This window comes from Furipterus horrens, unplaced genomic scaffold (assembly GCF_987537825.1).
Source record: "Furipterus horrens unplaced genomic scaffold, mFurHor1.1.pri manual_scaffold_6, whole genome shotgun sequence".
Lineage (NCBI taxonomy): Eukaryota > Metazoa > Chordata > Mammalia > Chiroptera > Furipteridae > Furipterus > Furipterus horrens.
Window position 1 is genome coordinate 93,860,846 of NW_028327176.1, and position 267,657 is coordinate 94,128,502.

At 47.6% G+C, this 267,657-nt stretch overlaps 1 protein-coding gene and 3 long non-coding RNA genes across 5 annotated transcripts; 2 read left to right on the forward strand and 2 right to left on the reverse strand.

Moving 5' to 3' along the window:
- Nucleotides 1–4,886: 4,886 nt before the first annotated feature.
- On the reverse strand, nt 4,887–28,493 carry LOC150006973 (uncharacterized). Of its 2 annotated transcripts, none has more exons than XR_016511773.1 (7): nt 28,290–28,493; nt 14,635–14,726; nt 12,010–12,075; nt 10,737–10,883; nt 10,288–10,504; nt 9,575–9,665; nt 4,887–5,031 (listed from the first exon to the last, which is right to left on the reverse strand). It is a non-coding gene; the product is annotated as an uncharacterized LOC150006973 (long non-coding RNA). The 2 variants fall into 2 exon arrangements; XR_016511772.1 differs by having other exon boundaries at nt 10,160–10,504.
- A 1,927-nt stretch (nt 28,494–30,420) lies between these two features.
- On the forward strand, nt 30,421–32,097 carry LOC150006974 (uncharacterized). The gene is made up of 3 exons (XR_016511774.1): nt 30,421–30,623; nt 31,004–31,097; nt 31,438–32,097. It is a non-coding gene; the product is annotated as an uncharacterized LOC150006974 (long non-coding RNA).
- Nucleotides 32,098–42,572: 10,475 nt separating this feature from the next.
- Nucleotides 42,573–220,446, reverse strand: LRFN2 (leucine rich repeat and fibronectin type III domain containing 2). Its single transcript, XM_090282353.1, has 3 exons — nt 220,203–220,446; nt 81,255–82,679; nt 42,573–43,870 (listed from the first exon to the last, which is right to left on the reverse strand). Exons 2-3 carry the CDS (start codon nt 82,652–82,654, stop codon nt 42,892–42,894), a joined length of 2,379 nt encoding a protein of 792 aa, XP_090138479.1. The 5' UTR covers nt 82,655–82,679; nt 220,203–220,446; the 3' UTR covers nt 42,573–42,891.
- Nucleotides 220,447–222,363: 1,917 nt separating this feature from the next.
- Nucleotides 222,364–228,250, forward strand: LOC150006976 (uncharacterized). Its single transcript, XR_016511775.1, has 3 exons — nt 222,364–223,077; nt 227,640–227,817; nt 228,071–228,250. It is a non-coding gene; the product is annotated as an uncharacterized LOC150006976 (long non-coding RNA).
- Nucleotides 228,251–267,657: the final 39,407 nt, after the last annotated feature.

Sequence of the window (267,657 nt, forward strand, 5' to 3'; positions counted from 1 at the left end):
ACAAGCTTCCTGCACTCAGGAAAGTACCGCCCAGGGGGATGGATGTGGAGGTGCCCCATCATTGGTGGCTGCCATGGAAGGCATCTGAAGGCATAGGGGGAGCAGGGCACCTGTGATCAGGAAGGACAGGGGGAGCCAATAAAAATGAGATGGGCTGAATCCACTATGGCTACCACAGAGCCTCGCTGGGAAGCTCGTAAGATACACCTTAAGTGTCTTCCACCTGAAGCTTACCTTCTGCCTTGCCCAGTCCAGTCTTGCTGGAAAGGGGCTAATGGATGGAAGTGGCAGAGGTGCCCCTTTCCCCAGTATGTTTGCTGGCTAACAAGGAACCTAAAGAGAGGACATGGAATCCAAACCAGACGACATGAAGCAGGGCAGGATGATTGTGCCAGCCTGTTCTCTGGGGATACTTCTGCTCTTTGGCTGCCTGTGTCCTGCCCCACAAGACAACAATACCCCCCTCCCCCAACCGTACCCTCCAGAGATGGAGGACATTTGTGCTGGGACTTTAAGCACCTCATAGAGACTGAAGGTTTGGAGGACTGGGACCCCCTGGCCTTGCACCAGGTAGTCGGTCATTCATCCTCCCTCAGTGTCACAGGGGTGGTGGGTGGTGGGTGATGTCCTTTCCCCCATGTCTCTACTCTAGACCCATCACAATACATCACCAGGCAACTTCCCAGCATGAATTGCTCCCAATTTTCATTATCTTTGCAGCTTTCAGCTAAAGGGATCCACAAGTAGGAGGCAGGTTCACGGGCCTAATCTGGCCTGATGGATCTCTACCAGACAGGGGAGAGCAGGTGGATTTGTCTACTGACAGGTACAGATGTCAGAGGCTTTCATCCATGAGACAAAGCACTCCTGGGGACTGAGAGGTGCAGACGGCATCGGTCAGAGGCAGGCTGAACATCTCAAATGGAGTATGGAGGCCGCCGGTGAAGGAAACCCCCTCCAACAGACCCGTGACTTCATAAACTGAATCGTGGAAGCTTTCCACCTCAAAGCTGAGAATGTCTAAGCTGCCTCCTTTTTGTAGTAGAATTTCTCATCACTCCCTCCCTGTCACTAACAGGTCCTCCCTGGCTCGTGCAAGTAAAAGGGTGAACAGAGTCTCAGAGACACAACACCTGAGTTGAAAACCCGGCTCCACTATCTACTAGCTGAGTGACCTAGGCAGGCCACTTACCTGCTCCAGGTCTCAGTTAACTTGCCTGGCACACGGATCTGTTGGAAGCAGCAAATGGGGCTCTCATGTGGTTGTTTAATCTTCTGTGCTTCTATCATTTTGTTCCTACCTCTGTTAGATAATGTGGTAAGAACCCCTGACCCTGCTCTTGTTAGCTGTGTGGCATCGGGCAAATTAATTAACCTCTCTGAGACCCAGTTAACTTCTGTCTAAAATGGAGATGGTGATGGTACCTCCTTGGTCAGGTTTTTGAGAGGCTTAATATCTGCAGAGCCTTAGGACGGCCCAGTGCATGGTGAGTCCCCAGGAACTGTTGCTGGCGGTAGGGATCATTCCAGTGCCTGCCTCTGTGAGTTACAAGGTTCCTTCTTGCTTATCTTGCCTCTCCCATTAGCCTGGGAGTTGTCAGCGGCCCAGACTGCAACCAGCCTGGATCCTTACAGGGAGGGGACATTCCATGAACCCACCTTTGATGACTGTGAGGCACTGCCATGCAAAGATAACATGTCACTGTGATGACGTCAAGATGTGCAGACTGTGGAAATCAGCAAGACTCCCGTTGTCTCTCATCCACTGTGAGGACTTGGGCAAATGACTCTTTCTCTTTGAGCCTCACTCTTCACATCTGTAATGTGGGGATAACACCCCTACCTTGGAGAGCAGATTCATATGAAGTCTCTGAAGCACCTAGCACCATCCTAGGTGTTTAAAAGACAGTGGTTTGGAAAGTTCCTGGAAAAAGTGATGGAGATGGTGAATAGCCTCCCACCTTCCCCAGGCCCTGCTTCTACTTCCTGAGGCCCCGTTCTAGTCCAAGGCAGTGATCCAGGCTCTAAAAGGCCCCAGCCTGCTCCCAAGCCCTCAGAGGCCTGGTCAAACAGAGTCATTGGAGTTTGGCTGTGAAAAAAATCATTTCCCACAAGGTGTGATTCATGGGACTTCAAAGCCCTACCTTTCCCAGGGTCACTAACATTGATAAGACACAAGTTGGGAGATGGCACAATTCAGAGGTGAAATGAATGTTCACGACAGGAAGGAAGACAATACAGATTGATCAGGCCAGAAGAATTAGAGAACACAGCATTCAGATTCAAAATTGTGGCACTATGTTGGCTGTGTGTCCCCAGTCTGCCATCCTCGAAACAAAGGTTGGCTGGAATGCTGGAATTACAGGCTGAGGACAGAGCAAGAATGGGGTGGTGGCATGTCACTCCTCTGACTTCAAGGTGGCTTTAAGTTTCCTAAACCTGTGAAAACAGCTGGTTCCTCCCTGATCCTCTAGAAGGGAGCTCAACAGCTGGCCTCATGGGTATGGTGTCTCCTCAAACTGCTGCTGTGGGAAGGCCTGCTACCCCTATGGCCACCTCCCTCAGCACAAGCTGAGGCCAATTCTGGCCTTTCCTTATTTAGAAAGAGTTGGGACTTAAATGTCAGTGGATGATGTTGGAGCCAGCTTAAACTGAAAAAAAGAGAGGAATGGGGAAAAAAACAAACAAAAAAAACCCCACCCAGTACTCAAGCCAAGCCAGGAGTGGGAGCAAAGCCCTTAGCATCCCATGACTCCTCCCCTGCCTTGCCCTGGGAAGGGAGCTGCATGTGTGTGTGCACAGGGGTGGGGGGTAGGGGGTGGGGGCAGGAAAAAGCCAGAGGTGGCGCTGACATCAGCTCACAGACTCTCAAAGAGGGACCCACGAGGCACCTGCTCCATTTTGCAGTATACCCAGTGGTCACACCAATGGCTCTGTCCTAGACAGACTAGGTTCAAACCCCAGCTCTTCCACTAACTAGCTCTGTGGCCATTGGCTTCTTCTTCAACCTCTCTGAGCCTCAGTTTCTTATCTGTAACATTGGAGTAATGATAAGTCCTCTAAGGGCTGAATTGGGCCATGCCTGTAGGACACTCAATAGGCAGCACTATTCAGCAAATGGAATCTCTGATTTCCACCCACTGCAAGGCTGCCCACCACCAACTTCCAGCAGGGTCATCTGTGCCCAAGGATGGTGAGAACACTGAGCCTTTATCTTTGATCTCAGATGTGAGCTTTGGTCTCTTGGGAACAAAAATCAAAAAGTTTAAATACTATAATTTTATTAGCCATGGACACTGGAGAGTTAGGGCAATCATCTGATGAGTGGGTTTAATTAATAATAGTAGTACTAATAGCAGCTTGTGTGTGTGCTGGTGTTGCTTAAGCACTTAACCTTTAACCCTGAGGTTTAATCCTCATGACACCCAGTGCATGGGTTTTACTGTTACCCCACTTTCCAGATGGGAAACGTACGCAGAGGCGGGTAGACAAATCAGAGCTGGGGGGTGGAATTGGGGCCAGGTGGGCTGTGTGGGGACTTCATGTGACCCACCTGGAGGGAGGACCACATGACGAGGGCACCCAAGCCATTCAGATGTGTCAGGAGCCCAGAGCTGGAACAGCAGGCCTTAGGCCCCGCAGCACTACTCTCAGCCCCACGGCCTCTGACAGTCTTTTGCATCTGTGTTTTGCTGTAGGAGGAATGTGTGCTCAGATGTGGGTCTGGCAGGAACTGGGCTCCTCCGGGGGGCACCTCAGCCTTCCCTTCCCTGTGGGTGCAGGCCTCAGGCAGGCAGCCATGCCTGGACCAGGGCCCAGGCCCTCCCCGCTGAGCCTGAGCCACCCTCTGCAGCACCTCCTCCTTTCAGGGTGACTTGCATGTGGGCTTCCCAGAGGCAGAGAGATGGTGAAGATGAATCCCATGAGGCCAACACAACCTGGGCAAGTTACCCAGGGAATGTTCTTAATAGTTGGTGCATTTTTTTCCAGCTGCCTCTTGAAAGGGGCTGCTCATTGGTCCTTACATCCTCTCCTGAACGTACAAGAATTGTCTCTAGAGCCTGACCCAGCTCGGCCCCCGGGCTCCGGGTAAACCCTGCCTGAATTTGCTTTCCCATTCCCTTCAAATTTTTGCAGGAGAGACAAGGCCTTGGTCTCTGAACCAGGGCAGTGCTAGGTTGTCTTTGAAAGGGTATGCTGGGATTTCCACTCTGGGGGAAGAAACATAATTTTCCTCTTCTTTCCTGCTAAATTCCTCTTGCTTGTCTAATAATCAAATTGACATGAGACAGATTAATATGAGGAAATGACCAAATTTATTACATACACACGTACAGGGGTTCCATAAGAATAGGGGACCCAAGATACATTGTATAGTTGACACTTGTATGCCATTCTGGACTCAGGAGAGGGAGGCAGGAGTCTGGGACTTCAAAGGGAAAGCAGGCAATTCACAAGTAGGTGAGAAGGAGCAACATGTAGTAAACATATTCTTTCTGGGCCACCCAGAAACAAGGAGACACAGAGGGGAGTCTAACACATAGATTTTGCAGGTTCCTCTCAGTTTGCCACACTTAGATTACATTATGCTAAGGTGATAGCTCCCTTGATTTAAGCAGGTACTTCTATCTGAATCCCTTAGGCAGAAGAGAGGGTCAACATTTCCTTTTGAGCCTTTCTTTTGTTTCTTAAAAATAACCAGTTTAAAATAATCCATATCCCCCAAAAGTCCCATTTCAGGGTGGCAAATGCTGGTGCCCCTCACCACCATGTCTCCTCCAGCATCCACAGCACTGGCTCACTGAGGACCCGTTGGCAGTCCTTCCCTGGCTACCCAGGCAGCCTCTGCCCTGGGCTCTCCAAACACCTGCAGTTCGTCATTCCTCACATTACATCCTCATCACAGACACCAGGCTCGAAGTTCACCGTGGCCTCTGAGTCAGACCCAAGTCCAGCTCTCCTCCACTCAGCCCACAGCCACCTGTCCCGGCTGCGAACCATGTATCAGTCAGCATTCCTTGTAGAAAATGCCTTAGGAGGGCAGAGAGAGAGGGAAGAGAGAGAGAGAGAAAGAGGAAGATTGATTTAGTAAGGGAAATGGGGACTTACAAAATCACCAGCAGGCTAGACAAATGGAAGTCAGGGACTGCTGCTAGGCTTGTGACCTAAGGTCATGCCTGCACAGCTGTGAGCCTGACACCAAGAAACAGTTGCTGCCCAGGGAGCTGGGACAAGACCAGAATATGCCAGTTGCTGCAACTCCTCGTGTTAAATGGAGCCCACTCACCTGCCAATGCCACTGCAGAGGAAATGGCCCCTGGCTCCCTGCCACCTTCTAGAGCTCATGGTAATGCCTCTTGTGTTGGCAAAACTTAAACTACAGCCAGTATCCCGGCAGCATGGTACTCTAAGAAATGCCACTTTTATCCTTTCTAGCTCCTGTGATACAGAAGGAACACAGAAGGGGGTGGACATTGTTGCCAAGTGCCTACAGAAAAAGTCCAGCAATCCCCTCCACCTTCTTGAATCCATTCAAACTTCAGCTGGGCCTGCAGTCCTGGCCTGGTTTTAGTCCCATCTGAGCCTGTGGTCACTGCCCAGACTCCTGCCCCAAACTCAGCCTGTGCTGGATTGTCCTCACAGTCCTCAGTCAGGGTGGAGGACCACTCCCAGCCCCCTCCATTCCCCACCTCTCAACCAGCTCCTTAAACTGAGGTCTTCCTAACCCTAACCTAGTCCGTGGGCCTTCCTGGGGCTCCTTTGTCATGGAACCAAATCCAAAGGCAGGCTGTTACTGGAGAGCACAGCCCAGGCATCGGAAAGCTCAGAAAACCTAGGTTTCAGCCTTGTACACATCGTGTGCCTTCTCTGAGCCTAGTTCTCAAGAGGAAATTTATCTCATTGTGAGATTCTGAAATTTCCAAATATCCTTGCATATATATGAATGACATGGTTTCACATAAACACATACACATGCAAGGTCCCCAGAGAGCTTCCCACACCTTTGCTGGGTCAATCCAGAGTCACTGGCCAACTCACTTAAAAAGAGCATGGGAAGTACGAATAGTGCGGGGGAGGTTCAGCAGAAGCAGGAGGCGGACAGGCCGAGAATTGCCCTATTGTCAACCCGCCTTCCGCCTGACAATACATCCCCCCACCTGACAACCCATCTTCCCACCTAACAACCCCTCCCCTCACCTGAAAACCCACCCCCACCTGACAACACCTCCCCCACCTAACAACCCCTCCCCCCACCTGAAAACCCGCCCCTCACCTGACAACCCATCTTCCCACCTAACAATTCACCCCCCACCAAGGCCCTGTGGCTTCAGGGCCTTTGGGCTGAGGACACCTGTTGAGGACAGGCTTGGGGGAGGACAGATGAAGCTGAGGGTAGAGGAGGTTTAGAGAGAAACTGAGCAGGTAATAGCAGGAGTGAAAAACTTGGACCACATGGGAGGAAAAGTCTGAGCTGGGCTGGACCTGGGGCCTCGGGCCCCTGTGCCCCTGCTATGGCTTCCTTAGCAGCTCCTTTAGCTAATCCCTCCTAGAGCAGTTGAAGCTACAGCCATGCCAATGACCTTGAGGCGGCACATCCAGCTTAATCCGCATCAGTGTCACAGTGAAGGCCTTGCTGTTCCTGGGGGATATTTATAACCTGCCCGCCTGGCCCCAGTACCTGGAGGCCGCCTGGAAACTAGGCCACAGGAGCCACAGGAGGAAGACAGCCCTGCCCCCTACCCCCTGGCCCCTGGCCTCCCAGCCTGGGAAGGTCCCAGGGAGTGAGGCCCAAGTTATAGGGACCAAGGAGAGAGAGCCACTCCGCCCCAGCTAGAAAACTTGTCCTAACCCCTGGGTGAGTGGGGTTTCCAGAAAGGGCTTCATGTGCCCATAAGGAGGTTGTCTCTGAGCTGTGTCTCCTGCCAACACAGAATGAGTGGCCCCTGGCGCACGCCCCAGCTGTGTGCACCTTCCCCAAGACTCTCCTCCTCCTCAGCGGTCACACTGCGCAAGAGCTCCCAGTGCCTGGGGGCAAGTCCACACATTGAGTACAGGGGCCAAGGCCTTCACCCATACCACCTTCCACCCGTTTCACACGGATGTGTGGTCGGTCACTAAGGACCCACACCACTTGGGGTCCAGTGTGGGCTCCACTACTCTCTGCATGACCTTGAGTAATTCTATGGGAGACTTTCTGTCCCGGTGTTCTCACCTATACAATGGAGTTAAGAATATGGACTCCATGAATAAAAGGCTCAGCATGGTGCTTGGCAAGGTTTCCTTCTGGCCCGGCCTCCCTCTCTCCTTCCTGCCCCCACACTGAGTTGGCCCCGTTGCTCTCCCTATGCGCTCTCTCTTTCCTCTTCCCCCCATTCAAATGCCAGAACTTCTTTCAAGTTTTACCTCCTTCTCTGGCCATTTTGGGGGGCTCTACACTGCCTCCCTTCTCTAATCCCCTAGGCCTGACCCCCAACATGATTCCTTTGAGTAAATCTAGTGTCCGGACCCTGAAGCATGGCTCTGCCCGGCTCACCTCTCCTATTACCTCAGGTGCATGGAGTCCAGCTTCATGCTGGTGGCCAGCAGAGAAGCCAATCAGACCTGCCCTTGCTAGGTCTTGTCCTCTGCTCCAGGCAGGCATCTGTGTTCCTGAGATGAGGGGCAGTGTGACCTGGCCCCCAACAGACAGGCGTGCGCATATGCGCATACACAAACATACATGCACATGCACACATATGCACACACACACACACACACACTGTGCTTATGCCCTGTAAGGTACAACCTAGTTGTTTCCCCAGAAATACCTACGTTCCCATTAATGACAATCAAAATGCATTTTCCCCAAGCCCAGCCATTTTCTCGGCTTTTCAGTCCAACAGAGGAACAGGCCAGCATGTCTCCCCTCCCGCTGGGAAGTGGGGCACGACCAGGAGGCCAGATGGGGCTTGGGCAGGCTGTGTAAGGGTACAACCCCTCGTCCCCCAGAAAAGGGCAAGCTGGATGACATCCAAGGGGGCACCAGGTCACATGCCCCCAGGGACAAGGGCCCACCAAGGGGGTGGGGAAGAGTGATCTTGCTGATGCACTGCAGCCTTGTCTGGAGGTAGAAAGAAGTACCTGAGTGTCATTATTTTTCTTCCTTTGAAGGCTGTCAGACAGCAGGTGAGTCTTTCTGACCCCAGCACTGTTAACACCCCTCGTTCCCAGGCCACGCTCAGCCCTGTGCATCACATAGCTCTGCTGACACTCCCCCACCTCCCACTGCACTCACCAGGCTGGGCTCCCAGGAGTGCCCTGGTTCTCAGGATCTGCCATAATGCAGGGCTCTTCTCCCATCTCCTCTCCTGCCTCCCCTGGTGATCACCTCACTTTCTGGGATGCTCCCTAGGCAGAGGCAACATCGCTTATCCCACAGAAGCCACCTTTGGTAGGGGAGCCTCTTTCTCCTATGAGTTGGGGCCCCTAGGGGTAGGGGAGGAAGGGGTCCAGCAGGGGCAGGGAGGGAGCATTTCCTTTGCATTCATTGTCCTCCGTGGGTGACAGAGGGCCACTGACACCAGCCTGAGTGCTCAGTCCTTTCTAGCCTCCAAGTTGGTCAGCCCCAGAATGGATGAGGAGGGAAGGCCCCCCCTGCAGCCCCCTCACTGGAACCTGAGCCCTTTCCCTCAGCCCTCATTTCTCTCCTGGCTCTGGTCTAAGATGGCTTGGGAAGGACCCTCACACTAGCATTTGTGACTGAGAACCAAGCATTAACCCCTCTCTACCTTTCTGTGTTCATCATTCCCAAGGAAAATATCTTCTCAAAGGAACATTTGTTTCATGGAGGGAGCCCAGGCCAGAGGAGAGGGGGGACGAGAGAAGCCTTATAAATCCAGCCAGGCACCAGTCTGCGCACTCCAGCCACACACACGGTTAAATCCGGGCAGTCCTTCACTGAACAGCACAGGTTATGCAGATACCAGTGGGTACTTACACAGCCCAGCCCAGCTAACACAGCCTTCCACACCTGCATTTGCTTTGTTGCCCTTCTTAGCAAGGGAGCCATATAAGGCGGTTTAACCCTCTTTCATGTGGGTGGGAACTGAGCCCCCAAGTGACTAGATGTTCAGGGTCTCGCAGTCTGGAAAGATGTATCAGATACCACTGGTGCCTCACCCAGATTTCCTTCACCAGCTGGCACCCACCCCAAGATACTCATGGCTCATAACTGCACCTTCTCCAATGGGTTGTCCTTAGTTGCCAGGACAAAGGCCACTTGCTTGGGAGATGTCCAGGAGTCCATCATATCCCTCCCCTGGAATGGCCCTTAGCTAATGAGGCTGGTGTCAAGACATAAAAGCCAGTCCTTTTGTCTTAAGACAGAACAAATTCTGCTGGGCTATTCATGCTCCAAAAGTCCCCATGGGAGCAGGCTGAAGTTAGACCTCACCTGAAGTGGCATCTTGGCCTAGATTCCTCTTATCCTGCCTTCTCTTGTTCCCTCTCACTCCCTCAGTTTCTCCTGAGTGACCTCTCAACAAATCACACACACCCACTCCCCCCACGCACACATGCACACATGAGTCCCCACCTCAGACTTTGCTTCTAGGAAACCAGAAGGACTAGAGTACAGGACTTCTGATCCCAAATCTGCTTCCTCTTGATGCTTTCCCTGGGGCAACCTGTGGGTATGTGTTGTGATGAGAACCTGGCTTTCCTAACACCTTCCCCATAAACTTGAACCCCTGTGCCTCCCACCTCCCACTGCTACTCCCTCTCTCCCCTCCCCCACCCCAGGCTTTGGCAGCCAACACCAAGACACTCCTGTCCGCCATCTTCAGTGGGCCTCCAGATCGCTACCCAGTGCCCTGCCTTGTTAAGCAGAGCAGATGGCAGTTAACTGCATGATATGGAAATATCTGACCCTAATTATTTCAGGGACGAGGCCAGGGAGCATTAATAAATGATGAGGGAGTTTTTCTGGAGGCTCCTCAGCTGGCCCGCACCAGCCTTCAGAAGGCTGGGGAGTGAAGGGGACCTTTCCCCACGCAGAGTTCAGAAGCTGGGGCAGTCATACAAGAGGAGGTACCCAGGGAGGTGCTACGGATTGACCAGGGGAAGTCAAGACACTCTTCCAGTCACAGGAATACATGAGTGTTAAGGCCACTGCCCTTACCTTGCAGACAAGCAGAAAGCAGACAGCGGTGGTCCCTGGGATGTTCCCTCATGAATAATTGATTGGGGAAAGCAATACATGAATTAATTCCAGGAGAAACCCCATCACTCCCATTTTCACTCCCATACCTGCCTCCCCGTCCTCATCTCATTCCAAACAGCAGGTAGATTTTCCGTTTTCCCCAGATTACTAAATCTCCTCCCTGCCTCACCCTGAGGTGGCCACCATGGGGTTATGCCCATGGGGAGCAGAGTCAGATGCCAAGAAGATAGAGATCTGAGCTGCTCAGGGTCTGCTCTTTGCTTGCACAGTGTGTCTTTTTCTAGCAACATAACACAACAAAGCCTGGAAGAAAAACAAAAAAATTTTACTCACACGCACAAACACACACACACACACACACACACACACTTAAACAAACAGGGACTCCCATACTTTGAAAACTTAAATGTGAGCATTGATATTTACTGGGGGAGAGGTGTTTGCTTCCAAAAAGGATTTGCAACAAGGCTTTTTTAAACAGTGAGCAACCAAAGTGCATTGAACATGGGGTTTGATTTATGAAAATAGGATTTACCTGAAATTTTTCAGAAGCTCGTGCACTGTAGGGATGTTGATGTGTGTTTATAAATATGCTGAACTTGTCAGTGCCTCTCTTCATCTAGTTGGGGACAGGAGCAGGCATTTCCGATGGCAGTCTTCCCCAGACTCGAGTGACTACAAGCTTAAGAAATATGGTCACAGGGTGGGTTCCTTGCCAGGACTACAAATACCAGTTCCTTCTTCACCTCCAGCTAGCAAAGCGGAGACTAAACACTTCATCCAAGACTGCCGCAGACCCGGGGCTATTACCCTCCGAGAGTCCCCCCCCATCTCTGAATGCTCTCCCAGCCCTGCAATGGTTCAGCCTCCCATGGATGTTTCGAAGGGAGTAGCTGGAAAAGAGCTTATTAATCATTTCAACCAACTCCCTCTCTTGATAGAAGAAAAAATAAGGCAGTGGCCTGTGCCAAGCCCAACGCCCACCTGGCTTACACCTTTAATGCCACTACCCCGCCATCCCCATAGCGCATGGTGGGGCCAAAACCAGTGAAGAAGGCTTCTGGGGAGCCCACCTTGCTGCCCAGGCTCCTCCAGCCCCATGCCTGCCCCTCTCATTTCTCTGCCTTGCCTCCTTTTCTTTCTCTAGGTGACAGGTGTGTCCTTTGAGCTTTAGCTTGCCTATGACACTCTCTTGGATGAGATTTGAACTCACTCCCTGGAAAATAACCTTATCTTCTTATTAATACCTCACCCTTCATAGCCAACTGTCATCTTAGCTATTATCTGGGGCCCACAAGACTGTCCTGCTACACCCTTCGAGGGACTGAACACCCAGTGACCTGAAGACAGAACAAGAAGTTAAGATTCAGGTCTCTTCTCATTTTCATTCTAGACTTTGTTCCAGTAGACAAACACACTTCTTGAAATCTAAGTTCCCCTTTTAAAAAATACAGCGATAAAGCTGATCATAATAGCAAATACTTATTAAAAATAACAGCTGACACATATGGCACCTACCATGTGACAGGCAGTGTTATAAGCCCCTTACATATATGTTAAAGGAGGTACTGTCATAACCATCCCCACACCCAAGAGACTTAGAGAAACTAAGTAACCTCTAGAGTGATATCAGGGCTCTTCAGGGCCTTCTAGCTGATGATGGGATGGTGGGGCTCATTTCCTCTTGGGCCTGGGAAGTTGGTGGGCCACATTTACCTCCTATGCTCCCCTACCCTTCTTTCCTCCCCACAGTGCTGGGGTGAGAGGACAGCAGACACCACAGAAAGTTTCCCAACCCAAGTCCTCACCCAGAGCTGGTTTTCCTAGTCAGATGGTGATCTCCCTGGATGCAGAATCTGCCCATGCTCATGGATCTAAGAAGGCAGAATAGATCTGGTTAACCAGGGCTGCCTGGAGGGGTGGGTCCAAGAACCCCTCTTCCAGTCTGTGTATGAATTCCTGGCCACTATTACTCAGGATAATGCCAGTGTTCCTTGGTACACATACTGATCAGAGAATTCTAGTATCAGATAAGAGAGACTAGGCTGGATGGCCTCTAAGGTACTTCCTGCGCTAGTCCTGTGATTCTAGGACACAATACAGTGGACCTTTGAACAACAGAGGTCAGAAATGCACAGGCCCACTTATATGGGGAAGTTTTTCAATAAATATATACTAGGCCCTCTGTATCTCTGGATTCTGTTTTTGATCTGTGGTTGGAAGTCCATGGATATGGAAGGAAGACTGTATGCATTGCTCTATGTTGTTTTATGTATTGAGAATCTACAGATTTGGATATTCAAGGGGGGTCCTGGAACCAATCCCCCACAGATATTGAGGGACAACTGTAGTTAAGTTTTCTGGGAGTCAAATGTCCTATGTGGATTTTTATGTGGGGAGTGTTTGGGTGGCACCCTTAACTCCCATGTTGTTCAAGGGTTAATGCTATAGGATGATGATGATGTTGATGATGATGATGATGATATAATTGATTACAATGTGCTCAGTGGTGCATATAATTAATATAATGAAGAATGTTAGCACTTCCATTTATTTAGTTATATGTGTTATACATTTAATTACTTAGTGCTTCTCAGTTTATAAATACACAGCCCCCCTGAGCTAAATCTTTCTCACTGCTGTTTTACAAATGAAGGGACTGAGGCTACAAACTAAAGTACACCTACTCTCACTATGATGAGTTGGGCAGCCCCCTCAATGTGGGTTGCTGAAGTAGCCTCCTGTATGCACCCACCCACCCTTTTTGCTCACTCTTTTGGCTGTTCCTCACAAGCCCTCAGAACCACATTCACTCAAACTCCAAAGCTGGAGTTTGCTCTTCAGGCTTTCTCTTCCTCAGAAAAAACAGCCAGTCTTAACTGATCCTGGTTGGACTCAAAGAAAATCTCTTCCCCTTTGAAGACCTTAGTTGCTTTCTCTGACAAGTGAAGCATGGAGGCTCAGGAACCTTGAAGAGCACCATGAATTCTCCTGGCTATGACAGCCACCTTGGACTGGTTGGTTTTCTGACCAACCCATCGTTATTCAGGCAGTGTGTTCCTCAGACAGAGGGACCAGGAGAGATGCGTGAAAAACACACTTGTCTTCCTCAGTCAAAGACGAGTTCCTCAGGGAGACTTGTGAAGACCTCAAGGCCACGGGCCAAGTTCTTTCATTTCTCATGACATGGGGCAGAGTGTCTTCTCTTCAGCAAGTCACTAAATGTGAATTGTTTTGGTTTCTGCCTCTCTCACACTGCTACTGTCCTCTGCCTTCTAAGTTCATGGCCCATATATTGGGATTCAGGACTTTAGGAATGAAAGGAATTTTCTGGGTTTCATGTCAATTCCCATACAGGCAATTGGGCTTATAGAAGGCTTACTTAGCCTTGTCATTTACCAGGACTGTGACCTTTGACACACAGGTTTGTTTATCCTCTTTTTGCTTCAGTTTACTCATCTGAAAAGTGGGTGTCCTACCACATGCCACGGGCTTAGTGAGGACTAATTGGCATAGCACTTATGAGGTGCTGAGTAGGAACTGTGTGGAGAAACCCAAGTTCCCCTTTCCCTAACACAAAGGCCCATCTAAAGTGCTAAGAACCTTCCTCTTCAAGGAATAATCAAGAAAGGTTGGCAGGGCCCCATCTCCTGGGCTCCAATCTTTCATCACAGGTGCCATGGGTCCATCTGCTCACCCAGTACCCTTGGAATATTTCATAAGGCCAGGTCTCAGCGCCCCTCCTCTATTCCCCTCCCCCTGGGCTCCAGCTTCACCCCACCCTCGATATCCAGGGGGTTGTCATGGCTGACCGAGGAGCCATGATCATTTTTAGAAGGCCAGTGGCTCATCATCTCCTCCTGCACCTTGATCCAGTGGGCCAGGCTCAGCTCCTCAGTTGAGGAGGCCAGGACCTGGGAGGGGTGATAGGCAGGACCTGGCTGTAGGATATTTATAGGGGGTCTGAAGCCAGGCTCCTTGACTTGCATTGACCCTGAGTTAAAAAGTCAGAGTGACAAGGAGCAAAAGCCCCAAACAGGAAGGAAGAGTGCCCAGAGGCCAAAATACAGGCTTTCCTCCCTAGAGTCCCAGCCCTGCCTTCTTATGTTGACAGCCACGTTTGCTACTGCTGCCTCTCCTGCCATGACTCCCTCATGGGACACAAGAGTGGAGAAGAAAGGAAAGAAAAAAACAGGGGACTGCTCCCTCATGCTCTGTTTTTCAGGGGTTCCTTATTCCTTTGCTCTAACCAGCACTGGAGAGTTTCTTCTGCATCTCTCCATCTGTCCCCAGTGCACACTTCTGGGTTTCAGGCTGTGCTGAGTTCTGCTCAGGGGAGATCTATGGAAAAAATATGCTCAACTCACCACCAGTTTGGTGGCACTTGGAATCCTGGCTCTCCCCCATCCCCCAATTTACTTGCTGGTACTTACTCTTCAGAGACAGCAAATAGCTGCATCGTGCACTATGTTCAGGTTTATAGTCAGTGGGAGAGAGAAGCGGCCATGTGTTCACCTCATCTTATCTGGAATAGAACACAATAAGATTTTAAAACCCTATCAAGTTATACACTCGTTGTCCTTCTCCTCCCTCCAAGAGAAAGGACACAAGCTCCAGCTGAATGTCTCATTGTCCTGCATCCCCATGAAAACACAATCACACCTATTCACTTATCCGCTCATTTAACAAATGTTTCCTGAGCACCAGCTCTGGGCTAGGTCTCTCCTAGACACTGAGAGAACAGCAATGGAGAGCAGACAAAGCCACTATCAGACAAGGCATTCAGAATACACACAAATAAGTAAACATACAATACGTAGGTGATAAGTACTATTATGAAAAATGAAGCAAGATGAAAGGATGGGAGTGCTTTTTTATATATTAAAAAGTACACAGGCAGAGCCTCTCTGAATAGGTAATAAAATCTGAGGAAAAAGTAGAAAAATAGTGGAGCTCTCTAAATATCTAAGGCAGAAGTGTTCCAGGAAGAAGGAATTGCCAAGACCCCTTGAGGGCTGAGAGAGCATGTCTGGCACACCTGAGGAAGAGCCAGGAGGCCCCTGTGAGCCCGGAGCACTGGGCAAAGAGGATCACAGTTGAGGTTGGGGTTGGGGGGGAGGCAGGTGCCCTGGGATCATGTATACCATTCTCAGGACTTTGGGGAATGTGAAGTTTGACACAGAGGAGTGACATTATATGACATAATTTAACAGGATCAGTCTCACCGCTGTTTGAAGAATAGATTGGGGTAGAGGAGTAGGGTCCAAGAAGGAAGCAGAGAAGACATCTAGAAGGCTAATTCAGAAAAGAGAAACTCATGTATTGGTTCAGAGCAATTTCAATGAAGGAAGTTAGAAATGGTTGGGTTCTGAATGCATGTTGAAGGTAGAGTGGACACGAGTTGTTGACAGAAAGAGTTTGGGTAGAAAGAGGTGAAAGGTCAATTTGGAGTTTCTGTGGACACCATCCAGCAATCATCCAGCTGACCAAGGAATCTCCAGCCCAACATCCTGACATCATGATATTCAGCCACTTAATGAATACTCAGAGTGAGATGGTTCACTGCAGCACACAATAGCTTTATCAGTCAACCTTTAAAGTTTTTTTCTTACACACACTAAAATCCCATGCCCCTTTCTCTTTCTCTCACTGCTCCTAAAGCAATGCAAGGCCGGTCTCCACAAGCTCTCACAGTCCTCCAGATGCCTGGCAGAGAGGGGCCTGGCCTCTCCCTTGGCTCACATCCCCCATCAGTGCAGTTTTCAGACTCTCCGGACAGGAACACATCCAAAGGGGAAACAGCTTCAGGTCTTCTACTAAGTAAAAGGGCCAGAGACTGATTGCCTTAGCACAGATTTTAATAAATGATTCATATTCAGACCACAGATCTAAATTTGGCTCTAAACTCCATTCTTTTTTCCAGGTGAAGGGTGCGTGGGGCGGGTAGAGATTAAAGAGCTGGCTTAGATTCTGCTTCTTTACCACTGAGGAAATCAAATCAATTAGAAAAGCATTTCCTTAGACACTTCCTCCAAATCTCCCCACCTATCAGCATCCACGTCCACACTCTCTGCTTTCCTACCCGTTATAGTAAATAAACCACCTGCGCTCCTATCTGAGCCAATCCCTCCACTTTCCTACTGTATCCCACCCCTTCTCACATATTCAAGAACATTGAAAATTTGAGAAAACAATGGAGCAGAACTAATGTTGTTAAAAAGGAATTCAAGAACCCTTTATAGAAATAAGAGAAAACCTAAATTTATGTAAAGGCCAACCATGAGCCTGAGGAAATTGACTGAGAATGATCAACTCAGAGACATAGCCAATAAAACTGATAGACTTTAGAAACAAAGAAGCAATACTCAAGGCCTTTAGTTACAATACTCATAATATGTACAAGAGTATAAAAAATATATTGGCATCAGGATAGTCAAGAGCAACCTGAAACTAAGAAAAGAGTAGAGCATTATTTTCAAGGAACTTAAAAAGGAAATAAATTGTGAGCCAAGGACTTTATATGCAACAAAGCTATCATTCAATTATCAAGACTATGGAAAAGCAAATTATATATGCAAAGAATGAGAGAATTCTGTACACATGAGCCCTTCTTGGATAATCTGCTGGAGCATACAATCTATCCAATCAAAAGATGACTTGGGGGAAATTCTGGCAAAAAAACGATGGTGAGCATTCAGTGCATTTAAATGGAGATCTAAATTTTAAACAAGGAGCATGGACAAAGGTAAAAAATAATTTGTAAATGTCATATATTCTGACAAAGTAGAAAGAATGTAATTTAAAAAATTTAAATTTGAGCCAAGAAAGAAGACAGAAAAAGGAAAGTAGAATTAGATCATTGTTGCACAGGGAACAGGCAGGAAATAAATGACACCATTTAGAATCAACAATCCATGTAGTGAAAAGTTAAATAAGAAAGGAAATAGGGATATTTTAAAAGACATCAAAGAAAATATAACTAAATATGAGAATAAGAATGTACACTTTTTTAAATATCAAAGAAAAATTTTAAAGAGCAAAAAAGACTATATAGAGAAAAAATAATAATATAGATTAATTTATAATATAAAATAATACAAGGAGTAGACATGCAATATATCAGTCATATCAATAAATCTGAGTGAGATTAACTTTCCTAGTAAGAGAAACAGCTTTTCAAAACTTCAATCTCTTCTTCATACAGGAGAAACATTTAAAACAAAGTAATTCAAAAGCAGATGGAAAACTAAAAGCAGATGGAGGAAGTTATGACAGCTAAATAGAACAACTCTAAAGCAAGGCTGACAACCCTAATATTAGATAATAGGTTTTAGGCCAACAAAAAACAAACAAAAAAACAAAACATCAAACAAGACAAAAATATATTATAATGCAAAACCATAATCTACAATAAAACATATTAGTTATTAATATCTATGTGCCAGATTGCATAGAAACCACCTACCTATAAAATAGAAATTACAGCAATGCAAGAACAAGCAGATAGACACACTAGTAGGAACAGTTACATACCACTCTCAGGTCAAGAAGGGAACATGAATGAACAATAAGTATGGAAAGAGAAGACTTAACCATCACCAATGATATATTATATTTCATAAATATGTATTAAATACTACACCCTTTAATAAAGAATATACTTTCTTCTTGAGAAGACAAGAAACATCCATTGAAATTGATCACATATAATATCATTAAAAAATCAGTAGTTTCAATAGTAAGAATATGGGATTGTCTGATCACAATGCAGTAAAAGTATAAATTAAAAGCAAAATTTAAAAATGCCTTTCCAAAAATGGAGAAAAGAGGCCTGGCTTCAGTTTCCCACCTAAATTAACAACAACAAAATATTTTAATAAAATGTATGAGGCAAGGGTTTTCAAGAAACCAGACATCAAGTCATGAAGGACAGTGATCCTAAAGAAATAGCAATAAAAACAATCTAAAATAAAACTCACAGAAAAAATAATAAAAAATAAAAAGAACATCAGTGAGCTGCAGGACAACTTCATGCTGCCTGTTGCACATATAATTAGAGTCCCCAAAAGAGAGAACAGAAAGGGACAGAAAAAAAAATTTGACTTAAAAAAAAGAAACTCTTACTTTTTGATACAACATCGATGAACCTGGAGAATATAGTGCTAAGTGTGATAAACCAGTCAGTGAAAGACAAATACCATATGATCTCACTTATATCTGGAATCTAATGAACAAAGTAAACTAACAAACAAAATAGAAACAGAAGCACAGATACATGGAACAGACTAACAGTTGTTGGAGGGAAGTGGGGAGGGGGTACTGCAACCCAAAGGGTAAAGGGAAGAGCCAAAGAACATATATTCAAGACCCATGGACATGAACAACTGTGTGGTGATGGCCTGAGGGGTGGGGAGTAGGGGCTGGGGTGGAGGGGAGAAAATGGGTAAAAGGTGAGGACAACTGTAATAGTATAAAAAATAAAAAATTAAGTAAAATAAGGGACAGTAAAAATACTCAAAATATAATAAACATTATTAACTCACAGACCCAAGAACCTCACCATGCACAAGAAATACAAAGAAAACCATGCTAAACCAAATCATAATAAATTTACTGAAAACCAGTGATAAAGACAAAACCTTAAAAGCAACCAAAGAAAATGACACCTTACCTAATGAGGAACAAAGACAAGGATACTAGCAGATTTCTAGTCAGAAACAATGTAAGCAAGAAGACTGTGAAGCAACATCTTTAAAGTACTAAAAGAAGTAAACTGCCAACCTAGAATTCAATACCTAGTAAAAGTATATTTCAAAACTAATGCAGATAAAGACTTTTTTAGACATGCAAAGCTGAAAGAATTTGTGTCCTGCAAAACTACACTACAAGATGTGTTAAAAGAAATCCATCAAGCAGAGAAAAATAATACCAGATGGAAATACAAAACTATACAGTGTAATTTTTTTAAAAACACTGAAATTATAGCTATATAAATTTTCTAATCCATATAGTTACACACACATAAATGTAAAAGTGAAATGTATGACATAAAGCTGTGAGATGATTCATGGAAAAATACTATTGTAAGATTCTTATACTATGTATAAAATAGTATAAATCACTTGAAGGTAGATTGTAATAATTTAATGGTGTATACTATAAATCCTAATGCAACCACTAAAATAGCAAAACAAAGAGCAATAGATTATAATCCAATAAAGAAAAGAAAATGGAGTAAAAACATTTCAACTAATTAAAAAGAAGGCAAAAAGAGAAAAATAAAAATCAAGGGCATATGGTCAAATAGAAAACAGCCTGAAAGATGGTATACTTAAACCTAACCATATCAGTAATCACATTACAAGTAAAGAGTCTAAATATCTCAATAAAAAGGCAGAGACTGTTAACATGGATAAAAAAGCAAACCCCGCCATTGCTGCCTGCACAGACTCACTTTAAATGTAAAGACACATATAAGTTAAGGTAAAGGAATAGGAAAGATATACTCTGCAAAGACTAATTTTTAAAAAGCTGGAGTGGCTATAGTAATATGAAACAAAGCCAGTTTCAGAAATTAATAATGTAAGTTCATAATGATAAATCTCATAATAATCAGTTGAGAGAATATAACAATCCCAAGTGTCTACATACCTAATAAGAGTTTCAAAATATATGAAGTTAAAACTGATAGACAAATCTACAGTTGTGGTTGAAAATTTTAATGTCCCATTCTCAATAACTGATACAACAAACAGACAGAAAATCAGTAAGAATATAAAAGATTTGAACACAATCAACCAATTTGAATTAATGGATATTTATAGAACACTCAATTCAGCAACAGCAGAATATGTATTATCATCAAGTGCACACAAAACATTTGCCAGATATTCTGGGCCACAAGTAAAGTCACAATACATTTAAAATACTTCATGTCATATAAAAATATGTTTTCTGAACACAAGAGAATTAAAGTAGAAATCAGAAACAAAAAAATTATTGAACATCTTCGTGTATCTGGAAACTAAGTAACATACTTCTAAATAAGCTACAAATCAAAGACAAAACCAAAAAGGGAAATTAAAAATATTTTTAACTGAATGAGAATTAGAGTAAAAAATTATCAGAACTTGTGAGATGCTGCTCAAGTATTATCCGAAGGGAAATTTATAGCAGTAGACATCTAAAATAGAAAAGAATCATAAAAAAACTCCTATGTAAACTAATGAAGAAAAAATAGAAAAACTCCCACAAATTATCATCATTAATATAAAAAATAACAGAGAAGATATCGTTACATATTCCATGAATATTTAGAAATATAATAGGGAACTATTTTGAAAAATTTTTCTAAATAACTGTGACAACTTTGATAAAATGGGTAAACACATTGAAAGACACAAACTCCCAAAACTTATGTCATGACCAGGTGGGATTTATTCCAAAAAAACATGGTTGGTTTAACAATTAAAATAATTAATCAATATAATTTACCACAAAAAGAAACCAAAAATAAAAGCTATGCGATCATCTCTATGGATTCAGAAATAATTTGGAAAAATAAAACAATATCCATTCTTAAATAAAACTATCAGCAAAGTAGGAATGAAAAGGAACTTCCTCAACCCAATAACAAGCATTTTTGGAAAACCTACAAATATCATTATACCTAATAGTGAAAGACTAAATACTTTCCCCAGAAGAGAAGAAAAAAGATAAGGAAGTTTGCACTGACTATTTCTATTCAATATTTATTGAAGATTCTAGTTAGAGCAACAAGGCAAGAGGAAAAAATAAAAAGCATCAATATTGTAAAGAAAAGAGTAAAACTGTCTTCATTTTCAGAAGACTTAATTGTCTATGCAGAAATTTCTATGGAATTCACAAAAATGTTACTAGAACTAATAAGTGAATTTAACAAGTTTGCATGATATGAGAGAGTAGACAAAAATCAATTTTATTTCTATATATTAGCAATGAACAAGAAATTAAAATTAAATAAATACCATTTACAATAGCATCAGAAATGTAAAATATATAGGAATAAACCAGACAAAGGATATGCAACACCTATACACTGAAGCCTATAAGTCATTGGTGAGAAGAAATTAAAATAGATATAAGTAGATAAAGAGATATGTCATGTTCACAATCTAGAAAACTCAATATTGTCAAGATGCAAATTCTCAAATTTATCATTAGATTCAATACACTCTGAACCAAAATGTCAGCAGGATTTTGTAAAATTAACAAGCTGACCTTAAAATCCACATGGGAATCAAAGGGCCCAGAATAGTCAAAACAACTTTGAAAAAGAAGAATAAAGTGTGAAGATTCATGCTACCTGATTTGAAGACTTATTAAAGTTACAGTAATCAGGACAGTACTGACACAAACACAGGCAACTAAATAAATCAATGGAACAGAATAGAAAATCTAGAAGTCAGCCTATGTATATATGGACAATTTACAGAGGTGCAATGACAATTCAGTGGGAGAAAGAATAGCCTTTCAACAAATAGTCCTGAAGCAACTGGATATCCATGTGCAAAGCAATGATAATTTTCCACCCATACTTTGCACCATATTCAAAAATTAACTTAAAATAAATTGCACAACTAAATATAAAATCTTAAAGCATAAAATTTCTAAAGACAAAATAAAAATCATTTGCAGTCTTGAGTTAGGCAAAGATTTTTCAAATATGATACCAAAATCATGACCCATGAAACAAAAAATTGATAAATTAGACTTCATGAAAATTTTTAAAATCCTGTTCTTCATATTATTCAAGAAAAAAAAAAGCTATAAAAATCAATAAGTGTGATATGCCAAATAAAATGAAGGATAAAAACCACATGGTTATATTGATAGATACAGAAAAAACACTTGATAAAATCCAGCACCCATTTATGATAAAATCTTTCAGCAAAGTGGGATTAGAGGAAACATACTTAAACATAATAAAGGCCATATATGACAAGCCCTTTTCCAGTATCATACTCAATAAGCAAAAACTACCAGAATTCCTCTTAGGATCGGGAACAAAACAGGGATGTCCATTTTCACCTCTCTTATTCAAAATAGCACTGGAAGTCCTAGCCATAGCTGTTAGACAAGAAGAAGAAATAAAGGGCATCCATATTGGAAAGGAAGAAGTCGGCAGCCGTCCGTCTCGAGAGACGATGGTGTAGCTTCTTAAGAGTCTATCTGCACCGCCGAGAATGGCTGTGCAGTCCGACTCGGGAGTGACACGGTATCTGTCTCCTCCCGTGTTGAATCGACATCTTGCGATGACGCTGGAGTGTCCTCTCCAGTGAAGCTGAAGCTACAGAGCCTGGGCAGGGTGATATGGAGGGTCTGCTGTTGCCCATGCAGCAGACCCCCCCTCTCTTCACAGCTGAAGGGTCCAAGGGAAAGACGGAGTCAATACAGCTTGGCTTCAGGTGCGCCGCAGGAGTTGCCGGTGTTGACTACAACGTCGAACCGCCGTAGGGACTCCGGCTCCGGATTTTCTGTCGGGGTTTACTCCCTTAGCCTTTCCCCTGAAGAGGTATGCCGCAAGGCAGCGGAGGTTTTTTGGAGTCAGAGTTTTCCTTCTCTGATGTGCCCTGACTGGAAGATCGAACCAGCGACACTTAGCTCGCAGGCCGACGCTCAATCCACTGAGCCAAACCAGCCAGGGAAAGGAAGAAGTAAAACTGTCGTTATTTGTAGATGACATGATACTGCACATGGAGAATCCCAAAGATTCCACCAAGAAACTACTAGGACTGATAAGTGAATTCAGCAAAGTAGCAGAGTTCAAAATTAATATCCAGAAGTCAGTTGCACTTTTATATGCCAATAATAAACTAATAGAAAGGGAAATTAAGAAAACAATCCCATTCACATCGCTACAAACAGAATAAAATACCTAGGAATAAACCTAACCAAGGATGTAAAAGACCTGTACTGGGGAAGTTATAAGACACCGAAGAAAGAAATTGAAGAAGATACAAATAAGCAGAAGCACATACCGTGTTCATGGATAGGAAAAAGATCATTAAAATTTCCATACCACTCAAAGCTATTTATAGATCCAATGCAATTTCTATCAAGATTTCAGTGACATATTTCACAGAATTAGAACAAATATTTCTAAGATTTATATGGAACCAAAAAAGGCACTCATAGCAACAGCAATCCTGAGAAAGAAGAACAAAGTTGGAGGAATCACACTACCTAATATCAAACTATACCACAAGGCCATAGTAATCAAAACAGCCTAGTACTGGCATAAAAACAGACACGTAGATCAATGGAATAGAACAGAGAGCCCAGAAATAAGCCCACATTTTTATAGTCAATTAATATTTGACAGAGGAAGCAAGCACATACAGTAGGATAAAGATAGTCTATTCTATAAATGGTGATGGGAAAATTGGACAGATACTTGCAGAAAAATGAAACTAGACCACCTTCTTACACCACACACAAGAATAAATTCAAAATGGATCAAAGACTTAAATATTAGACCTGAAAACATAAAAATGTAGAAGAAAACATAGGCAGCAAAACCTCGGACACTTGCTCATAGCAATTTTTTATCAGATATATCTTTCCAGGCAAGGGAAACAAAAGAAAAATAAACAAATGGGACTACATCAAACTAAAAAGTTTTTGCACAGCAAAGGAAATCATCAACAAAATAAAAAGACAACCTATAGAAAGGAAGAATATATTCACCAATACATCTGATAAGGGGTTAATATCCAAAATTTGTGAAGAACTTACAAAATTCAACACCAAGAAAACAAACAACCCAATTTTTAAAATGGGCAAAGAACCTGAATAGACACTTCTCCAGAGAGGACATACAGACAGCCAATAAACATATGAAAAGATGCTCAACATCACTAATCATCAGTGAAATGCAAATGAAAACCACATTTAGATATCATTTCACACCTGTCGGAATGGCTATCATCAATAAACCAACAAACAACAAGTGCTGGTGAGGATGTGGAGAAAGGGGAATTCTTTTGCACTGTTGTTGGTAATGCAGACTGGTGCAGCCACTGTGGAAAGCAGTATGGAGATACCTCAAAAAATTAAAAATGGATCTACCTTTTGACCCAGTGATCCCTCTTCTGGGAATATTCGTAGGAACCCCAAACCCTAATTCAAAAGAACATAAGCACTCCTATGTTCATTGTAGCATTATTTACAACTGCCAATATATGGAAGCAGCCCAAGGGTCCATCAGTAGATAAGTGGATAAAACAATTATGGGACATTTACACACTAAAATACTACTCAGGCATAAAAAAAGAAGAAAGTTTTACTCTTTGCAACAGTATGGATTGAAGTGGGAAACATTATGCTAAGTGAAATAAGGCAACCAAAGAAAGACAAAAAGCATATAATTTCACTCATATGTGGAATATAATGAACAAACAGAATTAACAAGGAAAATGGGGACAGACTCATAGATGGAGAACAGGATGACAGCTAGTAGTCAGGGAGAGAGAAGGGGGTGGATGGATTAAGTAAAAAGGAAAACTGACTCATAGACATGGACAATATTGTGGTGATTGCTGGGGGGAGGGGTATAAAGGGACTGGATGGTAATGGAAACAATACAATAAAGATTAAACTTAAAAAATCAAAATAATAAAATGATAAGCTATAGGTTGGGAAAAAATATTTGTGAATTACATTTGTGACAAAGGATTTATATTTGGAATACAGAACTAGATAAAATAAACCATACAAACTTATAGAAAATGGGCAAAAGATTTGAACAGACACTTCATCAAAGAAGACATGGATGGCAAGTACACACGTAAAAAGACATTAAACATAAGTAGTCATTAGGGAAAACAAGTTAAAACCACAATGAAATTTTAATTGCATTTTCCTACTATACACCTTTAAAAATGGCTAAAAGTTAAAATACTATTATGGTAAATGTTAGTAAGCATGTGGAGAAACTCAAACTTATATTCTGCTTTTGGAAATTTAAAAGCCCAATCACTTTGGAAAATAGTTTGGCAGTTTCTTAAAACATCCACATACCACATGATCAAGTCACTCTACTCCTAGATATTTATCCAAGAGAATGAAAGCATGTGTCCATGTAATACATGAATGTTCCTAGCCCCTTTACTTATATTAGCCCCAAAACTGGAAACAACACAAATGCTCATCATCAGCTGATAAATAATCATAGATAAACAAATTGTTGTACATATATATAATAAAATTATATTCCACAATACAAAGGAATTAACACTAAAATATTGATGAATGCCAAAATAATTATGCTGAGTGAAGGAAGAAAGACAGTAAGAGTACATATTATATAAAATCCTGTGAAATGCAAATTAACCTACATTGACAGCAGGTCAATGGTTGCTTGAAGGAGTACAGAATGAGAGAGAAAAATTACAAAGGAACACAAACTTGGGTCTAATTGATATTCACTAACTTGATTGTAGTGATGGTGACGATTTCACTAGTATTTATAAATGTCATAAATTATCATACAGGACACTTTAAATATGTGCAGTTGCTGTGTATCAATTATATCTCATTAAAACTAATAAGAAAAGATTTTAACATGAAAAAATATTTTTAAAGATGCTCTTCCAACTAAAATTTAAAAACAATATTTATTAAATAATACTTGGGTAATAATAAAATATAAACAAAAATTAAAGGATACTGAAGAAAAGGATAATCACAGCACTCTGCATCCCACCTATAAGATATATTTAAAGGAGTGATCAGAGGAAATTCATGGTCATAAACACCTATATCTTTAAAAACAGAAGGATGAAAATAATTTAATTAAAATTTTACCTCTAAAACCAAAACAGGACATTTCCTCTAGAAACAAACAAACAAACAAAAAACCAACAGGAGACTTCTGGCAAACATGGAGGCCTAGACTGACATATTCTGTCTCCCTCCACAACTAAGAAGGAATACAATTACCACAAAACCAGAAATTACCAGAAGTTCCAGAAAATAAGTGGAAGTCCAACATATGAAGCTATAAAGAAGTGGTGTTGTCTAGACAGGTAGGAGGGGCGAAGCCCAGGTGGAGAGGTCAAACCACGCTGGTGGCGGCAGCAGCAGCGACAGCGGCGGGATAGTGGTAAGCACAGACACCCGTATTTAAGGGGAGGCAAGAAGCGCCTGGGGAGAACCCCCAGCTGCAGACCAGACCCGTCAGCTCACAATTCCAATGCTAGGGAAGGCAGGCCCCCATTGCCTTCGACTGTGAGGGTCAGAGGGCATGGGGACAGAGGAGGAGGCTTCTGGTCTCTCAACGGAGAGTGCATGGCAGGAATCCATCTTGGACCCCCACCCCCATACAAAGCACCACAGTGTGGTGAGAAGTGTCACCCAGTTATGACAAGTGCATGGGGCTCCACCCTCTATCGCATAGGAGGTGTGACAGCCCCACTCAGGAAGCAAAGGTAAACACAGAACTGTCAGGATGGCACAGATCATGATAGAGATCCTGGTGACACAGCTGACCAGACAGCAAATATCTAATCTAACTAAGCAGCAGATAGCAAATCTTTCTGAGGCACAGTTCAGAGGTTTGGTTATAAGAATGCTTACAGACCTAACAGAAGATCTTAAACAAGATGGGGAAGGAATGAAGGCTAGTCCTGTTGAAATGAACAAAAACACATATGAAACTCGTGGTGAGGGCAAGAAAACCAGGGATCAATTCAACAAATCGAAACATAGGGAAGGAACAAACAGTCAACCAGTGCAGAAAGAGGAAATGAAAAGTGAGGAAAATGAAGAGAGGCTCAGAAACCTACGGGACGGCTATAAGCAGGCCAACATCTGAATCACAGGGTTGCCAGAAGGTGAAGAAGCACTAGAAACTGAAAAATTATGTGAAAAAATAATGAAGCAGAACATCCCTAACTTGGGGAAGGAAACAGACTTACAGGTTCAAGAAGCACAAAGAGTTCCAAAAAGAAAAGACTGGACCCAAGGAGAACCACACCAAGACACATTATAATCAAAATGTCAAAAATTAAGGATAAAGAAAGAATCTTAAAAGCAGCAAGAGAGAAGAAGAGAATTACATACAAAGGGGTCCCAATAAGGCTCTCAGCTGATTTCTCAAAAGAAACTCTGCAGGCAAGAAGGGACTGGCAAGAAATATTCTAAGTAATGAAAAGCAAAAACCTACAACCACAATTACTCTATCTAGCAAAGCTGTCATTCAGGATAGAAGGGCAGAGAAAGTGCTTCCAGGACAAAGTAAAACTCAAGGAGTTCATCAGATCCAAACCACTGTTATATGAAATGTTAAAGGGGCTTGTTTAGGAGAAAGAGGATCAAAACTATGAACATTAAAATGAAAACTGTATCACAATAACCAACAACAGAAGCCAGGGAACTGAAACAAAGGCAAACTAAGTAGGCAACGAGAGTGGGAAAAGAATTATAAGTATGGGGAACATTATGGGGGGAGGTCAGCAGGGAGGAGGAAGCGGGGGAAGAGAGGGAGCTGGTACAGGAATTAAGAAGCATAGTAGGAGGGAGTGGAGTAGATAGGAAGATGTTGAGAAGAACTATATGCACAACCAATGGGCATGGACTAAGGGTGGGGGACACATGGAGGGAGGGGGGGTCACTGGGTGGAGGGGAACAAAGGGAAAAGAAATTGGGACAACTGTAACAGCATAATCAGTAAAGCATATTTTTTTAAAATGCAAGCTAAAAAAGAAAATAAAAGAGAGAGACAGAGAGAGACAGAGAGAGAGAGAGACAGAATGATAAGGCCAATGTGGTGAAATGTTAACCATGGCTAGGTCTCAATAAACATATATGGAAATTTATATACTATTCTCAAAACTATCCTATACATTGGCAACTAAGATAAAATAAAAACTTGTATTTGAACCACTGTCATAATAGTCCTTATACCAAACAAGAATCTCAATTTCTTTATTCCTTAGCACTTTAAGTTCTAATATCAATATAAAAATTTTATAGAAAGCAGGGAAATGATTAATCAAGAGAAAGCAGATTAACGTCAGTAAGTAAGCTGTGTGTCATTTTAACTTACCCTGGCACCATCTCCCACTCCCCAGCTTGGCATGGTCAAGACAAGATTAGGTGGGATTCCCAGTATATTCCTGGTACCAGTAGAAGCAAAACAGAATTTGTTCTCAAACAACTGTGGTTTTTGTTTGGATCTGTCTGGTGGCTCCTTGAAGAACTGTCTCAAAGGGCTTGCATTATTTCATCTACAAAATTCCCAGGGTTGAGGCAGATACCTAGGGAGAAGTTGTCAAAAACATTAAAAGAAAAACGTATTAGATGCTGCTTCCAGAGGCAAAGAAGAATAGTTGGGGAAAACAACAGGCCAACCTAAAAGCCTGGGAGGAAAGGCAGGACTATGAAATGCTTTGGAAGAATAGGGTTTTGAAAAGCTGCCAAATATTTCTGGGAATTTAGAAGGCCATATACATAGCCAGGGCTGGGCACATGCTCAGAAAAAGACCAGAGAGTGCCCTCGACTCTTACCTCCCTTCACTCTTACCTCTGGCTGATCATCAGGCTCTGCACAAGCAGGAAGTGAAGGCTAAGGCAGAGTTTTAAACTGTCTGGCTGAGTGTTGAATGCATGTCCCAACACACACACACACACACACACACACACACACACACACACCACAGTCCAACTGCAAAAGACTGGGAGACCTTTTTTCCCTTTAGTTTCAAGTGTTTAAAGAAATTTTTGTTGAATCACTAGCTGACCATTAATCTAACAGGCAGACTTTAATGACCACCCATGACAAAGGATACAAACTTTACAAAACTACTTCAGAAAAATCACAAAACAAACAAATGACAAAAGATATAGAAATAAAAACCACAATGAGATACCACTCCATACCCACTAAAGTGGCTGTAACTTTTTTCTGAATGAAATTAACAAGTGTTGATGATAATGAGGAGAAACTGGGACTCATATTGCTGCTAGGAGTGTAAAATGGTGTCAGTTGTTGGGAAAGTAATTTGGCAGTTTCTCACAAAGTTAAACACAGAATTACCATATGACCCAGAAATTCCACTCTGAAATATTGAGCATTAAAAACCTATGTTCAAACAAACAAAAATGTGTATACACATTTTTAGAATCATTCATAATAACCAAAAAAGTAGAAACAACTTAAATGTTCATCAAAATGAATGAATAAACAAATATGGTATAACTATGAAGTGGACTATTATTTAGCCTTAAAAAGAATGAAGTACCAATACATGTTACAACATGGACAAATCTTGAAAATACTATGCTAAGTGAAAGAAGCCAGACATGAAAGGTCATATACCATGTGATTTCATTTACATGAGATGTTCAAAATAGGCAAATCCATGAAAACAGAAAGCTGATTAGTAGTTGCCAGAGGCTGAGGGGAGAAAAAAATTCAGAATAACTGTTTAATGCGTTTGGGACTTCTTTTGGGGAGATAAAACGTTCTTGAATTAGTGATAATGTAAAGTAGCCTCTAAGACATTCTCCCCTTCTCATTGGTCAGGGCCATTCCCATGAGCTCAGCAATTCACTCCCATTGGCTGGATCCTGATGCGCAGGCTCTGAGCGAAAAGCCGGTCCCCCAGGCCCTACAGCAGGTCCAAGAGGAAGCAGGGGATAATAGCAAACCCTTCTTAAGGGTTCTGGCTCCCCAAGAGCTGGCCAAGCCTGCTGAAATATTTCTCTCTAGAGAGAGGTCTTTGGTCAGTGGGAAAATGTCAGAAGGCATGAGGAGAGCCTGAATTGCACCTCTGCCCCTGATTCTTACAAGGCCTCAGGCAGCGTGCCTTCTGCATGGTACTTCCCTTTGGGGTAAAATGGAAGCGAGGGCTCCAGGATCACAGGTGTCCTATGATTCAGCGGCCTGGTATTAAACAACGGGTACTGCACCAGGCCGGGGGTCACATACCCTCCCACACCCCCACAACCTTCCGCAACAGGTGATACTCCGCCCTTCGAAGATTCAGCGCTTTCCCAGAAGCCCTCACCCTCCCGGACTCATGATGGCTCCTCCCCCCACGCGCAGGCCGGTCTAGGACCATTCCGAGGTTGTGGAACTTTCTGGAAGGTCCAGGGTCCCTCCCCTCCCCACAAAGGCCATGGGGGGGGCAGAGGGAGGAGCTGGGCTTATGATTGGAGGAGGCCTTAAGGGGGCGTGGCCAACGGCCGGAGAAGGAGCCGTTGGCAGTTGATTTCTGGCAGCAGCTTGGTCGCTACCTCCAGAATGGGTCTAAGCTGGTTCTTGTGATAAACCGGCTTGTGGGGACTCTCCCGCGGAAGGAAAGAATTGTGATAAGGCTTCCGGAAACCCCCAAAGGCCTAGGATGTGGAAACTGGGGCGCCCTCTCCCTCCCCCCAGGTTGGTGGGCCCCTAGGACCACTGTCCTCCCTCCGCGCGACGTGGTGCCCTGTCCGGCCAGGGGTGGGCGGTTGGAGGGGCTGCTCGGGCCTCCCCTCTCCCGCTGCCTTCCTCACTCTGCCTGTGTGAAGCCCCACCGCCCCGGGGCAGCCCCGCACACTGCCACCCGCCGCCCTCACGGTCCAGGGCTGAGATGATCAGTGGCCACTGGAGCTGCGGTGCCCCCCGCCTGGATCCCGGGGCCCCGTATGTCGCCTTCCGGCCCTGGGGCCCCAACGCCGCGCCCCCACCCAGGCAGGAGACGCGCGTGGGCAGACGCGGCCCACGGCCCTTGCGCCCCCTCCTCACTGCCGCTGTGCTTTCTCTCCCGGGGACGGCAGGCGCCCAGGAGAGCCACCTGCGTGAAATGGAGGAGACCGCAGAACAAGGACAGCGGGTGCCTGGCTCCCTACCGTCGCTCCCTCGGGTCTGAAGGTATTTTCCTCCGGGCTCCTTTCTCCCCTGCTCCTCACCCCCGTCCCGCGGTGGAGGGGGGCGGGCAGTGGACCGCTAGGCCTGCGGTCAGGAGGTGCCATTCTTAAGTCCCAGGCGAAATGGGTCACTCGAGGAACGCATCACGCCTTTGCGAGCGCCCTTCCCCTGAAAGGGACACAGTGATCTGATCTGCCTGACTCAGTCTGGGTGAGGACAGGAGGGGTTACGTGAGCGCCTTTTGAAAATAGCTGTGCTGCACATTCCTTATTGTGGTTTTAACTTTGTTGGCTGCTGCTGTCCTATGTATTCATTTTCTTCTGATTTTCTCTTACTTTCACAGGGTTGGTCACGGCCTGCGGTCATCAGTGCCGCCCGCACAGAGTACATGGAAGCAGTGTGTTTGTCCCCACGCTGTCGTCTGGGCCCTCGGAGGCCATCCTTTCCCAGCAGTACCCAGCCCAGAGGGACCATGCCCTGTCTTTCTCCTTCCTGGGCTGCGGCTGTTTCGAAAAGGATATGCTGGTGGGATCTGGGACTGTCTTCTCTACATTTTGGTCATTCCTTTTACTTCTCAAGGCATCCAGTACTCTGCCCTCAGGAAGAAGGTTGAAGTAAAAGCTGAGCCCTCCCAAGGTCATGGTTTTCTCAAAGGTCAAGGTTCACACAGCTCAGTAGAAAGGAAGAGGCTGTGAGCTGTAGGCTTTCAGATTATTCAAGATGTGTCCCTTCCCTCCATCACTCTTAGTTTCCCTGTTTGTCCTGGAGCTCAGCTCTGACCCAAAGGCCTTTCCAATTACCATCAACATCGAAACTTGGCTTTTCACATGTGTATATGCTCCCCTTTTATGCACTATCTTGTTTCTCAAAGCTGGCCTCTCATGAAGGAGGCCTGGAGGGCTCAAGAGGCCTGGTCAGTCACCCAGGCCCTGTGAAAGCCCCTCAGCCCTAGGTTGAGTGGAGACGTTTAATAAAGGCCCCATGTGCTCCTTGACTACTGAAACTTGTGACTGGTGTGCTGATGCAGAAGCAAAGATTTGGGCCCTCTTATTTTCTTTCCACCCAAACCAGGTGGTGTTTGTGCTGCGTGGAAATGAGAACGAAGGGAAGGGAGTGGTGGTGGTGGGAGGGGCTGTATAGAGGTGCCCCTGGTCCTCCCACACCCCCTTCTGAATAATAGCACTGTCTCAGAGATCTGAAACCAGTTGGTTTATGAGATACCTAGCAAGAACTAAAGGAACAAATTTATCCACCAGAATGGCAGATCATTAGGAAGTATGTGGGAGGGAGTAAATAGTGGTTCATACTGAGGTCCTAGAACTTTGAGTTACTATTTCTATAACCTTGAGTTTCTAGTCCTTAATGCAGGTAAAGGGAGAATTATTCAGGAACAAATTGCTGGTGGGTGAGGGTGGTTGTCCTTATTAAACTGAATCAGGGTAGTGGTGTCCCATCGTTGACCTGTGCCGTGCACCTGGGAAGTGGTCGGTGACTCTTCTGGATCTCACAATGAGTCGTAAAAGTCCCAGAACACATCACTTACTGGGACCTCAGAGGTGGCCTGTGCCCCTGCCCCTTATTTCCTCAGTGTACCATGCAGACCAGAGCTGATTTGTTGGGAGAACAAACATTCTTAAGGCTCCCCAGCTGGGGCCCCGAATCTATGTTTTTCTACCCCAATGGTGACCACAGAATATTCTGGGAGTTGTCTTCTGTAATGGCTCCTGGGTCACTTAGGAACAGGATGGTGGAGTCTACAATCCTAGAACCAAAATCATCAAATCCTGAGCTCAGTGGAGTGCAGGGCATGGGTTCTTGTGTTCTTTTCCTTGGAAGATGTAACAAAAGTATGAAATTATTAGTAATAGCACTACCTGGCAGGGATATTTATAAGCTGAGGACGGCTTATTTGGAGACCTTTGATCCTTGTAGTCCTGGAACTCTGGACCTAATACATAATTATTGTTAATGTCCTGTAATTTTATTACTGTTGTTATTGATCCACTTCATTAATCATGAATTGGTGACTTCTCAAGTCCTATGGGCTGCTGTATAGCTATGTAGAGCTCTAAAATTTGCAAATAACAGTCTTTGGAAGTAAATACCTTGGTCATTTCACAGCTGATACTGAAACCAAGATAAGGACTCAAGTCCCTTTAATGAGAGGAGATGCAGTTCACTTGCCTCCCTAGACCTGCTGTCTTACTCCTCTACTCTCTCCAACCCCCACACTTTAGGAGACAAAAACACAAAACAAACAGGAACCTGGGAATTATTTAATGCTCAATTTGTTGGGACAAAGTTTAAGGACCTTAGGAGCAGCCTTTGCTTACACCGAGGCACGGGGACAGGCACAGAGAAGTCACTCCATCAATACATTTCCCCATGTATTTCATTTTTTGTTAATTCACTCTTTTCAACCCTCCTTGCTCATTGTTCTGATTTCTTCCAGAAAAATTAGCTGATATTCTAATGTCCTTTGCTGTTCCTTAAGTAATTTTAGAGCAACTATAGTTACTGAGTGATTACCCAGCCCTTCCCCTAATGAGTTACATGGACTTCTGCACATTATTTAACTTCTTTGTGTCTCAGTTTTGTTGGTGGATACTCTATAACTCCTAAATCACAGGGATGGGTAAGGATTATTAGTAATAACATGAATTATATGAGATGCTTACCACACTCTTCATTAAATAACACGAGTTCCCTCTTCCCTGTGCGGATGGTCCTTCGGGTTCTGTGAAGAACTCTCCTATTCATGGTGCTTCACAACCAAAAGGGGAGGATCCTGATTCCTCCTTCCCCTAGCTGGTTCAAGGTCAATCCAGATTCCATAAAACTTTCTGGAAGACTTCCACCATTCTATGCAATAGCCCTCTTCCCAAAGAGACTGCATGTAGCAGATTAGTCTACTCTTAATCATTCTCCACCCATTCAGTGTCCTGCCATTCCTGGAAGAGACAAATGGAGTTAATGGGTGAACTATTCTCTGAGCCTCTAGTATACATGGAGGACCCCCCACCCCCAGCTTTCTCCTTCCACTAGACTGTGAAATGCAGGCATAGACCCAGCCAGGATTTCCCACTGCACAAATCTTCCTACCTGGGGTCAAGAGTCTTTGCCTTCCCACATGGAGAAACAAGAGCCTGAAGGCATACCTGAAAAATACAATCCTGAACAGGATCTCAACTCCTAGGTAGTCCCTGCTTGCCTCAGAAGGTAAAATCTCATCAAAACTCTTAAAAGTGTAAAGGTCAGAGAAGAATTGGGCCCCTTTACTTGATTGCTGCTGTGATCCTCCCCACTTCCTCCAGACTCTGGAGTGATCCATAGTCATCTCCATTTACCTTCAACATGGAAGCCAAGCTCTTCATGTGTGTGGGTCCCCTACCCCTGGCAACATGGCTTGCCATACCCCAACTCCCCTGAAGCAAATGGGAAGTGTTAGCTTTACCCAAGGGGCATGCCCAGCCACGCACCCTCCAGCTACCCTACCCTCTGACCTCCAGCTGGCTGAAATACTTCTCTGACATTTCTTCATTCAGATTGGGATTAATGTGATGATTCAGAAGTAAAGACCAAACTGGGAGCTAATTTTAATCTTCCCACCTCAAGCAGGTGGATGGTATTTGTGCTAGAGGAAAGATAGGGCTGGTCAGTGGGCTGCCCTGGGTGGTCCTACCATGCTGTGGAAAATGCTCACCTCCTAACTCAAGCGGGGGCCCTCTGGCCCACTCTCAGCCTCTAACTGGGTGATTTACCCAGCACCTGAGCACTTATATCCTAGGAGGGAAAAGGTCTGTTAACCCAATGAATAAAGAAGAACCAGTGGGAGGTTTCTCGTGGCAGCATTTGTGTCATTCCAGAGCCCTGGTTGTTAGTCTTGGCTGATAGGCCAGAACCTGGAACAAGGGGGAAAGGTGAGTAGGGATTGGGGAACAAGTGGGTAAGAGAGCCCAAGAGTAAGGTCTGGAATAGTTCAGGTCCTTTTATCTGTAACTGGGACTGGGGATCTCAGGACATAAAGAGCATTAGGGACTATCATGTACTTTTTTCTCCTTTCCTGCCTCTTCCACTCCCAGTGTCATGGACACCAGGGTAGATTTGGCAAGGGGATAGCAACTTCCCCCACCCCTGCCAACTTCGTGCCCTGAGACTTGCCCAGCCAGGGCCCTGGCTCTGTACCTAGTGTCCTACCACTATTGTGGCCACAGCAATCTCTGGGAGCTGCTTTCTGTCTGGGCTCTGGATTACTCACGAAGATGGGAATGATGGCTCCGCAAGAGCCAACCAGGATTATGGAGCCGTAACGATCAAGCTTTTGTCTGATTGGAGTAAAGGGAGCCACTCCCTGCCTGGGGTGAATTCTGAAATCCATCATGCACGATCTTGCTTGTAATAAGATTAATAACAGTTTTCATAGATATTGAACAGGGGGTTCTAATACCTGCTGAGGGAGGCTAGATTGGATGACCTCTGATAGCTTTGCCAGTTTTGCTCAGATTCTCTGAGACTGAACTACCTAATATCATCACTAGTACACTATAATTTATAATAATGTTTTCAATGATGCATATTATTAATAATAATGACTGATATGACACTGCCTTTTTCAATTCGATGTATGATATATGGAACTACATGGTACTCCTCAGGCATACTTACCAAAGTTGATACTTACCATTGATGCTTTACTGAAAAAGAAACTGAGGCCAAGAAGCAGGCTCTGAATCTAGCTCCTCCCACTGAACAGCCCCTCACCCCCAGGAATGACTGTACCTGCCTTGGGTGATTCAGGACTCCCAGTTTTCTGGAACTGACCCTCTTCCAGGCTTGCTTCGTTCTCTCCATCTCACCAGCCACCCCTCCTCAAGCTTCCCAGGACAGCTAGAGTTGCCTCTTCCCACCTCTTCTTGTCCAAGTACAGTTCCCAGCTGGGGATTTCAGTCCCTGACTGGGCCCCAGTTTGACCCATAGCCAGTCACTTTCTAATACCAGGTCCCTTTGAAACTGAAAATCTAGTGAGTTCTTCTAGCCAGAGGTGCCACCTTGGGCTTGAGGCCCGGGCCAACTCATCATCTACCTCCTCCTGGATAGCAGGCTCCCCAAAGATATTCATTATCTTGAAATGAGTGAAAACAGACCCATCTTTGTAAAACCAGAGAGCTAGACACCAGTTTGTGTTCCTGCCCCTTGGGGGTGCATCTGAAGCCGTCAAGGGTGTGCACAGAGTCCTTCATTTTTATTTTGATTTCTCTCGAAATTGGCACAGTGTGAAGATGTAGCTGGTCAGCAAATGCATGTTGAACACATACAGCACTGATTTCCTCATGTCTTTCACTTTCTCTGCTGGGCTCAGTCTTCTCAGATTCAAGGTTCACATGCCAAGATTTAGGTGTTTTACTGAAACCTAGAAAACTGCCCCTGCAGCTCTGGAGGCACCTTCAGTTTATCAAATCTGCCATTCACTAGCTGTGTGACATGGGGCAACTTAGATAAGCCCCCTCTGTCTTAGCTTTGCCAGTGGCCATGGAAACAATAATACCTGCTTCATTGTGTTGTTTTGATGACAAATTGAAATAATCTATATTAAGCTCTTAGAAGAGTGCATGGAACATAGGAAACTCTCAATGAAAGTCAGCTATTATTACCAATTTAATTTTGTAGTTCAATATCTACTTGGAAAAATGCCAATCCTGAGTCAACATGATGAAGGGTTAAGAATTTTCCTGTATTAGTTTGGGTAGGGAACTCAACCAGCCCATCCTTTGTAGGCAGAAAGAATCGTATCCTTCAGAGATCCCCAAAGGAATGAGTGGAGAGAGCATGACAGGGAACCCAGGAGGGTAACATTCTGGATTAGTTGGTATAAAGGAGAATGTAAATCTCTTCTTTTTTTGTCACATCTCTTCTCAAATGGTGAGCAAGATTCCTTCAGGTACCAGGACATGCCGAGTCAGTGATAAAGGGGAGAGATGTGGGGCTCTGAGATTTTTCTTCATGAGAAAGTGGGAATAGTATCAGGAAATTCAGCTAACAGAGGTAACCACAGCTTGGAGAACAGGGGACATCTTAGAAACAACATAAGGAAGTCAAGGGAAAGAAAACTTACCCTTGCAAAGTATATAGGTGGTAGAGTCGCTGCTGGGTGTGCCAGGAGCACCAATGAACACATGTTATGGAGGAGGTGGCAAAAGAGGAGAGGGTGTGTCATCATCACCCAACCAACTGGGCAGCTGGAAGGGGGGGCCCAGGCCATGGGAGGCTGGTCAGTGGGCTGACTGGCTATGGACCCCATGGAAATGAGTGGTTTGGGGACCCCATGGAATGAGTAAAATTTCAGCCTCACTCCCTCATCAGTAGGGAACCAAGCGGGTAAGTGCAGGATGCATTGACATCTCAGAAATGGACTAGGTAATGAGGCCTTTCTTCCTCCAGCCTCAGAGACACTCTAGCACAAGACAGTGGAGGAGAGTACTGGTTCTCGTTCACCAGGGGCCATTCAACTGTTGGCTAAAGGGACCAGACAATGATCTCAATGAGGAAAATCACCAACCCACAGCCTCTAATATGGGCCCATTTCCCTAGAGTTGGTGAGCAGGAGCAAGGGCCCAATATTGTCCAAAATGAAGACATGGGGCAAGATCACTATTCCTGTCAGAAGGCGCTAAATGGCTCTGATGTGGATCACAGGACAGCTTGGGAGGTCAACAACAGCTTCCTTCTTTGGTGTGGGGAAACATCAGTTTTCCTCTTCTAGAGGCTGCAGTAAAGGGATACCAGTTAGCCTTGTTGTAAACATGGACTGGCTGTGAGCTGGGGAATCTTAAATGAGATCATGGAAACTGAGAAATTAAGATCTTTGGTTTAAAGACTGAGAGCAGAAACAGATATTTTTAAACTGTGAAGGGGGCAGTGTTCCTTTTAGATATTTGGGAGAGCAATCTGAATGGGTCAGATTCTATTATAATGCAAAGGTAGGAACCATAAGTATTTAACCGGGAGAAGACTTGTCACAACAAATTTTCCCTACTGCCAACAGTATCCCATAGAATGGCTGAGTTTGGGAATGTAGGTGTGAAATTTGAAACTGTGTTCAGGTGCTGACTACTGCCTGCTGGTAGCCTGTTCTTTTGAATAAGTGTGTCTGTTTTACCAGCAGCAGTTTGCAGAGACCCCAGTGGCTGCAAGAACAGAGGAAGCCCCACCAGCTTGTTGAAGCCCTGAGATCTTCACTGTAGACACACTGAGAACAGAGAATGGAAGATGCAGAAATACCCTGGCTGTACTTACCAAACATCAATACCCAGATTTTGGGAGGAAAGTTACTACTTATTTTGAAAGGAGAAAATCTGAGACAATCACCTTCTTCTTATCTGGCTGGAAATTATATCTCTCAAAAGAAAAAAGAAGTGTGTGTTTAAGTTCTTTTGGAATATCAACACTATTATAATGGCAAAATGAAAAACATCTCCTTTAAAGAAAACCTGGAGAATGTGTCATTATTAAGATGTTGGAAACAGAGGGTTGAATTATTTTTCAGGAAACTTAATAATTCGAGCAGGCTCAGGGTGTATCAGCTACTTCTCTTCTGCAAAAGACCAGAGAGCTGAAGGCTTCTGAAAGCAGGTCTGGGTGGGCAAACACCTCTCCTGATAGAGACAAGGGTTTTGGAGTAGGAAGAGGTGGGAAGATGGGCCTGGTCATTGCAGCAAGCTGGCGTGAGGCTTTCTGCCTTAAGGGGATGAAGTTACAGGCTCTCAGGACAGAGGGGAACAGATGAGGCTGGAAGTGCAAAGCCATTAAACAAGTCACCAGGTTAGGAGAAGGAAGATCACATGGGTGGTCTAGGCAGGACTGTCTGAAGCCTGGGGGAATCTTCTTGGCCAAGGGAGGGAATGTGTTACAAGGCAAGAAGGGCCAGAAAGGTCAATGTGAAGTGAGAAGGACCCACTGAAGCTTTTGCCTGGAGTCAACACTCTGAGAGTTGTACCGGACCTTGAGGCCAAACCAAGGGCTTCTAGATCAGGCTATAAATTTGAGTACTTCTGTCAGTGTAAATTGTGATTTATAATGGGTTGAAGGGAGGAAGAAAGGATAGAGGAGGCTGCACTGATATTATGGGAAGATCTAAGGCTTTGCAGCCAGAGCTGAGCAAGTTACTTAACCCTTCTGAGCCTAGGTCCTTTCATTTGTAAAATTGGCATAATATCTACCTTGAGAGGCTGCAGGGAGGATTCACTGAGAAATGCGTGTGAAATATCAATCTAATACCTGAAAACTCTAAGTGCTCAATAACTGTTAGTTTCCTTCCCCTTCCAAAAGCTGGGCTTCCAAGTCAATCATAGTATGTCTGGAGCTGTGCCATCCAACATGGTAGGCAGTACTATAGCCACGTGTGCCTCTAAAGCACTTAAAATGTTGCTGGTCTGCATTGAGATGTGGCATGAATGTAAAAAACACACCAGATCTCCAAAACTTTGTGCCAAAAAACATTAAATGTCTTATTAATAATTTTATAGTGATTATGTATTGAAAAGATAATATTTTTGGATATATTTAGTTAGATAAAGATAATTTCACCTGTTTCTTTAAATTTGATTTAATGTGGCTACTGGAAAATTTTAAATGACACTGTGGCTCATACTTTACTCTTATTGGTCAGTGCTGATCTAGGCATTAGGTAAAATAGGGTTGGGAAGCTGTGTTCCAAAAGCTCACTTGTTTCTATACTTTGGATTTGTGCTTTGGTTTGTTGTACTGCTTCTCCAGTAAAAGACCCTTTTTGAAAAAGTGCCATACAAGGCTCAGCCAAATGAATGGAAGGTGCCCGTGCGCCCCTAGTGGCTAAGTGTGGTGGTGGACACTGTCCAGGAAAGAAGAGGCAGGTTAGGTATCATATATGAGAGAATCCGTTTAACAGGTGGGATAGTCGGGGTAGCTGAGGATGGACTAGGCTGTTTTAGCCTGGAGCTTCATTCTAGATCCCTCTACTGCTCTTTAGTCCAGAGGATGATCTCATTCTCTCATTTCAGAAGGCTTCCGTCTTATACATGAACTTGGCAGGAAGCAGGCTCCTACCAGGCAGTAACATACACAGGTGTAAGGAAAATGCCACTTCAAAGCCAGCTTTAGAAGGCCGAAGAGTTTCCAGAGAAATGAACAGCAGACATTCACAGACACAAGAATGTTCTTTTTTTCTCTCTCCCAAGAAGTGTGGTTGGTTGTTGTTTTTAAAACTGTACATTTTACTGTACATATTTTTTTTTTTTAGCAAAGGAGAAGATTGGCATTTATATTCTGACCACAGGGATGATGCTTTCAAAAACTTCAAGTCAGAAACATGACAAACACAGTGCAAGTACATATGTCACGACAGAGCTCGGAGTTGCTGACAAGAACAGATGTTTGGTTCCTCCCCTTCCGGTGTCCACCACTTTCCCTCTGGGCATTTGAACCCAAAGGCAAAAAGAAAGGTGGTATTTGGGGTAACGTCCTCAATGGCTATATCTTGAAAGGCTGAGTGAGAAAAGTGCAGAGAAAAAGAAGAGGAGGCAAATGGGGGCAGGGCAGAGAAGGAAGGTGGGAGAGATTTCCTTTCAAATCACCCAGCTCTGTGGGTGCCACCATGACTGGGGAAGGCCTGTGTTCCTGCACTGATACTGGCCAGGGGAAATTAACTTGTGGTCTTAGGAAGGGACTGAGCTGGTCTGTTAATGGCCTTGCCAGGACCAGACAGGGACTGGGGAAGGCAGAGAGTCACAATAATTAAAAGAATGAAAACAGGAGGAGGAGGGAAGGTGAGGAGAGGGGAAAGTGAGGAAGGAGGGCAAGGAAAGATGAAGACATGGAATTTTAGGCTCCTGGGTGGAGCCAGAAGGCAATCCTGCATAGACAGTTCTCTACCCTCTCCTGTGTTTTCTGGGTTGGGGTGGGGGCTACCAGCTCAGCTCTAGGTCTAAGCACATCAGAACTTTTGAGCCCAAGGTAGACCCACTTGTGTGCTTTGTATGTTGTGTGGTTGGCAAGTGGAAGAAGGAGGGAAAAGGACAAGAGAAAGGCCATAGACCCGTGGCAGAGGCTCGGGAAGGGAAAGAATGAGTTGGGGAAACCAAGTGAGAGGTAGTGTGTTGGCAATGAGGAGCAACCTGGAATAGAGACCAGGACAGACAGAGATGCAGGGGAGAGTCCTTCAGATGCTTCTGTGGCAGTTTCTCCCTGGCCACATCTCCCCTGCCCTCTCGGCACTCTGGGAGGGTGGAGGTAGCCCCTTACGTGGACGTGAGCCCATGTGCCCTCCTGTCGCCATCATGTCATTTCCATGGGTGGATCCCCCTCGTTGACAGCATCCACGGAAGGCATTCCCATGTCCCACCCTGAGCCAGCTTCTTTAGGAATAAACAAAGGACAGACTTTGGGCACAGATATACCCCAGCCAGGGTGAAGACAGGGTGTGACAAGTCCCACCACCACCCAGGAAGTAAGTGGACTTGACCTCTGCCCTGACTTTGTCACTAACTCCCTGTGTGACCTTGGGAAAGTCCCTTATACTCTTGGGGGAAAGGGAAGGAGGGTTAAGGATGAAATAATTGCAAATACTTCTTCAAGCTTCAAAACTCTATGATACTAAAAAGATTCAGCATCTCCGTCCAAATCCTCTGGGATTCTCCTGTGTGTCCAGCAGGAAGGAGAGGAACTGCTCAACCAGCATGTGTTCCTGGTACTGCTGAGCTGGAGACTCCAACGTTGACAGTCATGAGCATTCATTGGTCCTTAGAACTGGAATGGAATTGGAGACCTGGTATGATCCCAGCATTTTGTGAATTAGGAGACTGAAATCCAAAATGAGAAAAGCTCCCTCCCCACTATCTTCAGCTGGTTTATTCAGTGGTGCTTCTGGAACCCAAACTCAGAGCTTTGCACTCTAAGTCCAGTGCTCCTATGCCAACCCACTCTGCTTTCCTTTTGAGAAGTCCTCTAGGCCCACCACATGCTTATGGGGACTTTCTGTCCCATCTTCCCCCAAAAGAGGCAAAAATCCCAAAGGAACTCCAAGAGCTAACATCCCTTATGCCCTTATAACTCAGAAAGCCCTTCTCCGTCTCTTCCCCCCACGCACGAGGAGCCCTGAAATTTACCCTTCTGGTTTAAGCCGATGTGATGGACATGGAGAGTCATGTCTGAGAAGAAAAGGAAGCTGGGTCAGGTATAGGGGTATCACTCTACCCTCCCAAGTGTGGGGATGGTTTTGAATAATGAGGGGTCTGGACAGAGGACTTCATAGTCTTCCCCCAAACAAGTGTGAGACCAGACTTAGTCCCTTCTCTCATTAATTGGCAACGATCACCCACCACCAGGGCCACTTGGAACCCACTTTCATGTGTTGAAACTCTCCATGATCTGTGTGAATGAAGAGGAGGTATTTGGGAAATGGAAGAAATAAATTAAGAAATAAAAACAACACTGGAACCATAAGCAATCCAAAGCCACTTGCTTATACGCTGCATTTGTGATTAGAAAGGTGAGAGTCCCGCCTTTCCAAACACTCAGGGTTCAGTCCAACACTTAGCAATCAAGTCCGATTTCCCTGAGCACACCCTGGCTGGGTGGTGGGGAACAGGCCTGGGAAGGTGGTGTGGGTGGTGGTGGTGGGGAGGCTGTTGACAGGGAGACTAAACCATCCCTGGATGTAAACATCACCATGGAAACCCCACGAAGACTTGCCAGTAAAGATTCTTTCCCCTTCCTCTGCCCTGCAAGGGCAGGAGGGTGAGCACCCACCGCCCCTGTCCCAGGCCTACACTGTGCTCTCCATCACCCACTCAGAGCTGCCGTAAGTCCCCCGGGCCCCCACCAGGTCACTCTCCTCAAAGGGCAAGAGCATGCCATTGACAGAGAGGCTGCGCTTTGTCCAGATGTTGGATACCCGCTGAGGGGGGCTGTAGCCACCTGGGGTGACCCCTCCAGTTGCCGCAGCTGCAGCTGCAAAGTCCCCCATGTCGAAGGAATGGCTGCGCTTGGCCTTGCCCTCCAGGGGCAAAGGGAGCAGGCTCCTGGTCCGGGCTGCAGGTCGTCCCAGCAGTGGCTCTCGGTCTGAGTGGTGGCCTCTGGCCGATGTCCCAGACCCTCTCCCGCCTGGAGTCCTGGAGTCCAGCAGCTCCTCCTTTCTCTGACTTTTGAGGTCCAGGGAGGCAAAGGCCCCCATCAGGCGGTCAAGGTTGGGCTTAGGGCGTGGGGCAGGGTGAGGGAGTCTCCAGGGACCCCGTCCCAGTCCTGCAGCCTCCCCACTACCCAAAGAGCTGGAGGAAGAGGAGTCACTATGTCGGGCCAGGCTGGGACTGAACTCCATCAGCTCATTTCTCATGACCACCTTGGGTGGCCCCGGTGCAGGGGCTCCGCTGGGCATATTGCCCAAAACAGGTGGCTGAGCCCCATTGGTCTGCGAGTGCACGTTGCTGACTGTGGCAGCCACCATCTTGCCGGGGGTGTCATGGTTGCAGACCTTGTAGCGCACCATGAGGATGATGATGAAGACCAGCAGTGTAGCCACAATGATGCCACCAATGACCAGGATCATGGTGCCGCCTAGGATCTGGCTGTGCATTGACTGGCACTGCGGGTAGTCAGCCTTGGTGAAGAACTGGGCACAGCCCACAATGTTGGTGGCCGTGAGTGTTGTGGCTGTGTCGTCCCACATGGCCAGCACGCACAGGTCATAGCCGGTCCCTGACACCAAATTGTTGACCACAAAGGCCTTGTTGGAAGCTGGGATCATCCTAGAGTGGGTGGGGGTTGACACAGAGGGACAGGGATGGTGAAGGGCAGCAGAGTGGTGGGGGACAGGCAGAAATAGAAAGAGGGAATGACAGACACAGGACAGATGAAGAAGTGGTGAGGGTGAGAGAGAGAGACAGGGCACAGAATGAGGCAGAGCAGGACAGAGAGAGGCAGGTGAACAGGCAGGGAAGAGGAGACGTGGAGAATGGAGAGGAGGAAGGGGCATGAGCAGAGGAGCGGCGGGGACAGGCAGGTGACAGGAACAGGAAACAGTAAAGGCACCAGAGAGATGTGAGGAGAGGGACCCAGGTAAGAAAACAGAGAGACAGGTCAGGGTGAAAAGGAAAAAGAGAGGGAATGATTCCAGGGTAGAAGTATCAGAGAGAGATATACACAGAGAGACATTAGCAACCACGTGTGGGAAACCACGCAGGAGATGTGGAAATAAACACAATGAATTGAAAGTAGAGACAGGAGGTACAGGGAGGAAAGGAGAGAGGCCCAGCAGGAATGAGAGAGGAAGTACAGGGGTTGGGGTGGGGGGGGAGAGACAGAGAGGTTAAAGTCCTAATGAAAAAGCAGAAATTAAACAAAAGGACATGCCCCCCACCCCGCCAGCCCACCAGCGCCCTGCTTCTTGCCTTGTCTGCTGCAACTATTCTAGAGTCTCTGGGAAGTGCTGGGGTGAGAGTCAGGGTGTCCCTGGCCCCTTCTAGCCCACCTGAGGGCTGGGTCTCCGCCTGGTCCTCTCCTTGGAAATTCATCAATGTTGACAGAGCCTCCTCTCCGGGTCCCATGCTACACTGACCCACAGACAAGGTCCTGACCTCAGGAGCCAAGGTCATCCTCATCTCCAGATGGCTTTCTCATGCCTAGGGAGAGAGGAGGTATCGTGGGGCAAACTGAGGGGGCAATGTTGAAGACTAGAGGGCGATTCTGCTTCCCGGAGGGAAGGACGATTCCTCTGTCACAGCCATAGCAGGCCAGGCACATCCAAAGAGACCTGCAGAAAGAGTTTCTCTGGTTGGGGAGGCCTACATGGGTCCCCCCACCTTAGGGTAGGGTCTAAGGAGGTGGCAGCATCCCCACGCTGGGCCTGTCCACTGTAGCCTGGACATCCAGGAAGCCCGGATACCAGCCCTGATCTCTGATGCCCTTGTTCACATATCACGCCTTGTGCTGCTTCCAGAGATGCTGCTTCCTGTGTTACCCCATAAGCACTCCTGCCATGACCCTCTCTGCAGACTTCCTTACAGCCCCCCACTTCCAAAGAGCCCTCCACTCTCTTGCCCCCTGCTACTCAAGGACTCCATCAACAGCCATCAACCCTTCCAGCCCAGAACCAGGCAGCTTAATTGAGATCTCAGATATGAAATTTCAGAGGCTGAGGACTTCCACCTGGGAAGTTGGCGTAGAGGAGTGGCGCTGACAGGCAGGTACTGACATCCCATCCGCCGGCAGCCTGTGAACTCTGCTTCCCCCTCCCCCTCCCACCTGCTTGGCTGCTGGGTTAGCCACCAAGGAAGGAACTTGGTCCCCAGTGCTTGGGGCAGAAGCGGCAGGTAGAGGGATGGGGATGTCTGGCCCCAGCCAGTGCCTATAGGCCAGCCCCCAGATCTATCTGTTTCACTGGCCTTATGGCAATCCTGTGAGAGAAGGCATTGGTACTCTCATGTCAGGGGAGTGTAATGGCCAGGACTCAGAGAGGCTAAGTGATTTGCCCAAGGTCACACAGCTGGACGGCTAGGATGGGGCAACTGGGACTTTAACACTAGCTTCTAGATCCTGGGTTTGTTCATTACCATGTGATGAACACGGGGGCATTTTTCCTCATCTCAGTGAAAAGCCTACCCTGGCCTGGGGCCTGTCAGCTAACTCCTTCCCTGGAACAATTCCCAGAGTCCCCTGTGCCTCACACATCACTGGGCAGAGCCCCGAGAGCCCTCTGTAGCCAGTGCTACGGGAAACAGGAGAGGCAGAAGTTACCACCCGCAGAACAGTGACAACAGTAAGAGCAAACACTTACCAAGTGGCAGCTGTGTGCCAGGCCCTTTGTAGCCACTAGTATGCTCCTCCTCCTGCACAGGGGGAAACAGACTCCAGAGGTAGGAAGCAAACATAAGTGGCAGAATTGGGATTCAAATCCAGGCAGCCACTGCACACTGCCACCTTGCCAAGGCATGAGCAATGTAAGAGCTGATCCATTTGAGGATGAGGGATGGGCCAACTTGTTTATTGAACACCTGTCCTATGGCAAGGGTTTCCATATTCCATATTACATTTAATACATTAATCATCTCAATGTTTAAACCATCTTCTCCTAGGAAGCCCAGCCTACTACTACTACTACTACTACTACTACTACTACTAATAATAATAATAATAATAATAATAATAGTAAAGAGTAGTTACCATTGAGGGCTTTTTCTGTGCCAGTCACTGTTCTAAGATCTTTAAGAGGATTAATACTTATTTAACCCTTCCAACAATTGTTGGGGAAGTCGTTACTGTTATTGTTACTTCATTTTACAGATAAAGAACCTGAGACATAGGAGACTAAGCCATCTCCTTGGTGGTGCTCTAGTCAGTGGCAGAGTTGGGATCTGAACCAGGTAGTCGGGCCCCAGAGCCTCCACTCCTCACCACTGTGTCATGCGGCCACCGCCCTTTTTTTCTGCCCTCCACAGGTGACTTTGTGTGGGACCCTGCTTGACCTCTCCCTTTCCCCTTTGTTCCCCAGTCAGGGAAAATCATGATGTGATAAGCCATGGTTGATCTGTGCTGTAAATGATGGTATAATAGGGTGAGGCCAATCCTTGGCACCAGGGGTGAAGGGTCAGCTTGGTAAAGTCTTGCACAAGAATTGGCCCATCAGCAAAACCAATGGTGAAGGGAAGGAAACCGGGGTTCAAATCAATGATTTGGAACATAAGGAGGAAAACAACAGTCAACCAGTACAGAATGAGGAAACAAGCATTGAAAAAAATGAGGAGAGGCTTAGGAACCCCTGAGACAACTTTAAATGTGCCAACATCCAAACCAAAGGGGTGCCAGAAGGAGAAAAGGAAGAGCAAGAAATTGAAAGCTTATGTGAAAACATAATGAAGGAAAACTCCCCATATTTGGCGAAGGAAATAGACATACAAGTCCAGGAAGCACAGAGAGTCCCAAATAAGCTAGATCCAAAAAGGACCACACCAACATACATCATCATTAAAATGCCAAAGGTTAAAGATAAAGAGAGAATCTTAAAAGCAGCAAGAGAAAAGCAGAGAGTTACCTACAAAGGGGTGCCTATAAGACTCTCAGCTGATATCTCAAAAGACATTTTGCGGGCAAGAAGGGACTGGCAAGAAGTATTCAAGGTGATGAAAAGCAAGGACTTACAATCAAGATTACTCTATCCATCAAAGCTATCATTTAGAATGGAAGGGCAGATGAAGTGCTTCCCAAACAAGGTAAAGCTAAAGGAGCTCATCATCCCCAAGCTATTATTATATGAAATGTCAAAGGGACTTACTTAAGAAAAAGAAGATCAAAATTGTGAACATTAAAATGACAAAAAACTTACAACTATCAACAACTGAATCTAAAAAATAAGAACAAAATCCAACTAAGCAAACTAGATTAGAAACAGAATCCTAGGTATAGGGATCATTTGGAGGGTTATCAGTTGGGATGGGAAAGGGGGTGAAATGGGGAAATGGTGCAGGGATTAAGAAGCATAATTGTTTGGTACAAAATAGATGGGAAAGTTAAGAATAATATAGAAAATGGTGAAGCCAAAGAACTTATATGCATGACCCATGGACATGAACTAAGAGGGGTGGAATTGCCGGAGGGAAGGGGGTTACTGGGCAGAGGAGAGCAAAGGGGAAAAAATTGGGACTAATGTAACAACATAATCAATAAAATATACTTAAAAAAAACATTGGCCCATCAGAAGAAAATAGCTCCTTGTTCCTCTGCAATGTGTGCATATGTGTGCTCATATGTGTATGCACGTGTGTAGACTTACATGCATGGGTACTTACATAACAGTGGGAGCCAGGTGACTCAAAATAGCCTCTGGCAGTCAAGTTTGCATTTACCAATAATAGCACTAACCAGTGTTCACCATGTGCTAACCTTGTGCTTGGAAGTTTCCACTCATTAATCTGACAGCCCCCCATGAGGAGATTAGCATCATTTCCATTTAGGGAAGGAGGAAGCCAAGCAGTTTTCAATTGGTGGAGCTAAGACCAGATCTGGATCCACTGGGATTCAGAGCTTACACTCTTAGAAGCAACACCACTCCCCACTCCAGGCAGCAGAAAAGACAAACTGCATTAATGTGAAATGGGCACTATTCAAACTCTAGGGACAGAACCAAACTCATCTCGTGCCCATGTAGCCTTGTCTACCCCCTCATGATTCCCAATGCCACCAGCCACTGAGTCTCCTGGCCGGGTCAGACAGCCTGGATCCCACCTTCACTCTTACCCACATCATACCGCTTTCACTTAGGCCTGGCCATCTGTGGCCTGGGTGAATGCAGCAGCCTCCAGATGAGCTTCCCTGCTTCTGGTGTGCTCATCATAGCACAACTCTGGCTGTGCCCCTCACCCACTGAAACACTCTCCAAGGGCTGCCGTGATCTATAGGCACAGTCCGAGCTCCTGAGCTGGGCTCCCAAAACTGACTGCCCATCACATTCTTGTCCTTCCGCCCACACGCCTTCTAACTTCGTGCACATTCTTTAGAGAAATGTTCCAGAATCAGCCAGGCTTTTCAGGGGCAGAAAGCAGTCTCATGGAGGGATAATAAGACTTTACTTACAAAGGGACTCACTATGAAGGGGAAGGTAAGGGATGGGGGGACAACAAGGGAATGTGCAATAATTCAGGGTTGGTAGCTGCCAAGCTGTTACCCTCTCCAGGCATGAACATACCAGGGGAGGTCACCAAACCCAGGGAGGAGTGAGACTTATGCTGGTCCATGTTACACAGAGTGTAGCCCACAGCTTGATGCTGGTTAATGAGCTGTTTAGTCCAAGCTCATGATCAGACAGTACAAAAATTGAGAGTAAGCATTAAGAAAATTTTATAGCAATTTGGCATTGGTTGTGACATTCAAGTGCATGATGATTTTCCCTGATAATTTATTTCTATTATATTCTTACAAAAGCATTGGTCTGCACCAGATGGGATGAAAACAGGCCCAGTCCTTCACTATGAATAGCTTGAGAAGCACTAGAGTAGGGTTTCTCAGCCTTGGCACTATTGATACGTTGGGCTGAATTATTCTTCATTTTGACGGGTTGTCCTGAACACTGTAGAATGTCTAAAAGCATCCCTGACCCCTACCCACTAGGTGCCAGTAGCATCTCCAGTTGTGACAACCAAAGATGTCTCCAGACATTGCCAGATGTTTTCTTGGGGCAAAGTCATCCCCTACTGAGACACACTGGTCTAGAAATTTTAGATGAGGGACAGAGGCAGCAGGGGCAATATTACAGCATGTGAACCAGACAAATAAGAAGCCTGACCCCCCTGTCTGCTCTCCTCCCGCTCTTCTGCTACTGTTCCCCATGGCTTAACCCAACCAAAAGCCAGAGTTCACAGGTGCTTACTGGTCAGCCTTTCAGGGCACACAGCAGGTGGAGGAGGGGAGGGTGGATGGAGAGGCAAATGGCGATATCTGGCACAACCATCAGGTCACAGCCTCTTTGTGAAAGACACATCCTGAAATTATGATAGGTTTCTTTCCATTACATAAACTAGCAACATTTCTGTTAGCAGAAAAATGAATTGCTATTTTAAGTTAAGATGCTCCAATGTGTTAAATTTAATTAAGCTCACATGCTCTAAAGCACAATTTGAAATTACAACCCCAAGCACTTACCCAGGAAAAACAACAAAAGCATAAAAGCCTGCTTCGGAGTGTTTTTTCTTCCTTTCTTTTTTTCTTTTAATGTTCATTTGGCATTTGTTTATTCAATTTAACACTAGCAAACACATCTACAGTTGATATCTACAGCTGATACCAGAAATCACAGCTTACTGGTTCCTCTACTATTTGCTGTCAGATATGTGTTCCCTTCCACCTGCCCCCTCGGCCTCATAAGGAACTACATTTCCCAGGCTCCCTTGCTTGTTTCCAGGCTCCTTGCCCTCAGGCTTCCAGATAGAGTTGGCCAATGGAAGCACTGGAGGAAAGGCTGGAGGGTAGGAGGGGAGAAGCCAGGATTTCTTCCTCTTCTTCTGCTTCTCCCTGTTGGCTCCTGAGCCTCCTCTATGATCCCAGTTTCCAGGGTTCCAGCTCCTGCCAGATGGATCTGGATCCGAGGCTCTGGTCCCACCGTCTCCTTCGTGTTCCTCTGTCCTTGGATGGGAGTGGGTGGTGGTAGTGGCTTCAGGCTGTAGCTAATGTCTGCAATGCGTCACTGTTCCCCTGGTTGACCCGCAGCAATTCCATCACCCATATCATCCAACCCCTCCCTGTACTAAATTCCCTCTTAGCTAGAGAGTGTCTTTTTCTTCCTGGAAGCATCCTGAGTGACACAAAGACACAACGTTTACATGACAAGAATATTCTACCTATTAATTTATCATTCTCTCCTCATGCTTTGGGAAAGACCATCATTACTTCACATCAGCAGCAGCACACCTTGGCCTTACCTAGTGGACCTCCAGCTGTAGGAAGCACTTAGACAACCTCTCTGAATCACTCCTGACTCCCCGAACAAAGCCTTTGCACATAGCAGCCCCTCTTCCTGGAAACCTCTTATCTATTTCTCCACCCGGTGACCTCATTCATCCTTGAAAGCCTGACTCAGATGTCATCTCCGACCCCACGCAGACCTGCTCCTGCTCTCTTGTCCCACAGCCCTTCGTACCTTCCTCCGTTGGAGGCCTTCTCTGTCTGTGCCTGTGACTCCCATGAGGCCATGGCCTGTGTCTTATTCATCTTTGTATCTCCGCCGCCAATCATGGTATCTGACTTCGAGTCACTGCTGAGTAAACATTTACTCTGCGGTTGAGCAGCGCATGAAAGAGTGCTTTGTTAAATGTGAAGGCCTATACAAATGTAAGAGATTGTTATTTCAACTTGATGGCTGGCTAGCGGTGATTCTCAGACACTGGCTGGTGTGAGGAGTTTCCAGAGAGGCGTTTTTCTGTCTCAAGGCTCACCACATGACCTCCTGACGTTTATGGATGTGATGTAGATAAGTGTTTGGGGTGTGTGAGTGTGGGTGTACAGGCGCATGTGTGTGATACAGTGTATGGGGAGCATGTCTGTGTGTGTCTAAGTATCATTTGAGAACTGAATGTGTGGTTATTTGTTAAGTGTGTGTGTGTGTGTGTGTGTGTGTGTGTGTGTGTGTGTGTGAGACAGACAGACAGACAGACAGACAGACAGAGAGAATAGGTGTTCAAATGTGTAAGGTCCGTAAAGGTTCTGATCCCAGGCAACATTAGTCATTGCTCTGCCCCTCTCCCACCTAGTCCCCTAACCTCCCCCCCCTCAGAGGCTTCCATATGTCCCCTGACACTTCTGAGATGACTCTTCACGTGGTCTCTCCCAGAAACACCTGCAGGTCCAGCTGGCTCCTTCCTAACTGCTACCACTAAAGGCATTTGGGGCATCCGGGAATGGGAACAGGAGAGATCCTCAGACTCTCAACCAGAGGCCTGTGAGCTGACTACCAAAGTCCAGTGTCCGCCTTTCCTGGGCTCACTCCAGACTACATTCCCCAGGCTCCCTGGCAGTTAGGGCTGTCCAAGCGGTAACTTCTGGCAAATGAAATGTGGTGGCAGCGGTGTATGCGCCAGGCCTTAAAGAGAGGGAGCGCCTGCCCCTCTCTTCCCTTCCACTGAATGGGCCTTGGTGACAAGGCCCAAGGGGTGGTGGGGACCTGGTGCCTGAGTCTCCAAGTGAAGAAGGCATCCTTACTAACCCAGTATACTGCCCTGGACTCTAGAGCCAGAAGTCAAATTGTATTGTGTCTGAACCTTTAATGCATTTGAAACCATTTGCAACAGTAATTAGGCTCTTCTGACTAACACAGCCACCTTCAGATGAGATGAGGTGGACCTGAGGAGTTTGTTACCGTTACATGTAGGTGTGTGACAGGTGAGAGCGGGTGAGTGTATATTTGTCTTAGAGAAAGAAATTGGGACTACACAAGCACCGCAATTCTCACTTCCCTGGAGTTGTCAGCAAACACCACCCCTTCAATCTCCAGCCTCCATCCTCTTTTCAGCCACCACTTTTTAGGTGCTCTTCCCTCCCCTTCCCCCATCCATGATGCACGCAGCTGCCTGCTGGGCCCCAGCACTGATTTGGAGAAGCCACGTCAAGCCTCCCCACTGAACTTCCCTGGCTCTGCACCCTCATTACTGACTCTTCACAGAACCACTGGCCTGTGCCAACCTCACCAGCCAGATGCGAGATTGCAGGGCACATGAAAAGGCCTCATTAAACTGAGGCAAGCTGTCCTGGCTCCCTAGCCTCTCCCTTTTCCTGCGAGCCCCAGAGGGGCCCTGTTTGCTTCCCTGCACAAACTGCAAGGAGGAGTGGAGATGTGGCTGTATCTATCTTGCACACAATTTACTGACTTACTATGTGCTGACCACTTGACAGGCAGTCTCTTTGCTTCTGCACAATAAGAGGTAGGAATAATTATCCCCACATTACAGATGAAGAAACTGAGGCTCAGAAAGATGGGTCACCTGCTCAAGTTCACACAGCTGGAAAGCAGCTGAGTCAGTGTTGTAAGCCAGGTCTGCCGAGTCATTGAGCTTGGTCTTCCCTATACTGCAGTGCCTTGAATTGAATTGAAATGAATTGAGTAGAATCAGATTTTATCAGGAAGCAAGTCTTAGAGTTAGACTAAGTGTTTGACAGCAATTAAAAATACTTACCTCACTACAATGACAGTTAACCTTTACTGAACCCTTACTATATGTCAAAGAGTTTTGAGTAAGCTGCATGTATCAACTAACTAACTTAATCCTCATATTAGTAACTCTATGAGGGAGGTACTACTATTTTCCCCATTTTACAGAAAGGAAATTCAGTCTCACAGAAGTTGAGTGACTTGCCCAAGGTCTCACAGAGAGATGTTTGTGTTTAGGCAAAATTTGAACCCAGAACTCTCACATTACCTCAACCAATCCTCATAATAACCATGGGAAGTCCCTTTCACAATTATGCTCCCCATTTTAGAGATGGCGGTTAACCTGATTGCTCTGAAGTCACATGGCTAAATTAGAGGTGCAGATGGGACTCCAGCAAGTGATAAGGATTGTCTTGCTACTTCTGAATGCTCACGGGAGCTCTAAAGGAAGAAAGGAAGTCACATGGGTATCCGTGGGCAGGTTCACTGCAGAGTAAGCTGCCAGTGCAAAGGCACTGAGGCAGGAACAGTGAGGAGGCTGGTGTGGCCAGAACAGAGTGATGGAAAAGGGAGAGCGATGGGAAATGAGGTCACCAATGCAGTAGTTAGGAGACAGGTTCTGGAGGGCTTACGAATACGTTCAGCTTTATGTCCAGCTCTGAGAATTTGCTGGGTGCCCCTGTTGAGAGGGATTTTGAGGCTGTGTTCAAATTCAATGGGACACAGTGCTATGTGTCTGGAAGAGTGTGGGTCTCATATTTGTTGTTTCTGGTCCAGGGATCAGAGAGAGCAGTTAGAATGACCAGAATTATTAGTACAGGTGGTAGAATCCCCTCTTCCAGTGTTTGGTGTGGGATGCTGGCCTTGCTTAAACCCATGGCCCTGAGTGATGATGGGGAAGGCACGTGGCTGTTGCTTACATGGGGACTGTCATGGAGCTGGAGTGATTCTGGGAGGGCTCCAAGGGTCAGAAGCCTCTTATCAACTTCTGAGAAGGCCCAGGGCCTAGGGCTCAGGCTCTGGCACTACCCCACTGCCTTTAACCCTCCTGAGAACACAGGGAGACTCGGGCGTCCTGAGGCACTCTGTCTGATTGGCAATGGCTTCGCACTGTCTGCAGGCAGAGAAGCCACACTCAACACGATTGAGATTCCGAAGCAGAGCGCCCAACATCCATCCCCCAGACCTAGGTCAGTGTCTGGCAGCTCGGCTCCACTTGAGGTTTTGTTGTATAGAGGAGTGGGTGATGCTGAACCAAAGGAAACAAATCTCTGATCGTGGGATCTGGGCCTCAGGGATTTGCAGCTGGAAAACCTGTGCAAGCTAGAACTGGGAGATGGGCCATGCCAGGATCCTGGCAGGACCAGCAGGAAGACATCATGGCTTCCACACCCACAGCAGGGTATGTTTTCTGTCCCACATGACTCCAGAAGTCTCTCTCTGAAGACCCATAGTGACAGTGTTAGTTAAGCTCTGGCTCAGTGATTGCAGAGGTGGCTGGAAATTAGGCCACAGTGAGCCAAACCCCAGCAGGCTGCTTTTGTTCTCATCTCCCACCTGGTGACAGGTGAGGATGTGACCTCACGAGGCACTGCCTTTGCTCCCTGACTCAGCATGCATGGCAGATCCAGCTGCCTGGCCAGGGTTTGGGGAATCACCAGCCCCTGTGTCTGGCAGAGACAACAGTGTCAGGGAGGGTGCTTCACCCTGATCCATGGAGTTCCTTCATGGAGAGGCTGAAACCAGGGGTCAGACATGAGCGCCAGTACTGGACCAACAAGGTCAAAGCCCAGAGCTGTCACGTACTGGCTGTGTGACCTTGGGCCAGCCCCTGCAAAGGGAAGAGATGATAGGCCTCCCTCATAGGATTGCTGTGAGAATGGCGTGAGTCAGTGCCTGTGATTAGAACCATGAGTAGCCCACAGTGAGTGCTCAGTGTGTGCTCTGGCTGTCAGCACGCCACTGGCTCCCAGGGACATGCCACGCCCAGCTTCACACAACCCCTCATGGCCCAGAATCCTGCTCCCGTCGGGCTGCGGTGACAGCTGCTGCTTCCTCCAGCCAGTCCCCACTCTGCCTCATGGGGACACCCAGAACAAGGTGTTTCTTTCTTTAACACATGTCGGTGCTTCCCAAACTGTGCAGCAGCTCTCTCAGCCCGCTGTGAGTCTTCGATTCTCTAGAATTCACATTTGCATTCCTCCTGATGATTTCCCTGGGACACAGTTTCCAGCTTGCATCCCAGCTGCTCCCCGCTGACCACACAACAGCTTGCCTTTGACCCTCCTTTCTGGGGAGGTCTGAGCCCAGAGCACTGAGTCAGACCCCACATTCCCCAAACAGACATCACATTCTGGCGAGGCCCCATGGGGAGCTGTAGCCCATAGGTGGCTTTCCCTGGGCAGGCTGTTAACAGGAATGCCTGTGATGTCCCTAGGATTGCTATTAAGCCATTTTGCACCCACTCTGTTCCCCTCAAGTGGCATTTCTACCACTACAGCCTCAGAGACTCAGACAAGCTGCTCAGGCCATGGCAGCAGCCCCCCGCCCTTCTCTCTCTCTCATTCTCTCTGTCTCTCCTCATCCAAGTCTCTATGAATGTGGAACTTACCTCGGTATTTAACTGTCTTTAGCTCCCAGGCCCCGAGAACTGGGTCAGCATGTCTCAGAGGAGAAGGTGTGGGTTTTGCAATCAAACAGAAAATTCTCTTGGAAGGCTGGTTCTGCCCCCAACCAACTCTGTGGCTCTGGATCGTTTCTCCTCTCTCTGAACCTCACTTCGCTCCCATGTGGAGTGAGGAGAGCAGTATCAACTTCCCATGCTGAATGTGAGAAATTAAGTACAACGGGGATGCGGCAGCCAGTTCTGCTCCATTCCCGGGGCCATTTGGCGCCACGACGGCCATGGCGATGACAAAGGTTGTTGCCGTTTCTCTCCTGGAGGAGCTGAGAAAGGCTTGCTCACAAACAATTCATCATTTACAGAAAAAACGCAGAAGGTGTCGTTGCAAACACGGGAGTATGAAGAATGAAGATCCCCCACGAGCCGAGTCCAGAACACACAGACCCCAAGTCAATGCCGCCCAATGATGAGCCTGAGCACAGCTCTCTCCAGCTGGCACCACCCAAGGGCAAAGTCACCTACCGCACCGACCTTAACATTGCTATCACAGAGCTCCCCCAGCTATACGTGTACTAAAACTGAATGACACGGAAAAGCTTTGCGTGGCCTTGCACATGGATGACACACAAATTCAAGCAGCATTCCATATTTTGCAGTGACATATTCTGACGCATGCTGTGACATGGAGGAAACTTGAGGATGTTATGCTATGTGAAATAAGCCAGACACAGAAGAACAGACACTGTGTTTTCACTTCTATGAGGCACCTAGAGTGGTCATATTCATAGACAGAAAGCAGAAAGGGGCTGGGGGAGAGCGGGTGGCCTTGGTGGTTAATGGGGGCAGAGTTTTGGTTTGGGATGATGGAAAAGCTGTGGAGATGGATGGCAGCGATGGTGCACAACAATATGAATGCGCTTAATGCCACTGAGCTACCCCCTTAAAAGTGGTTAAAATAGCATTTTGTATGTTGTGTATATTTTAGCACCATTTTAACAATGGCAAAAAAGTATCGCAAACCAAATCCTGCCAGGTGGGCAGGAAGGGCAGAGGTTGTTAAAAATAAATTTGTGACTTCAGTGTGGCTGACGCACATGTGGGTGGAAGTCAACATCAGTGAGAGTTTCTTGGGTCTGTTGCCCATGGGCTTGGTTGGCCCTGTCAGATTTGGGATGGTAGGCAGCATTTGGGGAAGGACCTGGGTGAGGTAGGGTGGCCCCTGGCCATATCTTTGTCCTGATGGGTGAAGAACAGGGCAGCTCCAGAGCAGGACTTGACATGAGTCAAATACAAGAGCAAAGAAGTTGCAGAAGATAAGGCGTCCACTGTGGTGTCAGCTGGACCTGGGTTCAAATTCCGCTCTCTGCTAATGACTGGCTATGTGACCCAAGACAGATTATTCAACTCTCTCTGCCTTAGTTAAATAGGAATTCTAATACTACTTTGTAGGACTATTGTCAGGATTATGAGGTAATGGGTGTTAAAGATTTGGCACAATGCTTGGCAACAAATGAGTGAATCGTAAACACTAGGTTTTGTTCTGATGACAATGTTAGAGTCAACGAGGACCCTTTATAGAAGAAACCAAGATGAAATGAAGTCTTCAGTCATTTCATGGATGACCTTTGGGGACCTGCTTTTTCCCTCAGTTATAATCCCTTCTCTCTGTCAAGTCAGAAGTTCCTTGAAGAAATGAATGATATCAAGCTCGGGATTTAATTTGGGCTATGGTGAAAAAAGCTGACTAACTGTGCAATGTGGGTAAGTCACTTCACATTTCTGAGCCTCACTCAGCTTTTTGCCTGTGCAATGGGTTAATAAATTTGATGATATGTTGTTGTTGTTGTGGAAATTAAATATAATATTTGTTCAGTACTGAGTACAGTACTTGGAATATGTTTATACAATAAAAAGCAGCCGTGATGCTATTTGATTTGGTGTCTGAAAACCAGGTTCATACCTGGATTCACCATCTGTTAGCTGAGCAATTTTGAACAAGGAGATATCACTCCTCTGAATTTCAGCTTTCTCATCTGTCAAATGGGGATAATAATACTGCTACTCAGTCCATAGAATTGTTGAGAAAACCTGCAGAGATGTGCCCTCTTGGACATGGTATGTAAGGATACAGCATTTATGAATGGGAACTGTCATTTTTTAAATAATGGGGACACTCAGCACCTGTGCATGTATGAGTGACCGAGACACTGACGGGCACTTTCTCGAGGGCTGCTCCACGCTGCATGTCTGGAGGCTGGTCCCTGCGATGAAGTGGCCTTCAGGATGTCACGCTGTGCTGGCTGCAGCATCATTTTGCCCGCTGCTTCACCCGCAGAGAGAGGCCTTTCCAGCCCGTGGTCAGGAAGCGCCCACTCAGCACTTCTCTGGGCAGTGTTTCTGCTGATCCTCCCTGGACACCAGTGCTTCTCCAAGCAGGCTGACCAGGGAAGGATTTATCAGGGGTGGGGAGAGAGATGACCTCTGGTGTGGGCAGTGGGGAGGCTGCTCTGTCCAGCCAAGTGAGAGGGCCTGACGCAATCCCTGGAGCCAGAGGGAAGGAGGGTGGGGAAGCAGAGCTGTCCCCAACCACCAAATATCCTCAGGTCCAACCTGAACGCACAAAGCTCTAAGGCCAGCTCTGTGTGGACTTGCCTTGTGGCCTTGGGCAAATCATTTTCTTTCTCTGTGCTTCTGTGTCTCATTCTGACATTCTAGAATTCCACAGAAACATCACCAGAAGAGGGGTGACAGGAAGAAGAGGGATTCAGGGGCAGGGCAGGCAGGGCACAGCCATCAGGATCCCCCGACTCTGAAAACACATAGAATTTGTCACCAGAGTCACCTGGGCTCTGGGTTCATATCCTGACTCATAACCTATTGGGTGCATGATCTTACCCCCATTACTTAACTTCCCAGAGCCTCAGCCTTATTTCGAAAAGCAGTTTGCAAACCTAAGTTTTAGAATCATATGAGGATTAGAAATAATGTGTGCAAAGCACTGGCATACTCAATAAATCATGTACGTACAGCAGGTCATTAAATAACGTCGTTTCATTTAAGGTTGTTTTATTCTAACATTCATGAGATGCCGTAGGAATTCAACCCTTCCGTCAATGGCAAAATCGGTTTTGTTATACATCATTTCACTTAAGTTGCAGAACCTATTGACGACGTTAAGTGAGGGCTTAATGTATATGGTGAACGTTTGCCTACTTTATCATCTATCATTTACCTATCATCTGTCTGCTATCTGTCTACCTATTTATCATCTATCTATCATCTATCCATCATTATTGTCATCTTATTTGTAGAGAACACTAACACCACCCAGCCCCTCCCCCACCCCTGGCATTATCTCTTCCAGTGGCAGGTGAGTTAGCTTCCTGAGGGCACTGACGGGTCGCCTTGGGGTCAGGGTCTCTGAGCTGAAAAGGAAGATGAGCCTCACTGTGGGACTTACTCATTAGCCAGGAGCTTGCAGGTGGTCCTGGTTTTTACTGGGAATAACTAAAACCAGCCATTTTACTCTCGTTCCCTTTCCCAGCCCTTCTCCAAGCCTGGGGGACATTCAACTCCTGTGGGGACAATCAGCACAGAATGGACCTTCTACATGTACTTCAGTATCCCTAGAAGATGGCCACATGGGCTTGTGATCTTAGTGTGGAAGTAATCATGTGAGTAAATCACAGACTCCCAGATTTTTCTGAGAGTCTCTACAGCCCTGTTTGTTTGGGGGCATGGAGCTGAGGCCTCAGGAACTGCCTGCTTTCCTCCTGCTCCTGGTCTGGCTGGGAAGAGGCCATGCCGGGCTTCACAGGCAGCAAGGCTGATGAGGACAGCTCCTGTCCCTCTCCCACACACAGGCGGGTGGAGGGTGAAGCCCAGTGGGAGAGCTGTGTGAGTGCCCACTGCCCAGTTTCTGTAAGTGTGAGCACAGTATGTGTGAGCATATATGTGTACATATTGGCCAGTGTGAGTAGAAGTACGTGCATTGGCTGATGTGCATGTGTCCATTGACTACTGTATGTGTGTGTGAGTGTGAGTGTGAGTGTGAGTGTGCTATTGGCCAGTGTGAAAGCAACCCTGGTGTGAGAGTAGAGCTGAGAGAAGGGTGTTGGCTGGAGGCTGTGAGAGGATGCGAGCACTGAGGTGAGGAGAGCATTTGATGAGTGGATGCATTGGAGAAGATGTCCTTGCAGAGGCCTGCGAGGCTCCTGTGATCTGGCCCCACCATCTCCCTGCCCCGTCTCCCAGACTCTGGCCCTCATGCTCCCTGTTGCAGCCACCCTGGCACCTTGTTGCTTCTTAGATGCGCTCCAGCCCTGGGGCCTTGTCTCGGCTGTTCCCTCTGCCTGGAATGCCCTTCCCCAAGAGCTCTGCTTGGCTCACCTCCTTCAAGTTTTTGTCAAGTTTCCCCTTCTCAGCGAGGCCCTCCCAGCCTCTCTAGGTAATATTGCCATTTGCCCACCACCCAAAATTCCCTGACTCTACTCTGTTTCTTTTTGTGTAGCATGTATTGGCCCCTCCCATACCTATATAATTTACTCATTTATTGTGACTATTGCCTGTTTCCCCATGAGGATGAGGATCTCCAAGTTGTTTTGTTCACTGATGCATCCCAAGCACCCAGAATGGTAGCATTTACTTTATGGCGTATTTGCCTCTGGCTTCTCCTTTGTAACATGGACATGCTAATAGAAGCTCTCTGCTTCAGAGTTGTTGGGCAGATTAAATGAATGACTATACCTGAGAGCACCAAGAACAATGCTTGGCACATAGTTCAATGAATGTTAGATGTTATTGCTACCCCCCATCACAGCTTGGGAGTGAGGATTGAATGAGTGATCATGTGGAGGCGCCAGCATGCTGGTGGTCAGACGCTTCTTCCCTCTCTCCCACCCCAGCCTCTAAAAACCCCAGGAAGGAAAATTCCCTGACCTTGCCCAGTCACGGAACCCATCTTTTTGGATGCCCTTCAGGATACAAAGTTGGTCATCAGGATATTTATGACCTTTTTTTTATTTTTAAATCAAGGAAAGAGGCAAGCAAGCCCCCAGTCTGCCCCACCTAGGGCCACACACCTTCCTGGTCCTATAGGTAGTTAATGGAACGTGACCTAGACTGACAAGCACTTTCTCTGATGGGTGTGGTTGCGGCGTGGACTGCACAGGACCCGAGCTCTGGCCTAGAATTCTGGAGGCTGATTCTTCTCCAGCTCTGCAGCTCCCAACAGGCTCTATGACCTAGCCCGAGTCCTGTCCCCTGTCTGGGTCTCTGCTCTTCACTGGTGAGGGGTTGGAATTAGTCCATTACTCCATTCATCCAAGAACTTTTCAGGGAGGCTTTATTATGTGCCAGTGCTGCCCTAGGCACTGGGTTACACAGCAGCGACCGTGAGACACAAGTCCTTGCTCCATGAGTTGACCTTGGTGGGGACAAGGTAGACAGTAAATAATAACCACAACGAGAAAATTACTTGGTATGTTAGAAAGTGGAGCATGCTATGGGAAAAAGGAAAGAGAAGGCAAAAGTGTTAGGGGGTAGGGAGGACAGGTTCAGCTAAGTGGGGTGGTCAGGGGTAACCTATTTAAAAGGGTGACATTTGAGGTGAGGGACATCCCACATTCTAGGAACCTATGAATCTCAGTGACTCTTGCTACATTCAGAGAGAGTACTGTTTGGGTCCCCTGGACTGCCCCACCTCTTCTTTTTCTCCATCTCTGAGCACACTGATTCCCCGGCTTGCCAGTGGGTGATGGGGCCAGAAGACAGATCAGCCAAGATCCCAAGAGTGGTGAGTGATTTTCTGCCGTCTTTATTCACACTCCAGTATTTCACAGCTCCTGTGGCTCTGATGGCATAAATATGACCTTTTATTTTTCACTTTGCTTAAGACTCAAGGTCAACAGCCCAGCTGTGATCTATCAGCTGCTCCCTCCGCCGGGCATCCGTAAGCCAGGGAGCCCTATGACTGTCAGAGATTCATGGCATCATCTTCCAGTCCTGCATGCCCGCCTTCCCAGAAGCCCTGGGCCTGGGATTTGCTGGGCCAGGGAGGCAGCAGTCACAGTGGCTCTGGGGGATGTCAGCTCACTGAGGGCAGAGACCAAGACATAAATCTCTACTCTCTCCCCTGAACACATCCTATCACTAGGGTTGAACCTGTGACCTGGGTTTCATTTCAGTCCTGGGAGGAGGCAGTCATGGGGAGGCTGAGCAGCAATGCTTCAAGTGGCAATTTATAAATGAGAATGCCTAGGGCATGGTCATGAGCTTTCTCCTCGTGGAGAAGGGATAAAAGACATGCATCAGCCTGCCAGCCTCAGATGGAATCCTCCAGGAACCTGAGGCAGCCAAGGCCTCCTCTGAGAAGCTGTGGCTTTGCCTGTCAGACATTACCTACCAGCATGGCCTGGAGTCCTTCCACTCACCTACCTGAGACCCCTCCCTCCTGTTTCCCCCTTCTGTGTGGGTGTGGGTGGGATTCGGTTGGTCTGGTTCACACTTCCCCTGTTTCCTCATGGTGATTCTGAGTGACAGCAGGCTGATAGTGTAGGTTTGATAATGGATTAGGTGGCTGGGAAGGGGCCAGTCTAGAAGGAAAAGGGGGTCACTGGCTTCTATTTCATTTTATTTTTAAAAAGATTTTATTTATTTATTTATATTTATTAGAGAGGGGGAAGGGGGGGAGATAGGGAGAGAAACATCAATTGGTTGCTCCTCGAACACACTCCAACCAGGGACCGAACCCACAACCCAGTCATGAGCCCTGACCAGTAATTGAACTGGTGACCTTTCACTTTGTGGAACAATGCCCCACTAACTGAACCACATCGGTCAGAGCACTGCCTTCTATTTGAAACACACAACCTGTGACTCCAAGACAGCCATTTCTTTGCTCTCCATCCTGACTCATGTCCCAGGAGGAAGAGGAGTGGTCAGGAGCTCTCTCTGGAGCACAGAGAGCCTGAGTTCAAATTCAGATTCTGGCACTTCCAAGCCGAAAGGCCTTGTGGAGCTTACCTACTTCCTCTGATCCCAGAGATTCCTTCCTTAGGTGGGGATTGTGTGTGGTCAGTGCATTGGGAAAACACACAGCATGCACCATAGTGCTAGTTGTGTATTATGCAGGCGTCAAGCTGCAGACCCTGGAGCCAGTCCCCCTGGGTTCAAACCTCAGGCAGGAAACCTCAGGCTGGCTTCTTACCCAGTTTGTGCCTCAGTTTTCTCATCCATTAAATCAAGATAATAACTGCACCTTCTTCATCAGGATGTGGAAAGAATTAAATGAACTAATGAATGGAAACCACTTAGCATAATACCTGGCATGTAATAACTTCTCAGAAAGGTTGGCTCTTATTACCATCATCATTACTGGAGAAGAAACCACCTGCATTCACTTGGCACTTTTGACCTAATTTCCATCAATTGGTTTTGTGATTTATAACCCACTTACTTCCCACCAAAGATAGGAAGTGACTTGCAACATAAAAGCATGTATAAAATGAGACAAGTTTTTAAAAATGTTGTATAGCAGATCAATAAATAAATAAATAAATAAATAAATAAATAAATAAGAAGGCTTGAATCAGAGGCCCTGGACACCAGGCTGGTTTGTTGTGACATCCAAGTGCTAACTTCAGTTAAAACCCCCACATGCCCACAAAACTACTATAAAACCCTTGGCCACTTCATCTAGGAAATAGCCTAGGTAGGAGGGGGCATGATGGCCTCAGAACAATGTGAAGGGAGCAGCCTTGTTAGGGGCACCCTGTCTGTGTAAGACTTGAACCTAGGATGGCAGAGTGGGCTAAGCCTGCCTTCAGATAAAGGGCTTCCTCAGCTCAGGATGCTGTGCCTCAGCCTGCTTTGCTCTGGCCAGGCCACATCCAGCACATTGTCCATTGATGGACCCTACACATGCATAGGGATAGCACAACCTGGCACATTTCTGAGGCAAGGAACTAGGAGATACACTCTAGGAAACACCGTCCAGAGACAAACACGGCAGCCCTGTACATGCAGTGCCTCTCATGTCTCTTCACTGACTGGGCTTCTATTTGACCTTGTGAGTCACCTCCTCCAGGAAGGTTTCCCTGATCTCTCTGGTCTAGATCAGTTCTCTAGGACCTGATTTCACATATGCATGCACACAACACTGATCAAACTGTAGGTACTGAATCAGTTACTACCCAAGTACATGGTCCTTTAATGTCTGCTTTCCTGGAAAATACAATGTGCAGGAGGCCAGGAGTGTCCTGTTCATGGCCATCTTCCCTGAGTGGCCCAGATATGACATTATAAGCATAAAATAAACACCTCCTGAAGAACTGAGGGCGACAGGCAAGAATGGAGGAAGGCAGGAAGGGAGGATGTTGAATCTAAAAAAAAAAAAAGTTTTAAGTGAGCCATGAGAATTATCTGCAAAAATTACATAGCAAGGATAATTTGTTTTCTCCCTGAAGAAAATGAAGGCAAAATCTGAGGGAAAGAGGTGGAGGGAAATGGATTTGGGGCCTGTGATAAGGGAACATTTTTAGCTAGAGCACCCAACATGATGTAGGTTCTTGAAAAAAAGGAGGGGAGGTTTCTTCTGTCTGGAAGTTATCTCCATATGGGGCCAGTCAGCACTGCAAGGAAGGTAAAAGTTGGGGTGATGGGTAAGAGGTGCATGGGCACCATAAAGATTCACAAAGAAAGGAGAAGCCTGGCCTGGGTGACCTTAAACTGTCCCTTTCTCACTCTTAACATTTTTTCAACCTCGAAGAGTGGCAAGAACTAGGCCCATTTTAAAGACAGATGAAGAGAGTCCAAGAGAGTTGTGGTGAGTCAAATAGCTGGACTGGTGCCAAGATCTTGGCTTTCCCTTTCTCTTTCCAAGCTGTCTGAAGCCGTCGACAATATGTCACACAGGGGAATTGGGCTTTGTGGTTGACTTACGACCCTTTCCTGATGCCTCCCTCCTGCTCTCGGGACCTCCACTGTGTTCTCCATCATGTCTGTATCCTCTGTTGGACAGTCCCAGAGGAAACCACTTCAGCATCTCCTTAGTTTCCAGCCATGACAGACGCAAAGAAATGCATCTCTAATGGTGGGATTTCAGGCCCTCAGATCTTCTATGAAGGAAGTACTTTTGGATGGCGTCCTGTTTCTGGGCCCATTCTAGGCAGGATGTGGGTGAGTGGCGTTTGGGTCTAACCTGGGCACGTGTGCTTTCCCAGCATCGGGGAGGCAGCTGCCACCCACTCACTTTTGCTGCATAACAGAAACATTCTTCCAGGCCCCTGTCCAAGGGGAAAAGTGCTGAGCACGTGCCTAGCCAGCCTAGAAATTTTCAAAGCCTCCCTGCACCACTCAGAACTTCTTTTGAATGACAATCAAAGCCACCTTGAGAAGAAGCCCTTGGCATTGGCTCACACACAGTGGCATTTTGATGGGCGGTAAAAATCTCTGGTGTTCAATGCCGGCTGCTGCCACCATCTCAGCTTCCAAGACCCTGCCTCCATGCCAGGGCCTCAGCAGCTTCCCCACCTGTCCACACACACCTGAGAGAGAGAGACTACAGGGCACCAAGCTCCCGACCACCAGCCACCCTCACCTTCATCACAACTGCCACCTTCATCGTCATGGCCAAGCACCAGCAAAGACACTTAAGAGCCACCAGAGAAGGAGATTTATCCTCAGAAATACTGCAGCACATGTCTAATGAGCTCATTAAACAAGAACAGAAATAATTACTCCCTATCAGAGTTAGAGGACTTGGGGCAGAGAGGGTGGGGGATGCTGACTGAGGAGCTAGGGCAGTGATGGACGACACAGGCTGCTCTAGAAAGGGAGATCAGAGCTCCTCACCACTCAAGGCTGTGGGCTGTGAGTTTCTCAGGCCAGGCAGATGCAGGCCCAAGAATTCTGCCAGAAAAACCATCAAAACATGCTGCTTTGATATTGCTTGCCCCCATCCTTATCTCCTTCTGCCTCAATAACAAGCCTGAGGGGAAAAGATAGAGGTCCTCTCATTTTATGGATGTGGAGAATAAGAAGCAGGAGGGTCTCAAGACATGGCTAAGACCCATGCGACCATCCTGTAACCCTTCTTTCTGCTTCCAACCATGCACCCTAAGTCTGTTCATCTAGCAGTCAGAATCTTCCTTTTTAATCACATCATGCCACTCTCTTGCATTCAGCCCCTCCAATGGCTCCATATCATCCAAGATAATATGCAAGGTGTCATTATAGCCTACAGGGCCCTACATGACCCAGCCATTCCCAGTCCTCTGCTCTCACTTACTGTTATTTTTCCTCCAGATACAGTGGATTCCTTGTTGCTTCTCCCACAAGACCAGCTTATCTCTACCCCAGGGCCTTTGCATATGCTATTTCCCCTGCCTGGCTCTTTTTTTCACTCCATCCAATGTCACTCCTTAGAGAGACCATCCCTGACCACCCATATAAAACAGTAGTCCCCCAGTTTCTGTCTCTTTACATTAATTATTTTTATACCTAGTGCAATTTAAAAATTATTAACCTTCTCCCCAATAAGAATGTAAGCTCCTTGAAGGCAAGGACTTTGTCTATCTTGTTCCAAACCTAGGGTCTTGACCAGAGTCTACCTTAAAGCAAATACTAAATACATACTTGTTAATTAAATAAATAAAAATCTAGCTACCAGAAGTCAAAGTGTTGTTTGTACCTAAGAGCATCCAGTTCCACAGCCAGAGTCCCCTCCTCCACAAATCATTCCTGCCCTCAGAACTTGACCCTGGCTTCCCACTGCCAATAGAAGAAAGCCTGAAGTCAGGACAGAGCACTGGCTACAAGCTCTAGTTCTACCACCTCCAAGCTGTGGGACCTCGTAAGACATTGCCCTCCTACCCTTGGCTCTGAGACCTCATCTGTCAAGTGGAATACCATACCTCACAGCATTGACTTACCAACTAAAGGAACACACAGAACATTTCTAAAACAATACCTGAAATGTAGTAAGGCTCAGTAAGTATAGCTGTTTCACTAGACATTCAAGGCCCTCCCCCATCCTCTCTGAACAAAACGACTATTATTTCCCTAGACCAGAGGTCCTCAAAGTCTGGTCCCCAGACATAGAGCATCTGCTCAATGATTAGAACTGCAGATTCTCAGACCCCACTCCATACAGACTGAGTCAGAAACTCAGGGGGTAGGGTCCTGCATCTGTGTGTTAACAAGTCCACCAGGTGACTGATTATACCCAGATCTGAGAACCACTGCCCTAGACATAGCCTTTCCACCAGGTAAACCAGGTGTGGGAGACTGAGTTGTTGGCCCTGCTTCTTCGCTCCCCTATAATACAATGGTACCTGATGTAATAAAATGGCCTGATGGTACATGAAGTTCATTCCCTGCCCCTTAACTTCGGACTTGGCCATGTCACTTACTTAGGTTAATGTGATTTACCAGGTGTGATGCCAGCAAACACCTGTCATTGGCTTTTCCATTTGGGTTCACTCCCTTACATTTCTGCTAATACCATAAGAAGAACATACTCAGCATAGCCATGGTCTCCCTTCTTAGGCTCCAGAATGAGACACATAAAGGTCTAAACCAACCTGTATCCTGCAGCCCAGCCCAGCCCAGCCCAGCCCAACTGAGACTGGTTGAACGCCAACCAATCTGTAGACCTACAAATAAGAAAATTAAATATTAGTGGTTGTAAGTCACCTCAATGTTTCTAATCCTTACCTGAGGGTGTCTTTTTATTGATTTGAGAGAGAGAGAGAGAGAGAGAGAGAGAGAGAGAGAGAGAGAGAGCGTGAAAGAGAGAGCAAGAAACATCAATTGGTTGCCTCCAGTGCATTCTCCAACCCAGGATAAAATCCGCAGCCTATGTACGTGTTCTGACCAGGGATAGAACCTGAAACCTTTTGGTGCACAGGACAATGCTCCAACCAACTGAGCCACCTGGCCAAGGTCCACCTAGATTTTGAGGTTGCTTGTCATGAAGCATTACTGTGGCAATAGCTCACTAATACTCCAGGAGCCCACACAGGTACCTGACCAGGCCTGATTCTTTCTGCCTCTGTCTCTTTCTTCACTGGTTCCACCTAAAGCAGTTACCCCCTCCCCTCTTTCTTCCAAATGCCACCTACATGCAAGATACAGTTTATACTCCAATCCACCTGAGCCAGAGAGCACCCACAGAATATACCCCTCCCAAGTCAAGCATGTGAATTCACTTCAGTTAACTCATAAAAAGTCTCAAGGGGATAAAGTTCACCACACAATTCATTTACATTTTAACCTTCTAGGTGACTAATTACTAAACTGAGAAGCCCTTTAACTTAGTACCATCACTAGCTAATTACCTAGTTAGAAGGTTAAGTGTTTAATAGTTCCCCGTGATTTTTAATTTCCAACCACTTATCTTCTTTACAAAGCAGTGGCAGTTAGCTCCCACATCTGGATGCATACTCCCACCCACAGCACCAGCCCCACAGCCACAGAACAAGTTAGAGTCCGTCTCTGCAGCCCACCCCAGCTGGAAATAGCTCTCCTTTGTAAATAACTAACGAGCTCGTTCATCCATATTATACATCTCTGTGGCCTGGCTTTCACCCTATTTTCACACATCAGTTGGTAGTTTTATGTGATTCTACCTGCTTACCCCACTCCCCCACCTCTGAGACTCTGAAGATGATGGGCACTGATTTGACTTCACGTCCTGAACCGTTCTGTCACCCCTGGGTGGCCAGTCCCACCGCACACACACATGCCAGACCATAGGCTTAATTGGCAAGAACTAACGCATCCCTCTTGGCTGCTCTGACTCAGTGTCTTCAGAGATGACAACAGAGCACTGACAGAAAGGCAGAAAGGCACCCGGATCAGCTTCCTTCCCAGGCTGGCCTCAGCTGCAGGCTGGCTACTGGATTCCAGGATTGTGTGGGCAGGTGCCATGAAACATTAATGACACCGATGCTTTCACCACAGCCTGGTGGCAGTTGTACATCTCCCTGACACCCATTCTCCTCTCTTAACTTCCCAGCAGAGCCCAGATTTTATTTGGGGAGGCAACGTACCTGAACAAACAGCTACCTTTCTTGGCCTCCAATGCAGGTTGGAGGTAACACAATGAGAGAGAAGCAGAAGACACTGGGTGAGACTTCTGGGAGGCTCTCTAAAGGGCCTGACTCATGGGAGAGGCTTGGGTTCCCCAGAAGCAGACCCTGAGCCAAGAATTCCGGTATCAGTACTTTATTGTGGGAGGTGAACTCAGAACCATCTGGTAAGGGAATGGGGAAGGAGATTCACACAGGGTGTTTTGCTAAGCAAGTTACCACTGTGGGCAGCTGGAGTTCAGTTCTCCTGGGGCCCTCTGGGTGGCAGTATAAAACATGACTCAGTTGTCCTCCTTTTTCTTCCCCCCAAGGGGAGGAAGCTGGGGTAGTAACCTTCCAACTCCCTCTGTCACAGGCTGGGGCTGCTCTTGGGAACACCAACTCCTCTGCACTTGGGCCTGCCCTGCCTGTGAGCCGAACAACCCAGAGAAGGTCCCTGGCTGGAAGTGTCAGCAGCACAGGAGCAGTGAGCCACATGTTAACGATAGTGCAGGTGATCTGCGGAAGGATCCTCAGTCCGTGAAGTCCACAGAAAAATCATACCAGCCCTGAATTACCTCCCTCTGGGATTGTGTCCCATGACAGAAACCAACTCCCACTTTTGGTTAAGGGGTTGTAGCCATATCTCTGTTACTAGAACACTTCACATTTTATAAAGATGCTCTTCTTTCATGCCTGACATCTTCTATTTCTCAACAAACTTGTAAAGTAGGCAGGGCAGTTATTATTCCCATTCTTCAGATGAAAGGCCTGAGGCTCAGAGATGTGATGGTTGGGGAGGTAACAGGAGCTCCTGTCTAGAGCCAATAATTCCAACTTCCTTGTATAGGCATACCTTGGAGATATTCTGGATTTGGTTCCAGACCACTGCAATAAAGTGAGTTTCATGAATGTTTGGGTTTCCTGGTGCATATAAAAGTTATGTTTACACTATGCTATAGTCTATTAAGTGTACAATTGCATTATACATAGAACATGTACATACCTTAGTTAAAAATATTTTATTATTAACCATCATCTGAGCCTTTAGTGAGTTGTAATCCTTTTGCTGGAGGGTCTTACATGGATATTGATGGCTGCTAACTGATCAGGGTGGTGATTGATGAAGGTTGGAGTGGCTATGGCAATTGCTTAAAATGAGACAGTAATGAAGTTTGCTATGATTGACTCTTCATTTCATGAACAATTTCTCTGTAGCATACAATTCTGTATGATAGTATTTTACCCACATTGAACCTACAGAATTGAAGTCAATTCTCTCAAACCCTCCTGTTGCTTTACCAACTAAGTTTATGTAATATTCTAAATCCTTTGTTGTCATTTCAACAATCTTCATAGCATCTTCACCAGGAGTAGTTTCCATCACAAGAATCTACTCTCTTTGCTCATTAATAAAAAGCAACTCCTCACTTACTAAAGTTTGATCATGAGATTGTAGCAACTCAGTCACACCTTCAGGCTCCACTTCTAATTCTAGTTCTCTTACTATTTCCACCACATCTGCAGTTGCTTCCTCCACTGAAGTCTTGAACCCCTCAAAGTCATCCATGAGGGTTGGAGTCAATGTCTTCCAAACTCCTATTAATATTACTATTTCAACCTCTTCCCATGAATCATGAATGTTCTTAATGACATCTAGAATAGTAATTTCTTTCCAGAGATTTTCAATTGCCTTTGCCCAGATCCATCAGAGGAATCACTATCTATGGCAGCTATAGCCTTATAAAACGTATTTCTTAAATAATAAGACTTGAAAGTCAAAATTACTCCTTGATCCATGGGCTGAAGAATGAAAGTTGTATTAACAAGCATGAAAAAACATTAATCTCATTGTACTTCTCCATCAGAGCTTGGGTGTATTGTCAATGAGTAGTAAAAGGAATCTTTTTTTCTGAGCAGTAGGTTTCAACAGTGAGCTTAAAATATTCAGTAAATCATGTTGTAAACAGATGTGCTGTCATCCAGGCTTTGTTGTTCCATATACAAAGCACAGGCAGAGTAGATTTAGCATAATTGGTAAGGGTCCTAGGATTTTCAGAATAGCGAATGAGTGTTGGCTTTAACTTAAAGACAGCAGCTGCATTAGTTCCTAACAAGAGAGTCAGCCTGTCCTTTGAAGCTTCGAAGCCAGGCATTGACTTCTCCTCTCTAGTTTTGAAAGTCCTAGATGGAAGTCTAATAGAAGGCTGTTCTGTCTAAATTGAAAATCTGTTGTTTAGTGTAGCCACCTTCCTTAATTATCTTAGCTAGATCTTCTGGATAACTTGCTGCAGCTTCTTCATCATCATGTGATGCTTCACCTTGTACTTCTATGTTGTGGAGACAGCCTCTTCCTTAAACCTCATGTACCAACCTCTGCTAGCTTTTCTTTCATAGCTTCCTCATCTCTCAGCCTTTATAGAATTGAAGAGGGTTAGGGTCTCCTCTCTGCTTCAGGCTTTGGCTTAAGGGGATGTTGTGGCTAGTTTGATCTTCTATCTACACCACTAAAACTTTCTCCATATCTGCAGTAAAGCTCTTTCACTTTCTTGTTGTTCATGGGATAGCACCTCTCGTTTCCTTCAAGAACATTTTCTTTGTATTCACAGCTTGACTTACTGATGCAAGAGGCTTAGATTTCAGCCTGTCTCAGCTTTCAACATGTCTTCCTCACTAAGCTTAATCATTGGTAGTTCATGATACCCAGTGAAAGATGTGCAACTCTTCCTTTCACTTAAACACTAGGAGGCCACTGCAATATTAACTGGCCTAATTTCAATATTGTTGTGTCTTAGGAAATAGGAAGGCCTGAGGAGAGGGAACGAGATGGTTGGTGGAACAGTCAGAACGCCTACAACATTTATTGATTAAACTCTCCATATTTTATGGGTATGGTTTGTGGTGCCCCCAAACAATTACAATAGTGATAACAAAGATCACTGATTACAGATCATCATGACAAATATAATAATAGTAAAAATTTTGAAATTCTGTGAGAATTACCAAAGTGTCACACAGAGACATGAAGTGAGCACAAGTTATTGGGATACTGGCACTTATAGACTTGCTTGAGACAGGGTGGCCATAAACCTTCAATTGTGAAAAATACAGTATCTGTGAAGCGCCATAAAACTACGCCCATCTCAGTCACTCACGCCCAGCTGAGGGATAAGAAAAATGACTTCAGCAACTAAAATGCACAAGATGTTTGTGTTTCCTAAGTGTTTCCCATACTTTATCTCTTTGGTGGTACCCCCATCTGAAGGGGTTTTATTTTGATGTTATAGATGAAGCAAAGTCTAGAGAGACATGTTAGAGCTGGGACTAGAATCCAGATCTTCTGGCTTCTACCCTCACCAGAAGTTCGGAGACCAACCCCCTAGCTGTGATTTCACTGGGTACAGTGGCATGATGCTGAATGCACATCAGCATGACTGGGGGAACTTTAACATCACTGATGGTCTGGTGGGTGCCACATCAAGCTGACTCAGGATCTCCTGGAGAGAGGTCATACAACTCCCCAGGGGACTGAAGTGCAGAGCCAGGGCTGGAGAATGCTGGGGGGTGGGAAACCTTGGGCTTTCTCTCAGAACACCCAGTTTTACTGCTGCCCACCCAAGGTCTGCTCAGAGCTGTACCGAGGCTGACGGGGAGCTGGCTGCTGTGCATGCGCTTGGGAAAATCTAGCAGTCAGAGGAGTGTTTGCTGTTATTCTCCTGTCTGCCACCACCAGCCTTGAAAGCCCCAGACATTCCTCCTCCCAACCCCTCCCTCTGTGAACCTTCTTTGGTGTTTTTCTAGTGGGAAATAAACAATATCCTCACCTCACTGCCAAACTAACCAAACATATATAAAATTAACAAGGGGCTGGTACTCTGGTTCTCCCTTTCTAGTGAGGAAAAAAAACACATTTCAGAAAAGAGGCAGACTTGATGCACACTAAGCCCTTTACTCTGCTAATTATTTCTGTCTTCAGAGATGTCTCCAGCCAGAGCTTTTTGAGAGTGATGAAGAATGACAAGTAGAGAAGTTAGTCACCTCTGAACAGATACCCTGGAGGTTTTTTTAATCTAAGTGGTGTCATCTTCTTGTGCAGAGCAAGAGGGCACAAAGAGAAGGTGGTGATAAGATTTGAGATGACTCCTGGAAGGCACCCCTAAAAAACATCTCTTCAATACATAAACCTACTGTGGGTTTTGAAATTCCACCATTAGAGATTCACTTGTTTGGGTTTCCCAGAGTTCCCAGTTGAACAACAAAAATTTCTGAAATGCTGTCTTAAATATCTTAAAATGCTATCAGATCATTTTCCTGGTTTACAGCTCTCTTGGAGTAAGGCTTTGAAGAGGCAGCCTGGAGAACAAGGACAAGACAGTGGGCTAAGAAGGGAATGTGGACAGGCTCCTAATCACAATAAGTACTTACATGCTCCAGCACTTCAGAGCTGACTAGCAAAGATGCACTTTCAAATATGTGATCTCATTCAGTCCCCACCACAATATATGAAATATGCAGAAAGAAATCTCCGTTTCTGCTTCGCAAATGAGAAAAATGGAGACTGAGAATAGTAAAATGATTTTCCCACGGGACAAGGACTAGTAAATTGCGGAGCTGGGGTGCAAACTCGGGTTCTAGGGGTGCTAGCTGCCTTCCTGTTTTCTCTATATTACTGGAAGTATATTATGCCTATGTTTAAAAAACTACATTTCTCAGCTTCCCTTGCAGGCAGTTGTGACCTATTAGATATAAGATGAAATTACTGGCTAGAGCTTCTGAGAATCCCCTCCCCTTTGCTCTCTTGCCCTTCAGCTTTACAGAGTTCCTGATATGTAGAAAGGAGATGTGATAGCTAGAGCTCCAGCAGCTATTTTGCACTATGAGGTGACTTTAAGGACAGAAACTGTGTTGACGATGGCAGAACAGAAAGATAAGTGGGTCCCCTGATGGTTGTGCTGCACAGAAAACTAGACCCAAACTCTCTTCCACTGTATTTCTTTTACATGAGAGACATACACCCTATGAGTTTAAGTCACATTAGGCTTTCCTCCTAATTGCCGCTCTCAACTTCTGATCCCAGACTCGTTTTCCTCTGCGATGCCTTACAACATGGTCAGTTCACAACGGCTCACCAGATGAGACCTAGAACCCAGAAATCCTCATCTTCACTATAGTTTCTGCCAGCTTGTCCCAGGGAGCTATTTCTGAGTGGGATCCAAGGTTCTCACTGGCACCCTTGTTCCCCTTTGCTCCAACATTACTGGACCTTAAAAATGTGAGGGAAGATGGTAAAGTTGAAAGAAATCCCATCAGACTCCCAGTGGCTTACCCCATTCTTCCCAGAAAGAGAAATAACAGTTATTGCCCTCAGCCCAAGTCTTTAGTCTTAACAAAAACTCTGTGGGGTGTTACTGAGGTGTGCCCCGGAGCATGGTGCCTGGACTTGGGAAACTACATGTCTAGTCTGTTTTGTAGGACCTTGGGAAGTTGCCTCAGTTCATCTGAGACTAGTTTTACCATCTATAAAACAGGTATAATATTTGTCCTGGCCATCCCCACTTGTGGATGTCAGATTCCAACCTTCAAATAATATGAAAGAAATTTAGAAATATTTAGAAAAATAAAATCCAAGGCAGGTTGATTTTGATTTGGGCTCCAACCAGGGAATTGCTGGGGAGTTTCCCTCCCCCTTCCCAATCCACCCCAGTTTCCTCCTTTATATCCTTTTCTTCCTCTGCTTGTGGGTGCTCAATCCACCCCATTCAGTGGAAGCTGGGATGTCTTGGGAAGCAGCTGAGTCAAAGAACCTTCTCGAATGAGTGGCGGTCCTGGACCTGCCATGCCTCCTCCCTTTAAGGAACACCTATCCCTATCAGTTTCTCCGCATATCCACAAGATCCCAGGTTCATCAGTACATTTCCCTCCAGCCCATGGTAGAGACAGCTATATTTTCATGAGGTAGTGGGTGGATCTTCACTGAAGTATTGATTGATGGGGTGGGAACTGTCTGAATCTGCTTCCTTATCCTTTCCCCAGACAAGAGACAGAGCAACAGTAAAAGATGCTTCCCCACTAGCCCCCTAAAACTCAGTGTGGTAGTTCAGTCTTCCCAGGGTAGGGGGCATGGCTGAGAATCATGGAAGAATATGGTATGGGAAGAGGGGCTTGCAGATGGAGTGCAGGGGGCATGGAATGGATGCTACCTGCCCCCACCTGCAAGGTTTCTCTTTTCATAATCCCTTACTTCCCTTACATGGAGGTAATGACAGCCTCATAAGCAGCACGAAGGCGAGGCCACATCCTGGCTAATTCCACACCGTGCTTTAGAAGCATGCTTGCTGTTCCCCTGGCCCTCCTGGGGACTGTTCCAACATCACGCCTGGTGACAGATGTTCTCGATGACTCTTGGAGACAAGTATTTGTGAATGTCACTTGGACTGATAATGACACGCAGAGCACTTAATTTTCCATGTCACACTAGGGAGGAGGCTGAGTTGGGATGGGCTGCTTCTTTTTCTGGGTGGGAAGGGCTAACCCCCTTCTTTCTGACTCCATTCTGGCCACCCTTTCTCTTCCCGTTACTGGTCTCTCCTCCCACTGACACTGTCCCCATTAATGCTGGCCAGTTCCTGCAAGGGCAGGCTCTGGGGCTGACAGATGGGAGAGTGCACCTTCCCCAGTCATATAGGAAACGGGCCACACTTGTAGACTGTGTGTCCGGCGTGTCCCAGGACCTGCCTGCACGGTTCAGCAGTGTGAACTCAGGGAAGGCAAATGCCTTGGGAAGTCAGCAAGAACCATTAGATAATTAGAGAGCCTGAGTTATCCATGATTCAAGATTACACAGACTGCTGCTCCCCCTTCCTGGAATGTAGAATAGAACCTGAGGCTTTCAGACACTGCTCACATCTCCCCAGGCTTCTGGGGGCCCTTGGCATGGGTCAATGGTGACCTGTCAACGATTTGTGTCCAGGTCTGGTTAGACCACCTTAACCATTGCCAAAGTCCCTGTCTCTGTCCTCAGGCCCTGAGACTCAAAACCTTAGGAGCCAGGGCCCCCCTTAACCGTGAGAGGCAAGATGCGTTAGTGGCCCCAGCTTGTAAAAGCAGGTGGATTTAGCGACCGTGGTAACCATATTGTCTTGATCCTGGGATTATAAAAGTCTTAAACAGAGTCATAAACTAACAGGGCCAGACTCATTTAAGTCACACGTTAAATTCAGACTCTCCACTTGGTAGCCCTGGCATGGAGTCAGCCGGATTCTGCCTGAACCCTTCTGGCCCAGGCAGCTCATGACTTAGTGGTAGCTCTTGCTTGTTCTGCTGTTGGGAAGCTCTGATGTTCATTTCCATTCTGTTCAGTTCACCAAATGTTGACTTGATAGCTGTTGTGAGCCAGGACTTACTAGGAGCTGCGGAGTCCGGAGTTGAGTACACAAGAATAGCACATGTTAGAGACGGAGAAAGATACGAAGCCAAATCACTCCACAGCCAGATAGAGAGCTATGAGAGGGGCATGGAAAGCTGTTACTGTTGGAATTTTTTCTTGTATTGGGCCGATGCCTGCTCTTTCTCTCTCTCTCTGGTGTGTGTGTTCTCTTTTCTTCTACTCATGGAAATTCTTTTAATAAGTTAAGGGAGCTAATGAATTTCTTTTCTAAGTCCTGGCATCTCCCAAGTAACCTTTGCCCATCACACATAAACTTCCAGAATCACTGGATCACTGGATACAGTGCAGTTTGTAGAAGATGAATCTTGAGACTGTGTTATCTGTATTAGATGTACTACAGCGTTGCTCTGACCAGCATGAATGATTCAGTGATTAGAATGGTAACCTCCCATGCATGATCTGAGCACTTTACTTCTGTTAACACAACTGAAAAGTAGAGGAGGCTTTTAGCAGCTCCATCACTTTGTAGCCATGATGTCTTTTAGATCAACTAAAACTCTGAGCCTATGCCACATAAAATTCCAGTGGAGCCAGATTTTCATCACCTTGAACTCAGGCAATCGAGTCCTTGAGCCAAAAGAAATTCCCATTTTTCTGTGTTGCCATCCATGTCAATAAGAGAATACACTGAGCAGTACAGCGATGGAAGCAGTTGTGAAGGCACAAGGCAGAAGCCTTCCTGCATGTTCACATCAACTTATTAATCAATCTGGTTATTGGTCAATTGTAAGTTGACTCCACCAGTTTCCATTTCTCCATTTTGCTCCAAATACAGTGTGAGATTTTGTCAAATGCCCCCTACAATTGTGATGTGCTCTGTTTATGGCAGTGAGTCACAGCCATTGGAAACTCCTAGGACATTTTCCAAGTGTACTTATTATCCCAGAGATTCAGGTCCACCTCCCTGTGGGGAGACATTGGGACGGGGCCTGGTGGAGAATCACGGTGCAAGGAGGGATGCCACTGAGGAGTGTTGCCCTCCTGAATGACGAGGAGGCAGATTGAAAGCTTGAGAACTACTGCCAACAGTGTCTCCTGAAGACAGCTTAATAATTGGGCAGGATTTGCTTCCTGTGAACCCTCGTCAGATCCCAGCAATCAGCGTTCTTTTCCAGGGGCTTACAGCCATCTGTTGAAAAATTCTTCCTAGAATTTGGAATGTCCACGTCCAGCCTAGTATCCTATGGTTTTCTGGGTCTGTTCTTTGAAAAGTAGACTATCTGCCCATTTCCCATCTTAGGCATTTCTGTCCATGCTGTCTCAGGACTACTCCTGGGCTTGGGAGCCTCATCTAGTGTTCCTTTAGACCTGGACGTGACCCCTGGGGGCTGGGGACTAGTCTAGCAGTGTGATACATCTCTGCTGAGCTTCAGTTCCCGCTCCATAGTATTGGTCTTGTCCTTCCCAGGTTGCCTGGATTTGAATTCTGTCTCTGCTACTTACCCACCCACCCCCACCCCCACACCCCCACCCCGCTCCCCGTGTAACACCTCAGGCAAGTTCCTTACATAATATGTGGCATAAGCGCAGCCTGGCCTCCTGGGGTTTTAAGAAAACTAAATGAGTTAGTATGCATAAAGCTTTTAGAAGAGAGCCTGGTGCAAGTAAGCTCTCAATGCAGATTTGTACCTTTACAGCGGGTCCTCCAATAACAATGTCGTTTTGTTATAATATTGATAGAGGCTGAAGGAACTTAACTCTTGTGTATATGTATCTATTAGCCTAAGGTGAAATTGGTTTGGTCATACGTCCTATTGCTCAAATCACAGAACCTATGGATGATGCTAATTGAGGACTGATTATATTGCTGCTATTGTTCTTGCTGGGAAGGGTGGAGGCTTATTGGAAATTGCTTGGCTTTGCCTGCCAGCTTTGTCTAGTCTCCTGCAACCTCCTTCTCAAACAGCAGACCTTTGTCATTTTTCTCCTCTTGCTGTGAACATGGATTAAAAGCCCTTGTTGGCTGCCTTTAGCTCTCTCTGTATGGTGTGTGCTCCTCTTTAATATTCATCTTTGGATACAAGCATCTCTTTTCCTTCCTTCCTTCCTTCCTTCCTTCCTTCCTTCCTTCCTTCCTTCCTTCCTTCTTTCTTTCTTTCTTTCTTTCTTTCTTTCTTTCTTTCTTTCTTTCTTTCTTTCTTCCCCCCCCCCTTTCTCTGTTTCTTTCTTTCTTTCCCTATCAAAGTCTGAGCAAATCAGAGAGTCATTTTGCAGCTGCTAGTGACTTTTCTTCTTTATGGGGACAATTTTTTTCTAAAAATGCACAGTTTCTTTCTTTGAGTGTCCTATTTCCCTGGAGCCAGAGTCGGAGTTAGGGCAGCAGGCCATGGTGGCTGAGTCTGAAGGCAGGAGGCCGGCGCTCTTTCAGTCCTGCCTCTTTTTGGCTGTTTCATTCTCTCAGCCTCTGTACTTCTTGGTAAGTCCAGGAGAATTAAATGAGATATTGCCTCTAGAGCTACATGTCACACATACATAAGCGGGCAGTAATGTTGGCTAGTGATTGCTACATATGCACCTTGACCTTTTGCTCTAAAATTTTGGAAGTCTGTTTTCTTAAAGACTGAATTCTGTATCTAACCTTCCTCTTTTATTTCCTTCCCCAGGTTGGGCAGACAAGGTAATGGTCTTACTCTCACCATTTCCATTACTTCCGTCTCTACCAACAGTAATGACAGTTTGTGTTCCTTGAACATGTCCTATGTGCCCATGTTCTCTGAAGAGCTTTCTGTGCCATATCTCTATTCATCCCCATGATGCTCTAGGAGGAACTCAGTACCATTTTTTATGTAAATCCAAGAACTCTGATACTTCCATTTTATTGATATTTATAAACCTAGTGTCCCCAGGATGTCAATCACCAAATAAAAGCATCTTCATTGACTTCAGGACCATAGCCCCCACCCCTCCAGTGAGCCTCCCAGAGTTTCTAAGACCCCTGAGAGGCCACCATTTTGGCAACCTCAGCATGCTGCCACTTGATACCAATGTCACCCTCTACCCCCAACACACAAACTTCAGGTCCTTTCCTCTTGGGACTGCGCAAGCCTCAGAGGTGGTGGCTTTTCACCTTCACACTTTTTTTTATCAAAGTTAAGACCATATTATAAATTCACAAATGAAGAAATATACATATTTTTAAAAGGTCAGTCTCATAAGTTATCAAGGAAATGCAAATGAAAATAAGTTCCAGTTTTTACCTATAAAACTGTCAAAGATGCAAGTAATTATATATTCAATAATTGGCAAAGGTGTGGTCAAAGTGGGCACTGTCACCTTCCACTGGTGAGAGGGTAAATAAATATTCATATGCAATATATAAAGGTTATGCTTTGCTCATTAAACCAGTAATTCAGTTCCTAGGAAAATGTGCTAAGAAAATCATTGAAGCTGCACAAATAAATTTATGTATAAAGATAGTCATTGCAGCATTATTTTTAATATTAAAAAATGGTAAACAACCTAAATGTCCAACAATAGAAGACAGGTAAAATAAATTATGGTACAGCCAAATGAAATACATGTTAACACCATAAGAACTAAGCCAGCTATAATGTTGAGTGGAGAAATTAAGAAACAAAAGTACACACTAGAATGATCATAAATATTGTTTTGAATTGAAATAAAATGGAGAGGCCAAAAGCCTCTGGTTAGTTTTGAGCAGTGGGATTACAGATACTTTTTATTTTTCTCTTTATCATTTCTCTCTCTTTTCCAAATTTGCCACAAAGACTATTACTTTTATAATTAGAAAAATATACATATGTATATTTAAGTTTAATTATATCTCTATATCTAAATATCGTTCTACAAATGTATATATGCATATTTTTAAGTTCTAATGCTGCTTTCACTCCATCTGAGAAATGAAGCTGCTCTCCAGTTAAAACAGGTAAAAGAAATTCCATGTAAGCATATGTCAGGTAAGGGAACTTCCCCTGCTTCTCTCCCACACCTTCCCATCCAGAGACTCACCAACTTAGGAGGTCAAACCTGGAAGAAACCTCAACAACAGATCAAGGGTTCTTGACCTCTCTTGATCCATGGACACTTTGGCTGTAGGTGAAGCCTACAGGATCCCTTCCCAAGAATAATTGTTTTACATGCATAAAAGGAAACACAGGATTTCAAAAGAAACTGCATTCCTTGCATCCTTGCACAGTAAGATTCTAGGCCATGTCCCTCATGTTTAACACAAACTGAGGCTACCTGAGAAGGAAACGCATGTGGGGTCAGACCTCTGGCCTCTGGCCTGTATCCATCACTCCACGAGCTCCTGCCTCTCTCTGAATGACTTAAACAATTCTGCTGCAGCTTTTCTGTCTTAAACCTCCCTTCCTACCATGCCTAGAAAATGGCCTCTAGATTCTCACAGCAAATTTACAAGGTCAACATCAATGTCTCCATTTCCGACTGACACCCAGAGAGGTCAGTACAGGTGACAGGTTGACCCCCCCTCTAATATCCCTGGAACTCACGTAATCTGCTCTAGCTAATTGAAGCTCATCCAGGACTTCAGAAGGACAAACTTGGAAAGAGACAAGTTTCTTCCCCTAGGGCTGCATAGGGGAAAGAGGCTACCAGCAGGTGAAGCCAACCCAGAAGAAAGTGTAATGTAGAGAACGTAAGAAACTCTAAGAATGCAGGATGTTTGTGGGGCTTTTGATCTAGCTCAGCCTGGAGCAGGTCTTGGAGTTTCCAATTACACAAGCAAACATGTTACCTCTTTCTTTCTTTCTTTCTTTCTTTCCTTTCTTTTCTTTTTTAAGCCATTATGACTTGGGTTCAATTACCTGCAACCAAGTGTCCAGGCTAAGTTATGGGTTACTGCCATTTTCCATGTATGGATTACTGTCATTTTCCAGATGAGGAAAACTGAAGCAGCGCAGAATTACATAACTAGCAAGTGGCCAAGCCATGATCTGAATTCTACTCTCCCTGACCTCAAAGCCTTAATCACGACTGCATCTGAGTCCATGCGAAGGCCAGATTCACTCCTCTTAGGGGGGGGGTCATACCCTTTGGCCAAGAGGTCCACTGTTGTTCTTGCATATCCTCTAGCTCTGGCTCAAAATAGGAAGTTCTGCGGCTTGTAGCCATAGGACCACATACCACAGCCACAGCCCTGGATGCCTGGTCCTCCTTCATACACATCTCCTCGGGCTGCCCATGTGGGTTCCTCTCTTCTTAAACCTGTAGCTGTCCTTGCTATCTCTCTTACCTGCACAAATGGCGTGGTTTGCCCCAGGATCCCTATAGGAAGCTTTGGGGAGCAGGGCCTTAAGTGACAACTGCTCAAAGCCCTCCCATCACCTCCTGCTTCCCCAGCCAGAGCACTCCCTGCTTTTGCGCAGCCCCAGCTCACCTGTAAATCAGTACCTCATCGTCGGAGCAGTTGTACTGCAGCTGATACATCTTCACCCGGGGCGCTGACTTGCTGACCGACCACTTGACCAGGGCCGAGGTGGTGGTCACATCAGACACAAGGACAGCCCGTTCTGGGGGGCTTTTGGGAGGCTCCCCACCCTCACTGCCTCCCCCGCCCCGGCTGGTCTTGCTGGAGCCGGTGATGTCCGAGAGGCGGGACTTGGGGGGAGCTGTGCGGCTGGTGCTGTTGCTGAGGTGTGGCAACTGGACGATGGAGACCTCCACAGTGGCCGTGGCCTCCCCAGCGGCATTGGCCGCAATGCAGGTGAAGGCACCACTGTCCTGAGACGTGGTGATGAGGATGTCCAGGGTGCCATTGCTATACACGGCAGTCCTCGAAGAGTTCCCCACCAGGCGGTCATCCGGGGCTACCCAGTGGATGAGGGGGCTGGGGTCCCCAATGGCCTTGCACTTGAGCGCGGCCGCCTGGCCTTCCAGAACCAGCAGCTTGTGCGTGTGCTGGGTGATGAGAGGTGGCTCACACACAAACTCCTCCTCACGCACATGCCAGAAGTAGCGGCCCTTGAGGCCCCCCGGGGAGCCACAGGTCTCCAGGTCATCGTCCCTCTCAAGCCTCCGCAGCCAGAGAAGCTCACAGTTGCAGTGCAGTGGATTCCCCCCAAAACTAAAGGACAAGGGTGGAGCAAAGGGCGTGGCTGTTAGAGCAGAGGCCTGCGAGCGGGCAAAGATAGGGTCTGGGGGCAGCTTCTGCAGCCGGTTGGAGGTGAGGTCCAGGCGGGCCAGTTTCTGAAGGTCAGCAAAGGTGCCCTCAGCAATGTGGTCCAACAGATTGTGGTCCAGGCTCAACTGATGCAGGTTGACCATGCGCCGCACAGAGTCCCACGGCAGGCCATGTAGGTTGTTGTAGGAGAGGTCCAAGTCCTCCAGCGTCAGCAGGAAGTCCTCAAAGGCATCGTTGGCGATGCCACCCAGCTGGTTGTTGTTCACGATGAGGTGCTGCAGGTTGATCAGGCCACGCAGGGTGTCCTCCCCGAGGCTGGGGAGCCGGTTGCTGTCGAGGTGCAGGGAGCGGAGGCTCTCGAGGTCCAGGAAAGAAAAGGGCTGGATGTGGCTGATGGTGTTCCTGGATAGGGTCAGGTCCACCAGCCCCGTCATGTTGGCAAAGTCCTGACGGCCAATGTGAATGATGAAGTTGCCGCCCAGGCGCAGCTCCACTGTCCTCCGGTCTATGTCAGGGGGTACAAAGAGCAACCCCTTGGATGGGCACAAGGTCCCCAGAGACTCAGACAGATTCTGGCAGACACAGTACTTGGGGCAGGCGTCAACCACGGCAAATGCCATGCCAAATGCCAGCAGGCCACCAAGCAGGGTCTCCATGGTCTGGTCACTCAGGCTGCGGCACCTGGAAGAGAGGGATACAAGGTCAGGTCAGGAGGGGACTTCTTAACATCCCCGTCCAGAGCTTCCTCCTTCACACTAACCTATGCCTTGGGGAGCAGCCGAGAATGGCATTGGCTCGTTGCCAGGTGTAATCTCTTCTACCAATCCCTCTAATACAGGTCTATGTTTTCTTTTTTCCTTAGCTCTTATCACCTTCTAACGAACTATTCAATTTACTTATTAATTTTGGATATGGAATGTTTTCTCTCTCCCCACTAGAATGTCAGCTCCAGGAGAGCAGGTCCCTTTGCCTGTTTTGATAATTGCTATATCCTATGCATCTAGCACAGTGCCTGGAACAGAGTAGGTGCTCAGTACCTGTATGTTGGATAGATGGATGGATGGATGGATGGATGGATAAATTCCATACCAGTGGTTCATTTATAATCGTTGGATTTGAAAAGTGTGTTATGGCTGTACTTTGAAGCAGTTTTACCTTCTTAATTGGTTTAGACTCGGCATCAAATTAAATTGGACCAGCGTTCCTTAAGAATAGGACATGGACAAGGTGAGAATTGGCCCTGAGAAACACCCAGGTTATTGGGGAACTGGCTTTGGATAAATTCGTCACCATGGAGAATCCAAATAGTAGATACATCTTTGGGAGTTCAGGGAAGTAAAGAAGGTGCTGGGACATGAACTTCCTCTGAACACTTAGCACATGCTGAGTCCTCTGCCTGGAATTTCAAATACATCATCTCATCTGGGCTTCAGGAACACCCTTCACAAAGAAGGGCTTGTCCATGGCCTGTCAGCCTCCTTCAGGTCTTTACTCAAAGTCACCTTCTCACCCAGACACCACCTGGACTGTGCATACCCCTCTTTTCTGCTTTGTGTTTTCTCTTTAAAATGTATCGCTATCTAAATTACTGTATATATTTTACCTACTTGTCTTATCTGATTGTCTTTTTTAATTTTAAAAATTTTACCTTTCAAGCTTTATCTTTAGAGTTGACATACAGTATTATATTAGTTTCAGGTGTACAACATAGTGATTTGTCATTTATATCCCTTATGAAGTGATCCCCCTGGTAAGTCTACAGCCCACCTGACACAATACATAGTTATAACAATATTATTGACTATATTCTCTATGCTGTACTTTATATCCTATTGTTTGTCTTCTGTACCAGCAACAAAGCCCCAAGAGGTTTGGACATGTTTTCACTCACCATTATATTCTCAATTTCTAAAACACCCCCTGACACACAGTGTTTTTGCGTGAATGGATATCTAGAAAAGGAAAAAACAGGACTTTGGCTCAGGTCCTTGTGCCTCCAAATCTGACAGTTTTCTCAGTATCCATGTTGTACTGACCATCGTTCTATTTATGTAATGCTAAGAATTACATCAATTGAATTGAACTTTGGGAAAATCATGCACTCTGGTTGTGTAGCATCGCGCAGACCAGCAGCTCTCAAATTGCCTTCTAGGACTGCTATTGAGAGTTCTGCAAGAAAGGCTTCTCAGGCCAGTGTGTTGGGGGAGCGCTGCCTGTTCTCACGCGCATTAACAAGTTCAGAAGCGTTGAGAAATTCTACTGCAGTAGAGAAACTTGGTTAATGTTTAATTCTGCATTGCTCCCTTTTTCTGTTTTGACTAAAGAGACTCATTTTCTGAGCCACGGCTATTAATATCTTGAGGAAGTAGAGCTCCATAGCTCTCACTTTGAGGAGCATAGATGCACAAAAAACAACTAGCTAATAAAACAAAGATATATTGTAAATTTAAAAACCTATTCCAATCAGATACCACTTTATTGTAAAGGTTTAAATTCCATTACTGTGTCTTTTTAAGGCTAAATCTCTCACCCAAGAGCCTTCATGGCCAGAGACTTACCCTGTATTTTATCTACTACAGAGTGTTGCTTCTGAGCAACACTGTCCGATAGAAATATAATACTAGCCATAGTGTAATTTAAAATTTTCTACTGGTCATATTTTTTTAAAGTAAAAAGAAACAAATGAATCAATTTAGATAATATATTTTATGTAAACCATCATATCCAAAATATGATTTCAACATATCATCATCACAATTATTAATGAGATGATTAACATTCTTTTATTTGTACTAAGTTTTCAAAATCGGGCGTGTATTTAACACTTTGAGCACATTTCAGGTGCTCACTAGTCATATGTGGCTCTTGGCTACACCACTGGACAGCACTGTTAAGAGCAGGTGTTGGCCAACTATAGCTTGAGAGCCAAATCCAGCATGCCACCTGTTTTTATAAGTTTTCTTAGAACATGACCATGCTCATTCATTTACATGTTGCCTATGGCTTTTTTTCACTCGGAGTTGAGGAGTTTCAGCAAATGCAATGTGATTAACAAAGCCTAACATATTAGCTATTTTGCCCTTTACAGAAAAAGATTGCTGACTGCTGTTCTATGAGATTTTTTTTTTCTTTTCATCTCCTTCATTATGGTCATTTTCATTAAAAGCCTTTGCCAACATGCCTGGCGTCAGCCTTTCTCTCAGAAATCACCCGGGGACCCCTGTAGGATTAGACAACAGGTTTATTGAGGGAAAAGGGGGGAGGAGGTGGAGGAAAGAGTAAACTCCCAGACCAACTCAAGGGCCCATAAAAGCAAGGGGAAAGCGGAAAGAGGAAGGGGGGAGGGGAAAAGTGGGGAATGGGGAAGGGGTGAAGGGGAAAGAGAAAGGGGGAAGGAAGGGGGAGTGGAGACTCCTAGTCACCCATGCAGGCCCGTAGGAATCACCTGCCTGAGCTACTGCAGGTGCTGTCTCCACACTTTGCCAAACAGACATTCCTCTGAGGGTGAACCTGCCCATCAACACAGCCAGCAGGTCATCTACATCTCCCTGCATTTCCCCCACCAGGCCAGTCAACATATTGGGCTAGGTTCCTCAACATTTCCTCTGGAAATGAGCGAAGTCCATTATCATTGCCTGTGGGAGGGGCTAGGACCATGTTTATTTGCATATGGTTCATTTGCATACATCAGAAGTCCAGGTGGGCATTCTAGCTGTCTCCATGTTCTGACACATAATTCCACACAGTTACGCTCTGGGCTGCCAGGAGTGGCCATCCACCTTGCCAGTCCTTGTTCCCACCAACCTTCTACCTGAGGGGTACCAGCCCACCAGACCTGGGTCTCACCAGGCACCTCCATCCCAGCGGCACCTCCATGTGGATGTGTCTCCATGCCCAGGTGTATTCTGGGTCCACATTTAGCTGGGCCCTGATAAAACAAACAGGAATCTTCTCCATCTGCATTGACCCTTTTCCTATTTTTGTAGCACAAGCTTATCTCTTTCTGCTCTGTGACCCTTTGCTCTTCTTGTCCCAGCTACACTCAGCCTCCCCCTTATCAATCCATGCTTGGTCATTCTCCAGCACTTCGACATGCTTTGCTTCCATCCTGGCTTCTCCCCTACTTCCATGTTTGCCCAGCCAAGATCCTTTTCTATCTCTGGGTCTCAGTTTAAATATCACCTACTCCAGAAAGCCTCTCTAAAACCTAAACCAAATCAGGCCCTCCTGCCTGATTTACTCCTTAGCCCCCTGTATTTGCCCTGCATATTGATCATCACAGTTTTAGTTATAATTTCTTAATTACTTACCTCTCTGCAAATTTCAAAAGTCAGGGAACTTAGTTATCTTGTCCCATCATTGTATCCCCTGTACCTAGCAACATATCTGACTCATGAACAGTTCTGAGCAAAGTGAGTTTCTGGCATTGGCACTGAGGTTCTGAGTTCTGTCTCAGCACTGTTCAGAGTTCATTAGGCTCATCAGCTGAGAAAACCATCTTTACAGAGTGGCCTGGTCACAGCAGAAGCTTCAGAAGCATTGTCCACCACCCATCAGCTGCCCTTTCTAGCATGACTCACCACGGCAGTAGAGTCAGGGAGGCCATATTTCTCTGGCCCCTTATCTGCTCAAGTATAGGTGAGTGGTGTCCCGATGCCCACCGAGAACACAGGGACAGGCACAGCCAAGGGTGCCCCTGGCTAGTTAAGCTAGAGGTGGCTGTGCATGCATGTGTGTATGTGTATGTGTATAGAGGAAGTGCCCTGAAAGATGCCCTCCTATGCACTCTTGTCAGCCTGCCTCGGGCAGTCAACCTCGGTGGTGGTAGCAAGCGGGGAAGAGCCAGACTTGTTGGGAAGTACACCCTGCACAAGACCCATTGTTTTAAACAGTTTCATCCTTGTAAATCATGCTAAACAAATCACAGTTAAAAAAAGTTTGTGGAGGATTAGCAAACGTCTAATGAATTCAAATCTGTGACATAATAGAGCTGGATAAATATGTTTTAAGTAATCAGCATGGAAGATTACTGACGGAGAAGTGACTATTGAATCTTAATTAAAATTGTATTCTGAGAACTCTCACTTAAAATATTGCTCTCACAGCCAAACAGAAAGCAGCTTAAACCCTGAGTTGGGAGAGCAATGAGGGGACTGGGTTGATACTCATAATTGGTACAAATAGTCAGGGGGGTTTCTGTTTTGAACAGGAACTTAAATGCTGGTAGGAACAACCTAGGTCACTGTAAGCCTCTGTGATAGTTGTAGGTACTGGAGGGGAGCAAGGAGAGGTGGAGACTGGGAACAAAAAACCAGACCAAAGTGGGCAGGAGGGGCCATGGGATTATTGGTGGGCAAAGCTGAGAGCGGTGCATGAGCATCAGAAGCCAGGCTGAGAGTGGCTGCTAGTATCCAGCATCAGAATTGGCCTTCAGGGAAGGAATACATCTGCAGAGGAGCCAGAGCTTGGCTACTCAGAATGTCCATGAGCCCGGACTGGGAGAGGGGATGGGAGAGAAGCGGGGATTTGCCAGGAGAGACAGAGACAGAAGAGCTGAGAGAGGAAGAGAAACACTCTCCTTAGACTGGGAGTGCCAGAAAAAAATCAGTGCCCTCTGGGAGTTGAACCAGGCCCTCCTGGTGTCTCTTCCCTCCCTGGGTTTCTTCACAGTCTTCCCAACATCTCTGCAAGGTGAGTGCTGCCACTAGCCCCCAAGGTGCTCTTCTGCAAGGAGAAAGGGGCTGACTCCTGGGTGTTCGTAGGGTCCCTTCTGAACAGCCTTCTGCAGTGAACAACCTGCCCTACTGTACCCTGGGGGCCTGAGTATTTGATCCCTATTTTAACCACTGGGAAGTGAGGTACAAAGAGATCTGGGACCTGTTCAAACTTTCCCAGCTCCCTCAAAAAGAGCCACAGTTTGAACTGAGGATTGTCTGGCTTCTGGCCATCCTTGTCCTCGGAGTAGAGGACCCCCCACACACACAAACACACACAGACACACAGACACAAGCTTCCATGTATCTTGTGTACTCACAGATATGCCTCTACTACAGGATTGCTTAGTAACCAGTGACAGCCTAGCTATTCAACTAAATTTGGGTACTTGTGTTTCCTTCTTGAGAATGGTTTTCTCTGAAGCAGAGGCCTAATTGGTTCAGAAATATTCACTTGCCAGGCCCTGATGGTGGTGAGACACACACACACACACACACACACACACACACACACACACACACACATGCACATACACACTCAAATATACTGGCAATATATGGAATTGTGGAAACAGGCTGATGGTTTGTAACAGAGTCAACAGATGGAATTTTATATTTAACAAAAGAAAGGAAAGAGGAGGACAGAAAGTGGAAAATGAAGGAACATTGTGGCAGAAAAAGAAAATTCCTATCTCTTCACTTAAGGACCAGACCAAAAACCTCACCCCCACCCCTAGGCCCCAGGCCCCGCTTCCCTGGCAGAACCTCCTCGAGCTCTTCCAGACAGAAGAAGCAACATTTAGCAGATGGCTGGCAAGATATATGTGATATCTCTCCACCCTGATTTCCATTTAAAAGATACCTTAGCAACCAGCAGAGGAGTCACCCGCCCCTGGAGCCTGTAAATCAAGTAAGATGCCTGTCTCTGCTTCAGGTAAAAAGAAATGTCCCCTCCACGGTGCTCCAGGTTGGGAAAGGGTGAATTAATAAGAGAGGGAGGGGGTTGGATCTGCCAGGAGAGGCAGCGCCTGCACCTTCTGGGCAGGCTTGCCCTCCCGGAGCACTTGCTGCTCCCCATACATCTCACCACTCAGGAGGGACGGGCTCTGGAGAAGGCTGATGGAGAAAGAAACCTGGTCTTCCAGACTCCGGCTGTGGGGCTGCCTTTATCTCTAGGAGCTGCAGACCTGCCCTGCCCCATCTGCAGCACCTCTGCCTCCCAGACGCTCAGGAAGAAACAGCCTGAGTCTTCTTCTATGGGTAAGAAAAAAGAAAAGGTGGAATCGGGCAGCTGATTTACCAAACACCCTCCCAGGTGCTGCCCTTGAGAGGCGGGAGAAAGAGGGCAGGGGTCTAGCTCAGTGGGTGTGCGCTGGAGAGGCAGAAAGTCCCTGATCTCAAAGAGCTCCCAGTCAGACAGGGGAGGTGTAGCTTTTGACCTCAGGCAGCTACATTTTTTTAGGGAGGGGGGTTTAATCAACAGAAATTTATTTTCTCACAACGCTAGAGGTTAGAAGTATCGATCAAGGTGTCAGCAGGTTTGGTTTCTTCTTAGGCCTCTCTCCTTGGCCACCCTCTCACTGTGTCTTCACCTGGCTGTTCTTCCATGCCTGTGGTCCTACCTGTGTGCCAACATCTCCTCTTATAGGGACACCATTCAATTTGCGTTAGGGCTCACCCTAATGGACAATTTTAATTAAATCACCTCTTTAAAGGCCCTGTTTCCAAATATAGCCATATTCGGAGGTACTGGGGGTTAGGGCATCAACCTATGATTTTGGAGGGGACAAAATTCAGTATAACATTCTCCTGTCTGCACCATCCCCAAACTTCATGTTTTTCCTATAAGCAAAATCCATTTAGCCCCATCCCCAAAGTCTTAATCCATTCTAGCATCAAGTCTAAGGTCCAAAATCTCATCAAAATTTCATCTAAATCCATGTGAGTGAGAATTAAAGAACTGAGGCAAAATTCCTCTCCAGCTGTGAGTCTGTAAAATCAGACAAGTTATCTGCTTCCAAATACAGTAAAGAGACAGGCATAGGGTAGACATTCCCGTTCCAAAAGGGAGAAATCAGAAATGGGAAAGCAGGAAGGGGTGACTGGTCCCAACCACGTCTAAGATGACAGCAGGGCAAATGCACTTGCTTTTAAGGCTCGAGAATCACCCTCTTTAGCTTGATGCTCTGTCCTCCAGACCCACTGGGGTGGCAGCTCTGCCTTCTAAGCCCACTAGGGTGGCTGCTCCCCCTCTTTGGACCTGGGAGCCGTCCTGCAGGCAGCTCCTATTTTAATGCTGGGGTCAGTTTCTAGTTTAAAGGGAGAGAGAAACAGGGGATGAGGGGAGAGGCAGGGGGAGGGGGGACAGAGAGAGAGAGAGACACACACACAGAAGCCAAATTCCCAAGGGAGCCACTGCCCTCAGAAGGCCCTAGCTTTGTGGTTACGGAATGACACGCACATGGGATGGGCAAAACATTCCCTGTGTGGTCCCCAAGCAAAGCCATGGAGACAAGGGCCACATCCTGAATCACCAAGCTTCTTCATCAATTAGCTGAAAAGAGTTGTTTGTCTCAGCATAGATAACAGGAAAGAAAAGGGGAAATAATGTCTAAAACATCAAAAGGGTAGCACGAAGCCACTTAGGCTGTTTAAGCATCCATGGTGCGAGATAAGCAGTTGTTATCGTAAGTTATTAAGCTTAAGCTCAGAACAGCTTCCTCTCTGTTCTCAACGACAGCATTATGCCTCTGTGTTAATACAACCATGATAGCTTTATTGTGTTGCAATGTATTGTAATTACATGTTTCCCTGTCTTCTACCCAATTCACTTGGGAGCCCCATCTTGGCAGGAACTGTGTTTTATTCATCTCTGGATCCCCAGGAGAAGGCCAGTACCTGGCACAGAGCAGGCACCTGGGATGTGTTTGATAACAAAATGAGGGAAAGAATGAAAGAATAAGTGCTCTAGCTTGAAGAGTCACACCCTACGGCACCTTGGTCACCCGCACACGCGGCCTTGCTGCAGGAGAGTGTGCGCCTTGTCTGGGGTACGCAGGAGAGTAATGCCCAGAGAGCATTACTCATGATAGGGATAGAGGATAAGTGCCTAACCTCTTCAGCCCTGCGGTGGGATGACTCTGAGGCATGCTCTGAACAGTTCCCTAGAGGTCCTAAGTGGAGTGGCACTGAGCCCGGCTGCTCCTATCACACTGCGCACTGTGCGCTGGCTGCCTTCCCTTCCCCACCGCCCCTCCCATTCCTCTTCCTGAGTGTCCCGCCATCCCCGGCCAAGTAAGCCACTTACACTCAAATTCTTGTTTTAGGTCCACCTCTGGGAAACCCAGCCTCAGGCACACTTCTTAATTATAGCTCTCATTAGATCCAGTACCAATGGAGCCTGGGCCACTGTGGAAATGTCAGACGCATAAAAGTAAAAAAGGATATGAAAACCATGCACATTGTCATCAATGACGAACAAAAACTAGCAACTTGGTGAAGGAGGGAGACCTCGTTTCCCCCACTAATGACGGGCAGCAACAGCTGAACGAAAAGTGTCTTCTACCCATGCACTCACAACCAGGCTGCAGAGCACCCAGCAGCCCTTTCCTGTGTCGAGACACCCGAGAGCCAGGGTGTGAGTGAGTGTTCGTGCATCGATGAGGGAGAGCCGTGCGCAGGCAGGTGTGGCGTGCGGGTATGGCGCTGGGACAGGAACAAAGAGGTGTGTGTGAGGAAGCGGCTGTCTGCAGGAGCCCGTGTGGATGGGGGAGTGTCACCCGAATGGAGGTGAGTGAGTGAGTAAGTGAGTGAAGGGTGTGTTGGTGTAAACGGAAGGCCGTGTGGGAGGGGGAGGGCCCAGATTCATCAGCGGGGGCTGGATGCGAAGAAGGCTGCCTGTGAGTCCAGGCTGTGTCAGGAAGGGAGTGGGATGAAAATTCCGTTCTGCAGCTGTGTTGTCAACCTCAAATGCATTAATCTCCATGGTTGCCTGTGATCTGTCCCTGCTCAGGGGACACAGACAGCCCGCCGTCGGGCTGGCAGCTCTTAGCACCTCTTTAGGGCCTGGCCTCCTCCTCGTTCCATTCCTGCCTGTCAGCCGCCACTCCAGCCCTCCGGTGTGAGTGTCAGGGGGCTCTGGATTCACACAGAGATAGTTATGACTTTCAAAATTCTTTCTCTAAAATGCCCCCGCCCCCATTTCAAGCATCTTTGAGATTCTACCAGCTGATGCCTCAGGCAAAGATCCAGCTCTGGGAACCCGGTGGACCATTCCCTCCTCATCTCAGAGGGAGGACATAGGGGATGTGGACACACAGGGACGACTGTGCATCTCCAGTCCCCGAGGCCTTTCGGGGCTTTTCTCCTTTTCCCAAGGTCTTCCCCAACAGATTCATGTGCAAGGACCAGCTCTCACCATCTTAACCCTTTCATCCTCCCCAGCTCTGAATCACAGCGCACCCTAGCTTCACTGACTCAGCAGCACCACCCACCGCCCTCTGAGCACTCCTGGCCTTTCCCTGTCCCCACACTCAAGGGAGCAGCCCCTGAGCTGGTCCTCTCCAGGACTGCGCTAATGAAGGGAGCACTGGGGTGGATAATTCAAAGCGGCAGATAATCCAAAACTCATTTCCATTTGGCTGGGGAATGTTCGCTCTATGATTTACTCTCCTCATTATGTTTGGCTCAAGTTAAAATTAAAATTGGCTTTTCTTTATCAAGTCACCGAGCTACAGGATAGGCAGTGGCTGGATTGCATTCAAGTTCAATCCGGCTGCAGGACACAATTATGGGTCAACATCTGAACAGGATATCAGACTTAAAGGCTGCTCAACCTAGGGCTTAGATCTCCCTTAGCCAACTGGGGCTTCCTTAGGGCAAGAATGTGTCTCCCTTCAGACTGGGGCTCCCTGAGAGCAGGGCCATGTCTCCCCCTCAGACTGGGGCTCCCTGAGGGCAGGGCCGTATCTCCCCTCAGACTGGGGCTCCCTGAGGACGGGGCTGTGTCTTCCCTCAGACTGGGCTCCCTGAGAGCAGGGCCATGTCTCCCCCTCAGACTGGGGCTCCCTGAGGTTTTGGCCGTGTTCTAATCTCCATGTTCCAGCATCTGCCCATAGTTCTGCCTCTGGGATCTGAGGCTGATAATAGCAGTATCCCCCTGCTCTCCTTACTGTGCACCTCTGGGGGCCCAGGTGAGAGCCAGGCCTCCCTGCCACCCATACCCCATGTCTACCAAGGGGCCTCAGCAGGGGCAGCCCCAGTGGAGTATCATTAAGGTTCTCAGGCCACGCTGGGAACCACGTCTCCTTGCACAGGCCTGGGGTTACTACCCTGCTCTGTTACGTGTTCAGTATGACATCAAGCTTGGAATAGTTAATATTGGCTCCTAATAACACTTCTGACTATTAAAACAAAATAAATTTGGAGAATCAAATTGGCTTCATGTGCTCATTTCAGCTTTCATGTTTGTGGATGGTGGGGAGGAGCTGCTGCGATGGGGGACGCAGTTCCAGGCAAGGAGTCCCAGGTCACCCCTGCAAGGTCTGGTAGGTCATGGCCTGGGAGCAGAATCCTTCCCTGTTAGCCAACTTAGACTTGCAAGGTGACACAAAAATCCAAAGGACTTTCAGTTGGGGCTACTTTCATGTTGTATAGCCCCCGCAAACTGACTCAGTGGACAAGTCATGGGGAAAAGCCACAAAAGGAAAGGGCCTATTTGTGGGGTCCCAGCCAGGCTGTCCCATCTCATGTGCCCCAGCAATGAGGCCACTAATGGGTGAGAAGGAAGGTGGGCAGGACTGTCAGGCCCTTCGGGTGTAGAGGTGTGAGGCCAGCGCGCCAGCCCTGTCCCCATGCACAAACTGCAAGTGCTACCCAGAAGCCAGGTCTAGCTCCAGCCTCTGCAGCTTCCTCCCGTTGTGTACAAAGCAAAAGGGGCTCCTCCTCTGTGTTGCTCTCCTGAGTTCTCCCCGTTCTGGGGAGAAGTAACAGAGACATTATCAGTCAGAGTCCTGGGGGAAAAGAGATGACACAATGGAAGAGGGTCCCTGAAGGAAGTTCAGTGAGGGGACCGGGACCACTACAGAGCTGTGGGCAGGGTTGGGAAACCGAGGTGGGGTGGGGCGGCACCTGGGGGCTGGCAAGGGCGGCGGGGCCTATTTCGCCTTCATCCTTAGCCTAAAGGGGCAACAGCAGAGGGCAGTTTCAGAGCCCTGAGAGGAGCACTGTCTGCCTGACAGGGGTTAGGGTCCTCAGCGGCTAGATGCATGTAATCCACTGACCAACTACAGTCTGGAGTGACAGGCCACAGGAATAGGCACCTTTCTGTCACCCTGCTGGAGCCTCTCAAAGCCCAAACCCCAGAAGCTAGAGGGCAAGGAAGCCAGCAGGAAGCGTTCCGTACAGGCCAGCCTCTGGGGCACAGGGCAGGGCGGACACAGCGATGAGCTTACCTGGAGGAACAAATGGAAAATAACCTGCACACAGAGAGAGCACCCTTCTCTCTCATCAACTTTCCCAACGAGTTGTTGGGTAACAAAACCAGTTGGAAGTGTAAAAACACGAGATAGAGAGAGGAAGGAGGAAAAGGAAGGGGAGAAGGAAAAAGGAGGAAGAGCAGAAAGAGAGATTAACTCACGGGAAACAATAGACCCCACAGACTCAAGGGCAGTAAATATGAATTCAATTTGGTTTTGCCATTTATACAACCCAGCCTTCTTAAGCACTGGCAGGCTGATCAGATAAAAGTCGCTGTTGCCACCAGGACAGCACATTTAAATTTTTATTGCAAACACCAGGGTCCATTACCCTGAGATTTGCTCTCTGCATTCCTAATATTGTCTTTCTTCACGTCTGAATGTGGGTGTCCTCACTCCCAGCAACTGCCACATACAGCAGGCGAGCACAATCAGGAGTTCTGTGACCTCGATCTCCACCCACCCTGGCCCACTCTGGACCTCAGCAAGCCACGGCTCCTTTGTGTCTCAGTTTCCTCATTTGGGCATTGTGTGTGTGTGTGTGTGTGTGTGTGTGTGTGTGTGTGTGTGTGTGTGTGTGTGTGTGTGAGATGGGGGGGATTCATCTATTCAAGTCCCCTTCCAGCCCCAGTTTGATGGGATTAGGGTGGGGAGCAATGAAGACCCAGAACACCTGAGCACTCTACTCTTGCCCCCACCACCCCCGCTCCTCAAGTGTGGGAAGTAGAAGACCTGGTTACTGTCTCCCTCTCTGTCCTCAAGTCTGCAGACCTCATTGGGCTTCTATTTTTTCTTTTCTTTCTCAGTTTGCAGACTCATCTCTCCATTTTTCCCCTCCTTTTTCCTCCTGTTCCCTTTTCTCCGCATAATCTTCCCTCTTTCCCTGCTTTCCTCTACTTCTGACTGTCTTTGTCCTCTCCTTCTTTTCCCCTTTGGCCTCCTCCCTGAAGACTTTGTCCGGAGTTGACTTGGAACATTGTAGTCAATCCCTCTCTCCTATGACCCTTCACCCCCACCCCCACAGGCAGGGGACATGCTTGACTCAGCAGCAAGGATGCAACCATTCAGTCAGGCTCTTGCTGAGCACTGGCTGCACGCGGGCCTGCAGGACAAACGGAGCAGATGGGCCATCGCTGCTGTCCTTGGGAGGAGCTTACAACCACAGACGCGGATAACTACAATCCGGGAGAGGAGAGATGTGCCTACAGCATGTCTGGCACTTTATATGTCACCTCACTGAAATCATTTAATAATGCAATACTATTTGCCCATTTTATAGGTGGGGAAACTGAGGCTAAGGAAGTTTATGTAATTTGATTCAATGATTCAAAACAAAAAGTGAAGCTGAAATTTCAGTTCAGGTAGGGCCTACCCCATCATAGAAATACCCTTCTCAAGGGAGAGAGAAAAGAAAGTGTAAAAATGCTATGACAATCCTTCAGAAGACATCTTTCCTAACAAGGCCAATGGAACACTTCTTGGAGGAGGTTCCACTGATTGTGACCTCCAATGATAGATGATAGATTTCATCTGCTAGGGCTGGTTGTCTTGCCGAGGACATTTCAGAAGACCAAGGACTCAAGGTGTTGTGGTAAACAGAGGTGGATTAACAGAGTTCGTTAATTACAAACACATACTGGAATTAGAAACTTTGAAAGGAAGGCCATTCTGAGGGTCCCACTTCCAGAAGCACCCTTTTGAGAAGCTTGATTGCAGGCAAGGTGTCTAGCATTAAGTACAAGGACTCGAGTCCAGCTCCTTCGTGGGCAACAGGACTCCCTGTCAACACCACCATAGTACAGAAACCACTGCCTGGTGTGTTCTCATCCACCTGTACTAACAGGGGACCTGAAATTAATCTTAAAAAGTTTGCCTCCAAACCTACATTTTTCTATGAACTTCTCAGAAGGCAAAGGACTTGAGTTTGACTTTAATAATTTCTGCTCTTCCTTACTTGAAAATGTAGATGACGTGTCTTCTTCACCATCACCATCATCTAACCTTTTTATCTCACCCCATGTGGTGTGTGACGCTTATTCCCATTTTACAGAGGAGGCAAGTGAGGCTTGGCCAGGTGGTTAGGTGACCCAACCAGAGTCCCCCTCCTCCTAAGTGACTACTTGCATCTCTGGGCTCTCAGAGAGGTATGCACTATAGTTACATCAGAACCCCAGAATACTAAGGCTCACCTATGTTCTTCTCCAGGAGAGTCAATCAAACAGTAATTATACTCACTTTATAATCAAGCACCTAACTGAGAGAGAATGGGGAGCTCACCCCTGAGTTTGGGTTTCGTGGTGGGGATGTCTGATGTGTCAAAGGTCAGAGTGCTCCCAGTGCTAGAACACAGCAGGTGAGAGATCAGGGGCTGAGTGGTTTTCTTCACACCACCCAGGTGGGGAAGTGAGTGTGAGCCCCTCCTCCACTCACATCATCCTGCAGCCTCAGGACTCAGGAGCCTGGCTGATTTGGGGAAGGCGCTCACTCTTTCCTGCTGGGAATGGGAAAAGCAGGAGCAGTGCTCAGCTGAGGCAGTGAATTTTTTTTCTCTTGCACCCCTCACGTCTGCCCCGAGGTTTAGTGCTCAGCCAGCAAGCATTACCCTCCAATCCCCACCTCAACCAACCTCGTGTAGGGTGAAAAAAATCATTCTGATAATCAAGAAGATCAGAGTGAGCGCAAAGCAAAAGGAGAGCCACCCCTAAGATGGTGTGACCATGGTGGTCCACGTCACTCTTAATATCCCCACTTGCCGCAACTGTACGAAGGGGGTGTGAGGGCAGTGAGGTCTCTGAATCCTCTTCCAGCCCTAACTTTTCAGGATCCTTAACTTGCTGCAACAGTTGAAAAGATCAAGTAAATCAATAATTAAGATATTGATGGCTGATTAGATTAAATGGGTTTTGTTGTTGTTTTGTTTTGCTTTGCACCACCTTAATTAACCAAGGAACTGAATCCCTAATGAAATTTAGGCATTATACACCAACTTGTGGGGGCGGTATCTGGAGAGACTGTAAGGCTGGGAGAACCTAATCACTTCTAATTCACATCACATAAGTGCCTCCTGCAGTTTGACACAAAGCAGAGCCAGGGAAGATGTGTGCCTCTGGCTTAAGTTCCCACACAGAGGAAGGAGGCCAGGAAATTGAATGGAGGATCTCTAGATCAGTGAAGGAGGACTCAGTCTATTTTGCTAAAGGAAGAAAACAAGGGTAACTTCCTGCTGCAGTTGGGAGGGGTAATGAAGAAGTCAAGATGGAGAGTTGGGAGGGCAATCAAATCAACCAGCTCTACCTTAACACCCAGCATTATGCTCTTCTTTCAACAGGTGACAGGACAGAGCCTCTTGGTTGTCCTATAAGGTCCGTTCTCCCCTTCTTCCCTAGTAGGAATCCCCAAGGCCATGAAGAAAAAGACTACATTTCCTAGTCTCCCTTAAACTTAGTGGGGTCATATGACTAAGTTCTAGCCAAGGGACTATAAGTAAATCCCTAGTAGGTAATATCCTAGAGATGTCCTTAAAGAAGGAGCACACCCTTCTTTGGGGAGGGGCCCATCTTTCTTAATGACTGAATGCAGATGCATGAGTAGAGCTTGAGCAGCTAGCTATCTTGGTCCATACGTTCGTAGCCATGTGTTGAGGCTACAAAATAACAAAATAGAAAGAGGCTGTATACCTGGTGATCATAGCACCACGACAAAGCCCTAGATTCCCTGCAATTTTTTTTATTATATCATAAAAAAATAGTTTGACTCATAAGAAGTTTCAAAAAGAGTGAGAGTCCCCATAGTTCACCCCATTTTCCCCATGATACAATTTACATACCCATAATTCATTGTCAGAACAGGAAATTGACATTGTTACAATGTTATTCAATCTAACATAGACCTTACTTTCTGTACTTTTTACTTGAGAAATAGAAGTCTTTCTAATGTAGCCCACTTTGTTTTGTTTTGTTTTGTCATTCACAGTAAAATGTATTTCTAACTGGTATAATTTCCCAAAAGTATAAGGTGGCATCCTGGCTCCATGACTGACGAAGGTACATGGTAGGCAGAAGGAGCTGGCGAGAGGCAGGGAACAACCAGACAACCCTCAGGGCAATGCGGAGCCGTTCTTTAGATCAGCATGAGGCATTGCACTGTCAAGTCATTTTTTCCTTTGATGCCACCTGTAGGACTGTCCTCTCTTACCTTTTGCTCCACCACCCATCTAGGCAGGTATCTTGCCCCGAATCCCTAACCCTGTGCTCTCCTTTCTCCTGTGGAACCACCTCCACACTCATCGCCTACCTACCCAGAGCTCTGCTGCACCCCCTGCAAATTCAGGGATGTCTGAGATGCTCATTAGTGTGGCTGGCGCTTGGCCCATCAAAGTCACATGTCAGGAGAGAGGAGAGAAGGCGGGTGACATTTGTTGGTATTTTCAACTCGGGTAAAAACAAACAAATTGCACTGGAGTTAAATGTCAAAGGCCCTTGAGCGTGTTGTATTGCAAGGGAGGGAGGGAGGAGCAAATCTCTTGGGGACAGCCTTCTCCAAGTCCCTGAGTGGGCGTGTGGGGGAGATGCAGCTGTGCTGGAAGCCTACAAGAAAGGCTACACAGACAGTGTTGGTCAATGTCCAGCTTCATCCCACTATAGGTAGACTGGTTATACATGGGCAGTCCCCAAGTGAGGACACTCATTCATCACTCATTTATTCAACCAGGGAACATCTACCGAGCACTCCCAATGCATAAAAGACTCTGCAATCGGTGCTGAGGGGCAACCAGCAATGAAACAAGTATGGCCGCTCCTCACCTCCTGGGAATGGCTCCCCTTTTGAGAGGACAGGAGGTGTATGAACATACAATGTAAGAATGAAAAATGATCATCATCATTTGGGGGAAAAGTTCTTTGGGTTCTCAGATAAAGGAGGGGAAAAGGGTAAGGGGCAAATTTCGGAGGCTTTACCATGAAGCCTGAAGGATGGACTACGTTTAGACATGTACAGATTTGGATTAAAGGTGCCATTCATCTCAACGACAGCATCAAGGCATCTTTACCCACACTGCTATGAGCTTTACGATCATTGCTCCCCAAAATGGGAGGGAAGTGCACCTAAGGGAGCTAGATATACGTGACATAATCTAGCACAGGAAGGGTTTCTGGGGTACATGAACTTACTGACATTTTGTGTCATCAAACATTTTCTTAGTAAAGAACATCACAGCCTTCATCAGATTCTCCAAGGTGGAGAGGACTTCTCCCAAAGTTGAACCCCTACTCTAGAAGCTGGCAAGACATAAGGCCTTACTGGATCTGGGACTATTACTTGTCTGATTGAATTCACTCCATGAAGAAAGGTTGGAGATTTCTAGATGTGGCTCTTGCTATACAAACTAATTCCTGAGACCTGTGTTACAGCCTGCTATGGGGAGCTCAAGGAGGTAGGGCAAAAGGTAGAGAACTGGGAGGAAAGGAGAGACAAGCTCTTCCCTAGAGAGGCAGCATCCTGTGTTTATGTCTGGCTCTCTGGTGACTGAATCATCAGTGCTTTCACTTAATAAGCATCTCTCTGGACTGGCCACAAGGCCTGTGTTGGGGAGAACAGACATTTCATTACCAGAATTCAGTGGCACTGTGTTGATCTTGGTTTTCTGACAATTACGAGAAGGAGCCACAGTGCCAATTAGCATCCTTGTGTGAGCCTCCCTGTGTTCAAAACATACACTGTCTCCCATTCCCTAGTCACACATGTAGTCCCATGTGACCAGGGAAAGCCAGAGGCCCCTTGTAGGAGTGTATAAGAGGAGGGCCTTTTTGAGACTTCCTTTGGGCCTGGACCACTCTGGCTGCAGAGAGATGATGAGGAGACACATCACTGCTCCCTTCAGATTTGAAATGAGAAAGAACCCCATAGGCTGCTGGTGGACAATCTTCCAGGAATCATCATTCCTCCATCTTATCACTTCCAAGGATACCTCTTCCAATTAAAATGATACTGTGAACACCCTAGGCCACTATTGGGATTACTATTACCTTCCATCCTAAACAAGGGGAAACAAAGGCAAAGGAGAAAGGCCAGGGGCACTAGTAGACTCTGGGATGACTTCCAAAGTGTTCTGGAAACAAAGGGCAAGGCACAGGCCAGATTTGCTGTGTAATGTGGCAATTTCATGTCAGAGTTTCTCTAGGTTGGGTTTATTAATGTCCATATTATCAGTGGGCCTCAAAGTCAGAGTCATGGCTTGGCTCCAAGTCCATATCACGCATCCAAGGCCAGCCACATCCTGGGTTGATCATGCTATTGGTTTGCATCCATGATACTATTGACAACTCAAGCTAACAATGATCCAGAATTAACCACAGCTGTCAAAACCACAATAGCCAATGGTGTCACCAGCCAGGATTATGTCACTGTCTGCATTGGTGAGTCCTGAGCTCTCGGATTCTTATGCCCAGGGCATGCTGATGTGGAGAGGGAGAAGTGCATTTCTGTCTGTAGTGTGTGAGTGCAGCCCTCACTAAGTTCTCCAGGTCAGAATCTAGAAGAACTGATGGACTAGACCCACCTGACTATTCCATCAGGTTTAGAAAATCTTACAGATGAGTGACAGGGTTCTGAGAGGAGCCACACAGAGCAAAAACAGAAGAGAAATGACTGACTGACAACATTAGGGGGATTCCCTGAAGCCACCTGTGTGAACAATATGGAATTATTCTTTCCTCCCAATACTTCCTTATCACATGGAAAGAAAAACACTCACAGAGAGAGGGGTGGGGACAGGGAGGAAGACAAAGAGAGAGAAAGGGAAGGTAGGAGAGAGCCAGGCAGATAGCTTCGTCTGTTCTTCCCTTTAAGACATGAATTCGCCATACAACCTGTCCAGAGAAGTTTGCTTGGCAGAACAGGTGCACTGATAAGTGACTGGCTCTACCTTCTCATGGCTTTGGGGGAGCAGTGGCCATCACAATAACCAGTGACACATCACCACACAGGGCTTCCCATCCTTCCCTGACTTTCTCCCCTTGGCCCTCACTCTCATTGCCCTGGGACTGTGCCTCCTAATTAAGCATGGACACTGAATCCTTGCCCCAGGCTCCCATTTCTAGGAACTCCAGGCTAAGACAGCCACTCAGACACTTTACTTGTTTCTAAGCCTTTTTGTGTCTCCCAAATTTAGGATACCAGAAGACACCCAGCCTATGTTGGACTGGACCTCAGCTTGGTCTGAGAGAAGAATTGAGGACCAGAAACAGAAGCCTGTTGGAACTTGGATAAGGAAACTTCTTGGTAGGAAGAATTCTAAGATGGTCTCCAAGAGTCCCATCTCTTGTAGAATCCCCTCCCATTGAGTGTGAGGAAGTAGGATACAAGGACTTGTGAAAATGATGGGATATCACTCCTGTGATTGTTACTTTATATGGCAGAAGGGTTTTGCAGATGTTATTAAGGAAGGTTTTTAATCAATAGACTGAGTTAATCAAATGAGAGATTATCCTTCATGGAATTGTCTTAATCAGGCCTTTAAAAGAGACTCAGTCTTTTCTAAAATCAGAGAATGGGTTCTCCTCCTAGCCTTGAAGAAGCAAACTACGGTACAGTGGAGAGAACCACGTGGCAGGGAATGGGTGGCAGCCCCTGGAGCTAAGGGAGACCCCCAGGTGACAACTGACAAGAGAACAGGGCCTCGGTCCTACAACCTCAAAGAAATGAAACCTGCCAACATTCTGAGAGAGCGTGGGTGAAGATATTTCCCTAGCTGAGCCTCCAGATACAGATGCCTTGATTTCAGCTGTGTGAAACACTGAATAGAAGATCAAGAGAAACAGTGAGACAATACATCTGTGTTGCTTTAAGCCACAATATCTGTGGTAGTTTATTATGCAGTAATATAAAATGGATATAGATATCCCCAAAGTGTGAATTCACTTCAGACTGAAAGAGAAAAGCAGCTAACTGCACAGAAAGCCAGAGGAGAAAGACCCTGCATTACGGAGACGTGGATCTAGGAAAGAGAGACCGAGAGAAACTAGACCCAGGTGTGCCAACAAGCTTTGTTTCCTAAGTTGGAAATAGCCAGACTCTGTAGCCACTCTAGTTGCTTGTAATTGCTGCTACCCTTGTATCTTGTGTTCTCGTGTGTGGAATAAAACAACAGTGATGATAACGATGGAGATGATAATGATGATGAAGATGGCGAAGATGACGGTGATGGCGATGATGATGGCGATGATGAAACAAGAGTAACCTCTTGGTCCTTTGTAGTTAACAAAACTGGTATATTTGCTGACATGTTTGATTCTCCAAGAACTCTGGAGAGAATATTTTTAGTTCCACTTTACCAATGAAGAAAATCAAAACAGATCATCGAAGCCTCTCCACAGTTACATAGTTATTCTGGATCTGTCCAGGACCCAGACCAAAGGCTCAAGAAAAGAGAAGGATGAAAAAAAGAGGAGCTGCTCCTTGGGTCAAGGCCACAAAACCAAGCCTCAAAGGCAGCTTCACTCACAGTAGGTTGGCACCTGGGGAAGATACATTCCAGAATTTCCCTCACTCCATAACTGTGAATTCTCTCTAACTGGTGACAGCTGTTCAGCTTTTTACTCAGTGAAAAATTAGTCTGGTCACCATCCTGCCTCTCCAGCCATCCCATGCTCTCCCCTCTGCACCTCCTCCCACCAGCCTTTTCTTTTTTTCCTCCTCCTCTTCCCCTGCTGAAACGTACATGTTCTAATTCCCAGTTTCTGCCCACTAAGAATACCATCGCCATATGGAGGTATGAATGAATAATGATGGCTGTATATTCCTGTCTCCAAGCCAAGAGAAAGTGTGCATTTTAAGAGGGTTTTCCCACAGCCGGAATCCAAAGGAGGGATACTAATTATGTGGATTTGAGACCTTGAAATATATGAAGCTGCCTACTCTGGAAGAAAGCCCAGCATCTCACAAGGAGGTTCTGGGTATGAGATGAGCCTTTGTCTCCCCAAAATGTCTACCATATCAGTCACATAAGCAAATATTTGTTGTTATCCCTGGGAAAAAGGGAGTGGAGCTTGCCTTATTGTCAGCCTGGGACTACATCAGAAGTGAGAAAACACTTTAAAAAGCTTAAGGTGCCGTGATTTGCCAAGGGATCTTGAGCATAACATTTGTGGTAAATATGTCCAGTGTTCAGATACCCAGCTCTCCCGCTGCCTCTTCCAGACAACACTTGTCAGCTCCCCTGTCAGTCTGTGAGCTCTGTGACTACATCTGGCCAATGGAGTTTGAGCAGGCAATGTGTCATACTCAGACATGATTATCCAAGTCTCTCTTTCGTCCTGCCGTGAGGGCCAGGGAGCCTGCGTGTTCCAGATGGCGAAGGGACCGGAAGACAGAGTATCATTAGCCTGGATCTTTGAGGATGACATGGAGGACAGTTACCCGAAGAGTCACTCAGGCCCTCAGTGGATTTTGTGTGGGTGACAAGTAAACCTTTTCATGTTGAGGTACTGAGATTGGAGGCTACTTGTTACTAAATTATAACTATCTTTTTCTAAGACATTTATCTTCACTGAGCCTGTCTTCTCTTCTATAACACGTGCAGGAAAACCTCATCCTGGGGTGGGCCTTTATACTCAGCGTCTCTTACCAGTTCCCATCTGTGGAAAGCAGATGTGCCAGCCACACACCTCCAACCATGCAGATAAGCACAACACCCAAGGGGAGTGTGGAACCATGAGACAGAAAGAACCTGTGTCTGAACAACTGTCAATCACAGCCGCCCCACGAGCCTGAACCAGCTAGCCTGCTATGTAAAAATAAAATACAATTCCATTTTATTTAAGCCACTCTCTTTTGGGACTCTTTGTTGCAGACCTTTTACCTTTATCCTAACTGATACACTGGATAAAAAGATGCTGCAGTAAATGTTTTAGTTTATTTCACACACGCTTCCTAAGAACCCAAAGGAGCCACAGCACTGAAAGCAATCTTTCTTGATTGTGAGCCTGGCTAAAGATCTCCGCTGTCCCTAAAGAGGAAAGCCAGGTCCCTCTCCTGGGCAATCAGGCTGCTTTGGGGTCCTACAGGGCCTAGTGATATGTTGCTCCCACCACCTAATACTTCTCACATTCCTCAGTGATCCAAGAAACCTGTCTTCCTACCTTCACCACCACATTCGCAGCAGAGCGGACAAAACCTATGATAGGGCTGTACAGGAGTAAAGTCTTGTAGCAGAGGAGCCGCCACTGAAGGGGCAACAGTTTCCCTGGGTCTCCCTGCACAGGGGGTAATGGAACAGAATAAGGGGAGGCTGTGTATAATGTGTAACTCCCCTGTAAATTGCACTTAAACTGCAAACTGCCTTTTTATGTAAATAGGGAGATTCCAGGTACCGATACAAACATTGCCCTTTGCTGTGAACTTCTCTTCACGTACACCCGTCCTTTCCTGCTTCCAGACAGCCTCCAGTTCATTTCTGCAGGTGCTATCTTACCAGTTTTTCAGAGCCCAGAACAAATGTCCCCTCTTCCCCTCAAAAAACCTGCATGTCCCTCACAATCAGATGAATGGCTCCCTTCTCCAGACTGCTAAAACATTTTATCTGTGCGTATTTGGAGCTGTGTAGACGGGATGGTAAAGATGAACTGTGAAGGCTGTGGAGTGGCTGCGGAGAGGACATTTAATGAGCACATCAAATGTTTGTCTCTGGCATTCTGCTAGGGGACCCAGATACATGCTGTCACTTGACTATTATGTCAATCCTATGAGTCAGGTGCTATTATAACATGTTTTAATGCTGAAGAAACTGCAGCACAATGAGGGTATGTATCTCTATGGTCACCCAGTTAGCGACTGATGGAGAAACAATTCCAACCTAGGAAGCTGCAGTGGAGAAGTGACAGCTATTATCAGTGCACAACACTCATATGGACAAGCGGGTCCCAGAGAAGCTGGGCACAAGGGAGGTGTCCACACCAGAGAAGGTGGCTGCAGACAGGAGCAGGTGCCACTTCTAAAGCCCCTGTTTGGGCTCCTATGTGAAGTTTCATCATGGGGGCTCCCTTGCTTAGGTTTCTACCAACAGCAGACTTGAGCTTTGAGTTACTCAGCTGAGGTGGTGAAGCAATTCTGTCAATAAGTCAAATATCTGGTCAATGTAGCAAAAAATCAGTCACCAGGGGTCTGGCCACAGACCCAGGGCTTTTCACAGGCAGTAGATTCTTCCATAGGCCCCAGATGATGCAAAAGATGCTGCCCTAATTCCAAGACCCCATTTTGCATGCTCCCCTCTGATTGGCTGGTGAGATGCACACCTAAGGCAGCCCTAAGGACCTCCTGTAAGCAAAGGAGGGGCAAACCCTGCAGGTGCACTAGTGTGTATTACCTTGGAGAACCAATTCAGCCCAGATCCCAATAGCACATTCCCTATCCAGGTGGTGAGTTCTGTGCTGCCTGCTGTAGAAATGCAAATTGCCATAATAAATGCCGATTATCCCAATTACCTCTAATTGTCTGGCTTATGTAGGAAGAGTATTACCATAGGAGAGGCCTATAAGGGAGAGGGCATATTTAGCAGAATACCCTATCCAGAGAGTTCAGTGACACATAAAATAGGTAAACCAACTCTAGAAGTCCCCTTTTTGGTTCCTGGGGCTGCTCACCACAGAAAGACAAGGGGACTTCATAGTCTCCCAGCTGCTTGGGGACAGCGCTGACGCAGCGACATCTTTATGCAATGGTCATTAAATGCTATTTTAAAAATTGGCCGTGTGCTAGAGAGATAAGAGCAGAGAATATATGCTTGTTCTCCATGCCTTCTTCCTTCTGGCCAGCTGGATTTTTGGAATAGCTAGGGAAGAGGGGATGAGGCTATTGGATGGAGTGACATGACTTTCTATCATTGTAATGTAATATTTGATTGGTCCATTTATTTAATCAGCAAGCATATACCAGCATCTGGAAACACAGAATTTTAGAGCCAAAAAAAAAAAAAAAAAAAAAGATGTTAGAAATTACACACACTGTATGTAGTACAATAATTGTACCAGGTGATTTTATTTCTTCCAGTAGCAAATAATTTGCTGAGCTTCAACCACATGCCAGGCACTGTCTGGGCCCTGAGAATACAACAGTAAATAAACCAGACACTGCCCCCCCCCAAAAAAAACACCCCTTGCCTTCACAGAGTCTACATTCTAGTTTGGGGAGACAGAATTAATGGGATAAACAAATGAACGACATAATAGAAGGTGGTAAGTGCTGAGGAGAGAAATAAAGCAGGAGAGGGGATGAAGATTATTGATTGATCACTGGGCTTGGGTTGACATTTAATGTAATTCTTCAATGGAAGGATATAACAAAAAACCTACAATTGTAGTAGCAATGATAGACTGTCCCAGCCTATATATATTAAAAAAACACACAAAACATATTTTTAGTCAACACCTGAATAAACTAGAGAAAATTTGTTATAAGGCAGAAAAAAAATGTGGTCACCAGCTATCTATAAGTGTATTAGCTAAGGTCTTGTTGTGGTTATGTAGGCTTATTTTCTTATTAGCTAAGGTAAGATCACAAGACTTACTGGGACCTCTTAATTCTGTTACAGTATTGATTAAGGCTGAGCAAATGCAAAACATGCAATTTGCACATACCCTTGTGAAATTAAAACATTTCCATTTACTGATAGAGCAATAATTACTGTAAAGAACTAAAGGCATCTCAGCTAAAACAAGCAATAATCTCATTTGCCAAAGAAGAGAAGAACAGGGCCTAAGCAATGAATCTGGGATGGTTGCCCCGTGTCGGGTTAACCCTGTCATAGCGCAAGGAGAGAAGCGTAGGAGGGCTCAGAGACAGAAGGAAGCCCAGGAGGGCTGCTGGGAGGAGTGCCTACATTACCGAGGAAGCTGTGGAAACTCCTCCTTGCTCTTGCAGGATTCCAGGTGCAACCTCTGGGCTCTGGCTGACACTGTCTCTTCCCCACAATTTTCCCTGAGTACTTGGGTCACAGCCCCCTCTTCTAAGCCCTCTCTGTCTGGTAAAGCCCTGTCACTACCTGACTCTTTCCACTCTTCTATCTCATGTCTTTTTATTGCTCATCTCCTTAGCCCTACCTTGTAAAGCAATTCTGACTCATAAATGGGAGCACAATGACCACCACCACAGTGATACCTCACAAGTGACAGCACTTTACAACTTACAGATGTTTTATGTCCATTATTTCATTGAATCCTCACAAGAATCTTATGTCTCTATTTATGGATAAAGGTACCAACACTCAGAGGAGGTGCCCAAAGTGACAAAGAGTGGAAGAAGCCAGGTCGGTCTGGCCACCATGTACACGTTCACCATTCCTCATCAAAACCAGTTGCTTACAGGGTCCATTGTGCTTTTCTCTTGCGGCAACAGAATTGTAGCTGGGTTTATGGCTTTCAGAAGACAAAATTTTTCAGCCTCTCTTGCAGCTAGGTTTGGCCATGTGATTACATCTGGCCAGTGAGGTGAAAGTGGCAAAGGTATGGGCAACTTCTGGAAAGTGTCCTTACAGGAAGGGTTGGACCCTTCCTTCTTTTCCTGCCTGCTGGCTTGGATGTGGATTGATAGCTGGAGCTGCACTGGCCATCTTAGACCATGAGGTGAATCTGGGAATGGAGGCCATACCCAGCAGGGCAACAGGTGGAAGGAGCCCAGACTGCTTAGCCTGACTTTTACATAAGATGAAAATAAATTTCTGTTGTCCAATTTGGACTTTTTTTTGTCACTCAAAGTCATACCTTGTCTTAGTAATATAATAGAATTTTATCTACAAACAGAAAACAGGTAATGCCTTTCTATTTCTGCAGCCAGAATCCTAATTCAGAGGCTCTTCTTCTCTCCCCTGACTGCAGCAATAGTTGCTCCCTAATTCCCCCTGCTTCTTCTATCTCACTAGCTCATACTGGTTTTCTACACTGGGAACAGAGAGCTTTATCAAGTTAATCTGGCTACATCAATTCTCAGTTCAAAACCTTCAATGGCTTCCCATTTGCTTCAGGGTGGTGTTTGAATCTCCTCATGGGTCCTAGTGCCCCTGCCTGGTTCTCCAGAGGAATCCCCACCCTCCCTTGCCCAGAGTTTTAAGCCAGGTTACTTATGCCTCTCCATGCTCCCTGAACACATCACACCATTTCCTGCCCAGATGTGTTTGCTGGTGCCATCTCTTCCACCTGGAACAATGACCTGCCTTTGTGGTCTGGTCACCTCCCGAGTGTTCTGCAGTGTTAAATTGAGGCTTCAGCCCTGTAAGATGCCTTCTCAGATTACCCCTTATCCCCACTCCAGACCGTGGTCTCTATGGCTACACCTACCACACTGCATTAAAACTATCTCCTATATGTCTGTCCCCTCCACCAGACAGTAGAATCTCCAGAGCAAGGACTGACATCTACTTCACCATTCTCCCACCAGAACCAGGTAAAGACCTGACCAAACCAGACATTCATATTTTTGATGAATAAATAGATTAATTGTAGTGGGCTCCATTGGTGAGCCACCCATACCCCCTCAGTGCTCACCATTCTCATTGTGAAAATTAATAAACAGAAATCTCATTTAAAATGGAGTCACTCGGGAGGCGACAAGGAAGAATATCATACACACCTCACTCAACAGACACTAGTGATCCCAACAGGAGTCTGTGACTCTGCCTAAAGGTTTTCTCTGGCTATAGAAGCTCACTGGGCTAGAGTGTACAGGCCAGAAATGTTAAGACATTAGCTCCCCCTATCACTGATCTTGAATGGGAGCCGTAATAAATGGGATGACCTTTGAAGATCCATTCACATCTCAAGTTTGGAGATTTTTTGACCTTAAGACAAGATGACTAGACCACCCCCCAAGGAACAGGCAGCAAAGCCAAATGGTGGGAAAATTAGAACCTATAAATACAATAAGTGAAAGTCTTCCCAATATAGTCAGTGTCCTTCTGTAATTTACCCCTCTTCTGGGGAAGGACCCCAGAAGGAGACACAGCTCTGCACTGGGGAGTTCCCAATCTGAAGGAAGAGCTAGTCTCAGGCTTGTCTTTAAGGAGCCCCTGATGTAACAGGGGTGTGGGACAACACCTGAAAGATGCCAGTAGGCCACACATCCAACCAAACCTTATATGAGTGGGGGGCCTCCACCATGAGGTAATGAGGGCACAGAGGAGAATCCTCTGTGAGAGGAGAGTCCTCAAGAATCTATGAGGACTGTTCCCTCTAGAGGGCAAAGCCACATGTCTTGGACTAGACACAGTGTGGGATTTACAGGGAGATGGTACTCTGACACCTTCTGCCTCACCACCCCACTCACATCACCCCAGGGGAACCACTTCTCTCTCCCCCTTCACGTTCTCATTTGTAAAATCAAGACAACATGTGTTGTACTTGTCTCAGCATTTGGAAATTTGAGTGAGATGATGATGATGATCGTGGAGTACATATGTGTGCTATCCACAAATAAGGAGGTCTTCCCTTCTCATCTGACACCTTTCTAAGCCCCCAATGCTCTTTTTGTGATATCACCGGTGAACTTAGGGGAAGAGCCTCCTCTGACTCCACCTGGGGGCAGACCCAGCTGTCTATGTCTCCAGAGGCCAGGGTCAGCCTTCAGACACAGTGGCAGGTTCTGAACTAGGATCAAGATCTGGATTAGAGGATATGACATCCCTTCCTGCGACTGTTTACCCCTGAAGTTAGACCACACTCATGTCTCAGCTGCTCAGACCTGGAGACACAGTGTCTGGGGCACATGGTAAGTGACTTCTGGCAAAGTCCAGAGCGATGCAACAGGAATTTTGTAGGCGAGCTATCTCTAGGTTGGGTGGTAGCAAGAGAAAACAAAGCCATCTCAAAGAGGTTGCACATCGATCAAGGACATCTCAGGGGCAAGTGGCAGGTTGCGGCTGACGCCTCTCCCAAGAAGTACACAGGGAAAAGTGTGCTCTCTCTGTGCTCTGACCTCAGGAGGTTCCAATGGGAGAAAAAGCACCCCACCCTCGAGAAATTTCCAGTCTGATGGGGGAGATACAGCCACTGTCTTTAGAGGACTCCTAGTCACAGGAGGAAAACAGCCTCTGATTTCAGGAAGATCTATCATGTGAAAGACACCTGAACCTCAGGATGCTCCAGTCTAAAAGAGGTGTCAGACCTGATTCGTGGTCTCTCCTACTATGCTGGAAAGGACCTAGTCTAACAAGGGTACTCAGCCTCTGCCTCAGAAATTTCCAACTCTGATGTGGGACACTCAGTCCCTGACCTTGGAACACCAAACCTGTCCCAAGGAACTCCCAGTGAGAAGAGATAGAGAGCACTCAGAGTATCTGTCTGAAAACAGAGCACTGTGTCACAGCGTGGAGAGGCATATGCTGGGCTCATTAGGGAATGAGTCCCCTGAGTCGGACCAGGGTGAAGGCTGCTTTATAAACCTCCCACCCATCCAACCCCACACCCTGCTCATGACTTCCTTAGTGGGCCATGGACCCTACTGAACTAGAATGGCTCTTTCCTATCTATTCCAAAAACTCTTATGTCATTAATTCAAACTCCTCTTCCCTTCCCCCTTCCCCCTCTTTATATGTCCCAGCTTCTCTGGCTAAGAGGCTTACCTTGGCCATCTCTGCAATCTATGCCCGGCACAGAGTCCGGCTCCAAAGTAGGTGCTCAAAAATTACTTCTTATTTAAAACACAGAGAGGCAGGTATCAGTACACTATTTTTTATGCCTTTCTGTATGCCTGAAATATTCATAATTTAAGAAGGAAAACATAATGAGAAAAGCATGCAATAAAACGCACAGAAAGAAAAGCAAAAGAATACAGCCAGGATTCAGTGATAGGGGTGCAGATTGGGGGGTAGGGGTATGGATGAGGTGGGACTGAGCTCAGGTGTAGGTCATGGTCAAGCTGTTTTTGGGGTGGTGAATTTGTACATATTGATTCCATTACTAAAGAAAACTAACTAAATATCCAAATTTTAAAAATGGGCCACACGAGACCAATGAGGTGTGATATTAAACCAGGTCTGGGTACCTTAATTTAAAGAGGAAAAATATACATAGAGAAACTAATACTAATGGAGAAGTGGACAAAGTGCCTGTGGTACAGGGGGGTGGGGACATGACATAGGAAAGCCACACTCCCCTGCTCCCAGTCCACCTCTACTGCTACCCGTCCTCTCCGGTACATTCCCCTCCTCTCTGTTTTTACCTGTAAGTGGAGATAATGTCAGCCCTCCTTCCTTCCTTCCTGGCCAATTCTGAAGTGCACTGAGGTGCCATGTATAGGGTACACAGAAGAAGAATAGACTCTCACCTGATATAACCATTGTAGTGAGTAGAATGGTGCCCCCCCCCCCAAATAACTCCACCTCCCTAACCCCTCAGAACCTGTAAATGGGGCCTTATTTGAATAAAGTCTCTTTGAAGACTTAATTCAGTCAAGGTATTAAAATCAGCCTGAACCTGGCTGCTGTGCCTCAGTGGATTGAGTGTTGGCCTGCGAGCCAAGTGTCACTGGTTCCATTCCCAGTCAGGGTACATGCTAGGTTGCATGTGAGGTCCCCAGTTGGGGGCGCAAGTGAGAGGCAACCACACAGTGATGTTTCTCTCCTTCTCTTTCTCCTTTCCCCTCTCTCTAAAAATAAATAAACAAACAAACAAACAAACATAAGTAAGTAAATTATTTTTTTTAAAAAAAGAATGTTTAAAAAAAAATTCAGCCTGGATTTCCTCAATGGGCCCAAAATACAGGGACAAGTGTCCTTATAAAAGACAGAAGAGGAGAGGATACAGACACAGGGGATGTGGCCAAGGGAAGACAGAGGCAGAGATTGGAGTTATGCAGCCACAAACCAAGGAATGCCTGGAGCCCTCAGAAGCTGGATGAGGCGGGAAGGGGCCTCCCCTAGAGGGCTGGAGGGAGTGCCGCCCAGTGCCTTGATTTCAGACCCCTGGCCTCCAGAATTGTGAGAGAACAAACGTCTGCTGTGCCAAGCCAGCAAGTTTGGGGTCATTTGTTACAGCAGCCCCAGGAAGCAGATACAAGATACAACCATCCTCTTTGATGTTCCTGCTGTTGACTCCCCCTGAGTCAACCTCACCTCCAATCCATCCGCTGCTCTGCTCTGGACCCGGGGGGGCTGGTCCTTAGTGATTGCATTTCCCAGGTTCCCCTTCCCTTCCTGCTGGCTTTCACAGGCTTGGTCACTGCCCCCCCCCGCCCCCCCCAGGGAACTGGAGGAGCAGCTGGAGGAGAGCGAGGTCAGGGTATTTCTTCCACCGCCCTGGCGTGGCACCTGCTTCATGGCAGTTTTGGCAGTGTTTGCTTTCTATGGTTGTGGCCCCTCTTGTTGGCTGCAGTTCCCATTGGTACCTCTCCCCCTTGCTCTGCTGGCCCCAGAGATGGTAACTGCCTTCTGCCTCGTAGTGCCCCCAGGAGCCTCCACCTCCCGTTCTCTTTCTGCAAACAGTCCCTTCACTCATCTCTTTAGTAAACTTTAGGGATTAGTCATCCACTTGCAGCTGGGTCCCCACCTACCACAGGGTCCACCTGCCTTACAGACTTGTCACCCCAGAGCCAGCCCCATCCTTTTGGATTCTTATCAGGTAGAATCCCATAACTGGCAGTTTTCTTTCTATACAATCAAATTGGGTGATCCTGTGCCCCTTGGCATCTGAAGTGTGTGTCTGGGCCTCAGTTTCCCCGCCTGTCACACCTCCACCCATCTTCCCTGCAGAACCCCACTCAGGACTTCCCTGCCCCAACCAGCTTGGCCCCTGAAGCATGTAGGCCTGAGAAAGTGGAAATCATGGGGTGGGCGAGCATCTGAGAAGACACAATAACCCTCTTCTCCCACTGCCCCGTGAAATGGAAACCAACAGTGAAATGGTGCCAGGAGTTTTCGATTGAATGAACAATTTAAGAAGCTGTTTCCTGCCTGTTTCCAGGGGAATTCCCCGAGGGAGAGAGAGAGAGAGAGAGAGAGAAAATTAGAAGGCTGAGCATCTAGGAGCTCCCAGCCTGTGGGATGACCCACGTACCCCCACCCCATCCCAGGTCCCCAGCTTGGGCCCCATGGTCTGCTCTTGCCTTGGCCCCTCACCATCTGCTGTTGCTTTCACTGCCCAGCTCTGACATGTGCACCTGCCAGGCCTGGAGTCCACCTCTGGCAAGCACTGAGGGTGGGGGTGGATAGAGTGTGAGAGACAGGGACAGGGCGGGGGAGGGGGCTGCATCCCAGATCCCACCTGGAGCACCAGAGCTGGGGGTCATGTAGGAGTGACCAAGCCATCCACTCACCCTACTGATGAGGCTGAGCACCAGAAGTGGTAGGGTAACAGCAGAGTAGCCTGCACAAGCCTTGTGACAGCAGGCTGAGAAGAATATTGGCAAACCAGAGCATGTCCAGCAGGTCTGGGCCTGACAGGTGAGGGGCACAGGAGCTGATGGCTAAGAAAGAGAAAGGACAGAGGGGCCAGCCCCTGCCGCCACCCCCCCCCCCCCCGCCTCCTTGTGCAACCCAAGTCTTCAGGAGCAGGTATGGGGCTGTTCAGCAAATATCTGAGGGTATCAAGAAGAGGGCTAGACTTCTTCTCAGTGGCTCTAGAACTAAGCCAAGGCAGGGGAGTACCAGGAGACAAGTTTGGGGCTCCATCTCCCAATGACTTTTCAAAAAATCCAAACTGTTGGAAGACGGGTCTGGTCTCCTGGCAAAGTAATGAGCAGCCTGTCATGAATGTATTCAAACAAATACAGTGACTGTCATCACTCAGGGATACTGTCGTGGGGAGCTCTGTTAAGGCATCTAAAATCTCTCTCTAACACACCCAGGCTGCCCTCTGACAGGTGGTGTGGTGCGGAGTCAAGAGCCCAGACTCTGGAGGCAGTTGGCCTGGGTTCAAGTCCTTGTTCTGTTATTGAGGCAGCCAGCGGCAGCTCACTGAAACCCCCCTGCTATAAAATGGGGATGAAAATAACAGCATCCCATCAAAGGGCTGCTGTTTTATTTTGTGTTACATTAAGAGAGATGCTCAGGACGAGATGGCTTATTGCACAGCCACAGCCAGAATAGACTTGCTTGTAGGATGGAGGGGAACAGGAACCCCATCCCTGTATGACAAGGCATGCAAGAGGGTGTCCAAGTAACCAGAAGCAGTGGCCCACTTATTCACATTTATTTAGTGAATCTTATGTTCCCAAGTATCCCACGCACTGGTGGGCAAGGTCACAGGGACCTAACAACTGGCATGAAAGGATCCCCACCCTACATGTGGGGTTTGAAGATGAGCTCCCCTGTACATATGTGCACACACACAGGATAAAGAACATCAAGTAGTGGTTATAAAAAAAAATCTTCCCTGCTCTCCCCTGCCCCTCTCTGCTTGCTCCCCATCTTCCCTCTGCCCTCCCTCTGGGAGCCCCTTCAATTTCTCCAGTTTCTCTTTCTCCCCAGGGGTGGATGGGTATCTCTGGGTCAAAACAACTGATCGATTGTACTAATTCAGGGACCAAGCAGGCAGGTCTTTGTGAAAACCAGAAATCTGAGGATTTATTCTGGCAGCTCGAGAACAACCTCTTGCCTGCCTGAACCTTCCACTCCGCCTGCTGAGTTGGCATCTGAAGACCCCAAGCTGCTGGCCTCAGCAATGACTCAGCAGAAGTGGGAGAGCCTCAGAGCGCGGGCAGCAGGGGGTCCACTGTGATCATTTTTAGTCTAATGAGGATTCCCCGGGGTCCTGTCAATTGACCTTTGGGAAAGGTCTGCAGACTGCCCCCTCATTCCCCACACAGCTTCCAATGTACCTGCTCTGAACCTACAACCTGCTCCTCTAAAAGCCTGGTAATCCGCATGCATTTGACTTCCCTCCTCCCGACACTGGTGTTGTCACAAATCACTTGAAATTCTGCCTCCCATGCATCCAGGGAGAGCCTATAGGAGGCCTGGATATGTCATCACTCTGGGCATCATTTGACACAATGGTAGCATTTTCTCCTCTGGGCCTCAGCACTGCCAGTGGCTGCTCCCCCTACCCCACCCTCCAGGTGCCCTGGCAGGCCGACAGGCCAGAACCATGTCATTCTCCAAACCTCACTTTCATTGGCTCTCAACTTCCATGACTGTGATTCTCCTTGGCCCGGAATCCCCTGTCTCTTCCAACCTGACGTTCACACCCTTTATTCACTCTGGGCTGTATCCCCCAGCAGATTCTTAAGCACCCGTTTCTCAGGCTGTTATAGAAAGGGGTCTCACTGGGTGAGATGCCGGGACAGAGGCTCTGTCCGTGCCACCAGAGGACACATACCACATATCTGGCCCATCCCTGCCCCTCTGAGTCTATCTCCCTCCTTCCCTCCCCAGGCAGCTCACATCTCATCTGCCCAGTTCCATGCCTTCAGTTCCCTCCTCTCTTTTCTCTCTCTTCAATGAAGCGGGTCTCCTGGGCCCCAGCCCAGCTCCAGGGCTCCGCTCTCTACCAGGTGGTGGCCAGGACTGATGGTTATAAAGTGACAATCAGCCCCTGGCTGCCACCCCTTGGCAAGAAGACCTGTTAAGCATCTCAGGTAACATCATGCTTCCTCTCAGCTTAAATGTCAAGTCTCTGGAAAGCTCCTGAAAAGGAGACAGTGTGTGTCAGACTACAAAGTGACTGCTTCAAAGTCAGAAAAACCTGGATGCAAACTGCAGCCCAGCCATCTGCTAGCTGTGTGGGAAAAGTGACATATCCCACTTTGGCCTCTGTTTCCTCACCTGAGCCACGGGGAAATGATAATGGTCAACACCTGCAGAGTACCAGGCAGGGGGCCAAGGGTGTCATACATGCTAATTCATTTAATCCTCATGACAAACCAGAAGGTAATGAGGAAACTGAGGCACTGCAGGGTGAAATCACCTGCCCAGGGACATAGAACTAGAAAGTGGCTCTCTGGATCTGCTGTGCCCTTCATCACTGTCACACACTGCCTCTCACACATGAGCTTCCAGCTCCCTGAAATGCAAACACCAGTTAGTGCCTGGCACACAGCAGGCACTCAATAAATGCAAGATGGTCTCGTCATTGATCGTTCTTTAGACCCGGGGTCTTCAAAACAGGACAAGAGGTGGAGGGAGGGAAGCTATTAAATTGGAAAAGGGAGAGCCAGGCACTTCAGGTGGGTCATAACTCTTCTGTATTAGTTTCCTGGGGCTGCTATTCCAAATTGCCATAGACTGGGTGGCTTAATACAACAAAAATTTATTCTTTCACAGTTCTGGAGGCCAGGAGTCTGAATTCAAGGTGTATGTAGGCCATGTCATGTTCTCTCCGAAGACTAGGGAAGAATCCTTCTTTGCCTCTTCTAGCTTCCAGTGGTTCCTCTAGATCAGCAGTTCTTAACCTGTGGGTCACGACCCCTTTGGGGGCCAAACGACCCTTTCACAGAGGTCGCCTAAGACCATCAGAAAGCACATATATAATTACATATTGTTTTTTGTGATTAATCAGTATGCTTTAGTTATGGTTGGGGATCACCACAACATGAGTAACTGTATTAAAGGGTCATGGCATTAGGAAGGTTGAGAACCACTGCTCTAGATCCTTAGCTTGTGGCTGTACCACCCCAATCTCTGTCTCCGTCTTCACAGGGCTGTCTTCTCTTTGTGTTGCATGAGGCATGAAGAAATGATGCTTTTTTTTGTCTCTTATGAGAACACTCATCTTGGGATTAGGGCCAAGCCTAACCCAGGATAATTTCATCTTGAAATCCTTATTCCAAATAAGGTCACATTCTGAGGTTCTGGGTGGACTTAGCTTTTGAGGGACACTGTTGAACCTACTATGTTCTCTTTTGGCGCAGCTTCTTAAAAAGAGAAGAAGCTGCTAAGAGACCCTGTGTTCTTCTAGGTCTTTGAGGAAGATGAGTATCACACCCTATCAATCATCCGGAGACAAGCCTGGCTGGTAATGGAGACAGCCTCAGCTACCCTTCCACTCTTGTGGTTGCTGGAGTCTGGAGCTTCGTGAATGAATGGCCACGTGCACCCCACCCGTGGAGGAGGAGCGGCCAGAGGTCGGCATGACCCCCAGGGCCACAGGCTGGGCTGGAGACACAGGCACCAGCACTGAGACTGGGAGACAGCCTTCGACTGACTGCTGTCTCTCCACTGCTCAGAGATGACAGCAGGACCAGAAGAACACGGAAGGGAACAGAGATCAAGCTGTGAACCCAGCAGGAGCCCCAGAGCGAAAGAGGAGCAGAAAGGAACTGGAGACTCTGCTCAGTACCACAGACAAGCACGGGCTGGCCTCCCACCCGTAGCAGGCCTCCGCATGCAGCTGAGCCCTGCGCACAGGACGAGGGGTGGGGACAGACAGAGCGGGGCTCCAGTGCTTGGCGGTTGGTGGGATGCCGAGAAGGGGTGACGAGTGCGTGCACAGGTCAGGTGGAATGCACAAAATGCTCCAGGTGTTATCAGCACTGGCAACCAAGAGATTCTCTTTGTTTCACTGGGAAGATTTGATGGAGGTCTGGGGGGTGGGGGTGGCAAGGCTGAGCAAGGGGTCCCTGATCCCTTCCCAAGTGCAAAGACTAAGGCTCTCTTCATAGCTGCTTTTTATTAATGAACATATAGTTGATATACAATATTGTGGTATTTTCATGTGTACAACATCATGATTTGACATTTATATACTGTGCTATGTGATCACTACAATAAGTCTAGTAACCATCTGTCACTGTACAAGGTTATTATGATACTATTGACTGTATCCCCTGTGCTACACATTACATCTCCATGGCTTACTTGTTTTATAACTGGCAGCCTATACTTCTCACCCTCTTCCCCTCTGCTGCCCATCCCCCCACTTCCCCTCGGACAACCATCAGTTTGTTCTCAGTACCTATGAGTCTGTTTCTGCTTTGTTTTATATGTTCGATTTTTCTCCCTTTGGATTGCACATATAAGTGAAATCAAATGGTATTTGTCTTTCTCTGTCTGAATTATTTCACTTAGCTGCTTTTTAGAAAAGCAGTTTCATGCCTCTTATTCTGCGGCCTCCTCACACTGGTGAGCTGTTCTGCCATGTTGCACATTCCAGGGGGACCACTCTCCACGTCTCCCAGGCCAACGGTGCCCCCTGGAGCGTGCCGCCTATGAGATGGGTCTATTGCTCCCAGGTTACAGAAGGGGAAACTGAGATTCAAAAAGGATTGGTGATTTTCCCCAAAACACACAGTTAATCAAAGGTCGGGCTCAGAGGACCATCCAAGGATTTAGAATCCCAGCCAAGTGGGCTGTCCCAGTGCCACATCGTGACTCTCCTGGGTCCTCGGCATATTTGCCTTGGTGGGCTCCTTCCTCCATAAAAAGATATTAAAAAGTATATTTTATGATTGCATTGGTATAAACATGAATATATAATCCAGTCTAGATTAAAAATTAAAATGTTTTCTTTAATGCTAAAAATTCAGCATCAGTCCAACTGGCCCAATGTGGCTTCTGGTGCCCCTTTGTGCCTGGCCCCAGCCTGGCCTGGTGCTGCTCTGCCCAGGTCATTGCCCTGTCCCTCAGTCCCATGGGGCCGCCCTGCCCTGCCCACACCCTGGCCATGCCAGCTGCTGGATCATCACATATGCAGACCTTTTCCCTACCCAGATTTATTTCAGTCCTTGAGACAGCACCTGCCTCCTATCTGCCTGTACATTTCTACAGACTCACCTCTTCCAATCAGACTCCCTTGATAACAGGCCTATGAGGAACCCCCACAAGGGTTTGTTGTTGTTGTTGTTTGTATGGGACCATCTTGAAATTCCCTTTTAACCAGCTGCACTGTAGGACTTAAGAGCGGGGTCCTGCCCTCATGTGGGCACCACCTCTCACACACACCAGCAAAGCCTGATCATAGCTGGGCACACAGGGAGTCCCATGAGTGCTGGGTTAGCAAGGACAGCCCCTAGGCCAGGTGCTCTGAAGTACATGTTTTGAAATCTTGCTACTTCCCCTGCTTCCTACTCAATAAACTTGTACACATCCTTTGAAGCCTCAGCTCAAGTCTCCTGCCTCCAGAAGCCTTCCTTTACCTTTCCAGAGAATCCATCTCTCCCCTTCTCTGCTCCCCCCACCCTCCCAGTTCCTGGTGCACAACCACCCAAAGGACAGATGACACCAACCCCCTGTCATGCTTCATTTAGCTGCTGTGCCACTACACTGGGCTCTCCTGACAGCGGGGCCCAGCTCAGGCCTCAGGAGTCTTTGGTGGCCTGGTGCAGGCTTTCCACCCTGGCCCAGTCCACGCTCAGTGGGAAGTGGAGTCAGGATCATCATCCTGTTTCTAGCCTGCTGGGCTGGACCCCAAGGGACATCTCGGGTCTGGTTTCTCAGAATCCCTTTCCTCTTCTTCATTAATTAAAATCACCTCCAGTTCTTGATGATCAGGGAATGGCTTCTTTAGGTCAGTGGTTCTCAACCCTGGCTGCGCATTAGACTTACAGGATGCTTTTACAACATTCCCATGCCTGGGCTTCCAGTAGATCATTTACATCAGAAATTCTAGGAATGAGAACCGGCATCAGTATTTTGTATACTTTTTTAAAGGCTCTTCAGGTGATTCTCATTATCAGTGGGGTGGAAAAGCACTCCTCCAACTGGTGGGTTTTCTCATTCAAAGTACCTCCCTTTTGTTCTCATGATACCTTGGTTTTGGCTCATTGTCTGAGTCAGGGGATCTCTGAGAAGCCATGCTGGGAAGAGGCACACAGCCTGTAGAATGGATGGGAATGATGGGATTCGGCTGCCTGCCTTGCACCAATTTATCGCCATTGTCTGTGGTCCCATGAGGAAAACAAAACCCAGAGAGATTAGGTGTCTCTCCCAAAGTCACACAGCGAGCAGAGGGCATGGCTGAGCTGATATGTCAGTTTCCTTCAACAGATGATTGTTGGTGGGCTGGGGCAGAGGGGCTCCCACTAGGGGACAAGAGAGCCTTGGGGTGGTGTGGAGTGTGCTTTCCCTAGTGACCCACCAGCCTACCCCACCCCCAACCCCACCGTGGGGCTGCACAGGTGCTCACACTCCATCTGCCTCCATGGAGACTCTCTGGCCCCATCTAAGGGACCCGCTTTGGCACGTCCTGTCATCTCCTTCCAGTAAAACACACCCTGAACTGGAGCCGCACATCCTCTACTCTTTGTCCCTTCCAGAGCGTTTTGCTCTAAGAGCTCCAGTCAAAGCTCTTTAGCGGCCTAGGTGGTGAATCACCGCTCCCCTCTTTGGGGACCCGACGCTCCTCTCCAATCCCGGGAAGGAGAGATGTTTAATTTATCAGACAATGCCACAAGATGTTGTTTACATGCACGTGGGATGTAACACAGATGCAGCAAACCATGAATATCGTCATCCCGGTTGCGGCTTCTCCTCTGTGTGATAATTAAAGAGACAGCTTGGGTCACACATGCAAAGTGGCAGCATCAGGACAGGAAGCCGCAGTGATAAGCTGGTGCAAGGGGATAAAAGGTCCTGTCCACTGCTGTGCTAGGCTCCAGGCCCACCCTGCTGCCCTCCGCTTCCTCCTGAGTGGGGTGGCAGGGTGTCTCCACACCCTATACACCCTTCCTTCTTTGGTCCCTAACCCCTGAGTTGGGGGTTGAGCCAATATCTGTACAACCATTTTATTTGGTCCACAGAAGAACTATAGGAGGTAAATGCTATACTTGGCCCATTTTACAGGCCAAAAACAAACAAACAAACCGATAATATTGTCACTATTATCACTAGTGTTGTGGTTAATATTTGTGTGTATTTACTTTGAGCCAAGATCTATATCTCCTAGACATATTAATTCATTTAATCCATGCAACAGCTCTATGAATAGGTAATTCTTTTTTTTTTTTTAATAAACAGGAAAACTAAGGAACAGAGAGGTTGTAACTGGCCCATGGTCACACAGCTAGTAAGCAGAAGTAAGGAAATAGTCCATTCATTTCCTGAGTGAGAACAACTGGAAATTCAGGAACAAACAGTGTGAACACAGGCCCATCCTCACAGCCTCCATCCCTCACAGAGAGGGCAAATTAGCCTGTGGGCCAAGGCTTGAGCTAGGTGCTCTGTCCAGTATACTTTCTGCCCGACCATGCCCGTGGCCCATTCTAATGCATGCGTGTGTATGTGTATGTGAGTGTGTGTAGGTGTTTGTGTGCACATGCACATATGTACATGTTAACAGAGCAGCCCTGAAATTTATTGTATACCGATACTTTTAATTGGGAACCAGACACTGTTTGGCTATCCAACTAATCACAGAATAGGTCTCAAATATACTAACCGAGTTCAACTGAATCGAATACGGCATGGTTTTCTTCCTTGGACTTTTACAGACTAGAGACGCGGAAATATTACACTCTAAGGAGCCAATGAAGACTAATAGTTGAAGGGCAGACTCTTAAATTTTATTTGGCTCAAGACCACATTCCTACACATATCAGCTGGTCCACCTTGGGCAAATTGCTTAACTTCTCTGTGTCACAGTTTTCTCATTGTAAAGGGAGATGAGAATGGCTCCCCGCCTCCTGGATTAAATGGCTAGAAAGCGCTTGGAGCAATGCCTGGCACGCAGCACTCGATAAATTATAGCTATCATCATCATCATCATTACAATTAATAGGACATGTGTCTCAGTCTTTGTGCTGAAGCACACTTAGGAAGATCTGCTGTCCTCAAGCTGACAAGAGGAGCTGGTCAGACTTCATATTGCTGAGCTGCTAGCAGCTACAATGCCAAGGGCACCAGGCCTACAAGACAGGACACGTGGATTCTAGTCCCAGCTCTGACATTGGTCAAATCACTTCCCTCCCCTGGGGCCTCGGTTTTCCAATTTGTAAAATGGGGAGTGCACTACATAACTTTCTAAGGTCTTCTCTAGCTCTCACTTGTTAGAATTTCCAGGAGTCGAGCTTCTGTGTCCTCCTGCTGAGAGCATCCGCTGCTGCCACCCAGGATCTTGAGGGGTGCTATGGGTGGAGGGGGGGCATAAACCTGAGTCTGTGTTGCTAAAACCGTGTGGTGCACAACCCTCGATTTACAGGTAAGGAAGCTGAGACTCAGAGCAGGAACCCAATCAAGTTGGTGACAGGACTGGCCTAGGGGAGGGGCTGCGGGCTCTGTCCTCTCCTGGAGCCCACCTGGGCCCCAGCAGTTGAAGACTGCGCCAGGTCACACTACTGTCAAGGGTGGACCCTGAAGTCTAACTCTAGTCCAGCTGGCTCCATACTCTTCTCTCCTCCATGTGAGGCCCTGCCAGCCCTAAGAATCTGTGCTGTTGCGAAGTAAGTTTAGGAAAATCATTTCGCCTTAAAACCTGTGATTTTTTTTAAAGGCCTGCTTCTAGGAAAGTTTCAAAGACTCTTGAGGATTAATGTTTGAGACATGTTTTTATTCCCCTTCCCATATATGGAAGCCTCATGGCTCAGGAGACAGGATAAAAGTAAAGACTGATTTAGTGCTTGCTGTGTACCAGGCTCTGTCCTAAGAGCACTGTATTTATTAACTCATTTAATTTTAACAGCACAAGGTTAGTATTATTGTTGCTGTTTCTCAGATGAGGAAACAAAGGTTTGAGAGGCAACTTCACATACTGAGAAAGCAGATTTGGTCCCACTTGTCTGGCCAGGGGCGCAGGCGCCTACTGTGTAGACTGCCGCCTATGTTAGGAATAGCATCTCAGAGCTGGGTGGTCTTAGCTTTGAAGCCTGACTCCTGACCAGCTCACTGTGTGACTTTGAATCAGCCCTTTCCCCTCGCTGGGCCTCACATTCCTCCCCTGGAAATAAGGATAAGACAGTTGCCCTGCAGAGCTGTGATTGGGAACTATCAACCCTGCATATAACCAAGTCTCAGAAGGGGCCTGGTGGGACATGGGGCTCACTAAGTGGTAGGTATTATTTGTGATTTAAAGGAATACCAGACTGCTAACTGGGCACTTCCTGCAACCCTAATTACTCTGAAATTCATAGTAACTAAGATGGAGCCTAAAATAATAGCATCTATATATCTGGAGGAAAGGTCAAAAAATAAATTCTGGGGAAAAATCCACAGAGAAACTTTCTAGAGACGTCCATGGTTTTTGCAGCCGCCATGTTCATTTGATGAGTCACCAGTTGCTGATGGGCCCCTGACAAGTGTCTGGGTCCGCTCAGGAAGACAGGGCGGTCTGAGAGGTTGGCTTTGAAAGGAAGGAAACTACTCATTGAAAAGCGGTCTCTGCTTCAGACTCTCATCAAGGTGGACAGGTCCTCCCCTGAGAAACAAAATCTGTTTTCTTCCATTTTTCTCACTTGTTTTGCTCAGAATCCTGGACATGCCACAGATGGAAAGCACCTTGGAGTAACTGAGGCCCAGAGAATCTGGGTGTCTTCCAGGCCCAGGGTGGCCTGGAAAGGCAGACTTAAGGAGAGAGGACTGTCTTCCCCTCCCTTCCAGTACCTGGGAAGTGTGCCAGAGGCCCTTTGGGAGAGGTGAGGGTGGCAGTGCCCAGGTCTGAGGGGTCCCTATGAGCGAAGGCAGGAGGTGGGGTGGCTGGGAACTCGGTCCCACAATGTGCTATCCAAAGCCTCAGTCCCACAGCCAAAGGTTAAAGATACAGAAACCAGGCCATACCAAGCAATGACTGTTCTAAGCATTTTACTTACACTAACTCATTTACTTATGCCAACAACCCTGAGAGGTCGATATTATTATTGTCCCCATTTCACAGTAGGGAAACTGAGGCACAGAATTGTTACTCAGCTTGTCCAAGCAGTTAGAAGAAACGTTGGGTTTGTGAAGGCAGGTAATGTGCCTCTGGGGTCTGAACTCCTATTCCATGTGCCCCTTGAATGCTTGTCAAGTGCCATGTAGATGAAGGAGTGCTTTTCAGGCATGGGTGGGGAGGGCGGGATATTGAAAATCTTCTCAGCCTCAGAAATTGCCTCCTCCTTGCAGGTCCAAGTCTGAAAGGGTTTCTCTGCCGGTCACTTTGCAGGACCTGCATGAAACCAGACCAGGCTGATAAGCCCCTTGGAGGGTCCCAGTTCTCAAAACAGGTTCTGGAAGGCAGAGAATAGATGCACTGGCATCAGGAAAGGATGCCAAGGCCTGGAGCCTCTACTGCCTTCCTAGGGGGTTGAACCACACCCTCTCCTCTGGGGCTCCTGCCTCTGACATCCACCCACCTGCCTGCCCAGCCTTCTATGGCCCTCCCCAAATCTCCACTTCATCTCCTGGCAAAGGGTGCAAAGACAGCAAATAAAATCTCCAAGCTTGTCCTTTTTCTTTTTCAAACATGTCACAGGTCCGTGGTTGCCATGGAGACACCTGCCAGCCTCTCTGAAGTCGGCACTGAGCTCCCTCCAGCGGCCTTGACAGCCTCCCCAGCTTTGCCCTCCTCCTGCCCACCCCTTCACCCCTGTCCCATCCATCTCAGAGCTGTCCCTCCATGCCTCCCAGGTCTCCAGGACCAGCCTCCAGTTCCTCCTGGCCAGGTGGGCTCAGGCACCACAGGCAGAGTGGGAGAGGTCTGAGGCTAGGGTGGACATCTTCAGAGGAACAGTAATGACAGTAATGAGCTCCCAGGTGGCACAAGCCTGCTAGGGATGCCCAGACATGACTGAACTGGAACTGCCCAAAGGGGCCATACCCACTCCACAACCAGCTACCTGTCCCCGCTGCAGCTTCTGTCCCACCTGTTCCTCTGGCTTTTCATCTGGCCTTTGGGGATCTCCCTTCTTCCACCAAAGCCCGGAAGGCTGCGGGTGATTGAGAAGGAGGAATCTGTGAAAACTGGCTAGCCTGGCCCTGAGCGAGTTACTTCATGGCTCAGGGCCTCTCTTTCCTTATTCGCAAAGGGGTGATTAAGGCTTCCCTTAAGGGTTACTGTGGGGTACAAACGAGAAATGTGCGTGAACACCAGACACACAGTAGATGTTAGAGCCACGATCTTTCCCTTCTCTCTGCTCCCGTTGCTTCCACCCTCTTCTCTTGCATCTTCTCCACTCCCCCACCCCTCCCCTTCTGCTCTGTCTCTCCTCCACCCCTCCCTCCCCAGCTTTCCTGCTGATGCAGCAGCAGAGCCAGCAGCACCCTCACAGCCTCTGCCTGGAGTTCGCCCATTCTTCCTGGGGTCACAGGGCTTCTTGGAAAGGGTGGGATGGGAGATGCTAAGTCCCCAGAAAGGACAGCCTTGACCTCTGGTGGAAAGCCAACGAGAGCACAAGGACAATAATGACAATGGACACTGTTTATTAGCACTTACAATGTGCCAGACTCTATTTGAGACGTTCTCCACAAATCAGCACCCTGAATCATCACATCACTGTATGTGTTGCTTACTATCGCCATACCCACCTCATACCCAGAGAACCCAAGGCCAGAGGTGGTAGGAAGTGAGGACCAGCACTTCCATGACATGAGACACAAGGGGGAGAATGAAGAGGACACCTGGCAGCTCAGAGACACAACAGGGTCTTCCTTCCCTTCCCGTCTCAGGTCTCAGCCTTGAGACGGTGCCGTGGTGTCCCAAATACCCCTGAGGAGATCTGAACCCTGAAAGCATCATTGGTCCAAGTTCAAGGTCGCCCACAGAGCCTTTCCCACCACCCTCCTCCCAGGTTGCTGGCTCAAAGAGGATGGCAGTCATCTCTGTCCACTCCCCATGCCAGGAGTGAGGCCATCTCAGCGGGCACAGTGGACAGAATTCTCAATCTCCTTTGGGAAAACTTTTACCAACAGGTTAGGTGAGCAGCTTCCTGCACCCCCATGCCAGCTCCGGAGGCCTGGGGGCTGACTGACCCCTCTCACCACCTCTTCTCAGCACTGAGGCTGCACCAGCTGCCACTGTCAAGGAAGCGATCTCATTCCAGGAGCAAGGATTTGCTAGCAGGCAGGCAGCGGGCCCTGACAGGGACAGAGTGTGGTGACAGGTCAAGGGACAGGCGAGCTCTCATTTCCAGAGGCCTCTGCCAAGTTACTACTCATCAGTTTTTTCTCCACTTCCTGGCTATTGGCTGCTCTCTAATTCTCATCTGCTCAACTGCAGGCCCAAAGTGAGGACAGAGGGCGCCACTCCCCTCACTGGATTCTGTGCCACGTCTGAGTCCCAGCAGCCTCCCTGGATGGTTATCAGTGCCACATACACCAACCACATGGGCACTCAAGGAAAGAGCAGAGCCTGATTCAGGAGATCTGGTGGGGCCTAAGACTGCATTTCTAGCTGTCTGGACATTACTTAATAGTAATAAGGCTTAGGTGACCCAGGACTGCCTCCTAAGAGCAGACTTCGAGAGTCAAAGGTTAAGAGGTCTCTGGGGCCACACAGGGCCCTCCCTGGGCCTTCTTCTGGGGTCTCTCCTTCAGGTATTGAACACAGATGCTGCTTACCTGTCATCCAAGGGGGCATCCCCCCCAAAATGGAATTATTATCTGGAGGTCAGGCCCCGTACAGTACAGGTTTCTCCCACTAGGTGAGTGTTTTAGGAACCCATCTGTATCGGCGCACCAGCTGGCATTATTGTGAGAGGCTGCAGTCGGCTTCAGTGAATTTTTTTGAAGGCTCTTTCGATGCGTCTGCCCATTTCATGATGGGTGATTTATGAGCACAACTGTCCACACCACACTGAGTGCTCAGTTGTTTTGGACCAAAAACAGCATGACCCCTGTGCCCCACCCTCCCTATTCACCTGATCTTGCCCAAAGTGACTTTTTGTTTGTTTTCCTGGATGAAAAAGTCTCAAAGGGAAACATTTTGCCGATGTGGAAGAGGTGAAACAAAAAATAGCAGAAGCACTAAAAGGCATCCAAATCGACAAGTTCAAAAACTGTTTTGAGCAGTGGAAGAACTGCCTCAATAGGTGTATTACATCGCATGGAGAATATTTTTAAGGTGGTTGAAGTTTACATGTAAGAATAAATACACAATTTTTAATAAATAAATTCCATTTTTGGGTGGAGGGAGTCCAATGAGCACATTCAAACTAAGACCATGGGCTTCAAGCCATGACATACAACATCTAGTCCCTCCCCTGGAGGAGTGAATTTTTGCAGACCCCTCTAACCCTCACACATTGGCCAGCATTGCCCAAGTGAGAGTTGCCCGGATGTGCTCTGCCATCCCCACTCACCCCTTGGCCTGATCACACAGAAGCTGACGAGAGTTCAGAAGAGGTGAGACAGCTCAGGGCAGACCCAATGAGAGTCCAAACGTAGCCTTGGCTACTCCAAAAGCCACCAGACGAGGATCTGAGGGTCACAGTGAATCACTAACAGAAGAAGCAAAGCATAGATAAGACCCTGCATTTGCTCTCTGCATTGCACTCCAACCTTGTATGGGAAAGGTCATCAACCTACTTCATCTTGAGTTTTCTCTTCTCTTCACAAGAGGGGTATTTCTCAGCCAGGTCATGTCTAGAAAAGCTTTCAACCATCAGGCCGAGAAGGCCTGTGTGCACCCAGGCATAGGAGGATGAATCAGATGACATCTCAAGGTCACTCCCAAGCTGGAGGACTATGACTTCCCTACTATCTAGTGGGCATAGTGGAAGAAAAAGCCCCCTCCCAACTGCAGTTTGTAGTTTGGGCTTTGATTAGATCTCGAGATTAATTTTTCCCAGTTACATAGTGGTCGGTCTAAAAGCCATAATCCCTTCAGCAGTTTCACGTGTTTATGAGGGTGAGAGGGTGCTTAATGCTGCAGTTAAAATGCTAAGCTGAATAATCAGTTCATTAGGAATTTACTCAATATGTTTGCTCTCTGCAGCTGCCCCCCCCCCATCCCTGGACAGAGATAAACCAGCAGCAATGCACTAGTGACAAGATGAAGTCCTCCACATGGACAGCAATGCTCGGAAATGACCTGACCCAGAGAAGCCTCTGGCCCAGCACCCCATAAGTTCTTGAACCTGGCTGGCTGTTAACCAGAGCTGGGAGAGGACACCTGATTATCATGGGCTGACCAGGTGGAATGTCTTGGTTTAAGTTCCCCCAGGAGGAGACAATGATTCCAGAGCACATAGTTTATTTGGGAGGTGGTCCCTGAAAACACTGGGAAGGGTGCAGGAGGTCAGATGGGGAGGGGAAGGTAATCGATAAAAGGTGTGTTATCAAGGATGTTGCAATGGTGGGCAACTGGAGCTCAGTCCCACTGGGACCTCTGGGAGACTGTGCAGGCCCTGCATTAGAGTTCTCCCTGCTGAGGGGTGAGGGTGCTGGAATGGGAGTGCCCATCTGCGCCCAAAGGGAGATGGAGAAAAAGAAAGTGGAGAAGATGCAGGAGAAAGGGAATTGAAGCAATGGGTGGGCAGCAGTCTGAAGGCTGCTCCAGCAGCAAAGTTCCCCAGCGCTTCTGGCCCATGCCTTTCCCATGGCAGAGTGAACTCCAGTGGCCAGAGGAAGTTCTCAGCTCAAAGATGCAGGTGGAGGGGGTGGGAGCTGGTGTAGACTAAAATGAGGGGCCGGGAAGTGGGGATAGTGTCTGCTCCACAGAGGGTGAGCAAAACACAGTAGGACTACAGCCCCACGAGAGTAATCTTAGAAGAGACTTGGCTTTCTAACCCTGCAGGAAATGCTGACTGCATCTCTAAAAAGGGTGGAAGCCTTGAACCCCAGAACACAGGACTCCTTAAGTAATTTAGCAGATAGCAAGGCCTGTGGCAGACTCATTCGGGCTTACAGGGGCCTCTGGGGCAGCAGGAGGGCAACTCCGAGGGCACTGTTCCTGAGTTAGAAACGCGCAGGAGGTTGGGACTTGCCAGGCACTTCTCGGGGTGATGAATGGCCAACAGAAGCACCCCTGTAGTTAGGATGGGTTCCCTCATTTGAAATTTTAATCAATCCTCTGGAAGAAGGAGAACACAGTAAGAGCTGGTAGTCTGCAAATGGCAATACATTTTTGGAGGAAGTGAAATGTCAAGTCAATGGGGATACACTACAGAATCCCACAAGGGTGTGTGTGAGTGGGCAGAAAAGTGACAGATGAGAGTCGGTGTGGGCAAGTGTAAGATAGTGTATTTAAAGACAAATATCTCAAACTCTACAGGACTTCCTTCTGAGATGATGCATGCCGTGATGGTTTTATTTCAGGAAGAGTAAGGAGTGGGGAGGGGAACTGACATGTAATACGTGGCTACTAGGTGCCAGGTGTTTCATTGGTCCTATGAACTTTCTGCATGCAGAATGAGGAAATGTGCTTCAGAGAAACAAAGTACAATAAGTTGTCCAAGGCCACATAGCCAGGAGGAACTGGGGATGAACTTCTTTTCTTTTTATCAATGTTAAGTTTTTAGAGAGTAAGCAAGGGAGTAAAGAGGGAGACAAACCGACTGGTTGCCTCTCATATGCTCCCTGACCGAGGATTGAACCCACAACCCAGGCATGTGCCCTGATGGGAACTGAACCCATGACCTTTTGGTTTATAGGACAATGCTTCAACCAACCAAGCTACACTAGCCAGGGCTGGGGCTGGACTTCTGATTCAATCTGTATTCTTCCTGGCTTTTTCCCTGAGGACATGAACCCTATATGGGAAGTGGCCCAAAGACCACCAGAGGCCAGTCGCATTAGGAAGACACCGGGAAAGATTAGGTGCCACAGGCTCCTGGTTTCCTCTTCCTCTCTGGCCCGTCCTACTCAGTCTCTTTTGCTGGTTCTTTCAACAAAATATTGAAGTGCTCAAGGCCATTTTTGGTCCTTTCATTTTCTTTTTATCTATGCCCTTTCCTTTGGGGGAGTACCATCCTATGTGCCACGCGTCCTGAGTCTGTGTGCCCAGGCCTGGCTTCACCCTGGGCTCCAGACTCACAATTTAACTCTCTGGACAGCTCCACTGGGATGTCTAACAGGCATCCCAGACGTAACAGGGCCATCAACAAGCTCTTGCTCCCACTGGAGCCTGCTGCTTCGGCATGCTTCCTTGACTCAGAAAATAGCAACCCCACGGAGCCCGCCCTTCTGTCTGCGTAGTGAACATGTCTCTAGAAAGTCAACAGAAGGCGAGGGAGGTAGGCAGGTAGCTGTGAAAGGTACATGACCTCTTACTTTTGTTTAGATGAAGGTGAGAAGGGATGGTGGGAAGCCTGAGGAACCATGAAATAATGGCAAGAGGCCAGTGGGTTTCGTCAGCAAACCCAAGGGTGGAGGAATTAGGCAATGGCTGGGATGAGGGACCATGATCCAACTGTGGGAAGATATATGATAGGAACAAACCAAAGGAGGCCTGTAGGCCCACCATCAGTGCCATATTGGGAGCCTCACCCCACCCTGCCCAACTGCCTATGTCTCTCTGCCTCTGGTCCTCTCCCCTAAACTCTACTTCCTGTTGGTCCCTGGGCTGTGAGAGCGTGAAAGGGTGAGCAGTCAGAGCCACCCCACCCTGCACCCTCTTGTCCCACAGCTGCAGCTCTGGAGTGGGCTCCAATCCCAGCTTTGAGTGGCCTAGAGAGGACAGTGGGGCCCCAGACTCATCTGGCTGGTGCCCAGGCAAGGGCTAGGCAAGGCAGGCCTCAGAATGGGGTTGAGAAGAAGAGGGAACGGTTCCTCTTATTGTTGGGGAGGTGAAGCAAAAAAAAAAAAAAAGAGAGAGAGAGAGAAAAAGAAAAAAAGCCAGCTGTAAAGTCACTGGATTGGAAAATGAGAAAGCAGAATAAATAGGCTCTTGGGAGGGAGATGGGTCTTCCCTGCACTCTGAACAGGAATAAACAGAAAGCTCCTGTCAGGAGGGCACTGATGCCAGGATATCAGTCCTGGTCTTCACCCCACCTGGAGCCCGATCTTCTCTTCAGCCCAGACCTTCCTTCTTCCCGACCGCCTGGCAGCAAGGGCCCGCTCTGCTGGCGCCTGCCTGTCCCCTCATAATCCACACCCAGCCTCCTCCTCCCCTCTGTCCCCCTCCTTCCTGGCACCAGCACCCTCTTTGCCAAGCTGTCCTCTCCTGCACTGAAACAAACCCGTGTCTTTTCCAGATTTTACCTCCTGTGAGAAGCCTTTCTGCACCTTTCTCATCTCAGACCCAACTGAGTCACAGTCATATAACAGACCAACTCTCCACCTGTCCCCACACACCTTGGGCACTGGCCAGACACTGTCCTTTGGCTGAACCATTTGCCTGGCCTCCTCTGGCCCCTAGAGTGTAATCTATCTTTCAATGTCTCCTCTTCCAGGAAGCTCTCCCTGATCTTAACAAACTTCAGGTAGAATTAATGCCTCCTCCCTATACATATTGAGAATTAGCAGTAATTCCAGTTAATACACAAGCCCCACTGGTCTGCTTTGCAGGTGAATCACTCCTGATATGAGGGTGCCTAACCTCCTCTGCCTCCTGAAAACAGGTCCATATCTGTATCCCCCAAGGCTTCAGGGTGGTAGGTTAAGGGAAAACTAGGATTATGAATCACCCTAGGAAATATAAAATGTTAGGAGCAAACCCAAGGAAAGGAACTGACTCAAGCCACACTAAAAGCACCTGCTGCTGGACAGTTGAATTGATTATGTTCAATTTTGTTTTGTTCTTAAGGCATTGGAGTAAATGTTCTGCAGAACACAAAGCACACAGCCTCATGTAAACATTCTTTCTACAGATATTTACCAAGCATATACCCCTCCCCCGCACACATACCTATACCATAGGCACATTCGTCTCTCAGCACACCCCAAGGCAGACAGACAGACACCGTCACGCAGCCTGCCTCCATCTCACCATCCTCTCTATGTCCCCTGCACTTTATTGTACTTGAAAACCACTGATGATCTCCAACCCCAACAAAACCATCGCACAACAAATCAACAGAACTCACCTGTCCCCTAGGCTCCACTCAAACACTCGCATGCTTCAGAGCTAGAAGGGGGCTCTGAAGCAGCTTGCCCACCCTCTCAACTTCAGGAAACTCAGGCTCAGCATGCACCAGTGCCTATCTGAGGTGGCACAGCCGAGAGCGGCAGAGCCAAGGACACATGACAGACCTGCTGATGCCACCCCAGCTTCACCTGGTGGAGGCAGGCTGTACCCCAGAGGAGGAGGCCAGGCATCCAAGACAGGGGAGGAGGGCCCTGGGGCCCGTGGGGGCAGGGGAGACAGGTGAGGGCTGCCTTGGCATTGAGATGAGGAGCTGTCTGTGGGGAGGGAGGCGGTCACATTCAGAGCTCCCAGGAAACATTCCCTCCCCATCCTCCTTGCCTCCTATTGAGGTAAATGCCTTCCCTCAGGGTCTGTCTCCCCCTCACACAACCTCTGCCTCATTCAGGAGAAAATAACAGTAAAAAGATGGAAAGTCGGGACCAGAAAAAGAGCCTACTCACCGGCTCTGGCTCCTCCCCCAGGCCTGCCAGTCCATTCACTTCCATTATCTGACTCATCCACCTTGCCCACTCTGTACGTACCTGGAAACCCCCAACTCCAGTCACCCCGCTTATACCACCTCACCCCTGTCTGCTTCTCTGCATGTTGCCCTCCAAGTCCATGTTCCACAATCTCTTGGTCCCCCTCACCTGTCCTGTCTGCCCCTCTGTCTGCCAGGATTTCCCCAGGCAGGCTGCGAATGTGCCCACTGGGCTCAGAGACATGCTCTTGTTAGAACGGTGGGGGGGGGGGGTACAGGGAAGACCCCAGCTTGCCCAGGCCAGCTGGGAGGTCAGTCTGCTCCAGGAGGAGGGGGGCCCTCTGCTGCGGCCAGCCAGCCCACAGCAGAAGTCAGCCCCTCGGGAAGCAAACATCTTGCCAGGCTTCTGTGGAGGCCAGGGAGGAAATGGGACCAATTAATTCACATTTGTCTCTCCAGATTGGAGTACAAGTGGGGAGATGGAAGAATTAACCTTTTCAAAAATGTAATTTCACAAAATCATTGCGCTTGGAACAGACTCTCGTTATTACTATTATTTATGACTGTGTCCAGGCCTCTGGCCACCAATGGTGTGGAAAGGAGAGGGGGGAAGGGGGCAGGGGGCCAGGCAGGGAGTTGCAGCTGCCCCAATGGAGAGAGTGAGAACTGACAGGTCCACAGCCCTTGTCTCAGGGTTCAATCACAGACACCCCCGGAGTTACCACGGCCCCCTCAGGTCACCTGCAGCTCTTCTGTAGAAGTGCCCCTCACTGGGACTGACTCTCGTTACCCACAAACCAACACATGAGAAATCATTGCTACTGTGGCCCCCCAGACCTGTGGACCCCTCTCCATGCTGCCTATTCTCTGCTTTCCCTCCAGAGCTCACCCTGATTGGTGCTGCGGGTCCCTCAGCAGCCACCCTCAGGACTAGGCCTGCCAGGACAGGGACATCAGATGACCCCACTGCTGGAGACGTGCTCCCAGGCTCCAGAATGGGCATTAGGTTCCCTCTGCTGCCCACCTGCCTGGGGTAGGATGCTCCTTGCCTTCCAGGCCCTGTACTTCCTGCCTGTCTTCACACGCTGCCTGATCTCTGCCCCACTCTGTCTCGAGTGATGCCCCACATGCTTGACTCCTTCAGAGTCTACAGTCCTCACTTGTAAAATGGCGGCACATACGTGGCATGAAGGAGGGGCAGCAAGGAGACCGAGGAGGTTTTAGGGTGGTAGGTGGGAAGAGGAATAGCAATCAGGGTAGAATCATGTGGGCCTTGCGCCCACGGGGAGGACTTTGGCTTTTACTCCGTGAACTGGGCAGCCACTGCAGGATCCGGAGCAGAGGAGAGGCATGTCTGCCTTAGTTTTTCAAAGACTGCTGCTTATCTGTTCTCTGGGGCCTCATCTGCTCGAGTGGCTCCATTCTCTCCAAAATCTCCTCTCCCTGGGACCTACCCCATGAACCCCTCTCCTCACTCACTGAATAATGTTCATGGGATGCCCACCTCAGGGTGTGCCTAGAGGGCAGGGAGGGGGAACAACGTGCCCTGCCATTGCGGAAGACACAGTTCCCTCCCCAGCAGCATTTACAAAGAATACCAGGTGGGCCTCTGATGTCCTAGGCCTTGGCTGCACTCTGCCAGTATTTTGCTGTGTGGTTTTGGGTACACAGATTACCCTTTCTGAGCCTGTTTTCCTCTCTGGAAAAATCAAGGGTTTGGACTCTATTGCGTAAGGTCCCTTCTAGCCAGGCCACTAATGCAGATCAGCATAGGAGAAGAAAGGGGCCTAGGGCAGAAATTCCCACACAGGAGGAGAGCCCTTACCTGAGTTTCAAAGGTAGGTAAAGTCAGGAAGTGTGGTTCCCTCCCCCTTGTCTGCCCCAGACCCTCCTCTCCTTCCTGTTCAGCTGCCCCTCTAACCCTGAAGCTCCCCCTGCTCCACTGTCCCCGCCAGATCTCCTCCCAGCCCTCCTCCCAGCCCTCCTCCCAGCCCCCGCTCTGGCCCTGCGCAGGAAGCACATTGAAACTGCCAGGTCAAATCATATCAGAGTGTGCAACAATTTAACAAAAGATGGATCTGGCCTATGTGTGTGGTTTTTAAATAGAGGTTCCTTGGAGCCGGTTGTTTCACTTAGATTGAAAACAATTGATTATCTTTAGAGCCACTTACTGAGGCTTATCGGCCTGGATACAACAAGCCTGGAGTTTCCAGGGGTCTAGCTGCTCACCTGCCCTCGGGTCTGCAGTGGCCCAGTTCCCAGGGAGGGTTGAACATCCCGGCAGTACAGTGCAGCACCGTGGCAGCCAGGGTCCCCCACAGCTGCTGGGGGCCCAGGGCAGTGGGGAATAGGACCCCTGGGCAGGAGAGGCTGGATGGGGCTGAGGGATGGCCTCTTTCCAGACCCAGAAGCGGATATAGCTCCAGAGCCTGAAACACTCAGAAGAGTGCCTGCAACTCAATCTAGTGACGGAGAAGCAGGAGAAGGCAGGGGCCACAGACACCCTTGCAATTCACTGTCAAGCTGGCCCCTTGTCCCAGGATCCAGACAGATGGGAAAACCAAATTCCCTGTCTTGGGGGCTCTTCTAGTCTAGTGCTAGTGTAGAAGATGGACAATAACAAGTAAACACGTATATTCTCTGATGCCAGGTAGTAATAAGTGCTTCAAGGGAAACATAAAGCAGGTTAAAGGATAGGAATGAAGAAATAAGGCAAGGCAATCAGGGAAGGCTTCTCCTAGGAGGGAACAAGTGAGCGAGCTGAGCCATGCTCATATGGGAGCAGGGAAAGGGCTTCAGGACCGAGGGGAATCCTGGAGTCCTCTGTGCAATGGGTCACAGCTGGGAAGTATATCCCTGTATAGATGCCCCCTGCCCCTGTCAGTGCATCCTGGTCCTCTGCCTCAGTTTCCCTTCCTGCTTCTCCAGTTCCCTGCATTCCGCTATACATGGAGTCCAGAGTTAAAGTCTACCTTGTTTGGCTGAAACCTGTTAAACCATTAACAACCTCTTCCCAGGGGCACAGACACTATTTTCGATATCCTAGGCCAGGTGGGGTTCCCCTACGCATGAGCGGATGATTCAAAACCATGAAGGGGTGATCAGTTGGCTTTGAGCACTGCCCTTTGCCTCCACATCCCTCATTGTTGGGCTTAACCTGCCTTACTGGACATGCTCCCCCATACACAGTCCTGCCCTGCACCTGCCTTACCACTTCCTGGAGTCTGGTTTCTGTCCCACTTCCTTGCAGCTAACTTCTGCCCCTCAGCCATGCTGATGTCTTACTTGGACAGTCCACTTAGCTGAATGCGGACCACCTCCCCACCTGCGCACTGAATTCCAGCCTATGGGTTGATCCTGACTCCCCCATATCCAGCCGAGGCTCTAGGATCCCAGTCATGGCCAAGTCCCAGGCTGCAGTAACACTTAAACCTGGATCTGGCCCCTCAAGGGCAGACCCTACAGCTGGGTCAGTCCCTCAGCCATCTGGCACAGCTTTCACCTGAGCCTAGCTTTCTGTAAGGAAAGGACAGTGTCGTCCTGCAGTTCTAAGAAAGGCCAGACAGAATGAAACGGACCTCCCTCTGGATGGGCTGGAGAGGAGCTCCCTGCTAATGCTGTGGTCAGTCCTGCACTTACAACCAGAGTGATCAGAAGCTCAGGGGAAAGAACACGGAATGGGAAAGCAAGTTTGGAGTTGTGATGAAGCCTGGGATCCATTGTCGTCTCTGTCCTAACAACCAGGATGACCTTGAAGAAGGAGCATTCTTGTTCCTCTTCTGTAAAATAAGGGGCATTGGATTCAATCAGTGGTTTCCTAGCTGTGAGCCATGGGAAGCACTGTGGAGCCCTCTCAGGGCCCTCAGAGTAGAGAGGAAAGGCCTCAATTTCCCCAGCATCATTTCCAACAGTATATACGCTTTCACTACTGCTGTTTGTCGAAGCTGCTTCAAAATGCCTCCTGTAAACAGGAGTTGAGGCTATTCTAAATTGTTTTAAAACTACTTCACTAGATAATGTTGAAATTTCAAGAACTAAAGATTAGTCACCAATTGACGGCTTCAGAACTTGGCTCACTGTCTCTCTGTCTCTCTCCACCACTCTTCCTGCCGCCATTCTCAACATTGTTAGTATCCCTGCAGGTTATCCAGTCAACACCTGGCCTCTCCACTCACTGGCCCCCACCTTAGCACCAAAGATGTTTCCTGCTCTTTTTCTTAATCTTCTATGCACAGTCATACCCTAGGCCTCTTCCTCACCACTAACTTCTGCACCTCTGAATTCTTTTACATCTTCACCTGAGAATATGTTTATTGATTTTAAGATGTGAGGAAGGGAGAGAGACAGACAGACAGAAACATCAATGTGAGAGAGAAACATCAATCAGCTGCCTCCCCTACATGTCTGGTCTGGTGTCCCAACCAGAGATTGAACCTGCATCCTTGGTATGTGCCCTGAACATATTGTTGTACTGGATGATGCTCCAGCCAACTGAGCCAGCCGGCCAGAGCTTTATTCTTGACTTTAAGGGTTCCCCTCATCTTACTTCCATGCCCTATAGAACTCTAGTCCTCTGTGCTAACAATCCTCATTACTCAGCCCAGATTTCATGGACCAGCTACAAAACCATCCTTTTCCTAGAAGTCTTGATGTCCTTGCCCCCATCTCCCTCCTCATTCTCATCTAGAAGAAACCCACCCATCCACTTGGCACCTGCATTCCATCAGCTGACTGCTATCTAAGACCCACTAGACTATCACACCGCCACATTGACTGGTTCCGATTTATGACAGGCATTCCTTTGAACTCTGCCAGCTAATGTTTCTGCACTTTCCTAGTAAATCCACTTCCCAACTCTCTGAGAAAATTATTTCAAAAATTTCCCTCACTTCTCAAGTTATTCTTTTTTCTGCTTGCGCCCCTCACCAGATGACAGCTTTGATACATATTAATACTTCATAGGGAAACGAATGAAATCAGAAACCTGTCTCTTCTTCCCACCCCTAGTTCACCCACCTGCCTGCATCCTCATTTTTTTGCCTTCTTTTCTGTTCAAATGGAAAAAGAAAATCCTTTCCATTTTTAGGACCAAGTCTTCCACTTGTGAACAGGACCCCATCTGGTCTCTTCTTCTAAAAGACCTTCTGCAATGATTCCCTCTGTGCCTTGGATCTTCCCCGTCTCTTTGAATCATTCCCATTGACAAGTATGTCTCACTAGTTCACATCTTCAAAGAAAAAAAGTTTCCCTTGACCTCACATTGCTTTTCAGCCCCTCTGTTTCCTTGTCCTGTACCGCAGCAAAAGATCTACTAGTTAGTACTCTCGCTACTGCTTTGCTCTCCCTCCACTGCTCCTCAACTTGGGCTTTCAGTCCCCATGTCTCCGTGGAAAAGACTCTGGTCAATGTCACCAACGACTTCCCAATGTCTCAAAGCCCAGAGCCGACTTTCTGTTTTCTCCTAACCTGATCTCTCCACGGCATTTGACACCCTTGACCCTGTCTCCTTCCCACAATGCTCTTTTGCTCTCACCTCCTTGGAGTACCCCCAACCTCACACGCTGCTGCTTCCCAGCTCCTTTGCCAGCTCTTGGCCCTCTGTCACTATACTGTCCCTGGCTCTGTCCTCAGCCTTCTTCTCTCCTGTGTCTGTAGTCTCTTTCCAGGTGATCATATCCAGTCGTATCCTTCTGTTTGATGATAACTCTTGAACTTTTACCTCCAGCCAAACCTTTCCATCGAACTCTGCCAGAATTGCGCACCCCACTACCAACTTGCCATCCTCACTTGGGATCCACTGAAACATCTTGAACCAAACAGGACAGTAAATTCCCTCCTCCCAGTCCAAATCTGCCCCCCTTGGAACCTCTCCCATCTCCAAAATGCCTCACCATCTACTCATCCAGCTGCTCTTGATTCCTCTCATTTCCTCACTCCAAGTGTCCCATCCATCGCTAAAGCATGTGGGCTCTACCTCCAGGACCCCAAATTCTGTCCCTTCTCGGCCTGACCCAAATTGCCATCCTCTCTCACCTGGACCACATACTCATCTCCTAATTTATCTCCTTTCCCTACCTCTGGCCTCCTCCAATCTGTCCTCCACAGAGCAGCTGGAGGGATATGTCTGAACCAGAGTCAGGTCAGGTCAGGTCAGTCAACTGTTTTAAAGCCTTTCAGAGGCTCCTGCTGTACCATGGTCCTCATTGCAACTTGCAGGGCCTGCAAGGTTCAGCTCTGCTCACCCTCCAGCCTAGTCTTTCCTCGGCCCAGCCATGGTCAGCAAGCTCTAGACTCCCTTGCTACAACCCATTCCAGTCTTGGGATCTCTGCACTTATCATTCCTTCTGCTCGGACCCTGCCTTCGTCTTCACAAACTCACCCGTCATCACTCGGATCTCACTTCATGTGTCACCTTCTCAGACCCTGACCACTCTGGTCAAAGGGCCCCATCCCCAAGCCCATGTCCTGCCACCACCTTATACTAACCTATTTTATCTTCTCATAGGTACTGAGAAGCATCTTACTGATGGTTTGTGTGTGATCAGGGATTCCATCTGTATGGTTCCTGACTCTAATTCTAGCACTTGGCACATAGTAGGTGCTTATTTGGTAGACCTAATTGTCCTAGATTGTCAGTTCCTTGCTGACTGGCCTTGAGAAGCCAATACCGCACTCCGCACCTTCCCCATCTCTAATTGTAAGAGTTCTAATACCTCCAAGGGCTGCTGTAAAGTTATTGGATGTGAGAGAGCTTTGCAAACTATTAAGTACCAAGCAGATACATCGGCACTTACCTGGCTCTGCAGAAAGGGGTTTGCAACCAAGAGGAGGGGAGTGTACAATACCCCAAAGTGAGAATCTTCTGGTACCATTTCCACCAGTCCATCTCACTCAGAAGTCTGTTTGCCTTTTATTTTCACCATTGCCTCTGCCCCTTGTGCCAGCCTTAGAGTCCCACCAGCAGTCCCTCTGGATGTCCCTAACTCTGACCCTCACCAGCAGATCAGTCCCCAGTCCTCACCCGCTGAGGACCTCTGCACCCCTCTCTTCCAGCATCTCCTCCAGGCCAGCTGGGCCCATGCTGCCAGCCTGCTCAACATCTCTCCTGGTCTCTTCTACCAGTCCTCAGTCTATGTTCCCTGAGCGTCCCCTCCATCCTGCCCAGACACCTGTCCCCAACCAGCCTCTTGGCTTTGCTTACCAGCAAGAATGTCTAAGCATCCTATTTTCTCCTTTTCTGGGAGTCACCCTTTACCACATTAGCATCTAACAAATCCCTTGTGCTGCAGAGAATGAACAGTGACATAGTGTCTATGGAAAACAGAAAAAAATGACTTGCAATAGGACAAGGAGAGAAAAGGAAGCTGAGTGTCTGACAATGCCTCAGTTTCCTGGTCTGCTTGGAGGTGGGCTGCAGCACAAATGACCCAGAATTTCCATATCATATACCCCACCTTCCTGTCTCCCCAGGATTGATGCATGGCCTTTGCAGAGAGGGCCTTGGGCTCCCCAGGTAGCAAGGATGATAAAAAAAAAAAAAGAAACACCAAGATTGGGACAACAATAGCAGGCACACAGGGGATTCTTAGAAGGCTAGAGAAATGTCACCTCCCTAGTCTCTGGCTACATCAGCCATTTATCATCCTTACTGTTGGGGAGCAGTCCTGAGATGGAGCTGACCTTGAGCAAGGACAGAATCATTTACCAGGTGCCAGCTGGGGTGCCAAGAAGCCAGGGACATGGGAGAGCAGGGTGAAGACTTAGGGGAGCAAGGTGAGGGGGTAAGGTCCAGACTGTCTGGAAGGAACATTGATCGATGACAGTGTGTCTATAGACCTGAGTCTGCACTAAAGGCTCCGTCACTGGCAGGGAAGTCTGGAGAGACTGAGCTGGGGGAAATGGCATTGGAAGTATAAAGGGGAGATGCAAGACAGCTGGAAGGGTCTGTCACAGCTACAGAAGTAACTAATGAATGTCTTCAACAAAGTCTTCTGCCCATAGGTCCTTCCTAATAATTGAATCTAAACTGCATTTGTGGCTGAAGGGTCTACAATTAAAACTACAATCCAGACATGCCAGGGCCATGAGCAGAGAGGCCAGAGCCTCTTGGAGAGGATCCTGACATATTTATGAAGATAGTTCTAGATATTTCTTTAATGTTTCTGTTTCCGATTGCCAACCATGTCTCTGATTGCACATACATCTTTTCCCACGCTCCAGGAGGCACTTCTGGGGGAGATACACAGGTGAGTGGGACCAAGGTGGCTCCACCCTCACAGTAGACCCATTAAAGCGCATTTACAAGCAGGCATAATAACTTCACATGCACCATGCACACACGTGCACACACACATGGCTCTTGGTGATTTTAGATACAAATACAAAGCCACAGCATTTTCACAATACCCCAGGAAGTATCTCACTTAGAATGAAGGGCGAGGCCCTTCCAAGTTGAAAGTCAGATCTGTGAATTGCCATTCCTCTCCCTGGCTATGTGTTCCTCTCCTTTCAACATCATATCATCTTCACTCCCCTCTATCATGTTCCTGGAATAATTAAAGTGCCAGGGGCTGCCTATAGCCCTGAGCTCCCCACATGCTACTGAAGACATCTCCCAGGCTCCTGCGGTCAGGACAGGAGCCAAACATGGGCCCAGCGGCAGGGGATTTTTGCTGAGACATTACATTACAACAGAGCCCACTCCTTCCAGACTTTTTTTCTTCTTCTTCTGCTTTTGCTTTTAAAGAATCAGAAATAACTTGGCTGTAAAAATGTGCTTTGGGCAGAAAGCTGACTTCCAGGGTCAGAGCCCAGGAGAAGATTTCTGCTATAAAGACTCAGGGAAAAGAGCAGGTGCTCAGCAATTTATTTATTTTTTTTCTTTTTCTGAGGGATAGAGAGAAAACATAATTGGAGCAGATTTAGGGCTTTGCGGGGCTCCCTTTCAGGTTGTGGGGGATGTATGGTTTCTCTTTTGTCCTCAATGAATGGAGTGGTGGCAGAAAGAGTGGGCAGAGAGAAAGTCGATACTCTGGGTCCTCTACTAATTCTATGAATGAGGCGAGGGAACTGCTGACTCCAAAGTGGTCCCAGGGGGTGGAGTTGGAGCCACCGACCCAGGTTTAGATCCCAGACCTGCCTCTACTAGCTGTGGGAACAAGATTTTTTTAACCTCCTTGTACCTCAGTTTCCTCATCTGTGAAATGGGATACACAATAGCACTTATTATATATTAGACTCCTGCATATATTTCACTCAGAGGAGGTCCTGGTGGGCCCTCATATGTTGGCTCTTGTCAGCCTCCTGTTCTTAACCCTGAAGCTTCTCCAGACAGATGAGTGTCATCAGGCTCCCTGCCTGTGGGAGGAACAGAAGGGAAAGACCTCCAAGCTCTACAGGTGCCCCCACAGGGGACAGGGGTCACCACTGTATTGACTATGCTGCTGGCCCCTCCAGATCCCCTCTTCAGCCTTCCTCACCCAGCTCTGCACTCCAGGAGGCTGCCAGCCTCTGTGGACCACTTCCATCAGGCCTCTTTGTCCTCTTGCTTCCAACTGGGTTTAGCCAATGGGAGGCACCAGCAGGCCAGAGGGAGGAGCAGAGTGAGGTTGGGTATTTCTGTCCACACTCCCCCTGGCCTCAGCATATCACTTGTGTTTTCTGTCCTTACCACTTCAGGCCCAAGGGAGGTAGCTGATGGCTTCTCAGCATGGCTCGTCTTTGGGGTCCTCACATCCTGTTGATTCAGTCAACTCTGCCCACACCTTTACGACAAGGCCCTTCCTTTAATATTCTGCAAAGGAATGAAGGCAGCAATGTACCAGGAAATAATCATGGCCATACACGAGTTCACATACAAGGCTGTTAATCACTGTAGTGTTTATAATAACAAAAAAATGGAAGGACCCTTGAGGTCTGCCCATCAGTCATTGGGTGAGTAATCCAGACAGTGCCCTGGGCTGCAGTTATTGTGAACATAACAAGTGCAAAAATATTCACCAATACCCCTAAGAAAAACGGCAGGCCCCAAAACTATGGATGCCCAACATTATCAAACCCAACACTGCAGCTTTGGAAAGAGAAGGTTTGGAAGGACATGCACCAAAACGTCAGCTGCCTCATCCTTGATGATGTGAATCATGGGGCTGTGGTTGTTTCTCCCTTTCTTCCTTTCTGTTTTTCTTCACATTTTCCACTATTTTGCTCTATTGATTAGAAAAGAAATTACTGATAATACAGGAACGATGTTTTCAAAGAGATTAATGATATTGGAAAATAAATACCATAAAATGTTAAGAGAAAAAACCAAAATTAGTCTCTCTCTCTCTCTCTATATATATATATATAAAACATATCTGAAAATAATTTTAATTAAATTATTGTATATATTTTATATAATATAATTTATATAATATACTATATGATATATAACTTTATTATATTATGTATAATATTTTCATTAAAAAAATTGGAAGGAAGCACAAAGTGTTAACAAAAATATTATCTAAGATAATGAGATTATGGATTTTTTTTTATATAAGCCTGAATTTTCTAAATTTTCTACAATGAGCATTGTTCTTCATTTTTATTTTTTTAAAAGATTTTCTAAATTTATTTTTACAGAGAGGGGAAGGGAAGGAGAAAGAGAGGAAGATAAATATCAATGTGTGGCTGCCTCTCACACATCCCCAACTGGGGACCTGGCCCACAACTCAGGCATGTGCCCTGACTGGGAATCAAACCAGCAACTCTTTGGTTCACAGGCCAGCACTCAACCTACTGAGCCACACCAGCTAGGGCAGTATTGTTTTTTAAATAACTGAATTAAAACTTTAACTTCGGAGACTGTAGGCCAAAGTATTTCAGGGTATGGCCTCAGCCCTGTACCAGTGCTTCTCTGCCCCCCATACTCTGGCTTGGGGTTCCCTTGGCTGTAACCATGGAGAAATGAGGCTAGTCAGCCTTGTGAGTATGGCCAGGTAAGGGCAGAAGCCTTGCTGGAATCAGGGAGCTGGGCTCAGGGGAGTGGAGTCAGATAAACTGAGGGCCAAAGTGGTGCTCGCTGGGTAGTTTTATCATCAGTTCCCTCACTGGGCTTTGCCTGATTCTATATCTGGGCCCCGCGCTGAGCTAGGGGACGTCCAGAGAGGGTGTGACCTCCTTGGGAGACAGGACCTACTGCCTGCAGCCTTACAGTGTTAAGTGACAATACAGCACCATAAAATCATAACCCTTCCATTTGTATAGGGTGGTAAGGCCTCCAAGCACCCTCATGTACATAACTTCATTTAGTTTACACAGCAACCTATAGGTGAGTATCATCATCCTCATTTTTCTGACAAGGAAGCCGAGTGCAGAGAACTTCAGAGTCCCAAGGGACCAGCCTACACTATGAGACACCACGGAGCCTTGAGTCAGCAAGGGCCCAGCTCTCACTGGAACCCTGGGGTGTAATTTATCCCTGAAGGCTTCAGAGGGTGCTGAAGGGGGTGGTATTCAGAGGCAGAATAGAAGCCCTCTGGGCAAGAATGGTTGTTAGGACAAATCAGAAAATAAAGTTGCAGTTACAAGCCCTTGGAAAATACCTGACCATGTGAGAAGGCCATCACTCACCCCGTCCCCTCCCTCCCGCTGTAGGCTTACAGCCAGGTCCTGGATCCCGACTCCTGTTCTTCCTGAAGGAACTGGGAAGAGGGAACCAGAATAAGGCATAAAAGGCACTATTTACTCATGCCTGGTGAGCATTCTTTGAATACGACTGCAAGTCTATTCTGTTTCCTCTCATTTCCCCAGAGCACAGAACAGTCACTAGAACATGCTAGACTCTTGGTAAATACCTGTGGAGTGAGTGGAGGACCATGTGCAATGTGCCAGGTACAGGGACAGACGGGCTGCCCACCCCCTGGAGCAGAGTACAGTGAGGAGGACAGAAACAGTCCACAGGTGCACCCACAGGCAGGGCTCACAGACCAAGGAAGGGCTCTAAAGCCAGGGGCCAGGTTCTGTCAGAGAAAATAACCAAGAAGCCAAGACTGGGTGGGCGTACAAACTGCGAGACAACCTTCTGGACAGAGAACAGCATGTTCCAAGACTATGGGACTGAGAGGCCAAGACACCATGGGCCATGTGGCTGGAGCTCAGAGAGGGAGGAGGAAAAGGGTGTGTGATGAGGCTGGAGGGTAGATGGGGCCTCCAGGGCCATATCACAGATTTGGGAAGTGATCTCAAAAGCAACATAAAAAAAAAACCAAAAAAGATGCTTCTAAGAGGGTGAGGGTGGAGGTGTATGTGAAGTGATTAGAGTTGTGGCAAGGGAAATGGACTGAACAGGACAAGATGGGGCCACTAGACCCATGGGGAGGCTCAGGTGGAGGAGCAGGAGGGAAGCGCGTGAATGCAGCAGCTAACTGGGAGATGAAATTGACCTGTGGCCATGATGGATTGACTGTGGAGCAGGAGTGGAGGGAACTGCCAACACACACCCTTCACTTCTCATTGTGCAGCTGGATGGTGATGGTACCATCGGCTAGGAGAGAACACTGGAAGGAGACCACTGTTGTTGGAGAGGGCCATGAGTTCTGCTGTGGACAGGTGGGGTTTGGGATACTCTTGTTATAGATATATATTAATCCTCACCTTAGGATATGTTTTTATTGATGAGAGAGAGACAGAGAGAGAGAGAGAGAGAGAGAGAGAGCAAAATGCGAAAGAGGAACAGTGATTGGTTGCCTCTCTATGTGCCCTGACCAGGGATCAAACCCAAAACCCTTAGGTACAGTGATAATGCTCCAATCACCTGAGTCACCTGACTGGCCAGAGCTGGGGTACTTCTAAAATGTCCAAGAGGAGAGGTTGAGCTGACAGTTGAACATACAGATGTGGAGCTCATTAGAGAGATCCTGAGCTCGCCCTGACCCTACGTGCCTGACCCTGTGCTGAGCCCAGTGGACATCCAGAGAGGGTGTGACCTCTTCCAGCAAAAAAACACACTGCCTTCAGCCCTACAGTGTTAGTGATAACACTGTAAAATTAGCAGGATGACTTATGTGTGGATAGGAGACGAAGGACAGCAAGGATGAGATCACCTAGGGAGAGAGCAGAGGACCTGGCCCCAGCCCTGTGTAGCCCAACACCAATGAGTCTGCAAAGATTTAGCCAAAGGTTCAGGAGGAAAACCTAAAGAATGCATGTCACTGGAGGTGAAGAGAAAAGGTGTATCAGGCAGGACGGAAGGGGCAGTAGAGTCAAGGCTTCTGAGAAGTCATATAGGAAGAGGATTTTAAAACGCCCATAAGATTTGGAGACATGTAGGCCACTGGTGACCTAGAAAGAGCCATTATGTTAGAAGTAGACAGACAGGCGATTCAGAATGGTCAAGGAGTTCTGGGAGGAAGGCAGAAAAGAGAGCCAATTCTAAGTTGTTTGTCCAGGGTTGAAGAAAGAAAACAGCTGGAGGAACATGGGATTAAGGGAGAAAAGAAGTAGTTCAGGACCGAAAATGAATGGGCATGGGGCTGGAGTAAGGGCCTTCCCGAGAAAAGAGTGGATGTATGCAGCAGGACAGACTGCAAAGAACCACACTCCAGAGCTGGCTATTGCTCCTGACCCATGTGAGATGGCCTATCACTTTAAAGGTTAAAAGCTGGAACTTTTAGATAGGTCCTGGATTCAGTGACTTAATAGTTGTGTGACCTTGGGCAAGTTGCTTAACTTCTCTGGACTTTAGTTTCATCTGTAAATTAGAATAATCATAGGGCCATCATAAATACCAAATGAGACATAAAACATAGCAAGGTCTTATCACAATGACAGGACCTATTATTAAGTGCTCCATAAAGTGTGTCTCTAACCAATTCTCAGGTCACACTAAAGTACCACTGTCACACTAAAGAAGTGAGCTCGTGAGAAAATCAGGATGGTTACCACCCATTATGACAGTGGGAGTAGGAATTAGGTAAGAAGGACCTTCTGAGCCTCCTTCTCACAGAAATCGACTGGAGGTAAGGACAGTGGAAGTGAAAAGGAAACAGGCCAGAGAGGCTGATGGACAGCCACCTGCAGGGGATGAACCTGGAGCCCAGCCAGAAAACGCCTGCTTTCACCAAGACCAAGAAACAGGCACAGAGGAGTTATGACAAGCCTCGCTCTTCAGCCCTTTGCGATTTCCAAAGCTCTTTTACACCCAGGATTACATTTGATATTAGTATCCACACTTCATATGTGTGTGAGCTACAATGACCAAAGGCACAGTGTCTGAAATGGGGGCCTCAGGCCCTCCCGAAGACTGAAGACGCTGCTCTGCAAACTGCGCTCCCCACCTGGATGTGAGAGCCCCGAACTTACTGCCAAAGCCGTTTCACACTCTACTGCTTCCAGGGTATGTGATGTGACGGTGGTCCAGATTTGGGGGTGCAGAAATGCATGCGGTTCTTTGGAGAGGACAGTCCCCGGTCCCTTTGGTGGCTGCAGCAAAGCGGACATCAGACTCTCTCTGAGAGGAGGCAGCCCTGGTGGGTCTCCTCTCCTCCTCCTTCAGGCCTGAGTCTGTGATTGTTTATAACCTGTCAGAGAGGCCTCCAGGGGCTCTGCAGGGGCAGGGGCAGGGGGAGGGCTGTTTGGTGAGATCCCTAACATGAGAAAATGGTCTTGAAATGAGTCTAATCACCACATTCCACAAGGAATTTCACCGTGCATGCTCGTTTGCTTTTTAATCATCCTCTAAATATGCATTTTCACGTTATACCCTAATGGCACCCAGAGAATCATTAGGATCTGTTGGGACCATAATCCATGGTTTCGGAAGTCTCTAAGTATATAATTTCACTCCAAGAGGCAGGTTTCCGAAAGTCCACAAATAACCATTTGCATGACAAAGTCACAGCTCCAAAGTCAATTACAGCTAGGGCTGAGAGAATTTATTGCATTTTTGAAAATTAAAATGTGAAACCAGGAGGTTATCACACAAAAGCCTCCTCTTGCCTGGGTGAGAAGAGGGAAGAGAACCTAGGCCTCTGTACCAGGGCTCTGAGTGACAGGGCACTGTTTTGGAACCATGGGAGCAGCTGCGCTGGTGGCCTCTAGGGTGGTGCTCTGTGGGGCTGGCTGTGGGACATCATCTTGCATAGGGATGACCTACCTTCCTCACTTGGCCTTAATTTCATGTCTTCTAACAGGGATTGGGGGTCCCAGCTGTGACTCGCCAGGTCAGGCCTCCTCAGCATGGCCGTCGCTGCCAGCTGGTCAGCTCGAGTCCCAAGATGCATAGATATTTGTGAGGGACTTTGGGGCCCATGTGACCCAGACATTAAAGGGTCCCATTCAAATGACTACTGAAGCGAATGGCCCCAAGTCATTTCCCACAGCAATATCCAGGATCTTGCAAGCTGGGCCTGAGCTCTGAGGGGCCCCCAGTGAGGGGCCTGCTTGCAACTTTATCCATTTGTACAATACCAGGGCCAGAGGGAACCTTGGAGAGTATCTTATTCCAGCAGCTCAGCATGAAGACCGGAGAGTAGTCAGAGGCAGGCCTTGTGGCCACACAAGTCAATTCAACAGCAACAGAATGAGTGTAGACACCTAGCCTCCTCTCTCTGAGGATAAGCTACATTCCACCGAACCTGGCAGTCCACTGTGCTCTTATCCAGCCAATTGCCAACTAGAATTATCCAGGGGGTGCTGGATAAATTTTTATTCTCTTCTAATGCAGGGGTGTGCACAGAAACTGGAACTGAAGGCAGAGTTCTGATCAGAGTAACTACTAGCTCTCTGAAGCATGAATGGAACTATTTAAAAATAATAATAAAAGGTACTCCCAGAAACAGTGTGCACTGGAGGCAAACCCACATCCTGTGTATTGTAAATAAGATTATGAAGCTAGGATACCAGTAGAGCTTACCTGGTATTTCATTCAGTTGGTGTCTGGGGTTGTGAGTAAGGTAGGTCTAGTCTCTGGGAAGGTGCCAGCATGTGGGCAGGTGCCCAGGTGTGTTCCTATATCCCCTGCAGATCAGTTTGCCTCAAAATGTTGAGCTGTGCTGTCCCAGCCCTACTGGAAAAGATGCCTCTTCCAAGACACCTCTGTCCCCACAGCTGGGGTCAGCCATGCCTCCCTTTGAGAGGGGGCACTGGATGGGGCAGTGAGAATTCCTTTTTCAGGGGATCAGAGTTCCAGCCCCCACTCTTTCAGCAACCAGTCTGGAGAATTTGGGGGACTCACTTCCACTCTGTGATCCTTAGCTTTCTCACATGCCAGATGGACTAACTGTCCCTAATTTGCCTGGCGGGGATGTATAAAGCTCAAAGGAAAAGACCACAGCAGTTTCAAGTTTTATGCCTTAAAGGGGAACATTGTTTGAAATTACGAAGCACTAAGCAGATCAAGTACCACTATTAATTTACAAAGCATGACATTGAAAAGCCAGGAGATGGTGTCTAAAGGATAATGATTCTGTGTCAGCTTCCTGTCAGCAGGGAGGCTATATCCTGAACCCTGGATTTGGAGTCAGGAGCCAGAGTTCCATGCCTGGGAGGCTCTGCTTAGTGTCTCCGCTAGAAAGAGAGCCTGGACTCACCGCACACAGGGGAGGTTCTTAATGAATGCTCATCAATGCGCCCAACCATTCCCCCAGCCAGACTAATATTGTTTGGGTTTTGTTCAAGATCTAAAGAGAATTTCTCTTCCATCTTCTGAACCCTAACAAAACACAGACGAGCTTTTGATGACAACTGTCAATGTGTGCCCGCTCTGTGTCAGACACACACTAACCCCCCCACATGCAGCGTCTCATTTAATTTTTGCAACGACTTGCTGAGACAGGCTCCATGTTCAGGATCTGAGGCTCAGAGAAGGTAAGCAACACAGCCAGCTGGTGGTGAGGCTGGAAGCCCTGCTTTGACCTCAATGCTAAATGGCCTCTCTTCTATCTGGGCAGTGTCCTGAGACCATTTGAACCTTAGTTTTCGCTTCTGAAAATTGGGTTGAATGATGCTTCTCACTTATTTGTTTTGAAGAGGAAATGAGGACATAAGGAGAAAGTGTCCAGCCCAGTGCCTGGCACGTTGCAGGTATTAAGAAATGCTAGTGGTGTCTTGTTTTGTTTCGACTCCACTTTTTGGTCATGCTTCTAGTGGATTCATAGTGATCTACACACAAAGTGCTCAGGCCCCTAAAGGTTTCAGATTCTCTCTGATTCTGATGAAACCTCAAGCCACAACTCAGAACAAGGCATGCTGATTTCTGAGGCCGTGATGACAGTAAGATGAGTAATGGCTAACAAACATTGGGAGCCTTCAGGAGCCAGACTCCTGATGACTATCATAACAGCCCTCAAGTTGGGAGCCTCTTACCCCATGGGAAAGGTGAGGAAACTGAGGTATGGAGCAGGCCATTAACCTGTAGGTGGGTGCGAGTAGAGGCTTGGGAGTCTGGTCAAGTTGGCATTCAAACCTAGCTCTGGCCCTTCACGGACTGTGACCTTGGGCTAGTTACCTGGCTGCTGAGCCCCCACTTCCTTCCAGACTTGCATCTGACTGTCCATGCACCGTGCTGGAGCCTAGTACCACTCTATAAATTTTAATAGTCTTCGTTTTCCTGCCCAAGGCCACGCCACAGGAAAAAGGCAGAGCCAGGCTTTGGCCTCCTGCCCGGCCATCCTGCCCTGCGCCAACCAGAGCCCCCTTCTGCCTATCTCCCACCCCTCAGCCTCCCACTTCAGCAGCATCATTGTGCTCTCTCCCCCTCCTCTGCTAGGAAGCATGGAGTTTCTAGAGGGACCCGGTCTGCAATGGGGGAAGGAGATCCACCCAAGGGGGCCCAGATATTTTCCCTGTGCCCAGAGAGGCTCTGCTGCCCACCACCATGCCTCCAGCAGCATGGGCTTTGGAGGCCAGTTAGGTTCAAAATCCCTGCTCCATGAGCCAGCAGGTCACCTTTAGCAAGCTGCTTTACTCCCCTGTGCCTCAGTTTTCCTATCTTGAAGATGAGCTTGATAAGAGCATCTATCTTATAGGATTCACATGAGTAGTAAAGGACCTGGTACGTGTAAGGCACTTAAAGTTATGCTGCACATGAAATTGGTGCTTTGTATATGCTCTAAGATGCAGAAGCACCCCGAAGCCTCCACTCTCCCCATTCGTCGCATCATCTCAGCACTGGCCTGGGAGCCAGCACGCAGCAGCTCCCAGCTCCGGCTCTGCCAGTGACTGCAGTGTGAGCTCGGATATGCCATGTCCCCTCTGCAGACCTCATTTCCACATCTGTGCAAAAACGGAGCAGGGCAAGATGATCTCCAGGGCTCCTTTCCTTCCAGGACTGTGAAATCCCTTCCTCCTAAGGACCATGGCAACCAGTCAACCAATGTGGTATATTCTTCCTCCACCTATTGGGCCAGCATGTAGGTATGTGGGGAAGGGGGTTATTCACTCCTCACGTGCCCCCTAACTCACATTCAGTCAAGAAACCTTTTGGAGTGCCTACTACAGGCTGAGTGGGCTCTCTCTTCCTAAACAACCAGCTGGGGATCACCCGCCTCAGAACTTCCTTCCCAAGCTCTAACAGAACCTTCTAACTTGCTTCCTAAGAATAACCTTGTTCTCCTCATGCACGTGAGTTTCTGTCCCTGTTCTCCCAGGGGGTTGCTCATTGGATAGAGCACAGGCTTTGTGTCGAGCAAGCCTGAGGAGATGAACACCTTCCACACTCAGTAGCTCTGGGACATGGGGCCATGTTTCCAATTTGTGGTCATGAACTCAATGTAGTGGGTTATGACTGGCATGAAAACATAATGAAAGCACAGAGTGGAAAAAACGGCACTGAAAACAGTGTGCTACACAGCGTAAGAGGTGAGAGGACACATGTGTGCCTGCAGTGAACAGTGGGTTGTGATGTGACTTGCATACGTTACTGTGGGACATGGTCCAAGAAGTTTGAAAGCCACACTCCTAGAGCACATAATTTGATGCCTTAGGGCCTAGTTACCTCATCTACCATGAAGGAATTCTCATGAAGATGGAATGAGAATAGCATCAAGCCAGGCAAGTCTGGCAACCCCCTAGAGAAGCCTCCCCCTGTGGTCTGGAGCCCCTATGTCTTTTCTGATTGTGATCCTCACGCTGCAGGAAGCTGAGCGACCGCCCCCAACCCAAAACTTCTGCCCTCACTTGGATGGAAACCAGTCGGTGGTCAAGACCGTGCATATTAATCCCAGGAACACTTACTGAGAACTGACATCATGCCAGGTCTTGGGCTCGGAGCTGGGGCACAGTGATGAGTGAGGCAATCAGGCCACTGCCCCGGGGAGTTCACACTCCAGCCTGTGAAGCACACAGCCCAGAATACCAGGCTAGGCAATGTGCTGGAGGACTTGAAAGCAGGGCCAAGGGCACACGATGATGCTCTTTCCAATTGGGTGGCCACTGTGGTGGTCTACTTATATCCAGCTTCTGGCAGGTAGAGTTCAGGGAGTGTGTGACCATGACAGGGCATTCAGGTCAGCTTCAAGGAGCATCGGGAAGATGAGATTTACACAGCAGCTATAGAGGAAAGCTATATAAGCACCTAGGTCAACACTGGTGGGGCTCACTACAGATCAGAGAGGGCAACCAGAGAGTGGCCAGCATTCCGTTTTGCAGGAAGAAAGGGCGGAGCTAATCTAGGTAAACAGGAGGCCAGGCAGTGGGCCCACTATGGAGACAATGAGGTGATACTCGGAGGAAAACATTAAGGTCACATGGAATTCACTCTTGTGCAAATAATAACATTTATAGGGCACCTTCTACATGCCAGGGACTGTGCTAAGATAATTTCATGGGTTAGCCCATTTTAACCCTTATAGCCCTTGAAGTAGACACTGCATCATGTCATTCAATCTAAGACTCTTTAGAAGATGGACTGTTAGTTCAGATATCTCCAAGAAAGAACTATCTCAGCTAATTCAACTTGGCATGCCATGAATTGTAGGAGGTGTTCCGATTGCACAGATGTTAAAACAAACATCTTAGAATTGATGGAATGTGGCAACTATGATTCACAGGAAGGGAGGGCAGCAGGCGGGTTAGTAACTTGCCCTAAGACACACAACTAGGAATCGGCACAGGGATTTGAACCCAGGCCACATGATTCCAGAGCGGGTATTCCATCCTGGACAGTCTGTGAGATGCCAGGGCAGCGGGAGGCGCTGCAGGTTTCTAAGAGGAGGCGTGACAGGTACTTCAAGAAGCACAGGGGACAAAGTGGAGCAGCAGAAGCCACTGAGAGGATGACTGAGAAGCAGGTGTGGGGCGGTGATGACATGGCCAGCTCCCAGCAGAGGAGAAGGGGGATGAGGGAGAAGAAAGGATACACCAAGGTGTTAATATGATAATCCTTTCCAGCCAGAGGCAGAGTTTTCTATAAAGGAGAAATACAAGGGCTGTAGCTGTCAAACAATTATACTGTGACTGACAAGAAGGAAGGACAGGTAGAGACAGAGAAAGGGAGAGGAATGAGAGGGAAAGAAGCGCAAGGACAATGGCTACATACAGAGGTGGGCAAAATGGGTGGTGGGTGAGGGGCATTTAAGAGTCATTTGGGGAGGCACAGAATTCCTAAGGAAAGAGAATCCTGGCTAAAACCAGATTTTCGATCCAGACGATTAAAGCAGAGAACCCCGCCAGCCCACCCAGCTTCCTCGGCGGACTAACCATAGTTTCCATCCCCCATCAGGAAACCTGATCTCTCACGTGCACTCTAGTCAGGGGGAGAGGAGAATAAAGATCTGCGCTGTCCTTCCAAAACCCAAGACCTCCAGTCTCCCTCTCCATGTGCCCAGGTGGGTACCTCGCCTCGCACTGTCCCCACTTCCTGTGGGTAGCAATATCGTGTTCCATCAATCCTTAGATGCTTATTTTAACACCTCTGATATGGGAACGTGTCTTACAATCAATGTCATGTCACAGGGAACCAGCAGCCGCCTTTCTTTCTTAGGGATATAAAAATAACAGTCTGTCCTCTAATCAAAGAAGTCTTAGATTCTATGAAATATTGTAGTATATATCCTTCAGTGTATCTTTGACACACAGTGGTGGCAGAGATGGTCTGTCTATGTCCCCAGGCCAGGCCCCACCCTCCTGGCTCTGGCCTAGTGCAGCCCTGTTGGATTCTCTCTCCTGTGTGTATATTGGCTGAACACTCTAAAAGTGAACAGAGTGGACCCTGGGTCCCACAGCTTCCTGGACCCACCTTCTGAGACATATTGGGACAAGAAAGACCCAGAATGCCAGTGCCCCACATTTATACAGAGCCCTTGGAGACAGAAAATCAGTACTGCTTTCTGCATAGGAAGAAATCAACTGTAGCCAGCATCCCCACATGGTAGGACAGCAGTCAGCAGGGAGATGAGAGAAATAAAAAGAGAGGCCCCTGGGCTGGATGGAGTCAGGAGCCCCAAGACCCAAGTCTCACAGCTAAGCCAGGAGAAGAGCTGATTTTTCTATTTCTAAAAAGACTGATGCTTGTAGCAGGCATCTGTTTAGCATGTCCTTAGTGGCAGGGTCTTATTAACTGCTGGGATGCAGAGGGGGACCCAGAGCAGGTGCCCTGGAGAAGTCAATGTGCCAGAGAGGTAGGACGCTATAGCAAAGATTTGTTTGCAAGCCCAAGTAACCAATAATCATTGTGCATGTAAGGGACTCAGGCAGAACATCTGAGGAAGTACTTAACCATGTTCTCACACTTAACAAATATTTTTGAGCATCTGCTATGTGCTAGGCCCTGTGAGTGGAGAACAACAATGATCCCTGCCCTCATGGGATAAATATCCCGGAGGCTGGAGACAGACCACAAATGATAAACAAAACAAATAAGGTAAGAGAGGGGAATAGTGAGCTCTGGGGGCATGGGTTGCAATTCCAGAGTGGTTGGGAAGGCCTCGTTAAGATGATGTCAAGATCAGGAAAAACTCCTCAATGGTGATAGATGGGCTAAGTGTTAAAACATGAACAGGAGCTCATCAAGCAGAAGAGGGTTAGAGGGAAGTCTCTTCAACAAAGAGAACAATATGGGCAAAGGTCAGGGGGTCAGAAAGCTCAGGGCCACCCTGAGGAGCCAACAGGATCAGCGCCTGGCCAGAGGACGTGGGAAAGGTGGGCGGTGCCCAGGCTAATAAAGCCTGAGCATTGTCCAGTAGGCAGGGGGAACCTTGAAGAATCTGAAGCTGAGAAGTGACAAAGTCCTGTTTTCTGCTTTAAATAGGATTTGATGAGAATTGTGCATGAAAGTTCTGGAAAATGCCAAATAACATTCACACAAGTCCTAAGAATTTTCATGAAAGAAAGGGTTCCATGATCCAAATAGTTTGGGCAAACACACACAGACACACACACACATGCATTATGTACATACATGCTATATATAGGGAAGGACAAAAGTAGGTTTATAGTTGTTTGTATGAAAAATAATACAATAATAAATAATAATACAAAAATAAACTGTGTTTCGTGTGCTCACACCCGTAAACCTACTTTGCCCCACCCTGCATACATATGTGTGTGTGTGTGTGTGTGTGTGTATTGATAGATGTAAATATAGATCATATTCCTTTTTTGGAAGATCACAATGCTGATTTGCAAAGCAAAGGATCTGAGAAGGTCTACAGTACATAAATGTTCCATTTTGTCAATTTCAGCATTTTTAAACTAACTTAGCCACACAACTATCTTTCATTTCTCTCCCCACACCTTCATAATACCTATGAACTTCCGGAAAAGTAGCAGGTCAGGGGAAATACTGCCCAATATTTCCCATTTCCCAAAGTGCATCTCTTTTGCCTTGGACAGCCCTGTCTCCGTCCTGTACCTGGCTAGAGGTCCTGTTTCTGGAACTCCTCAGCCCCCAGACTGCTCGGTCTGCCCCAGGTGAACGCAGCAGTTAGGGGCTGTCTCCACAGGGACAGCATAACCCAAAGCAGCAGATAATCCAAAAGCCACTTATTTTTGGTATGCTTAAGTAGTTTATTTTTACTTCAGCCTTACCTTCCTGATTTGGCCTCACTCAGACACATGCTAAAACAATCCTGTTTCTTTGGAACACACTCTGAATGAAGATGGGGAAGGGGACCCAGGTAGACATACATTGTGGCTCGTGTCTCCTTACTCACGTGCATGGTAAAAAGACAACCAGATTGGAAATTGTGCTGATTTGATCCCTGCAAACAGCAGCCCCAGAAAAAAAAAAATGAATGGAATGTGTGGTTCAGTGGGATTTGGTGCAAAAAGTAAGAGTTACACTCACTGAAATTCAAAGCCCTGTGCAGCAGATGCTGACGACGCCCTGCCCATATGCCCTTGACCTTTTCATAACAGCTGCCAACTCCTAAAGCTTTTTACCTGAGTGTTTCTCTGCACCAAAACTACTTTGTCTGCCCACAGGGTAGGCCCAAGGTACCAGGAAATTGACATCCCCCATCCCCAAGGATAGTGGTCTTCACCGAATCCTGCTGCAGCAGGATATAAGGACTCCAGCTCTCTCACCCTCAGGCGGTGCAGTTCTGAGGTTTGTGTCCTTGTTCAGTACCAGGGTTCCCTGGTAGGATTAAGCTGTAGTTGGCACCAGGGGTAAGCGGCTAGAAAATCCAGCCTTTATTGGCTTCATTCATTCGCTGCCCTGTTTCACTGACCTCCCACACACCTTCCTGAGCCAGCCTCCCAGTTAAACTGCAGACACTCACATCCTTGTCTCAGGGTCTGCTTTTGGAAGCAACCAAACTAGGAAACCCAGTGTGGGTACTTCCTGACTGGAGGACCTGGGATCCATGACTTAGCATCATCTGAGTTCAGTTCTCCCAGGCATTAGAGAAGGCATATGATCCTTTCCATCCGGTTCTTCTAAGGGCTATGGAGATCCCCACAGATGCTGAATAAACCTTAGCCCTTGCTCATATCCACACCAAAACCATTTATACCAAGTCAGGTCTGGAAGGATCTCCCAGTAGACTTCACAAGGACAAAAATATCCACAAAGAAACAGGAAGGAAGATGCTGGGTAAGAAGAATGCAGACTTCAGCCATCTGGAGCTCAGCGCATGCCACTGTGGGAGGGCGAGAAGGGACCACCTGATTTAATTTGTAGAACTCACCCGCCCATGACACCTGCTTTTCTAATTAGGAAATTACCTGTCAAAGGGCTTCTCCCACTATCATCTGTCCTAGTCTTGAGGACACTTGCTGGTCCAGACCTCCCTGGACTCTCTCATCCACAGGTGTCTCCACATACCCTCCATGCTGGTTAGGGGCTGTTCCCACTCAAGCCTCTAGGTTCCTGGAAGATTACAGGGTGGCTGGGAGAGGAAGGGACACTCCTGAGCAGCTGAGGATGAGTTGGTCCCCTAACTGACCCTTGCTTGCTGTCCCCTTGGGAGCTTCACCCCTGGGGATCCTCATCTGAGAAAGGGCAGAGAAGGACCCTTGGACCAGCAGAAGTTCATTCTCACCTGTGATGAGTTCCTCATTCCTTCTGCAACGACTTGCTACTGTGTGGCTGCTGTGTACCAGGTGCTCTGCTGGGTGAGCACAAGCCAGGAAAAAGAGAAGTCTCTGCTGGCGTAGCGCTTCCGTTCTAGCCCTAGAATCGGCACCTTCTGAAAAGGACAGCCCTGCTGTGACCAAGGGGTTTTGGTCACTCGGGTGTGGGGCTGAGAGAACCGACCCCACTCTTCTCTTCCCAGCTGCAAGACTTCACACTCTTGGCCCACTCCCACCTCCAGCTTGCCAAGTGCCCCAAATCCCAGCCTAAATCCATTCAACTGAATTGACACATGGTGCCCACAAGACCTCAGTGGCAAGTAGAATGTAATCATCGTGGACTGAGAACCACGTTAGCCCAACCTTGTGATGAAGGCGGAATGCAGGCTTGCTTCTGAGGTGGAAGACCTAGGTGGAGGACCCAAGACACAGAAAGCTTAGGATGGGGAGGCAAATCCCTCCAAAAATGCACACATTCCCACTGACCCAATCTCAGATTAAGAAAAAAAGTCACGCCATGCCATTTGAGTTTCACTCAGGCAGGGCACTGAGCTCTGCTCTCTGACGTAGACAATGGCAGAGAAGATTCTTAAGCTTCCTTCCACCTGCACAACTGGTGCTCCATGTGGATTGTCCGTGTGGATTTTCAGTTCCCCTGCTCATCTCTGGCACCTTCCAGAATCCTGCACGTGGACACCTCCCCTCACCTGTGCCTGTACACTCACAGGAGGCAGCTTCATTTACCATCAGTCTGCACAAAGCCTAATTAGGGGTCAGTTAGCAGCCTCCCCTCACACACCCACCCACCAGCAGCACACACATGACAGCACCAAGTGTGTGTGGCAGAGAACGGTACCTGGGAGAACAGTTTATGGGATTAATGGCACTTTGGGATTATCTCTGCTCCATTAGTGCAGACAATTGGGTGGTGACAACGGAAACTAAATCACTCGGTGTTCGCAGCCACCGTTGCTCTCTAATGCCAGCGCCTCCTTCAGCTCATAGAGCTCCAGCCGAAGGAAAAGGGGGGTAACTAAAGCGGTCTTTCTACCATGGCTCATACAAAGCAGACTGCCTGCAAATCCACCGCTGGTAAAGCACCGAGGAAGCAACTGGCTACCAAAGCCGCTCGCAAGAGTGCGCCCTCTACTGGAGGGGTGAAGAAACCTCATCGTTACACACCTGGTACTGTGGCACTTCGTGAAATTAGACGTTATCAGAAGTCCACTGACATCCTGATTTGCAAACTTCCCTTCCAGCGTCTGGTGCGAGAAATTGCTCAGGACTTCAGAACAGATGTGCGCTTCCAGAGTGCAGCTGTTGGTGCTTTGCAGTAGGCAAGTGAAGCCTATCTGGTTGGCCTTTTTGAAGACACCAACCTGTGTGCTATCCATGCCAAACGTGTAACAATTATGCCAAAAGACATCCAGCTAGCATGCCGCATACATGGATAACGTGCTTAAGAGTCCATTATGATGAGAAATATGTCATTCTTTAAAAAAAAATTCTCTTCTTCCTGTTATTTGTAGTTCTGAACGTTAATTTCCCCCCCCCATGGGGTCAAAAGGTACCTAAGTATATGATTGCAAGTGGAAAATAGGGGACAGAAATCAGGCATTGGCAGTTTTTTTCATTTCCATTTGTGTGTGAATTTTTTAAATATAAATGTGGGGACATAAAGCATTAATGCAAGTCAAGATGTTTCAGTGAACAAGTTTCAGCAGTTCAACTTTATAACAATATAAATAAACCTGTTAAATTTTTCTGGACAATGCCAGCATTTGGATTTTTTTAAAACAAGTAAATTTCTTATTGATGGCAACTAAATGGTGTTTGTAGCATTTTTATCATACAGTAGAGTCCATCCATTTGCTATACTTTTCTAAGTGAGTTGTCCTACATGCAAATACATGTTTTTAATGTTGTCTGTCTTCTGTGCTGTTCCTGTAAGTTTTCTATTAAAATACATTAAACTATAAAAAAAAAAAAAAAGAAAGAAACTAAATCACTCAATTAAGGTCCACATGAACTGAGAGGGGAGTGAGGGCAGATCAGGCCCAACTTCCCCCTGCCTCCCACCCCCTTTCCTCTGACTCCTCATCTCCCAGCTGACCCCCTTCCAAGTAGAAGTGGGTAATGAAGCGCAAAGAGCCCTGCCTGGCAACATGAGTCTAGTCCCAGTTCCATCCCTTATGTGCTGGGTGACCTTGGGTGAATGCCTAACCCTCTCTGGACCTCCGTTTCTGTATCTATCAGATGGTAGGATTGGACTGGATGACAAGAGGAACAATTGTGAACACACTGAATGTGCGCTGTGCAGCCAGCCTTGTGCTAAACATTTTCAAAAAGTATCTTATTTGACCCCACACTGACTTTATTTTGTTCCCGACTCTCTCTCCAACACTTGGCACATAGTGACCAATAAACATATGCTCCGTGAATTCTTCCAGCACCCTTATGAAGCAAGTGCTATTACAACCCTATTTTTCAGAGGTAGAAACTGACGCAAAGCGAACTAAGTAAATTGCCAAACTCGCCCAGATCCGGATCTGGGTCGGGCCTGGACCTGAATCTGGGCAGTCTGATTCTAGACCTGCACTCTCACCTTGTACGCTGCTGCCCTCCTAGATGATCTGCTGGCGGCAGATGTCAAACAGGGCAGGGTCTTGGTCAAGCTACACTCCGGGCCCAGCCTAGGGCAAGCACTTAGTAAACGCTCCGTGAAAGGCAGTTGGCATCATTTCCTATGTCCTTTCATTGATGGCCTCACACAACAAGCCCTCCTTATGCCTGTACAAATGAGATAATTCAGATACGATAATTTAGGATAGACCCATTCATCCATTTACTCTCTTGCTGTATTCCAGGCTCTGAAGACCTGAAGATGAACAGAACACAGCCTTTGCCCTGGAAGGTTTACTATGTATATTACATACTGTGGTGAGTGTTTCCCGAGAGAAGGAATGCCTGAACTCAGGCCAGGGGAGGAGAGGAATTAGTCAGGTGAAGGGAGGGGATAAGGGTATTCTGGGCAGAGGGATGGAACTGGTGGGCCTGGGAGCAGCAGAGAGACCAACACCTTCAAGGGGGCTGCCCTGAGCATTCCAGGGAGCAGGGAGAGACGCAGAGACCTGAGCAGGGCCCGGCAACAGGCTCACTGATGGGTGCGAGTCAGGGGCCTGCTTCCACTTCGGCAGGGCAAGGAGAGGGGAGGTGGCTCACTGTCTGGGCAGACAGGGAACTCTGCGTTCTACACATATTATCAGTTTGGTCACTGCTGTATTTTCAGTACTTAGAACAGTGTCTGGCAGAAAGTGGTTGCTCGATAAACATGCACCGAGGGAATTAATGAATGAATTACAGCAGTCCCTCTCTATATCGCGCTTCACTTATCGCGGCCTCACTGTAGCGTGGGATTTTTAAAAATAGTATATTTAATTATTTATCGTGGATTTTTCACTATATCGCAGGATTTTGGGGTACTGTATATGTATGTTGTTAAAATTACATAGGTTTAAGAGTGTAGAATACGTTTAAGAACATAAGTAGTATTTATAAGTGTGGAAAAGGTTAATAAGGGAGTGGGAAAGGGACTGGGAATGGTTTATAAGTGGGTGGGAAGGGTTTATAAAGTCTTAACATATATATAAATACTAAAATAAATGTAAGGTTCCTACTTCGCGGATTTTCACCTATCGCGGGGGTGGTCTATGACGTAATATCTGCGATAAGTGAGTTAATACTGTATTCGAATTCTCACAACAACTCTTAAAAAATAAGGAACCTGAGGTTCAGAGGGGTGAAATGACTTGTCTATACTCATAAGCAGGGGTCCAGGACTCAAACACTGCTATAGACCCCAATCTGCCCCCCCAACCCCCACATTCATGTTCTTTGCTATCAGACTGAAGTGCTTCCCATAAAGGAGTGAATATATTTTCTCATCCGTCCCTTGACTTTGAGTCTGTTCACATGACTTGCCTTGCTAATAGAATAAGGTGAAGTGATGTGAGTCAGTTCCAAGTCAAGGCTTCAAAAGGCCTTTCAGGGTTCCTCTCGCCTTCTTGTGGGTCTGCCATTGCCGTGACAAGAATATGCCTGGGCTAACCCAGTGGTGCCAGGGATAGGACGATGGACACGGAAGCAGAGCTACTGCAGCCCAGCCTCTCCCATCAAAGCCCTGCTTAGCATTGCTGCTTTCTACTGCTGGGTTTGGAGTATGGTTGGTTATTCAGCCATAGCTGACAAATACAACAGCACTGTGAGGCTCACAAAGTGAGGCTTAAAAGGTGCCTAAAAGGAGGGGAGCAGGAGAAGCAAGTAAGTCTAGGTGCAGCTAAGAAAGGCTTCCTGGAGGAGGAGGCATTTGAACTGGGGTTAGATGATGAGTAAGATCCATCATTCATTCAACAAATACTAACTGAGCACATACTATGGCCAAGCACTGTTCTGGGCCCTGGAATTTTTCAAAGGAGAAAGCACAAGGAAGGGCATTCTAGGCAAAGGGAACAGCACACACAAAGATCCGATGGTCCTGGGGACAGTCTGATATATCTGGAGTATAAAGGGTGTGTGGGATAGAGTCAGAGAGGAAACTGCAAAGGCCTTACATTGAGGTGATAGCCTTATTTTAAAGGCTTTTAAGTAGTTTGGCTATGAGACCTGGCTTTGTTGTTAAACAGACCTGCCCAGCAGCCATGAAGGGACCAAAGAGCAGGAGGCAGGGGGGCCAGCCAAGAGGAGCTGCTGCATTTCTGACACAGACAGTGAAGGGGGCTGAGGAAGGAGCACAGAGGAGGATCAGGCAGCTTTGGGATAAGGCCTCGAGGAGGAGGGGCAAGGTGGAGGAGTCAAGGATGATGGTCTGATCTTGAGCTCCGGCAACTGTGTGGGAGGTTTTGGGAAAATGGGAGGAGGGTTAGTTCTGGGGAGAAGAGACAAGCTGGGATTATGATCCCATTGCAGGAGCCCCCCTTCCTTGCAGCCTTCTGTATCCCCTCTCCCCTAGCCATCTGTCTGACCCACCCAGAGGCACTCAGGCTTCTTGTCCTTTCCCCTCTCACACCTCCACCATGAAGGACCCTGTAATGACCACAGCTGTCCATGCCCTCAGAGAAGGACAAGCAGCTGGCTTTATGCTGACCCAGAGGTGCCAGCAAGGAGAGGGGCCTCTGGAGGCTGGGGCAGGAGGGGAGCAGGGGACTAGGAGCAGACAGCTGCCACACCTGGGCCCGGCTGCCTCCGCCCATCCCTCAACATAGAAGCTCAGCCATGCTTGTGGGGGGTGGGGGGACTACCAGTCCTGTGCCCCCAACACCCTTCAAGCATATTCAGAGGGCAGGGATGGGGGACATGCAGTTAGAAGACCCACCTGCCACAAGCACAGAAGCGGAAAGACTAGGAGGGAGAAGTAATTAGAGGCAGTGTGGGGTGGGGGCAGGCAGGGAGGAGACAGACACTGAGACCTTCGAAGATGGGGAGCCCCTGTTGTTGGAGAGAGGCAGATTTTGAGTCAGAGAAGAACACAGAGCCAGAGGGAAAGGGGAGAGAAGAGGAGGCAGCCAGAGCGGAGTGCCAGTGTGGATGTGGAGGAGTGGGGAAGAGAGCAGGAGGGGAGCAGGAATGCGGAGAAGGGCCTGTGCTCTCACCTCTAATCTGCCAGCAGCTGAGATCTAGGTGGGCCCTGAAGGAATGTGGGTGGAGTGGGAGATGCTTAGGAGGGCCGGGATGGAGAACGCCACTAAGACACCTTCCCAGAGGGTGCCAGGGCCCCCAGCCAGGATCTCAGAGCCCAAGGAACCTGCAAGCCAGGGAGGATGGGGTGTCCAGAGAGAGGGGCCTTCGTTGATACTTTGAAATAAAATGGACACAGTGTTCTAATACTAACAGCCTGTTATTAAAATCAAGTGCTATTTTGCAAAATGCATTTGCTAGGGACTCGCTAATTACAGGCAAGGCGCATTTCTCTGTGTTGGTGCAGATTAATCCTAAACAGTTTAAGCTGTCAAATTTTATACATATAATTATCACTCAGGATTCATGAAACAGCAACGAGATGCTCTGGGACTCTACCCCTGAGGCACTTTGAGGCTGGGGGCTATCGTGACAGGGAGTGGGATGGAGGAGGTGCCTGGACTTCAGCTGTGCTGAGTCAGGAATCATATGTGGGCAGCGTCACCTTGACCATCTCCTCTCATCAAGCTCTCAGATCCTAGGAGGAAACCTAATAAAGGCACAGATGTTGAGGGGTGGGGCCTCCTGGGGTAGGGGAAGCTAGAACAAAGCTCACAGGAGGGCTGCTGGCCAAGCCTCACCCCCTTCCAAACAGGGTCCCACCAGGAGACTGAACTAGCTGTGGGGCTGAGACAAAGGGTGTGTTCCAGTCACCCACAGCCTAGGTTTTTCATCTGTGAAATGGGCTGCCTGGGGAGTGTCCTAGGGATAAAAGCAACACCCTCAAGACCAGAATAAAGGGAGGAAGTCTTTATGGTGTCCTATGGTGCTGCTTAGCCAATAGAGATGCAGGAAAATCAAGCAGCCTCCAGAGCAGATGGGTCCTCACAGCATAGCCAGACGTAGGTGGTGCCGGCAGCTGCACAGCATGCTGGGAGATCCTGCTCGGGAGCGGGCGCAGAGAGCTGGTGCAAGTCACACTGAAACAGGGAAAAACTAAATGGCAACTGAAGGCCAACCACCGAGTCTGAGAGGAGGGTCACACACTGGTATGTCAGTCTGGGCCAAGAGGGCGGCCTGGAAGGCCATGTGTGCATCTGGGCAGCATCCCGGCACAGAGGAAGCAATGTAGCGAGAAGCCTGAGCGTCCAGCCACTTTTGCCAGAAAGGAAGACCAAGGGTCCCAGCCCACCACCTGATACATGGCTCGACCCACGTCTCAATGAAAGCTGGAAAAGTAATATGTGGGGAGGTAAGCAGAGAGGTGAAGGAGAGCAGCTCTTGGCTGCATGTATTCCTAAGACTACTGCTCTCCCAACCTCCCCTCCACTCTAGGTGAAGCTATAAGGACCCGCTTCAGTGCTGGTAGTTGGGGTGCAGCCGGAGCAAGCGGGCCTGCAAGGGGTCTGTGTGAAAGTGAAAGGGAACAAATGTGTAAATGCCTGTGAAAGTGACACCCATAGAGTAGGTGCTCAATAAATGCTCAGTGGTGTATTTAAACCCCTCTTCAGTCTGCCTCTGAATGCCCACTGACAACGCTGACCTCCAGTTCTGCCCCTCAGACAGCCCCTTAATGGCATCACACACTGAACTCAGCAAGAATGAATTTATCAAACGCTCAGCCCATGCACTAACCTGGCAAAGGATAATCACATTGAATCATTCAATTGGCACCCCCACCCCTTGTTTTTAGTGCTTTAAGATGCTGAAGCAACATCAGGTGCTTTATTACCAAAAGCCCTTGGAAGCCAGCATAGCAAGACTTTATAGACACCGTGAATAATAGTTCAGTCCACTGAGCACCTACTGTGTGCCAGCCCAAGACCAGGTGCTGGCACACATGCCTGTGAGAGCTATTTCTAGTGTCAGCCCTATTTGCTGGTGAGCACATGAAGCTTGCCAGGGAGGTCAAGTTAAGTAAGGCACTTGGGGCCACAGTCTGTCACATGCCTGCACCCAGCCCCTCGAGTGGGGTACAAACCCATAGCCTTGCTTGAGCTCCCAGCACTTTCTCAGACAGTGTGGAAAGGTGAGTTGCCAGCCCCAGGAGAGGGGCTGGGAAGGCCCCACGCTGCGTGTCACTTCCCACAGTTCCAGGAAAGTCACACACCGTCTTCCTCATAGTCATGAACAATAGGGGTACAGGAAACCTATGGAGTCAATATCCCCACTCACTTGTTTTCTTAACACATGGGAGAGAGAGAATTTTAAATATAAAACCAGCTCCAAACCTCAATACTCTAATGTGGCAAACACACATGCAGATTTAAAAACAAAGGAAAATCCCACTGGAGTAAGCTCAGCTCTCCCTCTGCCTCCACCAGGTGGCCCATAACAGGACAGATCAGTTAGATGCCTGCTCTGGCCCTTAACTGGGCCAGTGGTAACTATCTCATGTGTGGGCCACCTCCCTCTTTCCTGGGTCACCCCTCCAACCCCTACCACACCCCCACATACTTATAACCCTCTTCTCTCTTTGATGGTGAAGTTGATGAGACTTGGCTTCTGATGCCCCCTTTTTGTTCCTTTTCCATCCTTCTTGGTGGCCTGGCTCACCCAGTTTCTGGCTCACTCACTCTTGCCCCCACACCAACCAGCCTTTAAACTCTGTCTCTTCTTATGGAATGAAAAGCCCTTTCTTTCTGTCCTTACAGGAGTCTGGGGAGTCAGCAAGGTGGGGGAAATATTTCCTGGAGCAAGAAGTCAGAGGCTTGTGAAACAGGTGCATCCTGAGACCAGCAGCCCCTCCTTCTGCTGAACCCCCCAACTCCATGCCCTGCTCCAAGAAATGGAATCAGGACCCAGGGTTCCTAAAGCTCCAGACTCTGTTTCTGTCTGATAGTGGCATCACAGAAAAAATACTACACCTAGGGTAAAGAGAACTGGGTTCTAGTCCTGGCATTGTGCCCACCTTGCTGTGTGACCTTAGGCAAGTCACTTCCCCTCTCTGGACTTCATTTCATCATCTATAAAATATAGGGGCTGATGCAGATGGGCTTCAAGATATGCTCCAGTTCTTGGCATCTGGACTGATTCTGTGATGAGGCAATGGCCTCGTGTCCCACCTGCCCTGCCCTTGCCCTCCTCGGGGCTGTGCTGGTGATTGGGGAGGGGGAGAATTCCATAGATGACTCCCATGCCCACCCTGCCTGGAGCTGCGCTCCCCTTTGCAGTCTCAGAAATCACCCAAAGCACAGGGGTGGCCCTACAGCCAGCTGGCTCCACAAGGCAAATTACAGTCTCTCAAGGGTGCATATGACAGATGAAGACTAAATGGTTTGCTATCCATATGCAAATGAAGCCACCAATTTACATTCATTTGCACCTGATGGGTGTCTAAAATGGATGGATTTGATTTGTGCCTGATCTGTAAGTGTCTAATTTATTAATCAATAAAACGTCATGTACAGACACAAGGATCCCCAGTTCCAGCCAGCCTCCATATATATGTAAATAATGTAATCTCTCAATCTACTTGTTATGTAAATGTTAATGCGAAACTGACAGAAATACGGGTCTGTGGAACTCTATAAGCAGAGGCAACTGAGATTCACACATTCTCCCTGCCCACTCTTTGCCCCTTGGCTCTTTCGGTGCCTCCGTTTTCTGCCACACTTTCCTCTCACTTTTCCCATATGCCGGTTAACCCATCTCACCTCCTCCAGAAAGCCCACCCTCTCCTTCATCCCTCTTATACTGCCAGGCTTCCACCAAGGGGACCTGGTTGTCACCTCCTGCACAATCTTGCTTTTCTCTGGCCCTGGAACTTTGCCCACAAGACCACACATGACACGGTTTCCCCTGGATTTCTTCCCTATCCATCTCTATGTTAAAATTTACCCCCTTCAGGAGCTAGCTAAAAATCACCCACAAACATGGACACCGAGCACACAGGCACGGAACCCCGGGGTGGGGAAGGGAGGGAGCAAAGGCCCCAGTCCTCACGATGCTCCCGGGTTAACAACAGCAATGTTTCTTTCCATCAGCTGTGTGCAGGACACTGTTCTGAGCACTGCTTGGGGAGCAGCCTCTGTGAAAAGACTAATGGCCACTAATGTTGATTCTACACCAGGGCCTTGGCAGACTGAGACCCGGGCAGGTAAAGCAGTGTTCATAGCATCACACGTCTAGGAGAGTGTAGAGCCAGGTTCAGATCTGGGTCTGACAGGTACCAGGTCCATCCTTAGGCAGGATCAGTCAATACCTAACTGGGGGGAGCCAAGGTGGAACCCCAAACCCAGGGGGCCTGGCTCATTCTGGAGGCTGAGGGCTCTGGGCTCAGGCTAACACTCCTTCCTTCATCTTTCCAAGGAGTCTTCCGGGTTATCTGATCCTCACCACAGGTGCCTGTGGTTTCTCCTGAAAGCCTCCTAGATTGGTCCCCCCAACCAGTCATATCCCTACTTCATTTCTGCTGCCCCTCAAACTAACTTGTATTGATTTTCCTTATCCCCCTCTCCTTTTTCCCAGGCCTCTGGGTGAAAAATAAAAGATGCTTGAGGTCAATGCTTTGTTTGTCTTAAAAAAAAAGGTCTAAACTTGGTGAGGAAATTATTTGAGGTGTTCTGAAGTGGGGCAGGAAGATCAGAGCAGCTCCGAAGGCACTGGGAAGTGGCGGGGGGGTCAAACAACACTTCTAAGGACCCTAGGACCTTTGCATAGATAGCCCTGGGCTGAGTGGGTGTTGGAAAGTCCCAATCATGATAGGAACCGAAATTCCCACCACATCAGTGACGATGTGAGTCGGGGGCTCAGGGTCAGTCAGTCTTATGGCAGTGGAAATAAGACTGACATTTAATGCCCACCTAAATTTGTGGACCAAACTGCCCACCATGTTATCTACATTGTTTTCTGCCATGGGTCAGTATTGGCTTAAGGAAAATGTAACTCATCTTAATTAATATTTGCTTAAACCAAATGCAATAAAGAAGAGATATAAATTTGCTGCTAAGCCATCGAGTAGTGCATTTTTAACCCAAAATAAATGGCCTGAGGGTTGTCTACAAACTTAGCTTAGGTATAGTTTTCAGCCACCACTCCGTGTTCATATTACTAGGAATGCCCCATGAAAGGTGGTGTGAGTGTGAGCCGTCTGGGTTCACATACCAGCTCTGTCACTTACTAGCAGAGCTGCTTTGGGCAAGGCAGTGAACCTGTCTCTGTGGCTTAATTTCCCCAGATATGAAGTGGGTGTAATCATTGCACATCCCCTTTGCCCACGGGTAGATGTGACAATTCAATCGGATCACCTCTGTGCATGCTCAGCCCAGAAGGTTCAATAAATGATAGCTATTGTTATTGTTCAAATTGAGGAATTCTTATTGTCATATTTTTGAACTTCCTAATTTCATATTGTATTATAGATACCATAATGGAAGCACAGACTTTCATTTGCTTGTAAATCTTCCCCTTTTTCCCTGGTTAGGAGTTACCTGTGGCCCCTGCAGGTAAATGTGTCAGGGAACACGCAGGCTGTGAGCATGGGAAGACGGCAGGCTGGGGGTGGTCCATACCGAGGGGCTGAAGCAGAGACAGAGCCTCTCTCTGGGAGCCCAGCTGCCTTTCCCACCTAGACCCTGGACTCTGGGCCATCGAACATAAACGTACCAGCCTGCCCAGTGTGGGGTGGGGGTGCTCACCTTTCTCTGCCTTCCTTTGCAGCTTAAACCAATGGTCCCCAACCTTTTTGGCACCAGTAACCGGTTTTGCGGAAGACAATTTTTCCACAGACTGGGGTGGGAGAGTGGTTCTGGGATGATTCAATCACATTCCATTCAAGCTCACCTCCTGCTGGGCAGCCCGGCTCCTAACAGGCCTGGACTGGTACTGGTCGGAGGTTCAAAGGTTGGGGACCCCTGGCCAAGACAGACAGGTAAAGTATAACAGGAATGAATAAAAAGTTCATTTATTTGGGTTTTAACAGTCAGTTACACAGGCATAAGATAGTGGAGCCCAGGCTCGGAGCAGTTTCAGAAATGAAAAAGGGCCCACGTTAAGGGGAAGAGAGGTTTGGAACAGGGGAAGCTAATTAGGAGAGAAAAGCCCTGGAGGCAGGTAGCAGGGGTGGAGGAAACCATGGTGGAGGCGGTGATGGTGGCAGTCAGGATGAGAGAGCTTGGCCGCTGGGCAACCTGGAGCCCTACTGACCACACCCTCTCCTCCGGGGTGTTATTCTCTCCCTGTGACCACCCTGTCCCCGCTGCCTCTGAGAATCACCCCTCTGCTTGCCCCTGAACCCTGGTGTTCCCCAGGACCCCACCCTCTGCTGCTGCTCTCCTCGTTGCCTGTCCCTCTGGGTGACATGCCCCTGCTTTGCATGCTGGCCTGGCCTGAGCTCCCACCACGCGCACTTGTCCTGCCGGACTCCCGACCCTGAGCTCAATCTCTGCAAACCGATTCTCTACTGTGTCCTCCCCCGCTGTTCCATTTGTGCTCCTGGCCTTCGTTACTCCTGACCTGGTTGCTTCACACCATAGTCCTTTTTTGAGGGCGGAGGGAATATTTTTTAAAGAAGTTGTTTGTTGGAATATAAAAAGTTCACATACTATAAGCTCAACAAATTTGCACGTAATGAACACACATGGAACAGTAACTCAGATATAGAAACGGGATAACCAGGCTCTCTAGAAGCCCCTCAGCCCCCCTCCAGCCCCGCCCCCACACGGGTAACTACCATTTGGACTTCCATCGCCACAGATACGTCATCTGCTTGTGTAATTTATGTAAGTGGAACCCTGCCCTCTATATTCCTTTATGTCTGGCTTTTGTCATACACTCAGGAGATCGCGTTCGTGAGGTCCTCACGCGGAGCGCGCTGGAACTTCAGACCGTTTGCACTTTACTGCGCGGTGTCCCTTGAGGCCGCTCCCCTCTGCCCCGCTGGTCAGCACTTGCGCAGCGTGCAGGCGGGGCTGTCGTGAATGTCGGATGCAGCCAGGAACACCCGGGAACACATCTTTAGGGGACATATGTGCACATTGGCGCTGCATGAACACGAGGAGGGAGTTGCTAGTCACAGAAGACACACACAGACAGCCGTAGTCACTGCTGCCCAACAGTTTTCTGAGTGTCTGTCCCAACATAGCCTCCCTCCAGTGAGTAGAATTCCAGTTGCCCTTGAAGCTGTTTTTGACTCTTTCTCCCACCCCCTCCTCTCCAAGGAGCATTTAAGGCTGTCTTATCTTTGTGCCAGGTTTTTTGTTTATGAGACTGCTTCCCATGGGCTCTGGGTCCTGCTCATTCTACTTATATAATACGTTTTTAATCCCTACTTTCCTCTCCAGCCCCACTGCCATTGCCTTAACTCTTATCTCCTGCCTGTGCTAACCCCCATTCAAGTCCCTCCTGATGTGCTTGTACTGGCCATTCTCCCCCACCCCAGCCTCCATGCCTCAACAGGGTGCTCTAACACACACACCTACGGCACTACTTTCTGCTCAAGAACCCTACAGTCTCTAGCGCCTAAAGCAAAGCCGCTGCGCTAGAATCTATGAACACCTTGCCAGCAGGTGTCTCTGCACAGCATGTGCACAGTTCCAGGCACATATTTGTGCTCCATACACATGCAACGATCCAGTTTGAATTCTGGCCTCACCTTCCTTTCTGATCCCATCCCTGAGGTGCCCCTAGTGAACCCACACCAGTCACAGCTGCACATGGCACACCTAGCAGGTACAAGTCACCTGATTACTGTTGTAGGCCCATGATGTGCCCGGCATTTGGGAGTATCATCCCCTTCGGCTGAAATTCTTTCCCTCTGTGGGAACAGTTTGAAGCAGGCAAAGGCTGGTCTTACCTGGGGTCATCAGATTCCAGAGATGGCTGGGATGGACCTCTCATCCATGGCAGTTGACCATGAGCATGCAAGACTAAGGCCACCTTGTATTCACTCTCAAGGTGCTGAGAGGTATGGACAGGCCACCACCAGGGCAAGATGCATTCATCCTAATGTGACTGGTTTATAGTTTGTGCCCAGCTGCTGCAGGACAGAAGCCTATATACACCTCTCAAATGTCCAAGTGGCCATAGGTGCATAAAGCTCCCCACCTTCCACCAAAGGGCTGGTTTGGGCTTTTTAAAGGGCCAGAGAGGGTCCTCACTCTGCTCAGATGGTCTCCGAAGCCCTTGTGTACCTGAGGGCCAGAAAAGCTGGACCTATTATGGGCGAACACTGCTGAGCCTGCAGCTCCGTGCAGCCATGCAGCTCATATTCTCACATTATAATGGACCTGGTGGTCACAGTCACCCTATGACAACCATGCAACCATGTCCCCAATGTGCTCTGTTCCCATTCATTCCATAGTTTATATTTTACAAGACAGTGTCCATGCTTTATGTCTTATGCAATAGCCGTATGAGATATGTACGGTTATTCTCCTTCACAGAAGAAACGGCACAGAGAGGTTAAGTCACCTGCCAGTTAGAGCTTAAATCCAATCATGTGATGCAAAACCCATCCCACCAGCGCTGCCCTCTTCCTGTGCATGCTGCCTGGGGAAACCCAGGGCCTCCAACAGGATGCCTCATCAGCTATTCCCTACAAAGCAGTTCTGGATTTCCCAGTCAGAATTAATTAATCCTCCTTGCACTTTATCTGAACTTTTATTATAGTAATTATAGCAGCCTGACTTTTATTATAATTGTTATTTACATGTCTGCCTCTCCAACTGGGCTGGGAACTCATTAAGGGCGCACCCTGTCAAATCTGTATCTTGAGCCCCTGCAGGCAGGTGGGTGCAGAGTACCACACAAGGAGGGTTACACAGGCAGACAGTGAAGACCTCCAGCCTGGGGGCTTAATCAAGTCCTCGGCTTCATTCAGCTGGACTGCAAGTCAAGTACCAAGAGGTGACAGGCTGCCTATAGTTGTAAAAAATGAGACAGAACAATCAAAGGTCTTTAGCTGCAGTCTTAAACTCCTACAAGATGTGGATGTTTCTCGGGGCTTCTTGGGATGTTAGTGACCTTTACTTGGTTCTCCCGGCAGGTCTCTGTTTTGTTGTGCTCGCTCTCTCCCTCTCCCTCTCTCTCTCTCTCTCTCTCTCCCTCTCTCTCTCTCTCTCCCTCTCTCCCTCTCTCTCTCTCTCTCTCTCTCTCTCTCTCTCTCTCTCTCTCCCCCTTCTCTCTCTCCACCCTCTGTCTCCTTTTCTCCATCTCCTTGTCCTTAACTAGACAAATTACAGAATCAAAATACATTTTCTATTACTCATTGTACCAGCTGATTTTTTTATCTGTTCCCTGCTTTAAAAAGTATGAGTGAGATGTTTTCTATTTTATTCCTCTCTTGTTCAGAACACACACACACACACACACACACACACACACACACGATCAGATTTCCTTTTCCTTAAGGAATGCTCAGTAATCTTTTCTGTCAATTACTGATTGTTGCTAGAAAAAAACAAAGCTCTACTCCCACACCTCACCTGCACCAAAGCAAGGTGCAGCTTCCCAGACATGTCAGGTCTGCCAGCCTGCACCGAATGTCCCAGGAGGAGAAGGCAGAAAATGAATAATAAAAAGAACAAACAAAAACAAAACAAACAGGAGACATAGCCCCTAATGTAGGGACCTGGTACCCTGATAAAGGAGACTTGGCAAAAAAAGCACTGTTCCTGCAGAAAAATCAGGTGGCTGTATCATAAGAAGCACATTGTGGAGAAAAGGGTGGATTGGAAGCCAAGGCCTGAACTGAGGAAGGAGAGAAGGAGAGAGAAGGCAAAGTATATGCAGGAGCATCAAGGTATAATTCTACCAGTATCACTGTGCTAGTATGATGAATAGCCAAATTCACTGAGCACTTAGAATTCTCCAGCCCCTCTTTAAATTCTTTACATGAACTACTTACTTAATTTTCATATTATAAGTGCTCTTCAATTAATATCCCCATTTTCCAGATGAGAAAACTGAGGCACAGAGGGATGAAGTAGCTCACCCATGGTAACACAGCTGGTAAATGGAGGATCAGACCATCTGAACTGCCGAGCCTGTGATGTGAACCACTTTCTAACCCCACAAGGGGGCTCGGAGCCCTGAAGCCCCGTGTTACCTCTGTCTCCTTATCCCTTCAGACCCTGGTAAGTCACTGTGAGAATGGGCAGGCTCTGAAGCCAACTGGGTAGCATCCCTATGCCTCAGTTTCCCCTCCTGGAAAGTGGACTTCATGATAATAGATACTTTTTTGTTAACTTTGAACTTGTATTAAATGTAAGCTGTGTATTTATGAAGGCTTCAGCTCCCTTGGTTGAGAAATTGTGACCATGTCACTTAGGCAGCAAGAAGCAAAGTGGAGGCCTGAGGGAAAAGAAAACTTGGTAAACATTTGGCTGCCTGAAGGTAGCGAAATTTCTCAAGCTTCAAAATGTTCATGATCTCTAAATCAGCACTAGATAAGAATAAATTGTCTATATATTACCTAAACAATTTTGACTGTATTTCAAAGTCAAATATGATTTTAATAAAATTATCCACTACTCCTTTCCCTCCAATTAATATAGGTAATACCCATTAAAAATAGCATTTGGTTTAATTATGTAATAAATGCATGTAAATGTAACCAAATATGCGCAGTCCTATCCATATGTATCTAAATATATAATTTATTCATTCAAAAGATTAATCAGACATACCAATGTTTTCACAAGTAGAGAGGAGATAAAAACCTGTGTTATAACTATAGCAATTTGTTAGGTTAAAAAAATTGCACTTTCTAATCCTTTCTTAAAATAATTAAAAACATGAGGCTTGTAATTAATTGTGATTATTTACATCTAAGTATTCATTTTAAGTTTTCATAAAGATGTTATGAGAATTTACTAAGAAAGTGCATGTAAAAAGCTCAGGACAGTGCCTGGCACAGAACACAAGCCACACAAGCATTGAGAATCGCCATTACTAAGGTCAAGACTCATTCTTCACCTCTGCTCCCTGGTCACTCTCCTTTGGCCTCTGGACACAGGCTATGGGTCCCTTTTCCACGTCTGAAGAAGATGAGGAAGAGGCAATGAGCTCTCAGACAAGACCAAGACAGCTGTCACTTACAGAGGACTTGCCCAGTGCCAGGTGCCCTGCACGCATCTTTTAGAACCCCTGGGATGGAGAGAAGTACCCTGTCCTACCTCACAGATGAGGTGTGAATCGCTCAGGGCAATAGAGCAACTCACCCAAGACGCACACAGAGAGTGGCAGGGCTGGGGCCCGGCCGGGCCGAGGCGAAGGTCTGCCTGACTCCACAGCCTAGGTGGCTAATCACGGTCTCGTGCACCTCCCTTGGGCAGCCTGGGCCAGGCCTGGGGTCTGTCTTCAAGTCACCCCAGAAAGCACGGTGGGATGAGGGAAGAGGCCTTGGTGCCACGGCCTTGCTGTGTGTTCACAAACAAACCCCTTGATGTCTCTGAGTCTCAGCCACCTGCCTGCCCATCAAATGAGATGATGGAAAGGAGTGCCCTTTGGGAGGCATTCTGAGCATTTACAACTAGGCTGCATGATTAGTATCATTATCATTATCATGACTATCGTGGTTGTTCACCCAGAGGAAGTAGTCTGACAGCTGTGTCCTGAATGCTGGCTGGGGGAGAGTGTAGGGAAGCCTGAAAGCCAGGCTGTGTGACCTGGACCCAAAGTCCCAAAGAGGAGGAAGGAGCAGGGCCTGGACTCTCCCTGCCATTGCCCTGGTGTCCTAGGGGGTGGACAGGAACTGCCTGGAATCAGAAGACATTCCCTCTGTGGCGCATCACACATGGGCTTTGACGTGACTCTATTAACCTCCCAGACCTGTCCCCGCTGCTCTCCCATCCCGTCACCCCCTTGGCAGGTGGCAAGAGTGTGAGCCAGGCACCTCCTCCTGTGCCCCTGCAAATGCACTCTGAAAATCATCACTAAGTGCTGAGCCCTGCAGCCAGCATCAGGGCAGTGTGGGCAGGGAGGAAGGGGGGCAGGAAGGGCACAGATCAGACACTTTGCTGATTTTGCATCAAGACTCTTACTCTTCCCAGCTCATCACTATACTCGCTGTTTTCAGTGACTGTAGAGATCCCACATCTGTCCAAGCTTTGACTGACGTGCACAATGCAGAGGAAAAATAATTCGATTAAGGAAAGAGGATGAGAGCAACAGAGAGTGGGAGGGTGACCTGGTTTTGCAGCTGGCTCAGCGATGCAGAAGCAGATGGGTCTGGCCCAAATGGAGATGTGAGGAAGAAACGGTGCAAGCCCAGGATAGAAGAGTCAGGTGAGAAGATGGAAAGAAAGGAGTTTGAGCTCAGGTGCCAGCTGCGTGTGACCAGTCATGGGAGGCATCTGTTCAAGCAGAGGCTCCACAGGCAAGAGACCTGGGAAGGTTCACTGAGCTTCTGCTGGAGGGGGCTGGTCCTTGGCAAGCTCCCAGTCTGAGGGAGACATGACCCTGCCCTCAGGGAGCCCCAGTCTTAGGGGGTAGAAATAGCTGCTACTTTCAGGGAGCTTCTAGTCTGAGAGAGGCATCACTGCCTTCCACAGAGAGATAGCCAGGGGTTGTATTCTGTGCATGTTAACTATTCCCCAAGGTCAGAAAGTGACCTTCTGTGTGCTCAGAACTAACACAATGATGACTTGGCTGCATTGTGTTAGGAAAATGAAAAGAACCCAAGTGTTGAGACTGAAGGGCCTGGGTCCACAACAGAGACCAAAGGAGGACCAGGGAAGATGGAGAGGAGCCTGTCCCACAGAGCGGCAGCAGAGCTGGCTCCATCTGGGCTGCAGAGGCTCCTCACCCTGGATGTGTAAGGTCCACGAGGGCAGGAAACCTGGAGAAGCCCTGCCAGGTGAGGGCAGCTAAGAAGCCAGGGTCTCCGACCAGATGGACCCTGGAGGCTTTGAACCTCATCTCCTGTCCCCAGGCAAAGAGAACTCCCTAGGTAATAATCACATAAGCAATGACCAGCTTGTATAAAGACACTGTTTGTTGCATAATTGCCATGTGCCAGGTATGGTTTTCATGGCTTAACATGTACAAACTTTCCTAAACCTCACAACAACAGCAGGAGGTAGATATTACTATTACGTATTCCTGTTTCCCAGGTGACGAAATTGAGGCATGGAGAGATTACGTAATCACCAAAGGCTGTGAAACTCATCCTGGCAGAACTGAATTCCGGACCTAGGGAATCGAAGAATGATTGTGTGCTTAATTGCTTCCAGAGACTGAGAGCTCACTACCTTGCAGACTGCTGGTGCTAGAGCACCTTTTAGCATAATCTGAAGTGCAGAGCAGAGGCACATCAACCTGGATGTGTAAGACCCATGAAGGCAGGAACTTGAACACAGTCCTCAGGAATAATTTGTGGATCAGATATCCTTCCAGTAGAAAAATCCCCTGGGTGCACATCCCCTCACTCCTAGGGCCACAACAATGTTCTAGGCATGCCCCCACCATGTCACACTCAATGTGTCCAGAAAATGCCCCAAGAATGAACACCGAAACAAGGAATTTCCCACGGGGCAATTGTCATGGAACTGAGGGGCTGCCATCAGAGCTAAAATCAAGGCCCATCTCCAGGAGGCATCCCTGACCACACCAGCCCCTATTGGGCTCCATCATCTTCACTGCTCTCCTAGTCCTGAGCCATACCTGATGGGGCTGGTTCTTGTCTGTGGTCTGTGGGGTCAACTCACCTCCCCACTGATCACCAGCTCCTCCCCTGTGAGGCAGAGAACTGCATAACGCTGTTCTCCAGCACCCACAGCTTTGGAAGAGAATGCCAAGAGAGTCCCAACCCCTTCACCCATCCAGCGGCAAACCAGGGAGCCTAAGAACCCCCCAGAGATAGGCAGGAGCATGCAGGCCCATGGAGCCCCCGCTGTGCACCATCATCTTCCCTGTGGCTCCAGCTTCACCTTGCTCAGGCTGCAGGGAACTCCCGGGACCCCCACCCCCTGGCTCTCTGTACTCTGCTCCAAGGGGTGCTGAGAGGAGGGGCTGCCTCTTTCAGTTCTTTCTTTGCTATTATGAGAAAGGGTAACAGCAGAAACAATTAATTGAACCCTGAGCATTCAGTGCTCTGGGGAAAGGGCAGGAAGTGAGAGGCTACTATCAAGAGAGGGACGGGAAGGGGGTGGGTCTGGTGGGGTGATGGGCAGCCCCAGGTCCAAGAGGCTTGCCGTCAGCCCAGGACGCCACTGCACACAGCTGCTACATGGCCCCAGCCACCCACAGCCTTCCCACTGACAGCTCAGTCCCCAGGAGGAAGTGGCCCCCGCCCCAGCTCAGGATTGCTGCACTCCAGTGTGAATTATCATAAAAATAATGGGTCCAATTAGGTGGAGTGATTCACTGGTTTAAGAGAAACCTTCACATCCACAGCCCTCTTTCCCTCCCTTCCAGCATCAGGCAGATCAGCCAGTCTGTTCACCTCACTGCTCGGCATCTCTGATCATAACACCCGTCACCACAAACCCCATTTCCCTCCCCCTCCAAATTATAGCTCTCTCTGGAGCCTCCCAAGACACATCCTGCCGCACCCCCAACCACACCTGTCTCTGCATCACCTCGGGACACCCCCACCCTCCCACCGCCACCCCACCCTCACCCAGTCTCAGAGACACCTGTTCTGTGTCAGGCCCAGCACTGGGGCTGTAGGAGGGAAGCAAGGCTGTCAGGCAAGCATAGTGTCAGTTCGTCTTGCTTTGTGCATCATAAATGCTCACATTAATTTTTTAAAGGGATATTGCATTAAAAGATGATTTATCTCAATTACCTATGCGTCCCCTTAAATTTTGCACCCAAAGCAAATACCTCACCCTGTCCCCACCCTATGCATGCCCGCTGTGGTTGAATCTGGGGCTCTCTCCAGGCTCTTCTATCTCTAATGACACAGAGCAGCTGACAGCCTGACACTCACTCTACTTTCTACCCACTCCAGCCCCAAACCTGTCCAGTGAGGTATTCCCCACTCCCCACTGCCTGTCTCCCCCTCCAGGGCCAGACCTCAGAGGGCAGACACTGAAGAACTGCTGTTAGCCACAGATAGCTCAAGCCTTCCGAAACAGAGCTCTGAAGTTGCCTTCCCTTTTCAGGGGCCACTGACCCTCGTCCTGTCAATGCTGCCCCAGAGGTAACATTTCCCCGACTTCAATCATCTTGATGTTCCTCTCCTGACAGTCACTGACAAGGGTTCAGCATAAGCCAATACTAACTGTGTGGAAACCTGAGAATTAAAGACAGGGAGTTCTCACCATGGAGAAAACAGCCACTCTCAGCAGCCTTGAGGAGTGTCCAGCTTCAATTCATTCACTTATTCAGTAAATACCTCTCAAGCACCCACTATGGGCGAGGTGCATTCTAAGAGCTGCGGCTACAAAACAGGGAACAACACAGAACCCCTGCCCTCAGGAGCTTCCATTCAGGGTTCCCTGAGAGAGGGACTATCCCTCAGGCCCAGATGCCCACCCTCAGACTGCATCCACTTTCATCATCACAGGACCCATGTGTTGTGCCTCAGTTTCCTTCTCAGGTGTGTTTGGAAAATACCACCTCACACCTGATAGCGATACTATAAATAAATGTTCAGAACAGTCCCTGACACAGTGTCAAGTGAGTGTTGACAATTATGAGCTGCTGGGGGACCTTGTGTGAACCCATCCCTCCTCCAGTTTCAGGTGCTCTATCTTCAAAATGAGCAGGTTGAACCTAAGCTCCCTTCTGAATACTAAGTTTTTGTAAAGATTTAGCCTCTTCCTGTTGGGCCCCTGTACCAGACCAGCAGGCTCCGCCTACTCCCTCTGGTCAGCACAGAGACCTAAACATATCCCTCCTCCAGATGCCTCGGCCAGGGAGGAGGAGACAGCAGAGAGCTTTAGGATTGTGTCATTTTATCTGTGGCTCTGCTGTGACTGGCAGCGTGGGAAAGGAGGATGTTGCCCAGAGGGGCTGCCAGCTGCCTCTGCCTTGGTAATGCTGAGAGCAGAAAACACAATGGTATTTTCATCAAGAAAGGGAAACTCAAGAGTGTGGCTGCGTCTGCCGCAGAGCATTATGTTTCCCTCGTGGCTTGGAGGGCAGCTCACCAGGTGTGGGAGAGAGCGTGCTGTCCTGGGGACACACATACACTTGTACCCCCAGAGGCCCAGGAGCATATCAGGGGTTTGCAGAGCCCAGGGAGGCAAACCTCTCCAGATGGAAGATAGCAGTCAACAAATTCAATTCCTTCCCCAGCTCTCTCTGGGGCCAGAAGGCACAGACCTGTCCAAGGCTGCAGGAGGCCACTGGGGTTAGAAGGAAATGAGATTCCTTCCAGGAAGGGAGGACAGTGCTTGTGAGCTCTAGGCCTGTGCCACACGTGTCCAGGATGCCTGCTTCCTCCCTCATTTTGCAGCAGCATGGGCGTGTGTACCCAGAGCCAGCACAGACACCGGGTGAGCCCTAACTCTGCCACCAGCATCCCATGTCACTGGAACAACCATCAGATCCTGGCCCCTTCCCTGGCCAGCCAGCAGCAGGCTCCAGGCTCCCTGCAATGAGTGGCCACTTCAGCCTGGGAAGGTTCTGCCCAGCCTGCACTCTCTTGAGTAATGCCGGTGCACAGACTGGAACTGCAAACATCCTCCCCCGACAACCTGTGCCAGGTGACGCCGCCCTGACCACCAGTATGCATGTGTCTGACACACCTGACCATTCATTCACTCACCTCATGAACTACGTGGAACTATCTGTGCCAGGCCCTGACCCCTTCTCCAAGGGGCAAGCACACAGCTGAGGCAGGCAGAACATGTGCTCTGGAGGATGGCTGGGAGCTCTCTCAGGTCTTTGTTCATCACAGGTTCTAGTTCTACTAAGATGTCAAAAAGTGATAGGGCCCTGGGGAAGGGGTATTCCTGAGATCCAGGATGGAACATGGTGGGGGTGGGGGCAATGATAGAGGCAGATACCACTGGGGTGCTGATGGCATGGGGGAACGCCCCAAGAGCCATCTCTGTCCACCCAGAGAGTAAGGTGACAGAAAGAAAGCACAAGGTGTGGGGCACACTCCACGTAGACATCGAGCTCACTGGCAAGGTCCCCCACACGCCTACCACAGGCATGGGTGACAGGTCTCAGCTGCAATGAGTAGCGATGATAGCCTTGCAGAGGATGCTGGGAAACAGCTCTACTGAAACATGGGCCTTGGCCAGGGCAGCCACAACCTCCCTCTCCCAGAGACACATGCTCAACAGTTGGATTCTGGCTACAGAGATTTTCATTAGGCTACTCATCAGACACTGTCCCCATCAGACATGGCAGCAACATGCAGGGTGACAGGCACCCAGAGGCCTACAACTACAGGTGGAACCCAGAGAGGCACATGAATACCTACAGAGATGCAAATGTGCAGCTAAGGATTCCCATACACACACACATACACACACACACAAATGCACATACAAGGCAATGCCACATGTGGGAACACACCATACCCACTATGCCTCTCCACCCTCCTAGCCACCTGCAGAGACTCTGCCATGTACAGATTTGCACTCATGTGGACATGAGTCCAGAGACATGGTCATTCAAACACATGCACGCACTTGCACGCACATGCGTGCACATGCACACATGTGGCACATGTACATGCACGCAGGTGTGCACATGCACACGCATTCCATTTCCAGGCAGGCTGCTGCTCTGGCCTGGATGCTTGCTGCAGATGCACCCTTGTCAATTCTAACATGAGAGAGAGGACCATCCCAGGAGGAAGTCCTATACTTTGCAATGAGCTTCCTAGGGTCTAGGAGATTGCCTTTCTGGGAGATGCCAGCTGTGAATTTTCCAATTAGGAAACCTAGGCCCAGAGAGGTGCAGTAGCAACAGGGGTCATTTGGATGCAGCCCAGGTAGTGCTGGCTAGGAGGAGGAATGAAGTGGGGACGGTGGGAGGCAGGCACTGCAGGGCAACAACAGCTATGGAGAGGCTTCCAGAGTGTTCTAGCAGCACTTACAGAGCACTGAGCCACTAGACACTGGACCCTGGCCTCACCCTGCTAGCAGCCTGGGTACAGCAGTGGTTTTCTCACTGTCCAACCAAGAGAACGTCCACTACCCAGGCTACCAAAAGGGACCCTGTACAACTTGGCCTCTGAGATGGGCTGGAGAAAGTAAGATGCTAAAAAGCCCTTTTCATCTAGTTCTGTATCCAGGCCTGTGCCAACTCTGGCCACACCTCGCTTCTTTGCACAGGTGAAGCCAGCCCGGATACCTTGGCCTCTTAGCTCCATCCAGAATGTGAGATCCTCAGAGGGTTGGGCTCCCCGAGCTGTCTTCTCTGCCTGGGAGGAGTTGCCTAGGTCTCTGTGGATGGATACAGCCAGAGCTGTTACCCCCCGAAGCCATATATCCACAGTTTTCCCTAAGAGCATCTAACACTAAGGCTCTATAGACATAGGGCTGCAAAGTGGACAGTTGCTGGCTCCCAGTTTCCCATCCTGCCATTTAAATGATTCATCAGCAAAATGGGCAGCAAACAATTACCAAAGTAAATGACTGGGTCTCCTGACCTCTAGACCCCCTACCAGCTCCAAAAGCTGGGACTTTTTCAATTAATCATGAATGGCAGACCTTCAGACATTATTAGGCACACTGATCTGACCACGCATCTGTCCCCCTCCCCATGAGCGTACATCTCCCTGGCTTACTGGGTCCCTGCCCATCAACACAGAATCCAGGATAATTGTCCCTTTCGTTCTAGTTTCTCTGTTTACACCAATCCCATAAATCCTTTCTGGGTGAAGCCATGGGCACCTGCATATGATACATACACATGTAGGTGTATAATCCTCTCTCATTGCTGAGAGAGACGATTAGCTAGGTGTTTGGCAGCTGTGTTGTATTCTTGGCTTCCATTCAGCTTCTGGTCCATGCACACCAGGTGTTTGCACATCTGTATCCTTCCCACTCCTTTTTCTGACTCCCACTCTCGATGCTCAGGTGTCCTCTCTCTCCTCTTCATTCCACTCATCTAGGGACATGAGCTGTGGGAAAACTAGCCTGTGATTTTTCACCGTGTTTATAAATCTCTTAAGCTCTACCCGATGCTTTTTTCCAGCTCGAAGCCTAGTCAGAATGTTGCTGTTTTCACAGAGAAAAATCAAAGGAAACGGATTATAATTATGGGTCAGGTCCTAAGCGAAAGCAGCTGCAGGCATTGGGGGCTTCCCCTGCTTGGGCATCTATTGTATTAATGAAGAGCCATATTCTGGAGATGTGCCAAAAAGGGACTCGTCCTGGAGTTTGGCCTTTTCCTGTTCTCCTCATTTCTTGTCCTCATGAAATGCCAAGCTTCCGTTGAGTGTCGCCTGTCCTTTTCTTTAGTGTAGCAAAGGTTCTAAATGCTCAGCCCGTAAGCCACAGAGGGAAGTGGGCCTGGCATGACCACCTTGTTCTAGTCACATCCTGGGGAAGTACCCTACTGGCCCCCAGCTTCCATCCAGGGACTGGCATGGACATCCGCCACCCAACACCACCATGAGATGCCAGGCCATCTGAGGACTCTCATAGGAGGGCAAGCCTGGAAGTGCCTATCCAATCAGGCCATCTGGGAGAAAGAAAAGAGAGAGCCTCCTTCTCTGCAAGCACAGTCATCCGCCTGACCGAAGAGGTCTGCAGAGTGCCTCATCTGTCCCCTGATAATGCCAGACCTGAAAGTCCTACCTGAGGCTGACTTGTTTAGGCCTTTTTTTCTTTTTTGGCACAAAGTTTAAGCATCAACTCAAAGCTGCAATAAAGCCCCAGGCATAGCATTCCTGTGGCTGAGCATTTCTGTGTGGTTTTGAGTAAACAGCCATATATAATCTTGGGTTTCCCTGCAGGGCCACACACCCCTGCCCCCATGGGCCTGTAAGTCTGGACCTCCCCCTCCCAAGCCCCAGCTTCATAGCATCTCAGCGTTGCGAAGTCATTTGCTCCAATGTCCTCCTGTGATACATGAGAAGGAAACTGTCACCAGCTCACACCAGAGTTTGAGCAACAACAACCTACCTGCCCACTTGCCTCCTCTTCAAAAAACAAGTCATTTTAAAGGGACAGCCCAGCTCCCAATTCTAGCACAAACAAGGATAATCTGCATTTCCATGATGCAGAAAAAGTGGTTCTGGCCAGAGAGTGTGGGTCCTAGCTCAGCGCTGGCTGCATGGGTGACCACATGCAAGTTACTCTTCTTCTTTGAACCCCAGAACTGCAAAGGGGGACAGGATCCTTTGCAGCTGTGGTGAGTTAGGATATGTTAACTGAACAAGTATTGCAGTAGGGGCAGCATAGGGTAGTGGTTAAAAGCACAGCGCCCTGAATTCAAATGCTGCTCTCCCATTTACTAGCAGGGTAAGCCACTCCTTATATCTGACCCAGAATGCTTGCACTATAAATTGGGGGAGTAAGAGTGCCAACCTCATGGAATTGCTGTGGGATCAAATGAACTAATTCATGTTAAGTGGTCAGCACAGAGCCTAGCACCTAATATATGCGTAATAATTAGTATTATTATTTTCTCCTTTTGGAAGTTGACCAGGTATCAAGGACCCTCTTCCTCTCATTTTGAACAGCTGTGCAGTGATGGAGGCCCTAGGGTTTGGGAGCACAGATGAAGGTGGGGTCAGGGGGCAAGGCTGGGCACTGGGATGCTATGGCCCTGAAAGACCACTCACCCCTTCATCATGCAGAGCCGGGCAGCTGCAGGCTCACTGGGCTGCAACACCAATGTGTCCTTGGCAAATAAGGAAGAGAACACCAGCTACCTTCATTGAAGACAAATTGATTGAATTAATTTGTGTTACCCTGTCTCCCACATTTCTGTGCTGAGGCAACCCCCAAAGCATGTTAAGTGGGTTACTGTCTGCATTGGCGTGGAGGCAGAGACAGGAAGGGCATGGAAAGAAAAGGACACCCAGGAGTGGCCTGAGGAGGTGGGGGGAGGGGTGGTCAGGAAGGTGGTGGAGAGAGGCAAGGAGGGAGAGGATAATGAGAAGGGGAAGAGAGGGAGGGGAGGGGAGAAAAGGTAAGAGGTAAACAGGAAAAGGGAAAGGAATGCACAGGGAGGAGCAGAAAGCAAACAGGGTGGAGGCAGGGCCAGAACTTGAGCATCTAGAGTTGAAATGGTAACTCTGGCACAATTCCAAAAGGCTGCAAACATCCCCTGGCCTACAAGTGAAGAGGTGTTTTAAAATGTGAACTCCATGAGGATGGGGACTATTTTTTATTATTTCTTTCTTCTTTTTTTTTTTCATTCCGTGTTCTATCTGTAGTCCAAGAATTGTGCCTGTCCAGGAAAGCATTCAGTAACTCCTCAATGAATGACAGTCGTTCAATGTAGACAGGCAACTCATCGGTTGAAGCCCAGCGGCTTCTGTGGGTTCTGTCTGCACTTAGGACCTTGTGGGGTAGGGGTTCCAGAGAGCCCCAGCCCCTGTGGCTGTTTTTGAGGATCGCAGGTTGTCTGGGGAGAGAGGGCTGAGACAGGAGAGGTCAGCATGACAGCCTGGTCAGTGGGTGACTGTGGTCATGCTGGCAGGTCAGGACAGCACAGAGACAGGGCCTTCACTGGCACCTGAGGATGCAGCTCTCATGTGTCTACTTGACCTTAAAGGTGTGGCATGTTCCAAAGGGTCTGTGCCAAACCTTGTGCATTATAACCCATCCTTCCTTGGGGAGAAGTGATTAACTCCAACAACCCAGTACTGACCCTGAGCTTGTCTGCAGCCTTGGTAACCCCCAACAGCTAGACCCTGATTCATTACGGACAGCGATGAGTAATCACGCCCAAGACCATAAACCACTCCTAGCCAACATTGGTGGGGAGCCCAGGGGAGCCCCTGATGATGTGCCCTCCTTGGCCCCTGGTTTTGGAATCAAAGTCAAATCCCAGCTCAGCAGCTTCCAAGCCATACGACTCAAGCCACTTAGTGAGTAGAACAGACATTTATTAGCATTTTCTCTGTTCCAAGCACTGTTCCAAGTTTTGTTTTGTTTTCTTTTCATATGCATTCACTATCCTGTGTGGTGCTTACAACTGTTATCCCATTTTTCAGATGAGGAAACTGAGGTAAATAAGGGAAACATAACAGGCATAGAGAGTCAAAGAGTAAGTGGTAGAATCAGGATTTGAATTCAAGCAACTGGCCCCCACAGCTCTGGCTCTTAACTTTTACAACACCTATTTAACCTCTTTAAGCCTCATTTTCCTCATTTGTCAAGTAAAGTTTATAACACTATCTTCTTCCTAGAGTTTCTGAGAGTATTTGAAATCACATATATAAAGTAGGTAAAGTAGGTATCCAATAGCCTGCAGCTGTTACATTTCACTGGCTTAAAGAGTGCATCTCTGTTGTAAAAAATAGCAATAAAGCAAATCTTGATTAATGTCAGTAAATGCCCCCAAACTGTGGTGACTCTCCTGCCCTATAATCTCTCTTCTTCCTAACACACTGTCTAGTACTACGTCTTACTGCCCCTGTGTTGGACACCCTTGTTTCCCCTCCAGATCCACTGTCCAGCCTTCTCCATCCTGATCACTGCCCAGGAGGCTGATCCATGTGTCCCACATCAATGGCCACCATGCTTTCTGCCTTTTGGGACAGGCCAATAGGGAAGACCAGCTGGAGATGGGAGGGGGGCAGTGACAACATTTATCCCCACCCCCAGCTCTCTCTCTGCAAGTCTGGCTATATGACCTTGAAGTAAATGTGACAGCTCCTCTTGGGTAGCCTTGTGATACTGCTCATATTCTCAGGTTTCAGGAAGAACCCCTCCCAGTGTTAGGAGTCCCATGATATTGCATGAGCCCTGTGGCTTCCCAATGCCATACCTGCACCTTTGCAAAGAGTTCCTTTTCAAATAACCCATTTGAGTGTGCCATCTGTTTCCTGATGGGACTCTGACCTTCATTTGGATGAAGCCAGAAAGCATTGAAGTCTGACAGACTTTGGGTCAAATCTTGTTCTAATACTTCCAGTTATATGACCTAGGTAAGAGCTTCAGTTTTCTCAACTATTTTTACACAGGAGTAAAATTAAGGCTAAAAATAGTACCAATCTTATAGGTTACTTGACCCAATGCACATAGCAGGACAATAAATGATATCCATCAGCATTATTAGAGTTATGTTTTGTTTATATCAGGGGCATATATGGCTCTCTTCCCAAAAGCCTTTGATTTGGGTTTGGGGAGCTACATTGTTCTGGAAAATTGACCCCAAGCCCCCAATCCACAGCTTCAATCAATGCATTTATTTCCAGAGGTCACAGTGACTGGTTACCAGAGGAATATACAACCTAAGCAGGTCCAACCTGAGGACTCCTCCCAAGACTGTTGGGAAAACGTGTTCACTCTCCTATATGGCCCGATCTTTGGACATTCGGCCTGAAGCTGCCACAGCCGTCGTGCTACCACGAGGATAAAGCTGCCTCGCAGAGATTTGGGAAATGGAGCCAAACTGGAGAATCCATGCCTGAAATCCACACCATTTCTTGTTACACAAGCCAATGACATTCATTTTTAGAAGTCAGATCAAACCGAGTTTTTGTCAACTTGCAATCAATTACATCTAGTGATTGAGACTTTGGTGCCAGAAGTAGAATGCTGAAATATTTGACCCTGCATTGTCAGGCAGGACTCAGACACCGAACCAAAGAGGCATGCTGGCAAACAACAGGGATGCGGCCCTCCCTGCCTAGCCCTGGGGCACAGACAATCAGGGCCATTATAGATTTGTGTCTTTACAAGACAACTTTCTAGCAGATGGCAGTAAAGTGACTTAAGCAAGGGGAGGCTCTTTCTAATGCTGAACAGGCAGCAGGGCTGTGGCTCCCCAGCTGGCATGTTGGCAACACTGGATATACAATAGCATGGAGGGTGGGTAATCTGCAGCCTCCTGGTCCTCAGGTTGCAGACTGACTGTGTGCCCACAGACAGTGGCAGGTAAGAAAAATTTAAGATGTTGGAATACACTGACTCTGTCTTGGGCCTTCAATAAAAAGTAAAGTCCTAAAAGGCAACCTTTGATTCAAGGAGGCCCACTGAGAGCAGTGGGAAAAAAAGAAGAAAATAAGGCTTTGCTAGGAGCAGAATTGAGGCCACTGGCAGCCTGTAACCAAAATTGCCTGACATTAATGTCACCTGGAGCCTGGCAGACATGGAAAAGTGAGGCTTTGTGTGTGGGCAAAGGTATGTGGTGAGAACCATAGTGAAACATAAGATGGGGATCAGATGGAAGTTGGAATCCCTGAACCACACACAAACATTTCTTGAAATAAACTCCCCTCTTGGCAATGAGGACAATCTCTTATGTTGTAAGGATGCAGCTGAGGTGTAGCCAGTGAGCAGAGAGTAGATCAGAGGTGCCTCCATATCCCAAAGCAAAGGGCCCCAGGAGACACAGTATGGAAGCAGAAGTGATGAAATTAAGGGCTAGGGAATGAGCAGAGGAAGGAGATCTGTTGCTAGGAGACACTCTCAGACTTCAGACTGACTCAGCAATATCTCTTGGCTGCAGTTATTGGCACATGGTATTGACTGGGAAGTAGACAGACTGAGACTCTAGGGTCTTCAGAGAGACCTACATTGTCAAGTCTGGCTGACAACAGCCTTTGAGTGCTCAAATACTAAAGCAATGCCTAAGTTCCCAGCCTCATCCAATAGCAGACAACTGCTAAAGCAGCACAGAAGAGAAGTCCTCCGTAATGTCCATCGCAGAGGGGTCCAGAGAGGAAAGCAGACAAAGGAAAACATCCCACCCCAGACTGGCTAACCAAGGAAGGCACACATTTCCAGAATAAATGCTATGAGCCATATCGGTGACCTCATGTGGCTTTCCAATTTTACTGCTTTCCAAATGGGAAGGGTATGTTTTTGTTTGCTTGACCTTTTTTTTGTTGTTGTTGCAATTCTCATATCCTCTCTCCATTAGGGCGTATTGAGTGTGCTGAGGTATACATAGCTTACCATTTAACAAATCAGAGCCTGAAACATCAGTTTTATCTTTAAAAGATGATGAGGACTCAGCACCAACAGATGCTGGACAGGAAGCTGTAAGCAGTAGCTGGGTGAAACCTCAAAATACCTTTCATGAGGTGAGTATATTGTATGTAGGTGGAATGTTCTTGAAAGTGTATGCAGTACTAGCAGGTGCCTCCCAAGGAACCATCATAAAATCTCCCAATTTCCATTTAGGACCTTCTGTGGGTCCGGGGAAGCTGATGTAATCTCCAACTCCAGGGTGGAGCATGTGCACGACCTTAGACAAGTTAGTGATGTTTCATGACCCAAGCCACAAAGACTGGTTCTGGAGGAACTCATATCCAAGTCACTCCATTTTGAGTGGCTCTTGGGGACAAAACACTGAGTAACAGCTGATTAGTTATAGAGGCCATCTGCAGGCCAGGCACTGTTCGAGGCAATGGTGGATACTGTAATGAACAACAGAGATATGGTCTCTGCCCTCCAGAAATCTACTTTCTTCAAGAAAGCATGGTAGGAGATGTGTGGTCAAGAAGGAAGCGAGCAGAGGAGGACGAAGGCAGTACACAGAGATCAGGACACAAAGCGCTACTGAGAAACGGAGCCCAAGGCCTGCTCAGGCTGCTCCTGAAGTCCACGCAAATGCCTGACTTTTCAAATGCATGAACCAGTAAATGCCCTCAATCACTTTACCTAGTTTCAATGGGTTTCTGTTATTTAATAGCTATGATGTGCATGTGTCAATTGATTCACTTCTTTGGATTCCATCACAGCACTTAACCCATTGGCAGGAGCACAGGTAGTGATTGGTAAATACGTGTCTAATGAATAAACAAACAGGAACCATTAGATATGTGGGTAGAAGTGGCTCTTGAGGACTGACTCCAGGACAGAATGATAGGGGTCATGATGTGAAGATTGTGCACAGCAGTAAACAGCAGTAAACGTAGCAATGTAGGGTGACTGAAGAATCAAGCGCATTCAGTATAAGGCCAGCAGAATGTTTTACACAAAAAAATTACTCTGATCAGCTCTGACATGCCAATGTGATGGCATCAAATAGAAATAAAGGTCAGAGGTGGGAAGAAGGAATATTCTAGTCCATCAAGTGCAATCCACCCTCTCAACTGATGAGGAAGCTGAAGCCAAAGAAAAGATAAGACCCACCCACACATCACACAGGTGCAACAATCCATTTACACAGCTGGGGGAACACACCAGTTCCCACACCGTTTCCACATGGGGAGTCGTGTGGTTTTGTTTCATCCTTGAGAGCAGTGGAAATGATCTTGGGTCTTACCCCCGCAGACCTACTGAATCAGGAACTCCGAAGTAGACCCAGCAATCCTCTTTTTACAAAGCCCTCCAGGTGAGGCTGAGGTATGGATGCTCAAGCTTAAGAAATACTCTTCTACCAGAGTGGCTCTCAAATCTTAATGCACATACAAATTATCTGGGAATCTCGTTAAAATGACAATTCAAATTTAGTAGGTCTGGGGAAGGGTCCAGGAAGTTTCATTTCTGATTAGTTCCCAGGTTGATGACAGTGCGGCTGGTCCAGGGCCCACACTTTGAGAAACAAAGCTCATATATTAAACTGTTGCCTTACTTCTGGTCCCCAGCACCGGAGTGGGCCCGTCTTGTAGAGGTGGCTAAGCAGACACAATCGTGTGGGTCTCGAAAAAGTAAACTCCCAGAGAAGTACCCACCATGTAAAAGGAGATATATTTATAGCTAAAAACATTAGATAATTTGAATATAAAACATAGGTCCTGAAAGTCTCAAAACCTGTTTCTCTTTTCTTTCTCACTTAAAACATTTTTTTCATTATAAAGACATCTTTAAAAGATTTTTTAAAAGGAAAACACTCATATTCTAATCACCCTAGCTCTGCACATAATTTTTAATATTTGTATAATCCTTCCAGTCTTTGTAAGTATCTTTAAAAATAAATAAAACCAGCTCCTATCATGTACTACAGGGTTTTCTTGGCTAGAATAATCCTGTACTAGAGTGCTCTTACCCTAGTCTCATCGATCTTAATCAGTAAAAACCCCACACTTAATTATTCCATTAATATACTCAGCTACTCAACAAGCTAGTTAGTTCTCCAGGCCAGAGAGAGCCATCAGCCCTAGATACTGTTGTTCAGGGACCCAGATTAGCCCTTGGCTCTTTCCTGGCTTCTGTCAGACCTTTCCTCTCCCATCAGACCTTTTACGTTTTTCAGAGAAGGAATCACCTTCAACCCCCCTCTTTTCCCACCCACCCACCTGAGTCCCTGAGTCACTTATCCCCCCACTCCCACCACCTGGGAATCAGGGCTTCCTAAGAGGAAGAGAAATGGTCTGTGATACACCGAAGCAAAAGGGAATTTGCGGAAAAACAGACTGCCCAGAGGTCTGGGTGCAAGTGCGTCAGTGGATCAGGGAGTCGGTCCTATCACCTCAGTTCTGGAGGCCTCAGCCCACTAGGCTTGCCTCAGACCCTCCTGAGAGTTTTTCTCTTGGGGCCTTCCAAAACGCTGTCTTGCCTACCTTGGTGCCACCCAGGAGTAAGCTAGAATTGGAGGGATGGAATAGGTGGATAGGCAGGTGCATGAGTGGGCGTGGGAGGAGCAAAGGGATGGAGGGAGACATAGATGGACAGGTAGAGAGACTGGGGAGACAGGAGGCAGTGGTGGGGGACAAACTGACACGAAGCAGGAAGGTCCCAAGGAAACAGGTAGTTATTTTTACCCTCCTCCTTGACTGTTTTCCAAATAAAACCCATTAATTCAAGGTAAAGAGGCCCCAACAACTGCTCAGCTCGTTAGACTGCCACTTTGTAGTCTGGTTGTCAAATCATAATCACAGCTTCACACAGCCGGTGCCTGCTTAAGCTAAAACGGTGCGCCTTGCACGGGTGAGCAAACTGAGGCCCGAGGCGCGCAGATGATTGGCTCAGAGCCTCAGACACGGCTTGCTCTTCCTACTGTTTGTTCTCTACTCTCTTTCTCTCCCTCCTGCCCCTTCCCTGCCGCCACCCCTCCCACCACCACCCTCCTCTTCTCTCTGAAAAACCACTCTTGTCCTGACTTTCACCTACATATCAGCTACCTTTCATCTCTGCCCTCAGTCGGTTTCGTGGTTTAAAAATCACCCCACAGGAAATCAGCCTACGAGCACAGTGGTTTCCACAGCGAAAGCAGGAGGTGAAGCCGGCATTCTCGTTTCTAACAAAGCCATTTTCAATATGTATAATTAATTATAACGTATAAAAAAGGCCTTTTCCTTGGATGTTGGTAGAAAGTTCTTCCTGACATCTAACACAACTCCGTCCTTCTCTACGCAATTGATTAAATAATTTCCCCCATTCTCTTTTCTCTGAGAACGTAAGGCGTTTTCTTTGCTGGCTGTAGAAAAGCCGGTACAAGCAAAAGCACGCTGCTGCCCCCACTCCTGCCTGCCCCTCCACACTGAGCGGAGGGGAGAGGCCAGACCGGAGATGAGCTCACCCACTGCTAAGAAGAGAAGACCCTGTGCCTTTTCTTCCTTCCACATGTGAAACCAAGCCTGCAGGGTGCAGGAAACCTTGCTCAGAATATTGATCACAGAGGGAGGGGTGGCAGCCACTGACAGGCTGTCTGAGCCCCATCCGGAGGTAAGAGCCAGATGCAGTCCCCGCTGGGAGCCCCCTCCTTGCAGCCTACAGCTCCTGGGCACAGGGGGAGGCGTCTGCAGCTCCTGGCATTGTCAGGGAAATCCTCTATTCTAGCCCCACACCCTTGCACTCACCCATTTTTCCCCAGCTTGCTTATCTCCCCTCCTCCCAAGGGCTTCAGAAGCCTCCCTCTCACAGGAAGCCTCCTTGCACTGGAGAGATGAGAGGTGAGGATTCTGGTCCAGCCCTCTCTACCCTGCCTCCATGTCCCCATCACCGAGCACACCCACCTACATGTATCCCTGAATACATGCTGTCCTTACAGTTTTTTTTTAATCTAGTATTGATGGTTTTACTATGGTACCTCTTTCTTTACTGCCTACAGCTATGTCAGCTCAGACTGGGAGCTCTCTGAGAACAAGAGACATAATAAAGATCAGGACAACATGAACAACAACACATTGAGAATGTACTCTGTTCCAGGATCTGCACCGAGCACGTTCTGGGCACTGTGACGCTCACTGTCACAGACCTGCCCTTCCCAGGCTCCACCCACCCCTCCCATCTGAGCCACCTGCAAAGGGCTCCCCCACCTGGTGGGTCTAAAATTGGCCCAGTGGTTCTAACTTTGGTTCTGGGGAACCTGAGAGGAGCCACGGGCATCGGAGGGCTCTCCCAGACCCTCCCAGTTTCCCTCCCCAGCACTGGCCCCAGCTGCATGGCCAGGGACACGGCCCAGTCTGAACCCAGGCCCTGTCTGGGCCCTGACACCCTGACAGGCCCTTCTTGTCCCAGAGCCCTTCTGCCCAGAAGGATTAATTTGATTTGAAGCTGTGCTAAGATGCAGGGAAGTAAGGACAAGGGGATGGGGGTCGATGCTCTTCTGAAAAGGATGAGGGAGGGGAGGCAGAGGGACAAGTAAAGTGTGATCATTCTCGCCAGCTCTCCTCACCAACGCCCTGACTCTGCGGGACTTCCACCATGGCAGTCATTTAAAGGAGGCCACACTTCTCCTCTGCAGGATGATAAGTTATTCCAGAGGAGCATGCAGGTGGGGGATACAAGGTCACACTGCTAGTGCTGCAGAGGGAACTTAAACCCGGTCTCTCTCTCTCTCTCTCTCTCTCTCTCTCTCTCTCTCTCTCTCTCTCTCTCTCTCTCTCTCACACACACACACACACACACACACACACACACCTCTAATGCTCAAGGCCCTCTTCTGTGATTTCTTGGACCTCTTCCGCCTGTCTGAGTGACCCCAAACTTGTCCCACCCCCAGAATTCCTGAGGCCAGGGCCACCAATGCTTGCATCTCCTAAGATACAAAGCCAACTCATGGCATTCTTTGATTTCACTTGATCTATGTCACCTGAGACTGAGAGCTCCTTGAGAACAAGAGATGTAATAATAACCAGAATCCTAACCAAGAGTCAACTGCCAAGTGCCTCCCTGGGTGCCCCTCTCTCTTCAGTATGCCTCACAGCCCGTCTGTCATCATGCTGTCACCCCATTCTATTCAGGACCATAGCCTAGCACCCCTGAAGGAATTGGGGTGGGGTAGCCATGAGCTCACGACAGAGGTGCTCCATCACTCATCAGACCCTCTTTCACTGGAAGGCAAGTCTCCCATGGACCCAGCTCCTGTCTGACTTTCTGAGGTGCCACTACTGGCCCTCACCCTCATGAGCCACAGGAGACAAGATCCATGGGCCAGGGTCAGTGATGGACCATGGAGGCCTGCAGTCAGGGATAGGCCTTGAGGGCCCAGTAGGACATCTGCAAACAAAGACGAGAGTGAGGTGTGCCCAGGGAAAGGAACTATCAGCAGACTTACCACAGCCGGCACCGAAATCATCGCATCAAAGATGCTCCTGCATACCCATGATGCTGGCTCTGCTGTGTGACCGTGGGCAAGTTACTTAGCCTTTCTGTGCTTCATCTATACAGTGGGAATGAGAACAGTACCTATATCATAAGATCCTTGTGAGGCTCAAGTTGCTATTTACAGTGTTTAGAACCGTGTTTGGCACACAGAAAGTGCTACATGAGTGACTATTACTACTGGTGTTGATGATGACGTTATTCCATTGCATAGAAGCCTTTCTAATAAAATCCTCAGTGGTTTTGCTGTTACCTGGTTTCTATATTTTTGGCAAAGATTCTCTTGCCCACTTGCCTGAAGAAGTTAGAGATGGCAGCCATGAATGAGCAGTGAATGACCCTGAAGGGGCGCCAACCAACTCTGCAAGCCAGAGGTCGGAGGAGAAGAGGGGAGGTGCAATCAGGCTGATGGGAGTTTCTGGCCTTCCCAGGCCTGAGTAGGTCAGGGTCCCAAGGGAAGCTGCTCAGATGCCCCAGTGGGATCCTCTAACATCTGCCCCCTTGGCCCAGCTCCTCTGTGGATCCAGGCAGAAGTGGCAGACCATGGGCCGGGGAACAGGAGGACACTCCCAGCCTATATCACTCCAGAGAGGACAGCACACTGACACTGATCGGCTTCTGGCCCAGCTGGTTGGTGGCCAGTGCAGGAACAACCAGGACTTCCTTTCCCTGATTATGGAAGGTGTGGGCTACTGCACTTTTCAAAGGATCTGGGTTTGCAAGAATAGATGTGCACCAGGGGTGGGAAATGGGTGTGGAGTTTATACAGTCAGTGAGCTGAGTGAGAGCGGCAAGTGGGTCCCAGAAAGTCTGGGAGGGGCAGAGAGAGGATTGGGAAAAGATGCCATTCTTCTGATGGGGAAGAGCTTGGGGCCCGGTGTGGGAGGCAGGGCTGATGTTAGAATCATTCAACGACAATACTTATAGTAATAATATAATAATTACCACTGTATTATTAATAGCTCCTACTCCCATTACTACAGAGCTCCTACTCTGCTCTTCCCAGAACTTTACTTGCATTCTGTCATTTCACCCCAGAAAGCCCACTATGAGGTGGGGAAGGAACGTCGTGAGCACCTCCTGCAGGAGAGGCCAAGAGGCACGGAGCAGTTATGGAAGTTGCTCAATCAAGGCCCACAGCAGCCAGGGCCCAAAGGCTGGGTGAGGCCACAGCCTTCCACTGCAGGGGTCACCGAGGACACGGCAGCACACCCCACAGCTGTGCCAGCCCCAGGGCCATGCACAGGGGAAAGCCAGGCAGGAAGGCGACCTGCAGGAGTAATTTTTGAAAACAGTGAAGATTGATGGGGCCATGGAAAGAAGCATATATTGGGGTGCAGATCCAAGCAGATAAGCGAGAGGCTGATGGGAGGGGAAGATGCTGGCTATGATGGGGGGGGGGGCGGTGACAGTGGGTGGACTGAGCGAGTGCTGCTGAGTCGCTTGCATTTGTCAGGTGCTGGATGGGAGCTGGGTGGGCGGGCGGGGTGGGGTGGCCAGCCTCTAGAAGCTGCTCCTGCAGAGAGCAGGCCTGCAGGGCTCCCTGATGATGCTGTAAATCAGGGCTCTAAGTAAAGCCATTACCGCGCCTCCAGCGCTCAGTCTATTGCTGATGCCACTGTTTGAGACGCTACTCAAATTAAGTTTGACTCCCACTGCTGTAAATCCTGCCTAGAGCAGACCTGCGGTGGGTGGCAGGCGTGACACCCGCACACTCTGAGAGTGTGCTGGCTGGGACCCTCCCAGGACAGAGTGTGAAGAGCTGGTAGGACCTTGGCCCTGCCCAGTGGTGGAGGGAGGGGAGGGAGGAAAGAGGGCGGATGGGCCTGTTTGGCCCCTCCTCTAACACCCACTTTTTGACCCTGAGACTTCCTCCTGCCTCTAAGATCAGTAGGGATCAGAGGTTGAGGTCAGGTCCATGAAGGGCGGAGTGGGGGGGGGGATGCAACTGAAACCTGCTTCCTCCCCTGGGCATGCCCTGCCCTATGCCCACTGCACCCCTGTCCAGCACTCTCCTAAAATTGAGCTGCCTCAACCTCACCCCTCCTGCTCCACAAACCCCCACCTCCCCTTGTTGGATGGGCTCCCCAAGTCTTGGTCACAAATTCTCATTTCCCTCTCTTCCAAATCCCATTCACACAGGAGCAGCTGCACAAAAGGACCGGCCTCCCTCTCTCCCTGCTCCATTCCTGGGCAGTCTGACTTGGCCTCCCTGTGACCAGGACAGTTTTGACCATTTGCCCATGCATGCCTGTGCCCAGCTCCCTGAGAGCAGGACTGCATCTCCTTCATGTGGATTGTCTTGGGTAGCCCTGGGCCAGTGCTCAGAGGAAGCTCAGTAAACATTGGTTGAGGAAAGAACTATTCACCTCTGTGGCCTTAACGTAGTGCAGTGCATGAGGCACAGAAAATGGTTAAGTGTTTGGGTTGAATGGAACTCAGCACAGGAGGTCCTCTCTGACCGAGTCTGGGACAAAGCTCCAGCCAGTAGCCCCAGCCACAGCCACCGCCCACCAGGCCAGGATGGGACAGGCATGAGACACCAATCCTGGGCACGGGAACCCTTGTGAGGCCAGGACCCTCACATATTCAGAAATACCTGGGCAGCGCAGGAAAGTACAAGGGGCAGGGATGGCAGGAGGGTCAGCCTGAGGCCCACAGGCAAAGGTCTGCAGCTGCTGGCCCGTGCTAAGCGCAATGCTCTCTGTCTGGATCCACTGGCCTGAAGAGGCTCCAGAAGGAAAGCTGCTCTTACTAACACACACTGGAACAGACAGAAGCGCCCTACACCCATCACACCAGATCTCCCCAGTCACTCTGGATCAGTGTTTATCAAATTGCAGTTCAGGTCCATTGCTGAGTGATGAGATCAATACAGTAGGTCATGACAAGCATGTTTAATAGAAGAGAACAGAACCCGACAGAAAAGGTAGGAACAGAACAGAATAGAATAAAGACATTGCACTTAGAAAGGATATTGTTTCATAGTATTTTTGTTTCCCTATATATGTGTTGTGTATTTGTACATATCATCCTAGGTTGTGGCATAAAATCTATTTCTTATTGTGGGTTCCAGTCAAAAAAGTTTGAAAGCCACTAACTGAATGGCCCCAAACTTACCGTACTCTGACTTGTGCCTTCCTCCCTCTCTGTGATTTGATTCAGCAACTATGTGGAGTGTCTGTCTGTGCTAAGGGATTTTTTTGTCCTTTTTTAAACTTGTTAATTACAGCTGAAGTTCAATATTATTTTGTATTAGCTTCAGGTGTACAGCATAGTGGTTAGACAGTTAGCACCATCCAGAGTTATCACAGTGCTATGGGCTGTAATTCCTGTCCTGTCCTGTACATCGCTGCTGAGGGACGTTTGGAGCACACTGTTGCCTCAGTGCAGAGCTATCCTCCATCCACATCATAAGCAGAGCATGCTCAGCAGGGAGGCACGTTCCACAGGACCTTCGGGATGCAGCCACTGGACCGTGAGGTGGTGCCAAGAGCCCAGGACCTAGGGAAAGGACAGCTGGGACAGAAGCCCCATGCCCTCTCGATGCTCTCTGCAGTTGGCCATGGGGGCTGCTCCCTGCCTTTTGGAGAGGGGAAAGGAAAGGCCAGGGTTTGTGTGGGCCTTCCCTCCCAGAATCACAGAGGTCAGAACTGGAAGGGACTCCATGGAGCTCCTGCAAGGACCCTCATTTTGTAGATAGGGAACCGTACCCTATCCCTGCCCCCATGAGGGAGGCCAATAACCTGGGAACAGAATCCATGTCTCCTAAAACTTCCCCATGTCCCGGAGGGGCCAGGACACTGGGCAGTAGTCAAACCACACTGACAGTGTCCTCTCCCCTGTGGGGGGCTTGCTATTGTAGATCCCACCTAGAGTCAAGGACGCCCACCCAGGAAACCCCCCACAGCCCCACCACCTAATTCAGTGTCTGCCTCACAACAGACAAGACGTTCAAGAAGTATTTTAAAAAAGAAAAGAAGAAAAAGAGAGGTGCTGGGGAGAGAGAGAGAGACAGAGAGAGAAAAGGGGGGGGGAGGAAGGAAGGAAGGGAGGGAGGGAGGGAGGAAGGAAGAAAGGAAGGGAGGAAGGAAGGGTTGAGATCAGACAGCACAGGATGTGCCCTCTGGAAGATGATAATTCATTCGGGGCCTGAGGACAGTGACAGAGAAAGATCACTTAAAAATGAACATATGATGAAAGACAGATAGACGAGGGGTACAGGAGCTGGACTAGAGCAATCAAAGAAGTTTCCTGGAAGTTGAGGTTAGGGGCAGGTGAGGTTTGGGCAGGTGGAATGAAGAGCCATGATTACACAACTGTACTGCCTGGATTGGGGCAGGGGGTACAGGACATCCAAGGGGTCACAGAGGAGGGACATCTATCTACTCTGCAGACCAGAAGGGTGCTGTGGGGCTCCCTGGGGTTGGGTGAGCAAGATCAACTAGGAACTAGCCAGGTGAATTGGGGTGGGGGTGCAGAAGGAGGAAGAAGGTAAGGCATGAGAAGAGACAAGATCTCCAATTTCACATCCCCAAGAGGAAATTGGATATACCTGGACAGAAGACCATTTTGCTAGGACCCAATAGCTCCAGCCAGAGGAAGAGCTTGTTCCGGTCTCCTACTGCTATTCTTGAAGCTTGAACGACCTTAGCCACTGGAGAAGCAGCAGGAATGGGGCTTCCTGGTCCTGCCTACACACATATATTAACCAGCTAGAGAAAGCTCTAAAAAAAACCTGGTCTATTTCTGTCACCACCTGGAGGTGAAGTCTTTCCTAGACATTGACTATTAAGCCTCTATTGTGATGCAAAGGCTCCTGCACCCACGCATGCAATACACATAGGCACACACACACCCATTATCCCCAAGAGGCCCATTTGGGGCTCGTTTGCCCATGGCTATGCCCCTCAAGGGGATGTGGGTGAGCCTTCGGAAGGGCTGGCCACAGAGGGTGTAAGGGTCAGTACATGTGTGTCTGTGTGTGGAGTGTGTGCAAATGGGTGTCTCCTTAAGCCCCAAGTCCAGGTTTTGACCATGTGCTGACAGCCCACCAGTTGGCTTCTAGCACCACCCGTGTGTTCCTGAAGGTTGACTCTAAGCTGACAGATGGCTCGAGGGGCCCCACGTGTAGACACCACCCACACACACCTACATGGTTCCCACAGATGCCTCAGGTGTGGATGGCACCTCTTTCTGTCCTGCTCTTGAAACCTGCCTCACTGCATCCAGTTCTTGCTCAATGTGACACATCGCTCCCTCCCTCTCCAGCCCAGATGCATAAGGACAGCAGCGGGGATAGCTGCTGGGCCAGTGAGCTCCCTCCCCCTCCTGCTCTGAGGGGCCCTCCAGGGTCCTCAGGTTTGCTGATTCCACACTTTCTCATCAAAGAGGAGAAAGGAGCAGGGAAGAACCACCACTGGGGGCTCCCTGTCAGTCCCCAGTCATTCATCATGGGGCAAAGACCATTAGGGAGCAGAGGTTTTCAGGGGGCTCCATCTGGATCAGCAGCACCTGTTGCCATTTTTAACACACATTTCTCTGTGACTAAGCTGGGATGAAGCCGAGGCAAAGGTAGATATGGAAGCAGCTGAGTCTCAAAATGCTCTGCTTTCCCTTGGGCACCGAGTGGTTGCCATGTGCCCCGGGGGCCATGTCACAAGCAGTCTCATCTCCAGGACTGCCGAGAAACAAGATTAGAAAGCAGGGTGGAAGTAACAGGATGGATGGGGAAAGAACATCAATCTCCCCACAGTATCTCCAGCCCTGTCCCCAGAGTCCAACAGCATCCCTGCCTTCACTCATTTCCTCTCCCTGTCACCCCACAGACACACCTCTGCTTTGGATGTGAGATACAGATGACTCATTTTCTTAAAGATAACCATCAAACTTGCTAGTGAGGTCCAAGAACTGGACTGGCTAGTGCTGTACAACATTATCTCGCTTAATTGGTATAACAACCCGGTGAGGTAAGAACCCTTCGTATTCCTGTTTTAGAGGTGACTATATTGAGGCTCGAAGAAGCCAAGTAATTTTCCTAAAATCACAGCCAGAGAAGGAAGACCCTGGGATTCAAATTCGGGTTCACCTGAGTCTGCGGGCCAGCCCTTTTAGCCACTAACCGTCTGTGAGCCAGCTCCAGAGGTGCTTGATGTCCAGCAGAGGACACAGACATGGGAACCAAAAACTGTAACAGGATTTTCATCAGGCTCATGACTAGAGTCAACAGCAAAAGTCATCCAACTCACATTTATTGAATGTCTACCACACGCCAGCTACTACGTGAGGGCCTGGGTATGGAGGTAGACACAATAGAGTTCCTGTCCTCACAGAGCTTCTCATCTAATGATCCATCCAACCAGGTGCCTTAGCCAGAAACCTAGGGTTCATCCTTGGTACCTCCTCCTCACTCACAGATTACCCAGTCTGATCAAGGTATTATCTAGTCATCACTGAGTCCTGTTGATTTTACTGCTTAAGTAGTTCCAGCACCTGCCCACAGCTCTCCATTCCACCCAATCCAAGCCACCATGATCTCTTTCCTGGACTATTCCAATAGCTTCCTAACTGGTCTATATCCACCCACTCTTGCCATCCTCTAAGCTGTTTTCCACCATGCAATTCAAGTGAGCTTTTCTTAATGTAAATCTGGTTCCCCTTCCCTTAAATTATAATCCTTCAATGCCTTTCTATTACTGCTCCTGGCAAAAATACTTAACTGCCTCTCATGCCCTGCCTCTCTCCCAGACTACCCTACATCATGACCACAATTACCTTCATCATTATTGCAATCACACCCTCCACCCCCCCATCTCCTGATCTCCTCCACCACCACCCACACCACCAGTGCAGCCCTCACCGTCCCAGAAGCACAAGTCTTCATAAAGCTTCCCCTCCACAGGCGTGGCTGAGGCAGGTCTGTGTACCTTGATGGAGGCAGACAGCTACTATCAAAGCTCCAACACGGACTCAGACAATAATCATGGTACCTGTCAGTCCCAATAAAAGCCTTAAGACTGATCTGGAGTTTCTAGCCCTTTCCCTTCCCTAAGAAAAGTTCACCATCAGAGTCGAAGGAAGCACTGCTTTTCCTGCCCTAAAGCAGGATGTATAACAGCCAAGACCATCTGCAAGAAGATATGGACCCCAAGAGAAATCACTGCAGGACTCCCCAACATTTACATTCCAGCAAACCTTGGGATGATGACCTTGGAGAGCAGCCTTAAGGAGAGACATGAAAAGTACATTTAAAGTAGACAGAGGCAGGTCCACTTCCTTAGAGTCCTTGGGATATTGTCTATACTGTTCCAACTCCCAATTTGAAAGATGAGAAAACAAAGGAGGGTCAGAAAGAAGACCCTCTTGATCAAGGTCATACTGCAAGTCGCTAGGACAGCCAGGCTGCAAGGTCAGCTCTGGGACTCTCTCCCTTAGCCCACGTGGCTTCCTGGAATTCAGGGAGTAGATAGGGGAGCCACTTAAGAAGGGGACAGTCTCCTGCTACCAGGGTCCTCATCTCCAGATCCCAATGAAGAGAGAATAGGACACTCTTTCTCTAGGCTTCTAGTTATTGTCCACGGCTAGGAGAAAAACAGAATGGTGGACAGAGCCTGCTCTCAGTCAAAGGAACAAAACTGCAGGTGATGAGGGAAGAGCCTCAAACTGATGCTGCCTTAGCTAAAAAGACAAAACAGAAAACCCCCTCAACTCCAGACCCTAAAGGGTCCCAGGGGACCAACTTGACCACTTCATTACTTAAAATCAACTATTCTGAAGAGGTCTTGGTTCTTGACTTCCTCTCTGAGTCCCTAATTTCCTTCTTTCGGTTCTAAATTTCAGCTCCAGAAGAGAGACAGGATGCCAGCTGGAGAGGCCAACCGTGGTGGACCTCAGTGAGGGAAAGAATAATTGTACTTAGAACTTTAAAATAAACATTCCTGTGAACTCCCTTCCATATGAACACTTCCTTGTCCCTGTTTGAGGCCCTTGCAGGCGTTGACCCATTTAACCCCACGGTAGCCCACGCTGAGGCCTTCTGATGGGGGAAGGGGCAGACCTGGCCTTGCTAAAGTGGAGGTGTTGGTGTGGGGGTGTTGGCCGGCATTCAGCAGAGACTTTACCTCCCCCCCTCAGCCACCCCCAGTAAACTCCTGAGGTCCTTCTGGAAAATCCTAACAACTGACAAGCTTTTTGATGACCCCCATCAGCCTGCTCAAGAACAGAAATGCCCGGCCTAATCACTGTGCCAGCTGACAGCTGAGCAGTTTGCCCCCCAAATGTAAAAACAAGATTCATTATTCACAGATGGTCTGTAGTTTTCCCTCTCTTGTCTTCTCTCTGTCTTAGAAACCCAATTTTTGTCTTTCTTAGTTGACTGCACTCTACTGACTGTCCCCTTGTTTGAGAAACATTGTGTGCAGATTAACTCTGAGTCAAGGCTTGACAGCCGCCTGGGCTGGTCTAGGCCTCCCTGGGAAAATGCCCCAGGCTTTTCCCACAGTACATTAGGCACATGTGGTCCGGGTGTCTGCCCTGTGAACTGTGGAAGTGCTGATCCATGGGCCTGGGGAACTGTGAGCTGGCAGCCAAGCCTTGGGTCCCCCAAACAGTATACAGATGGCAACTTCTCTTTACCAAGAATGCTCTTATCCACAGCAGCAGACATGCCCCAGGTGGGCGAGGGGCAAAAAACTTGTACATGTGGGTAGCTGCTGGGCATTCCCATGAGACGAAAAAAAAGATGCTGTGTGTGCTTTATTTCCTGTCTTGTCCCGAATCCCTTCCGAATGCTAAGAAACAGGATGTTAAATTAAAATTCATTATATCCTCTGAATTGGATGCCTGATCCAAACCCGTGACTATCTTTGGTGGCAATAAACTCACTAAATGAGTTCTTGCCTCCATTTTACAGATAAGGAAACCAAGGCAGAGGGGGGTCAAATAACTTGCCCAAGATCACACAGCCAGTAAGGAGCAGAGGGAGGTTGGAGTACCCACCTATACTGCCTCTAAGGGAGAGTGGACAGTGTGGGACACTGGGAAGGACATGGGTCACTTTATCAAGAGCTCTATTATCCAAAGGCAGCTCTGGGACCCACATCCACCTGCAGGAGGGCAATGGAACAATGCGGGGAAAATAGGTTGGTGGTCAGGGAGCAGGAAGTCAGGAAGTGAGAGTCCTACCTACAAACCAGGTGCAGGGGAAGATTAAGAAAATACTCCAGCCGCTACTGGGAGAGAAGTCCCTGAGGATGGGAGTCTGTTGCTTCAAGGGTGGCCCAGCCTGGAACTAGGGGAAGAATTGGTACATTTAGACTGACGGCTGGTAGGGCGTCACGGATGAGGAAGCAGGTCTGGGAGGGGTCTCCAGGTTGAGACAACCAGCATTGGGCCAGGGGACTGTGGAAGAGAGGATTCTGGCTGCGACCTGGGAGTCTGGCTCAGAACCCAGGCAGAAAAACCCTCCTGCAGTCAGGACAAGGTGGGGTTTACATCAGCCTCCAGTGGCACAGGCTGCAATTGTAGTTGGGGACAGGGTGGCAAGGAGATACCACGCACTGACCAGATTTCCCTGTTCAGACATGCCAAGGAGGATTAAGTAATTAAGCTGGTCCCTAGCAAGTCACCTTCACTGTTGAAACCTGGCCCTGACCTGCTTTCACAGGGGCAGGAGGGATTTTGCCCTCTGATCTCCGTGCCTTCGGTTTCCTTCACAGTAATCCATCCTCCCCACACCCATGCAGGGAAATTTCCTGAAAGGCACATCGGACCACAGCATTCCAGTCTAAGAGCCTTGCAGGCCCCCCACCGACTTCCCCACCAAGCCCAGTCTCCCGAGCCTGGCATGCAGGGCCCTCCCTGGCTCTGTCCTGCCTTCCTGTGCCACCAGCCACCTCCCGTGCCCCTGGCCATCCCCTCCAAGCTCCCTCTTCAAGCACACCCTCCAGCAAGGCCTTCGCAGCTACACAATGGGTTTGGTGTGGTGCACATGCACATTTCCCCATCTCCAAGGTCCCAACCTTGGAATCAGAATCCCAAGAGAGTTTGAGACTCAGAACGCCGGGGCCACACCCAGAGCAATTAAATCAGACTCTCCTGGGCCCAGGCACCAAAGGTTTTTAAAGCTCCCCAGGTGATTTCAATGTGTAGCCAGGACTAAGAAACACCGATCCCCCTTTAACCAACCCAGTCCTGGTCCCTTGAAGATTCAGCTCAGGTGTCTAATTGAATCATCAAATATTTATTAGGCAGGCACTATACTAAGCACTGGATATAAAAATAATAATAGCTAATATTTATGGAGAACTTGACATAGGCCAGACACTGTTCTAAGTGTCTTACATACGTTAACTCGTTAAACCGAAACAACATCTCTATGGGGTAGGTACTATTATTTTCCCATTTTACACATGGGGAAGCTGGAACACAGATAGGTGAAGTGACCTCCCCAGTGTCACATGGCTGGTGAGCATTGCAGAGGGACTTGTACACAGACACTCGAGCACCGGTCTGCACTTGTCACCCCTGCCCATTCCTGCCCTCACATTGCTCACAGGCTGCAGGAGAGAAGCAAGAAACTAACAAGGAAATAGAGTGGGGGATGGGATGTGGGAAACAAAAAACTGCCCTGAGAGAGAATAGCGAGGGGGCGGACTCTAGACTGGGTGGGCAGGCCACCCGCAGGAGTAACACCTAAGTTGACACCAGAAGGGTGAACAGACTCCTGCCAGGCAGAGGGTGGGGGAGTGGCATGAGAGGCAGGGGGCCCAGGGAACGGCAACGTCCAGAGGTGGGAAGAGCAAGATGTGCTTCAGGAGTGGCAGTTTAGTGGGGGTGGGGACAGGGCACAGACAGGAGAAAGAAGTTGACGGGGCCAGTACCTTGCAGACCACCTCACGGGATTTTATCCTGAGAGCAATGGAGTCATCAGCAAGACGTGCACAGTGTCCATGTGACAGTGAGCTGGAGAAGCCAGGGAGGCGGGGCCTTCAGCAGGCTACTGCAGCCATAGCAAGAGGCACCTGCAGTGAGCTGGAGAGAATCGCCTCCTCCTGAAAGCCCTGCCGGTTCCTCACCTCCAATTGTCACCATCAGGTGCATTGTAATTGCCCATTTACTTCTTGGCTTCTGCCGCCAGACTGGGAGCACCTTGAGGGCAGGGACCAGGTCTAATGGCCTCTGTAACCCAGCAGCTAACCAATTCTAGGTGCTCAGTGAACATCTGTTACTAACAAGTGAGTTTAACAGAGGCATGCCAGGCAGCATTCTGAAGGTTTTTTAATTAGGAAGGAAACTAGAAGTTCCCTGCCACCTTCTCTTCCCTATATCTGCAGATCTCGTAGACATTGGCCAGAGGAAGGGATGTTGCACCCTCTTGCACCCAGCAGAGCCCTTAACCCTACCATCGTGACTGAGCACCCACCACCCTACCATCATGGCTGAGCGCCCACCACCTCAGATGGAAAAGCAATGTTAGAGCTATAGATAACCTGCAGGAGCCAAGCCCCAACCCTTCTCCTCATCTCCTGGCAAACCCCATTAGGCAGGGCAATGGAGAAGGAGGTGGCCATAGTCCAGAACCCACCTGAAACAGTAGAGCCCTGATATTCTAGGCCTGAAATAGCAGAACCCTGAAATGCTAGGCTTCAAATAACCCAGGTATTTAGCTGGCAGTGTGGGCACCTGCTGCTGCTCTGGGTTGCTGACAGTGGGGACAGGGCCAGGTCTGGTCTTGGAGCTTTTGTGTTCCTGCTGCCATTGTCACCATCAGGTGTACCCCAAAGCCATGTGATGACCCACCACCATCTGAATCATAGGAGGGTAGAGCCAATGAGGGGGAAGCTCAGGGTCAGGGGGGTCACCCAGGCACCATGGACAGTTGGTGGCAGAACTGTGCTGAGATTCCAGGTTTTCAGGACTGCCAGTCAAGGGTTTTCTCCATGCCACTTCTCCACCAACCTTCAAAGCCCTGCCTGCCCCCGCTGCTCCTTTAGGACAGTGTCTCTCTGGAGGTGCTGAAGCTGCCTAGAGCCCAGAGCACCCGGACCAGAGGAGCCAGCTGTCTCCTGGGAAAGGGCAGCCAGCCAGGTCCTCCAGGGATGGCACTGGCCCCTCCATGCCATCAGAGGCCAATCCGCTTTCACATTTTGCTGTCAGCATGATGGTAGAGGGTGTGAGTCCAACTCTAGCTATGTGGTCCTGGGCAAACTTCCTCAGTTTCCTTACTATGGTATAGAAAGGGCAGTGACAACAGTCCTATGTCCTAGCATCATTGTGGGGATTAAATCAGTTAACAAATTAAAGTGCTTAGGATAGGTCCTGGCCGATAATTATAATTAAGTGCTTCATCCATACAAATACTAGTGAAAATTCCTAGGTCAGAATCAAGGGATCTGGGTCACTATGTGAGCCTGGGCGATTCACCAAACCCACTCTGTGCCTCAGGTTCCCCAGCTGTAAAATGAGGGAGTAACTCATCCCTATGAGTGGCGTGAGGACAACCATGAAATGCCAAGTACTATGAAAAGAATCTGGAAGTGAAAAAGAAAAGTTCCTTCTGAGTGGGAGGCTGACAGGCAGGTAAACCCAGAGCAGACAAAGGGCCCCATAAATCACCCCTGGCCTAACAGCTGCCTGGGTTTTACAGGCTCCGGGGCCCAGGCCTCTATCCTAAACATCATTCAGAGTTTATAGACTCTTGTCACTGTCCTTCCCAACTCTTTTATTCAGTCACCTTAGAAGCAAGTCCGGCCTTAATATAGCCTTTACTGCCCTTCGAGGAAAATGCAGCCCCTTCTGCATTCAGTCCCCACCTGGGGGAAGAGGGCAGTTGTGTGGCTGGCAGGTACATCCACCCTGCCACTAGGTGCCTCCTCTACCTGCTGGGGACAATCAGATAATGACAACGAGAGCAAAGGAAGTACCAGAGCACAAGCCCAGAAACCGCAGTCTGCACAGGGGACCCAGTCATGGCTGGGACCTCACGCCTCTAGGAATTTCTACAGGACTGGGTGGGGCTGGGGGACCTCCCCTAATTACCAAACAAGGAAACCACAGAGAGAAGCCTCAGCTGAGAACCTGTGATGGAATCTCATCCTGCTTTTGTCACTTACAAGCTATGTGACGTTAGCTAAATATCCTGGCCTCTCTGAGCTTCAGTTTTCTGACCTTTAGAAAGTATCTGCCCTGCCTACCCACAGGCCCGTGGTATGAAGAAATGAGACCAGTTTGTGTGGAGGGAGCTGGGAAAAGATACAAGGGGAGCTGCGGCAGAGTGACGGGGAGGGTGGGGTGCAGGCGCTCAGGCTCAAGTTCCAGCTCAGTTACTTCCTGTCTGGGTGATCCTGGGTGGGTTGCTCTGCCTCTCTGTCTCAGTTTCCTCCTTGGTAAATTTTCATAAGCATGTGTAATTCACAAGGTGTTGAGAGATTGAACTAGGATAGCTATAGCATCTCCAAAGCCTGCCTGACTCAGCTCGGTGAATGTGGGCAGCTGTGAGGGACCCACCCCGAGGGGGGTCTAGAGTGGTGGTTAAGGACTGGCAGGGAAATCAGACACAACTAGGTTCAAATCCTGGCTCAGACGTGCAGTTTCTGTGTGACTTGTGCAGAGTGACCACCTCATCCCGATTGGCCTGGGACTTACCTCATTTTAAAACCAGAAGTCCAGCATCCCAGGAATTCCCTCAGTCCCAGGCAGACCAGGACGGTGGGTCACCTTAGACCCAGAGCAAATGGCATTGTCTTTTTGAGCCCATTTCTATACCTGCATGAGGGAGGTAGCACCTGCTTTGCAAAGGCAGCAGGGGAAGAAGGGAGAGGAAGCATGTGAATCACGGCACCACCTGACACCTGAATGATACACATTGTGGCCAGACCCTGCAGTGCTTGGTAGATATCACTCATTTCATACTCACAACAGCCCCAGGATTAGCAATGGTGTTGGCCCCAATTTACAGAGGAGGAAACTGAGGCTCAGAGAGATGTGACTTGCCCAAGGTCACACAGATAAGTGGAATCACTGAGATTCAAACCCAGGTTGTCTGGTTTCCGGGCTTCAATCACCGTGCTCAATTTCTTGCCCTCTCATGTAGCAATTGCTCAATAAAGAGTAGCTATTAATGAGAAAAACAACAAACACATCACCCTCTGAGGGATGTTCCAGTCTGCATCCAGCACAGGGCTTGAGTTGATGACTCCGGGAGGGAATGCAGGGGCCCCCTTACCTTCTACTTGACACTTTCTTTGTTAGAGGCACCATTAGCAAGGGCAGGTGGGTGAGAGCCTGCCCCATTTCACATCAGGCCCACAGAAATGCAGAAGATGCAGATGTGAGGGGTTGTACTCCCTGGGGAATGGTTCCGGGGAGTCAGGCCCCACTACCAGGAAGGCAGCCCAGTGCAACATCCTCGGACTCAGGCCTGTGGTTCGTCCCATCCCTGCCCCCTGTAAAGGACAGGCAGATGGCCCCAAGGATCCCTGCCTCTCCCAGAAGGTCCACTTCCTCTTCCCCATGAGTGAGAGCTGGGGACAGTGAGATGAGCTTCTGCACCATGACAAGCTGTGTAATGTGACCCAGATGGGAGCCATGACAGGATCTCCTCGGGAAGGGGTGGGAGGCAGGGCACACACGGAGCCCGGAGACGAAGAGTTGATGGCTATAGTCCAGACTAAACCAGTAAGAAAGGGGCTGCAGCCTGCAGGACACACAGGGTCCCCAGGCCCTGCCGGCTCTTCCTCAGATGCCTGCTGACCTGCTGTGCCCCTGGGAGCCAGGCTTTGCTTGGAGAAGAGCCAAAACCCAAAGGGCAAGGGAAACACACAGAGGCAGTCGTGTGGGACCGCATGGAGGTCAGGACAGCAGCTTCCTTCCGCAGTACAGAAGGAGGGCAGATGGCTAGCGAGTCACCCAGCCAAGGCTCCCATCGACCCTGCTCTTGTCTCCTTGCCGGGTGCCCACATGGCAGATATTGGGGTCCCATTCAGCTCCGAGGAACATGGTCCCCCACAGCTGACATGAGGTCCCCCAAGTCTTTACCTGGGATGCAGTGAAACTATTACAAAAATTACAGGTGTGCAAGGACAAGAATGTCTTTTGCAATGCTGTGAAGCCGTCTCACCTCTGTCCCCACCGTCTCACCATTACAGGTAACAGCTTAAATCACAGATAAAAGCGTGGGCTCAGGAGCCATGCTGCCTGGGTTTGCATCGAAGCTCTGGCCTCTGGAAAGCTGTGTGACCTTAGGTAAGCACTTTTACCTTCTCCGGGCCTCCATTTTCTCACCAATAACAATGAACAGCGCCCCCTCACCACTATCCATGTCGAATTTATGTGGAGATAAAATGAGTACATAAAGCTTACATTAGAACAGTGCCGGGCCCACCGTAAGCATTCAATACCCAGAAGCCATTATTCTAATGGCATAACATAATTCCATCCAAGCATGACCTGGTCATTCCATTAGCCATTCTGAACTCCAGTTCCCCACCTTTAAATGGAGACAACTCTGCTTGCCCTACTTCCTTACTGTCATGGGTCCGAAGTAGATAAACACTGCTGTGAGTCAGGCTTTAAACACTGTCAAGTGCTATATATGTGAAAGGAGTGAATATAATGTACATGCTAATAAATATAAGGTAATATAAACATAATACTATGGGGTAACACGATAAAGTGTAAGATAGTACTCTACATTAAAGACTGAATTGAGAGAGACAAGACAGATGGAGAAAGACAAGAAGAGGCAGAGAAAGGCTGAGGGAGACAGGGACAGCAAGCGAGGGCTGAACTTCAAGAGCAAGGAATCAATCCCACGCTGTAATTTAAAAACCAATATACAGTAAAGATCAGCCCAGCGCCGCAGAGCAGCAACATCACAGGGTGACCAACCCGAGATAACTCATACCCCACGACGGGCCAGCCACCAGCGCCCCGCTGACCTTCCTGTAACTCAGAATCCATGGCTCTCTCTTTCTTCTCAGGGTTTCTCCTGGAGCCGTGGTACCCCCAGTGTCTCCCAATTATGTATTATGTGCCGTATTTACGGGGCCTGTGATTTATGAAACAGGCTGATTGCATAGCCCTGGAAATGAGCTTGGGGTCTGGACTTCTACCCCCGGGCAGGGAATTGGGCTGGAGCTTTGGTTAAGGCAGCCTGGCTTTTTGCTCCAAGTGACTGGAAGGCCAGGTTCCCACAGGATCCCATCGCCAGCTCTCCTTGTGGACTGTGGCCTGTACTGGCCTCCATGGCCTCCTGGTCTCTTGTCTCCTCTCCAAGGTCACACACCCACACCCATCATCACCCCATGTCTTCCCTTAGACACTTACACATTATACATTCCTGCCCCGCAATTCTCCCAGAGTTCCTGAATCCCCACCCCACAAGCATTTTCTCCACATCTGGTTTGTCCCTGCCCCAGGTCTGAAGCCATCACTCCCCTCTTCTGTGTGCTGGCCCAAGGCCCACTTTCTTGCCCCAGATGCTTTCCCAGTCCCCACAAACCAAAACATCTGGAAGGTCCCTCTTCCCACCACCAGGAACAGCGTTGGAGAGTGAGTGTTGGGGTGGGGATGCAGGAAGCATGGCTAGGGGCACATCTTTTTCTGGCCTTCTCTCCACCAGGATGAACTCTTCTTCGTAGAAGAAGGGTCTCCAATCCAGGCTCCACATCCCCTCTTAGAGCCCTAGCCCAGTCCCAACCCCACCCCATCCCAGGACATTCATGATGGTGTCAAAAGGATCCAAATAAGCATGCCCTGTGGACCTGCCACTAACTCCCACCCCCTAGGTACCATATGTAGAAACACAACCTGCTTATCCCCAGCCTGCTGCATAGAATCAACCCAGACACGGAGACCTGAAGGTTTATTTCCTCACCAATCTGATTCAACACAAATAAGGCCCAGGTGGGAGACCCAGTCCTGAACCCACCAAACATCTTCATCCAAACCCTCCTCCTTGAAATCCCCTCCCTGAAACCCCCTCCCCCCTCCTCAGTTCAACACAGTATGACAGCGGGAGATAATGAAAAACGCAAGTGGACCAAGAACCACTTAGCAACCTGCATGCCCGTTTCTCCTTATGTACAACGGACGTGACCACAGCATCTGTCTGTCCTGCCTGCCTGCTAGGATTGTCAGGAGGGTCAGAGGAGAGAGCATGTAGAGACTACTATGAAAGTCCCTGGGTTGCTGTTTGAGTAAAGTATCAGTTAAGCTGGTCCACAGTGGTTCCTCTACACACTTAGGAGAATACCATGACTGTATCTACTATGAATAATGACAGCTCACACTTACATGATGTTCACCACAAGCTGGGCATTGCTCCAAGCACTTTACATGCAGTAATTCATTTAATTCTCCTAACAACCCTACACAGTGGGTACTATAATTATACCCATTTAGCAGATGAGGAAAAAGAGGCATAGAGCAACCTACTCAAGTTCACACAGCCAGGACAACAGAACAGGGGCCCCGTGCACACACACTTCCTACATAAAAAGGGCCCTGAGTCTACATAGTTTAATGCCTAAGCATTCTGGGATATAGTGCTGTGTTTATCTGCTGCATTCTCCTCTTGGACATAAACTTCCCAAGGACAAGGAATGGGCCTTCCCACATTAGGCGAAGACTGCTCAAACATAAGGAATGTGGCTCACCCATGTATAACCTCTCTGTGCTCTTCCCCTGCCAGATGTGCCATGGCTAGATTCTTGCCCATCTAAGGCCTGGGGAACTGTCTTTCCTCAGTGCAACGGCCCTCATCTGTCATGTGCTTAGAAACTGTGACTTTGGACAGAGGCTTCAGGATTTATAGCTGTTCTAGGGTCTCCCCTCAGTTCCCCTTCTCCCCAGTTCAGCCCCTGTGACACATGGAATCTGGCCTGGAGGAAGATTACATGGTTCCTTTTGGGACCACGACTCCCTAATCTCCCCCAGATCTCTTCATCCCTCATTTTCTATTTGGGTGAGATGGTAAGATGTCAGCTTAGTGGTGGGGCTGGGGAGGGACTTGGGAAAGCTGCTTGAGAGTGCATTTCTTAAGTGGATTTTATCACCACCACCACCACCACTGTCACCAGCACGGTCAGCTTTACATCAAGTAGTTAACCATGTGTGACCTTCAGCTGAGTCCTGAGGAAACACACACACACACTTACACACGGACATACAGGTGAGAGAGGGCACCAGAAACAAGCCAGCATAGGAACCCTCACCACCCCCACCTCTGTCAAGTCCTGGAGTCCACAGGCAGGTACAGAAGAATAAATCAAATGATCGATGTGATGGAAGACTGTGTGTTCACACGAACTGGACTGGAGAGATGATTCATCTTTGTAGCATCTGGCCTGCTGGCAGCACACAGTAGGCATTCAATAACTGCTTGTTGAATTAAACTGATTGGGGAGGACCGTTGACCAGACAATCCTGAAAGGGATGGATCAACGAGTGCGGGCTTGACCACCAAATCCTAAACTGTCAGGATCTCCTGACTTTAAAGCAAAGTACAGAACTTAAGGCCGCAAACGGCAGGGAAGGCTGAGACCATAACAATGGTGTGAGTGGGCTGAGGCACATTCATCATGCACACACCTTGATCCTTAAGAAGCATTATCAGAAATGGCCATGAGAGGGCTTTCTCAACCCTGCAAGGACAGAGATGGTCCAGGCTGAACTGGGGCTGGACCGCCCATGGGGTAGACCGAGGGGGCACATTTCTCAATTGCTGGAGGTTTGATGTGAATCCAAGAGAGCCAGGAAGGAACAATCACCAGGGGCGCACAAATGTCCTGACAGAGAAGGACAGGGAGCTCCAGCACGAGCTCCATCACCCGCGGTGTGACTCTCCTAGGACCCAGTTTCCCATCTTTCACACAGGGACAAAATAGAACCCCCTGTCTCCCAGGGCTGTTCTGCAGCAAGTATAGTGACAAATGTGACACTGCGCTATGACACTATCTGCTGTGATGGGGAACTTCTAGATGGGGTCAGAAGTCTGAGTTCTCCTCCAGCCTCTATTACCTACATGGCCTTTTAAAATCTGAACCTGGTTCCTCATCTAGACTGGGAGGAGGTGAAAGTTGTGCCAGCTGAGCTCAGAGAGATACAGGGACTGAGGAGACCTTGCACAGAAGTGCTTTTTAAAGCGGTCAGTGCTCTGCAAGGGTAGAATGGCATGGGCGCTTGTCTTTGAGCGAGTAGCTTAGTAAATGGACAAGAGTGTGTGTGTGTGTTAGTGTGTGTCTGTACATGTGAGAGCATGTGTATGGTGTATGAAGGTGTCTGTACATGTTTGAATGTGTGAGAGTATGTGCAAGTATATGCATGTATGTTTGCCCTGGCTGGTCTAGCTCAGTGGATTGAGCGTCGGCCTGCGAGCTAAGTGTCGCTGGTTCGATCTTCCAGTCAGGGTACATCAGAGAAGGAAAACTCTGACTCCAAAAAACCTCCGCTGCCTTGCGGCATACCTCTTCAGGGGAAAGGCTAAGGGAGTAAACCCCGACAGAAAATCCGGAGCCGGAGTCCCTAAGGCGGTTTGACGTTGTAGTCAACACCGGCAACTCCTGCGGCGCACCTGAACCCAAGCTGTATCGACTCCGTCTTTCCCTTGGACCCTTCAGCTGCGAAGAGAGGGGGGGTCTGCTGCATGGGCAACAGCAGACCCTCCATATTACCCTGCCCAGGCTCTGTAGCTTCAGCGTCATCACAAGATGTCGATTCAACACGGGAGGAGACAGATACCATGTCACTCCCGAGTCGGACTGCACAGCCATTCTCGGCGGTGCAGATAGACTCTTGAGAAGCTACACCATCGTCTCTCGAGACGGACGGCTGCCGACGATGCATGTATGTACATCACCTGCAAGTGTGTATGCATGTGCATATATATGTTTGTGGATGTAAGTACAGGGGTGTGCATGTATGCATTTGTGCATGGCTGTGCATGCATGTGTACGTGGGAGTGTATGTGTGTGGGCATGTGCATACTTGTGGGCATGGATGTGCACATGTGTGAGTTGTATGAGTGTGTAGGACCATGTGTAGGAGCATGTGTATGGGCACATGCATACGTTATGTGTTGGAATGGAGGAGGAAGGAAACACCCCCCCTTCACACTGCAGCCCTGGGATCCTAGTTATTCAAAAATGAACCTAGTAATGGGGTTTGGGAAAGGTTAAAAGTAGTCAGAGGGTATCAAGCAGAGGGAAGCACCAGGTCAGCACCTGCTATCTGGAAGGAGAATAGAAAGAGACGGAGGCTGGAGGAGGCTGGACAAGTTACTTCCAGGGCCTGAATGTCTCAGCAGATGTATCTTTACTCTGGCTGGTTCCTGGACTTATAAGTCAAAGGTTCAAACACCTGAATGGGAAGGGACTTGAGGGAGCACACAGGTCCTGTTCTACAGGTGAGAATGCTAAGTAAGGAAGTGGGGCTGGCTCAAGTCACCCAGCAAGTTCCTGGCAGAGCTGAAAGGAGAACTCATTCCAGTTTTCCTTGCACCCTACGAGTCCTCCAGGACCAGTGCCAAGTGCCAAGTGCCCAGTGCTGTACTAGTACCTCTAACTTTTACCTCCATGACCCCAGCTCACCATCCGCCCTCCCTCCTTCTGCCCCAGAAGGATCTATCTGGGTATTTTAGTCACTTCATTACAGGGGCCGTTGAGTCAAGAGGTCAACTTTGCCTACCCACAAATCTTTAATACCTTTTTAGAATGACAGGACCTCATCTCATAGCACTTATTGGCCATTTGCAGGGGTTTCCAGGAGCTCAGAAAATCAAGCATGCTTTTACCTGTATTGCCATCATCCCTGGTACCTCATATCTCTCTCTCAGCAGGCACTGAGAACCAAGCCAGAGCTCACGCCCCAAACTTCTCCAAGTCCTGCAGGCTGAGTGACCATATGTCGCTCATTTTGGAGATCAGAGAGACAGTCATACAAGAGCAAGACCCAATTTACAGCTACTCTGAATAGGCTCTCACACATACCCCCAGCGTTAGCTGGGGACCATAGTAAACAATCGCCCACAAGCTTATGTGACTAAAGCAGGGAACAGATCAGGAGGGTAACCGAGAAGGACAGTGACAGCTTTTCAGGAAAGGAACAGGAAGTGAGTCCCAGGGAAGGGGAGATGGGAGGACCAACTAGATTTAGCATCCCCATGAGATTTATTAGAGACCTGAGTTAGGCTGAGACAGAAGATTGTTCCATGTGGCTTAAACTGAAGCACGGTGCTGGAAGGGCAGTGTTGAGGGGAGATGGCCCAGGGGGAAACGGCAGAAGGGAGAGGCACCAAGGCAGACTCAGCATTCTGCTTCTCGTGTTGTGTCTGGGCGGAACAACGGTGGCTTAGCTCCTGCCAGTAGTTGAGTTGATGTAGGACATGCCAATAATAAATGCATTGAACTCTAAAGAACCCAATTCGGGGATTTTGAAGTCTCTCATCTTTCAGGACTGCCCTGTTAATGCAGGACCGCCGCAAGGAAACCCAAGCTCTACTGCAGACAATCTCAAGCAGGCTGACAAATTACAAGAGCCCATTTTGTTGTTTAATCCAGCTTGACACCATTTAACACCTAAATCTTGTCTCTATAGTTCCAGTCTGCCCCTCAGGTGGGTCTGGGCCCCATTAGCCTCAGGCTTTGGGAATATTTGAGAAAGCAGGCCCAGATCTGTCCAAGTCAAAGAAGCCCTGGTTTTCTGTCACTTGTAAGCAAGGCCACACACAGACTTGCGCCTCCTCTGCAAGACCCTTCCCACTTCTTACAACCTGCACCACAACCTAAGAAAATCACCCAGAGAAGAACAAAGATCAACAGATCATGACAGGTGTAGACAGTGTCACTGCTTACGAGGGTCACTTGGTGCCCTTGGACTCAGTTGTTAAACAAGCCAGTGACCCAGCACATAGTTGTCTCTGGTCTGACTTCTCACCCCTTTTCCTTTGTCCCTTGCCTCCTCTTCAGTGCGGTGCACCCAACCTGTGCCTCCTCCATGGTGATAAAATGGAGATGCCTGTTCAGGAGGTCGGGGGTGGGATGGGGTTTTCTCACTAGCCTGCTCCATTGACCACACTTGCAGCATCAACATGCCAGAGTGAATCTGTCCTCCTCACCATCTCCTCGGTCCTCTCTGCCTCAGTCCACTTCCTTTTCTAACCCTAACCTGTTAAAGCATGCATTCCCAACGGAGGTAACAGCGCCCCCCGGGGGGCGAGCACTGGTTCTCGGGAGGGGTGGGAAAAAATCTTACTCTTTCTGTATATAAAACTCAGATACACATTACAGTACATAAACAGATACATGGTATGTCTGTGGTATTTAAATTTTACGAGGGGTGCAGTTAGGGAAAAAGTGTCTAAAAAGACTCTATGGAGGAAGCAATAGTGAAAAAAGGTCAAAGCACAGTGGCCTAAGGAAAATGCTCTCTGCCCGCTCTGGTGCCAGAGTCCATGATGGCCATCTGCTTACGAAAGAAATGCTGGGTGCATCAGTGTGCCCCTTTCTAGTTGTCATCTGCTACCGATTCCACCCAGTCGTCTGGACCACAGGCCCCTCTTCTGCAGCTTCTCTGTCACCTGTTTTCCCAGAAGGCACAGACCTCGCTTACTGATTAACTTTGGTCCCACATGAAACTGACATATTAAAGCCCACCTCTAATGCCTTCATACCTACGCATTGTCACACTTGCTATTTTAGTTACTTGGTCTAAATTCGGCAGGGAGTCACAAATACAGGATGGGGCAAAACTGGGCTTGCAGTTGTGAGTACGCAAAACACAGATTTTGTTCTTGTATTATTATTTATTAATTATTGTATTATTTTCCATAGGGATCACTTTTTCCCCCTACTTTTGCCCCACTCTGTACAGCCTTGAGTGTTAAAAGGTTTATTTAATGTATGAAGCCCATTCACAAGGCAGCTTTGCCCTAACATCAACCTTGGGAAGCAAGCATTAGCATCCCGATTCATCAGTAAGGAAACCAGACCTCAGGAAGTAGAGAGATTTCCCTCCCAGCCAGGTCACACACATGCAGCAGAGTTAGGTCCCCTGACTTGCAGTCCAGGTCAGGGCCTGCCCCACTGTCCCTTCTTCTGTGCTGTCCATGAGGGTGGTGCTGACTGTTTGATGGGAGTTTTTAAACAGCTGGGCATGAGTGGGCTGGGCAGGAAGCAATGCCCACAGAGATGGGCTCTGCAGGGCCCTGTGATGGAGGCGTTGAAGTTGCCTCCCCAGGCAGACCAGGAGGCCAGTAGGCTTAGAAAGGTGTCAGTCCCTGGTGCCCGCTAGTCCTCACTGTGGAGGAAAGGCAGTGTTTGGAGGAGTTAAGGGTGTAGGCTTTGAATTCAGGCAACATGAAAGTAGAGTGATAATTCTGCCACTTACTAGCTACCTGGCAGAAACTCAACTTCTCTGAACCTTGGTTTTCTCATTGTAAAGTGGTGGTAATAACAGTGGTAATTTCACAGGATTGTGAGAATTTCAGGAGATAGTAATGTAAAGCTCTTAGATTTGTGCCTGGCACATAGTAAGCAACAAAGAAATTGTTTGTTTGAAGGAGCTGGTCCCAAAAGCCTAAGAAATTTCTTAGAATATCCATTCTATTTGTCCAGTACCCCACCTCTGAAACTTCTCAAATTCTCAGTGACATCTGAGAATTTAAAAGAGAACAAAATCTGCCTTCTGTAGACTTCTATGAACTTTACTATTTCTGAAATCCACACCTCCTTCAGGAAGCCCTCCTTCCTGATTGCTCTCACACTGAGCAATCCAGACATGGCTACTCTTCCTGGTCTCTATCTCTAGATCTGGCTGCCTACATTCTGAAAATACCTTTTCTTAAGCCTTCCCATTATGGTAAGTCCTCCCTCTCCACCCCAGTTCCAATTGGTTCATTAGTCAGACTCTGATAAATACATGTCTGGGTCTGAGCTCCTCTGCCTGACTGGATGTGGTCCCTAACCCCACAGAGGGGACCCGGGTTCAAACACAGGCCCTGTACAGACCATAGCCTGGACCTAAGACCACCCCTGTGATCCCACTCTTGGGGCAGAAAGAGGCAGAGTCAGAGAGAAGAAGGCAGGGACTGGGTTCTGGGACATGTTTTACACTCAAGCTTCAGACATAGAAGTGACAGATGACGATTGTAAAACAGAGTCAAAGTAAACTGAACAAATGTGCAGGAGGCTGTAAAATGCCAAAGCGAACAAGAGAGAGGGAGGGAAGCAGGTGCCAGAGGTGAAATTTGCTTCTGGAATATCAATTCCAGAAGTTTTCTGGAGGGCTTCCTGGAGTCTTTTAATGACCACCTTACATATGATGGCATCAAACCCTCCTGGCAGCTCCATGACTAGAGCAGGGTAGGGCACTATCCTCTGTGTCTCTGAGGTGCCCCCCCTCTGCCCCCACAACCCTGTCCCCTCAACCGAATTCTCCTCCAGATCTGAACAGGGGCTTGGGGAGCCCCAGGATGAACATGGGGCCATAACATATCCGTGAGGCACACGCTGTTATTTCCTTTCACCAGATGAAAACACAGAAGCTCCAGGGGTTACCAAACAAAGATGTGGCAGCGCAAGAATTTGAACCCAGGACCTCCAAGTTTATGTTCTACTCCATTACATGACAACTCAATCCCTTCAAATAACTTGAACCCTAAAATGACAACTGTGCCCAAATAAACATCACAGAACACCCATGTTGTTGTTCCTTTTGTCCAGGGCCCAATTCCACTTGGCTATCTCTGGCTGGTTTCTTTTTTTCTACGTCTCTGCTTTCTGGCTAGCAGCTGCCCCCATCAGAATGGGAATGCCTTGGACACCAATCATTGTACTCATCTTTTCTCAGGACAGGGGACTTTCTGAAGGAGAAGAGACCCTGCTCCACCCCACAGCCTGGAGAGCCTTGACAAGCCTGGCCCTTGGTCAGAACCCCGATTCTTGATATTACTCCGGAGCTGCAGCCCAGACAAGAAAGGTGATTCCCACACCAGGGATTGGGTGGTCAAAATGCTGCCTGGTTCTTCCAGCAGCCCCACCCACCTCGTCTGCATTTTCTACCCCATCCACCTTCCTTCTATTCAGTGTTGCCTCCAGGAAGCTCCCTTCACACCGGCCCCCAGGCCATACTCCCCAGCTTCTCAAATTTCTGGGCTTGGGAAAGGAACTGAATGATCAGAGAAGGAGCCTGAGCCCCAGCTCAGAAAGGCACCCAGTCCAGCCCCACAGGAGAAGAAGCTGGGAGTCCACCTCCCATAGAAGCACTGCCGGAGGTTGAAACAGAAACGCCAAGTTTGCTCTTTGTATTCCCCAGGGCGGGGGCAGGGACATAAATAATTACATTCCTAGGCAGTAATTAGACCAGAAACTAAATCGAGGGTTGGGCAGGGGGGCTGAGCAGAAGCATGTGAGGGGCCTTAGGAGAGGAATGGAACTCCGCACTCCTAGCCAGAGTCTGAAGGGAAAGACGACATTCCAGCGTCAGCAGAAGGGCTGGCAGCTGGCATGGTCCGTGGGGGCTGCTGCTTCCAAATTCAGGCCCTCACAAGCTTAAAGTGCACCCTGCACAACCCTGACCCCCTTCAGCCTCCCCAGGGAGCAAACCCCACAGCTGGTTGTATAAGCCTTTCACAGAGGGTAGCAACCAGCACAGGGCACAACCTCAAGACACGGGTTCTTAGCTCCCAGTATCCCCACAACCCCCCTCCTCTCACCCTCACCACCATGAGTTCCAAACCAGCTCCCAAGCACATACTGCAACCCTCCTAGAACCTCAGGACCTGGTCCCAGGGAACTTCACAGCTCAGAGACTGTCAGTTTCCTCCTCAGCTTTGCTTCTCCCCAGCTGCAGGGAACCAGTTTCCTGAAGCCACCCCTTCCCCCAGCCCCACAAGGCCAATCAGCCCATTGCAGCCACAGAGGCCCCCCTCCCTGACATACACACGCCACATGCACAGACGTACGCACACACACTGTGGCAGGGCAGAGGGTCAGCATTACAGCCATGCCTGCAACTCCAGCTCAGAGTGCCAGCTCCCTCAGATAAGCTCCCTCTCCCTGCAGGTGTCTGTCTATCCGTGGACATCTCCCCATGCACTTGGTGTTGGCCTGGCTCAGTCTCTGCTGCGTGGACATCTCCCCATGCACTTGGTGTTGGCCTGGCTCAGTCTCTCTGCTGCCTCTGCTCAGACTCTGTCTTCTTTCTCCCTCTTCTTTCTCCCAGGCTTTGGTTTTCAGGGGCTCTGTCTTTCTCTAACTCATTGCCTCTGTCTTTTGTATTGGAGAGACAGGGTGATGGGCAGGACACCTCCCTGCCTAGGATCTGTGCAGAGCAAGGCATTGCTGGTTTCTGAGCTCTCCATGGGCTCTCCCTCCTCCCTGCCCAGGCTAACCATAGAACCAGGGCAGGGCTGGGTGGGAGACAGACCTACCCACCAGGGCACAGCTAATGCCAGTTTCCATATTGCTTTATCATGCCCTCCTGATGCCCCAAGTTGCACACACACAATCCCCCTGATCTCCCTGCCTTTTGCCTGAGTCCAGGGCAGGGTCCCCGAGTCTGCCCTACTTGCCTCCACAAACTGCAATGATACCTTCCTTCCCTCCAGGGTTCCTGAATCAACCCCTCCAGTGGGCTCTACCCCACCCACCCAGCCCACGAAGAGCCAGGAGCTCGGAGGTCGACCCAGCCCCCAGGAATAGCTGTGGACAGGCCTTGCATGTGGGGCGATGCAACAGAGTGGTCTGATGGCAAAGTTCTCCTGCTGTTTCCATGTTTCCATCTCCCTGGGCTCCCTTCTCTCCCTCCAGCCCTCCGGCCTCACAGGGACCGCTCTCCTTGCTCCTCTCCAGAGTGTCACCCCCACTATGGCAAACAAGAAAGAAAAGGAAATCTCCCGCGATACGGATGGGCGAAAAGAGAAGAGGGTGTCCGCACAAGTGCCCGCATGAGGGAGTCCTCAAGTGAAAAAGGAAGGGATGCAAAGTTCCCGGTTCCCTGGGTGCGTTCAGCTCCTCGCCGAGCTCCCGCAGACACCCCGATCGCGGAGACGCAGCGGCGGTGACCACTCACCTGGGCGAGGCAGCATCTACCTCTGGCTGGGAGGCACCGAGGCCGGCTGCACGGGGCGCCAGGGCTCCCCGGTTTGGCCACGCATCCTTCCCCGCCCGACACAGACTGGAGCTAAGCCCTCGGCTCTGGAGAACGCAGGCAGATGGTGGCCTCGGACGTCCACGCGGGGAGAGCCCTGAGCGGCTTATTCAGTTATATCCATGGTGTTTAGCAAGAAGGGAGGAAAAAGCCCAACTTGTTCTCTTCTCTTCCAGATTTAAAAAAAAGAAGAAGAAAAAAGATAATCCCTCCCTAGGAAGACGCCAGCAGGATTTTCCAGATCGAAGAACCCCGGGCATTTCTAGGCACCTCGGGCATCTTGGAATGTGGGGTGTCTTCAAGTTCAGATAAGCCAGCCAGGGTGTGTGTGTGTGTGTGTGTGCGCGCGCGCTCCAGAACCAGCCAGGCACTCACACCCATACACCCACACGCACACACACACAAACACACTTCCCTGCACTCCCGGCGTGCACACTGCACCCCGCGCGCACCCTCTCCCGATCACACACACACATGCACAGCGATCACAAGCGCAGACCAGGGAGGCAACGGGGCGGGCTGCGGAGGCAACGGACGGGCTGCGGAGACAGCGCGGGGCCAGCGGTGAAGGAGGCTCAGCGGCCGTGCGCGCCGTCCCCCCGGAGCTCTCCGGTGTGGCCGCCCCCAGTGGCGGCCGGCGGAGGTGCAGCATCCGCGTCTGCCACCCGGCTCATCCCCTTTCGCGCTGACCACCACAGCCGCCGAAACCGAAATGATCGCGGGCCCCGCGGGGGTGGCTTGCCGCGGAAATGGCGAGGCAGCGGGCCGACCAGCCAGATCCGTACCAAAGGGCGGGAGTGCGTGGGGGCCGCTGATGAGGAGGGCAGGCCGCGAGCCTGGGGAGCCGGGAGGGCGGGCTCAGCGGCCCAGCGGCCCAGCGGCTCGGGCAGCCCCTGCGCTAGGCGGGCCGGGCTTCCCGGGTCTTGCCGCTGCAGCCGGCGCCGGCGCCAGTGCTGCCGCCTCACGTGCGGAGCTTGCGGTGCAGCCTTTACCCCGCCGCCTGCTGGAGGAAAATCCGCACGCTGGCCCAGGCTGGGCGGTGGGGGTTGGGAGGATCCCAGCCTGGGACCCAGCCCTGGACCCCTCGGATTCACACAACCTAGGAGGAACCCATGAAAAACGAGAGCCTGAAGAATGCACATACATACATGAAGACTTCTTGTATCACTGGAATCTATGAGGTGTACACTAGTGCCAACTGTTTGCACAGCATCTTTACAACTGTTCCCTAGTTTGATCCTGCCAGCAGCCCTTATTTGACATATGAGGGAACTGAGACCCAGAACAGTAAAGAGGCTTGTCCAAGGCAAGTGGCAGTTAGCTGAGTGCAGACTTAGCACCAGAAGATCTGGTCAGGACCTCATCTTCCTTTGGTCATTCTGTCTGCCCGCTAGGATCAGCAGCAACCAGTTCCTGGGGACGGAAGGACTGGTCTCTGCTTTACTGAGATTCCTAAGAGGTAAGTATAACTTTCCTGCTGAAGGGACTTACATTTTGAGATTCCTGCTTGTCCTACAGCTGATAAATTCATGGGCAGAGGGAGTGAGTCAGTTGATCTCTTCTCTTCTGCACCTCCCTTGCAGCTGTCCCAGATACCCACAGGGAGGCACATGTGGCATGTGGATATGTCTCTGCAGCTCAGGGTTGGCTCAGCTGGATAAACCTGTAATGTAAGACCCTCCTCCTGTCTAGGCACATGTGGGGAGCACGGGTGCATATTCGCAGAAGCCCAGGAACCCAGGCCCCATGTACTGGGCACCTTCCCCTTGTGCGCCCAAGGAAAACACCAGATCAGCATGCTGAAGACCCTGAAAGACAGGCCCTTCCCTGCAGGGATCTAGAAATCCTGGGGGAGAAAGGACATGGCCAGGATGAAGCTCCAAATATGTTTAGAGTGGGCTGGCAACAGAAAGGAAAAGCAGAAATGGGGTGTGCAGGGACAGAGGTTGGGAGGAGATATGAGAAGGGGAGGAAGGAGGAAAGAAGAGGTGAATAAGAAGAGTTGGGGTAGAAACAGGAAGATGTGAAGGAAGAGAAGAGAAAGGGGAAGGGGTGAAGGGGACGGGATCACCTGGAAGGTGTTTTCTTCATTGCTTACCTGTGGTTTTGCATCCCATAGGTGGGGACTACCAGGGAAGGGGCAGAAGGAGGAACTATAATGCAAGCTCCAGTCTCTGAATTCCCCAAAGAGTCTGGGCAGCAGGCTAGGTTTTCTCCTTACCCACAGTCACCCAAGAGGGGATCAGTGGCAAGGGGAGGGCCAGTCTGGCAACCGAATAGAGATGGACCTGCTCTCAGAAACCAACAAAGCACTGGGATGGTATGAAGCAGGGGCCGGGCCCCCAGGAATGCTGGAAGGATGGCCCAATCTCTGCTCCAAAGTGAACACAATTCCCCATCAAGAAATTTTCCCAGCTCAGATAAGAGAATGAATATTCCATGAAGAGCCAGGACCTGGGTCATTTCTTGCACTTCGGGTAATTCTGAGGACAACTGGTTAATTTTTCTAATTATATTTGCCTCAGCCTGAACTGAGCACTGTGCTAGGAGTCAGGTGGTCTGAATGCTCACCATGGCTTTGTACTAATGAGCAATGTGACAAATCTCTTCCCCTAAATGGGTTAGATTGAGTACTCTCTAACAGCCTGTCTAGCTCTAGGTACCCCTGACTGATGTTGGCAGATCAAACATGGTGGACACCCAGATGCACCTTGGAAAACCAAGAGAAAACCAGCCTGGAGTCACCATTCACTATGGAAAATCCCCAGAAGATGATCCACACTTGGAAAATGGAAAGGTGAACAATGGCACGTCTCTTGGGTCCTTGAGCAACTCAGAAAGGTTGGGTAGGAGCAGTGCTGTGGCTTTTCCTGGTCACAGATCAAAGAGGTCAGCCAGGGCTTCCTGAGGGTATCAATCAATCAGAGGGACAGAGAGAGAGAAAGAAAGACAGAAACAGAGAGAGAAAGAGAGAAAGAGAACAGCTTATATACAAGCCATTCTAATGATGGGTATCTGGAATCTTCTTCATTTCACATTTTCATTCTTCTAAATAACCCTGTGATGAACATCTTTGTACCTAAGTCTTTGCCCACATTCTTGGTCTACATTCCCTGAAATAGAATCACTGGGCCAAATGGTATGAGCATAGCAAAGCTCCTGTATATATCTCTTCATTTCAGCTTTATAGTCAAGGCAGTGAAGTTCAGGGCAGATGAACAATTTCCCAAAGAGCTCCAAGCAAGTGCTAAAGGATGTTTTCACATACCCTTTCCTGTCTCTTTGTAGCAGAGCTCTATGCCTTGTGCTTCACCACACATCATGGCCACACTGCATTCTTTTTGTTTTAAAGTATATTTTATTGATTATGTCGTTACAGCGTTGCTATTTTTTCCCCTTTGCTCCCCTCTGCCCAGTAACCCCTGCCCCCTCCAGCAATCCTACCCCCTTAGTTCATGTCCATGGGTTGTGCATATAAGTTCTTTGGCTTCACCCTTTCCTATATTATTCTTGACTTTCCCCTGTCTGTTTTGTATCAACCAATTATGCTTCTTAATCCCTGCACCATTTCCCCATTTCTCCCCCTTCTCGCTCCCAGCTGATAACACTCCAGATGATCCCCATACCTACTATTCTGTTCCTATTTTAGTTTGCTTAGTTTGATTTTGTTTTTATTTTTTAGACTCAGTTATTGATAGTTGTGAGATTGTTGTCATTTTAATGTTCATAATTTTGATCTTTTTCTTAAGTAAGTCCCTTTGACATTTCATATAATAATAGTTTGGTGATGATGAGTTCCTTAAGCTTTACCTTGTCTGGGAAGCACTTTATCTGCCCTTCCATTCTAAATGACAGCTTAGCTGAATAGAGTAACCTTCGTTGTAGGTCCTTGCTTTTTATCACCTTGAATATTACTTGTCAGTCTCTTCTTGCCTGCAAAGTTTCTTTTGAGAACTCAGCTGAAAGTCTTACAGGCACCCCTTTGTAGGAAACTCTCTGCTTTTCTCTTGCTGCTTTTAAGATTCTCTCTTTATCTTTAACTTTCAGCATTTTAATTATGATGTGTCTTGATGTGGTCCTTTTTTGGGTCTAGCTTGTTTGGGAATCTCTGTGCATCCTGGACTTGTATGTTCTATTTCCCTGGTCAAATTTGGGGAGTTTTCCTTCATTTTCTCACATAAGTTTTCAATTTCTTGCTCTTCCCCTTCTTCTGGCACCCCTATGGTTCATATATTTGCATGTTTAAAGTTGTCCCAGAGGTTCTTAAGCCTCTCCTCATTTTTTTCAATTCTTGTTTCTTCATTCTGTACTGGTTGACCATTGTTTTCTTCCTTAAGTTCCAAATCATTGATCTGAACCCTGGTTTCCTTCCCTTCACCACTGGTTTTGTGTGGATTTTCCTTTGTTTCATTTCACATAGTTTTCACTTCTTCCCTTATATGTTTGTCATACCTAAGGAAATCTGTCAAGTCTGTGAGCATCTTTATAACTAGCATTTTGAACTCTGAATCTGTTAGGTTGGCTATCTCCTCCACACTTAGTTCTCACACTGGAACATTGATCTGTTCCCCCTTTTGGGCCATACCTTTCTATCTCCTCAACTTGACAGGCTCCTGTGTTTGTTTGCCTCTGTGTCTTAGCGCTGTCGCACCTGTTATGTTGTAAGGGGCGGAGCCTTGGGGATTCGTCAGTACAGAGCGACTCATTTCACCATGTTGTTGCACTGTATATGGGGGAGGGGTCTGAGAGGGAAAAGTGCTGCTTGCTCAGCACTCGCTCCTTTTCCAGGCTCTTCTCCCACTTCCGTATGGGACTGGCGCCCCTCCAGCTGTTGCCCTGGTCATCGTTCCCAGAGTGGGTGGGTCTGTGGACGTTCTAGGAATGTGGGGGCCCTTTAAACAAGCAGACTCTGCTGAGAGACCAGCAGTTTTTGCCTCCACCACAACTCCCACTGGTTTGCACAGTCAGAAGCAATGAGGCTTCATTTTCCCCAGCACTGGGACCATGACCTGTGTGGTCTGGTCTGGTGCTGGGAGCACTCCCCAGGTGTCCCTCTTGACTTTTTAAAACATGTGACTGCACTTTCCGCCAGCCTGCTGCTGCCATCGCTGCTGCCGCTGCCACTGCCACCGCACCGTGTCTTCTCCAGCCCAGCTCTGCCCCTCCTACCCGTCTGGATGAGTATTTATTCTTTATATCTTTGTTTACTGGACTTCCATGCAGCTCAATTTTCTGGAACTTCTGGTTGTCTCTAGTTTTGAGGTAGTTGTTGTATTCCTTCTTAGTCGTAGAGGAAGATATAGCACATCTGTCTAGGCCTCCATCTTGCCCGGAAGTCCTGCATTCTTGAATAAACTCCGGTACCCCAACATGAAGAAAATCCATGCTCCCCTGGCCCCCCATCAGGACTCACCTTCCCTCTTGGGCTCTCAGTGACCACACATAGTGGGCTCCCAATACCCACTTGCTCAATGAGATGACAGTGATTGATAAGAAGAGCTCTCAAGAGGGGTAGGAGGTCAAGAGGCATTCAGCCTGAGGAAGAGAAGGTCAAGTTGTCCTGGGCCTTCATAGCAGATAGGACTATCCCTTGAGCAAAGGACTATGGGGAGCCTCTCTCTTCTCAGTATCCACTGAATATGAAAAAGCAGGGTAACTGGTGCAAAAAAAGGTGATGGGGGAGGATTCAGGTTACATAACAGGACAGAACCAGGTGTCTGAGGCTATGGAATCACAAGTGCAATCTGTACTCCCAGTGATGCACTAGAAGCTCCTCAGAGTCTCCCTTGACACCTTATGGCCTGAAGAGTGACCTTGTGGGCCAGGGAAATAACAGAGGTCTGGGGCACAGTCTCACAAGGCCTTGGGATCTCAGTGAGTCTATTGCATGGACTGGAAGCTGGCAGTCACTCCCAAATTCTTAGCACTCCATTTACTACCCTTCCCCAGGACCAAAAGGTGGCCTAAGTTCCAGTCTATCCCACAGGGTGTGTAGAATTCAGGTGACTACATCCTCAGGAGCTGAAGCCTAGTCCTGGAAGGCACTTTCTGAAGATGTACATTGAGTGTCTTAATTCTAGAGTGTCCTTTACCCTCCTCCCTTCCCCAAAGGCAAGAGTAAGAAGAAAACAAAATAAATTCTTATTAGTATGCATATGTATTCCCAAATTCCTTAACAGAATGACTAACACCACCTACAGCCATTAGCTTGCTTTGTTTTCTAAATCCAGTTTATTTTTCATCCTCAAGCCCTCTGTTTACCTCTCCCCCTCAGCCAGGCCCCATGAGCTCCCTCCACAACCTCACCTTTTTGCCTCTATGTGTCAAAGGGTCAGATAATCCTGGGAGGTCTTTACCTCCTCGCACTTTACTGAATGCTGTCAGGCATAAGACAGGGAAGAAGAAGACAGAGTCTATTCCTGGAGAGAAAAGACATAAACCAACCATGGTACAATGCCTTGCAGTTCATAAAGAGTAATTCCAAATGCAACCTCACTTGTTTGTCACAACAATCACATGAAAGGGATCATTATCCCCATTTTACAAACAAAGATATTAAGTCTCATACAGGTAACATTACGGCCCCAGGAATTTGGAGCTCTTGATGAGTGACACTGGATTTCAAACAAGTGTTCTGACTCCACATCCCAGGCTCCTTCCTGTGTATGAGGAGGCAGCCTCTCCAGCACCAGCCTTGAATGCCACTGAGTGGCAAATTACCTGGTGCTGCCTGCAGGGCAGTAGGCTTTTAGTGAAGGTTGTGCAGCCTGAGAGACTCACCCCCCCCCCTAGATTTGTGGGGCAGTGTAGTAGAAAGAGCACCAGAGGGGAAGATAGAGAATTTGGATTCTGGTTCTTTAGTGCAAGCTGGGGAAACTTGTCCTTTCTCTGGGCCTCAACTTCTCCATCTCTAAAATGGGAAAGTGGGAGCTAAGTGTTCTCTAGTACTGAATGAAGAACAATCAAGGAAACAGCCATCCAGAGAGGAACTTGAGATAACAGATGCCATTGACTTCCCTGGCTCTTGCCTCCTATCAGGGAATCTGCAAATCTTAGGGTGGTATTGCAGGAAAAAATACTGAGGGCTACGGCAAGTGCCCAAGAGAATCCGAAAGGATCATACCTCTTAGCTACTCCCCCGAACCCCCACACTTGCCACAGCCCTCCCAGGGCTTCACCAGACTGCCCTGACCTCCCAGTCCCCTCTCTTGCCATCAGGCATATCACGGTAAGAGTCCTAGGCAGCACTTAAGGTACACTCTATGCCAGCCACTTCTCTCTGCCCTGGACAATGGTTATTTTATTTAATTCTCACCAAAACTTTATAACGCAGGTACTGTTACTATCTTCATTTTGCAGATATGGAAACCAAAACTGAGAGGCTGAGCAACTTGCTGGGTCAGAGAGCTGGCAGGAAGCAGAACCACTATTCTAAGCCTGCCTGGCAGTCTAACTCCAGAGCCTGTGCCAGATATGACTAGTTGTGAAGTAAACTTGTTTGAGGAAAATCACTGTTCCCACCTCCAAAATGGACAAGGCAGGTTCCCTCCATTCACACCAGCTCCTCGTTCCTTCTTTTACCTCGCTTTGCCTTCTTTCATGTGTTGTTTGGAACATATAGTCATGAGTGTGTGGTTTGTTTTATAATCTAGTCAACTGTGGAAACACAGCCATTGTCATTTATGTCCCTGCCCTAACATCCTTCACCTAAGAGATTTATCACAGCAGGAATTGACGGAGTACAAAATCCTTCCCATTCCTTAATTAAGCCCTTGGCTTTTCTTTCAAAGGACCTTGGAGAGAGGTGCAGAAACCAACTTGCTTCTGGTCCCAAGAAGGACACTAATTCAACTTCATCTAATAAAACTGCCTTTGTGTGTTTCTTGCGAAAAGTACAGAAAAGGATTAAGGGGAATATCAGCTGTGGCCCCATCCTACATTCTGGTAGTGCTGACCAGCTACATCTCCAAATGACACTAATAAAAAAAAAAGGTAAAAATAAAAGTGTTTGGGGAATTTCTGTATTTCCAGGACAAAAAGATCACTTCCAAGCAAGAAAATCAATAACAACCAATCAAGGAGGTATTGACATTTGAATGACACTTGAAGGAGGGACAGATAGAATTTGGTGGGTAAAGATGAGAGAAACTGACTGTCCAGGTAGGGTAACAGTACAGGTGAAGGCAAAGAGGCATTGAGTGGCAGACATGGGGAATTTTCTGGTGTGACCAAAGCAAGAGCAGAAAAAGGCATGGTGGTTAGGATTGTGGGCTCTGCATACAGACTCTTTGGGTTTAAATTCAAGTCCCCCACCTATAAGAGAAGTTACTACAGCTAGTTGCTGAGTCTCTTTGAGGTTTCATTTCTTCACCAGTAAAGTGGGAGTAATCATAGTGAAAATGTTGCAGATAGATGAGACATTTAAATGACATGACTCTAGACTATTAGAATGATACATAGTACATTTTCAAGGAAGGGTAATAGGGATTTTTTGTTTTTATTGTTTGTTTTTTATTCTTTTATTTTTATTTTTTATTTATTTTAATTGTTGTTCTATTACAGTTGGCCCATTTTTTCCCAGTTGCTCTCCCCTGTCAAGAAAGGGTAATTGCTGCTATTTATGTTATTATTGTTCAAGAGCATAGTGGGAAGTAAGAGCAGAATAGGTTGACACTGCCTTGAACATGAAGGTAAAGGGTTTTAAGTCCCCTTTATGCAGATAACTTGGCAACATCGAGGTGTTTTGAATAGGTTAATGTAGGAGTTTGGTGGCTGAACTGCTGGGAGAAGTACCTGAATAAAAGAAAAGCATTTATAAATTTATTGAAACAATCCAGGTAAGAGGAGAAAGGGGTGAGGTCAAAGGCTATAGTAGTGACAACAGAAGAGGGGTGTAAGAAGTAGAATTGACTGGATCCCAGAGGTAACTAGGCATGGGCTCTGAGAAGGAGAGAGATTATGGATAAAGCCCACTTCCTGTTATAAAGCCCACTCGACTGGAAGAATAATTGATGTCTTTGAAGCATACTGGGAAGGTAGGAGAAAGTGGGCAGGTGGAGAGTGAAGAGTTCCTCGTGGATGTCCTCAGTTTGAGAGCTTGAGGACACCCAGATCCTCTTGTCAAAAACATAATTCAATAAATGGGTCTGAATGAAACAGTCAGGGATAAAATGGAAGTAGAAGATCATGAGAGTGTGGGAAATTCCCAGGGGATAAAGGGCAGAATGAGAAAGAGGTGGAGGTTGGGAACCTACACTTATTTAGCCTTATGCATGGGTGGTCCTGCACTAGCCATTTTATACAAATTATCTGTGTTTCTCCCTACAAAGCAGAAATTGGTTAGGTCCATTTTATGGATAAAAATCTGAGGCTCAACAAGATTAAGTAGTTTGTCCAAGGTCAGCCTGTTAGTTAGAGAGGCCAGGCAAGGAAACAGAGAAAGAGCTCACAGAGGGTAGAAGAACAGATTTCTATTGTTGAAATTAAGGAAGGGGAGGGGGTTTGGAGCTTTGTTTGCCAATGTCCCCATGCCAGGGCTCACATAGCAAATGATATTTATATGACACCTGAAGGATAAATAAAGAGTTTGCTCTTCATAAGAGGAGATTTGCCCTCCAAACTCCCTGACTCCATGTAGTGGTTCTCCATACTCAGGTAATCAATACAGTATCTCAGTGCAGCAGTACCAACCAATGAGAGCAGAAGTCAGGGGACAAACATTGCTCTCCCTTTGTTACATAACAAGGAAGTTCATCTCAGAGTCCTAGATCAGGGGCTCAAACAGTGAGACAGTGAAAAGGGGACACCTGGGTGGCTCAGGCAGTGGTTTGGAAATATTTCTGTATTTTAATCACCTGGATGGCTGAATAGTGCATTTCAAGTCTGCCTGTGACCCATCTCTAGCATACCCATGAGCCTTGACATATTGATGGGGCCCACTGGCCTAAGAATTTTAGTAAATAGTGCATTTGACCTGGTAGAGGAGCAGGGCTTGGAGGATGGCGACTAGTAGAGCAAAGCTATCGGGTTTGGCGATTCAGAGGTCACTGGTGGCCTTTAAGAGAGCAATTTCTGCAGTGCTGTGGTATGGATAGCAGATTGCTAGTGGTTGGGGCTGAGTGGGAGGTGAGGAAGTAGAGGCGGTGAACGTATAATACTTTTTTGAGAAGTTTAGCCGTGAAAGGAGGATGGAAGGTGGGTTGGAAGCTCAGAAGGAATCAGAGTGGAGCAAAGACTTTCTTGGGGGTGGGAAACACTTGGGTGTAAGCCAGAGTGAAGCAGCCAGTGTAGAAAGAAAGCAAGAAGAGATCTTCCAGGGGGCGGGGAAGGTCGGTAAAGGTGCATGAATCTTAGAAGGAAGAGGCAGCCTTCTTCCACAGCAGCCAGAGGAAATAAACAGAGGAAAAGGAGAAAACAGATATTTTGAGGTGTAAGAAAGTGATCCGTGGTATGGATCTTATGAATTGAGTGGTATAGAAAGAGCAAGCAGGATTTGAGGGGAAAGGAAGATTGGAGCATCCTCTGGATGAATATGAGTATTTTCACCTGGAGGATGAATATGGCTATTTCAGGCAGAAATGGGGCTCTTGTGGTGGATATTCATGGAGGCCATGGGACTTGGTCCTGCAATTTGTCAACCTGGGAATGACAGAAAGAACCAGCAGGTGTGTGCTCTGGGATTCGGGGTAGTCAGGAGGGTGTGGGGACAAATCAAGCATGCAGTGAACTTTGATTCCTTTTGAAAAGTGGGTCATGGGGAATTCAGTAAGCAGGCAACTGAGGATAGACAGGAGTTATTGGATGGTGGGAGAGGTGAGCTTACTCTGAAGGGGATCTGAGTATAGGTATTCACAGAGTGAAAGGAGGACAGATAAGAATTTGTGGCCAAAGCAAAGGAAAATATAGTTCCAAGTTTTCAGGATTGTGTTGAATGTTGCCTGTTGACAGGAGACCCACACTTGTGTGCCTGCTCTTTCATACTCTCCGCTGTACCACAGGGGTTTGGACACCGGAAAACCTCATTTCCAAGACCCCCTCGCCAGCTGGATTCTGCATAGGATGTACTGATGGAAAGCACTCACATGCAATTAGAAAGCACGAAGGTGGAAGCTATTCTCTGCTTCTGGCAGCAAAATCACCACGGGTGTGGGCTCCTGGGTTTCTGCCCAGTTTCAGCAGTGGTTCCGCCCATACCAGGAAATGTGGGATCCTGGGATCTGGATTATGACATCCCCTTTCTACTCTTTCTGCTCTATGAGCAGTAATGGTTTCTTGAAGTTACCTACTCTGAGTAGTAGCACCTTCTCCTGTTTGCTTCTTAAAATCTAATAACTTTCATACACATTCTCTGTATTAAATTCCCCTGTTTGAAATGGCCAGTGTTATTTTTATTTTCCTTGTGAGACAGTTTTACCTGATGGCAAAGCTCAGGAAAGACTGGGTATGTGGATGGCTGAAGTGAGGAGGAGATAAAGGTTGTGGGGTGGGGGAGTGCTGAGAGATCAGGGAGGTGAACGACTCTGTGTAAGAATCCATAGTTGAGGCTAGAGAGGAACTCTTGCAACCTCCTCCAGGGGCTGGATTCCATTGGGACAGTCAGCTATCCACCAAACATTCTTTCCCAGCTTTGCTCAACAAGAGCATTCCTCTTCCCTTCAACTCCCCAAGCTAACATCCTCCCCTGTACCCCCATGGGTTTCACTGATGGATCAAATTGTGATGTGTTTACCATCCCCTCTTTCTGCTATTCCCTCCTGAGCTATGTCCCCTTCATAATTTTACCACCTCCCCAGGTCCCCAGAAATATATTTCATCCCCTGTGTTTGAATTTCATCCCCTCTTGAAAGAGTTCTTAACCTGGAGTCCATGGGTGATTCTAATGGGGACTATGAACTGCCTGAAATTATATAGCCAATTTCACATGTATGTGTATATGTGTTTGTTTGTTTTTTTTTTTCAAGAGAGAAAGGCTATCTTATTTATCACACTTTTAAAGGGATCCTGGTTTTCTTCATCTTGCAAGTGGTTCAAGGGAGAGGATAAGAACAATCACTAACAGAGTCTTAGAAACTTAATTTGCTCAAGGTCTCTGATTTCTTCTGTGACCTTGAAAAACTCACTTGCACTCTCTGCTTACTCAGTTTCTTCATCTGTAGAATGGAAACAATAACTTCTACTTACAGAATTATTGGAAGGATTAGAAATAGTAAAAAAAAAAAAAAAAAAAAAAACCAATACACAATACAAAACAAACAAACAAAATAGAACAATGCCTGGCATGGTTAACTTTTAATAAATGGCAGATAATGGTATTGAGCTAGTTTGGGTTCCTCCAGAAACAGACCTTTAGAGATGGGACTGAGTATATTTTATTTAGGAGGTGACCTAAAAATGTCAGTAGAAGGGTGGGAAGTAAAAAAAGAAAGGGAAAGGGTCCAGTGAAGGGTGTATTATCAATGAGTGTTTTCAGTTGGAGCTCATTCCACTGGAGTCTCTGGGATATGGTATGAAGCACACCCTGAACTGTCCCCTCCACAGGTGAAGGAGTGAAGTATTTATTCACTTACTTGCCATTTACTATTGGCTGAAATCTTTCAGGGACATTAGCTCTCCAGCACAATTGGCTCCCTTGGCCAGAAAACACCCTCAGACATAGTTGAAGGTGTTCACAGTAGCAACTGAGTTGTATAAAGGTGACTGCTCAAGAGATAACAGCAGGGCAATAACAGTGACTGCCACAGTGACTAATACAAAGCCTTCCCCTGTCCCCACAGTCAGCATTGATTTCCCACTCCATGCCCCATTAGCCCTTTGCTTGTCCTCTTGTCTTTGCTCAGTGCTGGACTAGAATTATGGTATTATATGCATGCTTATCTGTATCTCCCAAAGGACTAATAGCTTTATGAAGGCATGGGCTGTATCTCACCCTAGGTCTCTGATACCAGTTGGCTGATACAAAATTGAAAATATTTTGTACATGTTTATAATGAATGAACTGCCCTCAGAGTGGAAGTTTGAAGGCTTCTGATGACCTCACTCTGCTAGAGAGGTGGCACAATTAGGCATTCTGCACACATTGTGAGAGATTTATGTCCCCTCTGCTTCTTTGGCAGGTGCCTTTATCACAGCATGTGTGGTTCCTGAATCATTTTCTGGGAGATACATGTCTCAATATTATAATCTTCAAAGTGATGATATTAGAAATTCAATTTTAAAAAGGAACTGTTTAGGGTGTCAGCATGTTATGATAATCATCTGAGAGGATCCCCCCAATTCTTCTTGAACTGCACTAGTAAGCTCTTTTTCACTTCAATACAAAAAAATGAGAAGAGTGTGGACTATTTACATGTGTCTCCCACCCCATCCTCATCTCCCATCCCAATATTGCCAACACATGGGGAGCGTACTCTGTTCCCCAGCACACATGCCTGAATAAGCCTGATTGCTTTTCTATATTTCTGTATAAAACTTTAAATATTCATTGCACCATCAAATTAAATGAGATTCTTTGGCTGTCATTCTTTTCAACACTGAGTGCTTTTCTTTGGTACCTGTCCTACCACAATTCAAAACCTTCAGAGACTAGGCATTTATCACATATTATTTCCTATTAGTTTGGCTCCCAATCAAGTGAGGAGATGCTAATAAAAACAGAAGATTGGGGCTTGTTGCTGAAGCCAGGGAATTGGGTGGGGGATTAGCAGGATAACACTGAAGTTCAGCCCTGTTTCTTCTAGCTTAGAGAATGCTTGAGGATAAAAAGACAGATGGAAGTAGGCACATGGAGTGGGTCAAAGGGGAAATGGAAACCATCCAACAGGTGTATGCCAGCCTTCCTTTTCCCTTCTTCACCAAGTTTAAGGGCAGAGTACAGGATTTCAATGTTCTTGGGTGAGAAACAGAGAGCTAGCTTAAATGATATTTTGAAGGCTCTTTTAACCCCTCAAGTCATTAAATCTCTTTGGCAGTGATAGCAGCCTAGCAAGAAAGGCTGATGGGGACCTTGCTGGAGAAGTTGCAAGGGGTGGGGTGGGGGTACATGAATATGCAAATCCAACTGAATATTTTGTATAGCATTGTGTTAAATTTCAATGCAGTACATTATAGTTTAATCTACTCTCTCTGCCTGTGCTGTTCCTTAACAAGGGAATAGATCAGCGAGCAGCAGAGTCAAGCGCCAGAGCGTTAGTCTCCCATCTCCAACGCTGCAGCCATTTACAACCAGCCTGAAATTGGATAACGCGCCCCTCGCTGCTGCTGCTGCTACAGCGGTGGCGGCGGCGGGATTGGCATGCTGTCTGGTGTCGGGGGCACTACAGCAGTCCGCACTGCCGGGAGGCCCACTGTCGCTTAATTCACCACCGGGTCAGTTGCAGTTTGTCCCGCTGCAGGCCAGCGTGTTTCAGGAGCACGCGGTGCTGGACAGCGCACTCTGAAAGCTTTAGACTTGTCTCTGGGGAATCTATCACCTAGACCGGGAAGATTGTGCAGCCAATGGGTCAAGTCTGGGTGACATCTCCCCAACAGGAATACCAGGCTGCAGAGTGGAATTTGGGTAAGGTCCATCTCCTCATCGGGCCTCAACTTTTCTCATAAAATGAGGATTTCTTCTAGATGTTATCAGAGGACCCTCAGCATCCTAGTCTCCTATGAATGAATCAGTTGCTTGTAAATGCAATAGATGTCCATAGAACAGTGGTTCTCAGGCTATCAATATCACTTGTGGAGGAGACAGAAGTGTATATTCTCAGGCCCAGCTGTAGTGTTCTGATTCAGTAAGCTTGGGGTAGGGCTAGGAATATGTAGATTATTAACATGCATCCTGGTTGATTCTCACACTAGTCAGAGGAGTTTGAGAAATACTGCATTGGAACATCTGCTTTTTTGAATTTTTTTATCTCTCCACAATGACTTCTCTGCCATTGCACCTCCCACCCTCATATCTGTGTAACACACACCCATGCACACATGCATACACACTAACAGCCCTGTGCACAAATTACTTATTTGTTCCCCAAACTTTTAAAGCACTCATTATGTCCCAGGAAGATCTTAGTTTCCTCAAAGAGAAATGATCTATTAGACAAGGCAGTTGCTCTCAAAAAGGTCCTAGTATTCCAAGGAAGACAGATAGGCAGATAGCTAACCATCGTACTTAGTGATAAGGACCCCAAGAAGGGTGTATAGCTGCATGTGGTGGAAGCACAGCTGTGTAGGCTCATGCTGTGTACTCATACAATGGGGCAGATGGCTACCCCCTTGAGCATGGTGTCACTCTCAGAGTCTCCTGCCTGGGTTTTTCATGTGCAGTGTCCTCAGTATCATGGACAGCTCTCCATTTGTGCAGTACATAGCTCACCACCAAGGAGAGTGATAATTGCTCTGCTCACTTATCATGGAAACTTATGGGACACCTGACTTGCTGAGAGATCTTCTTTCATCTCGTCCTCAGCATCACAACCTTTCTTTTTATCTTCTTCTCTTCTTGATCTTCCTCTTCTCTCAAGGTTCTTCCTCTCTCCCTAGTTACCTACAGGTCTCCACTTTGGTGGCCTCCCCTCAACAAAGTCTCTTCTTTTTATGACTCTGTTCCTTTTCCTTAGCTGCCAGGTGCCATCTGTGCTGAGGGTGGTTAGTAGTTGCTGCTACTGAGGGAGGTTCTTGAAGAGATGGAGTTGTATTGTCTGTCCCAACACATTATGATGAGACTGAGATGAGGTTTGATTCCAGCACTTGGGGTAGCTTGGTGCTGGGGTGCTAAAATTGGCAAAGCAGGCCTTGGATAACAATCAAAGTTCTTAGTAGTAACTGCAACAAAACTGGCTCATCATTGGTCACAGCGTCCTCTTGCCCAGAGGTCTATACACAAGACTCCTTCACTCATTATCTTTTGATTCTCCACTCTTACTATTTATCTTGCTTTCTGTCCTTTGCCACCCACCACTTGGTTCTTATTGCTACTCTGCTCTCTTTTCATGAACTTGATGCTTTGGATATCTATTGGCAATATTGTATCCATTTCTGAATACCCCATTCCTCCCTTTCATCCAAGAGATCACTCTGATGAAGGCCCTCTTCTAGGTACTTCCATATAAGCCACTAGTCTCTCAAGGTCCATACAAGTCCGTGCATATTATGAGAAGTCATAAGAATCCTTTATCTGTACTCTGACAATTTTTTTAATCAAAATGATTATGTTACTCCCTGCAGGAAACTGATTTCTAAGTCATGCCAAGTTTTACCAATGATGTCCATATTTTTTATGTCACATCCCTCCTTCCATAAATAAGGCTTGGGATGACTATTTCTGTGGTTGCTTCAGTTCTAAGCAAAGTTTATGATGTGAGCCCTAAACATATAGCATTAAGGATCCTCCAATTCTCCCCAGATCATGACTCATGTTTTGCTTTCTTGTTGAGACTGTCCTAGAATATGATTCCCACCTCTGGTGGTTTCTTCTCCCTGAATCTAAGTCTTATTTTCTTTATCAGCTTAATTTGGCTTGACAACTGATGCTCCAAAGCATAAGTCTCATCTAAAGTCAAGATATCCACCCCCCACACATACACACAGACTCCCACTATCATGTCCCATCACATCGGGGGCCTCCTTGGATATGTAACCTGGATCAGATTCAGCTCCATTTCCCTGGTCTCCTTTCTTTGCTATAACGTGACAATCTAATGGTGGAATTAGACATATTTCCATCCGTTCCCCTAGCCCCAGCCCAACCCAGTTCTTCTTTTGCCCGCTTTCCCATTACATTTAATTAACACGGATGGCTGCTCTTCAAGATAAGAATTAGCATTCCTTCTTTTGAGGTGTGGAAGTTAAAGCTCATGGAGGTTGAATCATTTGTCCATAGTAACAGGTGGACCTGATATTGTAACATAGGTGATCAGCCTTATTAATCCAGGAAAGAGTCTCAGAACATGTGAGCTTTTAGCTTTAGAGGAATGGAGAGTCAGACATTCAAAGCAAAAACTTTTCTTACTAGCCCTTCCAAATGAATCGTTCTTCTCACTCTTGGTTTGGCTGAAGGAAGTCATAGTACTTTAAGGATATTTAATATGCATGGCAGACACTGTCAGGGCCCTGCCTGTGTCCTTTTAGCACTCACTAGTTCTATGCCTGCTGAGAGTCTCTTATTACAAGCACCTGCATCTCCCTGCTGGAGGGCTTGCTTTAGCAGTAAGAGCATGTCCCCCTCTCAGAGAAGGCTATAAAAGCTAACTCCCTGAGAGAAGACCCTGATCAATGACAAATAAGAATTTGGTGATGACTTACTTTGTCACCTCTCATGAGAGTCAACTCTGAAGCACCTGTCCTACACCATCTTCCAAAAGGTCCCAATAGGATCGAACCCCACTGGTAAACTGATTCTTTACAGATCTTGTGTTGGTTATTTTCCTGTCTCACTTCCTCATTCTCATTCTGCTACTGGTATTTTCTGGGTTCGCCTCCCAAGTAAACAAACTACTTGAACTTGAATCCTAGACTCAGTGTCTGATTCTGAGGAAAGCCAGGCTGAAACAATCTTCTTAGAATTTTAGAGGTCATCTGGCTCAAACATCTCATAAATAAATTAGCTCCAAGAGATGAAGGTGATGTGCACAAGGTTACACCTATCAGAGCAGGCCTGGAGCCAGGCCTGGAGCCACAGATGTCTCTAGCTCATTCAAGCTCCCATTCCATCCTGGGATTCCCTCATGAAATCCCTGGAAGCCACATATCACTGGAAATACACCACCAGGAACTGGTGAAACTGGTTGGGGAATGAAGTAAGGGGTTGGGGGTGTAGGGAAAGAATGAATGAGTGCAGAAAAACCCACAGTTCATAAATCTCCTTATGATTCACCCCTGTACTTTGTCAACAATTTCACACCAATCTGCCCATCTGCCAGCTATGGGCAGCAGAGATCTGCAGCCCTGACCCAGGTTAATTGCATAGTTCTCCTGAAACTTTGGAACTTGAGAGATTAAAACAGCTTTGCATCTCTGTCCTAGCAGCTGCTTGTGCTGAGCTCTGGCCTTGGTGCTGAAATGTGTGCTGGCGTGAGCCGAAATAGACGAGGCTGTTAGAGGTTACAAGGCTCAGAACATCATCAGGGCTGGGCATGTACTTTGGAATCACTTTATTTCACCTCCCTTGTGGTACAGGTGGGGGTTGTGAGACACAGAGGGCGGTTGGGTGTGCTCTGTTGGCACGATTATACCTGCTATTTAGGAAGATCAAACATAACTTGGCTTTGATTACTTGTGTCAATGAAAGGGAAGGCAAAGCTCCTAGATTTCCAAATGTCATGCAATAAAAAATAATGTCTATTTTGAGCGTTGATTGAATTTGAAGCCATTTCAGTGGAGGGAAGTAGTTGCATGTGTACCTTTGTAATCATGTTGAGCCCTGCTGAATGAGTCAAGAAAAAGAAAGATAGAGAAGGAAAAGAGAAAAGTCAGAAGGTAGCCAGCCTACAATTAATGATGCCCTGTGGACAATCTACATGGGGTAAACTACAAACCACTCCATTAATACAAACAAATTTCTTTCACCAAGCTTCACAACAGTTCCCTACACACACAAACACACTGCATGATTTTAAGATACAGGTCCCAAAGTGCACTGTATCCACTACCTCTTTCCAGAATCTCTAGCATCCTCATCTCTTTGTCAATCTGCCATTGCATGTATTCTGAAATCCTTCATCTTTGTTCTATCCAACCATCTTCCTCTATTCCTCTGCTGCTGAGCCCTAGAGAGAAAAGGTGTATACTGAACTGGAACCAGAGTTTGGATCTCATGTCTCCATCTGGCCCCTGATCCCCTCCTGGGACCTGGGCTTGAGTAATTTTTTTTCTCACTCTGCATTGGCTATACTAACCTTTCTCAGCTTTTATGAAGACCTCTAATCTTCTCCATTTTCCTCACAGTAGATGACAGGGCTTTCTTGTTAACAATGAAGAATCAGGCTATCAAGCATAGATTCCCTCTACCTCATTAAAAATCCATCTGTTCTCACAATTATCTATTCCTTCTCTCATAAAGGAGGAGATGTTTCTTTTTCTGCCAAAGGAAAACCCTTGTTTCCATGATGTAGATCCTTCTTCCTAGCTCTGTGAAGATCTTGTCCTATCAATAATGCTCCTGTTCTCATCAACCTCTTACTGCCACCAATTCTTACCTCTCAGCGAAGAAACAGGTTCAAATTCCTGACAGCTTATAAAGCATCCTTTTAGCTAATCACCTTCCTTTAAAAACCACATTTTCTTTTTTATATATATGCTTTATTGATTATGGTGTTACAGTTGCCCCAATTTCTTTTCCCGTTGTTCCCCTCCACCCAGTGACACCCCTCCCACCAGTTGTTCTCTCCCCTTAATCCATGTCCTTTGGTTGTGCATATAGTTCTTCTCAACATCTTCCTATCTACTCCACTCCCTCCTACTATGCTTCTTAATTTCTGTACCATCTCCCTCCTTTTCCCCCCTCCCCCCCCGCTGACATCCTCCCATAATGTTCCCCATATCTATAATTCTTTTCCCACTCTTGTTGCCTACTTAGTTTGCCTTTGTTTCAACTCCCTAGCTTCTGTTGTTGGTTGTTGTGATACAGTTTTTATTTTAATGTTCATAGTTTTAATCCTCTTTCTCCTAAACAAGCCCCTTTAACATTTCATATAACAGTGGTTTGGATCTGATGAACTCCTTGAGTTTTACTCTGTCCTGGAAGTACTTTCTCTGCCCTTCTATTCTGAATGACAGCTTCGCTGGATAGAGTAATCATGGTTGTAGGTTTTTGCTTTTCATTACTTAGAATATTTCTTGCCAGTCCCTTCTTGCCTGCAGTTTCTTTTGAGAAATCAGCTGATAGTCTTATTGGGACCCCTTTGTATGTAATTCTCTTCTTCTCTCTTGTTGCTTTTAAGATTCTTTATCCTTAATTTTTGACATTTTGATTATAATGTATCTTGATGTGGTTCTCCCTGGGTCCAGTTTCTTCAGAATTCTCTGTGCTTCCTGGACCTGTAAGTCTATTTCCTTCCCCAAGTTAGGGAAGTTCTGCTTCATTATTTTTCCACATAATTTTTCAATTTCTCGTTCTTCTTCTTCACCTTCTGGCAACCCTATGATTTAGATGTTTGTCCACTTATAGCTGTCCCATAGGTTTCTGAGCCTCTCCTCATTTTCCTCACTTTTTGTTTCCTCTTTCTGCACTGGTTGACTGTTTGTTCCTTCCCTATGTTCCGATTTGTTGAATTGATCCCTGGTTTTCCTTCCCTCACCACTTGTTTCATATGTATTTTCATTCATTTCAGCAGGACTAGCCTTCATTCTTTCCCTGTCTTGTTTAAGAATCTGCTGTTAGGTCTGTAAGCGTTTTTATAACCAAAGCTCTGAACTAAGTCTCAGAAAGATTTCCTATCTGCTGGTCTGATAGATCATATATTTGCTTTCTGGTCAGCTGCATGATTGAAATCTCTATCATGATCCCTGCCATCCTGACAGTTTGTGTTTACTTTTGCTTCCTGGGCAGGGCTGTCACACCTCCTATGTTATAGGGGGCAGAGCCCTGTGCACTTGTCACTTCCGGGCGACCCTTCTTACAACACTGTGGCATTTTGTGTGAGGGCAGGGGTCCAAGATGGATTCCTACCATTCACTCTCCACTGAGAGACTGGGAGCCTCCTTCTCCATCCCCATGCCATCCAACCCTCACAGTCCAAGGCAATGTGGGTCTTCCTTCCACAGCATTGGAATAGTGAGCTGACGGGTTTGGTCTAAAGCCAAGGTTGCTCCCCAGGCGCTTCTCGCCTCCCCTTAAATACAGGTGTCTGTGCTTACAGCTGTCCCACCACCATCTCCGCAGCTGCTGCCACCAGTACAGCTTGACCTCTCCACCCCAGCTTTGCCCCTCCTACCCATCCGGATGAGCACCACTTCTCTATAACTTCATATGTTGGACTTCCATGTAGTTTTATTTTCTGGAACTTCTGGTTACTTCTGGTTTTGCAGTAGTGGTATTCCTTTTTAGTTGTGGAGGGAGATGGAGCGTGTCAGTCTAGGCCTCCATCTTGGCCAGTAGTCCTCCATATTTTCTAAAAGAGTAACCTATACTCTCCATACTCTCTTACTCATTCATTCTTCAACCCATTGCATTGTGAGCTCCAGACAAATTATTCACTGAAACCACCTTTGTTTAGGACACAAATGACCTCTTAATTGTTACACCCCATGTACATCTCCCCCACAATTCTTTTCTGAGTTAATTTCTCCTTAGTTCACATTTTTGAGTACTTTAAAAATCAACTGTAATAGAACAACAATAAAAAAATCATTCTTTCTTGATAGGTTTGACAACAGTGGTTTTTCTCCTACCTGTTAGATTACACCTTCTCAGTCTCTTGAGCACTTTTGTTGTTGTTGTTGTTGTTCCTCAGTATCCTGCACTTGACCCTAATCTCTTCTCACTCTGTGTATTTTCCCTGGGTAAACCCACCCATGCTATTGGGCTTTACTTCCGAGTTAACCTCTCTCAAATGCATGGCCCAGTGCAGCCCTTTCCTCTGAACCAAACAAAAATATCTCAAGGCCTGATGAACATCTCCACTGGATGTCCATAAGTACCTCAAACTCATCCTGTCCTCTACAGAAATTATCACCCTTCTCCCCAAAGGTGACATTCTTTTCTTATTTTATATAACAAAGAACATGAATCACCTTTGACTCTATATCCTCACCTTGGACTCTATATCCCTCACCTTCCTATGTTAGTATTCCATAAGCTTTGAATCTTTTTTTAGTATATTTTATTAATTATATTGTTACAATAGTTTCAATTATTTCCCCCTTGCTCCCCTCTGCCCAGCACCACCTCTCTCCAAGCAGTACCCACCCCCGCCAGTCCATGCCCATGGGTCATACATGCAAGTTCTCTGGCTTCACCCTTTCCTAGATTACTCTTTTTTTTAAATAATTAATTAATTAGTTAATTAATTTTTTTAACAAAGCTTTGAATCCTAATTACCTGATATCTAGTCTCATGACCACCCAACATACCTCATTTATGTGCTGGTTAAGCTTTTCATCTCATTTTTAGGTGCTGCTGCTGTGTGTGTTTTTGTCTGCCCTTGTTTTCTTTTTAGTAAAATACAACTCTAGGTAGGGAGGGGGAAAGTTAACATCAGTCATTTACACTTTAGCATGAATGAATTTACTAAAATAATAAGTAACTTGAGGGGAAAGCCTGAGTGTCTTAGATAGTAGCTAAATGGAGAACAAAGAGTACTCCCAGGTACAGAACCAGGCAGCAGAACCACTTGAGTCAAGCTGCCAATTTTCCAATCTTCTCCCATGTTTGGCATGCAGTGAAGCTTGTTACTGCTTTCCATCTATCTCAGGGCTGACCCATCTGTGTCTGTCTCACATTGACTACTGTACTTGGAGAGATCTGAAGATTAAGGATAATGCTGTCTTGTCTCTAAATATAAGCCATTTCTCTCTCTCTCTCTCTCTCTCTTTCTCTTTCTCTCATTTGCTTTTACTTAGCTAGAATGTAATTAAATTTGAATTGCAGCCAAAGCCGATTTGTGAGACAAGCATTTGGTTAGTGATATAGAGCCAACCAGGTGAAAAAAAACTCAGCAAAACTTCAAAAGGGCCAATAATAAATTGTGATTGAAATTTAGTCCCTCTCTTCTTATGCCCTCTCCTATTAACTTGGACAAGAGCTATAATCCCTCTTGGGACCCTTGGCTCATCGTAATTCACAAGTGAGTCTAGGTGTACATGTGTACATAACAGAGAATGGAGGGACACAGCATTAACTCCCCAACCATAGTTGAGGAGCTCTGGTTTAACTAGGAGATTAGAAGAACACTAGTTAGCAGAATTAGGGGTTAAGGGATTGGATAAAAGCAATAGTGGAGGTAAGATAAAGAAACAGAAATGAAGGGATGATTGGGACATCAAATCCTGGAATCTGAGGATAGAACATAGGGGGAAAATCAGATTAAGAGTCAGAGAATCATTCATTCATGAAACAACATATTTTTAAATTTGAAAAGGACCTCAAGTAGAATCCATTTTAATACCCATTCTCCATTTTACTGACAAGGAAACTGAGACCCAAGAAGGAAGTGGACTTACCCAAGGTCCCCCAGTGGTGGTCCAGTCAATCAACACATGGGATGTGCCCTGTGCTGATACATGAGTGAGAATGAACACATTCCTCCCCACAGATTACAGCCTCAACTTTCTGTGACCAGCAGCACACCTGCTCTTGCTTAGCTGTGACCCTGGCCCTTCCCTTCACAGCTCTTCCAAAGATCATTTTTGGGGAGTGCACTGAGAGTAGCTAGGGGTAGGTAGGAGTGTGTGTGTATGTGTGTGTTCCCATGAGCATGCTGGGCAAGCAGCAGCCCACTGGCCATCTCTCATTACCTTTTAATACTTCACGTTCTTCATACCTCCTTAATGTGGCCAGCTCTTTACAACTCTCTTCTGTGGACATGTCAGGCAGCTCTCCACTACCTGTGGACTATATGTAGGCCCTAGAAGGTAGGAATGATGCCAGTGCTCCCTTTGTATGCCCAGCGTCCCCAGTTAAGCATGTAGATTTTCTATATACACTTGTTGGGGGAGTGGGTGGATGGATGGATGGAGGGACAGTGGGTGCTGAATGAGGAAATGGAAGCCCATAGAAATGACATCACCTACCCAAGATCACAGTTAAGACTAAAATGCAAACCTTCTGACTGCCAGTTCAGAGCTCCACTGGCCACCACAAGCACTGAGAGAAGGCCTTAAAGAGCAGAAGCAGACACAGGGGTGGGCCAGAACATGACTGGCTTCTTGGTTAAAGCCATCTCAGTGCCCTTGCTTGAAGTCCCTTAGTACTTAAGAACAAAAGTAATCAAGTCATGGTTCCAAAGTTCTGGGGTCTAGTCTGGACTCTGATGTTGGATACACACATCACATCTTTCAGCCTGTTTTCTTATTTGTTTAACAGGTTATATCTGACTGTATGACATTCAAAGGCAATTGAACTCTGATATTTCAAAACCCATCATTCCAGATGATAATGGATACCCAAATTCCATTAATGATTTCAGTCAATAAATAATAATAGCAATAATAAAAATAATAATTGTGATTATTATATTTTCCAGCTGGATAGGAGATGTTTGGATGGGAGGCTCTTCCTCCCTGTTGCTATTTGGGGAATTCAGAGCTAAATATAGCCCAGTGCCAGGCATTCCAAACACCATCATCTCAAATTAGGAAACATATTTTCACCTCCTATCAACAGTCCTATGGCAGACACACTGACAATGCTGGCAAAGATGCAAGAACACTATTTCCTTTCATGGAGAAAAATCATATCTGCCTCCTGGAGGAAACTGTTCAGATATTCTGTGGAAAGCATGATGGCAGGGTAATGGGGGCACAGAGATATAAAAATAGACCCTAGGACTCAAGAGGTTGGGTATATAACCACTGGTATTTATTGGACACCTACAAAGTGCCAGGCTGTGGGCTAAGTAATTTATATATGTTACTTCTAGTCTTCATGGAATCTTTGAAAAAAATCTCTCAAGGCCACATAGCTTGTAAGCAACAGAGGAGAGATGTGCATCATGGCTCTCTCATCCGAAGGTTCATGTATCATCCACTACATTGTACAGCCTCTCAGCAGTTCCTTCCTTTCTCCTTCCTGAACACTAGTGGATGCTTACTGTGTTTCTGACCCAGTGCTGAGTATACAAAGGTAAATGAGACTTAGTTCTTGCTGCCAAAGACCTCCCTGTTAATGCTTAACCGATAACATTAACTGATAATCAAACTACAGAGTGACATGAATATTGATAAAGATAAATACAGTGTAGTGGGATCATAGACTAGGGTAGGCATGAAAAACTCCAGAAAGGAAGCAAAGTTTGAGTTAAAACATCAAGGGTGACCAGTGTTTGACAGTACACCAAGGCATGAGGAAGCAATTGGCGAATGGAACAGTGTGGACAAGGGCAGGGAGCTTTGAGATAGTTGTTGGGTTTGGGGGACAGTGATCGTTGCAGGGCAGAGTCTTGTCTCCTCTGCGTCACACCATCTCCACTCTTCACACTGAGTGGCACTATTAGTGCACTGAAGGAGAAGGGCCATTTTAAGGCACCCAAAATTAAGAACTTCTCTCTGTCCTACTTCAAAAAACCAGAGAAGCATGGAGTCCTATTCCTAGGAGACCTCAAATCCCAGATTCAGGGAAAAACAAAAAAAGAAAACAAAAGATAGTGCAGGAACCTGTGTGGTGGCCTGGGGACAGAATTACTCCAGAAAACCCTGCCTCATCCCTTTGGCCTCCAAGCCACTCTCTGTAACTCTGGCATCTGAGCTGAACAGGTCTCCAGGGAGATGAGGCTTTTCCAATATAAATTGACTGCTGCCTTTGACTCTGAGTGCCTTCCCATTGGGGGCGGCACTTGGGAGATGGATGCCAGTGTCTAAGGTGAGGCATCGATTCCTTCCTCCTCTCCCCCACTTCCTCCTCTCCATGCTCCACCCCCTTCTCTGCCATATTCCCCTGCCCTCCTCCCCATGTAATTGTCAGGCCCCCTTTCCCCTCCACCCTATCATTTCTTCTTCTGCCTGGCCTCTCCCCACGCCCCTCCCCTGCCTTCCCTCCCACTTCTCTCTCCAGCTGTAGCTTCATGATGTCAGAAAATAAAGGCAAGCCACTTTTTATGCATTGTTTCTAAACCCAAGCCAATAAAATGCTTCTTTCATTTGAGGAGAAAGGAAAGCAATAACTCAGACCTTCGCAGGGAGTACAACACACTTATTTGTCATCTTCCTAGAGCTCTGTAGAGGCCAGCTCCTCCAATTGGACAAGACCTGTTCCCAGGGCAGCACACTTGGAAATAGCCCTGAGGGGAGTGAAAGCAGCAGGCTCTCACAGAGCTGTGGCCTGACACATGTCCACTGCCTGTCATACCCATCCCCTCCCCTTAGGATGTGCCTGAGTCCCACCCCTTGGACAGGGCCCCAGAACAGTCTCTACCACTTCTACACAAAGAGGCTTCAAATAGCCTGTGTCCAGCTCAAGGGCAGCTTTCATGACAGAGCCAGCCCAGACCCACCCTCTGCTCTATCCTCTAACAAGCTGCCATGAGCCCAGAATTCCTGTATGAGGGGTAGACCCAGTCCTGGATCAGGGACTTCCCATCTGGTGGAGTAGCCATGGGCCGTGCTCCCAAAGAGCTTCCAGTCTGAAGGCCGTGACACAACCCCGACCCGCAAGGCGTTTCCACATCAACAGTTGGTACAAACTCAGCCCAAAACTCGAAGACTACTAGATATGTGATGCAATAGAAGGAAAGAGAAGCAATTGGTCTTTGAAACTGGTTATAAAGAAATCTCAGCTCCAGTTTTAACTGACAGCTTCATTTGTAAACTGGGGCTTCTTTTCCTAGCAGCCTGAGTCCCGGAGAAGGATGGTGGCAGGCTTGATCTGTCACTCCATCTAACCTGTCATGTAGCAGGGCAGTGGAATAGTTGCCTGTGGTTTTTGTTCTCTGCCTCAGTGGTCTCTTTTCTCCATGACTCCCCGGCCCTCATGACTCTCAAGTAATTCTCTGCCTCTCAGACTCTCTAGAGTAACAATGTCACCCTTTATAAAGGGCCAGCTTCATGCTAGGCACTGTACTAGTTGGGTAACACCATCTCAGTCTCCACCTCTTGGGTTCAGATTCATTCTCTTTCCTGAGTTGACTGCCAAAGACAGATTCCACTTTCCCTGCTCTTCCCATGCCTGGCTCAGCATGGCTGCACGTCCCAGATGTCCATTACCGGGAATGTCAGGTGAGTGCACACCTGTAACTGAATGCTGAGGTTTGTAAACCTGCCCAGAACAGCCAGCCAGCACCACCTCCCTGGGCCTCTTACACAGCTTACCATCCCAACCGCCACAGCCCCATGTTTCCTTCACTGAGTTTATTTCTTGAGCCCTCTATTATTAGTCACAAATCCATTTTCCAGATGGTGTTGCTGGCACAGGGAAAGCCTGGGATGCTTCCTCAAGGTCACCATGATGTAAAGGGCTGGAGGCCCCACCCAATGTAGATGACAGGGAGGGCCCTTGCCAGCCATGCATCTCAGGGAGCATGCACACCCCACCCCTGCGCACCAGCCTCCAGGTCAGCCATGCCTTGCAGCACCGATCCAGGCTGCTGCAGTGGTCACAGCGGAAGCCAGAGAGGTGGGCCGGACACAGAGCTAACATGACTATCACACTCCTGCCAGGGACTCTGAGGAGCTCTGAGGCTGGCTGCCTAAACTTTGAGGATGGCCAGAACGGAAGCCCCCACCCCACCCCCACCCCTGCCTTCTCTGAACGATAGCATGGAATGCAGATGGACCAAAGCTCGGAGGAACTGTGCTTCTCAGATTCCTCCACTGCAGGGCTGGCAGACAGGGCACAGTGCCCATCACTATCCCTTCCTCAGTCTCCAGAAGAGTCTGGGGCAGGAGAGACAGGGGGATGAGACAGCTCTTAGCTAGAGACTTCTGGCTCCTTAAGACAGGCTCCTAACCCCTCTGGGTAAGAGAACATCATCTCTGCCACCTCTGCTTCCTCTAGGACCCTCTAGGCTGAGGGTCGGTCTGCCTTGCCCTGGGGGTAGGACACAGTTATGTCCCAGCTCCCTGAAGGGTCCAGGAGAACTGCAATGTGGCCAGCTATCTCACTCTGCCTGGGACTGAGGTGAGGGAGGCAGGTTCCCAGGATATGAGACTTTCTGTAGTGAAACTGGCCAAGTCCTGGACAAAGCAGGACAAGTTAGCTGGTCACCTTAGAGAACTGCTTTGTCCCACCTGTTATGGGCCCCTGGTTTCTGGTTCCCATCTCCCTTCCTGTTTTTTAAACCTCTCTGCATTAAAATTTTCCTGTTTACTATTTGTCCCAGCATAAAGAACAGAGGGAACATATTAGAGAAATAAATAAGTAGGTAATATCTCCATGGCCTCAGCATACAAATGCTGAAAGCAAGCAATGCTGGCTCACAGACGTCCCCAAGACAGGTGTGTGGGAGAGGAGTGGGAGTTGGCTATCTCCTAGGGAAGCAGGTGCTCTGACCAAGGCGCTGGGACCTGTACCATTGACCTTGCAGCTATATCAACATTGCCCACTGCTTATCCCAGAGCACCCCCAAAGCGAAGACATGGCCACAAAGAGGGATGTCATGGGATTGGGAGTTTTCACCAGGCTGGTTGAGCCATCTCCCCATGGGCATGGTGGTCAGCATACGTGCCTCCTTTTCCTCCACTCTTGATCCTCCTCAGCCTCCTGGACAATCTCTCCTCTTTGTTGATTCTGATGTTTTCTTGTCATTCTCAGCTACTCTCTGAGCTCTCTTCTTCCAGGAAGCCAGCCAAGAGGAGTTTCAATGGGTTTTCATTCGTCTTTATTCCACTTTCAGGAGAGACTCGGACATCTTTGGTGAAGGATATGTATCTTCCAACCTAGACCTTTCCCACAGAGCGGCAGAGCTCCTGGGGACAGGTTCTGACACAGCTGAGTGGATCTATGAAATCCTCTAATGTGACTGGCTGTCCCTTTCACCACCTGGCATGGCTGTAGCATGTATATTGTGATTTTTATTATAAGGTGCTTTTAAAGGCTTTGCACTGTAATTTAAACTATAATATGTGTACTAAAGTGAAATGCCTCCCTTCTTCCCATTATCGTGTGTGTGTATGTGTGTGTGTGTGTGTGTGTGTGTGTGTGTGTGTGTAAGATATCCATCACATTTTTCTTTTAATTGCATATTTACAAACCAGGTGGGGAGTAGAAGAAAGTTCCTAGGCTAATCTTTTATGAAAGAAAGGAAAGTAGTTCTGAGGTTCTATAAGTCTGGGTAGTAAAACAGAATAAGTGACTAATGTTCATAAGAACTAAAAATTAACAAATTAGGAACCAAGGAGTAATCATTTGTTTGTCTTAAGTAAACAAATGGGTTGATTACAATTATTAGCATGTGAAAGTGTTGACTGAGCCTGACTAGCAGCTGTGAAGTGCAAACGGGCGTGTGAAGATATAATCACATTCTCATTCCCACTAATGACTTTGATGGAGGCAGAGCATCATCCTAAAAACTGAAAAGATTAGCTTTGAGGCTAATGTTTCTTTGAAAGTTTTTTAATTAATGTATGCCATCTCTATTCTTTGGGGCAGCCTTTTGCGGCAAATCTGTTGCTTAAAAGCTAAGCATGCTGGCCTATAACATTATAAAGAAAATTTTTATTTCCCACAAATATTGGGGGTGTATAATTTTACCAACAATATTTTTCCAGCATTTTTTAATGAAAACGTTTTAACATACTGAAAAGAGAAAAGAATATTTAAATAAACACCCATATACTTATCACTTATATTCTATAATTAACCTTTTAGAATATTTTCTTTATAATATATCTACCCATATTAGTGAATCTTAGTTTTTGATGTATTTCAAAGCATAGTCCAGACATCTGTGCAATTCACCTTTAACACATCAGTATACATATCATTAACTAAAGTTTAATATTTGTTTACAGTTATTTTTAGATGAAATTTACATAGTGTAAAGCATCAATCCTAAACATACCATTTAATGGGTTTTGACAAATGCACACATCTTTATAAGCCAAAGCCTTAGAACATTACCATCACGGCAGAAAGCCCCCTCACATCTCTTTCTGCCAATCTCTGCACATTCTCCCCTTCCCCCACACACAGGTAAGCACTGTTCTGATTTTTTCACCATGGAAATGGAAATGGAAGCATAAGCATTCAGTGTGCACTCTCTCACATAAGGCTTCTTTCACTTAGCATGTTTCTGAGCTTCATCCATGCTGTGTGAATGAGTAAATTATTCCTTTTGATGGCTGAGTAGTAGTTCCTTGAATGTATATATCAGTTTCAGTGTTCATTCTCCTGCTGATGACCATGTAGGCTGTTTTCAGGTTTTGGCAATTATGAATGAACATTGACTACACCACTTCTTGTGGACACATGCTCTCGTTTTGAGGGTAAATATCCAGGAATGAAATTATTGGGTCATAGGGTAGATGTATGTTTAGTTTTATTTTAAAAACTACCAGAACTAACCCTGGCTGCTGTGGCTCAGTGGATTGAGCGTCAGCCTGAGAACCAAGTGTCACTGGTTCAATTCCCAGTCAGGGCACATAACTAGGTTGCACATCAGGTCCCCAGTTGGGGACATGAGTGAAAGGCAACCAGACATTGATGTTTCTTTCCCTCTCTTTCTCCTTTCCCCTCTCTCTCTCCTTTCCCCTCTCTCTAAAAATAAGTAAATAAATAAAAAAACAAATAAATAAATTATGAAAAAAAACTACCAGAACTTTCCAAAGTGATTACACCATTTTACACTCTCATCAGCAATATGAAAATTCCAGTTTCTGCCTCGCAACCTCACCAGCGGGGTCCTGTTAGCGGTTTTATTTGTAACCATTTGAATGGGTTTGCCATAGTATCTCACTGTAGTTTTAATTTACATTTCCCTGAGACTAATGATGTGAAGCATCTTTTTTTTTTTTTTTCCTATAATTGTTAGCCATTCATTTGTCTTCCTTTGTGATCTGTCTGGTCAAACCTTTTGCCCAAGTTTATTGGATTATTTGCCTTTTATTATTGAGTTGCCAGAGGGATGGATACATTCTGGACATTAGTCCCTTGTCAGATATGTATTTTGCATACTTCTCTTAATCTGCAGCTTGTCTTTTGATGAACTGACGTTTTTAATGTTGATGAAGTCTGAGTCAGCAAGGTTTTCTTTTATAGTTACTATCTTTCTAAATTCTGTCTAGGAATCCCTTGATATCCCCAAGTCACAAAAATATTTTCTCAGTTTTTTCTAGAAGCTTTATAGTTTATGATCCATATTAAACTTATTTTTGTATATGTGTAAGTCAAGGGCTCAGGTTTATTTTTTCCATGTTAATATCCAGTCTTCCAATGCCATTTACTGAAAAGACTTTCCTTTTTTCCATCACACTAATTTTGTGCCTTTGGTAAAAATCAAATATTTCTAGATAGCTGGGTCTATTTCCAGACTCTATTCTTTCCCGTTGATCTATTTGCTGAGCCTATGCCACTCCATATTGTTTGGATTGAGGTAACTCTTGCAGTAAGTCTTGGAGACAAGTAGCATAGGTCCTCCAACTTTGTTCTTTCTTAAAGAAATGCTTTGGATATTCTAACTCTTTGGTATTTTCATATAAAATTTAAAGTAAGCATGCCAATTTCTTTTTTAAACGTCTGTTGGGATTATGATTGGAATTTCAGTGGCTCTAAAGGCGATGGTAATTTGGGGAGACTTGACATCATACCCATTTTGAGTCTTTAGATCTTTACTGTCTCTTAATGTTTTGTATTTTTCAATCTTGCATTCATTTTTATTATTTATTCCTAAGTATTTTATGATTTGTTGCTACTTTAAGTAGAATTTTAAGAGAAATTTTTGTTACTGGTGTGTATAAATCCAATTGCTTTTAGTATTTGATCTTTTATTTTGTGATCTTAGTAAATTCACTTACTATTTTTAGTAGAAGTCTTATTTTGTTAGCATTTTCTATGCAAATCACCAGGTAATCTACAAATACAGTTTTACTGCTTCCTTTCCAATCTCTATGCTTTTCTTGCATTATCACACTGGCCATTATGTCCAGTACATTGTTGAATTAGAGGAGTAAGAGTGGACATCCTTCCCTTGTTCTCCAGCTTAGGAATGTTGGAAAATAATTGTCTATGGATCTCTCACATTTGTGTGACATTTTAGTAAGAGAAATGTTTACACACAGAGGCTATCTCTCAAGAATGTTTGTACAGCAAACAACCTAGGAACACAGAGATAGTGTCTTCCTCTGGAGAAGAGGGACTGTTTGTTTGCTTTCAGTGATAGACCTCCTAGGGCAAAGGCTGGAAGGTTTGCTTGAAAGCCTTATAAAATATTGGGGTTCCCTGACCTTGGCAGATCCTCATCTGTGACCCAAACCCATTTCTTGTGAAGCATTAATTTAGGCCCAATAGGCCTGAAGGATCAATGATGAGAACATGAAGCCCATGCTACCTTCTGTGCTGTGAGAAAAGTCCCTTGTCTCTGACCAAAAAGTCTCATGTCTCATGTTAGCATCTGCTATGAATTGAATGATGTCCTTCACAAAATTCATATGTTGAAGCACTAATCCCCCAATATGGGGACTGTATTTAGACGTGGGGCCTATAATGAGATAATTAAGGTTAAATGAGGTCACAAGGACAGGCCTCAATCCAATAGGATTAGTGTCCTTATAAGAAAAGACAACAGAGAGAGCTTCTCTCCCTCCCTCCCTTCCTCTCTCTCTCTCTCTCTTTCTCTCTCTCTCTCTCTCTCTCTCTCTCTCTCTCTCTCGCCTACTTTCTTCCCCTCCCATGCTTACGGAAAAGGCCATATGAGGACAAAGTACTGTCCATAAGCCAGGAAAAGAGCACTCACCAGAAACCAAATCCTGCTGGAAGCTTGACCTTGGACTTTCCAACCTCTAGAATGGTGAGAAAATAAATTTCTGTTGTTTAAGCCACACAATCTATGGTGTTTTATAATGGCAACCCAAACCAACAAACACAGCATTCATAAAACTGGTAGGCTAACTTCCTACCTTGCAAGTGGGGTAAAATTCAGACTCTTCACATTTCTTGACTAGAAGGAATACATTAAATCTTTAACCATTAAGTATGATTTTTACTGTAAGATTTTTATAGACACTTTTAATCACATTGGCAAAGTCCCCTTTTATTTTTAATTTGCTAAGTTTTTAATATAATCACGTAATATATTTTGTCATACACTTTGTATCTGTTGATATGATCCTTTTTTCTCCTTTATTCTATTAATATAATGAATTACATTTAATTTTTTAATTTTTAAACAAATCTGGCATTACTAGAATAAACCTTACTTAGTCATGTCATATAAATATATCTGTATTGCTCTACTAATTTTGCTAATATTTTTATTAAAGAATTTTGCTCTTTTCTTTGTTAAGAAATCTAGGTTCATAAAGAACATTGGTGTATGGCTTTTATTTTCTTAAATTGTCTAGTTTTGGTATTAGGGTAATGCTGACCTCATAAAATGAGTTAAAACATTTTTTTAATCACCTGTTTTATCTTATGGAAGAATTTGTATTAGTCAGCCAAGGCTGCCATAACAAAATACCATAGAGTGGGTGGCTCAAATAACAAATATATTTTCTCATGCTCTGGAGGCTATATCAAGGTGCCACATGGTCAGGTTCTGATGAGAGCTCTCTTCCTGGCTTACAGATAGCTGCCTTCCCCTGTGTCTTCATATGGCAAAGCAGGAGAGAGAGAGAAAAAGAGAACTTTATGGGGTCTTTTCTTATAAAGACACCTATCTCATTTTGATGACCCCACCCTCATGACCTCATTGTGGTCTAATTATCTCCCAAAGACTCCATCTCCAAATACCATCATATCGGGGAGGAAGGCTTCAACATACAAAGTGGGTTGGAGGGGGACATAATTGAGTCCATAGTAGAGTTTGATTACAGTTGGTATCATTTTATCCCTAAATGTTTAATAGAATTCACCAGTGAAACCTCCTGAGCCTAAAATTTTCTTTGTGGATAAGATGACTAGGAAGACCACTGGAGGGGGAATCCCAGGTCTTATCCTGACTCCACAAGTACAACCTGTGATGGAAATAACTCACACGTCATCTCTAAAGCATCTCCCTGTAGAGCAGTGGTTCTCAACCTTCCTAATGCCGCGACCCTTTAATACAGTTCCTCATGTTGTGGTGACCCCCAACCATAAAATTATTTTTGTTGCTACTTCATAACTGTAATTTTGCTACTGTTATGAATCGTGATGTAAATATCTGATATGCAGGATGTATTTTCATTGTTACAAATTGAACATAATTAAAGCATAGTGATTAATAACAAAAACAATATGTAATTATATATGTGTCTTCCAATGGTCTTAGGTGACCCCTGTGAAAGGGTCATTTGACCCCCAAAGGGGTCAGGACCCACAGGTTGAGAACCGCTGCTATAAAGGTAATAAGATTTGATTGTACAGACCTCTGGCACCAAGGGCTGGATCTTGGAGGGCTCTGCATGTGTAAAGTTCTTCATGACTTTAATTTTTGCTCTGATTGTGGCTGGACCTGGACCCCAAACTCACCACCTTCTCACTGCCAGTCCTCAGGAGGGGACACTACCCCATGCATTCTTGTGTGACAGAGAGCAACATCCTGCCTGCAATGTGCATCTCCTAGTTGGCTTGATGCTGCCTCCTGTGCATCTTTTTTCCAAGACTGTCTACACTAAATACTTACTATGCTCACATTCAGGTGATTGGATTGTTGAAATGAGCAAGCGATACCTCAGCATCCACAGGAGAGCAGGGAAACTCCTGAGCTTCTGTTTGAACTGCAGAGCCAAGCCCCCACTTGGAAAGCAGAGTGCTTAAGGACAGCAAGAATAAGCTAAATATGTCCCAAAGGAGCTGGCTGATGGAAAGGTTGTGAGGAATGGGGACCCAGGGGAGGGAGGCAGTGGTGGAGTCACTAGGCTGCAGTCCGGTCATCTCTGACACTCTCCAACACAAAATATAGGCAACATTGGTGTGGTCTTCAACCTTGGCTACACAGAATCACCTGGGGACCAATGAAACCTCTTTAGATGGAGCATGTTGCAATGTTTCTGAAACCGCCCTAGGTGAGTCCCCTATGCAGCCTTGGGTTTGAGTCCTGGACCTTACACTGACCTGGGTGTCCTGCCAAGTCACTTAACTACTCAGTTTCACTTTCCTCATTGGTAAAAGAGGAGAACACGCACCTCTGGTGGCTGAATTAGGTGCTCCAGAAAGATGTTGAAGCCCTATCTCCTAGTACCTCTGAATATGACCTTATTTAGAAATAAGGCCTTTGCAGATATAATCAAGTAAAAAGGAGATCATGAGGGTAGGTCTTAATCCAATATGATTGGTGTTCTTATGAAAAGGGGAAATTTAGACACAGACAGCCAAACACAAGGAAAGCATCATATAAAGATTGGAGTTGTGCTACAAGGTGAGGGTCTACCAGGAGCTAGGGGAGAGGCCTGGGTTGTGGGCGTGGCCCTGACAACATCTTGATTTCAATCTTCTGGCCTCCAGAACAGTACATTTTTGTTGTTCAAGCCACCCAGTTGGTGGCACTTTGTTGTGGCAACCCTAGCGACTTACCCTACCACCATAAAGAAGTTTTATAGGACTTAAGACTAAAACATCTAAAGCTTCTGACACAACATGCACTCAATAAGTTATGATGCTAATATTATTTTATTTTTCTGTTTTTGTTTCTTTATAGTATGTGGCTGTGTGGGCATGGATAAATTTTGTCATCTCTCTGTGTCCCAGTTCTCTTTCTGTAAAAGGACATTGATGAGTGTCCATTTCATAGGATGATTGTGAGCATCAAATAAGCTCCAATGTTGAGCCTTTGGAATAGTACCTGGCACATAGTAAGTCCTCAATGAATAGGGTGGTGATGATGATGATATAAAATAAAAGGAAGCACTTGATGATCCTTAATATCTCTAGCCAGAAAACCAGATACTACAACACTGCTTTTAAAATGGTGAAACAAATTAAAGAAATCCTCTGTGATTTTTCTGCAGGCTGGCTACAGAGATAAACTAGAGAGAAGATACAGATTGTTTAAAAAGACCAGGGAGACAAGTCTGCGTTCAGGGAACACTCAAGTGCCTTTGACATTGGGTCCTGGGGTTCATCTCTAAACTAGCAACCACTGCTGGGCCTGGAGTTTGTTCCTTGATGGGTTCTTACTCTGTGGAGCATGGTTGTTAACAGCACACAAGATAATCAGCCCCCAGTGTGCCTTATGTGAGGGACCATGGTGTGTCTGAGGCTCACAGGTGGCCTTAAGAAGCTGCTGCCTCAGGTGGGATCCTCAGGTTCCCAGGTAGGCCAAGGGGGCAGGGATCTGGGGAGGCTCCACCCTACCCACTGTACTGAACAACCCAAGAGAGCACTGGGAAAGTGGAAGGTGATGTTGACAATGTGTAGGTCTTGCTGTGATTGGAGGATTAGCACACCCATGCTAAGCTTGGGAGGCCAGGAGGATGAATCTGCCTCTATTTATTGATGCCTCTATCTTGACCTCCCAGAAAAATATGATTATCTGGGCTATGCTGGCAGATATCAGAATGAAATGTGTGCATCCAGACCCCCACTTGGGGGACAGGGGCAGCTGGGGCTGGGTCCTGCCTTCCTCTCAACAAACCATCACTAATTCTCCTCTCTTACAGTTGATGTCTGGTGTCACCTTTTCTCATTTAAGTGACTCAGTGACCTTTCCTTATTTTGTTCACAATCAGAAGGCCCCGGTGGGGCTGGGGCTGTGACTAGCTTTTTCAGAGGGAGTTAAATCAGAGGAATAGCAGGAAGCTCCTGGGGTCAGCTCCGTGGGGCGCTGTCCACCTACTGTTGCAGCATATTTCTGTGATTGTGATGAAGGGTTTTCTTTCCCCCTAGGCGTAAGTTTCTTACCTTCTCTCAACAAGTATGCCTCATGGAGGCTCCAGCTCAGCTGCTCCCAAGGGTACCCTGGACTCCTGGGTTATGGCTCATGTAGGTGCCCTTGCTGCATCTACACACACACACACACACACACACACGCACACACACACACTCACACACTCATGCCAGCTTCATCATCCTGTCTCCCAAAGCCAAAGCTCCCTGCTGTGATGGCTAAGCCACAGAAGTTCTCAACCTTGGCTCTGTCTTAGTCGTCGTCGGCAGCCGTCCATCTTGAGAGACGATGGTGTAGCTTCTTAAGAGTCTATCTGCACCGCCGAGAATGGCTGTGCAGTCCGACTCGGGAGTGACATGGTATCTGTCTCCTCCCGTGTTGAATCGACATCATGCGATGACGCTGAAGCTACAGAGCCTGGGCAGGGTAATATGGAGGGTCTGCTGTTGCCCATGCAGCAGACCCCACTGTCTTAGTATCACCAGGGAATTTTAAAGAATACAGATGCCTGGAGAAAATCTTACCAAGCACTTTACAAAGGAAGCTGCATGAAAGACCAATGAACATGTCCAGGTGCTTAACTTCACTAGCCAATAGGAAAGGCAGAGTAAACCACCCTGGGGGTCTGCTGGAGGCCCCAGAGGCTATAAAACATAAAGTACAGACAATATCAAGTCCTAGTGGGGTGGGAGCACTGAGCTAGTGGGAGCGGAAACTACCATCACGCCAAAAACTGCTTGGCAATATCTAAATTGAATAGACACAAAGCCTTTGACCCAGCATTTTCCTAGGTGGATACCCTGAGAAAGGCATGCATATAGTCTCACACACACACACACACACACACACACACACACAAACATGTACAAGAATGTTCACAGCAAATAAGAATGTTCATAGGAAACCAAACAGAAACAATTCATGTGCTCATCAGTCAGAGGACTGATAAATGAGAGGTAGCATTTCATACAGTGAGATTCGAGGGCACAAATACAATTACAAGCAACAATGGATGGCCCTCACAAGCATAATGTTCATGAGTGAAGCCAAACACACACAAAAAGGCATGCTTTTTATTCTATTTCTGACATTTACAAATAGGCAAAAACTGATCTAGGATGTCAGAAGGCGGGATATTGTTGGGTAACTTTGGAGGTGACTGGGAGAGAGCCCCAGGGAGTTCTGGGGGACTGGCAAAGCTCTCTTTCTTGATTTGGGTGCCAGTGACATGAGTGCATTTAGTTTGTAAACATTCATCAAGGACGTACACTTAGGATGGGCACACTTTCCTGGAAGAATGTTACAATTCAATAAAAAGACTAAAAAAAAAAAACCCACTAATACCCAGACCCACCTTCCGAGGTTCATGGGTATTTTTAATTTTGAGAATCCCAGACCAGATTTAGACATGGGGGTTTGGAGTCAGAGGCAGCAAGCTGCGAAGGCCAGTTCACCCACAAACTTGCTTCTGTAAGTTATTGAGTCTTTCTGAATCTGTTTCTCCCCACCCCCCTTTAGACCTTAGTTTCCCCCAGGGTGGCAAGAAAAGGCTGGACAATGGAGCCCATAGTCCTCCTGTCTCTGGCCTTCAGGAGACAGCAGTATAGACATCTGAGAACCTGTGACTATGCAGTCCCACCTCCTTTGGCTGTGTCCCCTGCCCCACCCTGTGTCCAGGAGTGATGTATATCAAGGCAGAAGCATTTTGGCTGAAGGAACCAGAGTATCTCCTCTGACCCCCAGAGGATCCTGTGTTACATGAAGGTCAATGTAGTGACTCTGCTAAAGGTCACTAAGAGAAGGGACCTTCCACTGATTTTATAAGCCCATCACCCCACCAGTCCCTTCCCCACCCTCCCACATGAGGAAAGGGAAGCAGGAGAAGAGATGCGAGCTTTCCCCTTTGTTCAGAGGTCTTTCTCGGCCTTTGAGATCCCTAACTCCTTAGCACCCAAGCCAAATCCCAAAGACCTGCAATTCTGGATTTGCTCTGCCAGCCAGGGGAAGCATGCATTCTTCACTTCCCCACTCGCATCCAGGTGTCAGGGACTGCATCCAGGTACACAGCCTGGAACCCCACAGGCTCAACTGAAATATTCTAGCCCAATTAAGCAAGCCAAAACGGAGCCAAGGAAAGCCAGGATGCAGATGTTGCAAAGCTATTCTGCCTTGAGAAAATGTCATTCCCCCTAGCAGGGACTGGGGAAGGGGGCCAAGCTTGAAAATTTCCTGCCCCCTCGGAGATCACTGAGACTTCTGTTCCAGCATTAGTCATCTGAATGCTCAAGAATTCGACAGCTCGGCTCCCAGATGGGGAAGTGGGGGCAAATGGATGTGGGGGATGGCTGCCAATCAGGCAATGGGGCAGATGTCTGAGGAGGCTCACCCTCCTCCTTTACTTTCTCCCAAAGCATGAGCAGTGGCCAGAGACCTTAACATTCTGACATAGGCCTGGCCTGGCCCTGGGGGCTGGGAAGGGCTGGAGGAATGGTGGTGGGGGAGGGGGGGGCGGTGATCATTCCTTTTAGCCACCATGCAGTGCATGGTTTTCCTAAGATCCTCATGCAGCCTACAAGCAAATTTGTTCTGTCTGTTAAAATTAAGGAAAATGACGTCGCATAATTTCAGCTTCTGCAACAAATGAAAACATTTTACCTTGAAAGACAAGGGAGTCTGTATTTTGCCACAGCCAGAGGAGCAAAAGGACTTAATCAGCTGCGAGAAGAAAATTTCATCTGTCTTCAAAGGCTATCTACAGTTGTTTATCACCCCTCAACCTAAATGTTTAAGAGTTTAAAAGCTGAAGTAGGAGTTAATGAAGACCTGGTAGAGTGAAAGATGTACTCTCAAAATGTTAGCAAATATTCGATTCATATTTGCTGAGTTTTCTGCACACATGAAAGAAATGGGAGACTAAGAGAAACAAGGTACAGAGAGAGTGACACAGTAGCTGACAAAGACTGAGAAAAGGATGGAAACATGCCTCTTGGTGAAGACAGAGAAAGACAGGCACCCAGTATTCCATGCCTACAGACTAAGCTATAAATACACAGATAAGGACAGAGGATCCATTAACACCCCAGATCAACAGATGGCACTTGTTTTGGTTACCTCTGCTCCCCCAGCACCGTGGATGCCCTGACTGCCTCTTCTGCAGAGTCCACACTTCAGGCCTCTGTCCCAGCAGCTACACTTACAATTAGTGATTCTCCAAATCCATGTGTATTTTGCATTTAAACCTATCTGGCTGAGGTAGAGGCTTCTTACTCTAAGAACTGATGCTTATGGCTCTAAGCCCACCCATGGATGAGGATCCAAACAGCGGGTGGTTCCCTGAGGGCGGAATGATGGTTCTGTATGAATCCCTGAGTTGAACAATCCTTCTGGATTTGGGAGAGGAGACACTGGTGGAACCCCAGGTCCTAAGGGGGGAGGGACATGCAAGCCAAAGTGAGAGAGGACATGAGAGTATTCTGGTTGGTTGAAGATGGAGGTTGAGACAGAAGCACTTACAAACTGGGAGTAACAGAGAATAATGATTTCTACTGGTTCCACAACTCAGCCTATAAAGCATGACTCTGGGGCCCTGAGGAAAGCGCCCTTGTTAAAAATCTCTCCTTGGTCTTGGATATGACTTAAAATACCATTGCATCTGTTGGGGTGTTTCAGATGCCAGTAAACTAAAACAATATTTATTATTTGCATAACAAAAATATAGAGAATAGGCAGTTTCAGAACTGATTACAGGCTAGTCACTGGGTTCCACTCCGATTCAAAGGAAGAGGACACAGACCCCCCACATCTTGATTGATGCAGTGTGAAAAAATTTGAGAGTCAAATAAGTGAATGCTGTTGTAGAAAACTGAATTTTAAAGTGGTTTGTTACACAGCATTATTGTGACAATGACTGACTGATACACCTTTGAAAATAATTTCCTGCAGGGCGTCAGCCGTTATTTTAAAGTTGATCTAGTCTGGAGAAAATGGAACTCCAGAAAAGACATTCAAGGCAGCCTCCCTGCTCCTGTGGTTGCTCCCCTCCCCTCCTCTCATCTTCTTTCCCTCCTCAATCACCATAGAACCGAAGTAGCCCACTCTGCCCTTCAGCTCTCATCCCCTTTCGAGTGGCCATCCCTTTGCTGCATCTGCTGTTTTCAGACTCTGAATTACTGCCAAGGCTGCACAATCCCCAGTGGGGCCTCCTCATTTGTCACTTGCAAAGTCTCCTCTGCAGGCCTTCCTTTCTTAAAAATTTCTATTTATCTTTTCTTGGCATAACATGGGTTCTGCTGCATCTTTCTCAAGCCAGGAGCCAGCTCCTAAAGAAATCCCACAGGCCAGCCAATTTGGTGAGGCAGTGAGACATTATCTCCTGTCTTTTCTCCATGGGGCTTTGACACTTTTAATTTTTGTCCATCAAGCTTCTCGACTCCAGCCTCTGTGCTCATGGAGTGGTCTGGCTTCTAGCATCTATTCCTCACCCTAAACAGATCTCTATTATGCCTTAGATTCCAGGGCTCCCCTGCATTTAATCAATACATGTGCCTCAAGTGTTAGCTATGTGCCAGGTACTGTGCTAGGTATAAGGGCAGCCCAGAGTCCTGGGCCCGTCCCAGGGGAACGTGCATGTGTGTTAGGAGAGAGATATGAGAAGTAAAGATGTGCCACAAAATATTGGTAAAGAAGATTTTGTATTCTGAAAGATGTTTCTCGAGCACCTACTGTGGGTAGAGCAGAGTCCCTGCCTTTGAGGGCTTCAGCCAGAAGTTCTTATAATTCTGTCCAGAGTGCAGTGGGATCCAATAACTGCATTTCCCTGAAGGGCTGGGTTGTTTGTCGCAATCAGGGTCAGTGGTCTCCCCACCCACTGTTCCAGCTCATGCTCACTGCAAGCACGTGACTTGGCTCAGAGCTTTCTCCTGCCCCTCGCACACAGGACAGGCCCAGCTGCCAGGGAGTTCAGGGCCCAGCAGCACCCAGTGATGCCTGGGACTATAGGGTGACTATCCTGGTTTTCTCAACCTGCAGTGGGACAACTGCAAGGCGTGTTCTGCACAGTGATCAAGAGGCCCCCAGTGGGATGGAGACCCACTTCTCCACAGTGGCAGCTGCTCATTAACTTACCCACTAGTGTCGCCCTTCATCTCCCACCTCATTTCCCCACACCCCTGCAGGCGGTTCCTGCGCTCACCTTCCAGATAAACTATGTGCCTCCAAACCTATGACTCAGGGTCTGCTTGGAAGGAAACCCAGGAAACAGAATAGCCAGTAGTAGTAGTGGTAGCACACTGAGAGTCTACAATGTGCCAGCTCCCTTTGGAATTGCTTGGCTTCCATTAAGCATTTAATTCTCATGATGCCTCCATGAGCAGTTATTGTGATTATCTCTACTTTGAAAAGGAGAAAACAGAAGCACTAGAGGGAAACTGTCACATAAGGGAAGACCTCTGGCCAAAATCCAGGACCCCATGCCCAGCTCTGCACAAGCTGACCAAAATATTGGGGAATCTGCATTACTGCGGGAGCCCCAGTTTCCCCTTCTTTCACAATGACAACGACACTCTCTACTGCCCTCCTCACAAGGTAAGGGAAGCTCCAACAACATCAAGAACATGAAAAGCCTTGGGAGACAGCGAAGTCAGTGTGAAAGGGAAAGATGAAGAGAGGAAGGATGGAGAATGTGTTGAGTCTTCCCAGACAGCTATTCCCAGCCCTGATCACCAGGATTCGATTCAGGAAGGGTGAGCTCCCTGAGACAGCAACTCAAGGTCACAACCACAGGAAGTTCTCCTTATCCAGGAATCCAAATTCTCTTCTCCAATACCCTAGCCGTGTGTGTGTGTGTGTGTGTGTATGCGCGCGCGCGCGCACGTGTGTGTGTGTGTGTTTAAAATCTCCATCTCAGACTGGGGCTCCCCGAGGACATGGCTGTAGCAGGAACCCTTAGGCAGGAAATTGCCACAGCTGATGCAGGGTTCTTGCGCAGCTCTGGGATTCAGGATTGGTAGGCTGGGATCCTGCCCTTCCTGACTGACAGGGAGCAGAGAGCCCAAGTGTTAACAACTAAGGATGTCCTAATTCTGTTTGTGTAACTTCACACTTGACTTATTCATAGGTGTCCACACAGAGTGAGTTTACTGGCAGTGGTTCCATCACATTTAGCTTGAGAGGCTAGGGGAAAAGAAAGAGGAAGGAGGAGGGACCTTTGAACAGTAGCTCAGTGAAATGTGCCCTGAACTCGCCAGTTCCCAGACTTGCACAAGAAGAAGCTATGTGGACCCACCTGTGCTATTTCACATAATGTTTTTGTAAAGAAGGTTTTGGTACAGGATATATTCCTGGAGGATGCAATTCAGTTCTGCCTGGAGACTCTACCTGGCCCAAATCAGAGTGGATGAACCATGTTTTTGGCTGCTGACCTTAATCTCTAGACCTTTCCTCTGCAGGGTCTGCCTGCCTGACAGCCTCTATGCCCTGCTTCCCCCAACCCCACCCTGTGACCTGGATCCTCAACCACAGGGCTCTGCTCTGTTTACTGGGCCACCCATGCTAATGCTGAATCCTCTGGATGATTACCACCTGATGAGGACAACAATTCCTTCATCAGATCAATACTGGGTGGGAAACCCTTGCTGAGCACCTACCCTACCCCAGGATCTGTTCTGAGCAGTTCACATGCATTAACTTGGTCCCCCCATTAACCATCTTATGAGGAGTAACTAGTGTTATAACCCCATTTTACAGATAAGAAGGTTGAGGAACAAGGAAATGAAATGACTTGCCCAAGGTCACAAGACTCTCAGTGGCAGGGGTGGCTCAAACATAGGATGCGCACTCCTGGTAGTGAGTAGCTCCCAGACAAGGGGATTTAGAGTCTCTCCCTAACCCTGCCCAGCCCCCTCAGCACTTCCCTCCCCTGAAGGTGTTCTCTCTTTTCTTTCTACCAAGTAATTAGCATCTTTGATCATGATTAAGCTTCACTTCTTGGTTGTTCCTCCATGGTTGTCTCTCCATGGTTGTCTGTGTTCCCTGAGGACAGGCACTTCCCAGCTCCCGGAACAGGACCTGTCACATGGCCGCTCCATCCATGTATGTGGCATGATTGAGGAAATGATTGGGGGGCAGGTCATCACCCAAGTGATGGGCTTCTCTGTAGAAATAGGTTGCCATAGTCACAAAGGGAGGCCCCAGGCCCAGTCTCAGCAGATTTTGCGTGTATGAGTGCAAATGTTTGTGTGTTTGTACATGCATTTGTGTGCAAGAGTTTCTGTATTGTGTCTACATGTGTGTATGTGTACCTGAGTGTGTCTGTGTGTGTGTGTGTGTGTGCATGCATCTGTCCTGGCAGTGCCAGAAGCTGTCAGCCTGTTGGGCTGGCTGGGCTTGGAGTGATCTGAATCTCAGGTCAGCCTAATCATGCCTGACAGATTGATTAGGGGAGAAAGTTGCTCCATCTCTATTGCAACAGACAAGGCAAGCATGTCTCCACTTAACCTTTCCCTTCACACAGGAAGGAAGGGGATGCATCAGGGTGAGGGAGGAGGGAGCTGGGCATGGAAGGGAGCAGAGGTCTGTGAGAGACAGAGGGAACCAAAGCAAGCACAGTAGCAATTGGGGCACTGTGGACACAAGAGATGCAGACCAGTGAGAAGAGGCTGGAAGAAAAGGGAGGTGTATGTCCTGCTGGCATAACAAAGCCAGGCCTTGTCTCCGTGATACAGTCCAAGGGGCTCCAGTGCCACAGATGTCCTCCTTGAGACTGAGCATTGCCCTCTCTCCCCCTGAGGGTTGGGCAGGTGGATGGTTAGACGACCTGAAGTCCCACAGCACATCTGGGGCCCTAAAAAACTGGTGCTCAGTGCTCAGTGCTTAGTGCTCAGGAAGGGCAGAGAAGAAAGTGGTCGGGGGTCTTCAGAGCCAAGCTGGCCACCAGCAGGGGCCACGCTGAGGGTCACTCCACATTCAGCTGGGGGAAGAGAGGACTGCTAGGCTGATAGGCTGCAGAGCACATGGGAAGGGAAAGCAGCCTGTGCCTCCCCACTCTGCTGAGGAGGAAACTGTTGAGTGCAGGGTAGGGGCCCTCTCAGGTCAATGGCTCACCCCCTGCCGGGGATATCTGCTGCCAGCTAGGTGCTGCAAGGAGACAAGGTGGGAGTGAGCTCTGTGCAGGCATTGTTGAGGGCCCTCCTAGAGCTGGGCCCTCTGTCCTGGAAGCCTGCAGGAGGGGACTGGAAGGGCCTATCACAACAGGCAGAGCAGACCCTGGAGAAGGACGCACCTGACTCTACCTGGGCCCGGCGCCTTTCCCACAGGCCCACCCGAGTCACAGAGTGCAAAGGAGAGAGCTGTGTTCTTATCCAGTCCATTCTGCCCAGTGAAGGGGCCTGGAGGTTTCTAGCAACCTGAGTACTAATGTCTGAGTCATCATCCTTTTTTGGTTTGGAAAGTCTCATGGCAGGACTCATGTGCCAAAAAACATCTGTATATATAGTTGTGTGACCTCAAATATTTTATTTTAGAATGCATAGGGAGAAAAAATAAAACTAGACAGAGCCCACTGAATTAGACCTGGCTAATTTTTATTTATATTTGTTTGTAGCCCTTCAATTTTATAGTCAGAACAAGAGGCATCGCTCTCCTAGAAGTAGTATGCCTGTGTTTGAATACACACAGGATCCCAATTTAGTAAACAAAACACATATAGCAAAACATCTGAAAGACAGAATAAAGTAGAAAAGTAATTCAGGCTGTGTTTGGAAGCACAGTGTGATTTTTTTTTCCTTTTCTTTAACCATGCCCCGCCCCCCACTAAATCAGCTACCTTACTAAAACTGAGGGTGCAGGATGAGTGTGGGCATGGTGGGGAAGGGAGAACAGTATTTCAAACAAATGAGAAAGTCATTCCTGCTGTTCTCCCTTATCCCCACCAAGAGGAAGGGAGGAAGATCTTGGTTGCTTTCTGCGAGGATGCTCCGGGTCTGGGTGAGAGGCCCTTGCAGTGACACACACAAGGAAACCAGTGCCACAGGCAACAGGCGTGGGCATTGGCCTTCCGGACCCTGGTCCCTTTCTGTGTCTCTGGCAGAGCTCAGGTTTTGTTCCCAAGCTTACCTTCCTCCCAGAGGCCACACAGGAAACACAGGTGCCCCATGCCTTCGACTCGCCCACAGGGTTTTTAGGGACTGTATGTTCAGAGGGGCCCTCAGGTGTTAGAACTTAGAAAAACTCTTCCCCATCTGTCCAAATGCCCCTAGAAAAGCTGTTACCCCTTGGTTGAGAATCAGTGAAAGCCAACTGCTCAATATATTGATATCATTCTCCTTGCCAGTGATTTAAGAAAAGGCAGGTCTCATGGGTTGAAATGTGTCCCTCCCAAAATATGTACTTGAAATTCTAATCCCCAGCGCCTGTGAATGTGACTTGACTGGTAATAGGGTCTCTGCAGCTGATCAAGTTAAGATGAGGTCATTAGGGTGGGACCTTAGTCCAATGTGACTGGTGTTCCTTATAAAAAGGGAGAAACTGGACACAGGCACAGAAGACACAGAGGAAAGGTAATGTGAAGGGTCACAGTTAGAATAGAGCTCCCCAAGCCAAGGGAAGGCTGGGGCTACCAGAAACCTCCCGAACTGTGAGATGATAAATTTCTAAGCTGTCAGTTTGTGGTACTTTGTTACAGCAGCCTTAGGGAACTAACTCAGCCTGTGGCCCCATTTTGGCCAATGACATTCAAAGGAAAGGTGGCGAGGGAAAATCTTTCCCACCAATACAAAAAGATCAAAAAAAAAACAAGGATTTTTCTGATGATGACATGTTTGCATCTGCAGGTGATAGTGGGAACTGCTGCAACCACCCTGTGAACATGAGAAATGAGGGTGATATAATCAACCTCCAGAGGGGGAAAAAATAAGATGGAATAAACCTGGGTTGCTGGTGATTCTGGTTGAGCTTCTGAAACAACTAGCTCTGCAGCTTAACCTTGGGACTCCTTTTTGTGGGAGATAATTCACTTACAATTGAAATCGTTGGGAGCACTTTCTTACATTGATGTGCATCCCCAGTGACACAGCATATGGTCTCAATCAATCACCAGCCTCTCAGTCTAAGGTCAGTGGTGGATGCCACTGAATAAGCTCGTCACTATTGATGGCTCAACTTAGAAGTAGCCAGACCTTAGTTTATCAATATTAGATCCATGAGCATGCGTCCCTAGAGAGAAATCTGAGAAACAACCGGTTGCTTTTGTCTTAATCAATCTTAATTTTTCACATGGAGTCACAGAAATGTAGAGAATCACAACCTGCCTGGACATTGGGGAGATTAATGTTCATCTCATGCAGGGCTTCTCCAAGACAGGTCCTTTGAGGAACCATAGGACAAAATTATGTTTATAATAATATGAAAATGTTATTTACTTTTTTCTCTCTTTTTCTCTCATGAATGTGCAGTGGCCTCTTTCAGTGACTGCTTGACATGTAATATCACAACAGATTGAATGCAGAAATGGATATGAGAATCCAGCTGTTTTCAACAAAGGCAGACATTGCATAAAAGAAAAAGCCACCTTCTTGCAAAGTTATTTTGAAAATGCAGTTATTTTTCATAAAAATGTCATTTATGTTCATTTGTAATGGGTTTATTATCACTGTTTTAAAATAATATTTATTTTTAAATTTCTCAGTAAATAAAAATAGATGTAACTCACATAATCAGAAGCTCTTTGGAGTCCTCAATAACAATCTAATAGTGCAAAGCGATCCTGTGCCCAAAATGTTTTAGCACTG

Coding starts and splice junctions, on each gene's coding strand:
- LRFN2 (XM_090282353.1), bottom strand. CDS start 82,654: ATGGAGACCCTGCTTGGTGGCCTGCTGGCATTTGGCATGGCATTTGCC. Junction 43,871..81,254: donor GATGAGGTACTGATTTACAG/GTGAGCTGGGGC, acceptor CACCCACTCTAG/GATGATCCCAGCTTCCAACA.